The 249,918-nt window shown below is 38.9% G+C and overlaps 5 protein-coding genes across 6 annotated transcripts; 4 read left to right on the top strand and 1 right to left on the bottom strand.

The window, feature by feature from the left end:
- Positions 1–513: 513 nt before the first annotated feature.
- On the bottom strand, positions 514–144,627 carry GFRA1 (GDNF family receptor alpha 1). 2 transcript variants are annotated; one of them, XM_015867420.3, is made up of 10 exons: positions 144,554–144,627; positions 139,616–139,749; positions 138,313–138,615; positions 137,013–137,096; positions 55,667–56,006; positions 38,916–39,025; positions 34,051–34,185; positions 31,395–31,573; positions 9,213–9,269; positions 514–8,516 (listed from the first exon to the last, which is right to left on the bottom strand). In XM_015867420.3, the coding sequence occupies exons 2-10, from the start codon at positions 139,653–139,655 to the stop codon at positions 8,355–8,357; spliced, it is 1,410 nt and encodes a 469-aa protein (XP_015722906.2). In that variant the 5' UTR covers positions 139,656–139,749; positions 144,554–144,627; the 3' UTR covers positions 514–8,354. The 2 variants fall into 2 exon arrangements, with proteins under 2 accessions (XP_015722906.2, XP_032301414.2); XM_032445523.2 differs by lacking the exon at positions 144,554–144,627 and having other exon boundaries at positions 139,616–139,952.
- Positions 144,628–157,404: 12,777 nt separating this feature from the next.
- Positions 157,405–175,632, top strand: CCDC172 (coiled-coil domain containing 172). Its single transcript, XM_015867423.3, has 8 exons — positions 157,405–157,812; positions 158,054–158,139; positions 161,198–161,314; positions 162,704–162,869; positions 163,808–163,909; positions 164,800–164,902; positions 174,569–174,656; positions 175,478–175,632. Exons 1-8 carry the CDS (start codon positions 157,734–157,736, stop codon positions 175,508–175,510), a joined length of 774 nt encoding a protein of 257 aa, XP_015722909.2. The 5' UTR covers positions 157,405–157,733; the 3' UTR covers positions 175,511–175,632.
- A 13,967-nt stretch (positions 175,633–189,599) lies between these two features.
- On the top strand, positions 189,600–202,516 carry LOC107316186 (pancreatic triacylglycerol lipase-like). Its single transcript, XM_015867422.3, has 14 exons — positions 189,600–189,691; positions 190,259–190,448; positions 191,498–191,546; positions 192,931–193,085; positions 193,237–193,362; positions 194,723–194,857; positions 195,651–195,759; positions 196,615–196,734; positions 196,898–197,020; positions 198,979–199,094; positions 200,183–200,312; positions 201,503–201,614; positions 202,032–202,196; positions 202,327–202,516. Exons 1-14 carry the CDS (start codon positions 189,600–189,602, stop codon positions 202,388–202,390), a joined length of 1,686 nt encoding a protein of 561 aa, XP_015722908.2. The 3' UTR covers positions 202,391–202,516.
- Positions 202,517–206,896: 4,380 nt separating this feature from the next.
- LOC107316166 (pancreatic lipase-related protein 2-like) lies at positions 206,897–226,851 on the top strand. The gene is made up of 13 exons (XM_085555414.1): positions 206,897–207,091; positions 216,098–216,146; positions 217,131–217,285; positions 218,664–218,789; positions 220,294–220,428; positions 222,162–222,270; positions 222,837–222,953; positions 223,037–223,159; positions 223,408–223,526; positions 224,271–224,400; positions 224,663–224,774; positions 225,563–225,730; positions 226,687–226,851. Exons 1-13 carry the CDS (start codon positions 206,897–206,899, stop codon positions 226,748–226,750), a joined length of 1,602 nt encoding a protein of 533 aa, XP_085411540.1. The 3' UTR covers positions 226,751–226,851.
- A 2,974-nt stretch (positions 226,852–229,825) lies between these two features.
- LOC107316185 (pancreatic triacylglycerol lipase-like) lies at positions 229,826–238,594 on the top strand. The gene is made up of 12 exons (XM_015867421.3): positions 229,826–230,011; positions 230,274–230,428; positions 230,573–230,689; positions 231,669–231,803; positions 232,687–232,795; positions 232,882–233,001; positions 233,242–233,361; positions 234,638–234,753; positions 235,600–235,729; positions 236,891–237,002; positions 237,404–237,571; positions 238,321–238,594. The coding sequence occupies exons 1-12, from the start codon at positions 229,963–229,965 to the stop codon at positions 238,382–238,384; spliced, it is 1,395 nt and encodes a 464-aa protein (XP_015722907.2). The 5' UTR covers positions 229,826–229,962; the 3' UTR covers positions 238,385–238,594.
- The last annotated feature ends 11,324 nt before the right edge of the window (positions 238,595–249,918 follow it).

Raw genomic sequence — 249,918 nt, forward strand, 5'->3', positions numbered from 1 at the left:
GATCATGCACACAAAGGAACCCATCTGGTTGTGCACAGACAGCTGCCTGGTGGCACTGAATGCCACTTGGTCTGGTCTTTCCTCTCCCTGGAGGGGCTGCTGCTTAATAGTCAGAGCATCTCAGAGACCTCCTATCTCTGTTCTCCTCCTTCCCATTCTGTCTGAACATGAGTAAATGCTCAGATGCTATTCTCAGCTTCTAGACACCAGTAAGAGCACCATGAAAGCCTGTCTGCCCACCATTCCTTCCCCCCTCCCAGACGCTTTTGTCTCCAAAGCCCTTGCAACACTCTGCTCCCATGTGTGCCAAGAGCAGCCAGCCCTCTGCTTCTGGCCCATGGGACTGAGGGCAGGGGTGGGTATGGAGCAGTGTGTGCATGTCAGAGCATGAGTGAATAGGACCAGCTGGCTTCTCCTGTGCCTATTTCCCTATCATTTCCATCAGACATTCCCTGCTCATTGTGATTTCACAGGCAACATTCGCTAGCACAAAAAGACTAGGGAGCAAGCAAGTGCACGGATATTTAAAGGGAAAAGCTTTATTTCTTGTTTTCTTAGATCATAGTGGACTGTAAAACAACAGGGAACAATGAGATCAACCTTTAATAAGCGTATTTTCTTTTCTTTCCTTTTTTTTTTTTCTTTTTTTTTGTTGCCAGTTAAGCCTCCTTTCTTTTGTATAATTCAAAACAGAACAAACAACCAGGAAATATTTGTCACAAAAACATGCTTTTTAATAAAAAAGAGAATAACGTTTATTGAGAGGGATTGTTTTCTGGATATGTACAATAATAATGTGGGAGGATTATGCTAACAGAAAATGCCAAACATCATGACTTGATTTCCAAAGTGTGAACAGTCCAAAAAGCAACGGCCTTAGAGCAACGTCTAAGTCAACAGGAACAAGTGAACAGTGGTTTAAGGTTTCTTACAACAAATTACCAGCCATTATGACTGACGACCTGACACATCATCATAACCTGCAGTGAGATGTACAGAAATCCATAAGACAACATAGAGTTTACACAAGAAGGTAACCATTTGCGTAAGAATCTCCTCCAGAAAATGGAAGCATGTTCTAGACAGATAAGTTTGGAAAAAGAAGGGAAAAAGAAAGAAATGGAAAAAGAAATAGTAGGAAAATACTAATACTGGATATCCTCAGTTCACAGTGAATGCCAGTCGTCCTGGGTCTAAACGCTACCAGTTTCCCTTATCCCTTCTGCCTACTCACAATTAATCCCCTTATCATTGTGTTGTAACTAAAATCACTTTACCTGAACCTTCCCTTGCTATTTCCTCTTCACTGCAGCTCTTGTCTATGATGTGCACTTTACACAACAAAAAATGCAAACTTAGACATAAGCCTCAAGTGAAAGAAACACACACCTTCCCAGCATGAACAGTATTAATCACAGCTAATCATTTCTGCACTAAGTGATGCCACACAAAACATCGTACAAACCCTGTTAATCAAACAAACTCAGTAGCAAAAACTCTGGGGGAGGGGAGAGGATGGGGATTAATAATTGCCACCAGTTATGTTTCCCGTATGTTGCAGTGCTCTGAAGTGATTTCTTCCACTGCCTGCCTTCAGGATTTATTTTTTTCTTAAAGAGAAACAGTAGAGGGTACTGGGAAGTGATAAGAGGTTGGTTTTATGCCTCAATTCTGCTGTGACCTTCCCGGAGAGGAGGCAATGTAAAATTCAAGACTATATTTTTCTTTCAGTTGTTCCTCCTACTTTATTTTCTTTACAAGCTCAGCTCAGCCTGGGTTATGAGCTCCCAACTGCCAGATGCAATCCACTGAAGGGCTTTGTTCCACCTCTAAGAGTTACTACAGTCTTCCCAAGTTAAATTAAGGGTTAATGTGTTTGTCTCAACCCAAAGCAGGAAATGACGCTGACATTTTCATTGTATTTTGAAAATTAGCCCATAGTTCCAGCATGTTTTCTGGCTTCTGTGATGTAAGGAAGCAGTGCTACCATTCCTGATTCTCTATCTCTAGCCAGAGAATTCTGCAGCATGGTAGTGCCTATGTGGTACTGCTTCTATGCCAGTGACCACAAAATGGTCAGAAAGAAACCGATGGAGATAACAACTGACCTGAGATGGGCTTAGGTCACTGAGAGCTGGGTGGCACCAGCCAACTGTTTTCAGCTTTCATAGGTGCATCCAAGCAGACCAAATGAATGAGTTTAGAAAGGAGAGAGACACCTGATATATTTCATACGAGAATTAAACAATTAAAGGGGTAACACTTTTGCACTTTACCACGGGGGTTCAAATGCCCTCTCCCATTGTCACATGGGAGCAGAATTTGCAGGCATTCATTGTCAAATGCCCAGCAGAAGGGCCCTTTGCATCAATGGTACCAATACAGGAGAATTGCTGGGTATGAATCAGCTGACATAAGGAGCAGCATAACACTACCTAATGTTACTTATATATAACTCTACAAAAGGTGATGGAAAACACAACAAAGACAGTGGGGTATTCCCAGGCTGCAGGATGTGAGGATAAGCTCAAGTGCAGCACCTATAGATGCAGAAACAAAGAAAAACAGCTTACCTTTGGAAAACCACCAGCAGGCAAGATGCTCTTGTGCCAAATATCAACCCTTAAATGAGGTCTGGGAAGGGGTGGATCCCAGCACCACCCCTTCCAGTCACTCAAATACATTGCATACACCTGAGCTGCCTGGGTTTGGCCCTGCCTTCCACCAGGTGCTCCATCTCTGATTCAGGCCCTGACTTAGCATTTCCACTACACCATACCATCCATTATTAGAATGAGTGGCTTGAGGAAGCCTGACAACAAGCCTGGATTCATTTACTGGAAGGTGAATCCCCCAAAGTGCTGCTCAGTTTCATAAAGATTGAAGTTGCTGGACAGGATGGAAGGCTGTAAGCAAAAAGGTCAATTATTGTGGTACTTCCACAAGAGGAATTTGAAGATATTTGCCCTTACATATACAACTTACAGGAAATCATCCTTCAGAGAGATTAAAAAGTAGTGCAAAAGAATTGAAGCATGTTAGAATCGCTAAAAGCAGGGGAAAATGAGGTCAGAGGAACCCTTTCTGAAGTGGTATTGGGTTTGGCTGCTGCAATTTAGGCAGCAATTACTTCTAAGTGTATACATGGCAAAGTTCAGCTATTGGCACCTGGCAAAGGTGAAAGAGCCAAAACTGCAGCTGCCCCGGTCAAACGTTCTCAGAGAACTTTAGTGATTAGTTTAGATGGCACAGAATTATAGTACTACAATATATATTGATGAACAATACTTCAGAGAAATTGGTTGCCTCTACTCTCTTTTGAATTTCAGTCTGTGAGCTACATCTTGAATTTCTTGCTCCAGCTTGTATGAGTTCCAGAAGGCTGAGCATCCGAGCAAGAGTTGTAGGATTTACCTTCTGATTACTGACCGGCCCACAGGTAACATATATGTTAAGTATAATCTCTCCTGGGTAAACATTCCCAGATGAAGAAAGCATGCAAGGACAGCATATGAAAGTAAGTGGCAACAATACTGAGATAAAAATGGGAATTTATCACCCTCCCTGATTTTTACCTTCAAACGGATACATCTATATTTTACAGTGTAACTTCTTACCTTTGAAAAAAAAATAATAATTATCATTTAGTGACATTTCGACAGAAATTCCAAGTGGAAAATACATTAAAAAATATTTAAATATTTCTGAAAGTTTGTGAAAGTTTAAAACTTTTTATTCCTTACTCAGTATCAAACTAAATTTTAAATTCCATCTGGGGAATAGAAAGATCATGTTTTAGCTTGTATTAGCCAAACTAGTGCTAACCAGATAGATAAAATAGGAACTTGCAATTTGCTCTGCCTGAAAAGGCGTTGATGGTTCAGCAGAGACATATTCCTGACCACAGCTTTTTTTCTCAGAAGAGGAGGCTGTAATTGAAAAACAAAGCAAAATAATAACAAACGCAGATAAAAGTCTGTAAGGTAAATGTGGGTTACTGTGGGGTATGGAAAAATGACCTTCCAAAGTTAAAAGGGGAAGCTGAAATAGCCAATAATTGAAACGTCATAGAAAGAACGGAGCTGGTAAGAAAAAGCAAATATTTAAAGATGGGCAATATTTAACAAGTCACCGGATTAATTTCTGTGCCAAGTTCATCAGAATTGAACACACTTCTGTTTGATGTAATGGACATCAGGTAGAATCTGAATAACCACGTGGGTATAAAACAGGTTTGGGGGCCTCTTTAGCTCAGATGAATTCATTCAGAAGTTTTAACACAGAAGTGATTGCATATTTTTCAATGAGGTAGATCCACCTTGGTGTAGAAGAGGAACAATTGCAATTTATTAATGAAAAAGTTCCAACTGCTGTGCAGATATTCCCACCTTTTACTGCTTGCTGTAATGGAGTGCTGGTCCTAACAGAATCCAGCTCTTTGCAGAGAATCCCAGTGCTAAGTATGAGATCCTCCTGTCACTTGACATACACATGATTTATGTCCCTTCAGGGGGCTGTTCTGAGTTTTGCTCTTCTCCTTCACTGGTTTCTCACCATCTCTTCTCTGTGGAAATATCATTGAGATTAAGCCAAGAATCACAAATTAAGATCAGACTGAGATTTTAAGGTGATTCCTTCTGTTTTGTTAATCTCCAGCCTAACTGCAAGCAAATAATGTGTGTGCTCACATTTTCAGTCTACTGACTCAAACTCCTCAAATTACGAACAGCCTCATTTTCTAAAGGTTGTGTCTTACAAGGATATAACTTCATTAAAACAAAATAGGCTGGAAATAGGTCTCCAGACAGAGTCTGCAAAATGCTCTGAAATGATTAAGAATTCCCGTTCCTTCTAATTCTTCCTAATGACACAGTGGGAATGAAGCAGTGCAAAGGGATGGATGGAGGCTTGCTGTACTGCCCTCAGCACCTCTCTCCCCATTCCCTTGGAGACAGCCAGGCAATGAGCAAGCAGTCAGTGCAGTGAGGGCTGTGCCTTTTGTTCCTGACCAAATCATGGCACAGGACCAGGTGCAGGATGGCTGCATAGTGCTGGATGTCTCCATCTCCACTGGTGCCCCTGAGGAGCAGGGGAAAGCCTTGATTGGTATTTTTTTTTCCTAAAATGCTCATCATCCTTGCCTCTTTCCTTGTGGAATTAATACCTGTTTAAATACTGCTAAAACATTAGCCACATAGTTCAGTTCAGAGTGAATTTAATCTTTCTGAGTACTAATCTTAAGGAGAAACACACTACTCAAGCTATTTAACGTGGCAGTGTATACACACTCCTAATAATACTAATGACAACATCTGTTCTATGACATTAAATGAAAAAGATGACTTGTAAATGTTTATGGTAGTCCGTGATTTAATTTAAACACAACTGAATTGGTTAAATTTACAATTTAAACAGTAGGTCATCTGTATGTACATCCTGTATTTGGACAGTTCCTATATTATTGCTACATTGGTAAAATTAATGTGTTAATGGACTATATAAAAGCCAGTCTTAGCTTGTTGGTTGAGCACTCAATACACGGCATTTTAATGGCTAGAAGGGGAAAAACAAAACAATCATCTGCATACTTCAGTACTGTAGTAAATGACTGCGTTTGACAAGGCCACCATGCTAAATTGACATCATTCACACCACGTCCAATTTCTAAAAATCCTCCAATATTTGCATGATGAAGTCTGTAAAAACCTCATTAAGTGTCAGACTCTTAGGGTTTTTTCCCTCTTGCCTGTTTAATAAGCAATTTATTTTTTTAATTAAGAATTCAGTATGCTTTTAATTTAGGAAAGAAAGCTTGAGTGCTCTGTGTTGTCTGTGGTAACATGGCTAGCTGTATAAAACACCATTTCCTCCTCTACTGTATCCATAATTGTATTTCCAAAGGTAACTCTCATTGAATCAGATAACTAGACATTTATTTTGTAATCAGAAGCTAATTACGTTGTTGTTTATAGCATAAGTGATCAATAGCTTTTGTTCTGGATCACACAGTGTCACAGCCCTAATAATTTATATTAAATACTCATACTGTAATCAAACCAAATGTATAAAAGCTTCAAAAAGCTACACACTATACTTGGAGGTTATTAAAATTCCTGATACTGCTTAAAATGTTTAATGTGATGAATACAAATGATATTTTAAAGAAAGCTTTGTGGATCAAAGATGGATTTAATAATTGTAATGTTTATGAATTTGTTTTGGAAATATTTTTAATTGGGTAATGTCAGCCTTCTGGATCGTAACGCTACATTCATTTCCATTTCAATAGGTTATACTATCAGCTCCTTTTCACATAAAATAATTTGATTTATTTTTTAAATCATGAATCTCATACTCTTCTGTTGTCACTAGTTTTCAATAATTTGATTAGTTTCTACAAGAAGAGCAATAGGAACCACACGGGCTTTGCTACTAATGATATGCTATATATTTCTTCTCCAAAAGCAGTTCCGACACCTTTGAAAGTAATTTGCAGTTTCTTATCAGCACAGAATTAAAGAGTAATACTGTCTAATTTGTTATGTTCAGTGGCACAGAGTATCCTAGAATTCTATCAGACAGTGCTTTTAAACCTATATCACGTGACCATAATCAAGAATACATAAGTGAATTCTATAATTTCTGGAAGTGTTTGTTATTAGCAAAGAAAAAGCTCAAAAGATGATCTGGTCAATAGGCTTAATGATCTCTTAGTAAAAGGCCTATTCTGCACACTCCCAAACTTCATTGTGGTTCATAAAACAGTAATTTGTACCTTACAGTTGTATAGCAAATAACTGATCCAGGCATTTCAAAGCAGGCTTGGGCAGTATTGTGTAAGTCTCGACGTAAATCTGTACATTCGACACAATGAGCTCTTTGCTTGGTAAAATTATCTTCTCCTCTTAGAAAAGCAAGAACTGATTACTGTTGAACATTTAGACACAACTGCTTGTAACCGTCACCAAGCTGTCACGGGAAGGTATGAGGACAGCCCTCAGGAGAAACACTGCCTGTTTGATGACGCTTAGAGCTTTAAAGAATTCCTTCCAGATACAGCAGAAAGTCACCATGAGCCAGCACACGCTGTCAGTGTCACTGAATGAAAGCCAAAGCGATCAAATCGTGTATGCTGGCAATATTGCCATCCAAACGTTTATGGAACAGGTCTTGCAAACAGCTCATCATGTCAACAATCCCATGGGCTGCAGTAAGGACTACGAGGGTAAGAAATGCCTGCCACATGGGTGAGTGTGCATGACGCTGCCTTGTGACTGGATCAGCCATCCTTCTGTGCTGGTTTTAGCAGTCTCAGTAATAAACCAAGGTTTAAACAATAACCTGCTGCCTTTTGTTTTTTTTCCCTCTACAGTGCTGTGATAAGAGAAGTAAGGTATGACGTTCCTGTAACTTTCTGAGCTGACATCATCAGCTATATATAGACAGATAATGCCATTTTAGTAGAGCAAATAAAATGCATATCTTTTTTATTGAATGAACAGTATAATAATTGGACTATATTGTCACAATGGAAGCATAGAAGACCAGTGACTGTACAGCTGAAACCCTGCAGCAAAATTTTTTTCTACTGTTCATCCTCAAAGTTTACAAAATGTATGTTTATGGAGCTTTCACAATGGCTGCTGCTTGTTAATTTAAAGAATCTTCACCCTTGTTAAGGCTAGATGATTATTATTAAAAGATAAATGTTTTGTTAGAAAGTTCTATGCCACACTCTATGAGAATTTAACTGAAAGACATACATTATACCTGTATGCGAATTAGAATGGCTTCTCAGCAGGGAATGCAGAATCACTTACAGTACGTAAACATTTAAAGAGGAAAATGCTAATACACTGAAAGAGTTTAACATCAGTAGCAATTTATCAAATGAACAAGTTTCATAAAGTCCACTCTCTGGGAGAACATTCACCGCTAGACAAAAGCCTGGCATCCTCGATAATCTGGAGTCTGATCAATATGAAAACCAAAACCATCCAAATAGATAAATAGGACCTTAAGAAAACTGCCATCCTCCTTCTCAGGTAAAGGCCAGAATTAATATACTTTTTAAAATAATCCAACCAGATTGCTTTACAGGCAAATTTATACACCGTCTCTTTAAAACACCGCATGCCCAAAAGCCTCTTGGGTTTGGAATGTAGCACTGCACCAAGTATTTCACAAAGCCTCTAAATATCACAAGAAGCTTTTTTAGAGAGAAAAAAAAAAATCCAGCTGACAAACTGTTCTAGCAGGAGTGCCTCAGCTTAGCCCCCAGACCTGGAATTCCAGATAAACAACAGAGGACAGGAAACAGATATTTTTTTTTTACATGTCCTTTTGCAATGCAGCTACAAGACGACTGATGAGCTTAGGAACAAAAAGAGTGAGAGTGCAATTGTCATCAGAATGAGTGGTGTGCTTGGATAGAAGCTTGTAGGAAGAGCAAATGAATTCTCCGAGGATATGTGGCTGGTGGAGACTCCTGGTGTGTTGTCGTTCCCAATAGCATTCTGCAAGACACAATATTTTCCTTGGTCACCATTACACATTGTCATTGTAAACTATTTAAATCTGTGCCATGGAATTCATCTTCTCTTTGTTCATGTCCCACCCTCCACTCTTGTTGCAGGCAACACACTCTTACCTGTATATCACTGTCACAGATTGGAAGATACAAAAGGCATAGAAATTGAAGTCAAATGGTAATGTTTTAAAGTTAAGTTAAAGGATGAAAGCAACATTAATGATTAACATCAGCATAGCATGACTCAGAAAAAAGGAATAAAGTATTAAGAGATCCCTACTTTAACAATGGTTCCATGCATAAAACTTGCTGTTGTTATGGATGACATAGTTTTGAGCCACCAGCACTTATCATGCCAATTTTAGAAAAAATAATAAAACAATGCATATTCTACATAGTCAACACAACAACTTCAATAATAAATTGATTCTAATCCCTGGGATCAGAGAAGATGGAGGATTCCAGCTTACAAATTTTTTTCTTTCCTCCTCTGATTGTGGTATTTGCGTTCCTTGTATCCTGTGCTATCAATATCAAATCTGCAGTAGGCAGGCAAAGGCAAGTACAGACTTGTACATCAATGTGAGCCTCAGTAAGAAAAATACAGGTATAATCACAGAATCAGAACAAAGAACATTTTATATTATGGGGCACACCTGTGTAAGAGTATCTGCACTCTTACCTCATTAAGACAGAGTTCTACATCTACGGATTCATTGGATTTCCGCTTCTTCTGTGCCTAGAAACAAACACAAAATTTACTCCCTGAACATTTACACACAGTCAGCACAAAACAATTAGATGAATTCACAAGGGTTGTCAAACTCCTATGATTTCAACAGTGATTTGCACACGATTAGCAAATAAGCTTTCCCAGTGTAACAGCATGTTTTCCATTCCGATTTGAATTTACAATAAAACTTTAAGGGTGCTCAGTAATTACAATGATGAGAGCTGCCAGCTGCAAAGAACATGTTGCGTTCTGTGCCCCCTTAAAAATGATGCTGGCTGTTCGCAAGAAGAAATGAAATATGACAGTTAATAATTACCACAATATTACCGAACAGTTGAAAAAACCTACTGTATTTCTAAGCCTTAGGAAAATGCACAATACGTGAGCATTCTATCCTTAAGAATTCTTGCAATTTCTTCATGTATTATTTCCAAAATTTAAACATAGTTTTAATAACTTGCATGGCTGCCACATTGTCTCTTCTGGATAAATAGATAGAACGTTTAATGTCTTTTAACATATGTACCTGTAAGTCAAAACGAGCTGTTTGTTTACATTATGCTCACTGACTGTTACATATGGAATATTAATAAATGCATGAACATTTCTGATGATCAAAGCCTACAGAAAATGAATCTGAAATACCTTCATATACATCTTACAATGAGCATGCAGTTGCTATTACTGGATGCTCTCCACGCTGGGTCAAGGAGGAAACATTTGCAGTGGCAATATCGCACAGAATGAAAGCAATAGCATGCACTCTGTCTGCCATCAAGGTGTTTAATATTTCCATTGCTCAAGTGAACTTGACTGGGCTGGGAGACTTTTCAATAATGGTTTCGGCAAAGATGGATTGGACTAATGGTCATGTGAGGAAGCGCTAACCATTTGGATTATATACCTCCCAAAAATTCAGTTCTACATACAGCCTTTTCGGTTAATATCTGAGAGCCTTTTGGTGCTGCCTGGGGATACAAAATATTCTATGACCTAATTGCTGATTTTAGAATCTAAATGAAGGAACTGAACATTAAGAAGCACATTTTCATGACACTTTTGTATATAAAATAGATTTACTAGAGAAAATTGGAAACCTAAAACGGCTAGGATTTAAGTGAGACAGTTTAGTTATAGTAAGAATGCATATTGTATACATGTCTACAGTTTTAAAATATATGCTAAAATAATACCACAATTAATTAATAAAAACCCTTCACAAAATCTCTTCTTACATATCCTTTCTTCTAATTACTACCATTAAAGTGGTTATGGTAAGCATAAATTAAACTATCTAAATGGAAAAATAGACTCAAAGCAAACTTACTGCAAGAAGAAACAACATAGTGGTGCCTTCCTGCTGTGTTTGCAATGATGGTAGTTTCCACACCAACTAGGAAACACTCTTAAATAACAGCTGGGGAGATTTCAACTCTCAAGTGGATAGCCAAAGGAAGATGGATAAAGAAAGAGAAACTGGACTCCAATCCTGATTTTCTTTTATCCTATAAACTACACTAAATTGAAGTTTGAGGTTTAAAAGGAACTATGAGCAGGTGCTCAGATCTTAGCTGTGTAAACTACAAGGACTGTAAACCTCCCCCAGTCTGACATTCAGTGCTAAATTTCCTAGTCCACAGAAGCATCTGCCTGTCAGAAGGATTGTTCGTTACTGCGTACACCTGCTCTAGATTTGCAGCACTGCGTTAACCATAATCTGCTCTTGCTAGTTGGTCACCCTACTACAAGTCAACATTTTTCTTCCTTCAGTTCTGTGTTCCTCAAACCACAAAGGATAAAAACATCTTTATTTTGTTTATATGCAGTAGAGTCTTCCCTAGCTTCATTCAGGCAGAAAAACAATAGCAGACAGCAGCTAAATCATATTTACTTCTGAGGACACTATTCTAAGGGTTATATTGACAAGCAGAAACAAAACCAACACACACAAAGTTTTTTTCCAATCATTTTGATCAATATTCCCTACACCTTTAGCTTAGAAAGTAGTACTTCTCTGTATTCACAGTAATTTTAACACCAACACTTATTCACTTGCAACCTCTGTTATCAAGTCCTACTTTCTTAGAGTTGGAAAGTAATTTTAATAATCAGGCAGACTTTTCTCCTATTAGAGAGGATAAATTCTTCCATTTAAAAATACAGCAAAAAAATGCAGCCTCTTTTTTCAGTGGAAAAAGCAGAGGGAAAGAAAAAATATCACTTTGAAGATGGGATGAGACATTATATGCCAAGTTTCAAATTGGAAGAGTACATTTTTACTGTTGAGTTATAAACCTGTAAAAATGGGTTATAATGGAAATGCTGGCATAGGTTGCACTACTGTAATACAACAGTGCATCACTAAATCACAAGTAATGGAAAAAAAAAAAAAAAAGTCCTGTGTGTTGAAGAGAGTGCTATAGAAAGCATATGTCCTGTAATTACAACCTAAAGGGAAAATTATTTCTTCCTGAGTCTTCTACAAAGGGCTCTACAAGCACCAGAACTGCTGTATTTGTGCCACAGTGATTGAACACCCGATACAAGGTAAAAAAAATAAGGACTTGGACGTTGTGATGATTGTCCTGGTGGAAATACACCCAAGCAGGGAGATGAACGTGAATTATGAAGGATACTCTCAACTATTGGATATTACTCTACGACATCTCTCATTATCCTAAAAAATTAAACAGAAACCCATGCCCATCTTGTACAGCTGCAGACAATTCACACAGTAAGCATTGATGCCATCAACAACTGTGGGGAATGAGAGCTGTTTATTATAACATACTCTAAAGACTGAGCACCAAACCCCCACCTCAGGCTTCCTACCTGCCTGATGAACAAGGCAAGGGAGGTTTCCTGAAACAGGCTGAAAGCACCTAATTCTGCAGGAGTAAAATAGCCCATGCAATTGGCAAATAAGTCAGTATTCAAACTTACAATTATTTTGATTTTGTTATAATACTCTTATCTGTTGACAAGAAAATCTACACAAATTTCATCATTCAACAAAAGATAAGCTGATAAAAATAATAATAATAAAAAATAACAGTGAAAGAAAAGCGGCTTAAAATAACTGGTTAAACATATGGAAAGAGGTATGAAATCTCTTTCACTGAGGTAAAACAGCATTTGCTAATGACATATACTCAGCTGTGACATGCCTCTGTACAGTGAGTTATGTGAGATGGCTTTGCAGGGAACTGTAATTCAGTAATGGCGGCTACTCTGGCAAAGCTGCCCCCATATTGCAAAAATTTTGCACTCACTTAAGCTTTTATATTCTGTAAAAATGAACATCTGCTTTCATAGAGTCTTATCACTGTGATAGCACAAGCAACAGATTATATTTAGATATAATCGTATTCATGCACCTCATGATGAGCTTCTCAGTACACTGCATTTGTCACACAAGCCCAGTTTGGGCCCTCACAACATTTACTTTTCAGTGTTCATCAAACAAAGGTGTTGGGATTGGTCAGGGGTTGGTAGAAAAACCAACTGCATGTCCAGGATAGAAAAAGTCCTCATGCCTAGAAGCAAAATTTTACTTCTTCCCTTCCCAGAAAGAAATGAGGACGGAGACCAAGAGAGGAGCTGGTGGATTTATCAAAGGAAAAAGAATTATTGAGGGATTTCTTATCCAGCTTTCATTTACGGACTTACTTCAAATGAAATCTGTGGGCTTCCATATTCCTTATGCCCCAGTGCCTCCTAAATGACTTTGTATGTACAACCTAGCTTGACACACCCTAACCTAGAATTCTCTTGCCCAGCACCTAACAACTACTGTAAGGTCCCAAACCTAGTAAGTCTGCTTCCCATACCTCAAATTCCTCAGCTTCCATCCTTTGCAGACACTTATAGGCAAGGATTTATTCCCAGAAATGCCATGTTCCAATTATGAATCCAGCTTCCACAAGTCATAGCTTTACATAGTTAATAAATGCATTAAACATTAGAGCAGTATCTCACCAGGAGTCCATATTCACATTATCTATGGTTTGTCATCCAGCAGTATTTTTATATATCCATGATAGTGTGCATATCTATGTTACAGCAAGTAAAAGGTCTGACTGGGGACTGCTCCAAATGGAGGTAACGTTTAATTTGGAGGGAGAGAAGGGAAGGAAAAGATGTAAAGGGAACTGAATGCAGTGGACCTGAATGCAAACAGACACAGAGTAAGCAGCTGAGTTCAGAAACCAGTCCCTTGCTTTCAGCTACACACATTGGGCCCTATGTGCCTTATGGAACTTATTGCTTAGACACTGCAGAGAGGGACAACAGAAGTATCATTATGACAGATATCTGCTGTATCGGTTGTTTCTTTAGATAATTTTAATGAGCATGCCTCTATCCTCTCCTGAGATGCCTGGTTAGCTTTGCTCATATTAACAAGGCTTTCTGAAAAAGAGGGACAAATTTCCTGGAATACATCCTTCAAATGACCATCCTTCTGAAGTAGCTCTAACAAATGAGGGTGCACGTTCCCTTCTGTTCTTTTCTTGTGTTGATTGGAAAGATTTACTATGCAACTAAGCTGTTTTTCTAACAGCAGGACACAAACAATAAGCAGAGAAATACACAGACTGTAAAAATGCAATCACTTTAACTCTTCTGTGCACACTAAGTGGTAGGTACATCTATCACAACTGTCAATAGTATTTTCTTATTAGCATGGTTGTACTGTGCCTCGCTGGAGTATAAATTACCTTCAACAAGGAAGAGTTGCAAGAGTAAGCAAAGTGCAGGTCAGAGACACAGGCCACTAAAACAGGGATCCAATTCAGCACAGGATAATTCTGAAGCCCATACCACACAGTCAGAGTACAAAGACATTTAAGCTTTTAAAACAATCAGCTTTGCACAAGCCTACAACAAAGAAGTGAGATCCTTTTTTTCCTGCTTGTTATTCTTTCTCTTTTGTGAATCAATCCTAAAAATGCAAGATTAGGGCATAAAATTATTGATGGTCATTTTCCACAAAAGCACCACAGTCCTGTTATTCTATTTCATACACTGAATGAAATACTTTAAAAGCAAGAATTACTAAGATACTGCTGGTACTAGTCTCTAAATCGATGTAGATAACACCCAGCACCATAAGAATAAAATCACAAGTTTTTTTTTAAGCTGAGATACATTAAATAAAACAAACCCCTTATCCCCTTGTGCCCAAATATGCACTGGGGAAACACGGAGTTCTAGAGGCTGCAGTGTCATGCAGTGAGCAGTTTATCAGCCAGTCTGTTCAGATTCCCACATCTCCCAGCATTACAATCCTGACCCAAGGCTTTGCACCCAACTTAACATGACACCTCTTGTCCCTTTTCTGCTATGAAGGTATACTTTTTCAGGATTTCCACCCAAAGCTCTCCTATAGTTGAGCCAGGCTGCCAGGATGCCAGCAACCCTGAGCACTGTTCCATGCCATCAGCCACCCACTGCTCTACCAGCTCAACCACTCATAAATCGCAAGTCAAGTCTGATCTCAAACCCACAGACAGCTGCTTAATGGGCAACACTGCACAGTGGCAGACCTGTATAGTTCACCTTCAGAAAGCTCTGGCTTTCATAATTGAAAACACGTTGCATTTAAAACCTCCCCATGCCCCTCAGCTGCTCAGATTTTAAGCAGTTTACCTCTTCAATCTGAAAACAATGAGAAAATTTGATAAAGAGATGGAGATCAGAAGTAAGCCTCCCAGAAGGAGCAGAGGTGGGGAAAAGAGGAAAAATGACCTGCACAGTATGAACACTGCTTGACCATTCCAAGATCCATTACTTTAAAAAAGATGGGGTCTACCTAAGCCCCATCCCTCACTGCAGAAATATATATGGCTGGGACAACACGGCACAAACCTTGTCTAGCAGCAATCTTTCAAGGTTTTACGAAAAACAGATCCTATCAGAAATACCAAACTGATCAAACAGCTTACAAGGACCAGACATGGAGATCTTCAAATATTTATTTCAAGCAATTAGTCTCCCAGCAAGCACAGTACAAAATATGACACCAAGCCAAGTCAACTGAACTGCCTGACTTACCTTTCATGGCAGTACAGTAACATGTTACAATTTTGTTTTCATGCTCAGTCATTTATTTCTCTAAGTAAAATGGATTTCTGAAGTCCTAGATTCCTCCTTCCATTTTTAGAGAATATTACACAATTCTCCTAATATGGTCTTTTTATGGATTTGCCTCGAGCAAATATTTTTGCATTAAGAAGGGCAGAGAAGAAAAACAGAATACTAAAAAGCATAGATGGAATAAGTTTTGTTAATATCTCAATGGCTTAAGCCGCCTAGGCTTTGTTTTTTTCTTCTGTTTATAAAACTGAACGGCCACGTAATCCAAAGACAAGTTGTTTGGGATTTCATTATTAAAACCCACTCTTCTAGTGATTTACTACAACTATCAACCCAGCGCCATATGCGGTGGTAACAGGTAGCATCTGGCTGTTGTGCACCGAACAGCATCTAAAGAACAGAAACATGAACACGAAGCTATTACAATCCCCGTTACAAAACAACTTCAGCTTTTAATTTTGAACAAAGGTAAGCCGCTGAAGGAGTACAGATCCCACAGCACGTCCCCGGGCTAGAGTGTGTGCCCTTGCGTGTCCGAATATGCAAACAAAGTTGTTCTGTTTGGCAGCAGGTGAAGTGCCTACCTCCCCTATTAGACCAGGCTACGTGGTGCACTGGAGTGTGCTGTAAACACTCCTGAGCAGCTGTCAGCCACGGCTACGATGGGACTGTGAGCAGCTCAGCCAGAACAGCGCGGGTCTGCACTGCACTAATGAGCCTTGAAAGAGGCACCACACGAATTCAGGCACTGAGCTGCCTTTCCTATTTCCACGCATGCCGTCACAGGCAGCAGGAGGGCTGGCACCAAGCGTGACTGGCAGGTGATGGGATGGTGTCCAGCCGGGGGCTGCCTGGGAGACCCAAAGGGATCCTCAGGGATAGGGCTCAGCAGGGAAGGGCTGACCATGCATCAGTCTCATGAGGCACCCAGCATCGAGCTGCCAGGAGGTGGAAGGGAACAGAGGTCACGCATTGCCACCACACTCAGGCAGCAGGACCAGGGTGCCTTCATCTGCTTCTGCAGCTGGAGGGAAGGATCAGGCAAGCTTGCCTGAGCAGCAGCCGGCGCAAGGCCTGCAGCGCTGAGTAGCACAGGGAGCAGCCTTCCGTGCTGCACCAACCTGAAGCAACAGATATTATTGCTGGTTTCTTGAGCACTGATTTCACTCATGAATTTTAAAGGGAAGGGAAGAAGAGAATGACCATGAACATCTGTTTTTGGTTAAGAGACTAAGAACATTCAAAATGTTTGTCTTTATGAACCATGTATGTATGCACGTGCGTGCTGTGAGTGGCGGCACAGTTACACATGCAAAGAAAACACAGTGGTCAGCCTTTAAAGGGATTAGAAAACATTTCAGATAACAAGCTATATTTGCTTCAATTACAGGGAAGCAAAAGCAAGGGCTGCGGTTATAACCTTGCACAGAAAGACAGAGGAAATCAGCCTGTTAGCTGAGGTGCCCATCACAGATCCCCCCCTCAGTTTTATTTATACCCTTCAATCCCAGTGCATTTATTTCCTCACATCCGCAGTTACGTGGCTATGACTGAGTCCCATTAAACCACAACATGATTTAAAGATTGTTTTTTGCTTTTAAAGTATTTCATTCTTGAACAGCTGTGATTTGGATTAATTAGTGAAATTTTGCATTTTTGGCACAGTCTGTTCTCCAGAAGTGCCACTGAAATAAAAATTTAAAGCATTTTCTCCCTGTTCTCCTAATCCTGTAGCTGAGTTCTGCAGGTGCACAGATGTATCTGCAGAACTCAGAGGGCTGAAATTTTAAGTGAACTTACTGCAGTACTCGTCTCAGTAGCCACGTCCCTTTCTAGTGCTGAGAATACCATTCAGAATAAAAATAACAGAAAGCTTATTTTTATCAGTGCAATCAAGTTTACCAAGGTGAGACTACCATAAAAACAGGCTGTGGCACAGTGTGTTTCTGAGAGACATCTGTTCCCTTTAAATCTAGCCAGAGCCACAAACACAGCTTGGAAAATATCACCCAAATAGTTTATGTTTTGGCAAAGATCAGAGTCGCTAAACGTAGGATTTTTTTAAAACACAAAATATAATAAGACAACTTCAAGTGTATCTGTTAGTTGTGTTTATAGTAATCTATTCTTATTTTCACAGAATCATGGAATTGTAGGGGTTGGAAGGGAGCTCTGGAAATCATCAAGTCCAGCCCCCTACAAAAACCTACGGTAGGCTGCACAGGAAAGTGTCCCGGTAAGCCTTGAATATCTCCACAGAATACTTTACAACACCCATTTCAGTGCTCTGTCACCCACACAACAAAGAAGCTGTAAAGAACTTTCTATATTCCAATTTCTGCCCATCACCCCTTGTTCCATCATAGGGCACCCCTAAAAAGAGTAAGGTTCCATTCACTTGACGTTTATTAGAAGTTTTACCTTTCTCTATATGTTTATAGACAGGCATTCAAATTCTGTGCTAGTACGTTTGAGTAAGAAGCTCTGATGTCATTCTGATTTCTGAAAGCAAATGAACATCATACAATTCCAATTGCTGGCATTTCTTTTTCAGCAATAAGCTTAAGTTTCTTAGGTTTCACCAGATTTATGTGATGAGCAAAGGAAAAACAAAAAAACAAGCAAACAACCACAGCCTTACCAGCAGATCTTCATTAGCTAACCTAGACCTTTGTGTGTCTAATCAGCTTCCTAAATGTTACTAAAAGGCCCTTGCAGAATACATGTTAAAACTCAGTACTTAAAAGAGACTGTGATGTAGCAATCTAAATATATATACTTCATTCTTCATGCACTGGAGTGGAGGAGAGAGAAATCAAACCTTCCCTGTAATTAGTAGGAATCAAAATCTAACCTTATTTCTCTTTAATGGACTACAGCAGTGTATGCAGTACTTTAATGGATTATATTATAACGGCTTTCTTCATATCCATTATTTACACAATGCTCTCACCCACAACACTTGCATTGTAGTTAATGAAGCTATTCAAATAACTAGAGAAACTCTTCTGTAAGAGAGGTCTGCAACAGCACGACCTTATTAGAATGATTCTTCTTATTCTTTACTGGCCTGGTCCCACAGCACCAATGGGAAATTTTCCAGGCAGCAACAAATGAAAGCACAAACTTCCTAATACCATCTGCAAGTACTGCCTCAAATCTGAGCTCAGTGAAACACGAAGAAACACTTTTCCATAACTGAAACAATTTCATAGACACAAAAAGTATCGGGAGTTTCACTTGTTTGTAAATTATAGCCACGTTAAAAAAAATTCTGAGCCTATAATAATCAGATTATGCAAATAATTATCAGATTATGCAAAATCGTATTCATAAGATATTCTTCTGTTTTGTTTCATCACACAAATTATTCACAGAGGGACAGAAGGCTTACTTTTACATTTACATTTAATAAGCGGGAGAATATAAATAGAGGAATACTAATAATGCGAATAATAGAGATCAGCTATCATTTGGGGTATATTTTACAAGGTTTCCATACTAAAACTTTTGAAGATTTATTCTGAGTAGCTTCCCTGCAGTTTGAAGTATTATGCTGTAGTAGACTGGATAGTTCAGGAGATTATTAATGGGACATACAGCCTTATATTTCTAGGTAGCCAGTTTCATCTAGCTCAGATCAACACCAACTATTCTGTAGTATTTTTGAAATGAGGAGGTGGATCTGAAGCACTTCTCTTAAGAGGACAGGTCCAATGCACAAAAGTGTTAATAATTTTTACCTTAGGCAGTGCAGTTCATCAAAGGAGCTAAGGAATTAATGGGATACACGTTTGTAATACTGCAAAGAACTTGAGATGTTTCCGCATGCTCTTAATTTCCCTTTCTGTGAGATAAGCTTCTTCCAGTCAGAAGTGAATTTAACAGGTTAAAGGGATGCTGTGTTTAGCAGCCAGGATGGAATTAGCCTTACTAGAATTTGAGCACATCATTAAAAGGGGATCTGGGGTATCACTATGCTTCTCACACTGAGTGACCACTTGAACAGCACAGGACATAGCACTTCTGATTCGCTGTGCATGGATGAACATAACTGCAGAACAACAGGCTTTATAGGAACACAGGGCAGCAGATGATGAATGAGAATTGCCGAGCATATGAGCAGATGCATCTCACTGGCTCAGAGATTATTTGGAGTTGCAACTTTGCCAGTTGCTCTATTTAAAACGTTCATGAAACGCCAGTTCAGTCTCTGTTACACTTACAAGAGCCAGCATGACCTGTATTTCAGAGGCTGTTCATGTGATGTTAGGCTCCCAAAAAACATGTCTCTCCCACGAAGGGCACTTATCAAAGAGTTGTCAGTGCTGCTTCTAAATACAACATCATATCCCAGTCATCAGCCTGAAGGTGAAAAGCCTCTGCTTAATTAATGGTTCCTAAGTATCCTCATTAAGCTCATTAGCTGCGTATAGACCATGTGTGGTTTTTATCTAAACCTTTGCAGTTGTGCCTATAACAATCAGAATTTCTCATCTGCAAATAACCATGACTGAATGCTCAGGAATAATCAGGAAATCTTAATTAAAAGTAATAAGGTTTAGGCTCTCTTGATGAGAGCACAATTCTGCCAATAGTTGCATGAATGTGCCTAACAAATTAAGTTCAAAATAAGAAAAATGAACAACTATTCCTTGTGAATTTGCATTTGACGCCTGAATTCATACATAGGAAGTTTCCTGCAGGGATAAATTCCTAAACTTGCCCTCGGAACTGGATAATTGCATCGTGTATGTGATTGAAGTGTGTAAAATAGCACACAGAGAGAACATTTATTTGCAATAGTCTTCGAGAATTTAACTTAGATATGTGCAATTGTGAGTGCACTACCTTTAGTAGGAGTGGGCATGCTACTGTAATAAGAATGCCACTATTGATCAGGAAAGTTCTGATCAAACAGCTTTTTCACATGCACACACAGGATTTGTGCAGACACACATTTAGGAACAGTTTTTTGCAGATCCTCATAAATGTTTTGCATTCATCTGTGCATGCTAAATTTGCCAAATTTACTGCAGAAGTCAGGTCACTACAGCCAAAGCAGGTAGCTACTTGTGGCCAACCTAGTACACATCTTATTTCCCACGTACATAAAAATTTGAATGAACATATTTAAAAGCTGAGCATGAACTCAGCACATCCAAATGTTTTTGTGCAATTGGTAATGCATAACCTGCTTTAAATTAGAGACAACTTGAGGCTTCTGAAATGTCAATCCAGGAGAAAAAAACAGTACTATGTAATGCAGTATTTAGTTAATTACTGCCCTGTATACCTAATTCTGTTTTAAGAAAGACACGAGGGAGGATAATCCTATAATTCGTTAGGATACGTGCTGAGTGAACCTATGAAAAAATATCCTGCATTATGCACAACAGTCGGTCTGCTTAAAAGATCACAGAAAGTGGCTCACAGAAGGAGCTAAAAGCACACGGGAAGATTTAACCTGAGGTGGGATTATTAGGCCTAGTCCACTGATTAGAACTGCAATCTGGTGTGAAATAGCTAGGCTCTCATTCTCCAAAGTACAGGCTGAAGTAAACATTTTGAACTCCCATCGAGTCTGAATGCAAGGAACAGAAATGAGTGACAGCATCTTTAATTCTGGAGCTCAAAAGCAAGTTGGAAGTTGTAGAGTAGATGGTTTAAAGGTAACTTAAAGATCTATTATTCAGGTGAGACAGCTTATTAGAAGTCTCAGGGATAAAAAGTAAGCAGGGAATGTGAGATACGTTTTATTTCTAGCACTTGACTACACTGAAGAGATTGATGTTACTTGATATTGTACATTTTTTTATTAACAGTATAATATATGTTAGCCAATTTGATTAAAAAGCTATGTTTTACTTCCTGTAGTATAAACTTGGTTTAACTACTTGAAAGATCTTGGCATGCTATGGGAAGGGTTCTAAACTATTGCACTTCAACAGTACGCTATTTTTTCAGCCATGCTGTACTGTCAGCAATATAAAATGTAGAATGATCAGTTACAGTGTAGCTTTGATTAGGCTCTTCTAGATTTCATCTGTTGCTGATTACAAGGATAAAACTATTCCAAAGAAATGATCTTAATTGCTGCTGAAATGTTTTGGATCATATCTGCTATATGATAACTACAGGCTTCAGTAGTTTTTTAGAGCTGTACTTTACAGTTTACATATAAAAATCAAGGACTGACGTGATATAGCTACAAGTAACTGTTAATTGCAACATTAAGTTTGTTTTTCTGTGTATGTAAAAAAACAACAACAAAAAAACACGGAATTTGATAGGTCACATGATTACCTCTGTAGACTCAAATAAATTTATATGCACAAACAAACCTAAAGTACTTGGGTTTGCTATTGGTAGAGGGATGCAATCTGTTCTTTTTAATCAAGGGTAAAGAAACAGGAGCACATCAGATTTTCTCCCATAACAAAATACAAACCTAGTCCAACCTCTTACTGCAAGCCAGCATGGCTTCAACTCCTCACCTTTTCTTCTTTCTCCCTGTGTCTTCCAAGTTAGCAAAGTCAGTGATGGCAGGGAGGTTCTTCCTGTGCCATATGGGCTCAATATCCCTCCCACTCAGCCTTCTACAGCCCTTTTCTTCCCCTCAATTTGTAGGTAGATGTTACATCAGACAGAAGGAATAAAGAAAAATGAAGTGCTAAATTTCATACCAGAATGAGACTATGAGACAGCTAAAAAAAAAAAAAAAGAGGAAAGGCCAGATGGGAAAAAGATGCAATGAAGATTAATAGTTAACTAGAACTGAGGTTTCAGAGATGGAATAGATACGCCTGTACCTTGAGCTAATGGGCTAACAGCTAATATTACATAAATAGGCAGTGATAGTCTCGGTTATTGTTTCCTGAGAGGGAACTTTCTATTTTCTGAAAGAAGGAGGGTTTCCAGTGGTATAGAAAGGTGTTTAGAATGGCTCTCCTTATATGAATTTAAGGGAATCTCTTTCTCTAAAAGCAGTGTCATTTTCTTTGATGCTGCTATTGGGATTTTTAGAGCTCCAGAGGAAAAGTTACAGGTCTGTGCCAAGAAAAGTAATGCTGCTGAGAGACTAAGAGGATGAAGAAAGCTGCCGCATCCACTTCCACAAATGGCGTGTTCTGCAAGATGCTAGAAGTATGCTTAAAGCTAACACTATATGATTTAGTTTTGAAATTATGGTAAATGCCTTCAAACCCACTTTCACCCAGTGGGTAACATCAAATAATCCTTTCATTTTGCTGTACTGGACTATTCAAATTCATATATCTTCCCAGAATGCTTCAACTCTATATTCTTAATAATGACTCAGCTGAACTCAGCAAAAAGTCAATTTGAACACATCTAGTTACCAAGTAAGAGACAATTAAATGCTTGCATCAGATTCTCAAGGTCTGGGTTGCTCTGTGGAAAACTCCATTTGCATCATGACTGCCCAGGACCCACAGCAACAGGGTAGGGGCTTTGGCATACTATCACATTCATACCTTCTTCACAATTATTTCGGACTGAAAGTGAATCAGACAGAGTTGTAAGCATATACCTACAAACTTTGCTCCATGTTTTGCCATAACAGTAGACAAAATACAATTGAAACCACCTTTCCAACTTCTAAAGTTGCCAGGGAGCAGGAAAAGAGCTGAAGGAAACCTCAACACCCAGCATCAGAAATATATACGTATGTTGCTCTGCAAGTGATGCCTCCTATTTATTTCCATGGTAACTACAACATATATGAAGAGCACAATAACACTAGACAATAGCACAAATTCTCAGCTACAAAAGGTATTTTCGGAAAGAGTAGTCAGGCATTGGAATGCACTGCCCAGGGAGGTGGTGGAGTCACCGACCATGGGAGTGTTCAAGAAACGCTTGGATGTGGTGTTGAGGAATATGATTTAGCCAGGAAGTATTGGTAATGGTTGGACTAGATGATCTTCTAGGTCTTTTCCAACCTTGATAATTCTGTGATTCTGTATTTTTCTGTAGGTCACAGTTGGTGTGTTCTTTGTTGTTCTTTCTATTTCTGCATTAGTGTTTGTGAGACCCACTTACCACAAACTTTGTGATATTCCAATGCTGCCACTATTTTTCCCAACACACTGAAGCTGGTGTAGCTCTGTGCACAATTCCCTGATCATAATCAAACAATTCATGTAGATCAGTTGAATAAGACCCTTTTTTTATGTGGTGTGACAGCTGTGCATGGCTGTCCAGAATGTGGTTTTCCTTTCATGTTGCTGTCACCACTGCTGAAACACACCACCCACTCTTCATCATGCTCATGCCCATTGATTGGTATCTATGAATGTTCAGCAACCATTGATGAACATCAACGGGTGCCATTTTGTCTGTGTGGAGGAATTCAATTACACATATTTACATCATCCATGCTTCCATGTCAGATGCCATTTTGTCAACTGCCCTTCTGCTACCATCTGTCACACAGCAATGGAATGTAATGGTGGGAAGGTTCAATCTCTGCAGCCATACCACCACATCCCCCTCTGACAGTGTGGGTCAGTGTAACATAATAGGAGGCATTATTTTCAGAGCAATCCTTATATAACACATCCTGGTCTCTCTGCAGGTGAGAGCCTTCTTTCCCATTGGATGAAGACGTCATGCACCCACTTGCAATGCTGTCCCTCCTCCTGACGTCCCACCTCTGCAGTGAATCTTTCTCAAGATTGAGTGATTCACAACACTGTACACATCTGTGGTTAAACTGCACTAGTATCCAAAATTACTAAGCCTCTACACTGTCATCTGGTCTTAAACCAGCATACCATGAATCAATACAGTGTTTAAAAAATACATTTCAATTACAGAAGTCTCATGAAATTGGCAGCAAATCCCTCTGCTTGCCTAGAAAATAACAATTCTTTGCAAAAATGGCCAAATTGATTTTTAAAATAGTATTTGATTAGTTAAAATTTAATCAATTCTGGCAACTACCAAGCTATTTTCAGACTTCAGAAATAAACATCTCTGTATCAACAACTGTTTCCATTATCTGAGGTAGTGCAAAGTCTTTCACTTTGGTTTTCCTTGTGTCTCTAATGTACTTTTTTAGTATTATAAGCCAGTATTAATATAGTTCAACATAGTTAACATATTAACAGTTTACAATAGTAAAACATTTATTGCTCCAGAGCACTGCAATATACCATGTGGTAGTCAGAATAAATGAAGTCTACAAGTTGCTATCTTAATGCAGACAACTGTAATTAGGATTTTAAGGTTGGGAGTACTCTGTCACCACAAGCCTGCAGAATATCTGGTTCAATGGGATCCTGGTCTGTAAGTAGGGCTCTAACAAATTACTGTGGTAAAAATAAAGAAGTACTAGTGACTTCAAGGATTCCTTTCTTATTCTCCATTCCATTAGAAACCTGGTGGCATGAACTGTTTTGTCTGCCCTTGCTTCGCAACAGGGCCAGCCTGCTTGCGTAGCCAGAATTACTTTCATATACACATATATAAAAGGAAACAAAGTCATGGACAAAACCTAATATTTGCTAACTGCCAACATTACATCTTAAATGAAACACTTTGTCAAATTCCATAAATGCACAATATGTTATGAAGTGTACTTCCAAAGACAGTATGATTAAACATCTACCATCACAATGCAATGCCCTAGAATTTTTATTAGAAATAGCTATGCTTTAAAATTAGGTTAGAATACTATGCTCTATTTTATAGCTGGTTTTTGAAGGCTATAGAAAGCTATCTGTTATAAAAGGGAAACGTCTGATGGACCAGATATTTGATTGAGAACTAAAGTCAGCTGACATTGGGAATACCTTTAATGTGATAAATAACCATATAAAGTAATAACATGGGCTATGAATAGATTGATTTGGCTTATCTGATGTGATTCAATATTCTGATTCTGGTGTATTTTAACACTCTATTTTTGTGGCTATTCCTACAAGGGGATACTGATGGGAAATGTAGAAGCAGCTGTGGCTTAGGGGAATGCTGCAAACGTTACCTCTGCTTTTAATAGCAACAATTTGGAAAAGTCTTTCTGAGGATGAAAACTATAATTTGTCCGTAGAAATTTCAATTTCTATAAAGGTGTGCAATACATTTTGATAAAATTGTAGTTTTGTAAGTCATTAAAGTGCTTTTTAGTAACCTCATACTCATTTTCAATTGAACAATTATTAAACTATAAAACAAAATTGCATGACTCCTAAAACTGTAGTCTGGAGTTTTACAGTCTGCTATAAAGAGCTGTATTATTATAATACATTAAAGATGCTCAGGCTATTAAAACTTTTTTTAAATGAACTGTAAAATATTTTAGCATTGATGAAATAATTCTCAAGTATTATGCTCTCCAGCAGTATACATGCCCAATATTTTGGTATAATGAAAAGCATACTCGTCAAAAAAACGTAATTTAAACTGTAATTCTAATATGTAAAACAAACCATTTTGCTATTGTTATCCTTCAGTAACAGAAATTTATTATACCTAACTTCCAACACTAAAAGTATTTCACTGAGCACTAATGATCAAACATAAGGCCCTGTCTATATGCCAAAAAGACTGAATGTTTGCTTCAGCTGGTGCACATCTGAGCAGTGCTGATTATGGCAGCAGAGCTGTGCCGATTACTACCAGACAAGAGCTTTGGCTACATTTTACTTCGCAAATCCTGACAGCTCCTGCAACAGGGCCCTGTGCTCAACGAGAAAGCTCTACCAAGGCTGATACATGAGAACTATCTTCTGCTGACTACTGACAGCTGATGCAATACTGTCTCTAATATGTCACATACAAGCCTATAGGGTACGATACGTGACTACATCCTCAAACTGTTCCCCAGAGTTCAAAAGAGGCAAAAGATTCCCTGTGCTTAGAAATTCATCAGCACTATTAATCAGTTTTTGAACTTCGTCAGGATTTCAACAAGCTTAAAATCATTCATCTTGTGTGGTCCTGAAATTATTTGGCAGAGACACTGAAGAACATAAGTGCAGCCTTGCTCCAGTGGGAGTAGTCTACATGATCAGACCTCTAGCACATATGTACGTCTATGCTCACTCTAAAGCAGCATTTTGCTGTTGAGATACACTGCGTGTACAGCAATGCAACTGGATGGCTGGCCACTTTCACAACGACAAATATCCCAACAAGCATACAAAGAAATGAGAACTGAGCCTCTCTTGTAGTGACCAGACCTTCCTGGGTTCTGTCCAAAAGGTGCAGGAATCGTAAAGTAAAAGAATACAGTGTCAAGGAACTGTATGCTTCTAAAAGCACATTTTTGAGGACCCCATCCAAAATGCTGCTGAAAAAAAATAAGGATTAACTTTGTTGAAATCAATGTGAATGGACAAAGCTGCCTCTGTTTTAGCAAAACAGAATTTTGTTTAGTGCTGTCCAGATTAGAAGAATACAACAATTAAATATGAAACTAAATTACCCATAGCTGCCAGATTTTAATCTGAACATGTACAGCATGCAAGACTCCTTTAGGTACAGCAGAATTGCCTCTAAAGCATATTAAAGATGCTGCTTTTTCAGAAGAAAAGCTGCCAATAGGTGTTCTGTAAATCACTTTTACCAGCAAGCTGACCCCATTATGTCAGCTAATCCTGGAAATACAGGAAGTAAATTTAAATCTTTTCATATGAAACATTTAGTCAATATTCTATTTTTTTTTTCCCCAATTTGCTCTGGCACAGCAATGGGAGTTTTATATTCTCGTCCGTCTTTTGCTCCAGACTGGAACTTTCTGTGCAGCTGCAATGTCTGGAGGAAGAGGTCCAAGTATAATGTCTCCCAGGGGAAGGGATAGGCAGGGCATTTGAAAGGACAGTGCTTGTTTTTCCACAAAATGAAAAGAAGCCGAATGATCACAGGTGGTGTGGAGGGACCATAGAAAAGAGGGTGCCAGCCATATGGACTAGCTGAGACTGGTGCACAGGGGATAAATGAAGTGCAAGTCTTGATTCCAGAGTACGATCTTGACGGTTGTACCATTCCCTAATCAACTAAACAGTCCATGCTGCCCATGTTCCCTGTTTATGCTCACCCAATACCCATTTACCAGTACATGAAGTTCCACACCTACTGAGTCTTGATCCTCAGCACTAAATGGAAGCTTTTAACCCTCTCCCAACACCTACACAAGGTTTATAATAATAATAATGGCACACAGAAAGTGACATTAGATATTTGTAGACAGTATTTCAAATGCCAGATTAGCAGACATAGGGGTGAAGATCCGGAAGACTCAGACCTACAAGCTAAAAAACAGTCATCTGCAATCTCAATCACATTTAAGTTCTGCTCTCCTCAGAGAACTGTGGGTTCTGTCTCTTGCTTTTTCCTAAGGCTTGCCTTAACAGATTCTTCTCCAAGTCCCAAGTTTACATTCAATTATGGAAATCTATGGAAGAACAGCATGTGATTTGATCCACACTGTTATAAACACTCCCAAATCATACAACAAATCCACAAAATTTGCCTATAGGTACCTACTACCTTTCTCTTTTCATCTGTTCCCTGCAAAATATTTGAGGTTTTAAATCCTATCTATCTCATAAATTTGGAATTCTCCTGCTGAGAATAAAAAGGCATCAACATGCTGGACTCGACTGAAAAATCTTTTCCTTTAGTCTGAAGGGCCACATATCTCAGTTATATACGCCCACAGCTCACGCTTCTTCAAAACCGCAAAAGCCTTAAACTCTATCTGAATGCTGAGCCAAGGTTACCAAGATCAAGGAATTTATAATAAACATGAGAAAACAAAGTATATTACCTTTGTGCAGGGAGTTGAAGCAGAAAATTAGAATGAAATGTCCTTAGCCACTTTGATTTCGTACATTTTTAGTTACATGAAAAACGTCCATTTAAGTATCTTAGCAAAGCCAGTATGAAAGCCTTAATATTTTATTTATCTCTGATGACTGCGGTCTAATCTATCTCATCTATCATCTGAAGTATGTTTTAGTATCATTTTTCATTTCCATGCATCTTTCCTATATGCAGAACCAGCATTTTTCTTGAAGAATACATGGAGTGAGTGCACATCCAAAGTAATTCTCTTATCCTTCTCACATAATCCAACATGATGGCTCAAGCAGTAATGGCAAAACATGAGACTGAAAATCATAACCATTTTTTGACTGGCACATACCAGTTATGACCAAGATAGAAGGACAAACAAATAAATACAGTTGTTAAATAGTAAATATTAGAGTGCAGCTAACTGAAAAAAATAATGCCTGTATAAGGACATTGTTGGCCTTCATCTTCTGCCTTTCAGTTCACTATTTGTATCTTCTACTCACTTATACTGTGGTGACGTGGACCCTTTGATACACATGCAGCACCTCAGAAACAGCCAGATTTGGCATTTTGTATAAAGCTAGCCACTACTCAATATTTGTGTATAAAACTTTGCTATAAGCCGTGATTATAGAAGGACTCTTAATGAAGTTAAGCATCTTCCTGGAAGACAGTGTGCCGACTTAACTCTGGGAGAGAAAACAGTAATGTAGTATATAAATCCAAGCATATGTAAACACATAAGCATATACCAAAAATCAACATTTCTCTGCATCAGCTGGTAGCTAAAAAAATATCACTATAATGGTAGAACTGTAAATACTTCAAGAAGTGGTACGCTGGAATGAAGGACCATTTCTAAATAGCAAAAATGATTCTAAAGTCCAAACCTTCAATAGGTATTTGAAATAAATGCTGACTTCAGATAAACAAAGAGTATCTCATACTTTCTTTAAGCATTTGCAGCCATTCCAGGCTCCAAGTAGGGCACGTGTGCAGGAGTACATGGCAGAGTGACAAAACCATTAGTGAACTCTCGCTTTTCATACAACCATTCTGAACAAGTCAGGAAGAAATGTATAAAAATTGCTCGGCCAGTGACACATTTGGCAGATTGGGTTAATGCCCTGTATTTTACAACCTCGGGAGGTTAGTATTTGTTCATTTCTATGGCAATTTATACTAATCAATCACTTCCTGCTCTTTCCTCCCTTACTGTATTTATTTCTATGGCAATTTATACTAGTCAATCACTTCCTGCTCTTTCTTCCTTTACAGCATTTTGAAATCCACTAACTAGGATACGCAGCCCTGCAGCATCTCAGCCATCACCTCCTTATTCCCTCTCTGTCACTGTCTTTCCATACTAATGCTTCTAATTCTACTTTTCAGTATATTTAGGCTTTATTGCCTTTCTGAAATCTTTCTGCTCAAACGATAAGTGCATAAGAAAGCCCTTCAGATTGCTTATGGTAGCTCAAGTTCATGTTTTGAAAATACTACAAAGGCCTATTTTTTTCTTAGGAGGAGAGTCTTGGAATGAATATGCTTTTAAAAGTGCGATATGAATGCTTTCAGTTCTTTTGTAAAATTTGAACTGAGGTTGAAGTCTCACATGCAAAGTGGCACCACGCTGTCCAATAAACATAGGTTTAAATATATATATATATGTGTATATATATATATATAGGTATATTTGTAGGCTTGTTTTGGCACTTTTTGCAAGTTACTTTAAAAAGATGCATTGGAATGTAAGAGCTTTGTTCTCCGTGGTTCATTTCTGCCACAAAAGAGGCAGAAAAAGTTGTAACCTGAATGTTGTATTTCACGAGAATAAATCTGTGTGATTCGTGTATCTTCACTGACCTTTCAGTGCCAACATATCTATAGTTTCTACAAAATGGCAGATCATTTATTTAAAGGATGCTGTTTTCCTTACAGACCTTTGCTTCCATCGAGTGTATCAGGGGAACACTTGAAGGCACAGCACGGCTTCAAACCAGTGTTAATAATCTCATGGGGAACATGACCTCAAAATGCCAGAGTAACAGGAGAAAGGTAGGGAGGACAGGGAAGAATTTTTATTTTCAATACTTTGAGACATGTGTTAAGGCTTGAAGAACATTTGCAAATCAAACCAAAACCAATGGGACTGTGATCACTTGCCACTTCTTAAGCTCATTATTTACTGTGCATTTTGGGAGCATCTGGAGGCCTTACACTATAGGAAGCTGTTCAAAAATTGAAGGAAAATGTGATCTCTATCTCAAAACACCTTAATACAACATGAAGAGAATTAATAGTATCCCAAGTCATTTTTGCTTTAGATGCTAGCTATTCTGAATTCCAGATTTAAAAGATTATAGTTCTTTTTCGCATATTTCATTTGATCAAATGGCTTCTGCATAGGGGAATGCTGTGCCTGCAACTATCTTCTGTTCATCAATAACTTACAAACCTTAACTAATAATGAATGTACAGATATGAAAAATCAAATTAAAACAGAAGCTCCTAAATTCAACTCTATCTACCATTAACTGCATATACTTTGTGAGTCAGTAACACCTCAGAAGAATGTTAATCTACACTGCTTGTTATCTTATGCTATTTCCTTCACAGATTTCACAGTTCTCTCTTGCCCAAATTTTTTGCTTTCTAAGAGCTGCACATACATCACCACCTTGAGCAATTGATGAGCCTCTTTAAAATCCAGAACCAGTGACACACTGTGAATAGGCTGACTGAAACAATGAACAAAATAGCTGCAGCCATTAGCCAAAATCACATCACAGCTTTGATCCCAGTTTAGGAAGATGCCTGATCAAACACAGAAGTTGGGAGAAGACAGCATTTCATGATAGCTAACATTCAGAGTTCCCCTTGAGCTTGGTTTACTCAGGGGACTAATTTAATCTGACATATACTGTCAGTGTTTGGAGAGCACCACATTCATATCCAAATCTGTGATAACAAATTAAATACCACAACCATTTCTTTCTGTAACAAGGAGGCAAAAAAGTCCATTCTGAAATTTGTGTTTGTCATTTAAAATAGTGTCTGATATTTTGTAGTGTATCTGGCTTGAAACCACAGTATGGGAATTAACAAATACTCTAAAGCGGGTGTGTATTCATGCCACAGGACAACACTGCATAAAACTCCACAAACCACTTTCTTTCATGCACTGCAGCAATTAGAAAACTTCCTTACCTGCAGGTTTGCACATGCTGGTGAATCATTGTGGTTGGGTATTTCATTGTTGGTGGTCTCTGAACCTGTGTTTTTAAGTCTGGAAGCTGTTGTAGTTGTGGCTGTGGTGGTCTGTACAGGTAAAATTGGTTGCCACACATTCACATCAGTACCATTGCCGAAAGCCTGAATTGCATTTTCTGAAAAAAGAAATGACAGGTAATTTTCTACTTCAAAACAAATGGAAGAAAGCAGAAATTACTTATTTTGGACATATCAGAAACATGAATTAAGAGTCTGGGGCCACATAATTATCCAGCGCAGCCTCTCCTGCTCAATGCTCCCAGTCAACCTTGGCAGAAGCCCCCAGTCTTACTGTAACCGTATTTGTTACCAACAAAAAGCATCAAAAATTGACTCTCCCAATTTAAAACACACTCTGAATTTTATGTCTTAACGAGGCAGGTGATGTGACATTACAAACTGAAAACAGAGCAGGCAAAATACTGATTCACTTCTACAGCTTGCTGTATTAAAAGTAACATGCTCATAACTAGAAAATAGCTTAACTAAGACAGTCGTTTCCTTACAGTTTTCAATCAAAATCTGCATAATTAGGTGAGAGAAGCATGCTTAAACTAAAACTTCACAATATAAAAGTTAAAAAGCTTATCATGGTTTCCTGGGATTAAGGAGTATGTTTATGGCAAGAGTAAATTGGTTGGGCTTTTTAATAAACAAATAGAAAAACAATTTTTAATCAGGTCTTTGGGGATTCAAGGCGGATTTAGGGATTTCTTATTTCAAATTCTTTGTATAAGAAATCAAACCAAGTTCACTGGGGACTAATATGCGGAAGCTATTAATACTCCTTCTCAGTGGTATTCCTTCCCTTATAAAATAATTTACATTTAATTCTCATCTGAGAAAGATGCTTTTTATTCTAATATTAGTTCTCAGAACTCCAATGCACACAGAGAAGAATTTATAAAAGGCAATCAGTTGGCTTGATGCAGCCTGAGCTGTAAGACTAGAGTGATTTTTTCCTGTTTTTACCTAAATAAGGCAATAGATAAAGTGATATTTTCCACACAAAAAGTTTTCCTAAGGGTTTGAATGACTTCTTAAACTAACAGCAACTCCTGGTGACTTGTGATCAGGCCATTAGTGACGCTAACAATAAAAAATAAATAGAACTTTTCTCTGCAAGGGGAGAAGACATCTTATTACGCCCAAGAAACCTTTCTGTTTTCATACTGGTAGGAAAGGAAAGAACATGGAGTCTCCATGCCTAAGAATTTTAAAAGGAATCACTGTAGAAGTTAATATTCCCAAATTAATAACAGCTGATGTATTAAGGTACCATATATAAATGGCAGCACCATTACATATGAAGGAGGTCTCAGGCCACATCATTAACTTTTCCACAATTACAGTTTAAATTCTTTTTATTTTTTTAAGACATTTTGAGTAATTCTTTCATCCCTCCCAAGATTAATAAATAGTTTATCAAACAAAACTTGGGTAACTCATGTATGCAAAACTCCCCATGACTTCACATAAGTGCTGTCTACCAAGGAGCCATGAGTGAAGATTTTCAGACCCTATCCTAAAGCACAGACTGATACCTTCATTAGTAGGAATACAAGCACACAGAATTGGATGGGAAACAATGTACACTTCTTCTCATAGTCTGATGAATAATTACATTTAAAACTGGTGAGATTTTTTTCCCCCTCAGAACTCCTGCTGGAAGGTTGTTTTTTAACTTTAGTCTCACTGTTAAAAAATTTCCAGTTCCTGGCCTAAATATGTATGGCCAACATCTCCCTTTTCTCTTCATTGCCAACATTGTCCTTTACATTAAGTAATTCTTTCCTCTCCTCGTGCTTGCCACTGTAATACAATTTCAGAGGACAAACATGTATCCTTTCAACTTCTGTTCTGCCAAGTTCTTCTGGTCTCCTCATTTATCTGAAATTAAAACTCTGGTGCACACTCCACATCATCCAATTATGCTGCTCCAGGCAGACAGGAAATTTGAAAAGAGAACCTGCCAAAATTGACTCCACTGAGCCATTCTGAAATTTATAACAGTCCCTAATTTGGGAGTGAGTGGGACTGGAAAAAAAAAAAATAAAAAAAAAAATCAATAATTCAACAAAAATCTTGAAAATAGGTACCATCCAGGCTTGTGTTAAAACCAGACCTTTGAGATCAAGTAACCTAAAAAAACCCCGGAGCTTAGCCACAAACTGCAAACATAATCCAATTTATACTTAACCTACAGAAGATCCTTCGTAAAGTACATGCCTTTTTTTTTTTACACAAAGTTCTTAGATTATACACAAGGCCCTGATCTGCTGTAATTTTTTTGCATAGATTCTCCTTGATTGCTTGGGCCCAGATATGTAAACATATTTCTATATCATATGCTTGTGTTATTTGAACTTTTTTACAACCTCGTCTTGCACTTACAGTCTTGCCCATAAGCTCTACTACCACGAATATTTCTTGGCTGAAGTTTGTTCTGTTCCAGCTCTTACGCCTACAGCAGAACCATGCTTACAGTGTGCAAAGAGATGGACTTCATGTATTACAACATACTCAAACAATAAAGAAATTGAATAAAAAATGCTAAAACTCCCTTAATGACATGTTTTAATTTTGCACTTACTAAGGCATGTGTTGTCCTGGAAGAAATTCAGAAATTTCCGGCATTCATCTATGTCATTACCACTGTTGCTGCAGTCACACCATGGGGCAACGCTGAGACTACTTGAGTCTATGTAGTTTGGTGTCATCACTGTGCCTGTTAAAAAAGCAGAGGAGTACCATACTGTGAGCACCCTACATACTGAAATATTTTTCCCTTAGAAGAAGAGAAACAACAACTTCTAAGCTATATAATCAGAGTGCAGAGCCAAGGTAAGTCTATAAGTCTTCAGCTTCCAGACTTAACAGTTTCTGGCTCCCTTTTCTCACCAGTCCTGTGCCAGATTTCATACCCCTGGTTGTCCAAACATAACCACTTTAGGGATTGTAAAATGGTTCCCACAGTAAAGACCCATTCCCTTCCTTCAAAAGGGTTTATACTGCAACACCACAGAGAGCTGCATCAGCAGAACTGACAGGTGAAAAATTGCAGCGCAAGGATGGAGTAGAAGGTGGGAGCCTCTTAAAAAGCTTTTGCTGCCAAACCAAATATGTGTAGATTTACACTCTAAATATCCAATCTTCTTCCTTGCTTGCAGTTTCTATCATTTTCCCTCTAGCTGCAAATAATGGCTGAAACTACACATCCAGTCCTGAGCTACCTCCCCAAGTATGCATCATCCTGAGAAAACAGTTCTGAAAGTCATGAGCAAGGAGACTGATGGTCATACTGAAAACTAATACATCTTGAAGGAGTGGAAACCTTATGGCGCTCCTGGGGGACCTGCCAGCAGTGGGTTATGGCAGTGGAAAAGCAGAAAAACATAACCAACATGCATAAAAGGATACAGTAGATTCTTTATGGGTAATAAACTACACAGGTTAACCACAGGTTAATTCCAACACTCTTACAAGTTCTTGAATAAATGTTCTCACATTTTTATGTCAGCTCAAGGCTCGCAAGAATCACATGAAACCAAAGAATGTGTTATATGTCCTAAATGTTACACAGCAACTATTCACCACTCATCTGGGTAAGGTAACTGTTGTAAGATTAGCACTTATCCTTAACTAGGAGTCTTGCTGAAGGCATCACCTCAATATGTCAGAGATTTCAAATTCCCCTAAGGACTGAGAATTTTGTTTTGTCTCACCAAACAGGAAAAATTAAATAAAAAGGGGCTGATGTTCCAGACTTGTACTGATTACAGCAGTTTCAGGAAACAAGTCCTTTGCTGTGCAATCTACAGTTCTAGGACAGGCTATAAATCATGAGGACATGTGGTCACAGCTGCTCAAAACTGACATCAAAGAAGTCATTAAGAAGATGTAATAGATGAAGGATAAATATTAGAGACTTGATGTGTACACTTGCAGAAAAAATTTGGTCCACAGGTCCAGGGTCCAAAAGTCTGTAATAGCACACAGGAAACGGCTATGAAATACCAGGCTAAAAACAGTAACATTAGAAATAACACAAATCACAGAATGACGTGAAATGGCCTTTCAGTCACCAGGCAGTGCTGGGAACTGAACAAATCAGCATGCAAACTAATTCATACATGATGTGGGGAGACAAAGGAGAACAGGCATTAAGGACTAGCCTGAGAAAGGCAGTAATGTACACGAAAATGAACACAGTGCAACTGCCAAGTCAGAAAAAGCATCTTTTGTTTTGTTTTGGGATGTCTTTAAATTAGAATGTGTTCCCATGCCTTTATCTACTTCCAACTTTTAACAAATAGCTGTGGTAATAATTGCTCAAATTGTACATGAGATGAACGCATGAGTAAATACAACAGTACAAAACTTATTAAATGAAGGTGTGGAATTCAGTAAAATAGGCAAATATCATTTGCACCATTAAAATGAAAACTTGACAGTAGATAAATAAGAACGGGAATGATGTTAAATTAAAATAGAACAAGTGAAAGTATCTACCCATTATTTCTTTGCTGGTTCAGTACACTGTCTCAACCCTGTGACATGATCTGAAAAGAAGTGAAAGAAAACACAAAGCAAGAGGATTTTGCAAATGGAAAGAAAACAGTCGGCCTCAGAAAAAGGATAAGTAGCAAACACTTAGTGAAGGGTTGAGAAAACAGAAAAGGTACTGAGGAAGTTTAAAAGGTCACGGGGAAGACTTTCTAATCATGAAGAGGTAATAAAGTAATTTAAATGGGTCAAATCAGGGGCTGAAAGAGTAAGAGATACGAAACTATGATTAGGGTTGATGAATACTGGAAAGACAGGCCAAGGAGTGCGTATATACAGCACACAAACTGTACATCCAGCAAAAACAGAGTGGCTGAAAGAGCAGCTAGTAGAAAATCAGTCTGTCATTTAAACCTGGGGGCAGATGTGAACCCAAGCGGATGATATGCTTGGTTTCCTGGGGTGGATTTTCTTTTTTCTCTGCAATGTGCGTGCCTTCCCCTCCTCCCCCCTCCTCTAGCTGGCATCTTGGAAATTCTGCTGAAGGACACTAACAGATCAGAGACACCACAGTGGTTGGCAGTAAAATAGGACATGCTTGGTTTAGTGTGTTCTCTGTATCAAACAGTTTTGTGACTGTCTCAGTTTTGGGGTTGACTCAATTGTCTACACAAAACCAGAACTGACCTGAGCACAGCCAAGAGGTTTCTCAATTTGGGGCCAATTAAGGATGGGGAAATGGACGGTGGGTTCATGAGCAGGGTGTGCAATTGAAATTGCTTTGACTCACACATGACACAATAAATCAAAGTCAACAACAGGAATTTGCCCAAGATCAGTGCATGAAATGCAGTAACTGCCAATACTGAAGTAATAAGAATGTTATCAGACCTCCTTTTGCGTGTTGGGGGCAGAAAGTATCTTAGCAAATGACTATGAGAACAGAAATCAGTTGGCCAAAGTCTAAAGACAATGTACTGGATCCAGAAGCAAGCATCCAGCTCCAGCTTATTCATACAACCCCCTCATGGAATTCCAGAGAATAATGGAGAAATGAAATGGATTTTGCTGAAAATAGGTGAAAATGTGTCAGAAAATGAATGCTAAAGTAGACCTTGAAGTCAGCAGTTAGAGCAGCACTCAACTGATGCTGGAGCACAGACAGGTCCAGATGGTTTAACTAGGCTGCAAGCAAAGCACTGAATTTCAAACATGGCTATCTTCAGTTTAATTTCACATTTAATAATTCTCATCATTTTTCTTTTATATGCTGTAATTCTTTAAAAGTATAAAAATAGATAGGAGAAATGGTGTACCTGAGATACCTTGTTACAGATTTGATAGTTTTCATATAATTTATCCCAGTTTTATATCAGCTTGGTATCAGAAACAGGAATTTACTGCTTCAGTATGTGCTTTGGTAATTTTGGTTCATCAGAATTACTTTCGAGAAGTAAAAACTTTTCTAACAGCCAGTTCCCATCGTTGTATCCAGAAAATAAAGGAAAAAGAAAAAAAAAAAAAAAAAGAAAAAGTTTATTTTCCCCTTGGAAAATCAGCTTTCCTTTTGATTTCAGCTCCTCCTCGGGGATCCATTCCACATTTTTGCTGTTTGACATTGTTTTGCAGCACAGTCATCAACAGTAACACAAAAACACCTCACTGCATGAACTGGGCCATCTTTGAGCTTAAGCTGAAATATGGATCCAACAAAACTGTCAGCAAGATTCAGTAGGTCCAGCAAGAACTTCTTGGCAGCTCTTACCCAGAAGTATCTATTAGTAACAGTTACTCTTTGCCAGCAGCTAGATTTCTTAATCTCAATGACTAGATCGGATTTCAAGGCTATTCAATCCTATCTTCTAGAGTCAAATGACATTCTGTCATAACTGTTCATATGCTATAGCCTTTGCATATTGTCTTTATCTCTTAAGACACACAGGCATGTCCTCCAAAATTATGGTGTTTTATTTTACCAGCTGCCCCGTGGACTTACCTCACTTGCTCAATGCTAGAGTTTTAGGAAGGGTAACACGTCAGTGAGCATCGCTTTCAGTCATTTTTCTTTTTATTTCAGATATTATCTCAAAAGAGATTTATTTAACAGTGGGATCTGCTTCAGGGCCTCAGCTGGGACCTTCACGCCCAACAGAAGTGGCTATTACCGCATTGCAGCAGGTGCAGGCTGTAAGCTTAAAAGAATTGAATCTGTTGCCCTTTTAGAAATCTGTTTGTTTCGGAGTTTTGACATTCACTTATTCTTTATTGCCCAACCATGGTATTTCTGTAAGTTCAGCTTCCCGAGACAACCCTTCTCTTTCAGGAATCAAATACTGTATCCGGGGTATGGAATCTGACTCACATATCGGCATCCTGTTGCCAGTTGGGAAATTAACAGTAAGCAGACTGGATAATGTTGGGGAAAGAGAGGTGTTTGGAAGATAAATTGGGTCACAATTCCTCTCCAGTGAGTAGCACTTCGGAAAACCCTTAGAGCACAGAGAAGGAGATTGTAGAAATAATAGCAGCTGCCAGTGAAAGAAGGCTGGGTTGGTCTATTATCACATTCCTCAAACGTCCAAATGTTCTAAAGACTAAGAGGTATTTTAACCAATCTTTGTGGTGAGAGCTGCAAAAACAACCAGGCTCTAGTTTTAATGGTTCTTTTTAGCTTCTTACTTGACAGTCCTGCTCAAATTCAACCTCCACTTTACTTTATAACTGTAATTTATATTTGTTTATATCAAGCTCAAGCACATTCTATCTTCGGTTTCCTTGGAATTTATGAATTTACCCCAGGGATCCCTGTAAGGTAAAACAAGGCCAACACATTTAGTTGAGAATTTTGCCTAGAATCTACAGTACTACATTTTAACTTCGTGAGGGTCTTCAAAATATCCTCTGGGTAGATTTTTAGATGAAGCAAGCCCCCACCGCTCCCTGTGCTCTTACCAATAAGCCCCGAGTAAGCAAGGAGGCAGTCAGCGTAGTTCTCCTTCAGACAGCTACTAACAGAGCGTGACTCAGGCTGGCAGTTTGTGAAAAAATCTGCAAGGCGAGATCTGTAACACGAAGAAAAAGCATTTCTTTAAAAATCAGGCCTGCAGGCATTCTTACCTTTTACAGTCTTTTCATTTCTCGACGGCACTTTGTATTTTTTTTTTTAACTTAAATATACATTGAACACATTTCAATTGATGAGGGTCTTTTACCAGAATCCATTTCTGAAGCCAGAATAAGAAGTCTAAGAAAACAGCAAAGAGAGACAAATTGACAGGGAAATGCATGCCCTTTACTAAAAGAAATACTCTGCATTTTCATGCCAAAAAAGAAAAAAAAAAAGACATTTTATCGTGAGTGATCATTTTGCCTGGACCTTAACTCTGGAATCTGTTATTGTGTGGGAACAGAACACACTTTCTGCTGGTTTTCTGATTACACAAAACTGTATGATCGTGCTTCCAGAGCCCTTTTACTCCATTACCTGAGGCAGAACCTACTTTAGCACTGCTCCGAGTTTCCAGGGAATGGGTTTACCCCTGCTCTGCACTGGCCTGGAGAACCAGCTGGCTGAATTGGTGTTGCAGGCAGATCCAGATGGCATGATCTGCACAGCCCCCTGGAGCAATGGTACTGAGAATCTATTTGTTCTTGTAAAATGTGCATTTATCCAAAGTCTACAGCACTGAGCCCTGGGCTCAAAAGAAGAGAATGTGTGCTCTGCATTCAGTTCTGTTTCAGCATTATCTGTTACCTTTATTTACCTCAGTTACCCCAATTCCAAGAGGGGGAGAGCATTGCTTACATATGGAAAGTGCTTCAAGACAGGGGCTGAACCTATATTGCAATCAACAAGTTATTACAACTTTGGAAATCAATAGAAGAGTTCCTAATGGCCAGGTACAGTTTTGTTATGTTGTACTTTGAAAGCCACACCAACACTCCATCCAGGCCTGTAAAATTTGAGAGGCATCACTGAGCTAGGGCAAGGTTTACAACCTACAGTCTTCGGTCCATCGCAATTTGCTCTCCTCAGAATCACAGAATCATAGAATCACAAGGTTGGAAAGGACCTACAAGATCATCTGGTCCGACCATCCTCCCATAACCACTGCTACCATAAGCCACTAAACCGTATCTTGTAGCTCCTCATCCAGAGCTCCTCAGCTGTGCTGGTGCTTTCAGTTAGACCTCAAAGCCTCTTAAAGCAGTGACTTTGTTTATGAAGTCATTTAGACTTTTGACTCCACAAACAAAATGATTTCACCTTCTTGCTTTGATTTTCTCCTCCATGAAAAGGGATGAAAGCATTCTCCTGCTTAAAACAACTCAGAGTGATGCTTCAGGATAAGGTGTTTAATCTTTTCAAAGCCTTTCAAAATCAGGATAGTATCACAAATGTACTTGCAGCTCTGCTCCAGCATTATGTAGATCTGTAATAACAATGGTCTTTTTCAGTATTGCAGCAAAAACACAGAAGTTAGCAGAAACAAGTGATTTGCACAGATTCACTGTATTTCTTGACATGCTCTAGAGACTAATTATCTTAGTTTGCTTTATTGTTTTGCCTATCTCAGGATGGGAAGGGATGTACATCACTAATTGGCCTGAAAATAATGATGGGCAAACTTCAAAAGGTTCATAGGCTTAATTTGCAAAGCATCCTATAAATAGACTGTATGCAAACTGTACCTGAACATATCTGTGCTATTCTTGTGACCTCTTTTTAGGTCCATCCCTAACTGTACCAACAGCAGAAAAACCATAGTTGCCTTCAAACCACAGTAATCTGTAAGTTTTTTACTCCCTCCCTTCACTTATTTAACCACTTAACCTTGTGACAGACATCTGTACCCATCCACCTTTTAAAGCTTTAAGAAGTCAAGCGCTCTGCATATCCTTCAAGGTGCCCTATACACATACATTCAAGTCTGGTGAATATATACTGTACTTATCAGGGGACAGGCTAAGACAAAATTGATTACAAGGGATGAGAAGAGTTAAGTAGCACCTCAAAATGAGTTTGGGCAAGAAACCCTATGTCACTGTGATGACTGTGTCTCTCAGTCAATAATTAATACAGCTGGGATCCAGTCTTCTGATCAAGTGGGAACAAAGATGGTTGACAGTTCCTATGATTTTTATAAACTCTACTAATAGCTTCTGTTTTATGACAGAAGACAGCATATTAGATCTATCTAGTATGAAAAACCTTTGCCATAGCAGAAGGAGTAAGCCTGCTGCATGTGCAGTATTTCTGTTTTTAAAACAAAGTACCTCCTTGGATTTTAAATTCCAAAATTCGTGTAACCCCATATAATTGATTTGATAATTTCAGGAACTGAAATTACATGGTCTGCATCTTGAAAATCCTGAAAACACTTGCAATCATTTCATCATTTTTAATTGTCTAGTTCTCTCCTAGATTATTAGGAGCACTGGTCCAGAGATCGTTTAATAAACTCCTCTTCCCCAAATGTTTTTAAGTACTGATAAATATGGAATAATACCGGTCATTTACTACTCAGTCTGCCTAAAGGATATATTTGTTGTTGTAAACCCTGAAGGAGACAAAAAATTGTTCTGCTGATCCCTTTACACACAGTTTGATTTCTATGTTCATTTCTGAAGACTTTTTGTGGTCATAAAAGGTAATGATCTGACAATGTTGCACATTTAATATGCCAAATATAGTTCAGAAAGCTCTTGTCCAAGCATTACTGGACATTGTCACACACCTCCCCTCTGGTGAGTCATCCAAACTTCATGCTACCAAAGTACTTACTCCCTCTTGAGCTGTTAGCTACACCTGATATTCAAGTGGATTCATTTCTACTGGAGATAAAGTTAAGGTCAGCAAATAAAAACAGAGACAGACATCCATCTATCATAAAGTATCTCCATCAGTAGGGACGTGCTGATTAACACTCACTGAAAATCTAGTCTAAGATATTTCCAGGAGAGGGGCACTGATGGCAGTGCTCATCAGCAATACCAAAACAGTTTTACTGCCATTTACTCAGAGAGAGAGAAATTAGCCTAATTAGAAGTAGCAGAATCATTTATAATAATGTAATACACATGATATAAAATAGCATTTAGGCATGCTAATAGGAAGCATTCAGATGATAGAAGTCCTATTGAAATAAAAAAAATGCATTTTGTGGTAACTTTATGTTCTTTCAGCAGGAAGCAACTTGTGGGTAAAGAAAATAATCCCCAGATGAGCAGTTTGGTCACCTAGAAGACAAACTCAGCTGGAAGCATGTGTGCCTCCCGGTGTCCATGGTTTCACATGTGTGGTGTATAGGCATGTATCTATTTAGTAGGTGGCTCAAAAAAAAAGACAGGCAGTTTTTATATGGTGTGTATCATGTAGCAGGGCCGCATCAAAAAGGAACAATTTCTTTCTCCATGTAAGAATCACAAATCCTTTTTGCACTGAGCAGCATTAATGATTTTTCCCTTCCCTTGCATGAAAGAAAGAACCACAACAAACTGAACAAACTGAAAAGCACCACCCAGAAATCTTCTTCCTAGGAAGAAAAAAATTCTTCTCTTTTTAGAGCAAAAAAAACAAAAAAAAACAACCCAAAAAACAAAACTCAAGCCACAAATTAAATAAGTTCTAACTTAGCCCTGGAAAATCTCCTCAAAGTGAATGGCAGATCTTCTGGAAAGCTTACTTTAAATAGTTTGCATACTGCTAACAAAAAATAAGAATAATCCTATTGGCAAATTCAAAGAAAATCTGCTCAAGCAACAAACAGTCTTTCTGCAGAGAGAAAAAAATCTCAAACCTGCTATTCTCTAGGGCTTTGTATTAGCACCAGTAAAAGCATTTGTAACAGTTAGGAATACAAAGAAAACAAAGTTAATTTGCTTTCCTTATGATACCAGTTCTTCAAGCATTCGGTAAAGAAAATCAAAACTTTCAGATTTCGCTTACAAATAAGGTTTGTTAATAGCAGTATTGAGTCTAATCTGCATAAAATGTTTGAGATAATTTAATTTTATATTAGGACTGCTTGTTGCATAGGCAACACTGATGAGATTTTTACTGAATTTATTCTGAAGGTTTCACAGAAGTTCTTTGATGTTCCGAAATACGTTTTGATATTCATCAATTCTTATTCTTTAAAGCTCACCGGTCAACCTCAGTGTTGGCTGCACAGAAATTCACGTTGCAGTATCTGAAAGTACAGCCTCAATGATGGTGTTGCAGGCAGTATGCATCTTCAGCTGCTCATTGGCAAAAGCTGAACCACGTAAGAGAGAAATCTCTCTTAGCTTTGCATTACAGTGGTGATCTTCAGCCTGAGAAGGATACAGAATCTGGATCTCCTGCTGACCACATTCACTTGCATGGTCATTTCCAACTTATTTTCCTGGCTGTGAAAACAGGCAGTGATGGCTCCTGTCCTCTGCATTCATCTCAGAGCCATCACGACGTCACTGAATGCTGAACATACTCACTACCACACCTCTTTTACATTGCTGCTTGTGTTTAAGCAACTATCTATGGTTCAACAGCAGTACCATAAAGGGTACGTAAATGCCAAAGCTGAATGACTGTAGTGACTCAGCTAATTAGTTAAAGCTGCTCTAGCGTCTAGACACCATTTGGTAGATGTAGTGCAGTCACGTAAGAGAAGTGCTGCATCGATATTCAAAGTAGAAAAGAAGTATAAATCTGACACTGAAAAATCTCAGACTAAGTCAATGAATATGTGTCACAGTGATAAATGGCACCATTATAGAAAGAAGGAAGAAAAAAAAAAAAAAGAAAAAAGAAAAGAAAACAAGGCAGAGTACTTGGTCTTTTTTAGCAAGGGTCAAATGCAGCATCTTGCTCCATACCTACAAATAGCGCCTGTAAAGCTGAGGTGGTGCTACGTCTGTAATAGGGGCAAGAGGGCTTGGTATATGTCAAAACTAATGGGTTCTTTGTTGGAGCAGTTTTTCATTTTCTCTTTGTTTCATAAACACACAGTGAGTGGGCAGCAAGAAAAAAAAAAAAAAAAAAAGAAAAAAAAAAGCTACATAAAAAACTCTATCAAGCAGTGAACTGAAAAGAGCCTCAAAGCAGCTCCATCACTAGAGAGACAGCCCTCCCAGCACCCGGTGATTGAGAATTGACCGATCTTTGAAGATTTTTTTCATTAAAGGTACTAGAACTGTGTAATACTAATATATATCATAGCTCCTTAGTTATGGACACACACTACTGAGCACCTTTGAGCAACTATGAATTTTTGCAGTGATAGTGTCTGAGAGGGCACAAACATCCCTGTGCACCAACAGCTCTCCCCCATCTGCCTGTGGCCCACGGCCCCATTCCAGCTCCGTCCCAGCCCCTCCAGGCTGTCAGTCCCTACTCCACTGACATTCAAAGTGCTGCCCTCCACTCCCGAAGCCCTTCCTGCCTGAGGCCACACTAAGCTGGGCCACCTGTGCTCGTCCTTGGCCAGTCCCTGTACCCAGGTGCCAATGCCCAGGGCTGAGGCAATGGGCACAGTCCCTGCCCATAGGCCTGACCCTCATTATGCCTTTGCATTTGTACCTTTTTTCAAGATTAAAAAAAAAAAAAAAAAAAAAAAAAAAGGTGTTTTGAGCACTTTTACTCCTTTTTGAAGGGTATAAAGAGTTAACATCAGACCTTTTGGCTCCAAGACCTGGATACTGAAAGCAGTGTCTCTCATATGAGCCAAACCAAATCTTTTGTAACTCTGGCAGAAACCATTGCAGGATCTTGGACACCACATATCAGCTACTGGCTGGAAGAAGCTGGCTTTTATCTGGTTTTGCTTCTGTTTTTTGTTTTTTTGGTTTTTTTTTCATTCTAAATGATTTGAAGCCTAAATCCCACGCAAATATTTGATTCTGGATTTCATTTATCTTTGTAAATTGTGTTGTTTATCTGGAAGTAAAACACAGACACTCCTCAATTACATAAAAGCAGCCGATTCAGGTTGTGGGATATCTGGATACAGAAGCAAAGAGCAGAGACCACACAAGATTCATTCCAAGGCTTCTCAGCACCATAAAGTGCTCACCACACAGGGCATCAGGCACCACAGATGCTCCAGCAGAGCACCACGCTTCATCCCAACCAACTGCTGGCCCACCACGACCAATGGCACCCACATCATGCAGGCCTTCTGCCTATAGAACATCCAACATCTCAGGCGATGGAGAGCTGCCTACTATAAAAAACCAGTCATGTCAAATCCTGACATTTTCATCAATGCCAACCAATACTTTAAAATTAATCATACATTGTGTTCTTTCAATTTTTCAACTAACAAAGCTCACTTTTTTTTTCTGATTAAAAACTGCTCTAACAAAAACATACAGCAGGCTCTTGTTTTATTTTTGTATCTTACACAAAGCATAATGAAGTCACACACTATTTTCCCTTAATGCTATCCTTTCCTGAAGCTATCTGCTAGCATCCCATTAGATCTTTTTACACAATGTCTGCTACAGCAAATCAAGACCTTACCAAAATATTAATCTCATAGTTCATCAATGTTATTTAAAGCTTCTAAGTAACACAGGGTCATATGTTGAAGTATTTATAATTTAATAATATTAGGTCTCCTCTGGATTTAAGAAAAACGACTAAGCTCAAATGTGATTCTAAATAAGTATGATTTATTTCCAGTTGGGTAGAATAAATATATATATATTTTTGCTTCTGACCTTCTGTGTAATAAAACCAATTTTGAAAAATATGGTGCAAACCCTGTGCACAAGGTAATGCAATAAAGAATTAGAACAGTGATTTTCTGATGCAGTGACACAAAACAGAATTTTCTCTTTCTGTTTGCAAAAAAAAATTACCTCAGACCACATTTTAGAGGCCTGTTTGAGAGAACATCTGGAAAGCATTCCACAGGAAATCAAACCTATATTAAATATGTTTTGTGGGGCTCTGTTTCCTTGCATCGAGTTTAAGCATGCATAATGTGTTTCTGTCTTCTCAGCTGCAAAGAAAACACTTCCCTGAGCATCTTCTACAACATGATAGGCTGAACTGTCAGACCATGATTTCTATCAGGGGACAGAAGATGGTAAGATTTCTATGTAGTTTATCTGTAACAAAGCTCTCCAATAACATGAACAAATCCCCTAGCTACTTTCAGAGTACTGAGAGTTTGTATATTCCCATTTTATTTCATTTCCTTTATTCTGTTTAATTTTAAGTTTCTAAATATAAATGGCTGTCATGTTTAAAGACATCCAAGCCTCAGAGTCTCATGATAGAATGTTACTAAGGAAAGAACTAGTCCGCTATAGAGAGAGCTGCTCTCACTTCATTAGCTGGGCAGACAGGAGTGTCTTTCAATTACAGATTAAAAACCTAAGAAAACCACTGTCACCCTCAAAAAGCAAGCCAAAGAAATGAATGCCATTGCAAGGTTTAGAATGCACCACTGGACGATGAGGTGTTTATTAACAGCTATAGCAAGAGTGCACACCAAAAGGATGTGGTTCCAAGTACCTGAGAAACACATCCATTACAACAATATTGTCTGTAACCACATGAATAAACTATAATAAATAATGGCTTCCCATAGAGGCATGTAGGTTCTCTGTTTACCAGAAAAATTCCTGTTGGCAAAAATATGACGCACTGTTCTATTAGGTTTCCTAAGGTTACACAGAAATTGTTTTTACATGCCAACATCCCTTAGTGGCACTGAGGGATGTGCAGTGGCAGAATATCTCACTGCCCTCTTGCCCCCTGAGTCGTTCCTGACTAATGGAAAATGGGTGCCCAGTGCATCCTTGCACTTGATTGTGCATAATCTGAAGCCAGTGTGGCTGAAACTCACCCTGAAGCTACGCTAAAAGCTCTTCTTAGCTTAGGAGTCAGACAACAAATATCAAATCGGAGGAACAGCATATAAAAGCAGATTAGAGTCTCTTTTATGAGAAGCTCTTTGGCCACGCACAAAACAGCCCCATCAAATGGAAAATCCCCAAGTTTTGGCACAAGTAAACCAGTATGCCATTTATCTTATTCAACATGTTTTACTTGCTTTTAGAAGAGATATATAGATGTTAAATGCTAGTAAGAAAATCTCTGATTTACAGAATGAAGTTGGAAAACTGTTTTTACCAGTTAAAGATGACATGGATATCCTAAGAGTTGTTTTTATGTTTGTTTGCTTTTTGCCTCCACTGTCAAAAAACCTGAACATGGCCACTGAGGCTAAGAGAGCTGACAGCCTGTGACATATCCAGCTGCTTACAGAAGTTCCTCTGAAAGACACTTTCTGTTTTCAAGAATATTTTTCAGGGCTGCATTATGCCAGATACTGAGACATATCTCCAGCATTACACAGTGTCTAATTAGAATACGGAACAACCGGGAGGACACCAAGTGGAGTCTGTGCTTGAAGTGAAACAAAAGAAAATGAACTGAATATTTAAATCAGTAAAGTTTTAACAGGGGTCCGAGTCAAATAGGGTTTATAATATAAAAACTTCTTGTCATGACTTATAGTAAGTGCTCGAACAAATTTACTGTAAGCACAAGAACACGAATGTTAAGGCATCTATTAATAATATTTTAGGCAAGGGTCACAGTCGCCTCACACAGAAAATCTGTATTCAACAGCAAACACACATCTGAAAACTTCCCCTGTTTCATTTGCTTTAAAGCCAGGAGATAATCAGAGTGTAGGAAAGCTCTACCTTCTGTGCTGAGAAGTCTTTGCAGATATCGGTACATTTACATATGGCTTCTACTTAAGAGCAGTTAATCCACCAGTAGCACAGCAATGCTTAAAACATAATGAAAGCAACGTAATTTCTATTCAGCAAATATTAAAATGCTAAAATTTGAAAATATGCATGCTGCTGTCACTTGTTCTGTTGAGAAACAAAGTTTTATTTTTAGTTCTAGTGCTTACATTATCTTGCAGCTATTTTAATAGATGAACTGCCACTAGAAATATTCTCTCGCTGGGGCCTGATGTAGAGTGATATAAATAACCTTTACATAGTCCAGCATGATGGAATGGTAAAATCAGTTGACATTCTTTTAATTAACACTGCCTGAAGATTTACCTACACAAAACAGGAATAGCCAAATATACCCCAGGAATAAATCCACTGAAGTCACTGGTAAATGACTGGATAGAATATCTCTGTTATTCATGTTAAACACACAGTGGCTTCTTGCCCATATTACATACATGCTTTAAGGTAAATGGGGAAGCATGTTGATTTATTAAAGTCAATGCTGTTGTGTGATATGTATCTATTTTCTTTTCCTCTGCAACAGCAGGTAAGCCAAATGTGACAGAAAATATATCAAATGGGATCAAAAATGTCCTCCTCAACAGATTTAACAGATTAGCAAGTGGGAGCCACTCATGCAAACCAGTGGATGCTGGACAGCCCTCTACAAAAATCTCTCAATTAACAACTCAGTGAACCAGTTGTGGCAGTACTCTTATTGGAACCTCATCCGGCAAAGCAATTAAGAACTTGCTTAACCATAAAAACATGAGTTGCTCCAAATGTAGATTCTATTAAAGTTTAATATAAAATCTAATTTTCCTGGCTTTCAGTATTTTTGACTAAACATGGGTAAAACTGTTTCATTAATGAACATGGTTTCATCTGTCCCACATGATAAAAGAAATAAGAAGGCCAAATTCCCCCAGCTGTAACCCCCTCTCTGGATCATGCTTCTAATCTGTATTCTTTGATTTTTATTATATAGGTAGTTTTCCCTTCTCACTTAGAGTAAGAAAATAGATCAAGTGATACACAGAGTTGATGGGCCATATTTGGATGATACAAATACCCCCAGATTCTTAAAGCTATAGTATACTTGGCAGCTGTGAGTACTTTAACCCACTGAATTGTTTTTGCTAGCAAGAGGCTGACATGGAAGGTCACGTATCGAAATACGGTCTATAAGATTGTAATCATTTGTATTCATGTTTATTTTATGATTGTTATATGGTCACACACAGTTACTTTATTCCCTCTTTCACTTTCATAACTCTGTAGACAAGTAGTAGTGAAATACCAGCAACACAGTTACCTCTAATCCTTAAAAATAATCAGGAAGGAATAGCAGAACTTCACTGTCATGAGGGATACTGCCAAAGCTACACCATGCAAAACATCAGGCAGCTGAACCAAAGAGCTCTGACAATGCTGAGGCATAGCTTCTGTTTTACTGATAACAGGCACAAAAGAATTACACTACCTTTCTGTGGTTACTGGGTTTCAGGAATGGCTGGAGGCTCTAGCTGGCTGCAGACGTGCTGCTCGGAGTGTTTTAAGCTTGCGTGCCAAAGGACCTCAGTGTGAAGATACTGTGTGGTTACTGCTTCTTAGAGCATAAAACACCCTGTGCTTTAGGATTTCCTCCTCACTGTTAAAGTATAAAGGGATGTGAAGGTTTGGTGCGGGAATATAACTGAGCTATTTTTCTAATTACAATATCCTTGTTTGCATCTTTGCTCCTTTTGGAAAAATGTCAATCATCCAGCAAACTTTTAATCTTCAAGACCTTCCTAAGCAGAACAGAGGGAGTATAAATGACGACTAGCCAAGCACATCTTGGCATCATAGAATGAGATCTATCTACACTTTAACAGGGACAAAGCAGTCTTGGTTTGCTGGGTGTTCTGATCTTTACATTCCAAAGGGATTTATGATTATGCTTTAAGGAGGAACTACTTGATTCCTTCAGAGGGAAGAAATCTAAAATGACCTTTGTTTACTTGATGGGGGAGGGGAGGTGAATACTATGTCTATTTCACTCTGCTAATGAAAGACTTCAATGTGATGAATCATGTGACGGAGTAGAAAGGAAGAAAATAATACAATATTCCAGGCTTTCCACTTTACGTTTCCTTGATTTGAAAGGTTTTTGCTTATTTTACAGAGACTACATATATTTTCCTCAGGCGAGCAATTCCTCCCCTACCCCAAAATCCAAATACACCCCCATATGTCTGCTGCCAAGCACACCAGCTTCTGTTCCACCTCCCCTTAGACCACATTGTCTGAATTTTCTGAAATGTGATAATTCCTCACTAATTCTATTTTTTTTTTCTCTTTCATTTCTGTAACTATGGTACCTTTAGCAATACATACATATACATAAATATATACACATATATGCATGTATAGATGCATACATATGTATATATAGAAATGCATGTGTGTGTATATATACATATTCATGAAATATATATGTTTAAATCATTCCTCTCCAAGCTCAGGCTGGGTTCCAGATGTGAGGTAAGCTTGTAGGCATGCTGCAGTGTATGGTCTGAAAGCCAGATTTGCCATTTCTTCCTCTCTCTCTTGGTTATGTGCAGCCAGGGGCCTTTCCTAGCCAAGCACCAATGCCATCCTCAGAGAGCAGAGGGATCTGCTCATAGCCCCTTCCCAGGCAAACCCAGTTACACTGGGTACATCCTGCTTCCAAAGCAGGGTTAGCCAGGCTGCACAGGATGTTTCTTGCCCACTCCCTGTATGTACGATACAGACACAGCCTGCATGTCTCTAGAAATCAAAAGCATCCTTGTTCTAATGTCCTCAGTAGCATTACAAAAACTACATGCTCTCCTGCTTTTGCATACCAACAGCGAACAGAAATCTCAAGATGTCAGACAGTTTTGAGTGCCCAGCTGATACAAAACACCCCAGAGGGACGGCAAACCCTATTCTGTTAGAACTGTACCATTGCCACTGTGCCCTCCATGACAGTGCTCATCTGAATGCTGGAACTCCTGCATCAAGAGTAAATTGGAAACCAAGCAGTCCTGCTCAGCAGCTGACCAACTGCCTTGTGACCAGCAGAAGCCACAGGGCTCAGGCAGGGAGGGGCAACAGTTTTTCCCTCTCATTTTCTGAATCACAGATGATCACTGGACTAATGCAGGATATTGAGGGAGGAAAAGAGCAGAGCACAGAAGAGATGTGAGGAGGGACTGTAAGCAGCTGTAATGGAGAGGGTTCAAACGTGGCAGAGAGGCAGTGAAAGTCAGATAATGACTGAAAGACCTGGGAAGAGATGAAAGGAGGCTAAGCAATGGGAAGAGGCATGAGAGTAAAGCAAGGGAGGAAGCAGGAAAAATGAAAGTGAAGTCTGAGAAAAAGAAAATTTGAAGAAAAGAGCTTATTTCTGTTCCACCTCTTTTTTCTCCTCCACACATCCCTTGAGCGCCCTCCTCCCTGCCAGCTGTTAACAATGCAACTGGAGACAACTCCCTACTAACATGAGAGTCTGGGTTCCTCTCTCCTACAGCAGGACACACCTCTTCATAAACTTGCCTACAGTGTTTAACCAAGCTCCCTCCTGGCAAATCTTACCCACAAGGGTACAGAGATTGCAGAGTGTTACCAGCTCCAGGAACACCCAGCATTCACCTGCAGAGAAGCCACTTGCACAAACAGGTGCTGGCATGAAGTGCTCATTGATTTGCACATGCCTTATGGAAAACAAGCTGAGATACAGAGGCTCCTTTATCATGGCAAATTATCATTAAGTAAACGGAGCTTTTGTTCTGGCTTTTACTGTGAATGAGCTATTTTGTGCATTGATAAGAATGTTTGTCAACCTACATGCAAGGTTCTTCTACCTGTGCATGCTAACATCTTCCAAACAGATGTGAATGGCTCTTGCACCAAAGACTGAACAGGAGAGGTGACCAGAAACTGCTGAGAGCTGTAACCTCAAATGACTGTACCACAGGTGAGAATGTGCCAGTGAATGCTAATGAAAGCACATATAAAGATTTGGCTGTGTGAACACAGAGTGTCAAAAATAATAACTTACTTGTCGTTTTATTTGGACATTGGTCAAGAATTATTTCTTGGCTGTTTCACCACCATTTTGACTGAACAGATACTGTCCTAATTTTCTGTTCTTTCAGTAAGTCATATGTCCGTATTGTTATCATTCTGCTCAGCTCCTGATGAACTTATCCAGAAGACATAGGACGTATACAAATTCAAAACACCAATTATTAAAGAAAAGCCAAACTGATGACTCACACTTCTGTTCCTCAAAGGAAGGAGTATTTTAAAACATTGTAAAATGTGATACTGGCAAAAATGAAGCACACTGCTTTGTTTTCACAACAGAACGATATTTCTAAAACATGCCAGTCAACCTTATGGGACTTAACTGGTGGCTGAAGCAACCTGAATAGGAAGTTTCTCAGGGGTTTGAGCTTTTCCAGGACAAATGGGGGAAGTTTTTAACAGTAAAACAACTTTCCTTAGAAGTTTTGTTTATATTCTTTACAAAATGAATTCTAATGGCTTCTTTCTGCTTTTTCTTTTAGTTGTTTTTTTCTTTCTTTTCAGTTAGAACTGACAGGTATACATGAAAGGTGTGCCTGGAAAGCCTCAAATCCATTTCAGAGTGGGATATGGACTTGGATATGAGGAGAGGCAGCATAAGAATGATAATGAAAATTAACCATTCAGTATTTTTGATGAAGTTAAAAAATTAGGACTATTTATGTAAGTCAGAACTTATTTGCATATCCTGACATTTCTTGTCCCTTTTTTCCCCCCTCAATTAAGAGTTTATATTATATAACAGATCAGTGAATGAATAGAAGAGAGAAGAAAAAATAACCGACGTGTCATACCATCTGTGTTAATGGTACCTCCAGTTTGGCTGAATTGCTCCCCTCATTTTAATTCTGTTTCAAAAACAGATTCAGTGAGATTATGATTCAGTGACATTGTGATTCAGTGATATTTACGGTGTGCAGTTCTGGGCTCCTCAGTTCAAGAAAGACAGAGAACTTCTGAAGAGAATCCAGCGGAGTGCCACAGAGATAACAAGAGGCCTGGAACATCTCCCTGATGAGGAAAGACTGAGGCCTGGGGCTGTACAGCCTGGTGAAGACTGAGAGAGGATCTTATCAATGCTTTTCAATTGGAGGATGTTCCATATGAACATCAGGAAAAAAATCTTTACTTTGGGGTTGACAGCACTGGAACAGGCTGCACAGAGTAGCTATGGAGTCTCCTTCTCTGGAGATATTCAGAAACAACTTGGACACTTTCCTGTGTAACTTGCTGTAGGGAACCAGCTTTAGCAGGTGGCTGAACTGGATGACCCGCAATGATCCATTTCAACCCCTGCAATTCTGTGATTCTGTGCACCCGAAACAAAGCTCTTAGAAAGCATCTTGAACTAACTGTTGAAATACATATTTGCATGGGCCCAAGTATATTTCATAAGTAATATGGACAGATTCAGAGCTCTCATTTCTGAATGACCAGCATTTGCAAAACACTTGTGAGAGTACTTTTAGAAATGCTTCAGAACTTGCCTCCCTTTTCTTGCTTAGCATTATGAAGAAGTTCTAATAGATGTAATGGACATGCAAATAACAGTTTCTAAATGACTCGGTTTCACAGCAGTCAGAACACAGCCTCAAATTATTCTCTCATTTAGATACTCTTTCTGCTTTCAAAATGAACAGGTTATCAGAGTTAGAATTATATGTCTTGCGACTACTGCTTTTAATTATTCTAAACATGTCTGCAATTACTATGTAGACTGATATTTATCAGTGCCAAAACTTTCAATAGCAAGGAGGGGATGTCATCTCTACTTCCCTTCCTTTCCTCCTCTGCCCAAGCTGCTGTTTTCCTGTAAATCACTGCGAACAAACCACATCACCTCCCTCTAAGTGCACAACAATTCAAAGAAAATGCCTTTCACTGTATTTTGGATGAAATGGAATAGCTCTACTGCTGATTCCCCCTCTCTGGACAAGAGAGAGGGAAGGCACTAACCATGCTAGCAGCTCAAACAGCCCATGAGGCACTAATAGGGGATGACTGTCAGCATCCTGCAACACTTGCTGCAGCCCATGTGCAGGACCAAGTGCTGTTTTTCACTGACCCCGTCCCAGCCCCACAAAGTTTGCCTGCCAATGAGTCCAAACATTTTAATTTGGCAGCTTAAAGAAAAGCAGCCACGGGAAGAAACTCTAAAGAAATCCATTTCCACCCCAGCATCAACTGCAACTCTGGGCTACAGGAGCAGACATTTTACCAAGCTTTTTTCTGCAGCTGGAATGGTGAAAGCACGACAGCAGGCTCATGAAGTCAGATTAAACAAAATGCTATTAAAAACTTAGCTGCTGATAAAACATTAGATTAAAGCTGACCAAAGAAAAACACATTCACAAGAGAAGTAATGGCATTCATTTAACAAAGCAATTCCTGAGCACAGCCTGAAAAACAGGAAGAAGTGTCCCAATAAAACCCTCTCCCCCGTCTCATTAGTACCATAACACTGGAATTTTGGCAAGAAGCACTGCAAGGATGCTGTAACTCTGCTATTTAACAGGGTCTGTGTTAAGACAGGCAATCTGGGTTCAACAATTTACGCAAACAAAAAGACTGATGACACAACATAGAAATGGAAAACAAGTAGTTCTGACTCCAGAACTAGCATCCAGCTTTCACAAACTGCAATAGCCATCAAGGTGTTGAATGCACCTCACTGGACTGCAGTGAAAGCCTTGCCCCGACCTAAAGCTGTTCCAGTCTGTGCCAGCACAGAAGTGGCTCCTGCCATCCCTGAGCCACAGGGCAGAGGAGAGCACTGCTGCTCCTCCCCTGCCAGCACCTCAGGCACATGTGGTGCTCAGGTCAGGGGTTTACGATCACTGTTCGTATGTGAACAGCAAAGTAAATATTTTATCAGACACATGAAGGTACTTATTCAAGACACATATGCACATATCTTCAGTGCCCTTGACATTTAACAATAGTGTTTATTTCCTTACTTGCTAATTTGAAGACCTTGGTGAACTACGTAAGAAAAATGCACACATTAGAAATGACTAAGATTCTTGGGCATGACTTCATAAACACGACATTGGAACAGCATTCTTATATAAACATACACAATGCTAAGCAGAAGTAAAGCATTTCCTAAGGGCAGAGGAGGATCTGTATGCCACTGAGCAAGCACTGTGCAATATAACCTGTAGGGAAGTTGCTGACAGCAGAAGGAGCCACTTTGTCGTGCAAAGCAGTGCTCTGTGCTTAGCTCACTGAGGGAAGAGACTGGGAATCGGGTCACTGAGTCAATGACCCTCCAGTTACATCAGCCCAGCCTGTATGCCAGAGAGGGCAGATAAAACAATTCCAAGCTTAAAATAGCAATGACAAGAAAGTGGGACATAGTCCCCTTTTCTTTCCACGAAGCAAAACCCTGCAAGGAATCTGTGTATTCTGACCATATGCAAAGTCCTTCATGTGGCTTGCATCCACTGTTAATCAAGCTTACATGCAAGGTAACAATGACAATACATCCCTTTATAATGAATAATTCTATTTCCACCTGGCTGCTAATAGGACATAAAAATAACGTTGAGATATCATTTCATAGAGACACCTAATTAAAATGTTTCCAACAGAAATCTGTGAAAATTAAACCAGGCATTTAACGATTCTTCCATAACGAGAGGGAGTAGCTGTGAGCAGTTTTGAAGAAGGCACACACTGTAACCAGATGCAGGCTTTTGTCACACTTAAAGATGTCAAAGACTTTTGCTGCCTTCCCCAACTCCTACTGCCTAGTGGACATTCTGACCCTCACTTCTGGTAAATACAGCAGTACCATAAAGTTCTCTCTGGCACCTCATTAATCACTCCCCTGCCATGTTCTATCTTACCTGCAGATGTAATTCTTCTTGCAGGATTCTTGTAAATTCAGGCAGTTTGGTTTCTCCCTGTCCTCATATGAACACACAGGAACAATAGTCTGCCGCCTCCTTTCTGTACAGGCTACGTCTCGACAGGAGCAGAAGAGCATCCCGTAGCTGTGCTTTGGGGGAACTTTGTCAAAAAATAGCCGGAGGGCCTTATGACACTTCCGCTTGTTACAGATTTCATTAGACGTGCTGCTGGTGCAGGGGGTTATGTAAGCAGATCTGAACCTCTTGCAGGTATCATTTAGGTTACAAGCTTTTGCTGCATCCAAGCAGTTGTTCCCCTTTGAAAGTACTGGCTCCACTAGAAAAAACAACACAACAGCAGTAAGAAATGTGACACATTCATATTGTGTTTTGATGTTTGTGTTTATTTCATCGCGTTAATGAGACCCTGATTATATATTTTATACATGCAAACAAATTCAGTGCCTGAGACCATTCCTTATGTTTCTAAAGGCAGAATCATAGAACCATTAAGGTTGGAAAAGGCCACTAAGTTCATCTAGTCCAACCATCAAATGGTAATGGCTTAATGAATGATCGAGAGCACAGGCACATGTTACAATCAAAGTGCCAATGTGTGAACGATGACTACACCAGGAAGCTGCACTTCATCTTCTTTGCAGCTGACATCCAAGTTGAAAATTGGGTAGGTCTTGGCCTCACTTAAATGCCATTACACTGGTAAATTGGAAGGGATACATGTGGCCCATTGCACAAGAACTCAGTGGGATTCTTAAGGCTGGTTTTGGAAAGAAGTTACTCTCCTAATTTTTTTCTTCAAAACTATAACTGATATTCAGCATCTACACCAAGAAACAACATTTGAACGTAATTTAGGTACTCTGCAAAATGTGAAAGCCACATGCCTGATACCACAGTTTCTGAGGTATATAAGCAGCCAACACAGACAGCAAGGCAAACAGTGCAGCCCCACTATTGCAGGAGCTCTGACCAAGAGACTTTCATGAGATCTGTAGATGCCACCTGAACCCTGAGTTTTATGAAGATGTGAGTTTTAAATCTGACACAGAATTAACAAGTCATAGTGAAAGAAACATTTTAATACCGGGATTCTCTTTCCCTTGTACACATGCATGCACATGCACACACTATAAGTTAGAGAGAAAAAAATTAAACTCAGATAAAAGATTATAATTACGCATTTAATTTTGCAATACATTATCCACATATTAAAATCCAACATATGCTTTGCTTGAAAATGAAGGCAACTGGCATTAGAGCGCAAAATTCAATTAAGAATAATCATAATGTTGCTTTGGATAATGGGAATGCCAACACCACAGATCCAAGAAGATACATTAATTTCCCCCTGCTACAGTATTTGCAAGCTGAACAAAATATCGAAGACACTGCATCAATCTTTTAGGAGGGATGGACAAAGGTAAAACGTTTAAAACAAGACCTAATGCTCGAAGGATCTCTTCAAAAAACATTTTACTTTAGATCTGCTACCTTTTCCCAAAAGCTCAGTCCAAAGCCTTCCTACAACTCAGTGCTATTCCTCTCCATTCTCCCACCATTCTGCCCCATTCCCTGATCAGGACACCAATCTCTTCTCTTTCTTCATGGCTATAAGGATGGGGCAGCAAGGCTGACACAGTGCATGGAGCTGCTGCATTCCCTTGAACCAGTGGTGCCTGAGATTGTGGCCATGGATGCCACTATGTGTATATATTACCTGCTACTATCCCATGCATCTAAGACAGCCAGAAACAACCCAACATTTAAGGAAAATCCACAATATTTGTTTTTCACTCTAACAACATGCTGTAACTACATTCAGTGTGTTCATACATTTTGTCATTTCTGTATTTAATATTCACACCAACCTTTCCCACACCCAGCTTCCCGCACAAGCAGCTGTACATTTCTGCTTATCTCCACACGTTACATTATAAACATACAACATTTGACTATAAATTAACAGCCATGCACTTCTTATAATAGCATCTACCAGTTTAAGTTAAACCAGATGCAGAAGAGATGAGATACCCAAATAGAAACCTCTGATAAGATTGTAAGACTTTTACATATAATTACATTTTATTAACTTATAACTATAATATTAACTATGAACTCTCCAAGTTTCTTCCCTGTGATACAGTCTATAGAATTATATGTTTGGTACAAATATAATTACTATGTAATCTGCAGGGCATATAATTATGCAATATATGAATAGTGCATGCTAATTACTGTGTGATTGCAGAGTAATTACATGGTTGTTTGTGCCTGGGAGTCAACTGCTGAATTCCACTCTTTAAAATCAGATTCTGTGGAAGAGCTCTAAATGGGGCACATCAATGCAAACAGACATCAACTTACTGTGTGGTGTTACATTATGAAGCATTATCTACCACACACACACACATACAAAGCAAGATGTAATAAAGCATTTATTTGCTAATAATCATATACACTTTTGCCATTTAAGGCTGGACTCAGTAGCAAATGCTGCTAAAACATTAAAAAGTGCTGTGAATATGAATACCTCAAAAATCAGCAAGGACAAATTAATGAAGCATTCAGAAAAATAGAGCATAAGCCGAATTCACTGACAGAACCAACAGCAGTGAATGCTACCTTGCAGGAAAGCTGAAATACTGGCCAAGTGTTCATACAGAACAGCAGTGCTCAGTCATATCTTTCATATAACTTATACCCAAGAATTGCATTCCTGTGTGAACTCTGAGCATGGATCATGTTTTCTGTTTTTCATTTGTCTTTAAATACCCCTGGCTCTAGCTTGCCGCTTGCTTCCTCTATTTTGATCCATATGTCTCCAGCTATTGTTTCTGGTGTATTTATCATCACATTATACAGTTTATTTCTACCTTTTATAACCAAGACTAATGCAAAGCACATAAGAAATCTACACCAACTGCACTTGAATTAAATGAGACTGTCTAAACTTCTCATTAGTGCCAGCTTCTCCCAAGCTTTTAAATCATGTTTTAACACAACTTACCATCCAGAACACATTTTCTGCTTTATTTTTATTGAAGAAGTACAATGTGATTATTCTTAAGTCCTGTGGTAGCTACAAACAGTTAACAGGATTGAGAATGTTCATGAGGATTACTTACCCAGCAGTAATATATAAAGTCAAAATTTCACCCAGCTTCTGTTCTGCCAAGCTTAAATTATTAAGACAGGCAGAAGTTTGGCTCTCACTAGGTACTGACTAAGTTAGGAGCTAATGGATGTAATCCAGAGCTTCTTTTCCTGCCAGTGTCCCTCGGGAAAGGTCTGTGTAAGATCTTTTTTCAGTTCCGCCTCTCCTGGGGCATTTGGGTAAGGATGGAAGGCAGTCAGACCACAACCTGGGACAAGTGAAGCTTCCTGCCTGCTGCATTTTCTCACTGAGAGCTTCCCCTGTTTCAGGTCAGCTTTGCCTCAGGTCCTTTGTGGAAATCTGTGCCAATCCATGCAGTTCTCATCTCCTGCCAAATCCCTGCAGAGTCCCAGGTAAGCCACTTCCAGCCTTGTAAGTGATGCCCTGTGCTGCCTATGTGTGAGGCACTGGTCCACACACGCAGCCAGCAATGATCATCCCAGAGATCACCAGAGCCATTAGCAATAGCAGCTCAGAGCACCAGCCTGCTGCAGCGCAAGGAATCACAGCAAAACAACCAGAGCCAGGAGCCTAGGTGAGAAAGCCGCCCCCCACAAACAAGGAGTAAGGATGCCTAAACACACTCTCCTACCTGGCTGCTTGATGCATAATGAGCACAGAAGCTCTGGGGCAGCAACAAAGGGCTGAGAGATCCTAACTTATATCCATGTGGACCACCATTTTCCAGACATTCTACTGCACCTTGAACATTTGCGTACAAGGTGAGATGCTTTCTGGCATATTTTAATGATGGGCCCTGCATTATAGTAAAAGCTGCAACCACTTCAACATTTCTTGCTTCCCAAAATTCCCCACCCTGTCCCATCATTTTTATGACTGCAGCAGTTCTGAACTCAACCCCTCATTCAGACCTGTATAAAACAACAGAAAGAAGCCAAATGCTTTTAACCAGAGATATTCCTAAACTTTTAATAGGGCTTCCTATGCCCTGTGTGATGTTCCTTATGATTTGCTCTCTTTCAAGATCTTTCATCTCTCCTGCATTTCCATTTCCATTTCAGTTCTGCACCTACTAAGCCTTTGGCTCTCTCCTCAACCCTACGGTATGTTGCACACAAAGGGATTCTCAGAGGATACTGGGAGCTTATTCATGCTCTCATTACATGGTAGGATAGAAGGTCTATGACTTGTTCTACAGCACTCATGTTAAACAGCAGAACAGACACAATTTTCAATTTTCTTACAGTACATAAAAAGCTATTTACTGAGGTTGCTTTTAAAAGTACAATTACTATTTGCAAGTAATTAGTATTAGTAGGCTTTCTGGGATATTTAGCGAGGGGAGTGCTGTAAAGAGAGATGTAAAAGTTAATGTGATGGAAGACAAAATTGCAAAGGGATAGAGGTGACCATGTGGGTATGGGTCTACTCTAAAGCAGATGCAGAATGTTGCCTAGAGGAACCAAAAACTGACCTGGATAAGGAGGAGAAACATGATCCCAATTTAATGGAAGTGCTGCTATGGGCTTTGTAAGAAAAGCAAATTAAACACACAAAGAAAACATGGGCAATATTGTTATCTGTGTCTCACTTGATTCAAATGAATTGCCCTTTCCTTGAACAGATTATTTTTGATCCCAAATCAAAGCCCTGCAGAGATCATGAACATAGCTTAGTGTGAACTAAAATACACAATCAAAACTTTACTCAGATACCATGTTCTGTGCCCAAAGTCTTTCTTCAGAAAGACCTGCCCTTTGTTTTTATGAAAGATCATTGGTACATCGTAAGTCAAGATCTTGAGACCTGCCTTCCTTCACATGGGTAATCAGAACCACTCTTCTCATTTCCCATAAGTATTCTCAAACCACCTTACTGTGGGTTATTCTCGGGAAGGTGCACAGGAAACAGCACATACTGCAAACACCAGAGACAGCATGATGCTTCAGCCTCAGAAGAGCTCTCCTTGGGAGGCAGATTGCTGGCTCTGGCCAGTGCCCACGAGAGTTATTTCTCTTACAAATGCAATGACTGGAAACCCATACTCCCTCCCTGAAGATGACTGCCTTAATTGCAAGGCTGCAGAGACATGATCCTGCTTGCATTTTCTTCATCTAATCACTTAAAAAACAACAACAACAACAAAGTAGTCCTTTTTACAGCAATTCCTCCTCTTTCTATTCCATGGGTTTCCCTCCAAGGCTCTGTGAAAACCTACAGAGTACAGACCACAGACCTGCTTCCTCAAAGACTGTTCTGATCACTACCTCAATGAATAAAGCACCCTGACATCTTCTGCTAGGTGCCCTGCTAATGCAGACTGAGTCCTGCTCAGTTCTCCCAGTAAGCTGCCTGTTCCCAGGAGCAGACACTGCTTGCTGCACACATAGATGCACCTGCTGCCCAAGGCTCCAAATCCAGCTCCTCAGGTCCAAGGACTTGCAAACACACTGCCGTTTCTGTACTTTCTGTTGTCTATGTAGGTGCAACTTTGTTGCTGTAGTAGTTTTATACAAAATATCCTGTGAAAATATCCATGCTGTATGTGCTGTTCTATATTGTCTCTTCTCACCAGTGGACAGGCTCTAACACCTAGCAAGACTTGTCTATTTAGAGTTAGATCCTGCTACATTCATTGGCCACTTCCTGGTGCAATGATAAAGACCTCAAAATAAAACTCCTATGCCAGATATGAAACAGGGAGGAAATAATGACTGAAGAGTTTCTCTGGTACTTCTATCTTCTCTGGGAAGGAACAGGGAGCAGATAACTCCACAGTGGCTAAAGCCCAAACAGTTGGCTGAGATACATTTACTCCAACACACAGGTTATGAAAGAGGAAATTCCTGAAAGCCTATAAAAAACTGATTCAAGATTTTGTTCCAGGAGAGCTGGGAGGGAGAGGAAACCCTGCTCCTCAACACAAATAACATTGTGGTTGGCTGCTTAAATTCTTTCTGTCTTCACTCACACAAACATCCTGATCTATCACCTTTCATTTCTACTACAAATGCATGAAAGGTAATACCAGGATTCCTATTTTTTTTATGTGGATGGCGGCTTTGCATTATACTCACGCCAGCATACTTAAATCAATTTTATTCAGTGGAGCTATTCTGAATTTTCAATAATCTAAGTTTCAAGAATTCTGTTTTTAATGCTACTTTTACTTCTGTCCAAAGTATGTCACGTCGAAAGCAGAAATGCATGAACAAAATCTCAAGCTGCTGAACAGAGGCAGCTAGAAACAGACCCAGACACTGTTTCTTACATTACTGCACCAAAGATTTCAGTTCTACACTAAAGAGTTGTAGAGTGTAAAGGTCTTTTTAATGTACCTACATTGCACTATCACTAAGGATGGATTACGCGTGACTGGGACCATATACAGGATATACTTCTTTTGTGGAGCAGAGATCTGCAGTCATTCCATATACAATTCATGCTCTGTGTCGAGTCAGAGGCTGGTTTTGTGATAGGGAAGGCTATCGCCACGGTTTCAGCTGAGTTCTTCTAATTAATTTCCCTTTGAAATATTCACAGCGGAACTGTGTTACTGCAAATGCTCTCATGTTATACTGCTCAGTAGTTTATTATTAGCTAGATAGTAAGTTAACAGAATTGGAAGGAACTAGCACATACAGAAATACAGCGTAAAACTGTGAAAATATTCAAACCTACACGGTTGCCATGAGAAGTGATTTACTGCGTGCAGTTCTCAAGACACAGTGAGGGACTGTTTACCAAAGTCATGCCAATTTACAGGGCAACTTTCAGCATTTCTTTTTATTACTGCAGAATTGAATTCACAACTTGTTTCCTCTTTTCCTTGGACTTGATTAATTACCGTGTTAACATAACTACTATTCTCCTGCTTATAATGGGCTCCCTCTAAAGTGCTGCCCCAGCAAAATAAGCCAAGAGAAAGCTTCTAGCTCCTTGCTCTAGTATTGCAATCCTTTCTAATCTCACTATTTTTCAAATTTATGTTCCATTCCAATAAAGCCCGTGTGAATATTATAGCAAATCAGATAATACAAGGTTACGACCCTTGTAATTGATCCTTCAAGGTTCTTTTTGTCTTTTTTTCCAGTTGAAGTGGTAAAAATTACATTTGAATGTGCTTGTTGACACTCGAGAGTTCACTTTGTTGGTCATATACACTGTTTCCGAGAGATCACATTACATAATGATGTATTTCTAGTGCTTTGTTTCTTCTATACCTACAACCCCATTAAGCTGTGAGCAACCCCCCCGGGGCTGTAAGGCTACAAGTACCAGGGGGGCAATGCTCCTGTACTGTTCAGTGCCAGAGTAGATGAAGAGCATTATGTGAGGATTAAGGGTTAAACTTTAGCTACTATTTAAAAATCACATTGAGATAAATAAAATCGAAAGCTAACACTCCTTTTGGAAAAAAAATAAATACAGATTTGCACACACGCACAAACAGCATATGCACAGACTAGCAGTCAGTATTCTGCAGCAATGGTTTCTGTATCACATGACTGCTGGAATAAAGTGATTAATTGGACTGTCTCAGTAAATGCCATCATTAGACTTTTAATTAACCTTTTCAACCTCTCGCACCTTTTAGCTTTGTTATACATTAGATTTTTGCAGTTCTCTAGTTATTACGCTTGAACAAGCTTAAAACAATGCAAAGAAAAACAATTCAAACAGCTCTTACTGCTCTTAACAAGAAAATACCACTGATATTGTCATCAAAGGGGGAGTTGTAAATCAGATGGAGGACAGACATTCTGAACTCCATGGCTACGTTCCCACCTAATTTTTGTTTTGGCAGCACACTGTTATTTAATGGCTCTGGCTACCAGGAAACTAGCTTTTGAAAATTCTTCCTCAACCTAGTTATAATTACTCCATATAAATCATACAATGATCAATTATAATAATCTTAGGTTCATCCATTATTTAAGCTTAGCATTTGAATCTACACAGCAGGAGTGCAGGAAATTCCAAAATCCTCTCTCTGCTCGCTAACAACTGCTTTTTTCCTGAAGTATTGCCAGCTACTGCAAAGAAGGGGCCAGATATGCCCTCAGCTGTAACACAGAACCTTGAAACAATAACAGATTTCAGATGAGAAAAGGTTTTTGGCCCCAAATAAAATAAGTTTTTCTAACCACACTTCATACCTGTTGTTGAAGATAAAATCACCATGAGGTTTTGCTTTCTATACACTCGTGCACCAAATCAGAGTCTTACAGTTATACACACTGAAAGCCCAGTGTACATGAAGATGGCCTAGATTTTTCATATGTATACGCATGCAGATACACTTATAGATACTCCTTTATATGAACATAAAATGTTTCAATACTATTTGGTTTCATGTCACATTTCAGAAGAAATTTACATATACATTTATTAGTAAGCATGAGAAAAAAATGCAAATTTTCTTGCTTTACTTAAGGCATTTTATTTATGACTTCTACGCTCAATGTAAGGGGAAAAATATGTCTGATAGAAGGAAAAAAGCTACTAAAAACAAATGAACCTCCACAAAGGCCCAAGCCAAACTTCCAAATATTTTACAGAAGAAGACTTAAAAACTAGATTTCAAACTAGTGACAGGAATTTTTAGACATATCATTGCAATTACTTAACTGTACACCGACCACACACAATATTAAGCTGCTGAATATTACTTTCCAGTAGCTTGTCCTATTTCAATTTTACCCATTAAATATGCTATAAAACGTAAGAGAAAATGTATCGAGAAGCCCAATGTTTTGAAATTTTCCAATGCCTTTTTTAGTGTTTTACTCACATGCCAAGAATTATCTTTGTGAAGAGAAACAGAAACTGGTGAGGGGTCTGGAGCACAAGTCTTACGAGGAGCAGCAGAGGGAGCTGAGATTGTTTAGTCTGGAGAAAAGGATGCTCAGAGGAGACCTTATTGCACCCTACAACTTCCTGAAGGGAGGCTATGATGAGGAGTGGTTTGGCTTCTTCTCCCAGGCAACAAACTGAGGAAATGGCCACAAGTTGTACCTGAGGAGGTTTAGGTTAGACATGAGGAAAAACTTTTTCTCTCAGAGAGTGGTCAGGCACTGGAATGGCTGCCCAGGGAGGTGGTAGAGCTGCCGTCCCTGGCAGTGTTCAACAGGCGTCTGGATGAGGAGCTACTTGATATGGTTTAGTGGCTTGTTGACAAAACTCCAGAGTGGAAACTGGAGTGGGACCTGGCTGACATTCAAAGGTCTCTCGCCACCTCAACTATTCACTTAATCTATTACCTGACCTGTTTATCAGTAACTGCACAGGCTCCACAAATAGCTATCCAGTACCTTTTTCCTGATACCTAATCAACCTATCGCATTTTGCAACCCAGTCCCACTATTTCTTTCTCAACTGTACCTCCACTCTCTTAGCAATGGCTTTTAATTTCTTGAAGACTGTCACACTCCCATTGCTTCACTCTCTTAATCTCTTCTTTGACAAACTATTCATTCTTTCTTCATAAATCATGTTTTCTAGATATCTAAACTTATTCTGTTTTATCCCTAGGTCTGATGTAAAATGGAGACTGCTAATAAATCCCATTCGCCAAGAGTTACCACTAGTGGTTGTGCTTAGGAGATTGCTACAGACAGACAAAACCTGTTAATTCAAGGGTTGCTGAAGCATAACTTACTCCAGCCTCAAGCAATACCAGCATAGGTAGGGATGGTTTACACACATTGACTGTCTACTGCAGGAGTATATATTAGCTTATCTATGACAGCAGCTTGCTCCTGATGGCTATAACCTGAAAAAAGGAGTCAAAGTACATAAAACCTTAGTAGAAAAATTATCCTGCTTATTCTACAGTATTATTCTTTTGGAAGGAAAATCAAGAGAGGACAGAAGACTGGAGAAGTGATTGTGAATCGAATCTGACAGCAGTAGCTGATGGGATAAATCAGGAAACACTGGAAAGTGGAAAGTGGGGAAAAGACTCTGGCATATGAAGCGAAAAGCTCTACCTACTCTAAAGCTTTCCTGCAGCTCCTATCCAGTAGACACGTATGTCCCTGCAGCTGTGGCAGAAGTACATTAGGACAAGTAAAAGACGAGACTAAAATATCATCGATATTATTGGTGAAAGCAGCAGCACCAGAAACAGGGCAGATGCTCAATTAGAGACAGCAGCAGTAGGGGTGGGGCAAAGGTTGCCATCGTGGCAGCAGAGAGAGCAATAGAGTCAGTGAAAAGCAAAAGTCACAGCAGCTGTGAGGGCACCGATTCACCCGCCTTTCCCTGTTGTTACTGGAAACCATTTGGGGTAGTTATCTGTCCTATCTACCAAACAATAACCTCATCCCGTTAATCCACCACCAGCTGCTCTTCTTTTCTCTACCAGTTGGTCCCAATGCTACTCTGTTGAATAGAAATAAATGCACCACAATGGGAAGACAGCAGCCTTGGTAACTCTCGTCTATTCACGGGGTCAATGTGGATCAGCTTCAGGAAGCTTACATAAGCTGCAGTCACTGAGCTGCTGCTCACTTAAGTCTTAACACTCATTGCTGATACTTCAAAAGCCAATGATCAAGAAGTGTGCACTGAGGCAGGTGCACTTAATGGAACAGAGGAAATAGGATACTTTGGAAATAAGTAACTTAAATGATACTGACTTACAGATTTAATAATGTTAATAATGGTCACTATCCTAGTGTGCGTGCAGAAGATAAAGCAGTACAAAATGAAGGTAAGGCAGCTGTGTATGATGTATGTCACTTACCTACGTGCAACTGAGGGTTTATTAACTAGGAATCATTATGTTATTTAATAAATTAGACCACAGCATTCCCTACTGTCTACTCTAGATCCCTTTCACTTCCATTTATGCCATATATGGTGTGTGATATCTGCTCCCTTCTGTTTTGCCTCCAGTATCCCTTTCCCCAGTTCTCTGCTGAGGTTCTCCATGAGCTAGTCAGGTTTACATTACCATCTTTAACACATCTCTAACTCTTCTAATTTTTCGTATGTATACTGTGTAGTTCTTCCTGGAGGGAAAAAATAAAAAAGAAAACCATATAAAAAAAGGAAAGCAGGAAATCTAATGATTTTAACTTCATGGCAACCACATCTCTTATTTGAGTTACAGCCCCCATGCTTGAGTTATTAGTTACACAGTATCTGGTCCAAAGGCACGAAACACCATGCTTCAACTTCCATTTTATTCAATAAACTCTGGATCAAGGTTCAATAAATTCTGGTTTTATGCCCCAATCCAGCCTGTCTTTTAGACCCATTTAAATCAACTTAAGCATCTGAGTATGTGCTATCATGAATGAGACATCTACTTATACTCTCCTTGACTGCATTTTTAACTCTAAAACACATGTAAAATACACGGGCTTTTATTTAATGTACCTGTTTACAAATGCATGAATGCAAATATACGTAGGAGTCATGCAAAAAGAGGTGAAAGAGAAAACCTCCTAATGAATGAGGACTGAAGCTAAGGTGAATGACAACATCATTCATATTTAAATAGTTTAATTCATTCAGAGTCACTCCATACGTATACAGGCACTACTGAACTGCAGCCAGATCTGGAGTGGGGAATCACAGCCATCCAGTACCAGTAATGCTGCCCAAGAGACACTGGGTAAATTCAGAGAAGGGATGAAGCAAGAGCATATAATCCTCCTGTAACCAGAACTACAACATTCACCAAGATCAGTATTTTATGTTGTGGTGTTTTTTTCAGCATTAACACACCTAATCAGGCAAAAAGAGCTACTGCTGCCAGGAATTCAGACTGTGACTCTGACAATATCACGGCTCCCATCCTACTGGGACACTCACACAGTATTGACTTCAATGTCTGGTTGTGAAACACCAATCACCCGTATTAACAATATTAATCACATCCACTTTACTTGGGCTACAGCCAGTACAGTGTTGCTGAGACAGCAATTGTACAGACAGTGTGCTATATTTGCACAGCAGTGGTTAAATGCCATTCCTCTGGAATATAACAGAGCACATCGGTCACTATCCAATGAGATAACACAGAGACTACAGCTCTCTGAATCCTCTTGCATAAAACATGTCTTTAGTTTAGGGCAGTTGCTCTGATTTTCTGAGCGTCACTGAAGCCATTCAGGATGGGTGAACCATGGTTATTTCTCTATGAAAATGCTGATGCTTAACTAGACTGAGCAGAAAACCTTGGCAAGTTTCCATTTCCCATTTTTTCTACTTTCTTTTCCTTGAGGAATGAAATCAGTAGCACTGAGAAAAATCCTGGCAGACAGTTCAAGTACTTAGAACTTGTATCCCTCATAAGCAGGCTGAGACAGATTTTCTTCTCAGTTCTGTTGGAGATGGGAGAATAACAACACCCTATGCAGATACGCTGTTTGTTTCCAAGTGCATTTACACACATCTTCATCTCATCAAAACTAAAAAGGAGTTCGCATATAAACCTTTTGTTTACTGTCACAGTACAGTGTGGTTTTTTTTCTTTTGAATATAGTTACAAATGCCTACATTTAATTAAACAAATAGTAGCAAGATGAAAGCCTGTGAGCTTAATTAAAGATGCATCTTGAGGCTACAATGTTCTAAAATTATTGTGTGGCCTGAAAAAGATATGAAATGGTAAAGAAAACTCCTCAACCCACAGAACAAGCACAAAACACTGAGGAGAGACTAGAACATCCAAATTCACTACACATTGAATAGCAGCATGTACTTAGGGCATATGCATGTGCATTTATACATCAGCAACAACTCTTGCTCTCTGAGGCCCTCATACAGCCGTGATCATTTTGCACATACAACTAAGTGTACATCTGATACCATATTTTACTCTGAAATCCAAAAACATGGGGGAAAAAAGATTAAGAATGCGATTGAAATCAACACTAGAACTTCAAATAAAATGAATCATGATTAGCTGCTAAAGCTGAAATGATGGAGAAAGGAGAAATATTCACAGTACCACAGTGTACGAGTAAATAAATTAAGTACAAAAGTTCCACATATTTGACATTTGAAGAACAAAACTATCCATCAATGTCTTGGCACAGATCGATCAAACAGAATGCTACTGCCGAAAACCTAATAGTGTGATGGTAATAATGTAGCCATAAAACCTCTAGTCTGTAATTGACTGCTTCCACTTCAAGCTAACATGTCTAAAGGAGTGACTAATGTTCACCTTAAGATTTCACTCGCATTGCATGACAATCGGCTACACCTCACACTATTCTCTGAAGATTGCTCATGCTGGGTAACCGTCAAGGGACATAAGCCAGAGAAATAAGAGATGACTTAAATAAAGAAATTTATATAAAGACTGTATGATCATCTCAACTGAAAATACAGTTCCTCATTTGGTTGCAAAATACAATGCAATGCTCCAACCAAGACATTTCTAAAGTAGAAGGATCAGTTGTGACTCCACGAATGGCTGCAGTAAGGTTTAGTATTTCAAATATGTATTTAATCTTTGAGCAAAGTATAAAAAAGCACCAAAATTACAGTCTATATTACTTAAGTACTGAAAATATTTCTGAGAATTTACAGGTAGATTATATGCTTTGGTCAGATTTTCCTTTGATAGAGAGCATAATAATGCAATTTCTCTGAAAGTCAATAGCTAATTACTGTTATAAAACCAAACAGAGTTATATACTTCAATGACATGATATGTCTTTACAATTTACTTTTCTCATCTTGAAGAGCAGAATATCTTCAAGATAGCATTGGACAACACACAGATTACTTAGCTTGAATTCAGGAGTCTAAGATGAATTAAGCACATTTTTGTACATTTCAGAATGAAAAGCAATTGAAAAACTGAAGAATTAGGGGTTTTTTAGCTTATTGAAGTTGGGAATTTTAATTTCCTTTTTAAGTTTCACTGCAGAAAAAGATATATTTATAATTAAAATGTTTGGAACTCTCTAATGGACCATGAGTGTAAGTCAGATTGCTCTGTCGCCTTTGATATATACTTAAAGGTAATTGGCTAGTCTTAGTGATGTATTTTTAAAGAGCTACCTATTGATTAATAATGTTTCAGTATTAATATAACTGCTTCGTGTGGATTGAGAAATATCAATAGCAGAAGCCCATATTTATCCACAAATTAACTGGATATAGATCTGTATTTTTAAGCCAAATGGGGTGCATCCAGTCATTACTTTACAAGAGGAATATACAAAAGCTGTAACAATGAAGATTAAAGAAGAACTTGGTTTTTTATTTTAGCAGTATACAATGGATAAAGTTCATGCTTTTGTGCTCTTGCATAAATGAAGGATGAAAAAGCAGAAATCCCACCTGTGGGAACCTGCAACACAGTAGTTTTGTATTTTGAGGCCTTCTGCACCGATGCTAGACAAAATGAAGTACAAACTGAGGTGCTTTTCTTTTTTTATAATCCAGTTAGAAATTGATTAAACCAGTAAATGATGCTGTAATCCAATCCATATCGCCAGAGCTCTCACAGTGGTACTCATCTCACTGTCATCCAACAGGCTCCATAAGGACACAGAAGTCTGCTGATATAAAGTGATATTTGAAAATAATACTCTGGCCTGCATGTAATGAGTCACTGCAGAAATACATAACTGAACATGAAAAATGGCTTGTAGATGGGAATTCTCTAACTGAGACTGTAGTGTACATACATACAGAGAATGTAACCATGTGAGCAAAAAAGCTCATTTTAAGTTCCATAAGAAATGGTAGTAGAAAAGTGTTGTGCTTTTCTTGTGCTAATAATAATGAACAAATTCAGGAAATTCCCTTTATCAGATATTTTACTAAGCAGGTGAAACCTGCATTGTGCAATGAAGACCTAACAAGATTAGAGGAATTCAAGCTTGGAAGAGAGTGTAACAGCTACCCTGGTCATCTTCCTGTGGCAAACCAAAATGAGTCCATCATCTGCAAAATATTTTTCCATATATCTCATTACAGGGAATGCTACAGTCTCCAAAGTATTAGATCCAGTTATTCTTAAAGTTAGATTTCCTTAATATCCAACCTAAACATCACATACTACAATTCAGACCAATTGACAATTACCCTGTCACAGAGGATATTAGACTGCTTTGACATTTGTTCTTAATGAATCCACACTGACCCTCCTTATCACCTTACATCCCCAGGATGCTTTTAAATCAATTTTTTTTAATACTCTGTTCTATCATCTTTCCACGCACTGACTTTGGGAACCAGACTGCAATTCCCTGAGCCACTCTTTTCACTAGGTTTATTTTACTGATGGGGTGTGTGCGTGTATAGTTATATACACACATATTTATAGGTATATATTTATTTATTTTTAATAAGGCCAGTACTACCAGCACTATTAGTTTTTCCCCAGTCCTTTGGGACCTTCTCTTTCTTCTGTAAGTTCTCAAGGATAATTATAAATTGTTAAAAGACAGATTCAACTTGTTCAAGTGCACTACAGAGAATTTCATCAAGCATCTGGAGCATTTTCAGGCCATCAGAAGAACCAACCAACAAACAAACAAAAACCCTAAAGTTTCTTTATGGTTTTCTATTCAATAAAGAGTTGAACTTAAAGTCAAAAAGGAAATACAAACCTTTAATACTCTGTGCCACGTCACGTGGTAACAAACCATAATTTACAGGTCAAATATCTTAGAACTGTCTTCCTAAATTGCTTACTAAGTTATTTTGAATATTTTCAGATGAACTTCTGTAAGTAGATAGAAATAATTATTAAAGCCAGTAATCTTTTTCTCCTCCAATACATGGAGACCAATGAGGAATAAACAGACACAAGAAGTGAGCCCTAAGGCCTTTTTTGTTGGGTGTTTTTTTGTTTTGTTTTTTGATGCACTGGAGAATAAAATTAACTTTCACCTCTACTGAGAGGTTAACAAGAGACTTCTGGTGACTTAGTGTTACCAGAGCAGTGCAGAAAAGGAGGAGCATTCAGATAAATCTCTGAAAATAGACTGAAATGGAAGAAAGTTGGCCAAAATTGTATTAGTATTCTGTTTCATGTGAGATTGAATACACAAGTAGCCAGTCTTCCCATGCAAATTAACCAAAGTAATCTATGGCAACTCTAGAGCTTCAAAACCCCTCACAATGATCAAACAGTCCTTACTCAGGAGACCACAAAGCCAGCACAGTAGCCATCCATCCACCATCAGCTGCCCCCATCACCCTCTTACACTTGTACTGATCCACTAGAAGGAATAAAACAGTGACCTCCTGAATCTTAAATGCACAAAATAGCTCCCATTGTATCTTCCCAGGAAGGATGCTGGAATCTGTCAGTCTCTCTTCTGGACAGCATACAGGCAGCCAGTTTGAGCTAGGACAGTAGTGACTAGGGCTACAGCTACAGCAACGTGATACTGCTGAAGAAACACAGCAAATCCAAGTGGAGTCTTAGCAGTGGGAAACAAGACAGCACAAATAAAATTCTTGTCTGCCCACAGCGATAACTACAGGTACTACAGTGAAGATGGTCATGATCTACAGTTGACATGCAGCAAGAAAAGGACAGCTATGCTTTGCATTCTGTCCAGAAGAGAACTTTTCCACAGCATCTATCCTTAACAAACACAAACGGTTTGTTGAGCCTTACAGATAATATTAGGGTCTCTCCTAACTGTTCAGTAAAGTATGTGAAAGTAACTGGACTAGAGGAGCTAATCAGCACCCCAAGCACACAATGGAAGCCCTGCTATGGAGATAAGGCTGCTGGATGAGGCACTTTGTCCCTTCCTAATCAGTAATTCTTTTCAATGCAAATTAAAGTATTGGGATAGAGCTAATATGTTACAAAGGCTCCTAGATATCCCACCTCCTCAGAGTTTGTAAAAGCTTAGAATAAGCTCAGTAGCAGGGTATTCACTCCACGTTATGATAGACTAAGCCATCTTGATCCCACAGTTGGATCCCACAGGCTTCTGAAACAGTATGAGGAGGAAAAGGAAAGTCAAAGAAGCACAATGTATTATAATCCACTATTTACCGTGGGTCTGCATGTCCTGAATTGCAGTTACTGCAGGAAAAAACCTTACAGATTAGCTGTTTGAATGGAAACATAACTTTCACAAAATTTTCCTATTAATTTGCTTCCTAAGTATAACACTAAGGTGATTTTTGCCTTTTTAATTTTATTTATTTGTGAAGAATAAAATAATTTATCAGCTTTGCTAGTTTTCTTCATCCAATTACCTGGACAACATCTGTAACTCTAAGTTATTGATTGGACTGCTGATCTAAAAGCTCGGCTCCTACATAAAGGTTTCTACAAATGAAACGCTGCAAAGTAGGCTGTGAAGAAGCAGCACAGCACTGTATCAAATGAAGTTCAACATGTTCATGATTTCTTTTAGCTAATTGCAGAGGCACTTTATACTCTGCTATATTTTTATACAGTGAATGATTCTAAGTCACAACGACCCACCTAAAAACCCAAGTTAAGCAGATGGGTAAGAAACAATACAAACCCAAGCAATAACATCTAAAAAGAAAAGAAGAAAGGAAGAAAGGAAGAGAAAAAAAAAAAAAAAGCCATTAAACAAGCAGAGGAAGCTTTTACTAGGGTAAAGGGATAGGTCAAGTTGCTCAAAAAGGAAATATATGAGCAATTCAGTGTCTTTAAGTGTATCAGTAATTTTAAAGCATTTTCTTTCTTCTTCTTTTTTTCTTTTTTAAATATATACTGAAATGATTTATTCAGTACCTAAAAGCTCCTATATTTAAATGGACAATGAGTGACCACTCATTACTACCGAAAAACCAAGGTTCAAGGTTCATGACAAAAAATGCTATCTACCAGAAATTAATGATCCGAAAGGCTCTCATATATTTAAAATATATATTATCTTTCTGAACTTCCATCCAAGATTCCTCATTTCATTTTTGAGAAATTGCAGCAAATTAATCAGAATCTCCATCCATGGTTGAAAATATTTTTGCATAACAATGAAGTCATTACTCTTTTTATTTCTGTAAATTCCATGAGAGCAAGAAACAGAAGCACAATAAAAATCTTTTTTCATAACAGTTGATTAGAAAATATGGCCTGCAGAAAGCCTAGCTTTCTTTGCACTTTGCACATTAAGAATCCAAATATGTTACCAAAGCTGGGATTTTAACCCCCCACAGCTTTAACACAAAGAAGGACATTAATAAGATACAATTTAGATTTGCATTTTTTAATAAGCAAGGGGATCAAAGAAAATATGAATGCTGAAGGGATGTTAAATCATGTGCAAATTCAAACGTCAAGGTGTACTAAAGTATGAAGACACATCTGCTCCAAAGTAAGAGCAGTAAGGTTTTCCAGAAGTTGTGGTGAACTAAATGTCCTTTATGAACTGCAGTTACTGCAGAACTAGAATTAGGTGCAGTTTGCTTGCACCTAATGCATCTCAGAGAGCAGCAGTTGCATTCAAGCTGCACCAAATATTTCAGGGACATGCGTAATTCCCATGGCTGATCGCAAATCAGCAGGGCTGCTGGAGGACCAGCAAAGAAAGGATTAATCTTTCTAATAAACCTCGCGCTGTTCTCATTAAAGACTTTGGTCTTATTCTACAGGAGAATATGAGTATCCTGAATATCTATTTTCACTCCAACATAGGGATGCAGCAGCTCATTAAGAGAGCCACGACGCTGAATTCTTCTGGGAGTACCCATTAGTATTGGCATACTGACCACAGCGGGCTGGTGAAAAAGACTGCTGCTGACCTGCCATTAAAAAAAGCACTGTAAGCACAACTTCCCTTCCCTTGAGGCAGCTGTGCTCCTCCCAAATGGTAGAATGCAAACCAGGACCAGCCCTTCTAGCATTTGTATGTAGCTGGGAGAGCTGACAGGTACATAAAGGAGAATATGGCTGTTGAAAAGGGCACCAAGAAAACAAGGAGGAAACAGCCTTGACAGGCTAATGATAACCATTATTTCCTGCAAAACTGTTTTACATTTTTTGAAGAATTGGGCTCAGAAGCTAAAGCTGCCTCCAGGCGTGACCAGCATTTACTCATCAGATCACCACAGGCTTCAATGACCTTGGCAATCTCACAAGGATCATATTTTTACATGGATGAACTGTTCCTGAACAGTTTCTCCAAACAGGGTTTCTATCAACGTCAGGCACACTGGTCTTCTCATTCTACTTCCCTTTCCTTGATTAAACATATTTATAGTGGACATCTAAGAGAGAAAAACAAGTCTTCACTAACATGGAGTTTAATCAAATGAAATCGATCAATCATAGAGCTAAGACAGTACTTGTAGTTATCACACTTTGGCATGCTCTGTCCCTCAGACTATCCCAGTGATTTACTATGTAAATTCAGCAGGGTAGGGCTTATCTGGTGTTCTGTATTTGCGTACTGCCTGGCAGAGCAGCGCCTCATTCCCAAATGGCTTGTAAACATTAATGCAAGAAACATGATTCATTTATGGATAATCTCCACCATTTTTACAAGGACCTGCAGAAGTCAGTATCTTTTGAAGGAATCACTTTCAACATGTCCGTCTCAGCGTGGAGTAATACTGTACACTTATTGTAAACTTCCAGTTCCAGGTTTTAACCTTGAATTTCCATGAATATTGAGGGTAGCATGCTCAATATAATTGGAGTGCACTACAGTGGGCTATATCCTTTGCTTGTGACTAGCATCATAAAAATATATTATCACTTTGCTGAAAGAAGTCATGCACTGTCTCATCCCACAGCCTACTTCCAACTTCAAGAGACCAAAACAGAATAAGAACTAGAACATACAGCTCTTTAAGCATCATACAGAAGGAATAATGATATTATTCTTTCTCTGCATCAATAGCACATAATAGAAATCTGATAAAGTTGGGAAGAAGTCTGTTCTAGCACTCATGGAGGAGCTTCCCTTCAAACACACATAATGAGTTTTTAACTACAATTCAAAATCTAGTTCCTATCTTGCCTCCCACCTGTACCAGCAAAAAAACTAATTGATAACATGTCACATGCACACCTATCTTGCCACAGTGAAATGTAATGGCAAGAATCTAGGTACAAAAATGTCCTGTGAAGCAGCAATTATTGGCTGCTGTCAGACAGGGATAGATGGACATTAATTCTGATTCACTGCAGAAATCTTTCTATTCTTAGATTCCTACCAAATGCATAAGTCACAAGGGGCTGAACAAAGACATTGCTCTATCCCCAAACACATATTTTTCTTTTAGAAGAAAATAAACTTGGACAAGAACAGAAGCAGAAACTTTGATAATAACATTTGCACTCGTCTTTGCTAACTTTCAATAACATACTAATTAAATCACGTTTTCAGTCACAGAAATACATTAAGAAATGGAAAAAAACACAGCTTTGAAAGTGATGAAAGAGTTAAATTTCTCAATTCAGTAACAATTAATCTAGAATTAATTTAGAGACTGTGAAAATGTTAAAGCTTGGCTGCCCGAATGTAAGATGGCCCAGGTATCACGTGGCGCAGTAATCACACTGGATGTGTACTTGAATTACCGACGGGACAGATCTATCAAGCTTTATTGAGTTGGTAAGAACAAATGGCTATAGAGATCAACTTTGGTTTATGAATCTGGCCCACATAAAGAAAAAGAGACATGCTTATTCAAATCAGTTTCCAGCACAATAGCTTAAAGCAAGCGGCAGTCAATAAAACAAATTGGTGCATGATCTAGTGCAATTCAATATGTTTTTAAAATGTGGCATTATGCACCGTTATATGTGTCTTATTCAAAAATTACTGCATTTAGATATTGAAACAATATGGTATGCTATTAATGCCAAATCACAACAAAAACTTATTTGACTCAGCCAAAGGCCAAAAAAACCCCCACAAAATTCTCATTTTCTGTACAGCACTATCACTAGATATATTGCATGGATACTGAATGGTAAACTAACTAGAAAAAGGAATCACCCTTTTAATGAGGGTAATATATCACGACAATGTCAATTTGATTAATGTAACGTGGCCACATTTCAGAAGAAGGAAATTACAGGTCGTTAGGGTGAGTTAAAATTATGTTATGGAATGATTTTCTTCATTTTGCTAGGAATTTATCGAATATTTTTCTTGGAATATCTTATGTTTTTCTTCAGAACCTCACATCATTCTTCCTTACCTCCAACAAATTTTAACTCAGAAACTGACTAGCATGAGAGGTCATTGTTGGATTATGCAACATCTGGATTGACTAGAAAAGAAAAAAAAACTTGTGAACCTACTATGAAAAATCACTTTTGATTAATATAATTATGCATACAAGTGTCGCCTTCCCTCCCCCCCATTTTTTTAAACAAATTTTTGCTAAACATACATTTGGATAAGTTTTTTGCTTTGGGGGTACAATCAAAAGACTATGAGCAAGATGAGGCACAAGAGTTTAGAGGATAAAATAGAGAATTTGGAGGCAGAGGAGGCAGCTTAGTGAAGACACAATATAAAAGAACAAGATGAAAAGCACAACAGAAGGATGTGATAACAAGGAGAAAGGCAGTTTGGGTAGAGTATGTATGTAGGGGAGAGTGAGAGCACTTGAGGCTTAAAAACAGAGACAGAAAGCTTTAATGTGACCTGGTAAAAGATAAAGAGAAGATCTAAAGATCTAAAGAATGCACAAAGCTCACAGAAACAAAGAAACAACTGGGCTGCCAAAAATGACTAACTTTGTATGTTTCTACTCTAAGAGTTCAAGATTTTCTCAGCTCCTGAGGATCGCAGAGAGCATTAAGACAAACAGAGAGAAAGCATAGAGCCACCAGAAGGGCAGAAGATGCCCCATAAGACCGTGCTGGATGAAGAAGAGAGCATCAGTTCATCTACCCCTACACTAATGTTTTGTAGAGCAGAGAGAGAACTTTGTCTTTAGTACGTAAAGGAAGACCAACAGAAATCCATGACCAGTTCTAGTCAAAAGAATGCAGAGGATACATGTCAGTTAATAAAATCTGAGATCATGCTGGTACACAAAATACCTGTGTGATTTCTCACACTCAGAAGGCTGCTGCAGTGGGACTGCTTTGCATGCTGCACACCCTTTCTGCCCGCCACACCAAGTGTCTCCCAGATGCACTTAGGTTTCAGCATGAGGACATGGAGTTTCAAAATCTTCATGTAACATTACTTTGTGCTGCTATCTACAGTTCTTGTAAAGTAAAATTAAATCATCTCTTTACTCAAGCTACTAAAAGAAGGCTGATGAAAGCCAGCAAGTTGGAAATGAGATTTCATTATGTGTTTTTGCAAAATCTGTTTTGTATTTGATTTGAACCAGGCAGGCCATAGCTCAAGTCAACAGATCTAAACATAGCTTTTAATAGTTGACGTTTGAGTAATTCTATTTTTTAAATCATTATGTGCGTCTTCCTACAACCACGTGAACACCACAAAAATATTAATGCATTTATCATTTATCCTCCTAATATATCGGAGAGGCAAAGTTATAGCTCCAATTAATAGCTATGGAATCTAGGGGCAGAAATAATACCTATGATGTGGCTGGATCACATGTGAAACCTGTGGTATTAGCAAGAGACTGAGGAGATATCTTGAGCAGAAACCTCAGGTTCTGCAGAAATTTCTTAATCATAACACCATTTTACCTTGCAACACTTTTATATACCCTAAGGTTTTAGTTAGCATTGAAAATAAATGGATGCATGCACAGTCCCTAACTGTATTAAAGAATGATTCTTCTACGGGTCCCCAAATCCAAATTCTAATTAAGCTTTTAAGGTAAATTTATTCATTGTTAAGAAATCTTTTTCATGCATTTTACAGAAGAAATCCCAACTAGTCTTGAATGATGTCCCAAGTCAATTTGAAATTTATATTTTCATCCAGTTAGTGATTCATCACTCACAGTAAAGTCCCTGGTCTGACAGACTTCCCAGTAACATTTACAGAGGAAGCCAATGTTAATTTTATTCAAATGTGGATAGTTTAAATGAGCTCTTATCCCAGATAAGTATTTTCTTCTTAAAGTGGATATGACAATTTTTGGGGAAACAAACTTGGAAAGGTTGAACATTTCACTTGTCAGCGGTAAAACAATGATCCATAAACCATATGCCAATATGCAATACACAGCTGAACAAAGGTTATTTCAAGATTCCTTCACTGTAAGAGTTATAATTACAAATGAGTCATGATCAATGGCCAATGTACAGTTTATAAAATGTAGACTGCCTTTAACCCATCTTGCATTTAGACTGTTTCAAAGCAGAGCAGCCCACTAGGCATTCAGCCATATATAGATTTATGGTAGACCCGTGCACACTATTTCATTAGGTAATATTATAATATATAAGGCATATGCCAATAGCGACTATTAATGATTAACTCCTCTGTTATAGGATCTTAATTTACTAAGCAGGTAACACAAATTTGTCTAAATTGCAACCTAAGCATATTACAAATGTTAACAGAGGACTAGGTCACTGTCTATATAAATTTGATAAACAAACTGATGCACTTCATTATTACAATGTGGTTCCATGAAGTACAGATTGTAAAATATGAAAACACCCTATAGAAAACAGAGATGGATGAGATTCAGCTTTGTTCTGCACTGCACTGAAGTCATCCCTATGGCACATACTCCAAGACTGCTTCCAAAGACAGAGATGAAAGCTGTGCAAATAGAACAGACCTCCAAAGAGCTGACTTCCTTCACGTGTGAGCTGGGGCAAGGGAACTACAAGAGGGAGTGGGGGCACAGATACCTAAAGGAAAAGTTCTGTGGAGCCAAAATGCAGTTTCTCTAGATAGCAACACCTTGTCAAAAGATCTGACTGCATCAGGTTTATTCTATAGGTCTGAATGGATCAGCTCCAGTACCCAGTAAACAGTGCTCCATATGACAGAGGGACACAGTGAATTGAGTGTCTGGGAAGAAGCCCAGTGCTGGGATGTTAGCAGTGCCTGTGAATACCAGAAATCTTGAGCTTTCTGACATTTTCTACACATGCTGGGAGGTCTGACAGAAGACTATTGGTGAAACAGCGTCTCAAAAGAATAATGATACTCAAAACTCACAAGCATCTGGGGAAACTATTTCAGGGTTTTTGCATCCTACAGTAATTCATAACAAGTTAATCAGATTCTGACCTGTCACTAATATTATTCCATGGGAAGATTACTGAAAAATAGCTAATCAATATTCCAGCTTGGTATGATATGCTGCCTTCTCTCCAACAGACTTTTGAACAGACTCTGAAAACCACAGCAAAGCATTTTGTAGTTGAGACATGACATAAGACATTTCCATCCATGATCAAAACTCATGGTTACACAGCTGCCATCTATTTTTAAGACTGTTCAGTTAAGCCACGCTTTACTTGGAATGAAAAGGAAAAAAGAAAACGATGGTCAAAAATGGCACGTTTTTACCAAAGGGACATTTAATGGGTCATGCTCTTATTGTGCATAAATACACGTGGGGACACACACATACACACAGTCTACGTGTATACATGAGCATGAAATTCTACCTGCTGCTGTATGGTAACAGTTTGTAACTAGGATTAATTGCAGTGAGACTTTACATTGTTCAGCTGTTACAGCAAGTAAGCTGATAATGCTGTTCTTCCATTACCTCAAGAGAATGTAAGTACCAAAACACAGCAGTCTCTGCTGTAACGTAGAGTACACAGAAACTGAGACAATGGGAGGGAGAGCGTGAAAAATGGCAGAGGGCAGTTAGTACTGAATAAAGAAAAAAGCCACTGCTAATTTCCCAAGGGTTGGGTATATTTAACTGTCACATCTGGAATCCACATTTAAATATCATTAAGGGATTTGGTTTTCAAAGAAAGGTTATAAATTGAAGTGTTCTGAAATCACTGTGCAATGCTGTTTACATGGCAGAGTGGCTGCAGGTTTTACAGCTGTGTGTTGGATACTGATAGCCACAAGAACCAGTAACCCCAACGGGATGCTCACATGGATGTCCCCCTGCCAAAAACCATGCTCACAAAAGCAAAGCATCCTAACACCAGCCAAACAGTTGGAAAGTCTCAGGCACAGCTCTAGAGCTATTAGTACAACAATAGCCTCTCCTGGGCCAGAAGGAAAAACCAAGTCAAAGAATTTCTTTTAAAGATTCTCATCATGATAACCACGCTCCAGCCAAACGGGTTGCTGAAAGAGCAGCAAAGGAAAACAGTAGGAATTTTACTGATGTGGGTTTTAAAAAATACTTTATATACATGAGAAAGTCTTCTGAGGTCCAACAAAGTTCAGGGCCCCATTTACTCAAGAAAAAACTTTACCGCTAATAAAGTCTGCTAAAGACAACCAAGGTTTGTAGGAACTCTGAATTAGTCAAGGGGTTCAAGACTCATCTGCTGTTCATCTGTGCATATATGCATCTCATACTAAATTAAAAAGCCCCTATACCCAACAAACAAGTGAACCTCGGTAGTCTTGAAAAGGTCAAAAGCATTTTGATTACAAGCAGCATTGGTGAAGTGTTTTGGACTGCTAGTGTAAACATCGCTGGCATTATGGTAAAGATGAAAAGACAGAGAGAGGCAGACAAGGTACAAACAAAGACACTATATTTTGGCTGCAAATGCATATGTGAATTTTGTGTGTGCTAGTTTGCTCTGAGCTATGTTAGGTCACGCTGTGTGACACACATTTGATTTGATATAAGATTTAGAAGGACGCACCTATCAAAGTATGTTTATAAACTGCCTGCAGAATTAGTCAACTGCATTTTGCCTCTGTCTGAAGTAGATGTGGGATGTTTATTTGCAGACCCAAAGGCTAACTGCAGTCAAGGAAAGTTGCTGGATTCACTTTTTGCAGGAAAAACAACTGGTGTCATTCTACTGCCACCATATTAATCGCTATTCCATTTAAATATGGAACTTGGGAATTAAGGTTGTTAAAATATTGCCATGAAACATCTTTGTTTAATTATTGTTTTTTAATTACAACACAGCAGAGAAAACATAAGACAAATTAGAAGCCAAAATGAATTGGTATACGAGTATTCACAGAAAAGTGGTATGAATGACATTGATTGCCATTATAAAACAGCATTTATGCTTGAGTAAATGAGATGTTACGTGCTACTGGAAGAATTTAACCAGTATCTCAGAGAACACTGTTTCAAAGAGCAGTATAACTAGAGCTTGTATTTATAATAACTCACACTTTCATTTCCATTTATCACTGCATGGATCTATACAAGCCAACTTTTACCTGACATAGGTATTTCCAAGAACTCCTATGGGCTCTCATTTGCTTATAGACTTCCTTCTCTTAGATTGACGTTCTCAAAAGGGGAACAATCTGATAAATGTGAGAACTCTGGAAGGGATATTCCACCCTGTCCTACACAAGGGATGTTTAACAAGTGCTCCCATCCTCTTTTGTAGGATTCTATGCCAGACCAGAATTTCTCCTGTGCACCCAGGGACCCTGAAACACATTCCACATCGTACTTGTAAAATGAAGTGCTACACAAGTGTTTTTTGAGTTAAACTTGTCAGACTGCAATGAGAAAACGTGCTCCATATACAACATGTGATGAGAGTGGGTAATCTGTCCAATTTTAATTTAGTTGATACATTAGGTTGGATTTCTAATTCTACGTTTGTCTGCAGACAAAAGACTACATCCCTAAAACATGGCTGAATTGTTCAAGTGAAACAGAGATCAAAATGCTAATTGAGTCTTCTCCCAGAAAGGTTTTATTTAGAACTTTGAGAGCACTAAAGGCCAGTTAATGGAAATATATTCAAGAAATTTTGTTTATTTGGTTCTAACCATACCGACAGGTTAATTAAAAATGTACAAAAGATTTGTTTTCTGTATCAAACCTAGGGGTTCTTGGTGCTGTGCTTAAACAGGTGCATAAAAGAACAATGAAGGGAAAAATAGATATGTATCTAAGAAAAGGGATTTTAAGAAGAAAATCAATATCCTGGGCAATAGAAAAGATGAAAATTATCATTTATGCATGCAAATGAGAGTATAGTTGGAATAAGAGCTAATGTAAATTTTTCATTTCTTTTGTAGCCCAGTCCATTCTGAGACTCTAGCACGCTAGACTGAGCTGATAAAGGGCTGTATCATGAGAAGCCCCCAAGCAAAGATGAACATGAGAAATAATGCATCCCCCCACAAACAGAGGCCAGTGGGCCAGGGAGAGGCCGAGCAGCCACAGATTCTCTCCTTCTCCAACAAACACCACAAGAAATGCACTTCCAAAACCAGGTGGGGTGAAGTAATTCCCCTTTGGGAATGTATTTGGGATGATTTAAACAGATTCAGGACTGGAGTGAGTGCCATAAGAGGACTACAGGATTACCATGTCCCCAGACACAGTAAAGTATTAAAAAAAATAAAAATAAAATAAAATAAATAAAAAATAATAATAATAAAAAAAAGAACAAAAAACAAAACAACCAAGGATATCGGATATTCCAGCAAGTACAGACAAAGCTACAACTACAGACTGAGCTGAAAGCTTGTGTTTTTTTTGGCAAGAGAAGAATTGCAACCACTAATCCTTTCAGGATATAAGCTTTTACTAAAATAAAAAACACATTAAGAGCAAAATGGTATACCAAGTTACTTCATGTTATAGTTCTCAATGTAATTTCTAGAGCTATGTGACAAACCTAGCTCATCCTGAGCTCTTGGTAGCTGGAGAAATGTGGCAACTCCTAAAATCACTTTGATCTGAGTCCTGAGATGGGAGCTGAAACGCCTACTTTCATGTATGCAGCCTTGACAAACTTGGCCGCTACTTCCCAGCCAGTCTGGCTACAAAGATAACCCTCGAAAGTGAACAGCACATAAAGCAAAAGCAGATTTGTCCTGTTGAAGCTGCTGGGATGGAGGTGTTTGACACAAATCAAAACCCCAAACCAAAAAATAACCTATGAAACAACATGGCCTCCACCTCCCAGCTTCTGTTTACAGCTTCTCAAACAGGGCAAAAAAAATAACATTGTCAACACTCCTGTCACAACACGGATGCCATTAAGAACTACACTGGGTTTCTGCAGAGCTTTCAGAAGTCATGTCATTCCCGTGCTGCTGTGAACTGGGAAATGTGGGAACTGAAGCATGGGTTAACACCGACTTCACTTCTTAAGGAAGAAAACTTGGAGCTGGAGTGCTACAGAAGCTGAGACCACTCCTTTCTAAACCGAGGAAACAGAAGCAGCAGTAGGGACCATTTACTAGCATGAGATATGACAACATAAAACAGAAGGGCTGCAAAAAAACATAGAAATAGAAAATACGAGGAACAGCATAAGGAGGTCACTTTGCCTTCCATTCCAGCCATAATTACATAAATTTGACAATTTACACAGACAGAAGAAAGCAAAAGAGCAGCAATGAGAGTTCAATTTATCGGATATTTACAGTTTTAAAATGTTTTTAAAATCTAGGCTTGAGAAAGAGCTCTGGAACAAAATTTGTTCAGAGTTTCAAGTACAAAGAAGGAAAATTACGTTCCTCTGGAGGCTGCCAGAGTCCAACTTTGGCCCTGGATGTCCTCCTCAACTGTAAATGCAACTCTAGCCATCCAGAGGCAGCTTCACAAATGTTTCAAACATACCTATGCTGGCTCTTCACTTGAAGCTAAGCACTTCATCCAGAACTATGAAGTTCCAGGTCCCTGCTCAGCTGCTGGGTAAGAGGCAGTCAAGTCCACAGCATTTTATTCTCGGCTCTAAAGCTCCCATGTTCGAGGTTAGACCTTGGACCTTTGGTCACATCCAGATTGCCACTTTAGTGTTACTAAATCGTATTCTGCATTCAACCTCTGAACTTGTCCATAACTCCACTGTCAATGGGCTGAGCAGCTTCCTATTTAGCTGATAACCAAGGCCCTCATGATCCATGCTGGGAATCTTCCTCTCTCTCTCAGATCTAGGAAGCTTAAAGCCTACTGGAATTCATTTGAACTTGCTTAATAAATCAAATGTTGCAAGAAATGCAGCCATTTCAATGCATGGTCAGAACAGAAAATGAAACAGTGACAATAATCCAATTCCATTATTTCTCTTAAATACAATTTCTGTTAAATAAGCAATCCTTGGAGCCGAACTGGAATGCTGTACTCCACCTCTCTCCACAGGAGAAGGCCAACCACAGAATCATTATCACTCTTAGATCCCCTCATCTCCTCCATCTCAGGTATAAGTCCTTTTGTTGTCACAGAGCCTAACTGAATTTTCAGACCTGACATAACGCAAGTGCTGAAAAACATTAAACTAGTTTCCAGATGAAGGGAAGAAAAAAAAAGGGTACTTGAACCTAGCAAAACCATGGTCACCCTCAAGTCCTGGAGCTGCATCCATCCCAGCACTGCCTTAAAACTCAAGGGCACAAGAAAATCCTGATTAAAAGGACAGGGCCTGGACCAAATCCGAAAGATCTAAACCTCGAGTTTAGTTTAAAAGTACCTACTATTGTGAGGGACTTACTCTCAGTGCTGTGTAGAACTTAAACTAAAATTAAGACAGAACTGTATACCGCTTGTTCAAAAGAGAAGTAAAGCCCTCATTTCTTCAGTACAAATTGTATGTGACTTTAATAGTATGAATTCTGTCAAGTGGTCCATAGAATAAATTTGCACACAGTTCAACATAACATGTGCACATTAAATAGGATTTGGCATTAAAAGACCCAACATTGAATGGAAATCGAAAATAAATGCCCACATTCTCCCCAGAAGACTATTCACCCCAAGGCCTTAGGCATTAATTTAAGTGAATGAGGAAGCCACGAGGGCAGCTGTCGGTAGCTTATTTGATTTGTGAATAAACAATGGCTTCATTTTAAATGTTATTTACTCCTACTCCATACTAATGTAAAAATCGAAAACACAAAAAAGAACTGACTATTTTAAAACACACAGTTTTTAGAAAAGCTTCTATGCTGAAAACTTCATTTTAACACAATAGGAAAATAAAACAGGAAGAAGTTCTGTCGCATTATTAATTTTTAACTGCTACTAATGTTAAGAAGCCCCGAGGTTGTATCTTATAGTTAATTGATATTGTGCATTTGGCTGTATATTAATGAGAAGTTAGGGTATCATAGGTCATTCCAATAAAATCTTCAGGCTTGTCAGCTTGAATTATGTATCTTTGCATCTGTAGAAAACAGTGGCAATATGATAATTACAGCAGTTGATACTTCTTGTTGTAACTTGTTAGTACAATCAGGTACATCATGTCCAAAGTGCAGATGCCAGTCCAGTCTGGCACTAATAATCCACCAAACTGATTATTAATTATGAACAGTTTCTATGCAAGGAGAAGCATTTAGCTGCACAGTGATTTTTCACATCTTTTAGATATTACGAAGATCTAATTACAACACAAAGCCACCAACTCCCTGGCACTACAGCAAGAAAATGAGGACCTTTACCCAACACATCCAAACAGAGTCCTGAACTTTCTACGAAGCTATTCTTCTGGGTTTGCAGATAACAATACATATAAATTCATGCAAGTATTGTGGTTTCATATGAAACAGTTTCAAATTACCAGGATTCCTGTTTATGTACAGTTCACCTTGTACAGAATTCAGACAGGATCTGTCTAGGAAGATGCAGTTCTATTGCCTTCCTCTACCAGATCACACATGCTGAACACTTTTTGGTTTCCATGTAATTGCAATCCAAAAGACAACTGAACCCAGCCATCCCAACCTAAGCTCAATTTCTCTTTTACATACAGATATCTTGCCCTACAATCAGATTCTTCTTTGACTTGTAATAGAGGTACCAGAACATGAGAGAAGATGAAAAATTTACATAAAAGGAAAGGAACTGTTTAAAATAATAAGCAAATTTTATCTGTTCATGAATGCAAAGCAAACCGAGTGCACAAGTTAAATATGCCTTTGTGCAACTGGCACTTACAGCAGCTGATAACCCAGGATGAAACTGTCCTTGAAAGCACTGCAGTGACAGCCTATGGATAAATTGTTCTGAAACAACTTCTCCAATATACGTTGAGCACAAAAAGGCTTGTTTTGAGCACACACAAAGCTCAGCCTTCTTGGTTTCCCTGGTAAACACGAGTATTCACAGAAAAATAGTATTCAAAGGAAAAAAGAGGGAGAGAGAAAAAAAAATGAAGTCCCACAGAGAAGTTCCCATTCTAATCTCTGTTGCTAAGATGTAAACCTAGAAAAGCTGCTCTGAGATCCAAAAGGTGCTCTGAATTTACACTCTTTTTCTAAGATCAGAGAGCAGACATAAGTATTCAAATGCAGAGCCTCAAAAAGCCTGAATTCCCAAATATATTACATAAGAACATTTTTATCTTATCCGTGTAAATTCACTCAGACCATCCTGCGTAAACGGACAGAGTTTAGGGAAATAACCATGCATGAATGTAAGCGGACTGCAGGTGCTCCTATCAATGAACAACAAACCAGTCAAACAGCTCAGGGTGTTTCTGTGCCCAGGTTGACAGTTTTTAGTACCTTGGGAGGATACAAGTCCTCCCGAGATTTGCTGAGCATAGATCTATCAGGTTTCATTTGCACACCAGTTCCAGCTGGACTGACAGACATCTGAGATTTAAGAACATATGGCAGCCTACACAGTAGCATCCAGTCTTCCAGGGCATGCAAGAAATCCAGAGTAACCTATTAGATTCTCAAAATCTATAGGGACAAAATGTCTGGGTGCACAAGGGAATGTGTCCAGGAGAGTGTTAATGAATGGTGGTCAGTGTGGTTTAATGACCCAAACAATTCATAGTCTCTAACATTCAGAGAGGAGACAGTAACTTTTCTTTCGAAGTTATTAAGCAGAGCTCATCAGATTACAACTCAATATACAGAGAGCAAAGTGGCTGAAAGTATGTTTTGCATTTCCAATACACTGCTCAGGTGATGCAGTTCTACATTTGCTCTTCCATGGACTCATGTTTAACACAGGAGCTGCAAAAGAGCCTCATTTGTGCTGGTCAGATTCTTTGCACTATGGACTATAAATGGTTGCGCCTACATTAAAGGATAAAGAGAAGGATGTGGAATAGAGTTCCTTGAGCAATTTCTCATCTGTGATCTCAGATCCACAATCAAACTCTGCACATTACAGGTATTTCAGCATGTTACCTCTGTCTGCGCGCACTTTCTGGGTTAACAGCACCAAGCAGGGCGACCTGCATTAATCACTGCGGGCTACACGACACTGAATTACCTCAGTGTCACAAGTTGTGCACACACAGACAAGAGCCACAGCTCAGATGGTGTGTGGGTAATTTCAGAACTGTGGCTGTCTGTGCCAGACTTCAGAGAAACACGAACTGCAGAGCGACTGAGCAAGTTCCTTGCAGCTAACATGACTAACTGGAACAATACTTTTAAAACATCTGTATTTTCAGTTCGTATTTTGGCTCAGAAGTACTTCAGCAAAAGAATTCTTCTGCTGTGTTCTTGGATTCCAAAAATCATCACGGAGTCTGCAGTTCAGTACCTAAACAGAGCTGCCCTGTTTCTCAGCACCATCAAAGCGTCCCCTTCCAACCAGCACTTTTCAAGTTCAACTGTTCTTTCTCACTCTCCAAAAATTATTCATCTTTCTCCCTTGCATAAAGAATGCTCAGATTAATAAGACAAGGAAGAAATGCCCTTGTAAAAGAAAAAGGGAGGGACAGACATGCAGACACCACACTAGCTCAGGCCTTACAACAGGCCTTTTCATTAATTATCTTCCTAATGATGGTTTCTCGAACAATACTGCAAAATTTCATTCAAAATCCAACTACTCACTGGGGAAAGAGTGCATTTTATCTTTTGCTCCCTCAAGAACTCGGAGGCCATCTTCCTCATATTTATATTCTAATCTTTCTATGCTCACTTGTAAAAGCTGATAATTAGGAAAGTCTCTTTGATGGTCAGAAGCTGCACACTATTTCTGTGTGCATGGTAACAGGATGAATCACTGACTGCACTAATCCTGTAAGAGTGTTAAAGGTCCCATGTGACAGTTACTGTGAATGCTAAACCTGCCCTATATTATGCTATTTCCCACTAATCCTAAGAAAATTAATGTTAATTTATCATGAAAAAAAAGGTTAATTATACATTTACTTCTGATTTAGGCACATTAGACGAGACTCACAAATAATACAGATGCTTTACTATATTTTTAAGGGAGGCTTTGCCTGTTAGCATTCAGTCAGGGACAGTACTCTGGAATCACACCAGGAGGATGTGGGGCTGCAGAGGCAGGACAACAACAAGACCCAAAAGGTAATTCTAATTAACCTTCCGAGCCAGTTTAAAAAATACTTCAGCTTTCATTCGTAATGCAAAACTTGCAGAAGTATCTGCTTCATCTCTTCTGCTGCTAGTTTTCAAGTGTATACTGAATAGCAATTCTGGTTCAGAAAACAGATTCAAGTTATTTAATTACTTTTTCATCGCTTATTAAAGTAATAACTTATAGAATAATTTTTTCTCCTGTATGGAATACATCCTTGTAATTAAATCACAGCATTTACTCGACATGAAAAAAAACAACAACAAACCTCTACATTTTGAATGATTTATTAATACTTGCAGATTCTACTCCTTAAGTACAATCTTGGCATCTTACCCAGGGTCTCATCATAGCTGCAGCACTCACTACACAAACCACCTTTCAAAGACTGCTTACTGTTCAAACAGCAGAAGTGGGAGCCTACAGCAATGGGCTGTTAGTACGGCTGTTCAAAGCCTCTCCAACAAAGAAAGGGAAACAAGATTTCCCTTCCCTTTTTGCTGAGCTATGCAGTGTATCAGTTCCAACATCTAGAGCAGGTAGCAGGCTCTTGAATGACTTGGCCACCTGCTCCAGTCAGAACTACACTGACATGCCATTTCCATGCTGTAGAAGCATCATACCCTTTTCATTAGACAGCTGTTACATTGATCAGGTACCATAATTTCAATAATAAGGTGCCCAAACAGAACATTTTCACCATGATTTAACTTAAAACTATTTTATACAGTCTATGCTGTTTTAAATAAGAGGGTTTTTTAACCACTGATACCTAAAGAAAAATGCAATTTTTCACAATTTGCTTAATAGTCACTTGAATGCTGGGAGCATATCCCAAAAGGTGTTTTTTTCTCCCATGCTGTCTTAATATGTTGATTTCTGAGTTGTTTTTGTCTATTTGTTTGTTTTCAGTTGGATTTCATTTTAAGATCAACAAGCATTAGCTTCATTACATAGCTTAACATGTTCTGAGCCCCAGTTGCAGGACCCAGGCTCCAGCCACCTCCATATTTTCTCAACAGATCATCGTTCACACCTGTGTGCTGTTCTCTGCGCCCACAACACAGATGAAGAGCAAGGCTTTCATGGAAAAACGTTCAACTCACAAGAAGCATTTTGTTCAAAAACTAAGCAGCTAAAACGTTCTCCCCAAGCATGACCATTCCAGATGAGGTGTGCTTCCTAAAACTACCTTTCTGCCCAGTACTCTTCCTTCATTGCACAGAAACATCTGCATGTTCCCAAAACACCGCACAATCTCTGCAGAGTGGCACGGAATCAGCCAGGAGATGACACCAGCAGGTCACCCACTGCTGCCAGCTAAAAAGCAGCCACCACAGGTGATGCTACGACACTGTTTTTCAGTTACAGAAGTTAAAATTTAATTTACCAGCAACAGAAGGGGTTAAACAGATATTACTTATAAACAGACAACAGTGATAAGCAGACATTTGCATACATTCCACTGTTTTCCCTGATAAAGTATAAGTTCCAGTACATCACTGTTTATAGCTAAATGAATGCTACAGTAAGATGATGTGGATCTGGTCCAATTAATTTTACTAAAATAGCTTCACATTTTTTCTCACCTTTATTTCAGATGTGCCATCATAACGTGATGAAAGATTATTTCAAATTTAGCTGCTTTCCAGAAAAATTATAATGGCCAAGTATTAGCAGACAAGGCCTATCTTGCATTTTCTGATAGCTTTTTGAAACCATTTCTCTGCTTAATATCCTATAAATTTTTGTTAGAAACATTCTTCAGTGTCTGCAATAGGAAAACTGTGTGGAAAATCAATAGTCAGCCTAGTCCTCTGCCTGTAATATGTTATACATTATAATCCTGTTTTAGAAGAGTATAAAATGAGTGAAAACAGATTCAGTTTTAAGATTCAGAATTCAGACTAATAGACTTTAATTTAAGAAAATATCTGTCACTGTGAATAGGCAAACAAATGAATTAGATTCTCTGGTTTTATTCCTTAGGCCGTAAGTGTTAATCTCTCCACAGAACCAACATAATACACCACTACAGATTATCAAAAGTGACTACTTGTGGCCGTGAATTATTCATTTGAAAGGTTATGCACCAGTGATAATATAAATTGTATTTGAAAAATATTCATATAACATTTTAATAAGCTTTAAAAAATGATTTCTTTCCCAATATTTAAACTAAAAATATTATTTAATGTCTCGGAAGGAATTATGCATTTATTGGATGTGTTCAAAAGCCCTGCCATAAGGTATCTAAGACTTAGGGGGAACTGATCATCTAAATGCTCTTTCAGATGTACTTGCTTGATAAATTGAAGATAATACATGTAGACTTCTTTCAAAGGCATCTAATCAAATTATTCCCATGCATACAAAGAGATGGTGACCGTTCAAAATGTATGACAAAACTCAGGATTTCTTGCCTATGCTGCTGGAGGAAGAACACAACACTCAGGATGGGCACAGCAGTGAGGGGCAAAGCAAGGGCAGCTCAGGTGTTGTTAGCATTGCCGAGCACAGAGCCTGAGCTCAGCCTGGTGCCACAGTGCAGCCACACTGCTCACACCAGTACAAAGGACAACCAGAAAGGGAGAGCTTTCAAGATCTTGAAAGCACAAACAGAGTTTTTAAAGCATAGTGATCTGGGAGAGATCTAATCCACGGAAAGAAAAGTGGAAGATAATGTTGAAGTGTTCTAACGTAGAATCTATAGGAGTGACGTCCTCTTTAAGATATATTTTAAAAGAACCTCAAACTGAAATATAAGTAGTCTTTAGTTAAATGTGAAAGTCTTAGTCTTCAATTCTTACATCATGGAAGGAATATTCAGAAGTTTTTCATCTAATGGTTGAAAGCAGGCTCTCTTTCTAATAATATTAGTCAAATTCAATCTGAGGAATGAGTCCCACACAGTGGAAAGGACACTCTATCAATATCAAAATCTAAGGGCACTTCTAATCAACGAGAATGGCATGACACGATTTGAGCTTCCAACAATAAAAATAAATCCCTTCTGAAGATTAGAAATCAGCATTTTTATTATATGTGAAATGAGGAAGGTCTTCTTATGTATAAAATACTTCCTGTTTTATCCTGCTTCTTCAGTTAAACCATAGAATCATAGAATGGCCTGGATTGTAAAAGACCGTAATGATCATCTAGTTTCAATCCCCCCCTGCCGTGGGCAGGGTTGCCAACCACCAGACCAGGCTGGTTTAAGTATGCTATCTGAAATATTCCATTTACAATCCCCATAAATTCACACTGGATGAAGTTTTAATCTGTGTATTCGAATTGTTGCACTTCTGTGCAACAAACATTACTTGCTCTTGTTTCCTGACATGGTTGTTCTCTCAAGGACTTGACAGGTCAACGTTTCCTTTTCTCTCCCATTGCTTTCATTATTCTCTACTGCAAAAGCTCAGCCACTCCTCATCCTTATTCCTTTCTCACCTGCCCTCAGCTTCTAGCACTATTTTGACACTGATGGATCACCAATCTTCACTTGCATCTCTCATTTCCCCTACATTGCAGGCTGTCTCACTTCTTTGCTTGCTTCTCAAACACACAATTTTGATGTCAAAATCAGCCTCTTGAAAAATTGAACTTCTTATCTTTTCTTCCAAATCTCATCTCCTTGCCATTACTGTTGACAATACCACTATCTTTCTCAATTCTCTTGATTTCAAATTTCATGGCCCATTCAACTCTTTTCTCCATCACTTTGCCTGCCCAAGCTGACATTAAATCCTATCAGTACTCTTCCACGATACCTCCAGTATCCACCAAATGCTTTCCAATCTTTCCACTGAAATCTCTGTCCAAAACTTGAGCATTATTTGTATCAGCTACAGTAAATTCCTGTTTAAGGTCTTTCCTATATTCTAATATAATTTTGAAAACACGTGAAATACAGCTGCTAGAATTACCTTTATTTCCTGTAATGACAATATCACCACTTACCCATTACTTTCTGCATCAAGTTCAAGATCCCAGTCCTTACTTTCCAGGTCTAGCACATCTCCACTCTTAATTAGGTTTTTCTATAGCTCCTTTCTCCTTTTCTGCTCCATTCTTCTTTACCCAAATTGACTTACTATGTGCTTATTGTTTTTCTGCTTCTATCAAAACCTTGCACATGCCACCGCAATGCTGAATATACAACATGTCTTCATTCCTTCCAAAGTACAATTCCCTCTTATGCTTACTCTGGTATTTCTTCTTAAAATTCTTAGCTTCCCTTCATCTGCAGTTAACCAGTGCATCACAATCCTTGTCTCTATCCTTAAAAAGGAATTAAAGGAATTGAGCAAAACAATTGATCCTGTTGGCCAAACTGTTTTTGTACCTCTTGCCTTGAGTCCTCTTTTTTTTTTTTATATTAGCACAAGCAAATGATTCCAGAACAGTGACATCTTCCAAGACTGGCAAAAAATATAATAATCATCTTTTACACTCCTCATATATCTGACAAAGTCTTGTAATTCCATCACAATATGCAAGAGATTAGTTACTATGATTGATGTACTTTTGAAGTATCTGTATCAAAATGAATGGTCTTTGCTAGAAAACAAACAAACAAACAAAAACATACAGTCTATAGTGTAATGAAGTAAATTTAAAAAAGACAGTTTGGGGCTAATATTAAAATGGGTGGGAGTTATTTAAATTTTATAAAATATCCCTTAAATTACACCTACATAAAGGTGAATTTGAATGTATTATTAACCATGCTTAAAGCACATTACCTAAATGTAAAGCAAGTATACTTATTACTACCTATTATGTTGAAATAACTTGAATCACAGGCATATAAGCAATACTTGTTTAGTGCCTGCATTTGTTTAAAAGTACACTCAGGGCAAATTACTGCAGAAGAACCCCCAGGGAGTGCAGGTTCTCTGCTATACTTCATTCTGTTACTTCACTCAAGGATGGTGAAAAGCAGAAAAACTAAGAAAGCCTGTTCTTTTCTTGTCAATTCACAAATAATGTGAAGCGCAAGAAAATTCCTCACACGAGTTTTGTAGGACATGGAGAGCAGAAACAATCAGTCCAATTCACTGTGAATTTCATAGCAAATCAATGCTTACTAACAATGGAAAATCAATCTTTGTTTTAGAGGAATCATGAGACAGTAGAACAAAGCAAGATTTAGATCAGTTATGCAAATAGACTACTTTTAAGTAATGATTTAAATCAAGATTAATTAATTGAATTAATTTGTTCCAGCCTAATCTAGTAACACAGCAGCTTGTACAGCACTGCATATATTCAAAGTCCTTTAAAAAGCTGCATATTTGTTCCAAAGGAAAGCCGAGGTGATTTTATTCCCACTGAACAGATGGATAAACTGAGACTGAGATACCAGTCAGTAAACCAGTGCCATATCCACAGCCTGGTCAGAGGGCTGCTAATTAGACAGCAATGCTCTCCTTAGAGAACAGGGGTGATGGTCATCAGCTGAGCCCTCTGAAAAGGCTGTGGCTTTTGCCTGCACATTTGGACACCACTACTGAGCAGGCAGTTGGACACATGTGCAACCTGAACAAAGGCTACAGGAACAGGCCCATTTCAGCAGCACATAATCACTGCTCTTCAGATCAATTATTTGAGCATGAATATACAGTAATTCCAGGAACAGCTACAGCGACTTTAGAGTCTATCACCCACAAGGCGTTTGACATGACCCCTACACTAGAGACTTTTTAATGGATTATGTGTCTTTTATATGAAGCCACCCTGGTGTTGTAATTCAAACCAAGATCTACAGCAAAAGACCCAGAATCATTGCATGACCTATTATGGAGGCTTAGCTATGGGGAAGGTGACATCCAGCAAGGGAGTGGCAATAGCAGAGCCCTGCAAATCTGGGGACACCAGAGGGGTCTCTGATACTCTTCTGATTTTTATCACACTTTATTTGGTGTAAGAAAAAATACACTTTCTGGAAAGGAGCTCGATGAGTATTATTCTGTACCAATCCAGTAGTATTTTCAAACTTCTGGTTAGCTCAGGGAATATCAGAAACTAGGATATTTAGAATATGCAAAACATCCTCAAAATTAAAGATGCTTCTTCAAAACTTCCAACTGCATATCCATGATGACAAGACTGACTTAAATATATACACCACTGATAAGAGTGCCTATTTTCACCACAAATGCTAGAAAAGCAATAAGACTTTAACAAGTTCACTGCCCCTCCATTCATTATTTCATATTTACAAACCAACGTTCTAATGTTACAGATGTTTAATTCAATGGGTTTTTTTCTAGATGTGGAGACTACTGAGTACTAAAGCAAGAAGAAAAACAGACCCAAACTAAAAGTGCAATGAAGTGATTATGATGGTTATGAATCAGACCTCCATTATTGAGCCACTTTAGCAGCATGTAATAGATACTGATTAAGCTCTTTAAGTCGAATTACAATGTACTATTAGAAGACTACTCAATTAATATTTTTAAAAGCCCACAGGCTAATTTTACCAGCATGCACTAATTTTTACCAAGATCTGATCAGACCTTCCCACAGTCTACACAGCAGGAAGCAATAAGCCAGCTGCAACTCCACCAGTCCTGCTAATAAAAACTTCGAGCTGTCTGCAAGGCCCTGAATTCTGTCACTGTGTGTGAGCTTATCCCATATCACAGGTAAGAAATACAAGATTGCTGTGGGAAAGTTGCAGACATCCCATACTTGTAGCAGAGGTAACAAAACTTGCCTGTGGTCTGTATCCAGGCTGGAGCTTGCCAGATCAGCAGCACTGCACTACTGTAAAGCTATTAGATGCCATTACAAACATTTACAAATCAAGACAAGAACAATTCAAGCAAGTCTGCAAATCAGTTTACAGTGCTTGTAGCAGTGGAAAGTGGCAATCACAGCGTACCATTGCTCCTTCACAACACAACAGAATTTGAAACACTGCAATCATTCATTCTCACAGCAAGAAATAAAAACACACCCAGTACTGTCTTCTGTTTTTCATAAAATATAAGCAGAGCTATCTGTATTAACTAGAAAAGGCAATAGAAATAAAATGGCACTCCAGCAGCTCCATCTTCAGAAATGCTGGATAGTAGATTTACGTGTGCTGCAAACAGCTGCCTCTGACCTGCGGGTCATGCAATGATCTGAGGAGAAGGAAGGTTTCTTTTACCAAACTCTTATCTGAGAAGATATTTTATTGTAACATTAAACTTTCCTTTTGCCTAACCAGTCTCATCCTTGTAAATATTATGAATTCTTACTGTAGGCATTTTGTTAATACAAATAAGCACTCTCTTCAAACATTCTAGTTTTCTTACTGAGAATCATGTAGCCAGACAGTGCAAGTTTAGCATTCCGTAAGTTTTTTCCAAGCTCCCAGTTGTTTTTTTTCAGTCTGCACTGAAGCTACACGGCACCCGAATCCCAACTTAATTCAAACATCTGTACACTGAATGCAAGGTGGACACAGCCCGTCTAAACTAAGAGGTCTGTCTGATTAACACAGAATGTTGGGTATGGTCATATGCCAACTCAGATGAGCCTGATAATAAAACCCCCTCAAGCCTTGTTATAAAAGAGATTCCTCAACCAGGTTTGTCTATATAGATTACCCTTAAATGCTGTCATCTCTTAAAACGTACTAAGTTTACTTTTTCAACCCATTCAACTGTCATCCATTTATGAGAAGGCTATAATCATCATCTATGCCTTCTATTACGGAAAGATTTTTGAGCCAGCTTCTTCAATGGTGTACTTTGACTTCACCATTACTTCTTTTAAATCTTGAAAACAATTGTTTAAACTTCTAATACTCTTCAGTAATTGATAAAATATGTCTCAGCATCTCCTCTGTTTTACAGTATTTTCTCTCTGTGCTTTTGTTTCACATGGAACAATAAGTAGCAGGTGTATTTTCTTACAGCCCATAAATATTTACAGACTGTGAATAACAAATAGCACTGTTTCTAAAACAAAAAAAAAGAAAAGTAAATTCTTTCTCATATTTATACATACAGCAGACAGAAATTTCCCCTCCAGAGCCCACACGTGGGAGTGAATGTCTCGACCCTGTGCATTATGGAACCAAGAGATAAAGGGGCTGTATCCATATTTTTTCAGTCATCCAATTATTGGTGTATTTTATATATATTTATGTATATATGTGAGTCCATGACATCGTATGCATTTAATATACTTCCTATACATTCAGGCAGCTGGTCTTTGAATTATGTTTTGAAATCCCAACAGCCTGGGGAAAGAAGGAATTTGGAGCAGGTGAGTCAAGTTGTACGGGGAATTTCTGAGTTCTGCACCGGTATTTCATTATTTTAGAATTCCATTAAGAAGAATTGGAAAGAGTTGGTTTACATATTAATACCAAAACCTCTGGTAGTGGTTAAGCACAAACTAAGATCTGTCCCCTGATATTTACTGAAGAACATTGGCTGAAAAATACCTCAGGTGACCTACTTTTCCATAGCACTTTACGAAGCAAGCTGTTTCTCAAGGAGGGCTTTCTAAATTTGCATGAGTAACCTCATAAATAACCTGGTTCACAGAGGAGCAGCTACAGCAAGAAAGACTGAAAGCCTGGTCTCAGCAAAAGCTTTTAAGGGTTATTGTATACGAATCAGAATACTTGTGCGTACCCCAAAGTTCTCTATCTAACATGCTCTACCATTTGTGTGCTTTCAGGAAAAAAAGTTTTAACTCCATTTACCTGAGTTATCTAATTATCACTCAGGTTTTGATCTTATCTAGTCGATAAGCCGATCTTTGCACTACCAGCATTTTTTGTGGTGAAACACAGCTCAGAGTCACCCATGTGACAAAACTGAGGTTAGATTTACTCTTTCTCCCCTGTTTTTACACAGATGAGTAAGTAACACACCAATGAATGATCACAGCCCAGATCAGCATTAAAAATGGATGAACAACTGTTCAGCACTATCCACTTACATCCGCCTTTGAAGAAAAAAGAAAACTCACCCACTCCAATGGGAGTCCCCAAGGAGGTCACTAAAACCTGTGTATCACTGTCACAAAGCCACTGGAATGTTTACAGAAGCTTTGGTTTAAAGCTGTTCACTTAAAAGTTTAGCTCAAATTCTGCTATGTCTTTCAAAAAGAATAGGATCAGCTTCCAAACATGAATTAAATGAAGTTTCATGCAATGCACCTGACCCCAATTTACACAGCTAGATTTGGGTACTTCATATGCACGCATCCATACATACAAAAATATTGTTTTCTTTGCTACACTGAAAGGCAACAATAGAAACAGCACGGAAGGCCGTGCACAAAGTGGTGCTGCACATGGAATGCACACCTTGCACGACAGAGGAACTGTGCCCTCATCAACAGTTATGTGTAACAGGGTAGGCTTGCAAAAGCACTCTTAATCTGCAAAGAAAAGGAGACTGAAACACTATCACGCAGCAGGATTGTCCATCTCGTTTGCAGCCCTGCTCACAGAGTTCAATGACTTCCAGCAATTTACTTCACTGTGCCCATTCTTGTGTCCCATTCCCCTATGGATAAATAGCTATGAGTTCAGAGAAGCCTGTCTGCAAAAAATCACCAGCAAATGGCTTGTCAGTGACCTTCCAAGCAAGCTTATGTACAAAAAGTCCTTTTAAGTAAGGAGACAAAAAGAATATTTTTAAGTCTGAAAATACGTAGCCTCAATCATTAGTATTTTCACTGAAGACTCTATAGAGTCATTGCAGACACGTTACCTCAAAAGTAACCATTCTTTTATATCTCCTGGCTACCGGATGAAAATACACCTTTGTAACAGTAAGTATAAAAATGATGCTATCAAATTTGTGATGTTTAAAAAAATTCTATATAGACATCTTGAAGTGTCCAACTATGTTCATAATCCAGGACCAATGGAATGTGATATGTGCTTTTTTTCTTTTCCAGAAAGGAAAATAACAAGAGGGAGAAGAAGTGTTATTCATATACAGACAGTGACAGTTTCTAATTATTGATGCATCACTAAGCAAGGTTTTGCTAACAGCTAAATGAGCTATTGCACTTACAAAATGAGGGCACGTGGCATATCTGATTAGTTTTACTTATATGTCCATGATATTATGTAATTCTAGAAGGCTGATATCTCTTTATCTTCTGGAAAAATGTGCGACTTAAAGGAACAGCTTTATTAAATGCCATATTGTTTTCTAGCCAATTATCTTTTGTTTCCAGCATGCAAATGCAAAAACGCTGAGCGCTCATTTTAAGTCCTATATATCATCATCATAACTAATTACAGAGCAAACTTGTGCTTGGATTTGTCACACAAAGAACATAAAAGAAATTAAATATTACTGGTAAATGAAGGTACGGTATTCCAAGAAATTTGCTTTTTGCAAACTAATGAAACAATTTTTAACAATTTTTATTACAAGCATCTGCGAGCTCCCACCAGGCAGCAGCAACAGACTTCTCTCGGCTTATATTGCTCAGTTCCAAGCTAATGTCCCTGAAAGCTGTTAGGCTGAAAGCCAACAGAAGATATATCCACAAAGAGACCTGACCCTTCTCCCTGCAAATAATAACGTCTCCTGAAAGTTTTCAGTTAATAGTCTATCTGAGATTCTTATTAGCAAAACTTTGCCTTTTTTTCCCAGCCATGTTTGGTGAATTACACTCTCCAGGCGGTAGAAATCATTCACAAGCACCAAACACATACTGATGGGAAAGGAACAGACTGAAAGGCAAATTCTCTAACTGCAAAATGTTCGAAAGCTCTCATAAATAAATAAAGTCTAAATCCAGAAGTCTCTTTTCCTTTCCATTTATACTAAAAGTGGCTTGACTTTTCTGACACGTATCTCAGGTCATCTTCAGAGAATTTGGGTGGCTGGCAATCCAGACCTTAATTTCACCGTTCCCACAATTCAGCTACACTAAGGAATCTTTCTGTGATTTATTAAACACCTCAAGGTCTCAGCCACTGCAACACCATGGATGTACATGGCCTGTAGGTTTTTAGTTTAGTTTTGTTTTTTTCTTTACCTGTATTGCTCTGGAGAGTCAGGCAATGGAGTTCAGTGCTTTGACTCTTACCAAATTCCTCAGATAACTTGATTTCCACTACCAAACCACACACAGACACATACACAGAAGACATTACTATCAGTAGCCTTAATATCTAAAACAAACTCACTGAAAATATCTGACTTCATGGAGTATAAATGATATGTAGCTGAGTATCTGAACACCGGAAACTGAAGGGGATATAAAACCAAAAGTAAGGTCCAAGACTTCTAAAGCAGGATCTCTAAAATTAGATTTCCTTATCCATATTTAAATCCTTAAAGGAATAGGAGTTGCCTCTTCTGGAACAATTTTTGGCCTAAACTTAAAATTAATATAATTATAAATTGTGAGCTGTTTTCTTGATCAATAGCCAAATTCAGCAGAGAATCTAATCTTGTGACTCTGAAGCCAATACTGTATTTGTGGGAAAACACTGGGTCACCAGGAATCATTTAGGGTATGGCTGGAAGTCTCTCTCTCACAGAGAGAGAGGAGGTAAAAAGTAATGACTGAAAAAAGGGAAAAAAAACAAAACAAAACAAAACAACAAAACAAACAAAAAAAAAAAAAACAAAAACCATACCACATTTCAGCAGACAGAGGAGCTGAAAATACAGGCTGCCTGAGTCAATGTGATATGACACAACAATTTCAAGGCACGGATCAGTTTCCAGCAAAAAGCACTATTTGTAGGCAGGATCTTTCCCTTGAATACTGTCTGAGGACGTGCAAGAACACCAACGCAAGCTCCTAAAGACAACAGAGGCAATAAAATTACAACTCAGCACAGCCTCCTTTGAAGCCCTTCCTAATGATATGTTGCTTTTAGAATACCTTGCACAGGATCAGAGCAAGGAGGCTCTGAAAAGAGTTTGGAAATGATGGCTTTTTGAGTTGTGGAATAACTCAAGGCTGCATTTTCATTAAGTGAAAATTCATGAGAAGTACTGTCAATAAATCTATCACCACAGAGTTTGTATGTACAGGATAACATCTTATGCAAAAATCTGCTCATCTCTAAGTTAATTAGACAGTGTCTACTGAGGAAGAAATGCAGACCACATAGGGAAATTTTATGAAATTAATCCAGTATGTGTGTTCCATCCAGTTACATGGAACTACGTTACATCGTGGAAGACTTCAGGTAACCTAAATTATACACTTACAGTGGCAAATTTTGTTTGCCAGAATTTTAGGAGTGCACATTTTAAGAACTGAAGAATTGAGATCCCTGGGGCTTTGCAGCCACCAAACCTGACCTCCAGCTTGTTCATCACTCGATACTGAATAAAATTTAGATTCAGGCTTAACTTAAGGCAGCATTTATCTTCCAGTTTTTAAAAAATACTCTTAGCCTACACTAAAGGATGAGGGATTGTATGTAAAACAATAAATATAAAAGATTTTAGGGAAGGCAGTGACATTACTGCCTGAGTCTCTGCACTGGAGTATATACAAGTGTTTTAAATCAAACCAAACTAATAAATAGGATTTAGCTTGCATATAATGGAGTGGAATTTATTCTTGTAATGATCAAATTCTGATGCTAAATACTCTGAAAGGCACAAGAAGCATTATGCACTTAAGTTCCCTGGGAGCTTTCAAGTTTCTCTTTCCATAATGAGACTGAGATCAAGAAAATATGAATATGTTGCTATTTCATTTTTGCTGCATCCTCATAAGCGCAGACAAAAAAAGATCTTATAAAACCAGGGGAAGATGGAAGGAAAGTTAATTCTCTTACTGTGCGGTAGAAGGGCAAGTGCCTTTTGCAGAACAGTTTGGCATAAACGAAATAATTTCTGGATAGCTGCCAGTGCTAAGGTTAAAATGCAACATTACATGGCTTCCATGATGACAGCCTACTGGGAGACATTTGTTGAAAATTGCTTTGCCTATCATTTAGTCAGCAAAAAAAAGTAAATGTCTTGCAGTACTGGTTGTGTTAGAGCTATGTTGAGTCTGTGTCTATAAATGATTCAAATTGTAAGCTTATAAAGCCCCCATACAGGTACAATCAACATAAAAGCCTGGCATTTGTATTCTATTCTTTCATATAGCAAAGTTCTATATATTTTCACCATATGCTGCTCCCATATGCATGTCTAATTATACAGAAAGTATGATCTAAGGTTTAGATTAAGATTAGATTCAAGCTTCAAAAATTAAACTAAAATGATTTTTTTTGACAACAGGCAATAAAGTTTTCACGAGTTACACTGTGAGCAAGTAGAAGCCTTATATCTTGCAACATCAAATAAAACAACATGTTTTAACTATACTCTTTTACTCTGCAGGAAATGACAACCTAGGCAGCGCAAGTACTAAATTGTAGTATTTTAACTGCACTATATATGTCTGCTTTTGAAAGTTCGCTAAATACATGAAAGTCTTCTACAATGGGCTGAAAGAAGTAAGAATAAAGAACTAAACCACACATTTTCAAAGAGGTCCATACAGACTATCATTTGGCTCTCATTTAAATTAATGGGATTCAATCAGCTACTGCTCAGAATATTGCAACAAAAAACACGGGGCTAAGTGGTCAGAAGGTTGTTTGTTGTGTTTTAGGTCTTTTAAATACAATTAATAAATTAATGTTCATTTTCTACAATCATTTTTATCTACATATTATCCATTACTGACAAAGATAAATTAGAATTCTGATCTGTGTTTTGGAAACACAAAGCGATTCAAGAAAACATCACCATCTATGGTCTCCTTTTTTAAGAGTTCGACAGTATCTTCAGGTCAAACTGTGATTCTACCCTGTAATCAGTTAGTTTATGCATACACTGCTTCAAAATATGGTACATTTTATAGAGTTTTTGGTTTTGTTTTTAATTTTTCTGGAGCATTCCTACAGCGTTAGCATTAGCAACACTTCTTGGTCAGTTCTTTACTGATCCACAAAATGTAGCAAGCCTACACATTTGGGTTTCATCATCTATTAGGGACACAAAGCATTACTATTCAGAAAAAAACCCAAACACACAACTGACAACAGTCCAACTATGGCTTTCCAAACCCACAGAAAATTCAGAGCACCATCACTACCACTATTCCTTGTAAGGACTGATTAGAAATTTTGTCTCCAAGACTTGAGTACAGTGAAGTAAAACAGTTAAAAGTTTCATTTGTTTATAAATAAACAGTTATTTTATATTAGCTTGATGTAGTCTTGTCAAAATTTGATACGGGTCCAGTGCTACTCACATAAAATCCAACAGAAAAATTATTCTCTCCACTACTTTAAACATAAAGTGTTCTCTAATCCTTGAACCAAATGATACCTATGTCACACTATAAACAAAAGAAGGCAAAAATATCTGCCAGATGCTGGATTCAGGTTAAGAATCCCAGAAGAGCTGAGGCCAGTTGGTGATTTGGTTGGGTGTTCTACTTATTGGATTTTTGTTTATTTTCTTTTAATAAGAGTTTCTTATGGTGTGAGATTGGTGGACACCAGAAGAGGAATTTCCTCTGATCAAACATTTAAGTCTGCTTTTAGTCCTGACCCTGAGATTCTACCATCCACAACTTCTTTAAATTTTGTTGTAAGGGATAAAAACATCTGATGCTGCTTTTACACCATTGGTTGGATATTAAAGCGTTGAGTTTTCCTACCACAAATTTACAGAAAATAAGATGAATTTGGTAGAATTATTGCAATTTGAAAGAAATTCTTTTTCCCAAGACATTAGTAATTAGGCTTTCACTAAGAACTCACATTTAACAGACTTCTATGATTAAACATAAAAAAACATTGCTCCTGCAACTCCAGAAATATCGATATTATGTTTGAGTTCAATTCACAGTTGAAGTATTTTTATTCCTAAGTAGTTTTCATACAAAAGTCCAAGTCAACATACCAGAAATAACTGCATATTCAGTGATGCTGCTCCTAAATTTGACCTCTCCTATCATACCAATCAGCCAGTGCCTGTCAGCCCGTTCTACTTCCATAAAAGCCATGGGGAAAAAAAAAATATATATATATATATATATGTATATATAATCTAAACATCAAATCTGTGCCATCATCCACTTGAGATGGATACAGAGATGGAGAAATGCTACGTGATACTGACAAATTAAATCAAAGGGGATAAGACAACCTGTACCGTACATTTTATGTAGAAAATGCTAAAATTGGGTTTGTACAAAGAAATCCCAACTTGACAAGAAGTTAGACAAACCCAGTTATAGTGGGTGACATGCAGCCCTGACATTCCTGATAAGTTTATTTAAAGAGAAGTGGAGAAATCTCCCTTTTTCAGCTGAGCATCAAATAAATAAAAGCGAGAACAACCTCTTGGGTCTTTGAGAGAATTGTTTCTATCACTCTGTGTGGCTGTTAACTACTTCACTTGGATTTCATCACCTCTTTCCAAACAGGGATATGCTTTCTCATAACGTATCTTTCAGCTGAATAACCAGATTCAGACAATTATTGTAAGGCAAAAATACAATCAAAGTTATCATATGTTTACAACTTCCAAGTTAGTTTGGGTAGGTATTTATTTCAGCTTTAAAAGCAATCTGAGGAAGAAGGAGGAATGTAGAAGGAAAGTAATGAGCAAAAGAATTGCAGTCAGGGAGGTAGGAAAAGAAAGAACAACAAGAAGAAGAATTCAGCCACTTTTACACAGCAGAATTAGCAGACGTGACATCAGGAAGTTGTTACTACTGACAATTCTATTATTTTTCTCTTTTAATATATAAAGAGAGAACCCAGTGATACTCCCCTGACAAAGGAGAGTCCATGCAAAGGCTGGACAGGCTTTACTCATGTGTAATATCACAGGAACAGCTGCGGAGCTATGACATATCTATGCCTGCTATGTAGATGCTGTGCTGGGGCACTGGCCAGTAATTTGCATGGTTGGAGGCTCACCAACTGCTACTGCCACCCTTCCCAACATCTTCAACACCTCTCTGTGAGAACAGCTACCTTGGAAGTTAACAGCTCTTTGCCACTTGTACCTATTCCATACATCTAATGCAGCTGTGATGTTTTTCATGCTTTCAACACTTGCACTCTGAGGAAAAGAGAGATTGGATTTGGTCCAAAGGATGTTATATCTGTATGCTTTCAGAAGGATAAAATTGATAACAACTTCACTCTGACCTCTAATGTTATAAAAGCTGTCACTGAAAGATATTAAAAACACCTACATGTGTGGCAACTGGAAATGAACTCAAAATCCTCTGACTACTGTGCATACACAGGGCTCATCTCGTCCCTTCCAGACTATTCTGGTTGCTGTGCTGCAGAAAGCACCTGCAGATAGATACAGACTTTACTTATGAAACACATGCATACACAGTCAAGTAGCCTCGCCACTGAGATTATTTAGATACGAATGATTACACTTCAGAAAACACATCTCTGAATGTCCTGGTCCAAACAGGAGAGAGGACAACAGGACACGGTGTCAAAACGTAGTAGTACTTTCTCAGTGAATGGAAAATGGCATCTCTAACAAACGTAACTCTACCACTTAACGGTCCACTGGCTGCAACATTTAAAAGCCAATCAAGGGGAGCTTGAGAAGGATATGGTTCATGAAAGGATCCCTGTAACAGCATGGAGAGCAGAATTTCTAAGCTGAAGAGACACTGAGCTCTTATTTTCAATAGTAAAACACATAAAAACACAACAAATAAAAAATAAATATAAATAAAAAATATAAATAAATAACCACTTAATATGAAAATGGAAAGTAAATCATTGGTAGAGTAAAAATAGGCAACAGAGAAAAGGGAAATCACTTTTTAAAGTAAAATAAGTATAAATTCTAATAAAATAAAGCTCACTGAGCAGTAAAGCTCCTCCCTCACCCTCAGCCTCAGTAAATGCTACTATCCCTAGCAGAACATGTGCAGAGCCCTCCATCATGTAGGGCATAGCAGGAGCTGAGACCACCCCAAGCATGGTAGCCCCCACTGAGGAAATCAGGGATCTGCCAGCTTGACAAAAGAAAGCCTAAGAAACTGCAGATTTTCTTCCACACAGCTACAGCTTAAGTAGAACATCAATGAAAAACAAGTACGGCCTTGCACCTCCAACAGTGCAAGCCATAAAAAGAGCCAAATACATCATTTTTACAAGGCAATATAAACTGAGTTTGGACCATGGTGGGTTTCTTCACAGAAGATTCGGATCAAGTAAAGGAGCGAGCTCTGGTCCAGAGGGGACCAGGTGGCACCGGGCTGCTGATAGCACATGGAACACAGATGCCAAACTCCCTGTGTGTGTCCTGTGTAGTGGTGGCCGGAGAGGCATTACCAGCAGCATCACAAACAGCACATTCCAGGCTGGCCAGAGGGCGAGTGCTGCACAGTTACAGCAGCTGGGAAGGAGTGTGTGCAGGGGAAATAAAAATGGGGAAACATGGAAGGTCTCCGTAGCCAAAAGACATAAAGGCATGCACACCACACACAAATAATCAGCTTCACAGCCTGTTGGAAAGTAGTACTAGTGGTGATTTCTAGATCTTTCTGCCATATCCATAATATCCAGGAACAGGCTTAATGAAAAGGATTAATTTTAGAGGATTTCTGAAGTTTGCAATATTAGCTGGGGTGAGAAAAACTGAAAAGCCCCCACAAAGGACTACTGTAGGACGTATGCAAATATTTCCATCTGGGTTTAGAATAAAAATCAAAGCCCTGAACCAACCAGCAGACACTGTTTCACGCACTGCTAATGAAGAGAGAATTCAATTCTCCTGTTTGCTGAAATGAATACTGCACTTGTATCTCAATGTTTTACAAGAATACAGTATGTGTGTCAAAACAAAAGTTTCCCATACAACTAGAGGAACATTGGCAGCTCCTGTAACGATTAAGGACCATGGCTTCATCCCATGACCTGAGTAAAGGACACAGAGTAGCTGTGCTCCTACCTAATAATCAGAATCCAAACAGCAGCCAATGTGATGTCTAGGCACTGCTCTGCCTTTGGCATGAATGGATCGTACATAGCTAATGAGTGGGCTGCTCCACACACAAGCACAGGTTATCCTCCATCCCATCACACGTGCTCCAGCACCTGAACCTGCCAGCTGTTCTTCTTGGAGAGGATGGGGAAGAAGCTGAGCTGGATGGAGCCCATCCAGTATTTCTAGGGGGTGGCAAAGGGACGCTCCCCGCCACTGGGCAGCAGCTGATGAGCACATGCATGATGCTCATATGGCAGTCTGGAAACAGACAGCAAGGGCAGGAATTGAGAAGGAGGAGGAGGAAATCTGTTGTTTCACACTGGTGATAGGAAAACTGAAAAAATGGTAGGATGATAGATGACTCATAAAAGCATCAGACTGCTGCCAAAAGCAGCCATACAAGATATGCTGCCTCGGGAGAGTCACGCTCCAGTCCCTTCCTCCAGCGGGGAGCGAGATGCTCGAGCTCCCAGCCAGGGCAGCTTCCTTCCTCCCTCCGCCAGCATCCCTGTCCTGCCCCAAATCCTCTCCCACAGCACAGCAGCCATGGCAGCTGCCTGTCGATTATTCCTTGGTCCCAATGCTGATATAACACTTCAAGTAACAATCTGACAGTAAATTAATAAATGTATTCCTACCCTGCTAAGTTTGAAATGGTTTATAAATTCGATTTTTTTTTCCCCTTGCCATATTAATAAAACTCTGCTTTCCTTCCTCCCTTCCTCACTAAAACCTTTTGTCTTAAATTTTTCATTTGTGGCATGTAGGCTTGGGATTTTTATTTTTTTTCCCCCAAAACTGTTCAATATAAATCAGACAGACGTTTGGGAAATAAAGGAGATCTGAAAAATGAGACAAGCTGAACTTTGGAGAAGTGCCAAATAAAACTTGAGACAAAATTAGGGCAATAAATACATATCAATTACTCAGGGGAAGCTTTTAAGAATGTTTTATCAAAGGTTACTGCTCTAAGCCACTATACTGCCATGCCCCAGTACTCAGCATTATCCATCCATACCTTAAATACAGCACTACAAATGGCCTTTCACCATCCATAAGTGAACAACCAACCCAAATAAAAATTTGTTTGCTTTTGATGCTCAAGAATTGAATGCAAGAGTAACTAACAGTGCTATTAATCCTTCCTTAACACATTACATACAGGTTACTGAAGCAGTGCTATTTCAGATCTGCAATTACATCAGGAAATTCCCTGGAATCTCAGGTTCCATACCTGCTACATCTTTGGCACAAACTGATAACAATGTTGATTCACACCGGTGTACTTTTTACTGTATTTTTGTGACACACACTAGCTGTGCAACAGAATCCAAAAGAAGTACATTCAAGCGAGAGTCTCTTGAAGAAGTGTGAGCCAAGGATATGCTCATGAAGCTCTGAAGACAGCTTTTAAGGTAAATATAGGCAGCCTAGTGGCACCGATCCATTTGAACCCTCCTGTAACAAGTCTAGAGGAAAGAGGAGGAGATGGTCAGATAGCCAGGGATGTTTCACATGGCGTACAGATTCCACAAAAGCACAAAACCATCTGGACTCCCTCAGCAGCCTGATGGCTATTGTGCAAAAGGTCATTAACAAAAAACTGTGTCTGCACATATGCCTACGTGGCCTTCTGTAGGATTCTGACAATACTGTCTACCAGAAGATTTCTTAGTGGCAGCAGGTGCTCCCCTCTGTTGCTCAGCTCCTTTCTGACTCACATTAAAGCAGAAATCCAGGCACTCGGAGAGGGCTCCAGCTTTAGTGATCAGAGATATGTGAAGCTTAGGCACTGCCTTGCTTCTGAAGAAAGAATGAAGCATGTATTGCAGCTGAAAGTGGTAACAACACTTCCAGCAACAGAAGCATTGCTACTGCTATTCTGCAGACTGCAGTCCTCTCCTACATCTTGTTAAATCTTTGTTACTTCCATTTGCAGCTAAAGAAAATTCCTGATGCAACTTTAATGATGCAGGCCCTCCAGCCCTGGAATGTTGAAGTGAGGCTTGGGCAAGCAACTCGCACACCTAAATGAAACAACAAATGCAACTTCCCCCTGTTTAACCAAACAGATGAGGAAGAGGAGACAATACATAACACTGGCACCAGAATCCCACCTACAGGCCTTGCAGTTCATATGTTCGACTTCCACTGATGTTTCAAGACTGTCTGCCATCCCTTCCTTGCAGGTTTCATCCCACTGAGAGTACTGCCAACACTTTACGTGACTTTCTACTTTCACTGAGAAATTTCAAGGCATTTCTACTATCATCCCATTCCTTCCATCAACAACAACAACAAAATAATAATAAGATGAGTAGAAGAAATGTATTGCACATTTAAAAGAAACTATTGAATAGCTGAAGAAGTGAAGGCTCTAGGGAGACCTTATAACTGCCTTCCAGTATCATAAGGGGGCCTGCAGGAAAGCTGGGGAAGGAGTTTTTAACAGGACATAGGCAACAGGATGAGGAGAAATGGCTTTAAACCAGAAAAGGGTAGATTTTGACTAGGTATAGGGAAGAAATTCTTTACTGTGAGGGTGGTGAGACACTGGTTGCCCAGCAAGGTTGTGAATGCCCATTCCCTGGAAGCATTCAAGGCCAGGCTGGATAGGGCTGTGAGCAACATGGTCTAGTGGGAGATGTCCCTGCCTATAGTAGGGGATTGGAACTACATGATCTTAAAGATCCCTTCCAATCAAAACCATTCTATGATTCCATGTTATTTTACTTCAGGGGGCAATAAGGCGCTGACAGAAGCTGGACAAAGAGGCTGCAGATATCTCATCCCTGGAGGTGCTCACTGCCAGGCTGGATGGAGCCCTGGACAGCCTGATCTGGTAGGAGGCAATCAGCCCACAGCAGGGGTTGGGACAGGAGGATATTTTATTTGGTGTTTTTTTCAATGCTCTAAAGCAAAGACTGAATTAAAACATTGCGAGCAAGCCCAGCAACTCTAACTACCTTATATCAAAAACCAGAAGAAAACTAGGAATAAAGAATATCTAGGCATAAATACAGTGACTCCTGAAGCACTGCCTTGCACAGAGTAAAACTTCTTAAAAGTTTTTGGAACTGTAATGTTTATAATGCTAGTAGCTCCTCCCTATAAGAAAACTGCTACAACACAATAGTGTGAGGAAAAAACAATTTAACATTAAATGATCCAGACTTTAAAAATGCTACCAAGTTTCTGATTACAAGAAATTTTCATAAGATTATGCTTAACAGCTTACCATTTTACTGACTGGCAAATCCTATCAATAGAATGGCAAATTTTACAAAGTATGGCAATTTATTTAGTAGTAAACTTAAATTTATTCTTTGTACTTCAATGGTGCTTGCAAATAAAGCACTTCAATTCTATCATCCTATATGGTAAATCTGTCTTGTGTTCTGCACACAGAAAGATCATTTCACAGTATAAGCAGATCCTGTGGTAACATGAGAAATACAGTCTATGCTCCTGGTTGCAGTTATTTCTAATTTATAAAATATATTATACCTAAAGCTGTCTAGATGCCTCAATCCAATTAGAAAGGTTCCCAATAGATATGCATTCCCACAACAGATACTTCATTAAAAATGGTCTCATCCCCTTTTCAATTTTGTTTGTTCAACTTCAACTAAATATAACCTCTAATGCAAGTTACAGCATGTAGGGTTGTATGGTTCACACACGTCTCTGTAGGAAAAATAATAATATAGCCTCTGGAAATAAATAATGGATAGTCTATAGGCAGTAAGCATCCTCTTACCCATACCATGTGCTCTCAGTAATCATTAATGCCTTCTGATGTTCAAGAGACAGACAGACAACTGTGTAAATACAGACTACTTCAGACTGCATTTTGATGACTACACAAATGAAAAGTGTATTCACTATTTAATGAATTTAATTAACACACTAGCTTCCCAAATCTTTAGGAAAACATCACTGTGCCTATGGCTATCCATTCCTGAGATTAGAAAATTCACTTATTAATCTTCAAAGGATGTCAGAAATGGATAGCATGGAGCTGCAAGAGCAGTGGGGAGACACTGAAGTATACACTGCCTGCTTGGTGGATCTGTTCTTCCCATCACAGCATATACCCTTCTTTGAAGGGTCTCTGAAACAAAGTGAATCAGTGAGAAGAGGAGAAACATGAATCATCCCTCTCTGTGCCTCTTACCCGCAATGTCCTTGGAAAGCACAGTGAAAAACATTCAGGCCCAGTCTGATCTGATAACATGTTTTCTACCCACTTTACACAGAGATAGTGACTCCATAAAACAGAAGGCAACAGAGGATATGATTCATGAATTCTGAATGAGGATTCTGAACCTCCCTTTTGTGGATGACAAAACTTTCAATGACTTTTGCCCATGAAGAATTGGGCTTCTATTACAATCTGCTATTCATGTACGCAGTTAATGTCAGATTGCAGCATAACAAGTATTGTATATTACATCCAGATATCATTTAGGAAAAACTCAGTTTTGCCTTATTTAACAAATGCATGTTTTCCCAAACGCTGTTGTTTGTAGCATCACAGAATATTTCAGGTTGGAAGGCCTCTCAGAAGGTATCTGAACAAAGTATTGCTAAAGGCAGGGTCAGCTGCAGCACCAGACCAAATTGCACCAGACTTTTCCTGGCAGGTTTTGAAACCTCCAAAATGTGCCTACATTTTGCAAGCAACTAGCAGGGTGGTAGGCAAAGAGGTAACCTGTGCAGGCAGCTTTACATGTGTCTTGTCAGAACAAGAGTCGTGATGGGCAAGCAATAGCTGGGGAGCTGGATCTGCTCCTCTGTCAATCCTTACCAGCAAGGCGCATATTCTGTCTGTGGGAGCTCCTCCTTACTTGTCCACTATGCCCTGCACGCCTTATCACTTGTTACACTCAACCAGTAAGCACTCCTCAAACAGCAAAAATCTGCTTTGAAAAAGCCAGGGATGCGAGTGCAATCCTCACTCTGTGATACAAAAGCTCGTTTCTGCTTTTATTAAAATCCACACCTGTTTACAAGACGATCCTAAAATGTTAATCACAAACTAACACAAAAAGGAGTCCTGCACGAGAACACTACAGAACACAGCCTTCTTTACTCTGTGTATTCTTTGAAACTGGCACTGAACTAATTCCAGCTCATAAAATCACGTCCTTTGTTCTCATGCAATAGAAATGTTGGTAGAACACATAAATCAGTCAGGATTAATTTGTCTAGAGATCCACCCCTATATCAATAAAGATACTGATCTCAAAACAAAAAGGACAGTTAGAAACCGTGAGCACAACACTCTTGCAAGATGAATAAAGATTCTGAAAGTGTTTTTTTCTAAAACAAAAGCTAGCAATGTGATACGTGATGATCTGGGCAGGGAATAACCTTAGGTCACCATATATGTAATGTGACTCCTAGGCCCATGTATAGTAGACATTGGTCTACTATAGACAAAACATCCATTCCTGAACTCTGTTCCAAAGTCAGTGACCGTGGTACAGAGGTTCTTTCAAAAGTTCTTTCTTTATACGTGTTGGGTGTATCACAGACAGCTGCAGAGAACACAAACACATTTGTAAAAACAAAACAGTTGGTGAGGTTGTTTTTGTTGTCCCTTAATTTAATTTTCCCACCACAGATATGTTTGCTCTGTTGAAATTTATATGGGTTATTCATATTACCTCTCTCCCATTCCCAGAGATTATCATCATTTCCCTCTTCTGTAAGAACTTCCACCCTCACACATTCTCCGTCTCTGTCATTAATCCCCAATTCTACCCAACCTCTATTCATTTCCATAAGCATAAGGATTACTTAAGAAAACACCCAAATATTTCAAGTTACTTTATCTAACAAAACTGAGATTTACCATGAAAAATCTTAGAAGTTGTTTACATTTGGGAGCAAGCTATTTTTCAGCCTTGAGATCAGTTGCAGCTCTAAGTGAATTACACCTGCTTTGTTGTATTGTGATATTAAAAACCTGACATCTGTTTCTCTCTGTCCCAGGAATGTATACTCAGAACTGACCAGCAGAGAAAAGCCATGTTACCTCAAACAATCTGGCCAACAAGAAAAGATTAATCACTGATTGTAAAAAGATCCCAGAAGGCTGGCTAGATGCACATTTGTGTATGAAGCTCTCCTTTAAACAACTCAAGAGAAACAGCTGGAGTAGAACGGGTTAAGAGTCATGCTGGATGGGAACATAACACACTACCACTTCATCCTGATCTCTGATAAACCTGCTCAGATGAACCAAAAAGAAACTGCCTTGAGCAGAGATCTCCTTTATCCATTCTGAAACTTTGCCTTCTTCCACAACCACACAAAGATCAACCTTCCACCTTGCAAACAAGGACATGCAAAGCAAAGGAACAACAATTTCCTCTTCCTCCAAAATGACAGGAATCCAGGACTAAGCCTTCCCCTGCTAACTAAATAATTTCAAGAAGCAGCCTATTCTGAGTGCTCACAGAAGTCCACTTGCTCTTCTGCGGGATCTGTGTGATTCACACCATGCCTCGTTTGCTCCATCATATTCCTTTTACTATCATTCTCCTTTTATCTCAGTCAGAGCTTAATCACATTAGCCAAGTAAGCAAGCACAAAGCTTTATCTCTGGATGAATTTCTAATGCTAACAGCATGCAACAGAAGGAGAATCCCATCAGTTTATCGACTCTGCACGAAGGCCAAAACCTGACTTAGCATGAATGGGACCCCTTCTCACCTTTAAAGGTTGCATCAGAATGAATGACTATATTACTTCTACATGGTCTGAGGAAAAAAAGGAATATTTTACTCCTCACATGTACGAAGTTAAACATTATAAATCTTTCAAATGTTTCTCAAAAGCCCCTCTCCCCCCCCCTCCAAAGCTAAGTGGTAATTATGAAGAAAGGTAACATAATTATCTATCTTTTGAAATAAACTAGACTCATACAGTTGTTAATTAATCTACTTAACCTGATGGTAAATCATATAATAGAGTGCAGGGGTGTAAGAGCTGTAATTTCAGATAAAATCAAACAAACAAACAAACAAAGCACATTTCTTAGAATAAACCAGAAGGTATTTCTAAAATAATAGCATAGGAGCATCATCCTAATGCTGCTTTTACACTTGAATACTTTTTAATATCCAGTCTCGGTGTGCAAATTGCTGTAGATCATAAAACTAATTAAGAAGACGGGACAGAATATCTAGAATTTATAAACATTTTAGGCAACTGATAAAGCTTCTTCATCTTTTCTTAATAAGTTTGTTCAGCTGCTTTTCCACCCACAAGAACATTGTGAAGAAAGACTACCGAACAGTAGGCTTTTAGAAGCAAAAGAAAATGAAAGCACAAACCCCAAAAGACAAGCACTTTTCCAGTTAATTTTCAGAAATAAGACAGAGAAGGAAAGAATGAAACTACTTAGAATAGATGTAAGATCAGCCTGTTGCAGATCATTTACACTGTGACTTTAAGGAGTTCCTGCCAGAAATTAGTTACATTAAGCAGAATTCATTGGTAGTGATGTCATTTAGAGATGAGAGATAGGGACTGTGAATAAGGAGAAGTAATTTCCTTCATGTATGGTCATGGATGCTTACAATACTTTGCATTAACTCTCAAAAAGTGAAGATTCTAAGTTTCATCAACTTTTGATACAAGCCCTTTCTGCCCTGCCCCCTGCTCTTACCTATTCTGAGAAGCAACAAAACAAGCAGTGGGACTGCAGAGATGGTCTGTTCAGGCACATATGCTCTGAAGCAAAGGTTATGCACTGCTGCCTGCACCCTGCTCGGTCTGCAACCCACAGCTGTGTGTGGCAGTTGTTTATAGATAGACAGATACGTGTATGTATAGTACAGATATCCCTTTGTAGATAGAGAGGGGGAGAGAATGAGAAGGATCAATAAGCTCTGTATATTTAATATGGCATACTACAGAGAACGTGATAAAGAGCCCTTGCTAGATACAAAGGGCATTACAAACTACATCCCAGCTCCACTGCAACTTGCACTGTGGGAGAAGAATGTCTTCTCCACTGTGTCCTGCAGTGGAATTCTCAACCTCACAGGAAAAAGAAAACTAAATGTATTTTGAAATAACACTTAAAATCTGCAGTCAAAAGAAGTCAACAACAAAATTAGGATAAGTATAAAGTTCAGTTCTAAAGTCTAAAATAGTGATTCTTGTCAGTGCAGATTATTTGACAAAAACTGGAAAAATGAGAGTTCTCTAGTCAAAAGTTACTCTAGCCAGCCTAATTTGTATTTATCTGACTGCTAGTTTGCAAGTAAGCTTCTGTGATTTTCAGTGTTTCTTAATGATGCTTCCTCTGAGGGAGACATTTGGGATTCCTCGTAACACTGGAAGTTCTGGATGGAAAACTACAGGTTCTTTCTCCAGCTCTTTGCGTCTGCTATTTTCTTCTGCCTTATGGAAACCAATCATGACAGTATTAGTCTATATTTGCTCCACTGAATTATCACACTCCTCAGTACATGTGGCAAAAGATAGATGTGATGATTTTTATGCTTTTCAATTTCCTTCATTTTCTTTCACCATTAAGAACAAACCTCTACTTGACATTTGCTTTGCTTTGGTATAAATTCTGCCTCCTAATAGAATGGAAAATGTTTACCACTACCTCAGTCCAGAGTTGCCAAGGCTGTGCTAGCAGCCCCTGCAATTTGCAAGTTTCCAAGTATCAGCACCAGATCACTTCCCATTTTCAACGCTGTGCAAAGTGCAAGGCCAGTATGCCACAATTTTACCTTTTCCTTCTTCAAATATTTAAAGTATGATTCTTTGCTACATCAGCAGTAAAGTACCAGCTCTGATCTCAAAGAATCACAGAGAAAATATGTGATCCAGAAAAAAAAACCCACATGCACTTGCTTATCACACAAATGCTTTTCACTACAATGCTTTACAACTTTGATATGTTAAGACATTATAGTGATATAAATAAAATAACAAAAATGTAATGAACTCACATTTCTTACAGAAGTCTTTCATTGTTATGGATGATATGAAATTTAGTAGCAATGTTTTTAAAGGCAGACTTTGAATTGGAATGGTCTCTTTTCTGTTCATGAACTAAAAGCCAAATCCAGAACTGGATATGTCATCAGTAGAAGTATGCAAATACCACAATTTATATCCATTTAGAATTTCTTAAATTCAATTACTTTTTAATTACGATACATTTAATTCAGGCATAATGAATTCAAGTACAAATATTTAGACTGTATTATTAAAATCTCTGGGATATAAAAATATATTAAACTCCCTCCCTCTAGCAGCCAGAGATGACTTATGTGAGTCCAGCAAAACCATATAGATTACTTTTTTTTTCTAAGTACCTTGGCAAGGTCACTGCTTTGAGAGTTGAAATGTAAATTACTTATATTACAGCAGTATCCTCAGAAGTTTTCATTTTGTGGATTAGCTCTCTGAGCTTTCCCTGGCTCCATCTGTGCTATTTCAGGATTGTGAAGTCTGAAAAGTTTGTTTTTGTTAAAAGACATTTTAAGACAGAACTGAGACACCAATCAGGAAAATGAGTTTCCTTTAATGAGACAAATGTGGTCAGGGCCTCCCGTTTCCAATCTTTCTTCACCCTTGCCTTACAGAACTTTCCATTTATTAAGCAACTAATCTCCCGTTGCTCCCCCATGGCCTCAGCCACTCTAATCTCTCTAGGTCACTGCATTTTGGCCTGGTCACAAGAGCATTCTCTGTCCATCTGGTTTTGTGTCCCCAACAAATTTGATCATTGTTGAAATTGCATCAAAGAAATACCCAACAAAGAAGATGTGAGGCAGCTGCACATCAGAGAGAAAGTCAAGTTTTTAGTTTCTGTCATGAAAAGAGCTTCTGTGAACACAGCTACCCAAAGTAGTCAGACACTACTCGAGAACCAGCATGAATTTCCCTAGTATAACAGATGCATCTCACCAGCACAGAGTATTGTGTAAACTGTCCACAAAGAGAGAGATGTATTAAGAACAAGATCTCTCCCAAAGCATGCATTACAATGTCTAATTTATGTTGCTGAAAAATAAACTCTGAGTGTTCCATTAAATAACACAACCTCCAATGAGATAAGCCCTGCGGAAATAAAAAGACGTGCAAAAACCTAAGCAGATGTAAATACGTCTTGTAATACGACCTTGTTCTACGTTCGATTAAATGGATACTTCCTTTTTTCCTCCAAAAACCAGAGGCCAGAGGGAAATACTTCTCCACAACTGATACGTCTCAAGTCAACAATGGATTCATGCTGCTGAACTTCACAGATTTTTTCTAACTTTCAGACAATTGCTCTGTCAGCTGTATTTACAAGTTAACTGATCACTAAATCACATCCATATATGCCCTATGGAGAACTCACAAGGTATTTCAGAGATTCTATGCAATGTTTACAGCGAGTAAGGTCTGAATCCAAATAGGATGTTGACTGACACTAACTGTGCATACTGTCTAGCTCCTATTTAGCCTTTCTTTCAACATATGTACTGTTTTAAAAGCAAAGACGGATGGATGCCAATAATCATTACTATGATAAGTTGGCACTGAAATATTCTCTAATCAGATTTTCTAGATGTGAAATTCAATAAATGCTTACACACAGATTCAGTTCCTAGTATCCAATTCTTACTGGTATTTTCCAGCCATAGTTAACAACCAGGAAGTTTTATTGGTGTAAATGGGAACTGCACTGACAATGATTATACTTTTATATCTCACCCTTCCTTTGGAAAAAAAGAGTCTATATTTTACCGAACACACACATGTTCAATGAAGGCAATGATTTACACACAACCAATTCCCAAGCATATTTTAACAGGATGCAGCTGATGCAGAAACAGGCCTGAAAATGAAGACTTCTGTACAAAATGGAGGTGGGAGAGTTCAAAGTTTGGGCATGACACCACAGCCACAGGAAATACAAATTCCTGGGAATCTGAGGAAGTTTAGTAGAACCTACGAGGAATTGAAATTGAAACTTCTCTGCGGAATGGTGATAAATGAATCCTCTAGCCAATGATAACACAAGATGCAGCTGGCTTTAGTAAGACTGAGGGGAGAAGATAACCCTACAATTTTTAATGAGGCTAGTTTTGTTTTTTCCCCATACACTATCACAGTGTTCTGTGGTTCTTTTTCCTGAGCAAGGAAATACCGAACAGAGCAGCAGCTAAGCCTGAAGACCAAGAAACCTTTTCAACCCCCTGCAGTACCGACAGCAGTGGACTCAGTCAGTGCTCCTTGTCTCTTTGTTTCCCATTCCTAAAACGTGTTATCTTCCCAAAACTACAGAAACTGAAGAAATTATTAGTAACAGTAATAATTACATTAAATTCATAATATGTCCAGCCAAGTCCCTCGGGCATTACAAAGTAATACTCAGAAACCTCCCAACACAAAGAAACACCAAATGGCACAGTAAACGCAGCAGAAGGAAAGGAAAGCAAATTATCTATGTGCCTTTTCTTTGTTCCATCTGTTTCACAGTCTATGTCAAAGCAAGACTTTTTGTGGTGAAGTGCTTCCTAAAATAATGCAGACACAAATATCTCCTACTTGAAAACATGGAAATTTTTTATAAATCCAGTCAAAAGTAAACTACTACACACCACTATTTTATGAACCTTTAAAAGCAATACTTCATTTCTGAAGGCAGTAAGTATCCCATTGTCACTGCCCTAGTATAATAGTGCTCAGTATATCCATACCAGTCACATTTCACGGCTTTACAGGGCAATATGTGCTATAATATAGTCAACTACACAAGCCAGTCAAATACCTGATAAACTTGGAACTTCTCCCAAAGTAGGATTGATAAAGTTTAAAAATAAAGCGATAGGAAGTGTTTCTGAAGGTTTTTGGCTAAAAACAAAGACAGCTCTGGAAGTGAGTCAGTGGACACTGACTGAGAAGAGGTGGTACTCGGAAAGCGAAAGCACTAGAAACCCGATGCAGTCCACAGCAGCAATTACACAGAGTAATAAAATCAAGGACGCTATTGACAAATTTTATTTAGCTTAATCAAAGCTATCTTCATTTGAAACAACGCAAAGTATTTGAAAGCAAAATCGTATTGGCAAAAATGCAATAATTAAAAGCCAATGCAGAAAGGACACGCAATTGATAAAAAGCTCACAGAAAGTACAGCTCTGACCTTACACTTCAGAAGTCTGACTTCAATCAAACCTAAACATAACTGAAGGCACTGCAGATGCTGTGGATTGCAGAATGTAAGGCAGCTTCACTGAATGGTCTACAAACCATGGGGAAATTCTAGCAGCACCTCCTCCTCACAACCAGCCCACCAAGTTCAGGGTACCATGAAGACGACTCCTTGCATCTGAGCATGGTTTCTTTCTCATTGAGTTAAATTTTGAATCGCAGGCCCCATAGTAGAGATTAATCATGCCTTCTATGCACACACTGCACTGCACACTATATGCAGAACTGTTTTAAACAATTCTTAAGCGCCACAGCTTCTCCTTTTCAATTAGATCTTAGTGGTGTAATCATATGGCTCTCAATCCCTTTATTAAAACTAAGGCCTTGGCACCATAGAGTGTCTTATGTAGCAAAAACGTAGATCGAATAAAATAACTCAGGATCCAGATAGCTGCCTTAGCACTTTGTTCTATTCCAGCTAATTAGCCCCACTGAAAAGATGCACATTTCCACACAGCCAACGATTGCAATCTGACTTCTGATTACAATTTCAGTTATCACTGAACAAACAGTAAATAGGATGCTATACGCCACTAAACTTTTTTCAACACAATCTTTTATAGAGAATTATTTTATTTAGACTCTAAATGGTAATTAACTTAGAAGTACACTCAGCAGTTGTAAAATTCATGCTGTTGCACTTGTAGAGGTACAAAAGGTCCCTTGTTTGCAGCACTTTGCTGACTGATTCCTGTGGAAGAGATGTTGATTCTCTGCATAAGTTTTCTCAGATTACACATGGCCATTTAAATATTGGTGCACTGGATGTTTTAAAAGCATACATACTCTACAGATAAACTGGGCAAAGAAAGCTTATTGAACTTAATACAATGAAACACTGAAAAACAATCAAAGTTTTGTACAATTTATTTTAAATGATGAAGGCAAGTTTTGTAATGACAAAAGCAAATAGATTCAAATATATCTTAAATGGCATTTAATTTGTATACTGCAAATTTGAGGTACTTGTGCATAGTTGTGACAAATACAACCCAATCTGCCCTATTATTTCAAAACTAAGAACTGTGAGATAAGTATCTGTGACTTCTGCAATGTTGGTCACTGGGGCTGTGCTACAATACCTCACAGTAGACAACGCCTCAGCTGTCTGACCTCAGGAACCCTATAGTCTGCGCCCAGCGCTATGCTTGCTGCATATATGACCTCTAACTCTCAGTGCCTCCATGCTGAGATGTAGCAGTCACTCTCTCATTTTCCTTGTGATTCAAATCTCATCTTAGCAGTGAACTTGAACTGACTTAAGCATCTTGAAGAACTGAAGCTGCTGTAGGAGAGCTAACTTATTTTCCTTTGGCTGCATGCCAGCATAAAGCCAGACAAGGGTAACTATTAAGCTGCAGTCCTTTCAGAGCAGCAGCATGAAAAGTGCTATCAGTTAAGCAAAGACAGGAATATTGCTCTCCCAGCACATCAGCTCTGGATCTTAGAGCTGTATAATGCACAAATACGAGCAACTTGTCCAGTTCAGGAGCCTTCTAACTTTCATAAACTAGGTGGCTTTACAAATAGGAGAAGATGGTGCCAAGAATCTGGCAGTGGAGAAAAATACAGCTGCTACCTGCTAACCTATGAACTCGGTTTTCTACATAAATAATTCTCCCCATCCATAGGATGAAGTTTTGGGGAAAAAAAAGAGGCCACTGATTCTGTACTGCACAATGCATCATCTTTATGAATAAACTACATACAAAGACTCAGTACTGTTTTTCTTGACAAAGCAAGCATGCAACTTTTACACCATCAATGTCTAACACCTGCTTGCTCTCCTGAAGTGAATACTGGCATTATGAATCTGATGATGATCACAGCAGTCTTCAAAAACACAGGCAGGATTCATGAAGAACACCACAAAAAGGGCATGAAAACACTCCAGAAAAACTGATCTTGTCACTAAAAGGGCTTTTCAGAACCTTCAGCAGAATGAGAGAGGATCAGGAGCTACCGAATAGTAACACACTTGTTACTACCAAAAGAATTTTCATCAATATAAGACAGAGTATGGAACATCGTATGCATTGGAAATAATTACAGATCTTTAACATCAAGAGCCATCCACATGGAAAATCTCCTCTGCTTGGAAGCAGTTTTCCTGACTCTGGTTGACACAGGCTCCTTACCAGATGGCTTAAAGTAAAGAAGCAGTTGCTGTAAAATGAGAATCATTATCAAGAACATGTCTTGTTTTCTGAAGAGATTTGCCTAGGCTTATCTATCAGAGACATGAGACTACTATACAAAAACCCATGTAGCACCAAAGATCTTTTACCTTACAGTTAAAAATGAAATACAGAATGAGACTAAAATCTTTTTTTTTTTTCCTCCAATTTTAATGAGAACAGAAATAAGTAAAAGGTAATAACTGTGTCCCTTTTACATGTGAATAAAGTAGGCACACACACATGCAGAGTTCCATGAGGTGCAATTAAAGGTGCACACACAAAGATACAGCACTGCTGATGGTGGTTACATTCTGCAGCTTGACTGGGTAAGCATGATCAGATGTAAACAAAAACTTTGCCAAAGGACTGCAAATCTAGTCCAGTGAAGCTGATCTTGATCTGGTGTTGATGAAAAACAGCTGGGGAATCAGTAGTAACTGAGAGACTCATAAAGAAACCCTAATAATAGAATGGAAGTGGCTGCTCTATGACAAGAAGCAATAGAAAACAGTTGCCTGTGATTAATACAAAAAATAATCTATGCTAAATATTCCTCATAATTTTCTGTCATGAATATGGGTTCATGGAATTTCACCCAGTGATAAAGCAATGCTGTCATTTCTTTCTCTCCAGCATCAATGAGAGAGAAACAAGCTCTCCAGGAAGATGCTGCCAACTCTTGAGTGTGCAAATCCTCAACCAAAGGCCTTTTTAGTTTCAATGTCTTTTACACAACATGAAGCCCTCCCATTAGGAATCTGACAAACATTTTGGTTTTAGTAAATTACAAAACGTTGCTTTCTCCCCTTCCGTTACCCCGCCTCAGTCCAGGTGTCACTCAAAAAGAAAATGATTTTCAACTGATTATTCAACATTTAACTTGTCACAAACAAAGAAAAGAAACTGTCAGAAATTCAAGTGTTTAAATTCTAAGTACAGCATAAAAATTAATGTCGTATGACAGTCATCACAGGATACATTCTCTAAACAACAAAAGACAGATTTTCCTCATGAAGCAAACACAACTCGGTTTGGTGGGTTTTTTTGTTTTATGAAATAAAACAGCAGCCATGATTGACAATCTGTAGTACGATGCACTTTATTAACTTTTAAATAAAATAAACAGGCTCTGAAAGCTAGATGTGAGATAAGGACTTCTGCGGCCCTGCTGCCAACTAAACAGCACCTCTGAACTCGCTTTGCTGTGATGCCACAACTGCGGACAGAAGAAATAACCTGATGTAATGAACTGTGACGGAGCTCACAATCCGGCTGCAACAAATACTGTCTTGAAAATATTTGGCCTTTCCCTTTCTAGATGTCTTTAAAAACATGCTGACCTAAATATCCCGTGGTGGAAGGACACCACGCTGCATTACAAGCAAGGAGGTTTGGGTCTTTGCAAATTGCCAGCTGCTGCCAGCTGTAAGAACAGATCCATATACTGTAGGGCCTTTCACTTCCATATGGTCCGTTGTAAAAAGCACTGTGCTAAAAGTTGGTGGTCTGCTGATACCACCTGTAAAGGTTTTGAAAACTCTTAGCAAGGAGAAAAGCTACACTATCACGGCATGGCCTGGCCATAGCACAGTCAGGAAATTAGGATGAACACTCAGTTTTTTTCCAACGGAAAAAAGGTATTTGGATGAAAGGCCTGGAAGTTTACACAAATGAGCCTCATAGCCTTCCTTTCAGTAAAACTCCTGAATGATTTATGAAAAGAAACTTTTCAATAAGGCAGATCCATAATTAGAGGTGCTTTTGTGCCTAAACTCTCCCTTTAATACATGTATTAGTGAGATTTTTAAGTGCATCAGCAAAGGTGATCTTAGGCACTGGTAAAGCATTAATTCATATGCTATACAGGAAAAGGAGTGCTTGAATAGAATATCCAGCCTGTGACAGAAAGGAATTGTGCAAAAGAGAAAAAACAAAGTAATAAATGTCCTGACCTCCAAGTGCCTGCGTTTGCCAAATATACATTAGCTCAGCTTTTACATTTAATATGAAAAAAAAAATAAAAAATCCTGGCAGCACCTCCTCACTCAAGCCTTAAAAAGGCTGAGGATAAAAACTGTCAAAAGAATGAACTCAGACACATCTACAAACCGTGCAGCCTCTCAAGCTTGCACCAGATGTGACGAGAAACAGCCCAGCTTAACACTTGTGTAACACCAACTAGGTGAACGCCACATTTGCCAAGTAAAATTAACACAGTTCTCTCTGACAACTACGCCGGCTGCACCTTGTGCAGCCCTGCTACCCCTGTGTCCTTCTCATGAACTCCATCATCCAAGCACGTCAGAGCTGCTCCAAACAGCACAGGAGAAATGTGAACAGCAGGAGTCCCCCAGTGGTAAAAATACCTCAAAGGCACGTGCTTCTCTTCCCCAGTACCTGCAGCACGCTGCTGGCAGCTGGTCAGAGCCGTGCTGCCAAACAGCTAGAGCGTGATTTACGGACGGGCTTTAATACTTTGCCACTCTGTAAAAATAAGTAGTTCAAAACGATACACTCGCTGCACACCAGTAATACATCTAAGAAGGTAAGACGTTCAAAAAAAAAATCAAAAAAAAAACCAAACCAACAACACAAAACAAACCTTTCCAGCTTTTCAGTTCCGATATCTAATAAATCATACCCAGTAACTCGTGCAGTAATTCCTGGAATTTTACCAGGATACTTTCCTGTTACCATATCGTGTCACACAAGAAAAATGTAATACCCTAAATTAGACCGCTGTGCCCAACCAAGATCTGGGGAGAACATGATTTGTAAAGTATTACTCCGAAATACCAAGGTTTTCTGAGTTTAAACATCTTTCGAATATTATAAATCCTCTTCAATTCTGAAAACCACGAGGAAGGATAAGTAATAAACCTTAATTCCCTGTGACATGCTCCTTGAGTCTCTGATCTTGTTCAACATGTAGCACTCACTCCCAGGAACATTATAAATCATCACCCTAATCTGTCAGAGCCACTCTTTGCCACAGAAGAAGTACAGCCTGCTATGCAGATAGAGCAGCTATCTGTTACAAGCACTTTACATGTCTCCCATTCTGATAGCTGCAGTGGCAAGGAGCTCTTTTCAACACAGCACAGACCTATTATCATTTATTATATTTCTCATTCTTGCTAAAGACAGAAACTACTCACTTTAATTATTCTACAAGCTCACACATTGATTCTTACAAAGCAATCCTGAGTCCTTCAATTAGCTCAAGGGGAGCTAACTATTTGCTCTATTTCATCCTTTTTTTGGGACAAAAAAATTCCTTCTGTAACTTGTAAAATACATTTCTCCTCACAGTCTAGGCCAGATATTGCACATCTCCTGCATTACAGAGATCTGGGTGTTTTTTTTTCTCCTAAAGATCCTACTGAGAACAAGTTTAGAGAAAACACTATTTATGAAATCAATGTTTTGCCTCCTGTTAATATCATAGGTATCGCCACTTACTGATCATCTCTTAGATACAATTTTGCTTTTATTAAGTCCATATGGGATTAAATACATATTTTAAAAATGATTTGAAATAGTGAGAAAAGCCTCTCCGTACAGCTGTAGTGCTAGAAATGTTTTTAAAGGCACAGTGGAATAATACTCTCATATTCTTAGCTTTTCAAAGTATCAAAACACCAAAGATTTTTATTCTGACGTTTCCTCATTCAAGCAGAGCCGAAAGTTTGCAACATTTAAATCCCTGACTGAATGCAACAGGAGGAAGATAACTCTCATTTTAATAATCTGAGGAATTTGTAAGCTTACCTGCAATTAGCATAAGTGAAAGCTAGTATCAGACTGTGTAATTACTGCACAGCAGTGCAGTACCTAAGCCTTAAAGATGACAGCTTCACAAGTGCAGCCATTCTCTGTCTTGTTAAGTGAATAATTTAACGCAGATAATTAAGAATACTGCAGAGTGGCTGCTTACAGTGGATGCCAGTAAAAATCATCTGCTTTCAGAAGGATCCTGTAACTTAAAAGATGCCGAGATACTAACATATTTTATAATGAACATATAAATAAATAAATAAAGCTGTCACTATTATTCAGAGTTTATGGCTGTGGTTATGTCATTAATGATGTCCTTAATATATTGACAACCTCACCTTTTAGTCACTGGTTCAAACACAGTCCAAGAGGGTAATGACCGAGAGTATTTATACAGACCTAGGATGAACTACACAGGACAAGACAAGGGGAGGGAGGATGTTATGGGATAGATAGCCAAGCTACAGAAATCATCATTTTAATTGGCATCTTTGTTGGCAGCTTCCGCAAGGAGGTCAAGGACTGAGCAGGGAATGAAAAATGAAACTATCTTCTCATTTCTAGAACCAGAGCCCTGCTCCAGCAGAGGGTTGTTTGGCTCATCTCTGCCAGACTGGACATTTTGTAGCAATGAAGACATAATACCAATATCAATTTAAGGAAAGCTGAAGCATCCATTTGGTAGTGTTTTTCTTAAAATAGTTTAATTCTAAATTTATTCTCATGTATGCTCCTTAATTTTCCCACAGCTCTTAGGGAAAGGTCAAGGGCATGAAGATAAGTTATGTTTAGCTATACAGCAGAAATGTATTAAAGAGCCAAATGAAGCTTCAAGTCAGATTCAAATTACTCTCTATTTACTAAATGAAAAAACATTGCTTGACTTCCTCCCTAAACATTAATGCAGCAAGAATTAATACATTCACTTTCTACCCAGACCACAGGACAGCTGTAGAGACATTCCTATCGTGTGCAAAAAAAGAAAACAACACCCTGTGTTCAACAGTTCTCACACCAATTCATAGACAGGATTAAATACACTAACATAGCACATTTCTTTACAAGTCTCCTTTAATTTTCCATCGTGAAGGTGGGACATTTGGCAATGGGAAGAGACATCTCACGCATCTGCAGCCTTGGGGGACGCTTGCTTAGAAACTCAGAGTTTGACCTCTCTATGGATCAAAGCAGTTTACTTCATCGGGTCGTAAGAGCTATCAACCACTGCAAGTTTTCATCCCATTCTGACTATGTATTAGACTAAAATTAAGCAAACAGAGATTATGAAGGAAGCAGGTATACTGGTTTATTATAAAACTGTAATGCTCGTGACTTTTCATATGAGAAAACTACAGCAGCCCTTATCTGTGCAGTCCTTTAAAGAAATCTGACAAGCAAATTACCAATTGATAACAGCATTTCAAATAGTGCAGGCACCTCGCTGTCTTCAATCACGTCTTGTTTCATGACTCTGTGTGTATGTGGAGAAAAGACTTGTTTGTCTGGGTCCTAATGGATAACACAAAGTACATTCCCATGGCAATACGAAACGAACAACAATAAAAATGATAATTTACTTGGCTGTCAGGTGCTGATCCTGTAGGTGTGAAGGAAAGCAAGTAAAGCTGCAGAGACTGGATTTTGATCTGGTATTGTATTTAAATATTCCGCAGTTGAGATCTAATTGCACTTAATCTGCTCAATAAAATTATCTTCGCTGCTATTAGTATCCCAGACTTGGGTTATTATATAATCCTAACCTATTTTTTAAACAGACATTTTAATCTGCTGCTTAAGTGCTCATTAATGCAAAGCCACTGCTGTTCAGAACAAATTCCTTTCTACTTGCAAGTGGCAAGCCTGGGAAAGTTCAGGTGTTTGGGCATGAATTCCTTGAAACTACCACCAAAAGGCCAGTATCATCTTTCCTGATATTTTTTATGAACGTATTCCAACAGGAAGACAGCCCTAAAAAAAAGCATAATGGCATCTGTAAATACGATACAGTATTATTCAAATAATTAAACATGATATGTGGGTTCATACGGAACAGCTTTTTGACAGGCCCTTCCTTTCTTGTTTAATTTCTGAATCTGAATAAATAATCTTCATGCCAAATAACCTAAATGCATGAATTATTTCCCATTTTAAGAATCCTGAGATCCTCAATTATCCAATACAACTGACATCCATCAACTGCACTTAATTGCCTGTACGTTCCAAGTCCACTGCATGTTTATTTATATCACTTGCACAACACAGTAGGCGTTTTATGAGACTAGAATAAGATGAGATATGTCACAGTCTAATGCTTAGTGATATGACAGGAATCGTATTTGGTTTTTTTAATCCTAGCTTTTCATGGAAATGTAGGTAAATGCAACATTGGTCTCCTCACTTATCTCTACACTCCTGAAAGCTCTCAGCAAGTTTTTAACCCATGGGACACATTTGGACAGGAGCGACAGAGTAAAGAAGTGAAAGTTCTCAGAAGTGTCATGAAAGGCAGCAGACTAGCATGGAGGAGATGGACCGAGCAAACCTGCCTGCTGAAGAGAAGGCGGATGTTTCTCTGGCTCCAAGAGAAGGTGCCAGCACACACATCCAGACAGTCCTTCCGCATATGCCTCACACCCACCCAGCTGTGACATCTGCTGCCCCACAGAGACCAGAGATGTGAGACAGAATTAAGGACAAGTGAAGTGATCAGTGAGTATCCAGGGAGAGGCACAGCACAGAGACAGAAATTAGGAGCCCTATTTGTGCAAAGAACAGGGCATCCAGGAGACTGACGACACAAATTTGTAGGAAGCCAGTCTTTATTAGCTCCATTACTCAGGAACAATTTATTTTATTAGTCTACGTCTCAAACTCCTTATATGGAGGGTGAAAGAACAGTTTGGAGAATGCTGGAAAAAGCAGAGTTTACGGGCAGCCTTCAAAGAGGAGAGATGTTACCTCAGCAGAGGCAGGGGAGGATGGGGAGGTGTTGGAGCACAGAGATGGGGAGAGCAGGGATGGGGCAGAGGCGGACCACAAAGCAAAGACATCAGACAGAAGAACATGGAGAAGCCTGTCATAGAAGGAAGAGGAAGAGCTGAATTTGCTGAACTGAACTTTAATACTGAATTTAGGGCGCAGAATTAAAAAGAAAGAGATTGGAAGCTTTTAACACTTTTGAACTTCATCAGCTGCATGACAAAACTTAAATGGGAAGATTCGTTTTATGGACACCAGACAGTGATAAAATCATATAACCACTGAATGCAGAAAAGCATCCTTATTTATGGGTTCCTGCTCAAATTGTTTGATATCTTCAACTCTCTTTACAACCCATCATTTCTGCAAATTTCTATGCAGGAAGAGCTATCTCTGTGCCATTACACTGTGTCATGCATCTCACGCTACATTTTCGGCTGAGTGAAGATTGCACAGGACAATAGTCTGACATAAAAACTGTCGTCAAAGCATCGCAGTAACTGAAGAACTATTCAGAAAATAGCTTAATTGTGTTAATGCCCTAATGTATTGATAGCACTGTTGCATTAGTCTCATCTAAAGAAAATGCAATAATGTCAAAATAATACCAAAACACTAATATAAAATAATTACCAAATTACTTCAGTCAACAAATTCATCACGGTTCTAAAATGAAAGCTGTAAACACATTCCTTCCCAAGGTTAAGATAATATAATGCACAGCATAAAAAAAGAAACGTATGACGCTTATCACAAAAGTTCTGCCTTACAGTTCAGAAATTCTTATTTCTTTTCATCGCATACAGGCATTTTACTCTCAGCGTTCTTAACATACTGTCAACTCCTGACAGATACCACTGGGTTTTCCAACACTGCCAAAGTTATCGTTGAGAATCAAACACAAAGAGGGTTATAAAAATAAAGTTCTAAAGTACTTTTAATGTTAAGAGCCAGAGTGCAAATCACCTGCCATAATGTGCACCTTGCTGTGCCTTCAGGAGACAGAAGGCTGCAGGATGCTGTTCTTTTTGGCACTGTTCTCTGCATTTCACGGAGGGATGCAGCTTACCGACAAGCCCGCTGAGGAAGGCTGCCATACAGAGCCTCCTAATCGGTGCTGGCATCTCCTCTGGCCAGACCTGCCAGCAGCTGCACCACTGCAGTGCCACTGACCTGTCAGAGGCTCTCACCATGCCATGCTAATGGGGCTGCTGGGTCCAACCCCTTATCCCTGCAACACAACAGTTTGTAGACACCTGGCAGAGAAGTGAAGCTCTTTGTGAGTTATGTGTCCCCATGGCCCCTCTGCAGCCTACAGCACCTCCTGCTAACCGAGTCCTTGAAATGGCTATATCATTCCTCACAGGTGGGCAGACCCTGCTTCTCTCATCAGCAAAAAGCACCCCAAAAGTAACATCTCAAAGTAACTCCACTGGTATCCCTGGGATACCTGCAGATACCTGCATGCCTTTGCTTCTGTCTGGTAAGTACTGTGGTAGTTACACAAGCCATAAAGTTGGCTTATAATGAGAAACAGAAGGCTAGGCAATTTGCCACTCAAAAACGCATACGCATTTCATCATTTGATATCTGGTCCTTTTCTGTGAAGATGTAGACAAAAGGGATGGCAATTCTTTCCTAAAATGCTACCTGAGACAAAAGATGTGCTTTGCTGGATGCACTGCACACTATAAGCAGAATGCCTGGTCATGCTTATAAGCCAGTCCTAGAATCACAGAGTACCTTGAGTTGGAAGGAGCCTTAAACATCTTTTCATTTCAACCCCTTGTTGTGGGTAGGGTCGCCAACATTAAATCTGGCACCAGACCACACTGCCCAGGGCTGAACCCAACCTGGCCTCAAGCACCCCCAAGGATAGGGCACCCACAGCTTCTCCGGACAGTCCATGCCAGCACCTAACAACCCTCTGAGGGAAAATTTTCTCCATAACATCTGATGTAAATCTCCCTTCTTTTAGTTTAAAGCTGTCTCAGTTTCAGCTGGGATTGAATTGTTTTCTACAGAGCATCTGGTATGTTATGTATTGGTTTTAGCAGAAAAACTAATGCTGATAACACACCAATGTTTGTAGTTGCTATCAAGCAGTGCCACACAGAGCCAAGGCCATTGACTTAAACTGGCCCAAGGGATATTCCATACCAGGTAACATCATGCGGGAGGAGTTTTGAAGGGGGTGGGAATTCATCTCTCTTTTTCTGCTGCTCAAGGCTGGGTGTCATTTGGAGGATGGTGAGCAACTGCTTGTGCATCAATTGTTAAATATATTGATATATATTTGTCATTCTTATTACCCTTTTCCTTTTCTCTGTCTTAGTAATTAGCTTTATCTCAATCCAGGAGATTAATTTTGTTGCTTTCTTTTAATTTTCTCCCCCAACTCAAAGGGAAGAGGAGGAGTGAGCAAAGGACTGTGCTGTGTTTAGCCACCTGCCAGGTTAAACTGCAACAAGAGCCATTCCCCCTTGGCCTTTCACTATCAGATCATGCAAAAAGTCAGCCTCCCTCCTAATTACCAGAGCCTTTCAAGTAATTAAAGGCCATAAGGAGGTCTTCTAAGATCCTTTTCCTCTCCAGGCTCAACACGCCCAGCTCCCTCAGCCTGTCTCACAACACTTATGTTCGTTCCAGAAAAACACTCTCTGAGTTTCCTTCAAGACTCCTACATATTCTCTCTTGCTCCCACCATTCAAGGAGATGCTGAATATTCATGTGGAAATGCTCTGCGCTGTATCACCATATGCTTCCTCCTTCCATGAAAGGGATTTCACCTCATTTCCCACGCTGACATGGGTTGACAAGCCCTGCCCAAGCTAGTGGGACAAGCTCTACATTTGCTCAAAGCTGCGCTATGCAGAGGACCTGAAGAAGACAGGACTTCACCCCAACAGATCTTCAAAGATATTAAGGAAAAAAACATTTCCAGTAACCTCACCAAGGCAATAAATACAGACCAAGATGTGAATATTTGCTTATACCTATTCGGTGTTTCAATGCTTGCACACGTTCATTCTGAAGTTAAAGTGCATATGCACTACCTTTATAAGCCAGTCAATCAGTTACTTCAGCAAGGTACTTAATTCCCCTCTCATAATCAGATCTAGCTTCAAGAAATGTAGAAAACAGGAAATTCAAAGAGCTCCTGCAAGCCAACAGTCACCAAAGTGATTTTCTTTTGTGTGAAGTCCAATCTGATTATGAAAATGGCAGAAGTGGAAATCAGCAACTAGTATCTATGCAGCCTTGATAACTTGTTATCTGACTGGAAGCCAGCCTAGTTGTCTCTCCAAAGAAAATCTGCAGACAGAAATGTCAAAGAACATAAAGACTGTACATGGCCATATTAGGTTTATTTTTATCAAACTGTTTTCATTTTAATAAGTGCATTTTAATAGACGCCTATGTTTGTTTTGTTTTTTTTCTCGTAACCCACAAAGGGACACTAATTCTCACTGGAGACTTGCACCAGATTTATAACTGTAACAACAATACTAAATATTGGCTCCAAAAGTGCACATTATCTTACAAAGGAAAATGTAGCTGTGCATCCGACAAAATAAAGAATACATTTTCACTCTTCTGATTCAAAAGGCTCAACTGCACATCAGAAAACCAGAACTAAGCCAAAAAATTACAACAGGAAACAGAATACATTGTAATCAAATAAAAAGATCTTGATGTGTTATGCTTACTTCAGTGGGAACAGAATCAGATTGCAAGACTCCTATTAACTTAATAGGATCTGGTTTATTGTTTATGAAATTGGGCGAATGTGCAAGGTAACTAACAAGAAATATCTCATTGTTGGAAATAAAAGATGCAGCAATATAAAAGGCAAGAGCTAATAAGAGAATTGTAAACAGTCAAGAGAAATCAAGATATTTAGTATCTTGCAAATTAAATTGCCTTTGTAGAAATGTGGCATTGCAAATATTCTTATAGAAATGACTGAAGAAAACATACTGTTAAATTACAAAAATACGCAGCATTTGACATACACACAGATTCAGGAATAGGATTAGAGGCCTCAGGCTTTTGGAATTGGGGACGTCATGCAGTATTTATTCATTGCAAAAGCCACTAATTCACACACTACAGACTCCAAAAGGAAAAAGCAGTGATCCTTTTGGCTAGGATAAGGACTCTAACTCACATTTTGGTAAAAATTTATATATATATAAAATTGTATATACATACACTATATACATATAAGAAAAAAAAAATGAGAAAATGCACATTGTGTATGGATTCTCTGGAATACAAGCAATTTACTACATGGAAAACAAAAGAGCCACATGACAACTGAAGGTTCAGAAACCTGCTACCTGGAATACAGCAAGTACAAGAATTGTGCAAGTGTATGGGGAAACATAATCAATTACTGATTAAAATAATTTCATGGTTATGAAACTTTAGACTGTACTAATTCTCAGTGATGTGTTTTTTCTCACTGTGAACCCTGTTTTATAGAAGCAGCAAAAAGAGAAGGGATAAGAATAAGGAAATGGAAGTCTTAAGCAGACAGAAGCTCTACTCCTTAGGATGCTGTAAAACCATTTTGAAAAACAGTCTTTCTTCACACTGATGTTCATAGTGTAGTTCCTCCATTCTGAGGTTCATTCGTTCCCAATACCAACACTGATCTATGAACTCCCATGATACAAGCTGCCTGCAAGACATCCAATAGCTCAGAAAAATGGGAAAGACTACTGACCCAGTCCTTCCTTCTGAACCATGCAGACATCCCAGAGAGGGACACAAATCGATTTCTAAGAAATCCTTAAATTGTTCCAATGAGGAAATAAGACACCGCAGTAAGAAACCCTGTGTTCTCTGCTATCTGCTGAACTCTGCCTGTTACTTAAGAAATTCACCATATTAAATACCAAATATACACTGGAATGGGCTCCCCAAGGCAGTGGTCATGGCACCAAGCCTGCCAGAGTCCGAGAAGAGTTTGGACGCTAGTTTCTCTCTCATTTGTTAGTGATACAACACACTGCAAAAAAGTTTACTACATTAAAAAGATATAGCGTCAAAATTATTAACTTCTAGTTGTCTTGCACTTTTACAACTAAAACAAGACAAGCAGCATCAGGTAACCAACCACCCCTCCACAGATCACCAGTAAAACTTCAATTTTTTTTAAGAAATATTCTTATTTTCATTGCATGTTACTTAAGATTATTTTTTAACATGGTAAATGTAAATTAAAGATACACGAGGCTGAACAGCGGGTTACTAAGCCTGTAATTTAGTAAGTAACTTAAAAATGAATCCATAGGCAGACAGCTCTACGCCGTCCCAATTATGTTGATCTAAATATTCATGTCATTTTAACATTAAGTATTCTGACCACACAACTTCACAGCCACGGCTTAAGGCTTCTTATTTGGTTTTAGTGGCTCTCAACTTTGAATTGAAATGAATGGGATATTTCAGCAACATTTACTTTGTTAGTACTTCCACAGATACACAAAACCACAGTTTTCATGCAAGATCTTTTCTTGAAGTACGCCACAGAGATGACAACTACATTGTATCAGCTGATATCAAAATAGTAAGGTATCTTCCAGTCATTAGGGTCAATGTCAAATAAAATACAAATCCAAGAACCAAACTGTTCCCCAGGTAGTGAAAAGCTGCAGATAGCTTTAACAAGTGACAAACTAACTCAAGCATGTACTGTTAATTTGGTGTGAAACTCAACTCTAAAATCCAATCAACAGATTTTGCCTTTACTATAGTTGTGATAGAAGTCAATGGCCTTAAAACGTTTTCACCTCTCAGAAGCTGTTAAGATTTAAGCAAAAATGGCTGTTTAAGTAAAAAGTCACAATAAGTAACTCAAATCTGTTACTCTCTGAAACACAGACAGAGGTCTTCAGTAATTTCAAGAGCTGCCTACTAGAATAATTCACAGCCTTGAGGCAGAAGTGCTACATCAGACACAGTATTTCTAAAGTAAGATCAGACATACCCAAATCAGAATAAGACAGCCCTGCCCTTCAATAGGGAAAGCTCTCAATCCAGGATTTGGCAATGTGTGGTATCAGAGCTGAATCCTGAAGTGTAGATGGAAAGGAAGGAACTTCAGGCACCATTCTGAATACACAGGATACATTTCCACATGCAAACAAAATGCTGAGCTCACATTTGGTTTAGCCATCTTTATGTTTTCTTCTATATGTTACAGTTTGTTGAACATTGAAAACAATGTCATTGAACGCTGCTTTGAAGTTAACACAGAACACTTACTTTGTCTTTATAGTTCCAGACTAATTAGACCACTAGTCTCAGTACAACAATAAGCTACTTAAAAATGTAAAACAAAGCTTCATTTTAATAGGGCGACCTCATCATTTGTTCCCGTTAGGTTAATGGAAACTTGAGAGAAACTCCAAACTGAGGAACAGGTGGAGCAATATATTCCTGCAGAATGTTTTAAGTCAACACAGCAATGCTTCAACAACTAATGAGAAAACAGTGTTCTGTTTAAGTAAAGGATACAATGTTGAACTTCTTTCAGCACAAAATTCAGCCAAATTTAACTCCTTCTAAAAACTGTCCTTCATTCCTTCCACTTAAATGAGCTTCAAAAGACTTAAGTAAAAAACATCTTAGGCAAATGTTTCCTTCCCACCCCACGTAACCTAGTAGAAAACTATAATGATTTACTATATTGTCTCAAAAATAAGCAGAAAACAAACAAAAAAAGCACAACTGAAGCAATAGCCTTGATACACACCAAGTCATGCAATACCACAGAGATACAAGTCTTAACCTCTGCTTTTAATTACACCCAACTAACTTTAATGAGAAGGAACACTGCAGAAACAACTCTAAGCAGCAATGGCTGTATTAGCAGTTATGAAATGCCTGCCAACAATGCTTGCACAGGGTTTTGTTTGTTTGTTTAAATCAAGATATAAAAATCTTACAAAGTTCTGCTGTTTGGGGTATGTGCTGAGCCCAGCAGAGCTCTTAGGGGAGGCAGCTTTAAAGAACGTTACATGCAGCAGTAACCATGACAATAAGAAAAATGCTTTTCCTAATCTTTTTCTCCAAAACGACAATATTTCCAAACAATGGTGGTTCTCCTCTGTATGACACCTTCCGTTTGCTCCCTGTTAATGCAGGCCTCCAACCCATGTTAGACTGAAACTTCCATCAAAGCAAACAGGAATTCGAGGTGCACCACTAACACTGAGTCCTCACCACCCCACCAGCATCCCAAGTGGCCATGGTAGGAGATAAGTGTCATACTTTACTGCTGCAAACAATACCTAGAGAAACTTAGAGCTCTTTACAAGAAAATGGGCAATCTAATAAGTAACAGAAAGCCAGACAGTATTTCATTAGCATCATAAAACTGCAAAGACAGGTCAGAATTTGCCCCTTTCGTTTAAGAAAACAGCCTACAACACCTCAACATAGATTCTGCCTTGATTTTATACTAAGTTGGGTTGTTGTTTTTGTTGTTTTTTAAGCTTTTTTTTTTTAAGCCATAAATAAATAAACGAAGTTTCTTCAGAAATTATTTCCCCCCCTACTTCTGCAATAGATTTGATCGCCAAGCTCTCAAAAGATGTCTGCAATTTGGATCAGGAGTTACATTTTGCAAAGTGACTAAAGGGCTGATTTTCAAAGGCATTAAGACACCTAAAGATGCATTAAGCACTTAGAATTTTTTTAAATGTCTGGGCATCTAGCACCTATTTAAATCACTTAGCCCTTTCTGAAAATCCCAATGGGCAGTTATCTACATTTTATGCGTCTATAGGCCTTTGAAAATCTGTACCATTAAATACTTAACAACCTACATCCCCCCAGCTTTTAATGAGAATTAAGGTCCTAGCAAGTGCAAGCCATGCTGAAAATTGGTCAAGCCATACTCTCTGTTCTTTTCTTTTTTCTTTTGAAGAGCAATCTACTAATGCTTATCTGTACCATGTCAGTTAACTACAGCTTAATATCATCACCCTATATTGTGCACATACATTGAACCCTATTGTGAACATTCCTTTTCTTTAGGTAACTAAACAAAGTTCAGAGTACAGACCATATCCTTAGAAGACTCTGAAACTGTGAAAAATAACATAAATTCTGATCTTTAACCACTGTAGATGTCCCACATTCATTGTTTCAGCACACATCATCCCAAACAAGAGTAACTTAGTCTGATGCAAACAGACAGCATAATTTAATTAACGAATAACACGCTAATTAACACAAGCAAGTTCTGAAAGGCAGAAAATAACAACAAAAATTAAGAGGAAAAACATGGAAGAAGTGGTAAATTGGCTCCTAAAACAGCCAGCAGTTCCAGAAAACATGACAAGCCCGAACTCTGATTTTCTTTTAAACAAAACTGTATGAAACTGTAAAGCATTCCCTTATGAAAACATTTGAAAGATTATCTTCTGATGTTCTTGAATGTCAATGGGAGGCAATTTGCACTGACCACATTCCCAAAAAGGAACTGATTTGTAAATCAGGAACGCAGGGAATCAGATTGCCACCTACAGGAACATTTAGCATTTATTGTTAAGAATGACTCAAAAAGAACACAAAGTGCCAAGAACTCTTTCAGCTTTAATTATTACTACAAAACCAACCATATTACAAACTTCTTAAATCCAGAAAGCCACCAACATGTATCTTTACTTAAGGTATTGTTCCATAAGTCTGAAAGTTCCAGAATTCAACTCATGTTCCAGTTAAAGAATTTTAAGTCTGCTTACCTGATACAATCGGTGCTAGCCTGAATATGTCTGATAGCCTGCTGTTAACTGGTTCATAGGGGGAATCCTCAAGCAAGTCATTTCCTAAAGACAAAAGAATATGTTCAGATTTTTTTTTTAAATACAAGATTTCAAACTAATGTTTTGTTGTTGACTATCAAATGAATTTACTCTGCAACAATAGTTAGTCCCCTTTAATATATCTGAATGATCACTGCTAAGTATAAACACCTGAAAGAAGCAAGTTGTTCATCCCCAATCACTAGCTTTTTTTCTCTCCTCCCCCCCAAAGATAAGTTTGTTATTTGTTTTGCAGTGAGGGTCTGACATCACCAGATCTGTCCCATCTCAATAACCAGCAGGAGAGAAGCTGGAGCAGGAAAGTTCCCCTTCATTACACTAACAATAGAGGAGCAGTCCAGGTAACAGCCAAAAAATGAGCATCTTTGGAACAAAACATTCCTAACAAGATATTGTTGGAAGGGAAATTTATTTATGATGCAGAAAATGTCTGAATTTATTATGAAAGCTGGAACACAAACATATATTGACTTATAACAACCTTCCAGTAGGTGCCTGGATAAGTGAATGAAAAGGGATGACTTCTGTGGAAGAACACAAAAGAAGGTACATAAAAATAGTTAAGTGGAGACCACACGGAAATGAAGGACAGCATCTTTAACTCCAGGGCCAGAGCAAAACAGGGACAAAAACCAATACATCTCTCATAAGGACCTGACTGTCCTCAGCAGACTGTGGGAAGCTTGCCAATGACATCAATGGGAACAGAAGTCACAAGTCAGACACTACCACTGCTCTCCTAACTGGCATTTCTACCTGCTCTAGGAAGCACAAATTGCTCTTTTCTGCCTCAGCATATCCAGCACCAAAGTTTCTCTTTAAAACAGTGTTCCTCTTGTTACATTTAACAGTTTCGGTGTCCTGTGATCTCGTTAGGTGAGTCCTAATTAAGGCGTTGAAGTATTGGGAAAATATCTCCAAACGACTGTTTTTGTAGCTTTTGCACTTGCTAATGCCCTGGTTTGACTCTGGCTTAGAAAGGTCAGCTGGGTCCCCTGGAGGAAACCCTCATTGTGGATTTCCCAACAACAGGAGATAGAGCAGCAGCTGTTCCCGAGTCGGATGAAAGGTCCTCAGTTTGCAGCTGAAGAGCACAATGTGAATTACGAGGTCAGACCCTCAGCTTAGCCACAGTGGCAGCAGCTAGCTGCAGATGCAAGGGGCTGGGAAGTCACCCTGTATTAGGGGGAGTGTAACGTTTCTATGTTTTGCAACGTACCCTGTAAGCTCTGGTACATGCTCCAGTATATGCGCAGGCAGTTTTTTTCCTTCTTCATACCCCTCTTGCAGCGGCAGTTGTACAGAGATTTCTGCTTGAGAGCCTCCATGGCGCTTTTGCATTCATCCTTCGCCTCCAGGCCTGTCGCCCGGCTGAAGTTGCTCTCTTTGCCGGCTACACACTGCCTCAGTGTCCTGTACTTAGTACTACAGCTCTGCTCCTTGAGACACTGATCGCTGGCTTTCACGCAGTCAAGGCGGTCCCCTCCGGGCAGCCCGCTGACTTCTGCCGACAGAAGAACGTCTGGAAAGAGGAGACACAAACCAACACACACTCTCTTTGTAGGATGGGGCTGCTACGAGCCCGAGCAGCACGAGGCACTTCATTGCACAAAGCTCACGGGCAGCACCTCGCGAAGCTCGGGCACGGCCTAAAGCACGTGGGCTTCTCACACTGAGATCAGCTTTAGTAGGAGCACGAGGGAAGAAGAGCACGCCTTAACCCTGCCGGTCGATTTATGAGGAAGCACAAAAAGGAACGAAAACCCACAGGGGTTAACGCGCCTGAATGAACGAGCCTTCATCCCTCCCCGGATCCGCTTTGGTGAAACAGATACCCTTCCCGCTCCAGCGTTTAACGGCAGGGTTAAGCACTCGGCCTGACTTTCCGTGAGAGCTGTGCAGTGATTTCCATCACAGCCACCAACAGCACAGCCGCTCAGCGAGAGACGCGTCCGCGCTGATTGATATCAGCCTCCTTTTTGCGTCAGTCACTTTCTAAAGGCTTTACACCTTTTTGCTTATTCTAAGCATATCCTAAAAGGGGAATTTATGGTCTCCCCTCTTCCTTCCTCCCTTCCTCCCCAGCCCGATGCTTTTGCATGAGAACAAAGCAAATTACATTAACTCTTTCCGCTCCCCCCTGCCCCCACCGCGCTCCCCCAGAGACGCGGGTGGAGAGGCGGACCCCTCGGGGCGCAGGGGATGCCCGCAGCGGGCGGGCTGCCAGGCTGAGGCAGCGAGCCCTCACCGGCTGCTGCCACCTTCCTCGTCCCCTCAGCAGCCTTCTTCCATTAAAATGAAAAGTTTACCTGCGACTTGCCAAAGCCCAACATCACTAAGCCTATCATCTCGCAAAGCTCGCGGCGTGCGGCGGCCGAGCGATGCGAGAGGCAGAGCCGTGCAAAGTGGTGGAAACTTCACTCTCCTGCAAGAACGGTGGGCTGAGCTGCCAGCCACCGGGCACCCGACCCCGCACACCCCCCGCCCGGCTCCGCGGGGCGCAGAGCACCCGCACAACTTACCCGCTAAGGGCAGAGCCAAGTAGAGCAGCGCGAGGAACATCGTGCCGTCTCCGGATGGTTCCCCCGAACGAACCGATGTGCCACAACAAAGAGGCTCAGCATGTAGATATTCCAAAACCGCCGAGGTGCAAAGACTCCAAGTTCCGATCCATAAGGAGGTGGGAAAAAAAAAATAACAATAATAATAATAATAATAAAAATCTCTCCTCTTCACCGCTTCCACCAGCAGGAGCGGCGACAAGAACGCCGAGATTCCCCGTAGATTTCAGGTCTGAGCAACCTGAAGGCGGAGGCGCTGACTCCCGCAGGCGCACGCACCGTATTTGTGTGCCTGTGTGCGCACGGAGCGGCGGCAGCGGGGCAGCAGCGCCGGGCGCCTCCTTGGGTGGGCAGCGCCTGTGCCCGGGGAGGGACCGAGCGCTCACGGGGAGGGGTGGGGGGGGAAGAGGCGCTGACAGCCCCGCAGCCACCTACAGTGCTCCCCGCGGCTGCCCGAGCCCTGCGGGAGGAGATTCGTCCCCTCCTCAGAGCAGCAACTTTATTTCTTTGCGCGGAGGCGGTGCTGACTCTCGCCCGGGAGATACGCACAGGTGCTGCCGGCGGCTGGGAAAGTTTGGCCGGGGAAACTGGGACGGAGCTACACCACGGGCAGGGAGCTGCTCCGGCGGGGCAACCCGAGAGCAGCAGGACGGTGCTCGAAGGGAAACCGGTACCGAGTGACGGAGCTGCCCCGCCGCCGCCCTCAGGCGGTGCTGACTCGACCCGCGGTGCTCGGCCCGGCCCGTCTGTATCGGCTTTCACTCGGTTCCCCCATGAGCCGGGCGAGCATATGTCCCGCGTGCACGACAGATGGTTCAAACACAGAACTATTTAGTGGTTTTCCCACAGTCGCTACTACGCAGCGCTCCCCCAAAACCCAACGAAACGCAGCCAACCCAAAATAGCGCCGGTTGCCAGATTTCTTTGCTTTCGTACGTGGAACATTGGATTCAGGTGTTCTCAGCTTTTAGCCGAGACCAAATGTTTTCTTTCTAAAAAAGAACAGCTTATACTTCTGTCCTTTCCTCGGCAATGTCATCAACGTGCTGCTCGGCCCGCTCGATGGGAGGAATTTGCTTCTCCTCACAGTACATTTTGCCTAAAGGAATGTGCCTCTCCTTGCAGAAAGAAGCTGGTCGGGCTGGCCGCTGCTGTGGAGAAAACTGAATCACAGATGGAGCTAAACTGTTGCAAGGTGCTTCAGAAACACTTATTTAAAAGCCAAGCATCTGCTGGGCTATGCAGAGGATGCTGGGGCTCTCACAGAACCCCTCTGAGCAGAAGCTCTGCTGCTGCTGTTGCTTTTCCTCTCCTGTCACTTTCTCATAGCAGGTGCATTTGTATTTCCAAAGGAACAAACCAACCTGTCCAGAGTGCTGTGTCTCCCCATGAAATCACAACACAGACCTCAAGTTGCAACTGATGAAATCACACCTCCGTGTGTTTTCTCTCATTTGAGGGAAACTGATGATGAAAAATCTATTATCTGCTACACTCAATAAGGATATTGTCAGAGGGATGGACAACAGACAGATTTTGGGAGCACACCTATGTAACTAGAAGGTTCTAAGTTGGTGATGGAAGTCAGTCTTGGCTTTTGCAATTGCTGCCACATAAGCCATGAAGCAAGCTGGCCTTCCAGACATTCCTGTGTGAGCTCAAGGGGGCAAAATGCAAAGACAGTTACTTCTTTACTGGTAATTTAATCATTATGGCACACAGAGGTATAGTACATGATATGTGGCTTAGTGTAGAAGTTATCTGTATGCCTGATAATAATTCTATAACTTAGGGGTGTAAATCAGGAGTAGCTACAACATCCACACCCCAGAAAGGCAGGCAAGAATTGAACTGAAATCCAGACCACTATTTACAAAACCACTTGTGCATTAATGTCCTGAAGACACACATGTATAGTATTACTTAGCACCACACTACAGAGCCCTACATTAATAGTGACTTTCACCGTTATAAAACACAGCTTTCATGGGGTGTTTACCACTGCAGTGAAATTGAAATCATGTTATAAAAGTGTTAGAAGCAAAAATGTTACTGACAGTTCAGAAATACCAAGACATCTGGAAAAGCACGCATCCAAAACTCTGAGGACTGTCACTAAACATTCCCCCTTGCCAGTCTTTGGTTCATCTCTAGAAAAACAAGTAAAGCTTCTAATTTCTTAATCCAGAAAAGCTTTAAAACATAACCATGTCCTGGAAAAAGTAATCCAACCAGAAAGTCCATGGTACACACAGAATGTCTGTTTACTTTTATGACAGGACTGTAGGTGTCAAAAAGTATCATGAGTACAACTGTAACACAGCTTTTGTTCTTTAGGAGATGAAATCCTTTTTAATTTTTGTCAGCTCACATGCAGCATTCATTAGTCTCTGGATGCCATCCTTTCCATTTATGTCTGAACTAACTTCCATGTCCTGACAGCAAGGAGACAAAGCAGCTCTTTGCTCTCTTCATGGAGGATCACTGGGCTTAGGTAGCTGAACTCACTTGTCACATTAACACTTGAGATATGCAGCAAAACTCAAGTGCCATTGTGTACGTATTGATTACATGTAGCCAAACTGTAGCTACAAACCATCTTCAGGGTCTTTAAAAATTTACCAAGGTACCAGACTGAAAACATCCAAAACCAAAGTGTCCCACCCACAGAACAGTAGAGCTCTGCTTCCCATGGAACTAAACCCAGACTTAGGTTACTGCAACAGAATCCAGCCCAGTGTACATATTCAATAACTGGTACTTTGTTTATCCACAGTGGAAGATTCCAGCAATATGTTCATTGATAGCACTTGTTTTATCTGTGGCTTTCACATTTTTCTTAGATTTAAACAAATAGGCCACCTAGGCCAACTATAGGCCACCAAGCCCTTCACCAAAGGGCTGAAGCCTGCAGTACGACCACTATTTCTGCACTTAGGATAGCAAGAACGAACAATTAAGTAATTTCCTTACAAGATCTCATCACTCACCTTGAGAAAAATTATCAGTTGATCTATCTGCCATTTCTCACTCATATGGAAACCCATCCCTGTGGCTGAAATCCTCATGCTCCTTCCACATTCTTTTTCTGCTTTTCTTTTACCTTCTCTGGGGTAAAATTAAGCCAGTGGGTGTTCTGCTGTTGATGTTAGTCTAACCAAGACCCACCTTGCCATCTATAAGTGATGAGCACTCAAAATATAAAGTTCTTCAGCAAAAAAAAAATAAATAAATAATTTGAGGGAAAAAAAGAAGTTTTAAATGTGACTATTTTTAAGCTATTTAAGCTAGTTCTCTGTTCTGTTGATTGATACTTACTAAGAAGTTCCAGAACAATGATTATAATATAACAAATACAAGGTACAGCTGGTAAGGACAAACATTTCATTAGAAGACAGATGACAGCATAATCGCTACTGAATTATTGTTTAAAGGCCATCACAGTATAAATAATGAGGAAATCAGTACCAACTACTTGAGCTCCTTACTGCCAGCACTTACTGCAAGTACCTCAGTTGTTACATATTTGTAGGTTCTTAGTTTTTTGTAGTTATCTACATTAGCTGGTTTTAATTCTTTGAAAACTTATAATGAAGAAAATATGTGGTAATGAGGAACAATAATGATATTAAAGCTTCTGTTTAAAAAAACAAAACCAACAGTGCTTTAAAACTCCTAAACAGCGGGCATTTTTAAGCTTCCTTCCACCTTACAGACTGAACCTAAATGCGCCGAATGCAGCATGAGCATCAAACTCCGTCTGTAGTCAGGGCCATATGGTACATCAGGCCACTCATACAAGACGTGTGAAGTCAGAATACTATTTTTTTCTGTATTCAGTCTTACTGGATTTCCTTCTGCCTACTCATTTGCATGTAAATTACTGGTTGACAGCACACGCTCAGAAGGGTTTCACATGGAAGAAAAATTGACTCAGATGCTACTGGATGTTGTTTTGGAGCTAGTCTCTCGTGCAAGAGCTGTGGTGTTGGAACACTGTGTTAGGTTGTTATGGCTTGCTGCAGTTCAGATAACAACGTAATAGTAAGTTGACAAGGTTGTCTTAATACACTGACTGAACCACAGCTAGCCTGCTAATTCCCTCCACCATCTCTGCCACGGAATTCATTTTAAGTACTGAACTCTGCAAGAAGACATGAAAGTTGGAGCCACAGAGCCAGAGAGAAAAGTTGCACTGTGTTAGATACATGGGTAGAAAATAAGCTGAGAATAAGAACAGTTCCCTGAACTTTAAGTATATTTCTTTGGGAAATGAAAAGGTGAAAAACAGCTAAAGATGAACTAATGAATCAGGTGGGGAAGAGCAAGAGACTAATGGGAAAAAGTCTGTGTGCCGTGAGAGCGCAAAAAATAGTGTTTACACAGGAGGTTTTATTCAATAATGAGAAAGGGAGAGTAGACAAGTTAAGAGAATTACTAAGGACTGCACTGCATTTTTTTTGTGCTACATTTGTCTGCTTACCATGAAGTCAGCAAACCTAGCTGTGGGAATAAGGCAAGAAGGATTTGCTCAAGGCATTAAAGTTTTCTGAAGGACAGATTAAATAACAGTGCTCCAAAAATCAATTTTGAGGGGCTTATGAAGCCTTGAATAGGCTTTTGCTGCACAAAAGCAAGATTGAGTTTTTACTGGACTTGTCACTTATTTGGGTTTAGAGCTTTCAGTAAGCATCAGGAAAAACATAAAACAAAAGCAAAGTAAACAACGAGCATTCACACAGTAATCAAATAAAAACCATGTGGAAGTGCAATCCAAATTCCTGAGTGGCCTAATTCATGCAAAAGGATAATAAAATAATTGAAGTTAAAAAAAAAAAAAAAAAAAAAAAGAAAGAAAAAAAGAAAGAGAAAAACCAAACCACTACACTCTAGACTGACCTGGTAGTGAAGTCATATAGTTCTTGGCCAGAAATTCTTCCTGTTTTGCTTCCCTGTCCTTACCAGAGGTTGTGTTCACACAGTATCAGGCCACCTGGAGATTAAAAAAAAAAAAGCTACAGAATTTTTCCATGAATTCATATCTAATGTGACATTAATTTGGTTTCAGTAGAATAGATACTGAAATGCTAAAATATCATGGTGTCATTCAGATGGCTTATAGGTAAGAAATGGAACAAAATGCCCACCTTGCCAAATACATTCACCCTTAAAAATGTGAAGATACAAGCAAAACTGTAGCCTATTGTGATGTTCCATACCTTATACAAATGACCCCTTTAAAACTTAAATACTGATACACAAGCATAGACACTGATGTTTGCCCAAACCGGTAAGGAAAAAGTTGTTAAGACGGCCTGATAATATGGATATTCCTCGATTTATGTCTTATTACTTTAAAAGTGGAATAATGCCGCCCCCTAGCTGTTTGCGGAGGTAATTCATGCTAACGTGAGATGATTCATGTATCTACAGCAAAGAAACGTGCTAAATTCCACAGCACAAGAAAATACAGCGGTCAGCAAAGAAACCTGATTTAGAGAAATGAGGAAATGTATAGAAGATACATAAAAGCAAGATGCTATATGTGAAGTGCTATTAATTCAGGTGTATAAAACCTAAAGCAATACAATTTAGATACTAATACACCACTGTCTGAAACTTCAAGTCCCAACCCATAACCAGCTTCAGTCTTTAACATCCTACAGCCATTAGCAGCTACTGTGATTCAGCCCATGCCATCACTTCGTTCGTTCACTGGTGGCAATTCTTCCTTTTGTCTTCTTAAACTTCCAAGATTATCAGCGGTGCAGTCTTGTGGAAACCACACATTCCTGAACCACAGGACAGAAACCCTCCCTTACACCTATGTAAAAGATGAGAATATGCGTATCTTCCATTTGTGCACTGCTTCACTTACACTTAGGTTTAATTTCTCACTCCCATGTGCTTAACTGGAAGTGCTAAAATGACTATGTACAAAACTGTGCAAAAAGTGCTAAGAATCTCTTCCCAGACACGCACAGCTCTAGCTAGCGATGGGTATTCAGATTCATAGTTTATGCTACACTGCATATGCACAAATTTACAGAACAAAAAACATTAAATCCTAGAGGAAGATTTTTCTTTCACTTCCTGCACAGACCTTACTCTAAACTGTAGGACCAAATCTGCCCTGACTCATGCCCTGTGTAAGGAAGTCAGAAATGATACATGGAGGTTAGAAGCCATTTTAGAACCTGGTAACCAAAGGCCAGATTCTCATCTTGGATTTTCACAACTGTATTTCCTCTACGCTTGCTAGACTAGTCCTGATGAGTAAAATTAAGTTCCCTTCTGATGGTGAATAATCACTAAAACTGTAATTTTCTCGGAGATTTCTCAAAAGGTTAGCAGCTCCATCAGTGCTAATCTTGAAAATCTGTTTTTTTTCTGGCTTCCTCCGAGGTGAGAAATTTAAGGGAGAAAAAGTTTCAAGAGATTTATATTTGAGGTGAAAGGAGATCAAGAAAAAAATGAAAGTGGAAGAAAATAGTGTTGTAAGCGCCTTGAGAATTTGTCCTACAGAAAAAGCAAAAGTTACTATTTTTAGGTATCTGCCATCAGCAGCATGAGGCAGTATCTCTATTAAAGGTACAATGATACTCAGAGAGGTTGGGTTGCTTAGTTTTTTGTGGGTCTTTTTGTCTATGTTTTTCTTATTTAAAAAAAAAAAAAAAGCCACAAACACTTCAGGAAAAATAAATACAAAACAATTAGAATGTTTTATGCTTTGTCATAAGAATTATGCAGTAAACATGGGGTAAAAAGACTCCACATTCCTTGAGTCAGCAGCAATGACTCCTTAATTAACACATGTTTTTGTTTGCAGTTTCATAGTTTAGGAAGAACCTCATGACTGGCAAATGAGATAATTCTCGTGTAATCCAGTTGATTATCAGCTGGAAATATGCTGTTGAAAAATCAAGACCTGTTTGTTCCATTAAAATACCAGATAATCCCATTACTTGGCTTCTTTGCCAGTATTTCTGTGAAATTCTGATGACAGCAGAGCACCCACAGAGCACCATACACACCATAGCAGTAAACACATAAGGCCAGCCTGAAAGGTGAAATCTGAAAGCTGGAGTCACAACTGATGTTTCTACAAGTGTTCATTACATAGACTACAGCTCCTGCTGTTAAAAAGACTTGGCTGCTTCTATCATATGATGTGCAGTACTTCTTTGCCAATTGTTTGCTCACCTAAAATAACTGGAAAAAATAGGAATCATGGTCACTGCGCACAGGTTGTATGCAACCACAAAAACAGTGCTACTTTCTATGATGTTCTGAATTTATACTTTATTCAGATATTCAATAAAAGATCTGTTAATATTTCTTATATCAAAGTAATAATATTTCTAAAATATCCAAGCTATTATTTCTAAAATATAAAATATTATTCGACATTTGGCCTTTCAACAAGTGTTCAAACCACTTACATTCAATTCTAAACAGAGTGAATTAAAGCGGTTTGCCAAACTTAGTGTACAAACCTCACAGATTTCAAAGTTATTGATTTCTGACAGTGTTTAAAGGTATTAAGCAATAATTTTTCAGCCATCTGAAATAGCTCACTTCAGCGGAGAGACAGTATATTGAAGGGAAGTTGAACATGTTTTGACTGGCCAGTCAATATTCATTTAATGCTGAGGTTCAGAACTTTGAAAAATTAAAAAAAAAAAAAATAATGTTTCCCTTTTTGAAATGTTATTTTAGCCCATGGCGTAATATAATATTTAATCCCTGTAGGTAAATAATGTTTGTATTCATTTGTTTTCCAGAGGAATAATCACAAGTGCTCTTCCTGCAAGATTTCCACTTTAAGTGGAATGTCTTGGTTGATGAATATTGACTAAAATGCTTAGAAGAAGTGTCAAGCACACAGACATTCCCCTAAACCAGCTTTACTTCCTTGAACATCTTTAACTTGTACTTGGAACTAACAGGAGTCTCAAGCAGAGCTTAAACTGAAACAGAATGGCTGAAGGGATTGGTAAAAACCTAGGAGGGTGTTAACAATGGTGCCTTTCCCCCCCCCCCCCCTCAAGGGAAAAATTAGAAAACAACTCTTTCTCTGAAATAATATTACTTCTAAAATAAAGGACTTGTTTACTTTACAGTAAACTCAACAAAGAAAAGTCAATCAAGAATGTTTTCATTCCTGCAGTGATTAGAGAAAAGTCAGGTTTACCAGAAACACGTCTAAAACTTTAAGGTGATAAATAAGTAGGCATTGTATTGCAAACCACTTCACTAAGTCAAGCTTCCCACATTTCTGTGGGAGACTCACAAGACAAAAGTACCTATGCCTAAAGCTGGGTATAAATTACATCATGAAATAAGCATAACATTGGGCCCACCATGCAAGCACCATAACGCCAACATATTCCTTTGAAGAAATTTACCCTAGCTGTCCACATTGCTAGAAACTTAAATGAGGCACTGCCAGAACACTAGAAATCCTCAAGAAATACCTAACAACTTCAAATCTGCTCGAGTAGACCAGAGGTTAGTCTGAGAAAACACAGCTGTTTAGACAAAGGCTACAGATATTGCTGGGATGGAATGCTTCTGAACTGCTAAACTACTGCTGTATTTCGGGTTTAATTCCGTGATGCTTTGCTCTGCTTTGTTTGAGCTGCACACTGGTCCTGGATCAGAAGGAAAGACAATAGCTTATCCCAAATGTGGTGTGTGGTACAACAAGAAATAGAGGTGTCAGTGGAGCTGGGGCAAGAGTTCCATGACACCGATAATGGAAAACAGCTCTTTGCGAGGCTGAGGAGGGCAGTCCATGCCTGAAAAGCAACTGCTGTAGGTAGGTACAAAAGTTGAAGGAAGAAATAATGAAACCTATAAGGAACTAAGTTACCAAAGAATAAGAAACTGGAAGAAGCATTTGGAAGACTCTATATACATTTTACACTTCTGTTAATGAATGCAGACCTGGAAGCAGAATATCACGACCAGTTGCACTGCATCTTGCTTGTTTCTCTTACCACACAACGGTACAACTTGCTGTCCAGTACCACAGTTGGAATGCAAACATATACAAGGACAAGAAGGCAGCAAGGCACCGGTGTTTCTTTATGAGGAGGTTTTATTGTTTGGCTTTTGGTTATTTGGGTTTGGTTTTCTGTTTTGATAATCAGGAATCTAACAGCTTTCCAAGTTCTTATTTAGCCATCACAGTTTTCCTGTGACACAAAAAGCAAAATAAATGACAGATAACAATAACATAAATAACACTGTAAAGCAGGGAGGAAAGTACTATTCTTTGTAAAATACTGAAGTGAAAAAAAATTGACAGGATAGCTTTAAAATTTCATTTTTTCCAACTAAAACTTAAAAGACGTAAAGTTAAAGTGACTCACCAGAAACTTTTCAGCTTGAATTTAATCACACAATTTATTAGGAAAAAAACCATAACTGTTTTCAGCTGGATTTATGTATCTAAGGTGATAAAGAGAGTTAGCTTTATTTTATTGTTGTTCCAGATGGTAGTCCAAAGGGACTGAGAAGCGTAGGAGTAACTCCTTTCCATTTACGTGGGGTTTGGATTTAGAAAGTTACATATGCCATGCAACTGCCAACTCTTTCTTAAAAGGTTCCAAGGCTCATAATACCGGACTCCACAGAGACAATGCTACAAAGAAAGGAAAACTAATTCTGTGTTTTCTCTGTTAGCATCATGAGCAGAGACGGCAGCTCAAAGGAAATGCAACCCGAGGATTTGTGGAGGACTGGCAGGTTTAGAGACATTCGTTTTCTATATGCGATTCGGGCCGTTTCTATACCAAGAGATAATTTATCTGAGTGTGTCAAGATAGGATTCAAGAAAGGAGATACAGAGTAGATCTGACCTGACTTGTGAATCTGCTGTTTTATTTATCTGTCAAGAAGCATAAGGAGACACACAGACTGAGTAGCAGTGGCTTATACTGACACTTAGTAATCTGTGCTTTAAGAAAGACCTTTGAACTCCAGCTTCCTGGATTGGAAAAGATAAGCCACATCACAGAACTGATACATCAATATCACTGTACAGACTATGAGAAATAAACTGGCCAATTTCAGAGTGCTATTATTCATAATTCAAGAAACAATGCAGTGATGAACAGAGTAATCTTTTCCTCTTACTAGTGGCAAAAGTCTTCACAGTGGCTACAAGCATAGTTATCTGTAAATCACACTGAATTGTTTAGTAAGTTTAGAAGCAACAAACACAATAGTGTTAAAAACCAAGTATCTATATTTGTGTAGCCAACAATCATTAGGAATAAACATTAAGTACTTTCACATCCATCTAATTGTATGCACTTGAGGTGTGTTAGGTGCCTAGTTGCCATAGATTCTTCTCACATTTGATAAGATAACGCACACCATCACTTCAACTGAAAAGAAAATGACTGAAAAGTTGAAGTGAAGAAACCAAGTCAGGAAGAAAAACTTCAAGGTAACTACAGACAATGTATGTTTTATAAAGACTGAAGAACTTGAATTCTTTAGCAGTGCAATAAAACATCTGCAAGAGATATTGTAGAATATCAAAGTTGGGAAGCACTGAGAATCCTGGTTAACAAAAGACATGTTTTGGGTTTGGTTTTTTTTTGTTGTTGTCTTTAGTTATTTGAGCTAGAAGTATTAAAGAACATTTTTTTTGCCGTAGAGCCTCAGGAAGATCTGGACCACAAAAAATGATCAACTTTTCCATTTCAAAATTTACCATTGCATACAAAGTATCCCTGGCTGCCTCCTGTTCAGCTCCATGCTACCTCGAGAAGCTAAGATTTCCTTATTCAGAAGAAACTCCTGGAAGATCTGAAAAAAGCATTAAATTAAGTCCTGTAGAATAATAAAATAGTGCCCCATAGAATTACACTGCCTCATACTGCAACAGAATAAATAAAAATGAAAAACACCAATTGGAGAAGGGAGATACTGAAGTAAAGGAATAGCTTGACCAGCCACAGTTCAGAATTCTGAAAAGCAAGATTCTGTATCACATTCTAGAGGGCTTATGTCAGAAAATAAAGCAACCACAGCCAATATGGCTTAAGAAAAATTACTTTCTAGCCCCAGCCAGTTCATCATCTCAAACCTGAGCCTGTAAGCAAGTTACATTCAATTAACATCTGACATCCTAACCAACAGCTCCAGTGCAGTTGCCTTCTCACGTACTACACACTAAGAAGGAATATAAAAATCCTGATGGAATACTAGAAGCCATAGCAATTGCTCTGGTTTTAAACATTCATTTTTAACAAAGCTATTCAAACAAGTTCCCCATTAACATTCTCTAGCAACACCAGTATGTATCCAAAGCGTTATAGCACTAGCTTTAAATTCTGACTCATCATTACCTCACTGTGTCACACATACCCTTTCATTCATGTCTTAATTTCCATATTGAAGTAGTTCAGTTCTCTGCCTCTCTGACCTTGTCTGGAAAACAGTTCAAGCTTTACACAGATTGCCAAGATTCTTCTAAGTTTCCCATTTATTCACAATTGGTTGTATGTATCTGATCTTGAAATAGTGCTATGCTTTAACATAACATTCTTCTCCCATCACATCTACCCCCACACGTACTTATAAAGATGTAACCATATGCCCTTTCAAGCTTTGTTTTGCCAGATAAGCTATTTTCATCTCAGCTGAGAAAATAGGTACTCCTTTCTTCTACCCATCCCACTCTGCACCTGCTGTGAATTAAACTGGGTCATGAAAACTGTAAACAATATTCTGAGGGTTTTTTTTTTTTTCCACCAATGCCTTGTAAAACGATGTTAACACTTTATTGTCATAACTAAAAATTCTTCATCTGATATAATGATAATCTACTTAACAACCATGACATAACCAAAGCTCATAGTCACCACAGAACTGGCTAAAGCATTAAACTCATTCCCCCTTCTGTTGCTAACGATTATGAAGTCACCAGCTTTTGCCAAAAGAACACATTATCCCCTAGAAGGGCTTTCTGCACTGTTAGGTTTCCATTCTGTCAGTCCATACAGTTATTTGTTTTCTTATACCATAGAATGATTTGGGTTGGAAGCAACATTTAAGACCATGTAGTTCCAACCCCCTACAATAGGCAAGGACACCTCCCTCTAGACCAGGCTGCTCACAGCCCCATCCACCACAGCCTTGAACACCTCCAGGGAATGGACATCCACAACTTTGCTAGGCAACTCACCACCCTCACAGTGAAGAATTTCTTCCCTATACCTCATCTAAATCTATCCTATCCCAGTCTAAAGCTGCTTTCCCTTATCCTGATGAAAAGTCTCTGCCCAGCTTTCCTGTAAGTCCTATTCAGATACTGAAAGCTGCTATAAGGTTCCTCTGGAGCCTTCTCTTCTCCAGGCTGAAGAGTTCCAACTCTCTCAGCCTGTCCCATAATGGGGGCAATGTTAGACATATTCCAACTTTGTAACATCCGTAAATGCCACAGCCATTCTGCTCATTTAAGCAGGATCAAAAACATTATTTAAATAAGGCCCAACACCTAGAGAAATTCTGCTATCAACTCCCTTTCATTTTGATATTCTTAATTTTAACATAACCCACAGTAATGTGATGGAAAGCGCAGCAATGACAGCAGAGTAGCAAAATCCTAGACTACAGCAAGTAAAGGCTTACTCAAAAACAACAGCAGCAGGCAAAGAAACAAAGGAAAAAAGCTACTTACCTTCAGAAGACCCCAAGCAGGCAACAACCTCCAACAAGGTGCCCCTTTGCTTAAATAAGGTCTGGTTAGGGGTGGAGCCAAGAGCCCCCCCTTCTAATCACTCAGCACCTGGGACCCCCAGGGTTGGCCCTGCCTTCCCACCAGGTGCTCAATCATTGTTTCAAGCCATGACTTGACATTTCTGCTACACCCTCTTTTAGTATAACTCTTTAGTCAGTTTCTCATCCATTTTTTTTTTTCCCTCCCAACAAAGCCCATCTTCTCCACCTTAAATGATGTCTCCCTAGGAACAGTATAATGCCTTTTTTTGATCAAGGTAGATTAGGTTCACTGCATTACTCTTCTGCAGGATAATTATCTTATCAAAGAAAGTTATTAAGTTAGTCTGACTTGATCTGCTCCTGATAAAACCATGTTGTAGTTTATTCTACTTTCCATGTATCTCCAGGTCCTTGATTTATTTTTTTTTTCCTTCTAAGTTTATTCTAAGACCATGCTTATTGTTGAGGTCAAACTACCAAGTTTGCCTTTTTTTGACCTTCACTTTTTCCCGTTTCTGAAAACAAGAAAGAATATTATTATTCTTTATGTGGATGGAAATAGCCCTGAGCTGAACATGTAGACTTGGAATCTCTGCAATTGCATTCCCTGAAAACCAGCATTTCTACTGGCTGATTCTTTTCATACTCTTAAATATTCTGTAACTTTCAATATTTCATCATATTAAGTAGGCTATGTTAAGCTGCTCACTCACATACAGAAGCATTCATTGACCTGTCTTAATTACCTTTAAGTGTATTTTTATTATTCTTAGGCTCTATGTTATTCCCTTTGAAAACTGAGACAAAGTATCCATGTGCTATTTCAAACATTCCTAGAGTTTTTATAATCTCTGTTTTGTTTCTGGTATTCTATGTTGCCTTATATCTTCTGTGCTTTGGGGCTTCACTAAAGGGATCGCACAGGAGTGCGAGCTGGACCTAGCCATTTCAGTCAATGCTTTTATTAAAGACTTGGAAGAGAGTGCTAGTATAGTGTGCTTAGCTCAGTGTGTAGTCTTGAGGAGGAGAGGAAGAAAGAAGATGTTTTGGAGGAGAGGAACAGAATTCCAAATACTGTGACAAATGGGAAAGGTAGTGTAGAACATTCACTACAGGCAAGAGGGCCACTAGAGATATTTAATAACAATCAATCTAATGCTCACATTCAGGCTAAGGAATGTCTACAAGCTGCCCAGCAGAAAATGGTCTAAGAATACGAAGACAGAAACAAGAGACTGAGAATTAACTGATGCTGAAACAGGCATATTTAGCCTAGGACACGGGACAGGGACAACCAGGCAGGACAGCAATCTTCCTGGTGTTCCTAGAAGTACTGTCTGTGCAGTTGTTCCCTGGCCCCATGAATCAGGCAGTCAGTCCTGAATGTGTTTTTCTGCCCTAATTGTGGAGTTTAAACATACGGCCTCCTGCAATGCTTTTCTCCATGCCCAATTCTGATGTCATCTATTGAGCAGGTCTTTACTGAATCCTATAAAGATTACAAAAAACAATATGTGTGTCTTGGACTCTTCATCATTGAGTCTTTTGATTAAATAACTTCTTTTCTTCCCTTTTTCCACTGCTGGGAGATCTAACAGTGTTCACCATCTACTACAATTACTTCTCAAATTATATTTAAGCTATGTTTATTTATTTTAGCAATGAAAGAGGAGGGTTAAAAATACCATCAACAGAAGCATAATTATGATATGATTTTTAAAAAATAAAGAGAGACATGCCAAAATATGTGAAAACACATTCAAAACCACTGTTATTCACTCTCTTTTATAACCTCTGCTGCCTCAACTACAGATATCACTTTGGTATTCATAGAACTGACTTGCTGAAGGCATTTTAAATATTCTGATTTAATTCTCAAAATAGGAAAAATGTAATTATGTCAAAGGAAGCATTTTTTTTCTATCTATTCTAATTCACTTTCCTTCTGTTATCTTCTTTCAATAAGCTTTAAAAGACAAACCCACAAGAATTATTTACATGCATTTCACACATTCTGTGAATAGACATTTAATGCTTCTGAAAGAAGTCGCTGTAGTATCAATGCAAATTATTAATTTATGAATGTGATTTTCTAGTTGAATTTAACGTTTTTATTATCCTGACTATGCACCGTGTCCTGGAATACATATGCAAAAGTATGCCTTGAAGCCTTTCAAAATTCCAGCATTAAAGGCAAGTAATCTTCCTGAAGCATTAGTGGAAAGGGATACGAATGGGATAGAAGTATGACTATAGGTCTCTTTTATATTCCATGTTTTAAAAGGATGAAACTATATAACCTAACATCTGTCTCAACAGGCAATTAAGTTATTTAAAGTCTTCAGAGTCCTCAAAATGTTAATCCAAATTGTGGATTTATGCTACAGAATAATTTGGTTTTATTCCTTCAGGAAGAGTAGAAAAATATTTAGGTAAGTGGATGACAAATACAAAGGTCACCACGAGCAAATGAAGACCAAAGAGTTGTAGGCTGCAAAGAAATGTTTGGCAGTTCAGAACTAAAGGGTGTAAGTTGTAAATGGAAAAATTAAAAATTAATGGTGCTAATGTTAAGAACAGGAGAAGAAAATGATTCGTAACTATAATCCTGTGATTTCTAATTTCCACTTTGTATTTTTGTATACCAAGACAATAGGGCACCATCTAATCTGTAACCTGCCACTGTTTTACCTTTTCCTCTTCCATTTTCAACTCTCAGATAATCAATTTTTTGAAATAATCTGAGCATGTAAAATTTAGAAATAAATTACACTGATAAAATTTTTATACTGACCTGAGATTACACACAAACTCTTTCTTCTTCCTACACAAACAAGAGAAAAAACTCATAGAAGAAACTTTACGATTAACACAGAAGCCTGATTACAAAGGGCAATTACTAATTTTGAAGTACACAAGAAAGGCATGACCTGATTACAGCACAGTGATTAAGATACAGATATAGATTAAGATTAGGATGTACTGATATGACCGGAAGAGCAAAATTAAAGTCACCTTCCTAACAGCAAGTGATTTACAAAAGATTTATACCAGACAGAAGTGGATGTCAAGCAAAGGTATTTCATATTTTACTTCTATTCTGAAGCATTTAGGTTCATACCATCGCATCCATTCCTGTGAATGCTAGGAAATTACACACCTTTGAAATAGTGGCCCTTATCCTGAATCTGAAGCATTTGTACATGCATGGTTCACTTAATATGACTCTGAACTGATGAGTTATTTACAGCATTAAATCAAGCACATATCTGCAGGAGTCAAAAATCATCAAGTCTTTTTTCAATGTCCGGTCCCACTTTGATTTTTTTTCCCCCCCAGTATCTGAAGGAATCTTTTACAGAACTGTGAATGGTGCTGAATGGTCATTCTCAGACAGTGAGAAGTATAGTTGGAGCCAGACTCTTCTTTCTAGGATGAGCAGTTCCTTTGCCACAATTAGACACTGAAGCACCCTTCACAAAAAAACAGTCGTTTCTTTAACAAGGGACACTGAACACTATCCCAGCCTAGAGCAGCTTTTTCAGTTTGAAATACAAAAGCAGTCAAGTCTCAAAAACTTCAAAGAATGCTTTTCATTTTCTTTTCTCCTTGATCCACTGATAGAGCAGTTCATTTTCTTGAATTCTGTGAAATGACTTTTTCAGTCATCAGACCTGTGTAACAAATCGCTGCCTCAATCATCAAATGCTCCCATTTGACTCATCTGCTTTTGCTTTGGCCTTTGGGTAGCAAGCCTCATTTCTGTAACATTTTCTAAATTCACTTGTGTGAACTCTTCTCCTTCAGTTGCACTTTGCTCCATTTTAAGAAATAATTGCATTTCCTGCAACATAATGTCTTAGTCTCAGGTTTTTACATTTCACCAGAACCCTCATTTTCTGTCTTACATAGAGCAACATCTTCTTTTTAAAAGCACAATCTCATAGCATGTTACCACCATAATGTGGTGCTTTTTAAGTAGTAAATGCCACAACATAACATTTATTAAAAATTCTCTGTTTCATTCTACTAACTTAGAACAGCATTAAGGCATTTGTACTTTCACATATATTGCTTTGCTTCTTGTAGTCAAAGAGCTCCTAATTTCTGTTCTTTTTTCTGCTGCAGTCTACTCTAAAGACAGTATCTCCTTTGAGGAAAACTCTAACAAGACAGAGTGTCAATAATTCTAATCTTTCACAACGTGGAAAATGCTGGAAGGATATCAAGTTCCTTTCCTCTAGGCTTTTTCTGCCTCAGAGCAAATAGGCCAACTTCGCTTAGGTATGCCCTGCAGGGAATGTAGTTAGTCTTTTTCAAGGTGTAAGAACAAATCCTGTAATATGAATTATATTTTCAACCAGCTATTTACATTTCCAGGTATTCGATCCAGTGATGTACAAATCAAAAAGCTGCAGAAGCTCAGAGCATAGTAATCTCATCTGCAAGGCTGCCCCAGAATAGCATACAACGGGCTGGGTTCAGATCCTTGTGTACAGAGCCCGACTGGGAAAGAAGTGCTGTCATTTCCCATTAACAGTGATGCAGCTGAGTTGAGCCTAATCACTTTAACTTTGTTTTTATGTAGTCAGTTTTCCCATTTTCTTGGGAATTGTATGACAATTGCAGATTTTAGCCTACTTCCATAACCGCTAAGGTTAGGCATCAATCTTCAAAAGACAAATAAATCTGAACAGCTATGTTATTAAAAATGGATGGTGAACACTCCACAGAAAAGGAAGATGGAAGGAAAAAAAAAGAAATGCTTTTGAACACCACAAGAACAGTATAAAGCATTTGGCCCTAGAGAAATAAAGTCAGAGCTGTTTGATCAAAAATCCCCGAATCCTGAGTGAGAATCAAGGGTTCAGAAATGCACACAAGTTTGACAAGATTCAGACGGTCAGAGGCCTTTTGACTCCCCAAACATCCTTCTCTTGAACCTATTCTCCTGCTCCTCTGACAGCTCATTTCCATTCGTGTGTTTCCTGGGTGGGCTCCCTCAGAAGGGCTGTGCCATTGCTCTCTTCCTGACCCAGTTTTCACACTTCCCTTTCTTGAAGTTTCACCCTGAGCCTTCACTTCTCACAGTCTGTGGTCATCTTTCCAGGTGGCATCCCTGCACGGTGTAGTTTCTCCCCAGAGCCTTGAAGCAGCCGCCTGCAGGGAGGCTGAGACTGGAGAGCAGAACCAGGGTCTGGGGCAGAGCCCTGAGGGAAGGACTGTAGGTGGGCCCAACCTGCCCTGCCCTCCCCTCAGTGCATTCCCTGGCTTCAAGCAGCCAGCCCTGCACATTGCAGTGAGCCCTCACATACCTGCACTTGCCCACAAGTCAGAAATGAACTTGGATACATTATTCCAACAAATTCAGCTCACAGAAAAGCAGGCGGGTGAGAAGAGGCGCCTCATCCAACAAGGTTAGCCCCGTGCCCGCCATCTTGCATGTCCCACAGTGTCAGTCACTGTGAAAGGCCTCTCCATATTCCGGGATCATCCCAACAAATGTGGAGTGGCATCACTGTGAAATCATGAGGGGAGTTTTGTTGGAAAAGATTTTCAGGCAGATGTTCTGGGACTTCTTGCCAGCGCCGTTGCTTTGTATGAACAGAAGGTTTACAAACTGACCAAACCTGCTTACAGGTTTTCCTTGTTTTGCAGTTAAATTTGAAATAAACAAATATCATGAAAAAAATAACCAACTAAAAGAAGAGCTGAACACTGCAATGCTAAAATTAGAAACTGAGGTAAGTAGGAACGTTTATAGTACAGATAAGGAATACATTCTATTTACAAGCACATGAATTATTCTTTTGGGGAATCTATTTGTGGACAGTTTGAGCAGCTCAGTCTGAGCAGTCTTGGAACTTGTTATAGAACTTTTTCATTTAAAGGATGAATTTATTAGAGGTTTGGAAATCATTCCTGTGTTTCCCACTGCCATTCCTTAAAGGCCTTATTTGTTTCACATATAATATGTGGAAACATTCACTGTATTTACTTCACAAGACCTTGAGACATATACTAAAGATCTTCCCGTGAGCCTGGGCTCAGCACTGTGCCAGGCCTTAGAGTTTTGTTAGGGACAGTCTAGACAGGAGGAAGTTTCCAAACCTATTCAACACTTTTAACATTTTACTATGCTCTCTGTTTAACCAAACTGCAGACATAGTTTTAGATTAACCATTCAGTTTTGCAGAGCCCTTTCACCATTCATACCTATAAGGACAAATGATTTAAAAATCCATTTGCTTGTGCCTGAAAAATAAAGTCTACTTATCATCCCCATGTACTTAAGTATCTGTGCTGATGGAATGTGTGTGCACAACAGGAAAGCTTATGGAGTCTCCTTTGAAGTTAGAACTATTGTGCATTTAAATAAACACCTTCAAGAAACTTTTGGGGGATTATCTCACATAGATGATTTGAGGATGATCATCATCCTTCCAAAACCAGATTCTTCTGTCATTTTTAAGGGTTATGCTTTTTATACATATAAACACATACACACATGTTGACATTGCTATGAGATGATCAGATAAAGAAATTCATAAACAAATGTTCACTGATTGTAAAATAAGACTATTATCTTGCAAGCATGTATGCATGCCACAGAAGACCTTTAACACAGTAACTTATTTAGCCAACACATTATATCTGAGTGATGTTTGTTAGGTAAAGCCCTTTGTAGTATCACTCCTACATTTATTTATGAACACTATTTCATGTTTATACTGCTAATTTGTTATTGATGCAGCGTGATTTACAATCAACATTTATGTGGAAGGTATAGAACATCCCAGGAGTAGAGCTATTATTGTAAATGACTAATGGGAAGAGCTGAAGAACTGTTCCTAATTAAATCTTGAGTGCCTTAGCCACCTAGTATTCTATCTGGTATCCACAAAAATATGTTTTATTTGCCTGTTTATTCTGACATTGATTCATTTAGAAATAGGACATGATACAGAAAATAAGTGGAATGGAAAAATGCATTTCAATCAGACTGTACTTAGGTTTAAAGGTTACATAAATATTGAAATTATTAAAAGTCATTTATTTTTCAGTACAGGAATTAAGTTTATGTGTGTCTACAATATTTAATATAATTCAGATAGCATTAAATAATGTTCAGTAATGCTGTTTAATTTATCCCACACCAAATAACTGCACTTTAGAAGCACTGATATCCAAGTGTGTACATGCACAGGGGCTTATGCCTGAGCAAGCAGATGAGCCTGAGTTCAAACTTGTTTTGACATCTATTTCACAGAGGCTGCCCGTGGTCAATCAAAGGTTCCCGGGAAATGCTATTTATTTTCTCTGTTCAGTAAAATCAGGTAGCATGTAATTAGAACCTGAATTATAGCATTTTGCCTTTCATGCCTCAATGATTTCTTCAAAAAAAAAAAAAATCTATTGCAAATGTGCAGATTAAATAGGCATCTTACAGATGGAGAACCTATACTGCAGTTAGTTACGTTTGGTAATATAATTACAGAGGTATAAGACCATCTACACTCTTTGAATTAGTATGCAACATAAATATAGCTGAGGTAAGCACCTCCTTGATGCTTAGCATGCCAGACTTATCAGGGATGAGGAAGTCTGGTCCTTTCCTGTCTGATTGTCTCACTCCAGTCTTAGCACATTTGATTCCACTATCCTCCTCCTTGTGGTATCAGATGCACTTCCTCTGTACTCTCTCCAAAATCATCTGTATCATTTTTCAAATCTACTGATTTTCACCTCTTTAATATCACTACCATTTGTTTTTTTCTATTTCTGTTCTCACAAACTTATGTAATACCTTGATCATTCACTTTACTTCCTGATACTTGCCCTGTGCCTCGAAGGTCTGCTAGCAGTTCTGCAGCTAACTTTCCTTTCCCTAATTGTTCTGAGTATCACAGGCCGAGTCATTTTTACCACCTTTGCTCCAGTACGTCAAATGAATGATTCTCATCTTCTAAGACTTTTCAACACTTAGCTGTTCCCCATTTATCCGCAGTTATATTTTCTCATCTGATATCAATTTTGGTTAGATAGTGATGCAGTAAATGCAATGGAAAATTGAGAGGAATTCTTCAGCAAATTCTGAAAATGTAGCTGTTGAAAATCATACTTTTCTAACAGATAAACTACTGGTTACAATGTATAAAAATGTATTCAAAACCATATTCAAAATTAAAGTGTTAGTTTTGGGGGAGCTTACAGCCAAACCGTTTCTATTCTATCAGTAGTTTTACCATCACACTTCTTTGGATAAGAATTTCAGCAAATATCCTCAGAAAAACATGAGCACCTTTCTCATTCTTTCTCCTGTGCAATACTAGCATTGCAGAGCTAATAACACATGCAGCCATTCAGATAACCTCAGTCAGAACAATGATGTTGGACCTCTGCCCCTCTGATGCTGTCTGGTTTGATATGAGACAACCTGCATGCTGTGTGATGTAGGCCACTGTGTTAAGGCTGGATAAAAGATTCTGTGTGATCAATACCTTCCCTGTTCTTAGCCTGAGATTATTTTATATAAACTGCCTAGATTTAAAAACACCATTTCAGACAGAATGATCAGCAGCAAATTTGTCTTTTAAAGAGAGGATGCTTTCCCAAAGCTTAGTGGTAAACTGGAAGATTTTGGGTGAAAGTGGGGGGAAAGCTGATATGCTTTTTCTAGTCCAGCAGCAGCAGCTATGCCAGCTGTGTTTTAATCAGACCAAGATCCTTATGTCCAATATAAAAATATATGAAATAAAAAACCATTAACCTTATTTCATAACTTTTTGTTTGTCTTGGAAGGTTCAACAGCTGTCTGAAAAAATGTTCTTCTTAGAAATTTTGAAGAAACGTGAAGACAGCTTGGAGAAACAGAAAGCTGAACTTATTAACCAGAAAAGCATTCTTCTCAGAGACTTAGTATGTTACCAGCTATGGCATTGAAGTAGCTCATTTGTACCATACAAGTTTATGCAGCCATAAATTTTGAAATAAAAAATACTATAAATCTGAATAATCAATTTTTATTTTTACACCAGCATACTTAAAAATGTAAATGTTGTTGGATTATTGCTTTGAATTTTAATTCTCATTTTAATGATCTATGGTAATATATACTGCAGTTTACCCGCAAAGCTGATTTCACATTCTTATCTTTGGTTTCTGATGTCTACTATTGTGTGACTGAGTTCCAAGCATGACACGTTTCCTTTCTAAAAGTAAAGCAGAAAAATCTCACCTTCAATTGGACTGTCTCAACCACTGTAAAATACACTCAGAAGAATCAGAGGAAAATCTCAGGAAGGCCAACTCCACGTTTCAGGAATCCTGATGTTCCATATAATCTCTTTTAAACCAAAAACTCTTAGCTGCCTTTTGAAAAGTAGTGTAATATACAACATTTTCAGTTTAGCTGCAATGCTAACCTGAAATTGCCTTCCTCCTTCTGCATGGTGTATCCCCAAGTCTTTGAGTAAGGTCACACAAGAGTAGTCTTCCCTGTGTATGTATTCAGACCCCAAATCAGCAGATATGAATATTCAACATTTAGTATTAATCGCTAGTATTACCATTCAATCCTTACTTTAACTGAAAATATTCCCTATCTTAAATGCAGGAAGAAACAAAAAGAAGTAGTATAAGTATCATAGAAAAGTTCCTCTGAAGAAAGTAACCTCTGAAGAAATGTGAAATTTGATTAATTTTAATTGTGAAGATTTGAAATGTAGATAATTGTGTCTTTCTTCCTGTATATAAAGCTATTTCTTCTAATTTAATTCAGTCAGCATTTTTTTAAAGGAATTTACTATTACCCTTGTATTTAGGATTATTTTTTCCAGAGAACAAAACAATGACTCTTTATCAACCATAGCCAATTAACAGTTATCAAGGGAAATAAAGCAAATCTATCTTTTGCACAGGAGTAAACTACAATTTTATTTAACAGCAGGCTAAAAACATTGTGGCCACAGTATGCTGCAGACTTTACATAGAACTTAGCAGTGATTTCAATAATGAGTTCACTCCAAACCAGTTACATATATGTATCTTGTCTTAGTTTATTTTAATTTTTTTTTTTTTTTTTTAAGGATGAATATATACTTTGCTCTGTAAGTAAAGAAAGTTTTAGAACAGCAGACAAAATAGTAAAGCTGTAGGCCATCTTAATATTCTCCCATGTCGGGAAAAGTGAATACACAACATATATAAAGTCTAAGCATAAGCAACAAGTATGTTTCCGTCCGCTAGCTTAACAAAGCCTTCATTTTTTTCCACTTAAGCATTCAATTTGACATTTCTTTTTCTCAGACAGATGCAAAGAGAAAAATGGCTGAAGAGGAAGATAATTTTACTAGGGAAGTAACAGAGTTTAACGATGAGTACGGACTAACAAGCAATAGAGAACTTCTGATAAAACGAAAAGCCAAGACTGAAATAAATGATTTAGAGAATGAAGCTGCTGTGCTAAAAAATGGTAAATCTTAAATTATCTTTTGTTACTGGAGAATGCAAATCAGTAAAGAATAACTCTGCTAAACAATAATTTTAATCCTCCTGCTGTCTGAAACCATCTCTTAACACAATACTAGAAGAGAATGGCCTGACACAGCACATCATATAAAGAGTATTAAAGGCTCTTCTACTCTCAACCTTTTCAGACATTTCCAACCACATTTATTTGTGTTAAGATACCGAATATGAGGTTTCTCAAAACAGATAGTTAGAGACTGAGAAGCAATCCTTTAGAAATTACATAGGAGTCATCATGGATCACAAGCTGAACATGAGTCAACATCAGAATACCAGCACCATACTAAGACGTGTAAACATAATTCTAATCTCTATGCTATGCAAAATAATCTTTCATTGTATGTAGAGCAGTTGAACTCTTACCTGCTGCTAAAACAGATGTTGCATTTCAAGAAAAAGCATGCACTAGCTGGATACAGTCCTCTTGGGAACAGTGAGAATGATCAGAGATCTGGAGGACATGAGAAAGAAAAAGCTGAATGAAATGGAATTATTTAACCTCTGGAGGAAGAGTTCTGGAAGATGGGTATCTGTCATCAAATGTTTAAAGGTTTCTGTATGAAGGAAAGTTGTCATATTGCTAAAATAACTGTAAAGCAAAATACTTGCAATTATTTGCAGGCCCAACAGACTAAATGTGTAAAACATCTTAGGAACATTAAAATAATTTCTTTTCATAATTAGGAATTAATTATATGACATGTAATTTGCATTAACTGTTTTTAAGTCAACTACTTTTAGTTATATTTATGGTTCTTTGTCATCAAATGAAAAGGTGGGTAAAAGTAGCCAAGAATATTTAAAATTATGTCATGAAGACTTAAACTAGTCTTTTTATTTAAAAAGCCTTTTAATTTAAAATATAATTGTTTATTTCCTTAGAAATGGAGTCAATGGAACATAAGAACGTTCATTTAAATGCACTCCAGCTGCAGAAGAATGAATTAAAGCAGGAATTATTTACTCTTGAAAGGGAACTCAAAGGTGTGCTTTATAATCAGTTGTTATGATCATTATTTATGTCTTGACAAATGATTCCGAAAAATCCTTTCTGTCAAGTTATTTTTCTCAGCAAAAAGTCATAGAAATAAGAGTTTATATATTTTACATTATGTAATAAATCATTTTAGGATGTGTATAACAGATATAGTGGACTTCATTGAGATTTATGTTGACTGTCTCTGACACCAATATGTCTAGTTTTGCTGAATCATAACCTGTAAATAGGAAAATAAAATTATTCTTTTGTTATTGAAATATTAACTTAAATTGAGAATTAAGTGTTTCAAAGCGACCTTAAAATCAACGTAAGTCTTGTTTAAATACCATTAATTTGTAATTAAATAATGTTATTAAAATGTATTAACAAGCAACATGACTTAGGCTGATGGAGACAGATGTGGCTGTGGTAACACAGCTCTGATTTGTAAACTCCATAGTTGTTGGCTACTGACATTTGTGCATTGTTACATGAAAGCAATGCATAAAAAAGGATGGGGAAAGTGTGTTGAATAAACAAAAACACCTAGGAAAAAAAAAAAAAGTAAAAAGTTTCAGAGGGAGGAAGAGTTCTGTGTCAAATGTCCTGATAGGCAATAGGGTGATTATTTTACAAATATGTAAATAACATCATAGTAAATGAGTTAGGAAAGATAGACTACGTATATGTTCACAGATTGTGTGGGAAAAGGAATGTGATTTTATAAAAGAGTATATCAATTACAATACTAAAATAGATCATGTTCTTTATTCGGATGACTTTTCCCTACAGTCTAACAGCAAAAAATATTATCTAAATTTAAAGAATGCAGACCCTCTTTGAATATGGATGACTAATATATATATATTCATAAGATCATTGTTATTTTTTTTAGACCTTGAGAAATTAATCAAGGAGGCTGAAGGAACGATGAAAGATTTAGAAGCAGAAAAAGTCCAAGTGACTGAAAAGCCTCTGACCAATCCAGAATGTTTAAGGTAAGAGTCTCGTGTTCATAGATGCTTAAATTTAAGTTTAGCTCAATAATTACAAACCAGTTCTGTTGGTAGTGACTATTTTATCTTTCATATACAATATTCACTGGATATCAAATGTGTTTATCACAAAGTACAAATTGTTTGTTACACACATGCTGCAACAAACTAAAAACAGAAAGCAGCTGAAGGGAAGCCCTAGTCAAACTTGGAGTAAGAGCAAAAGCCCACTCCTTGGCAGTAGGTGAGTCATTCCATTTTTGGAAAACACAGCAGTGATAAAAGCATATCTAACTACCCAAATGCTATATGCCCCAAGTGACTGAACCCTCCACAGTGCCTGATGGTGATAGAATGGATGGGCCACGATAACCTCTTCAGCCCAGCTGGGTCTTGCATATAGAACTTATTAAAAGCAGATTTATTTTCTCTACTGTCCCTTCCATCAATTCTAGTGTGACTTCTAGTTAAGTTGGTTTAGAACAAGATTTTGAAGATTTAAACAAGACAGAAGACCTTTCACATTCTCTCTTAACAGTGAATGTTTCTGCCTAGGAACTGACCTGACATGACTCATTTGTTGTCTGTTTGCTCAAACTTGACATTTGCATTTTCACCATACACAAAATAATGTAATGTTCAACACAAAGAAACTCCTGCTAGAAAAGAGTTGGCCCAAATTTTTCTCTAATAAACTGTTAAGGAAAAAAACAACATCACACTTTGTTTCTATACATTTTTTAAGTTCTTGACTATAATAAATAAAAGCAAGGTTTCTTTTCCTCTGAAATCTTTCAGTGGAGAAATAAAATGTTGCAGGGAACACTGGGAATTTTTGTGAATGATTTGTTAAAGGCCTATATTTTGCTGAATACCAGGTTCTGAAAGAAAATGATATATCAGCCCCATTACTAACTCTCTTCGACCTCTTACATGTTGTTGAGACACGGCCAAATTTCCTTCAGCATAAAAATTAATTAGTTCAAAATTCTGCATACAGTGGCAAAAAACTTTGCATTCAACATATACATAAAGGACAATGTAAATAATAGTAACAGTTGCAATTCTGTTGCAGTTGTAAGACAGCCTGTTATAATTCACCCCCTTACATTATTCATTCCATCATGATATGTTAGGTTTTGTGATGCATGAGGTTGTCAACTTCTTTCTAAGTAACACATTTCCCTTGGAGTAGTTTACTGCTGTAATGCCACTTAATATTCAAATTGCCATAATTAGTTTTCTGTAACAGGTTTCCTATGTATAAGCTACAGAAGTAACAGATATTAGATTACTTTAAATCCCCAGCTCTGCCACTGATTCACTATGAGATTCCAGTCCTTACACGCCTGTCTTTCTACTTAGTTCTGGGTGGAACTGTTCTTCAGTATCGCGTAGGTTTAAGACACAACAGGGGATAAAATATTCTGAATTTACAACCAAAGAGGGATGATGAGATTTTTTTTACTTCATAAAATGCCTAATAGTATGGTCAGGGACTATTTGATAGCTGCACATAGTGAGAAATCTAAATGAAGTGCTACTACTGTTACTACTGCAGCAGAGCACTTGCTCGTTCAGTCAGTGCCACTAGTCCCTCTGCAGCAGATTCCTGAGTGAACAATCATGTCCACTCCTCCAGCTGCCTTGACTAAGGGAACCTGAGAGTATAGGAGCATTTCTGTAGCAGCAGCAAGACAAACTGGAGTGAACCCCAGGACCCAGGGCAAACAAGTAGGCCCTCCTGACAGCCTATATGTATCTTTTGAAAGATCTTCTGCAGCCAAAGTTCTAATTAATACAATCTTAGATACACTATTGATTGTGCCCACTGTGCTTGAAAGCAATATTTTGTAGCCTAATAAGACAAGTGTTTTCTTTAATTAAGGTTTTTTCCCCTCTTAATGAATCTATTATAGGAATATATTTTTCATTGTTACTAAACGTTGCTTTTAGTATACGTTATCCAGAGAAAAATTCTTTGACATGAGACAAACAACGTGGATCAAAAATACTTGTTTCTGTCTGATAAATAAGCACAAAAATAGATTTTCTCTGCTTTACTGAGTGGGAAACCACACCAATTTTTAAATGATAAAAATACCAACGTGTTTAATGCTTCCTTAGAACAAATGAGAGAGACAGTCAGCATCAATAACCTGATAGATGTAGCTCCCAGGCCACCCTGTAAGTCTGTTATTGTATCACATACCTAGTCTCAGCTTAAAAATCAATAGCAAAAGTAGCTGGCAAGGCAAGAATCCTCATTACAATTAAGTATATATCTTAAAGTAAATTATATTTCAGCTGAAGAGTGAAGCCAGCTAATTCAAATTACAACAATTCATCTTTGATCTTAGAAAAATGCCTTATACCATATCTGCAGTTTCATAACAATTCTCCCAAATCCAAAGAATTACAAAAGGTCAGGAGATGCACACATTGCTAATTCCAACTATTGGTACTGCAATTACAGCTTGTTCTATAACACGTGATACGGAAAAAAAAGCTAAGCCAAATTTGAATGTTGAGCACAGATGTGATGGATTAGGACTACATATAAAATGAAACTTGGATTTGAGGGGGCAAGGTAGGCACTTTTCCAAAAAATTACCATATTTGAAGAAAAAAATAGTGGTCAGGCACTGGAACAGACAGCCCCGGGAAGTGGTGGAGCTACTATCACTGGAGGGGGTTGAAGAAGGAATGGTGGGGATGGGTCAATGGTTGGACAAGATGACTGTAGAGGTCTTTTCCAACCTTAACGATTATTAATGAATCTCAATGAAGAAAAAATATTATGGTTTATATGAAGTATAAATTATTGTATTATATATTATGGTTTTCATGAGATATGATAGTAGTGAAAACCACACTTCCACAATGCAGTATTTTAATATCTTGCCTAGAGGGAGAGTTTTGCTGCCAAAGACACGACTTCATTTTCTGCTGATGTAAGCTGGGAGGTGTCATATGACCAGTCATGATTCTAAAACATGACAGCAATAATCTGTCATGCCAAAATATGGTAAAAGTGATTAGGGCAAGGATCACTGAACCACTACAGCTAAGCTGAGGGAAACAATCTACCAGCAACCCCAAAATTCAAGTCAATAATGTTCCTTGAGATCAAGTGCTCCAACTTCCTGCTAGATAAGGAAAACTGCTGTCAACAGTACACGTTACCTGACATCTGCTGCTACAATCTGCCTATCACTGACTTCTGGACTTTCAAAATGTCTCTTGTACTGCCTTGTATAACATAATCATACATAACAGATGAATAAAGTGCATTCTGTACCTAAATTAATCATCCTTAGCACAACTGGGAATGTTCCACATCCTTCAATAGTTTTTATTTTATTTTTGTTTTTAATATGCTACAAAATAAATTATTTCAACACTGACCCTTCCACTCCTTTCTTGAAAGATAGAAATGTCCACAAATACAAGAGAAGTTGCTTTTTATTTCAGAGAATTCTGTATTCTTTTTTAGATTGCTGTTCTTCAGTTTATTTTTAAATTTACTTTATTATTACTTACACACCAAACCTTCGACTTCCATTACATTCCAAGCATGTATGTGGAATATACTGACTGCTGTTTATACAGGCTTGTACGAGCAGCATTAAAAGTGGGATTCTTCATCTGAAATGATGATTTCATAGGGCATTTCAAATGTTCCTGGGGCAATCTTCAGTGTTAGGCTTTTTCTTGTACTGAACTACATGCTGGTGCTGCTTAATTTATTACTGAATTGAAATGAATGAGTCTTTCTATTCTTTTCCATTCTTCTTTTCATAAAAGTTCTAAAATGTTACTGAGCATGAAAGGAAAACACAAAACACTGAAATTCTGCTATTTTCCTTACTGCTCCTTTCTGTAAAGCTAATGAGAGGGAGGAAAAAAAGACCAGAAAAATAAGATACTTTAAGCCAATCATAAGAATTTAAAGTGGAATAAATATTCAAGATTTAAACAACCTGAATCTTCTCAATACTTGAGAAAATAATAATGTAATTAAAGCCTGTTCCAGTTAACAATACACAAACCAAAAATAATTTGTAATTTCAATTCATTTTATTCAGTCCATAATTTTCACTCAGGAAGTTTTGAGGTTTTAGTCGGTGATTACACCTCCACTGTTAATCTCAGAAGCTAAATTTTTCATGGTTGTCAGCATTCTTCCTACAGCTCTTGACAGCACAACGTGCTTTCTTACTGACCTGAACATAAAGTATGTAAAGCACTACCTAGTAATAGATTGAAAATACACAGGCATACAAATTTCTGTTTCTTGCTCTCTCTCTCTCTTCAAGACACTTCAATGTCTTCCTCAGTGTAGGCTCCCTAAAAATCACATGTATCATCGTATGAGATATATTCAAGAAAAAATGGTCTTTTCCAGGAAAGGCGTGCAATAAAAATCCAAAGCCTTATTTTAATCATTTGTTCTGCCAGTATCAACCTCACCTACAGAACAGCAAGAGCAAACTTTGGCAGCAGCTCTCTTGAGTCCCATTTCCAGGGCTGGTAGCAAATAGCATCATTTAAATGGTCTAAGACAGAATCAAGCAGAGCCTTTAACTGATATAAGGAAATTCCTAATTATGGCACTTAACTGTTATATTAACTGTAATTACTCATGGAATTTTTTTTGTTAATTTTTTAGTCTTCTTTCTCATTTTAATTTTAGAATAATATGCTGCCTGATGTAAGGCAAACCAGAAATAATTTTAATCAGAATTTATTTAGACTAAGAGCTGACAATTTCTACTTAAAATTTTCACAGTAGTATAAAGGAAGACCACTCTTTGAAACCTGAATATCTCTTCTGAATGAACTGCCTAAGGCCATGTTTCTGGTGGTTTTCAAAAAACATTTTGCAATTAAATTTTATGTTAAATTTATAATCAGGAGATATCAATCTCTGGAGTAATATATGTGGTTTAAAATGAGTTTTTTAATGACAATCTTCTCATTGATTTTTTAAGCTTTTCATTTTAATAGCAGTGTCCAGTGAAACTATTATAGCTTGAATTATGTTAAAAACGCTTCTATTATAAATTGCAGTATGGATTTACAAAAAATAGATCAAATTTGACTAATGAGATCTTTTTTCATAGGACAGCAGTTGGTTAGGCAAAAAAAAAAAAGCAATGTCATTCATCTTGTTATTAGCAAAGTATTTGATATCCAACTATTAATTAAGCTGAAGAATTCATATTAAAATTTTTGAGCAAGGAACAACACCAATAGGATTGAAAAGACAATGCTGCAAGAAGGTAACTACAGTCTCACCTGATCTTACTCAATTTTTTTCTATACCATCTTTGGAATATAATTTTTTTTAAGAATAGGAAAGAACTCCTTAAAGCTCTTCCAGAGAAACCACCAGTTTTGTACTTTTATACATAGTGTTCTTTGATGGTGTCATTTTCATTTGCATTTAATTCCAATTGCTTCATAGCCTAGTATTGTGTTTGCTTTTGTTATATCTTCTTACCAGCATTTATTATCATTACTACATCTTAATTTTTATGCTATTTCTGATCCATGGAGCATGCACTTTTATAACATATTTGTTCAACTCAAGTGCTTTAGTTTGTGTTTCAAGATACTGAATTCCATTTAAGACTCATTTTCTCCCTTCCACAATTAATTAATAATAGTCTGAAATTCATTGAGTTCTTCATTTGTATCAATGGTATTTTTGGCTTAGTCGTGTCAGCAAACTGTAGATACCCAGCAAAATCCTGTTCTCGCTTTTTTGCTCTCACAATACACATTAATCTAGTTGCACTACTGAAGTGAGACTGAGTGGCCCCAATACATTAGCTTTGGTTTTGGCCTGAGACTATAAGCCAGGCTTTTATTCTTTTCTTCAGTTTAAATAAAATCTTAAAACCTTGATAAATGTTTCTCCTGACCTTTCTGATAAAAATTCAGGAAAATCCACATACATACTCTTGGAATATATAACTTCTTACAGAGCTCCCAGTTTTGTGTCATTAATCCTATTCTTTCTTTACCAGCATCAAACAATTTGATTTATAATACTCTAATGTTTTCCCTTGTACTTATGGTTAAAAAATGGAATGGCAATCATTTGCAAGTTGGAGGCAAAAGGAAAGAACAAAAAGAATTCTTTCTTGTCTCAGTAAAATATTACCAAGAAATGGTCAGTTCCTTTTGCAGTTCCAACAATAACCAGGTCAGGTCTTCATCTTCTGCTTAGACAAAAAAAAAAAAAAGCCTCTAAAATGTATATTCATCCACCTCTCTGAACAAAGTATTTCTTCTTTGAGATCTCTTTACATAAAATTATACCTAAATTGTAAGTTTGGGCTACTGAGTCTTGATCTACTAGTACAAGTCTGTGGATGATTTTCAGACAGATCTGTCTGACAGTAACGTTTTTTTCATCACACTTCAATTCATAATACCAACATCTATTGATTTCACAATTATTTTTCCTATTTGCCTTCTGCATATACAGCTAAAATTCAAGTGGAGTGCATATCAACCACAAATGCCAATGATACTTAATAGATGTGCTCATTTCACAGCTGCAAAATCGATCATCTTCAGTGATCTCCATCTTCATCTCTTTGTCACTTCTAGTATTCTAGAGTAATGGAAAATGGGCCATTGATAGCTGAGGTCAGCCTCGGGCAAGCTAGCATTCAGAAAACATTCTGATGCTATTGTCCCACCTACTTGATTTAAGGCTAGGTTTTACTATTGCCATTTATCTTAAATAAACTTTTTCAAACTTCCTTTCACAAACTTCTGGCCCAGCTTTTCATTAGAGCCCATTACCAGAAATTCAGTAATGTAACAATCCAGTGTTAATCCAGTGCAATTGCATTTTCTTATAAGTATACTTGATGGTCATTTAGAAGATCAAAATGCTAAAAACTGAAACAAAGGAACGTGTAAGGCCAAAAACTAAAATATCTTCTCAGATATTTTCAATATATTTGCTTTTTATCATAGTTGTTAGGAGACTATAATTGTCATATTAATCCTTGTTCTGGCAAAAGGTACATCTCTTTCCATATCCGAAGGTGACAGAAAAACTGCCCTACATCTAGACAGTACAGTTCCATGAATAATTGGTTTGTACATTCAATCTGATAGTGAAAAGATGAATATGAATATCCTGCTTATCTTAAATGTACAATGAAAAAAGCTAAGTCTCCTTCCAGGTTAAGCATTATTTTGAACAGTTCCATTGTCTCACATTCCTTCTGGTAAAACTTCATCATTTATTCAGTAACTCAGGCGTCTCCAATGCATTAATTGTGTAGACTGTAACATAACAGACAGCCCTTGTTTTGTGCATATAATATTCCTGGCACATACTGTAATTATCTTGCTTCTAAATAAGAAAAAAAAAAAAAAAAAAAAAAAAAGGAAAAAGGAAAGGAAGACCTGAATGCAGAATCAATTGATTAATGCAAAAATTAAAGACTACGTTTGAATAAATGACTTTTATCGCTGCTACCCAATGCTTTACAAGGAGCTGTGCTTTCACCGCATTTAAAACTTTTCTAAATTATTTTAAATAAAAGTCAAAAATCCATATGCAATGCTTTACAGTTTCGAAGCACATCATCAATAGTAATTCATCCACAATCCCAAGACACAGATAAGCACCTGTTACTGCTTATCTTCTGGTTGTTCTGTCCTCAGCATACACCTAACACGGATGGGTATCACTCTTAGCTGACAGCCACCAAACAGGCTGTGCATCAGTGCGGCAACATCAAAGACAATGGGAAAACATTTTCTCAGACATGAACAGACTTTGAGTCCCTTATAGTAAATTCAGTACAGTAGAGCTTTTGTTTCTCTTAAATGCAGGTTCTACTCTCCCACTAGCAGAAAGCACAGAGAAAAAAACAAGGAGGGAAGGCAACGAGGTTAACCTGATTTAATCAACATCAAAAGCTTAACTTAGACCTTGAATTAAGCTTTTCTCATTGAAATCCTCTGTAAACTAGCACTGTGCTACAGTACCACAAGTATTTAATTTCTCAGAGTTCAGAATTTCCTTCTGTTCAAACACTTGTACGTGTTATGAATACAGAAGAAATATTTCCAAAAGAAAAGGCATTTCCTGCTTTGTAATATGCACTCAGGGCTGACATTGCTTCCATACGGATGGCAAGATATTTCTATCTTCTAGAGAAACAGCAAAAGAAGCTTGAGGTTCAGTCCTATGCTACTATTTCTAATGCCTTGTGGTGACTAAACTATTTCTCTCACACTGAGTTATACCTTTTACAATTACCAAAGCCATTCAGATATCGAACACACATTTTCTTGTAAAGAAAATCAAGTCTATCTGTATAAGGAGAGGTGAAGAAGGGCATTATTTATAAAATAGGACTAGGGTGGTTTTTTTCTTTTATATACTATAAGAGGCAATAAAAGGTTGCTGCCTCTTCTCTCAGCCTCAGTAGAAACGGGGTTCTGCTTTGATGCATTAGATTAGCAGTTTAATGAGAACCAAACCATATACCTTTCCTCCATTTCCAGTTTGTTTGCATGGCCCACAATACTCAACATCAGTTGCTGAAATTGCATGAAGATTAAGCTTCAGCTTCCCTTGTGATGCTTCCCTTCCAACAGCCATGGAAAGGCACAGTGTAAAGGATACTCTGGACATCTAAAAGCTCTGACAGAGATATTTTTTGGCCTGCTGAGCTGTAATCTAAATATAAGATAGATAATTCAAGTCTTCCATCTCTTTTTTGTTCTCTGAAGATATTTGGAGAAGAGCTGCAGTGGCTCAGTAGCTGCAGTGATTAAGAATCCTGTTGCTATTTGTTTTTACAAATTGCTTCCATACTGATGGCAAAAATAGTTAGGTGCTGTTTGTAAATACTATTTCATGCCTCAAGCAGATAAGAAGCTCTGATTTTCTAACTGGCTCCGTAGCGTTTGGTTTCTGAACAGATTTTAGCCAGTTAGGAAGCTACTCATGTTTTTAATTAAAAATAATTTCTATTAATATTTTTAACAGAAATTTTTTTACTGGGGGCATCATGTAAGTCTGAAAGATTGGGGAAATAAACCATGCTCTTTTCAATAGGAAAACTCACTACATTAAAAGTAGTCCTTATTATAGGGAAGGAGCCTGTGGATGAGTATGGAACACTGACTGCACAAGAACTGCCACACTGGGTCAGGCAGAGGGCTCATCTAATCCAGTGCTTCTTCACTGGCATCAGCGAGTGGAAGCTCAAGTAAATAAGAACAGCACCATATGGTGTTTCCCAAGTGTCAGCATTCATTCTCACAAGTTTAAATATGGAAAATGATAATTAATGAGGTCATAAATCTTTCGTGGTTTATAAAAGCATGGTCTAGAAATTTGTCTATTCAAGTCAAGATACACTTTTTAAAAACCCAAATTGCCATTTTCTGAAGTTCTCCACATTGTCACCATAACTGGCAGTGGTGAATGAAATGCAGAGATATAGTGTGAGAGCAGCACTTTGCCAGTCACAAAAACTAGCAAAATTAAATCCTGACCACGCAACAAATCTATGAGAGTTTTCTCACATTAGTCAGATTGACAACTGGGACCAAAACTGAACAAACTAATCCAAACAGCAACTCTCTGCTACAAATAATTGTTAATTTGTTCGGACACAGGCTTAAAAAAGAACTGGAAAATTACAAAGATGATGACTGGGAAAGCATCTACGAGACTCTACGAACAGAAGTTGAAATTCTGCAAATGGTATGCTATTCTCACTACATATTTTAAGTGCTTGATATTTATAAAGGTGTAATTTAAGATGATTAGCAGTGGTTTTAGATAAGCGTTTCATACTGTGTTCAAAGCCAAACATCCTTGCATTGCAGGTGCACTCAACTCCCATCTGTTTTAACCTATTATTTCCAAGTGTCCAGGAATATAAGCAAAGAAAGAGAATTTAAAGACACGTTGTTAACACAAGAAAGATCCTTATGGGGTATAGCAACAATCATTAATTTCTTGAAAGCTGCAAACTACTATGCATTTAGGAGCTAAGTTAATCTTTAACTCCAGCTGTCAGTTAAATGAAAGATGGGAATATGGAGAAATAAGACCATAATTGCATCCTTTTAGGGAAACATTTTATTTTGCCCACTCACAAGTTCTTCACAAAAATCTCTTAAATGATGTTTTTCTCTAGATGTCAGTCCTAACTTCATCTTCTCTGACTGTCAGTCTGTGTAACAACACAAAGAGAAGAAATGTTTTGAAGTCTCATTTTTGAAAACAAAAGGTTTTTTAAAAGTTCATTTTGGAGCCCCTGGTTGAGTTATATGAAGATGCAGCTGTTATTCTGCATCAATAGCAGAATATCAGTCATGGAAATTTTGTATTACTGACTCATGATCATTTTCAAATTCCTCTTGGAGGAATGTAACTTTCTTCTGCTTCATCCATTAATTTTATTATGCCTGTCAAACTTCAGAAACAAAAACAGTGTAATGTTTAAAAGCTTCTCTGTAAAGAACACAGTGAACTCATTCAATTTGATTTTCTATAATTCAATTCTTTCTGTTTTCCAGAAACTATCACAGAAAAAGTCTTCAGACAAGTGAATAATGTGTGACACGTCTTATGAAGTGTCATAGAAGTTAGTCTGAGTATTGTAAAACAATTTTACTCAGGCTCTCTCAGGTTTGCCTTTGATGTTTCTCGTTTGGTTAAACCACAGTTTGTGTGTGCCTTTATTTTACATTAAAATTGATTTTTATTAGTTTAAAAACTTGGGCGGGGGGGAGGGGAGGTTGTTTGTCTCTTCTCTTTTTCTCTGTGTTTATCCTTCCTCAAATCAACAGCTGTCCATCCTTAGATTCCTTTGTTGCTCAGGAATGGACAACACTTCATCTGCTACACATATAGCTGAGTTCCCATTTATAAACTCCATTCTCTATGTACTGTTTCTCAGAAGGAGCATTCTCCTTTTAAGTTAGCAATGTGGTCTTATTTGAGAGGAGGACTGCTATTACCATCAATAAATAAACTGTACTAAACAGCTGTGGCTATTTAGTTTTTATCTTGACAATGCAGCTCTCAAGTTCTCAGAAACAGCTTAACTCTATTAATATGATTGTCCAGAATAACTTACCAATCTACTGACCAGTAGATGATTCCAGTAATTGTAAACCGATTTGTTTTCTGTTTGTATCACAAAACTTAACTCACTTCTCCCACACCCTATGAGATACTGAATACAGTTCATCACTTGATAATAGACTAAACTCTATTCAAATGAGAAATCATTTGAACCAGTGAAGAAATTCCCTTAAGTAAGGAATCCTCTTCATTCAGGAACGTGCAACATTTTTCCCAGCTGAGTGAGATGAATAACTGTTCTGCTCTGGTTTCTCTACACTCAGAGCCCTCAGAGCTCTGTGACACATATAACTGCAAGAGGTGTTTTATAGAGAGGGAACTATTTCAGGGTTTAGATGCTAGAAGCAATTATAAATTCGCGATTTGCTAGTACAGCAAAGTTTATCCTTGTCATTTTATTAATCTAAGTGAGCTCACCTACATTAAGTATATTGATTAATCAACCAAAAAAAACTTTTAAGCTTCATTTTTTTCCCCCTACTTATGGTTACTTTATGTACAAGAATCCCTTGCATTCCATTGGAATGAACCAATATTTATATAGTTACGCAGTCCATATATGAGAGAAAAAAAACAAAGCAAAACAAACCCTCAGGTATTACATCAAACAGAGCTCAATGCCTTAGATCAGAATTGCAAATGTATAACTTGCAGGTAAATGAAATGAGTAATAGTGTCAAATAACCATGTTAGATCCATAAATATGATAAATTTATGTCCCTAAATAGCCTGAAAACACATCTGAGGTAAAGAAATACAGCGTGCCCTTTTCAGAGATATTTCTGATTCAACAAAACTAGTTGCAGCTTTTTTTGCTTTTTTTAATAGCTGTGAAGGTGTAAATTTTTCATGATTTTAGCAGAATTATAGCATAAGAACAGCAACATTTGTATCAACTCCAATGGCTAAACCTCTCAGGATCAATAGGACAACAAACTAGGAATAAAGCTCACAAAAAACCAAAAAGTGAAACAAATCAATATAAATCCCATTGGGCTGAACAAATCTCTCAACAGCCTTAATAAAATGTGTATTGTTGGACTCACCCAGCTGTTAGAGGGTAGAAGTTAAACATACTGATTTCTCCGAGTATAAAAATACATTTTTCATCACTGTCTCATGATTAATGTAATCTGGGACCGATATAATGTTTCTGTCTTGAAAATTCAAGCAAAAAGTTAAGTAAAAAAATGTGCTTTGTGGATTATCTTTAGAATTCTCCAATCCAGGAGTGACTCATCTTTAAAATAAAGAGTGAAAAAGAGCCAGAACCCTCGTTAATTAATTTGTCAAAGAACAGAACATTGCCAAACTACCATGAAAACATAGATAGAGTTATTTGGAATAAATCAATTATTTCACAGATGACACTGTAATAAATATTAATTTTTAAAATATAGATTATATATTGACTTGAGAACAGCATTTTTTTTAGGGGAACAGAAAAATACTCATTTGTTTTTCACAGTGCCTTAAGAAATGCTTAAGATAAAAATATTTACCTGGTAGGGATTGAGATGTGACAAGATTCATGACCTATGTGGTTTATATAGATGAACTCCAGCTTTATCTCAAGCTTCCATGCTGGCACCACAACACCTCTGCTCTGTGATCACTTCCCCTTAAGATACAGCTGAGCAGACTTAAGTATCCTAAAATCACAGATCCCAGTTGTACTTTCTAAAAGGCACTTCCAAGTAGCAGCCTAATGCAAACAGGTGATTTCAGTGGAGAATCTTTGGGGAAAAATAATCCCACAATAAACTAGTTCTGCCAGGACACAGAGCCTGGACTTGTCATACAACTACATCTACAAGACTGGGGGCTGGGGAAACCCAACTAGGAAGCTGTCAGCATATGTGGCCATGCCCAGGAGCAGGAGACTCAGGGAGCAAAATACCCAACAAGCCAGAAAACAGAACAGAAACCACAGGAAAAATGATAGCTTGACTATACCAAAAGTTCCCCACGTTACTCACTTTCCCAGATATATCCCTATTTTAAACAGGTGCAACTGGGAAAAAAGAAAGAAACTAAACAATGTGCTTATTTTCATCCTTGTAACAAGGAGTTAAACCACCACGTTTTCCTGTTCTTTGTTGATTATTAACAGCCCAAATCAAAGACTGTATATAAATGAAAACCACTAAAATATCTGACCACAGGATAAAATTACAGTTAACTAATGCAACAGTACCCACACAAATTATCTCCAATTGGTAAATACAATTGAATTCAAAGTGCTGCCAAATTAATGTTATAAACTGAAGACAAACAAGAAATAAAGAATAAATAAAAGTACATATAACAGAGTGACACACTGGGTTGGTGAGAAAAAAATCGTATATATGGCATGGGGCAAAATGCCAATTAATGTCCCAAGTGAAATGAATATTTATTTTTAACATTGAGACTGAATTATATGTATAGATGGAAAATGGTTAGGAAAGGCCAAGCGCTGCCACAAGGGCATAGTGAGGAAAATGAGTGCAGGTCAATAAAGAACTGGAGCACTGAGAATTAGGTTTGCATCCTAAGAAAGGCTGTACATCTAAATTCATAAAGCACCTCACTTGGATGAAAGCACAGAAGAGACAACAGGCAGGTGTGAGAAAGAGCACAATTCCTGCAATAATGATTGGAAAGAACAGAAAGAGAAGAGTGAGCCAACTGGCTTCTGACAGCCTGATCTGAAGTAATGTCCAGAAGCTTTTTGCAAGAGAAAACAGCCCTAGGAGATTTCGGTGAGAAGATAACGGATTTAGTAGGTATGCTGTACACCCATTGTGTAATGTTGATAATGCAATAAACAGCTATTGGGTGAACAGAACTAGCAAAACAGTTCCAGTTCTCTGCTCCGAAAAAGAGATGTGGCACTGCAGTATGTTATCTGGGTAAAGGATCAGATTCAACGTCTAATGATCTATGCCTTGGTTGTCAATAGAGTGTTTAATTAGTTGTTCTGTGTCTTTTGAACTGTTCTAATCAGAGCTGACATGCATTGCTGAGATACCCCAGCAATAGCCCAGCCTTCTAAATTCCCACTGTTCTCACTGTATCTGCTGGGACTTGCCAGCCTCTTACACAAATAACTCGTGTAATTATTTGGTTTTTCTCCATTCAGTGAATTTGGGGAAGGGGCTGATTTTCATTAAATTTCTATATGCTTCTTCAATACTCCAGATATCAGATTAATATTAACAGCTCATTCTGTATGAAAATATCTATTTTACTGAAATGATTAGGTTTTGAAATACCTGCAGAAAGACAGTTTTCAAATGTCTCATGAGTAAACATCCTAAAGGCCAGACTGGCAAAAACTTCCACAGAATTGATGTTCCAAGCAGGCAATAATATACCTTCTCCAGCAGGCCAGAGTCAAGGCACCATTACTGATTTGCAGTCACCTCGAGTTCCCTGCTGATACATGTAGGATTTAATGGTCTTCTTTGCATGGAATTCAAAGAATCACAGAATGACTCGGGTTGGAAGGGACCTCAAGGATCATGAAGTTCCAACCCCCCTGCCTGGCAGGGCCACCAAACATACACCTTTACTGGATTACCTTGCCCAGGGCCCCATCCAGCCTGGCCTTGAACACCTCCAAGGATGGGGCATCCACAACCTCCCTTGTATTTCATTTATTGTTTGACTAAAATCATACCAGTCAGTGAAATAAAACATCACTTGCATCTTCTAAAAGACTGGATGTGCTATGCTAAGCTATACACCTTCTGCATTTCTTTACAGCCAGACCTATGCAGGAATTCCCAGGTGTTCCCAGCTTTCCCTATTCCTTTCATTGCTCCCATCAGCCCACATTGGTCAGTCTGCATAGCTGAGAAGCCTAATAATTTCTTTGGTAATGTGAAGTGGGAGCTGACCCTTTCTTCCTGCTAGATATGAGTGTTTAAAGACACATACACTTGTTAGAAAAATATTGCCTTTAAGTGATAGTTTTTTATGTGGAAACAATATATTAAATAGATGAAATGCCAGAGATGACTCATCATAAATACAAAGAACATTTGTTGTGTTTTACTGAAACAATAATTCCTGTCTCTGTGTTTTAATTTCCAGGTGTTTTTGATGTCATGTCTTAAAGGGGACCGTAGCCTCTCTTTCCCTTTAGAATAGAGTAGTGTAATTTATTTAACTGAATTCATTCTAGCAAGAAGAGAACAAGATTGGATTGGAATGCTGTTCAATTCTCTATTAAAGGGAGCATTTGAAATAATTTGCTACTGATGAAGTTCTTTTTAACAGACTCCAAACAAATAAGCGCATAAAGCTAACTCAGTCATAAACTAAACAGTGAACGGCATATTGTGTACATCAGACAGAAACAAAGAACATTCATCCTGTCTAATATCAGAATGTTATGTCCCTTGGATTCTTCATACTACGGTTCATAAATTCCTTTTGGTCTTGATTAAAAAATAAGGATAATCAGGAGATCATTCTAAGTGAGAAGACTCACAAAGGGATATTCCAGCGCCATCTAGTGGATCTTTTTTATGTATGATGAACACATTTTCTCTCCTGAGCAACAATTTTCATTTTAGTATTGCAACTAGAAAATGGTTATTGCTTCTGACAGATGCGTTCTTCCTATCTCATCATTTGTACATTACGATGTTGGAGACATCGGCTTTAAAATTATTCTATTGACTCCAAGTATGTATACCACTTCTGTGCCAAAATCACACAAACACCACACATAGCAGGAATTTTCCAAACTACATTACATACAAGGAGCAGACATCCCACCGTGAGGGTATCAATAACCCACTCAGGCTAAAAGACACCTTTTGGAAAGGGGCGCAGCTTCGGTTTGAGGATTTCAAAAGGGGAGCTGCATCAGACCTATTCTGCTGACTAATTTGTACTATAATCTTTGTATAATTCATAGTTCACTTGTGTCGGCTGTTGCTTCTAGAGCTTGGTTTTTTTTGTAAGTTTTTGCTTGTGAGATTAGAAAGCCCTTTAATATCAAGTATATTCCCCTTGTGCTAGTACTCCTGTGCTGCAATCAAGTTACGTTTCAGACTCTTTGATAAGCTTAACAAATTGCATTCTTCCTTTCTTTCCGAGTAAGGCTTTTTTCCAGTGCTCAAATAATCTCTGCAGCTTTCTTCCTGCACCCATTTCTTACACTGTTAGAAACACTGACACCCAGTTTGCAAGCAATATCCCAGTACCCGTTTCATCAATGCTTATATAAACGTAAAATTGCCTTCCCACTCCTACACGCTGCTTTCCTGAATAGATTTCCACATTCCCATTAATCGTTTTTACCTCAGACACCACATCTCAAGTTTGTGTTGACTCAGTTGTTCAGGCTGATTTATAAGCACTTTCCAAAGTTGCTGCTTTCCGAACTCTTTATCTCCTCAATACTTATAACCTGGATTTCTGTCAGATGAGCAGCTCTGCATGGGACTATATTACCATGTTAACGCAGGTTCTGCTTGCCGAGCTCTCCATGCTATTCTGTGTGACCACCTTTTCCAATCCTGATGTCAGTCTCAGCATCATCTGCATATTGTGTCAGCAGTAATGTTATATTTAGTTCCAGGTTACACAAAAAGCCATAATGTTACCTTGGCTTGAGCACTCTTCTTTGGAAGATAATTGCAAACAGCCGCACTGGATGATTATTCATCTCTGTAATTATTTCTCAAAACCATCAGTTTCAGATTTCAGTCACTGATTACAGACTGTATGTGCTACGGTGCTGCTTATTTCAGAGAAATTGTATTTCAGAACTCAAACGACACCGAAGTAGCAGATTTACACTAGAGATCTTAAGGATTTACTGCATCATTGCATACCATGGGATGCACGTGGAATCAAGAAGACCTTCACTGCCTTTACAAATAGCCCTACCAGTGCTAACAGGGTTCTCATACAAGCCAGGTGCTTTTCATTCACACAAGCCCACAGCTGAGTAGTTCAGAAGCAGTGTCGGTGGCTGTCGCTGTCCTGGGGGAATAGTTGCTATCTCACAATTTCTTTAACCAGAAATACTTTGCCTAAAAGAATACTGAGTGCAGGAAGCGAGCTTCCCAAAACAACACAGCCTTGTTTCTTATTCATGACTGTACATTTATAACCAGATACATAAGGTGCATCTCAGTGCTTCCCAGATACCAGTAAGATTCTCAGCTAAATTCACAAGAAGGAGACCAAAATATAAACGAATTGTATTCCTTTTCTTTTTCCTCCAGTCTCTTAATCCTTTTTTTTTTCTCCTTTTTTTTTTTTTTTTAAACTTCTTCACAAGGATTTTTTCATACTGAAATGCCTTAATTTGCCCATTTACTTTAGAGATCTTTGCTTTACCTATTCACAGGAGTTTTTCTGTGCAGCTCACAGCTCCTGCTAACTGCTTTTTCAAAGTCACCCAGCAGAGAGCATCAGCTTCAAGTTCAGAAGGACACAGCAGATTCTGAAAACCTGTACAGTCACCAAAAAGGCTCCAATTTCCCTCCATCATAAAGGCAGCACTCCTGTGAGGCCCAGAGGCTTTAAAGCAGAACCTTGGATGCCAGCCCCCATGCATACAGCAGCCAAGGTGCTCTACTAGAACAGGGCCAGGTTTAGATCAATAGGCATAGATGTAACCTTCATGCAAAAATTATTGCCTGTAAAGTGAGAGCGCTAATATTTATTTCTTTATGGCACCTGGAAGTGAACTGTTGCCTTGTGGCACATATCATCACAGGGGAGCTAAAAATCTCATTTCAGGCAAAAGCAAGAAAAAACTGCACTGAGAGGAGGGAGGAAGAGAAAGAGATGCTCCTGCAGGTGCTCAGAGCAGAACTGAGGGCATCTCTATGACGCTTGAACATGAAGTGAAATAGAGGAATGTTTTGCAGGAGCTGTGTAGGAGGGAAGCAGGTGATGGGAGCAGACATCGAGCCCTAGGCATAGGAGTAGCCACTCCTATTATATATAGTAGGAGGATGGGCACCGCATCACAATTGACAAACATCACAGCTGAAGTTAGTGGCTCTTTGGCCATTGGATTGTCTGGGGTAGCATAAAGAGTGCTCTGAAAACAGGTGAAGAGCTGTGTTAATTTGCCTCTCTTGAGGATACCAGCTGTAAGGAAAATCATTACTTCAAAAATACCTGCAGACTATTGCTGGGAGATATTTATGATTACCAGCTGTCATCCATTTCTGTTTCACGCTCAGAGATGTAAACCATACCCCTGGCTCTGGCTGCAGCTATGCCAGAAGCAGAGAAAAGAACCACTCATCCAATCAGTGGGTACTCTTGTACGTTTTATCAAACAAAATAGCAGAAATACTAAAAAAGAAGAAAAAGAAAAGACTGCAGTGAGAAGGATCCTCCTTAAGTTTCCAGGGAAACTACCTTAACCAATGGGTTAATGCAAACCCATTGAACACAGTTGTCTCCAAATATATCTACAATGCAATTGTGTAAACCAAGTGATTCATCCTCGTGCTTCTCAGAAAATACTCAAGCAAATATAAGAAAACAGACATATTTGAAAATGATGTTACCCTGAGAATGATTTATTCCTGTTGAACTGAATGAACATAAACTGAGCTTTTTCAAACCCTTTGAGAATTCAGGTAACATAAATGGTAACTTTCTACTTGGATAGAAGATACTGGTGTGGGCCACATTCATATGCCACATCATCTACTGATGCAGGTTTGTATCCTAAACAATCATAGCAACATGTAACAGCCATTTGTGAACACATAACTCATGTCCATGTGCAAATATTGCTATTTACTTGCTATAATAAAGAGCTCTGATAAATCTCCATTGAATGGCACTGTTTTGTTTTCTATCAGGCTGTGTTTCACTACTAGAAATGTGGATTTCTGGGATTTCTCTTCTTCTCACATCAAATATAGTTCCTCACTGTAATTTCTTCAAGGAAATAAGGCATCATAGTTTTATTATTCAATCTTTGTGACAGGAAATTACTCATCTATTTGAAGTCTACTAGTAAATCTCAAAAAATAAATCGATCTCTTTTCATGTTTTTAATATGATGCATCAGCATCAAGCTCTTTCCTTCCCTTGTTTGAGTAGAGCTGGCCTCTAGGTGCTGCTGTGATGCAAATAACTGGCAATGGGATGATGGACATGATGTTATAAATTGGAGCTGAAAGGCGAGTGCAAAATTACCCTCTGTATTACCTTCTGAGTTTCTCTCCGTATAAAGACATACAGGCATTTGTTTCTACAGCAGGAGGTGTTTCTACAACTGTAATCTTGCTTATTAGCTTCATAGAAAATGTCCAGCACAGACCCCAGCATGGGAACGCAGGAATCATTTTTCAGATCTATTACCATTATCAATTCTCTGAAAGTATATATTGCTTCAGTTTGAGGTGTATGAATGTTTATAGCCCACACAGAACTACAGCGTAAAAGGAATAATAGCTTCAATCATTGAATTTCAGAAGTTTTAAAATTATCTTGCAAAGTGGGATATGATAACTGTTGCAGTGATGAAATCCCAATGGAATAAAGGGTGCAGCCTAAGAAGATCTGTAAAGGACAAACCAAAGACTCTAAGCTCCCATGGCTTGTCCTGTGCACAGCTCTGCTGATAACTCCAGCTTTGGCCATTGGATGTTTCACATTAACCTTAACCAACCCAAACTGCAGTTGGACTGGTAGAGACACATCCCAGGTGACCAGCACCTCCAGGACATGGAATGTCCAGAACAGCTGAGCTATGTCCATCAGAAGACAGGACAACAGAGGGCATAGGAGGCCTTCTTGGCCATTGGAAGATGTTACCTAACACACAATTTTTCTTAATAGCCAACCTGAACCTCCCCTGGCACAACTTAAGGCTATCACGTCTTGTCCTCAGCAGTATGAACCCACACACAGACCAGCCCTGTGAGCTTTTAGTCCTCGGTTCTTCACACTTGGTATTTGGTATAACAGATCTCTGAAAAGATGTTGATATCTGACATTTTTTCCAGACATTTCTGTGCACCTCAAATACAAACCACAATTGTACACACACTGAAATCAATGCTGAAATGTTGTTTCTGCCCTCACTTATTGAAAGCAATGGAAGGAACTTCAGCTGACTGCAAAAAGAGGCGGACCTGGGCTCATGTTATGAAATATTCCAGTTAGACTTATTTAGATCTAATCATTGTGGTAATGCCTCTATATATTGCATGCTGGGCTGATTGCAGCATTCCACTCCCACATTCCTTACACATAAAATAAGTTTGTGATCATGCCGCACGCCACTCTCATTTGGGATAGTCTTTTTCAACACCACATTTAAATACCAATTTTCTCTCATCCTCATGGCTTCCAAATCAAAAGGCTTAAAATTTAAATGGTAATGCTCTATTTTTCTGAAATTATACTGAATCAAACACTGATCCAGCTGGACTATCAGGCTAAAAGGTGCCATCCTGCAGCTCACTTGGTGCCTTTACAGGAAGATAGTGCAAATTACTTACTTTTCTTCACAGCCCTCCCTGTTTTGTCTGGCCTCTCTCAAATAAGCAACGAGTACTGTTCCAAAAGCAGCAGAAGGAATGCTTCTGTTAAAACCTGATTTAATTCTAATAGTGCTACCAGTCCAAACTTCCTCTCCAGAGGAGAGGCAAAGCAGGGAAATGCACAAACCCACGGTGCAGGATAAAGGATGCCGACACTACTTTATTAAATCATTACATGGGTTGCCAAACCACGAGTAGTTAAGAACCTAAAAGATAGTGAGACAAACATAGCAACACCTTTACGTCAACCTGCACTAGACCAAAGTTAGAGGAAGTGCAGAGGAACAAAAACAGCGCTTGTGAAACAGCAACCAAACCCACATAAACAAGGCCACATACAACACGAAAGGCCTGTTATGAAGCCACACCATTATAACACTAGTTGTTCCTATTTAAGAGCAGCTAACGGCTCATATAAATTAATATTGCTGTTTGGCTCTATCATTCTTTTTTTAACGTGGAGCACTCTGCTCCAAAAATTGCAAACACTGAGAAAAGTGAGATGTAAGGGTATTTAAAAATCCAACTAACACTGAAATGTACAGAAATGTGTCAGGACACTAGAAAGTACAGAATGACTGTGTCTTCACTTTTAGTCTTTGGACTTCCAGAACTAAATAAATAAGAATTTCATCAAGATACAGAAAATATGTCAGCCAACCTGCAAGCTATGTTATTATTTAATATGACTTCCTTCATTTCATTGCAAACAGCAATTAAGAAATAATAAAAAAGTCTAGAAATGTTTCTAAAGGCGTAGCATTTCAATGATTGTGCGTGCAGATAGAGTTGTCCCAGTTATCTCATCAAGGAAATATGCTACTGTGCTACTAATAACCATTAACTTTAATTAAGACATCTTAAAATTCAGAAATATAAATTCAAAAGGCCTTTAAACTAGAGCATCTATTCCACCCCTTCATGTAATCCTTAAAGCGTGTAACAAAATTCATTATTATCAATTACTATTCATTTAGCATAGCCTTCTACAACAGTGCTGTCAAGAGCAGCTATGGCTTTTCTGTTAATCTGTGAGATCCATTTTACACGGTACTTAACTGTCCTTTCTTGAACTGATTTCCAGCTCCAAAAGTACAAATACAATAATTTCAAGGTAAATGGCTGATAAGAGAAAGAAAGAAATGTCTGTTAGGTAAAGTCACAAAAGTTACGGATGTCTTTCATTACTTCTTGCATTGTAGGTGGCTAATCAACCTTTTGAAAGTATGATTCTTTTCAGTCTAAATTTGATGTTACTGAATGTTGCAAAAAGAAAGTTAAGCAGTACTAGGACTGAACGTAGATGGGTATCTCTGCTCTCTGACATTGACAAAATGGAGGAAAACCCAGAAGCATTACAGATCAAACCTTATGGTATCTTTAGACTCACAAGGAGAAATACAAGAAAAGAAAAAAGTGGGCTTCCATTGGAAGTATAAATAAATCACAACTGCTGGCTTAAGTGGTATTAAAATACAAAGCAAGTCAAACTTAACATTTGGTGCTCTTCCTCTATTTAAGAAGTATTTATTCTTTGATTGATCCCAATGAGATTAGCATTGATAGAGGTATCAGAAGCTAGATCATAATGAAGGAACAGCAGATAATAAGAACAATAATCCATTTCTATTTCAGCAGGCAAGCATACTGGGTAGAATAGAAGAATTCTTAGTGGTATTTAAGATTTCATTCATAAGTGTCACGTCCTTAGGGAGACTCCTACAGCAGCTGTACTAGAAAAAGGTGACCTTTACATTACTGTTACCACTAGTAATAAAAACTATTTATACACTCCCCAGAACTGAGTTACATACCCCACAGTGCAGAGGTAGACAGGTAAGTTCCTGCCGAGAAAGCTCAATCTCTAAGCTAAGACATGAGAAGGGGGTGAAATTGCAATTCAAGAATTGAAACAAAAAAAAATTGCTTAAGCAGCTCTGCACAATGATTTCAAGGATTTATCCCTTTCGTGCTTTCCTTAGAGTCATATTATATGCAATGCCCTAATCACAGAAACTTCCCTCTTCCACGAGTTGCGACAGAAGGGAGCTTTCAGGAGACTGCACAAAGCCAGATTTCAATGGCAGAAAGAATCTTTGGCCAATTGTTCCCTCAAGAAATCAGAAATGAATGGATAAAACTCTGTGACAGAAAGAATTTTCCTTTCTGCTTTTGGTAATGGGAGGCAAAAGACAGATTTCCATTTACTCTGGCTGAGTGGAACAAGAAGTTTGTTTCCCAGCTCTTCTTAAGCAAAAAAAGGGGGGGGGGGGGGAAGTTCTCTCAGAAATAAGATGGGTGCATGAATGAGTTCTATAAAACTAAGGCAAATAATATTGAAGTAGTTAACCCAATTAAGGTGAAAAGTCTTCTAGAAGCTGACAGGGAAGTGCTGACAACTAGCAATGTTGCTGAGCTATGAGCTTTCCTGGCATTAGCAAATGAGCATGAAAAACCCATTTCATGCTTGTCTGCTGGATACAAATATGAAGATGCCTTGCCCTCCCAGCAACCTCTTCTCAAACACTGGAGGAGATCTGTCACATCTGACTGCCTGCAAAAAGGCAGATGAACTTTGTTAAACATCCATTTCACGTTCTGAGCAAAGCCTACAGCAGTGAGGCTCCCATCGATGCTGAATGCTCACTAGAACGATGATCTACAAGGACTTTGTGGTATGCAGCTTTGCAACTAGGAGTAGGATAGCAATGCTGCCATTCTAGGTAAAACCCAGAGACCTAAGCATCTTGTCATTCTAGTGTTAATTTGGCAAAGTCACTAAATCTTGTAAGTGATATGAAATTTTCCCCATCAGGCTGCTGTTAAAGTCCACATAGCAGCAGGGGGTTGAGGTAGGTTTTGGTTCCAGAAAGGCTTCTTAATGTAATGGATAATTCAGTTTTCTTTACCTCCCCAGAGAGGATATGCACCAAAATACTCTAGTTATAGGTAAGATCTATGAGGATGAAGTAACAATAATAATTTATTAAACCAAATAAACTAATTTAGAAGTTTGAGTGACCTGCTCCTTCAGCAAACTTCTTAAGTGGGAAGCATAGAATGAAGTGAGGATTTAGTTTAATTCTATTATAGGCAATAGGTAAATAGTTATAGGTAAATTATTATAGGTAGTAGAGTTAAATCAGAAGCAGGTTATGTATATTAGATACTAATTTTTTTGCGGGGGGGAGCAGCTTTGTGGGGTCCAATGAATCAGCCTGAGTTTGTCTGTAAATGATTACAGATAACACATCTGAAAATACCATATACTGTAGCATCGTGGATCTGAGCACTTAAGCTGTCACCAAATCCAGTTTCTACCAAGATGATCTGGGATAACTTAGATGTAGATTTTTTTGTATGTATGCTTCATTTAGCCATTTCTTCTAAAAGACTGGTTGGTGTTTTTGCTTGCTGAACCCTACTGATGAGTAATTAACAGACACATTGACACCCCATCAGTATTCTTTAACTGTGTAAAGAGAAGATAACTCAAATTTTAACATGAATCATTTAACACTTTGCTGGAGTAACTTGGGCCTGAAGTGAGAAAACATCAGCTACATAACAACCTACTTTCTTAATTTTCTGCTAAGGTTATGGGGCACAGGTATTGAGGGTCTACTTGCTTCTACAGTCTGTACCTAAAGTAATTAACCTGTCTAGGCTAACCAAGCAAGAAAGAAAAGAAAATCCATTTTTTAACCTAGCACCCCTTAGAATTACTTAAACCTCTGTCTACACGTTAGATAAGAGTCAGTGGAAGGGATTATAAAAAAGGGAGTCTCCCCTTCTTGTACACCCTTTTCTTAGGAGGTGCCATAGTAATCCAATAAAGGGTTTTGCATTAACGTGCTGAGATGTGAGTTACTCATTGGCATCTACATATAGGAATAAAGATTTCTAGGAAGGTCTGGTCAGAAATGTTAGCCTGATAGTATGACAGTACAGTTCTCTGTGAAAAGATGTTGTAAACCTAAACACTAAAAACTAAATTGACTGCAATTAATACAAGTTAATTATGATGATCCGTGGCAATTGGATGTGGTGCCAATCTGGCCAAGGAACTGTTCTCTCTTGGAGAGCATTCCTGTCATCTTCTCAAAGAAGAGTCAGGTAATGCATCCACTGGGAAAATTACATATGAGATAACTGTCAGATGAACAAATAACAAGACAGAGCATACAATTACATTTTTAACCCTTTTTCATACATGTCTCTGATTTTTCTCAAGTAGCAGCTTAAACTTTGCAAACATACATGCTAGCTGAGCTCTCAACACATTTTTTGTGTGCTGATGTAATCATCTGTCAAATACAACTGGAAAAGTTTGCTTAAGACTGAAATATTTAAGGCAGGGAACAGGGTCCAAGTGGGGTGGTTTTGCTTTTAAAAGTTTAGAACAGGATCCTAAAAAATGGGACTTAGCATCACGCAGAAGGCTGTAGCAAAGCCCAACTCAGTGTTGCACAGAGATGGGGCACCCAGCCAATGGTGGGAACCCTACTAAAAGGCTTTATACCCTGCTAAAAGGCTTCATACTTGTTCACTGTTTGCATCCCACTTCCCTGTACTTTTTAGCTTTAAATTACTGACAAACGACAGTAACACCCTATTTGAAACTTTGCATTAAACAGGCGGAGTCTCACAGCAACTGGTCTAAACTGGTTCCTGACATCTTAGCATTCCTGACACAACAATAGCTCAGTTGGCACCACGCAGTGAAGCTACAGATGCTGCACGGCGGTGGGAGGGTGAGTGTCCTCTCAGAAGGTGGGACCAGAGCTTCTTCCCACTGGCCACTCCAAAGGGCTCCTACAATTTCTGCCATCAGACACGGTGGACTCCAAGAACTCACCTGAGCCTTGCCAAGGTAAATGGGATGCACTGGAGCCAAGAGTATCTGAGGGACTCAAATCACGGTGGGCATGGGGTATTTTGTGAGTGATGGAGTAGAGGAAGTGGAAGAAGGACATGCATGAATCTGCAGTGAGTCCTACAGGGATGAACTCTTGGCTCCTAACTGCAAATTACCAACTCCAGGGGACTGTGGTGGGAGAAGATGCAGGACTTATTGTAAGACCAGACCCTGATAGTAGAGTTTTCAATGTATGAGCTGTTAACATCCACAGCATAGTAAGCACACACCTTTTACTTTTCTTCTTTTGCCCATATTATATTCTGCACACTTTGTTAATATGCAGTGCATAGAAAGCAAGTTATAAAGTCAAACTGTATATGTGTTCCCTCACTGACTAAAGGTACCTCAGTAATTCCTCATCTTTCCTTTAAAGCTAAGTTACTACTAGTAAGACTAAATGTAAAATACATGCCCTACTTTAACGTGAAGGTACATGGCTGGTTCCATGTATTCTGATGGTTGAGTATCAGCTAGCAATTAAGTGATCAAGTACTGATAAGAGTACAAGGCTGATAGTCTTGAAAACTCGTTTTGATCTTTGCTATTGGCATGATTTGGAAATGCAGATTTTGTGCCTCTGTTCTTCTAAAACACAGTCACTGATTAGCACTTCTACAAGTAGTTTTTCTATTAAAGCCTAGAAGAAACTTGATGCTGTCAAAAAATGTTGTAGCAAATCCCTTACAAAATCCATTCACTTGCACACACATTACAGTTCTACAGGGAAAAAAAAGCTTCTGTTTGTCAAGGCCAGGGGAGAATCTTTAAGAGATGCTGAGAGGACATCTCCTATTCTCAATAATTCCATGGCAAATGAGGAATCAAAGGTATTTTTGTGAAATATGTTTATTCTTTTGGTTCCAGTTCATTAAATGCCTGAAGTTCTCCTGTGGCCACTATTACTTCTATTAATGGCTCAAGAAAATTCCTAGGTGAATTCTGGATTTATAATTAATTAAGCTTGAATTGTGCTGTTTTGTTTTTTGTTTTTTTTGCCTTAGATGCTTGCAGTATGGATCACTGCTCTTTTTCTTCTTGATGCAGCCAAAGGTAAGACACACAGCTGATAAAGTTCATGAACAGCAAAAAATTGTGTGCAGCTTACACCAGAATATCTACATTTTAGAAAACAAACATGCTTTGGAATTGATATCATAGATTTCTTCATTAGCAGTAATGAATTCTGTCATGCCTTTGACACATTTAACCTATCGTTCTAAATCTTTAAAGGGTTTTGCAACAAAAAGAAAGGGAACTAGAAAGGTATTTATATATAATAATAGATTCTAAAATTCTCCCTGAGCTGTTCCCTACCCATGCCAAATACCCATTTATGGCAAGTACAGCGCAGTGGTAATGCCAACCAAGGCACATACACTGCACAGCACTACGCATAGAACACAGAAATAATCCTGGTCTCAAACATCTCCTTACCAATAGGAAAGGATAAAGGCAGAGGGACAAAAAGAAGAAACAATAAAGCACAATCCAGGAGTTCCCCAACATCAGAGGAAAAGAACTTTTGAAATGGACAGAATCTCTAGTGAAGTCCTAAATTACAGCTCTACGATCCAGTTTCTTCCTCTGAAAGTATTTCCAATACATAGTGCCCTACCCTGCACTTTGTACCAAGTTAAAAACAGCTGCGATCCAATGCATTCTGGTTCTGTCACCCTCTCACAGTAACAATAGTTTCGCTTTGTCATCATTGTCTTTTTAATAACCATAAAAATGGCTTGCAGTTGTGCTATCATGGTGGATGAGGATGGCATTTAATGGCAACACCCATATGTGATATTTACATTATTACTTTACTAAAGCCACCACAGAAATTGGGAAACTCTCGCCATACAGGAACAGATGACACTTCCCTGGGCTGTTCTGTGCTCTAGGCTTGCACTTAGATTCACAGAATCAAAGAACAGAATCACTGAGTCATTAAAGTTGAAAAAGACCTTTAAGATCATCACGTCCAACCTTCCACCTACCACCAATATTGCCCACTACATCCCATCCCTCAGTGCCACGTGTACCCTTTACTTGAAAGCCTCCAGGGGTTCTGACTCCATCACCTCCCTGGGCAGCCTGTTCCATTGCATTATCACTCTTCCAGAGAAAACATTTTTCCTAATATCCAACCTGAACCTCCTCTGGCAAAACATGAGGTCATTTCCTCTCATCCTACTGACATCATCACTTCCACTGAACCCTTATGATGATGAAATTCAAGGGAGGTGCTTTACAGAAGCGGTAGAGCAACCAGTAGTGTATGTTTTGATGTTTTGAGCTTTTTTTAAAACAGAAATCTCTGTCTTTAATTCTGGCACAGGAAAAAACAATTGACATAAACCCCAGACCATTAGCACAAAGTGAAGGACTACTCTGAGTTGGCAGCATAAGCTGGTTTGTTCTCACTGTTCTTTATGTTCCCCAGGAAGGGAAGTGTGCTATGACAGGCTCGGGTGCTTTACTGACAATCCCCCTTGGTCTGGGATCCCAGGCAGAGAGCTGACAGGTGTGCCCAGCTCTCCAACAGCTGTGAACACTATTTTCCACCTTTACACTAGGGACAACATCAGGAACTACCAAGTAAGAAACTCTTTCTTCTCTCCTACACCTTTACTTACAGGTCTGTTCAGATTTGAGAACTAAGTCTGAACTATTGGGTTACTTTGCCTTGTATTGGTGTGCACTGGCATAGAACATTCACGTTGTTGATGTTTTGTTTGTTTTGACACAGAAAATTTCTGCTTCAAATCCCTCAACTATCAAAACTTCAAACTTTCGAGCATACAGGAAAACTCGCTTCATTATACACGGTCACCTTGCTGGAACAGACCTGCCCTGGATAGCAAGCATGTGCAAAGTACGGTGCCATCATACTTGTACTCGAAAGTGCAAAGATCCACATACACTCCCAATTAACTGCCTGATGATTCCCATCTAAAACTTACTTCTCTGCTTTTTCTGTTAATTCTGGGAATACATGAATGGAAAGCTTAGAAACAAGTTCAGCTTCACAATACTGCCCTCCTGTTCCTACCTATGAGCATAGTGCACTTTAACCTCTTGTGAAATGCCCTTTTGCTGCATTCACCTCCATGGTGAAAACTGTAATTGATTGTTTTTCAATTCCTTGACAATAATAACAGGGAAAAAGTCACTTTCTCACCTCAGTAAAAATTCAAAATAAACATTTCAGATTGAATGAGGCATTTGATCTACCAAAGCCAAAATGCTCTGTTCAGCAGATTGATTTGGTTTTCTTTAGGTGTACTTCAAAAATGAAATTGCTTCAGAAAGCCATCAGAAAGTTCCCTTGCCTGAGGTGTCTAAATAGAATAGTTTGTTTAAAACGGATTTGGAAGCAGAGCAGTTCAAGCATGTGAACTCAAACTTGTGAATCCCATTACATGATCCAAATGTATACATTTTCAAGACTAGAGCTTGGACAATAAAAAGAAACCATTCTATCCTCTTTTTCTAACTGAGGAACTAAGATAAGCTGATCCCCTATAACCAGTGACAGCAACTGAGATGGAAAACAACTGAAACTACTGTGCATCAAACCTGCAGCATTCAAATCTGCCTCCATTCTGCCTCCTTGTGTTGGTTCTGTAGCAGTCACAGGAAAAAGGTGCATCTTTACCAGTCGCACAAACACAGCAAGTGCATGAGGCATCATTTTGCTGTACAACTTGATGAATAAGAACGAGATTTGAGTTTCTAAGGCATTATTAGAAAAACACACTGCTAAATAGAATCCCCTAAGAGCAGTATAATTTTGTTTCCTTTCAAAAGAAAGCCAAGTCCTGAGGATAAACCTATACTTAACTGTGCCTATCCTCAGTAGGAGTTAGAACTGATGATCCTTATGGGTCCTTCTGAACTCAAGATAGTCTATGATTCAATTTATCCTCACTACTTACCAGTGGGGTCCAGCCCCACTGACAAGAGCAATCACTGCTCTCCAGCCCTGCAGGCTGGAGCCTACTGGTGCTTCACAAGCTTCTGTAAAGCCAGTACTAGGAAGGGAGAAGGAATGTAAGGCAAGAGCTGAAAGAGCCTTGTGGCAGGAGCGGTATGCCAGTTCTGCTAGGATGAGATGCAAAAATCAGAACTCACAGAACAAAAGGGAGATCTCTCTATATAGTAAAACTAATTATTAATTTTGTGTAACCTGGAAGTATTTCATGATTGTTTTCTTCTGTTTCTATCCCTGCCAGTTCATGCTTCATGTTGAAGATGTGAACTGCATTCTGACTGACTGGAGAGGTGGTTCCAGTGGTTTGTACACTGACGCAGTCAACAATGTTCGCATTGTGGGGGCTGAGCTGGTCTATCTTGTGAACTTGCTTGAGGTACAAGTGGAACATGAATGTCAGTGGATCAGTGTCATCTTTAGATTTGATGCAACACAGTCAGAAAGTACAGAACTCTGTACCACTGAGCTGAAAAGAGGTCTCTAATATCCTGCACAAAGTGTAATGCTCCTCAGGATCTGGGTTCTGGAAAACTGGGATAGCACAAAGGCCACTGTACTCACCCAGAGGGCATGGCATAGAAAAAGGCACTGAAAACCATAGAACAATGTAGTCACTGAACAGACAGGTTCAGGATGAGGGGCATTCACTGGATAGGAAGAGCTGGAGGAGTCACTCACCTTTTGAATTGGCGTAACGCTTCTTATGGGAGCTACGTTCAGGACAAGGGGGAATGGCTTTAAACTAAAAGAGCGGAGATTTAGGCTAGGTGTTAGGAAGACATTCTTTACTCAGAGGGTGATGAGGCACTGGCAGTGCTGCCCAGAAAAGCTGTGGATGCCCCATCGCTGGAGGCGTTTAAGGTCAGTTTGGGTGAGGCCCTGGGAAGCTGATCTCGAGGGGAGTAACCCTGCCTATGGCAGGGGGTTGAAACTAGGTTGGTTATAAGGTCCTTTTCCACGCCAGTCATTCTGTCATTCAACAAATTCCCTTTCCCTAATGTCTATCTAAACAGCCCAATCCTAGTGGAGGTTACTGTCTCCAGAGGGGTAGGAATGAGTTGGGAACTATCTCACTTCCGCACCTTGGTACAAATCCACAAATACAAAGCCTTTGGCTTGTATCTCCCATTAGCACCCTTGTTTTTTTTCTTTTCCTTACGTCTTCACAGAAAGAATACGGATACTCTCCTGCCAATGTTCATTTCATTGGCCATAGTCTTGGAGCACATGCTGCAGGGGAAGCAGGGAGACGAAAACCTGGCATTGGAAGAATAACAGGTACTGAAGCTGTCAAAGATGTATATTTTAATGCAACTTAAAAAAGAACCAAAGGGTAACTGCTACCTAAAAAATACATTACAGACACTGTGCTGCTTTCCTGTAACTGTACAGACAGCATGGCACCACTCAAAGAAAGCTATTGCACATCCTATCCCATGCCACTTATTTCATGTCACAGACCTGAGAAAGGCTGAACTGCAACAGGAAGGTTAATCTCTCCCCACTGGAGCTAAATATATGTTACTTTGCACAGGTCCCCAGAGCACACTGCGTATAGTCTTTAGCAATACCAAAGAGCAGGAAGATACTCTACCACACGTGAAATAACAGACTTGTAAAATATTAGAAACTCTTTATCATATTTGGATTTAAAAGCCCAAACCAGCATAATATTTCAGTAAGACTTAAAATCTGAAATGAAACATTAAACCTCCTGCATTCACAATATGTCGCTATGCACTGTATGTATTCACTATGTCATTACTGCAAATAACAATCGCTTTTTGACCAAATAGAAGTTCTCAAACAAATATGCAAGCTGAGAGTAACATATCAAAATTAGTGACATATTTTAGTAATGTGCAAAGAAAACCACACCAGACAACCAAACAAACCAACAACCACTACATCTCTTCTTTTGACATTAGTCCCCAACCATCCATCCAATTTTTACTGCACTGCACTGCTTCTAGACACCATTCTATTAAAACCTGGCTTGTTATTTTTATGGCTGTCACACATACGCATCAGCACGAAATAGATTTTTACCTGAGGAGTTAAGGTAGAAACGTGATGACACATTTAGTAAATAAGTTAATATTTACATTATTATTCCCATATCCTTTCATTTAGGTTTGGATCCAGCTGGACCTCTTTTCCAGTACACTCCCCCAATGGTTAGGCTGGATCCTTCAGATGCAAAATTTGTTGATGTAATTCACACTCATGCTGGTCATCTCTTCTTTGACTTTGGTAAGTTTTTACATGGTGATCAGTCTGCATTGATTCTGGATGTCCCATCCTGGAGGTGCTCAAGGCCATGTTGGATGGGGCCCTGGGCAGCTGATCTGATGGGAGGCTACCAGTCCCTTCCAACCTAAGCCATTCCATGATTCTATGATTTTACATATTTCAGCTCCCGGGATTCTTCAGACTTGTGGTCACCTGGATTTTTACCCAAATGGTGGGAAGAAAATGCCAGGATGCAGAGAGCTTCGTGTACCTGCAGCTGTTCGGAACATCAATGACCTTATGAGAAGTATGTATGTTGTAAAGAAGTAAAGCCTCATTGCAACAGCAGCTTGAAATGCAAGTTTGCAGGCTGAGCTAAGCCAAAGCCTTTTGAATGCATCTATTACCTAAATATCTTAGATTTGGATAACCCAAAAGTGATTGTTTTCATCCCCATATTATTGCCATCATTAGCAGCTTTAGTGTCTTCAAAAGGTACGGAGCAAACTTGAAAAATAGAGGATGATCAGATGACTACTGAACTGATTGATGCTCTGCAAAGGAAGCTAAGCAGTTAATGAGAGTTATTCTGGGATAAAGCAAAATAGATGCCCCAAATCCTGTCCTCTAACCCTAGCCTATAGAGATAAGAATACCTGTTATACACAGCTATGTTTTGAAATCTTGACCACTAGTAGGTAGCTGGCTCTCAAAAATGCTTGGTATCAACTGGTTTGAAAAGTTAGGAACCAAGATGGAAAGATGCTGTGCGCAAAATTATTTGAAGCCAAAACACCTTCAAAAGTGACAACATAAAAACATCTCAATTTTCAGCAAAAATTAAGTATTTTGCTAGGCTTCTTGCCATTTTTTGCGGTAAAAAACAAACCCAGCTCCACTGAACACAAGCAGATGGAGTGCGTTGTTCATGCAGCTCCTAAAAGTAGAGACAGTGTTAACTCCTGCCTCTCATATAAACCTTGCTTTGTGTATATCTCTTCTGTTTGATAATATTTACATGTATGCAGTGCTTTTACATAAAAAAGTGCTTTAGAAATGCTATTTAGTAAGTTCTTTCTACAGCTTTTGATGCAGGAAGAAGTATTATGTTCCCTTTGTATAGATGTTGAGTGAATTTGGCACTAGCATGAGGTAAGCTTACCACAAGGGCTGTGATTTTTAAATTTTAAGCACAGACTCTTTTGAATTACTTTGAAAGAAAGAACTATAAAGAAAACAGATTCTGGAAACTCAGGAAACCTTGATGACCCAGGTTGTTTTTGAGAAACAGCCGATGAAAGTATGTTTCTGTTTGTTTTTTCTTTCCCTTTGTGTAAAGAAAAAAGGGTTGACCAGTTGATACCTCGTCAACATCAACCAGGATGTCCTTAAGAAGCATAAATATTGAAGAGCAACTATAAGTGAAATGTTGATTTCACCACAAGCCGTGCCTCCTTGCAATTACTTCAGCACCTCCCTGGCATCACCCTAAAACTGGGCAAAGTTCCCCAACGCTGCAGCAGAGCGGAGCCTATTTTTATAGCTTAACATCAGTATATTGCGCTTCGATAGAAGAGAGGCTTCAGAGCTAATAAAGACAGTGCTTATAACAAGGAATACAAATTGCACTTTCTTCTGCTCTGCATTAACAGCTCACAAATTTCGCTCTGAGGGCAAAATGCACTTATTTCAAATAATTCTGACAAAATCGAGGACACACTGCCAAGCATCTTGCTTTTCTGAGCATTTCACAGAATCACCAATGTCAAATGACCGCAGATTTTTCAGAGCTTAAAAACACTGAAAGCCGCTGAAGTTAAAATAATTACTATAATTATCTTTAATTCTAGAAGTGAGTGGAAACTGTGGTTTTACAAATTACCACGTTGTGATAATGGTAAGCAAATGAAAGCTACTTCATAGCAACTACTATATGTTTTGCAAATGCTGCAACTATGAATTATTCCAGTCTTCAAAATATGAAAGGGAAATTCTGCTAAATCCTCCTTTGTTCTCATGTAAAGTTCAGGCAGTCAAGTGTGTGCATTGCAGGACTGGGGGCTGCGAGAGGGCTGCCAGGCGCATCTCTACCTCCATGGGCTTCCACATGGCACACACATGGGCAACACCTTGCTCTTCTCTATCAGAAATAGAGATGTAGACACAAGAGTGCTTTGTGCCATAAAGACCCACGTATGTTGTTCTGGCATGGATTTTATGGTTGATGCATACCTTTAATCGTTTCTGCATGGGTTTTTTTCTCAGCATATAGATCTCTTGGATGTGGACATAAAAGAAGTCTCCGGTATTATGCTGAAAGTATTATCACTCCAAATGGATTTGTTGGCTACCAGTGTGAAACATACCGAGCTTTTATATCAGTGAGTATTGGGGACATGTTTATGAAAGAGGTAAGGTTACAGCCCTACTCTTCTATCCCTATTAATTTCTGAGACAGCTTCTGGACTCCATGTGATAGAATAAAGGGTAGCTCTGCAGACTGTCCTCATCCTCATAGCCAAAAAAAATGGGCTAAATATAAAAGCAGCAAACCCCAGACCAGATCCAGAAGAAAATGAAGACAGCAAATGTCCACACTCTAAGCAGTTACGAAAAGAAATGAAGATCTGAGAAGGTTAGCAAGGGCTGGATTCAGCTGTGTAGATTTACAGCGAGGGGCATGGGCTTGCTGAAGGCAGCCCACTTAAACCAGTGCCACACAAACCTGCTGAAACCCATCATCAAGAGGATAGGTTTTTATCAATGTCTAAACATCTGTAAACAACAGTAAACACCCACAGCATTTACAGCAGAGGAGACAAATATTTATACAGCACAGCAGTGCCACACACACAAAACAGCCCCAAATGATGCACAATGCCATTAGTTACCACCAGATGTCCCCAAACAGAGAACTCCCAGAGCCAGTTCCTCCAGTCCTATTGTTCAGCATGACACCATACAATATGGATATATGGGACACCTCTTTGCTCATTCCTGACTGTGCTCCCCTCAGCTCCCTGTGCATGCTCAGTCCCTTGCTGGCAGGGCAGCATGAGAAGCAGAAACATCCATGGCTCTGTATAAGCACTGCTCAGAAGCAACAACAGCATCAGTGTTATCAACATTATTCCCACCCTAAATCCAAAATGCAGAACCACACCAGGTACTAGGAAGAAAATTAACTCTATTCCAGATGAAACCAGAACATGCTGAGAAGTTCCCATTCCTTGTAGTGATTTTGCCACATCACTTGAAAGTCTGATGTAATTCAGGACTTGAATAACAGCCAGAACCCCGTGCAATTTAGCAATGAGAGGGAAATGATTTTGTCAACTGAAAAATAGACAGCAAATGATGCTCATTTAGACATCTATTCATCTAATGCCCAAATAGCCAAGGATCCACACACCCCACTTCTCACTGAACCTCTAAGTAACTGAATAACACAATGATGTTTTTTCTCCAGGGAGCCTGCTTCCCATGCCCGAAGGGAGGATGCCCACTGATGGGTCATTATGCTGATGTGTTTTCTCACAAAACTGAAAAGGACCAGCAAAGGGTTTATTTAAACACAGGACCCCACTCTCCATTTGCTCGTAAGTGCTGGAGTTTGGGTGATGAATCAGGAGTGGCAATGAAGACTGCAGTAAGAAACACTTTACTCAGTGGAGTAAGAGATGCTCAGTATAACACCTAGAGTTTTACATACTTTAGGTATATGGAATATCAGCTCTGTTTGGATAAGGGTGAGATAATTATGGAATTGATGCTGATCTGTGGTTTAGAAACCCTGCCAAATTTTGTTAACTGAATAGCAGATACAAAAGCTCTGTAAAAGTGGAGGTGGGAGGAATGTTATGCTTAAAATGCAAAATTTCAAAGCAAAAAATTCGTATTTCTCTCATTGACAAAAGCTTGTAAATGAGACAATTTCGGGGTATTTTTGCAAAACTCATCAAGTCATAATGATGAGGGGTAATAAGGAAGTGCAATTTTAATTGTGATCAATTCCAAAGAACTGAGAAATAAGGAAGTTTGTAAAGAGGATGGATCACATCCCGGATGATGACGTCCAAGAGTCATCACATGCGATAAGGTCTCTGAGGACGTCATTCACTAGGCACTTGAAAACATAAGCAAAACTAGGTACAAAAAAAATCTTAGGTTGCATCTTGAGAAAAGCAAGAGGAAAAATGAATATGAGTGCAGAGAAAGTAGGCCTTTCTGAAATCTGAATGAATACATTGATGTCAACATCTACACTGCTGGGTTTATAGAAACCATGGCCCAAAGTGGGTGAAGAGATTCTCCTTTACTAGCGCACACTAAAGCTAGTACAAGAACTTTCCAAATGTGCACTATCGTATATGGGTCTGTGCTTCTGCCTTGGGAAGACACGGACATTACAGGATCTTCTAACTGAGGTTAATATGATTTAAGAAAATATATAATTCTTCCTATTTCAGAGCTAAAGTGCTATCCATGAGACCCCCATCCAAATTCTTCAAAGCACAAGAAATTACAAATTGAACACTGAGACTGCATGGAGTGTAGCTCAAAGCAAATTAAATACTTAGCATGGCCAGGAAGCCAGCAAAGGTTAGAACTGTAGTTTACATCAGTGTCAAGGAAATTAACATCACCAGAGTCACACAGAACTAACATTTGCTTTAATAATGACAGAGGTATTTTGCCTGCTTCCCTCTCCTCACCCTGAAAAACACTGAAACATACAAGGGAAAGAAGTCTCCTTACAACCACCATCTATTTCCCTTTGTTTTCAAAGGCTGGCGAAAAGAGATACGTGTCAGAGTCTCTGCAACAGAAATCATGAAGGGAAATATAGATGTAGCCTTGACTGGAACTAATGGGATCAGGAGAAAATACACAATTGACAAGTAAGTGCAACATGACTGGTGAAAAACTCGTTATTATACGGAGTTTATAATATCTCTTTTTGGGTCTCATCTTGTTCTTTGTGATCTGTGACCTACACTGGGAATAAAAGAAGCTGATAAGTGGTTGGAGGTCCCAGTGCTACAGACTGTGATCAAAATGTGCTTGCTGCTCTCTCTCTCCCTGTGTTTTCTTTTCTTTCTAGACAAAGGTTAGCACAGCAAGGAGGGTGAGAGCAAAGAGTTCTGTGGCCTGAGGGGAGGCTACCGCTGGTCTCAGACTTGACTTCACAAACCAAAGATGGCAAAGCTGAATGACGTACAATCATGTGATCATTGCATCTTAGCATCCAGAAAGGCACAGGAATTTAGACAACTGACTCATTTGCATTCTTCATTTTTGTGCTTTTCTTTTGGCAGGGGAACTTTCAAGCCAGGCAACACATACTTGAACTATATTGATACAGACATTTCTGGGAACATTTCAAAAGTTGAGTTTCGCTGGAATAAGCATCTAGGTCACGTACACCAAGGCTGCATGGGAGCTAAAGAAGTCATAATAATATCTGGGGGAGATGGAAATGTGTGAGTGTACAGCCTAATCGTGTTTTGTTCTGTAGCTCTGGGGGGAAAAAAAAAAGAAAAAAGGAAAAAAAAAAAAAAAAAGTCTTATTGTGCTGACAACCATCTCCTCACATTTTTCTCCCATTGCCAGGTCTGCATTCTGTGGCCATGGATTTGTGCAGCCAAGCACATGGCAGACCCTGATGCTTTGCTAGGGCTGGGGAGGAACACCACGGCTCTGGCTATGGAAAACCACATTACTTCAGCTCAACTATTGGTGGAGCTCCTCCAGCACAGATGGAAAATTTACACTGCTGAACTTGTGTACCAAGTTACACAGTACACCCTGAGAAACCCAAGTGTCACAGATTGCCACCTGTCAAGGACAGCTGAATGCACAGCAAAACATTTGATGGCTGCCATTTTCAGTTACCAGCTCTACTGAGCTCTGCTGAACACTGGAAGAGCTGGGGCTCTTTCTCTGTACCTGGAATAGGTACCTTCTTAAGGTACTACTAATAATGTACTATTGAGGATATTAAATTTTCTGGCAGCCTTCAAAGTAACAGTTTTCTTTTTACCAATGAAGCTGAATTATCCAGCTGTACTTCGCCCTTCAAAAGGGCAAAGACCTTTAAGACCTCCCAGGGTTTTAGAAAAATTATCTTGAAAAAATATTTGGGATCACAGTTATTCTCCCTATGTAAGGAACATACCATATCCTTTTCTGAGATACAAAACTTCCCCAGGTATGAATTCTGATGATGCGGATGCTGAAGTTAAGACTATTTAACGAAATCAGGCTACAAAGGCTATTTTTGTTTCAATGTAAGCTTCCCACAAAATTCCTTTTGGATTTTGTTGCCCACTTTGATATAAGAAATACAGCTAATTGTTAAACTTCGTAATGGGTTTGTCATTTGGGCGCAGAAATCCTATGTGAGAATCACGTTGGGCAACGCTGCTCTGTCCCATCCCAACAACTGGCTATTCCAGAATAGCTCCACTGAGGTTCACCAGAAGGTGTTAATGAGTTACACAAGGCTAAACATGAGTGATAAACAGGTGTGTTTTAAATTCAGCAGCAATAATTTTGAGATAACAGAATCCAGTCACCTCACTTGAGTTTTGCCAGAGGAGATTGCTTAGGAGGTTTGTGGCAAAGTTTACAAATCACCTGCCCACCTTCTCAGGCTCCCTGCCTCAGTACACTCACTGTCTCCACCCACGTGGTGAATAGGATCCAGAAACTATCCATGCAGGGAACTCATCCCCCTCCTTCCGTCAGGCAAACTACCCAGGCAAAATCCCCTTCTACTCTGTGTGGGGACTCTCCTCCTTTGCGCTTCCCTGGAGAAGTACAAAACAGCCCCGCAGGTACTTGTATGTAGCTGGGAAATAGCTATTATCAATAATCACACCATCTTGGGCATCTGTCATAAATCAGGCATGGCTCTTTGCCCAAGTTTCACAAACAAAGCAGATGGAGGGAGGGGGAGAGGAGTATTTATTATCCCTTCCTTACACTCAGGACCTTAAGCAAAAGAAATGTAAATATTTTTTCCTGGGGTCAGAGTAAGTGTGTGCAGCAGGGCCAGGAGCCATGCAGAATCATTAAATGAGAGCCATGGCTTCTCCCAAGGAGACAATATCCTGTTGAATTCAAGAGTTTGTGAAGCATGAGCCTCTCTCCTTCTGCCTCCATACTTGGCTGTGCCTTCCTAGCAGTTCTAAACATTAATTAGATGTTTTTACGAATAATAAAACAGGTTCTTCCTTAAAATAAATAAATAAATAAATACAACCTTGCATTTTGTTTAGTTTTAGCTGCTGGTTTCAACAGCTTTCTGATGAAACATAGCAACTCCTTCTATGTGCTATGGGCTTGGAGAGTATGCCCTATGAGGAGAGACTGAAGGAACTGGGGCTGTTTAGACTGGGGAAAAGGAGGCTGAGGAGAGACACCTTATTGCTGTCCTCCAATACCTGCTTACAGTGGGAGTAGGGCAAGTCTCTTCTCACTGGTGACGGGATGAGGGGAAATGGCTTCAAGTTACAACAGGGTAAGTTTAGGTTGGATACCAGGAAAAACTTCTTTACAGAAAGGTTTGTTAAGGACTGGAATTGGCTCCCTAGGGAGGTGGTTGAGTTACCATCCCTAGATGTGTTTAAAAACCATTTGGATGTGGTGCTGAGGGATGTGATTTAGTGGAGGGTTCTTAAAGTTAGGGTAGTTTGGTTATGTCATGGTTGGACTCGATGATCTTTAAGGTTTTTTACAACCTGTGTGATTCTATGATTCTTATATGGGCTGATTAGGCCGCCTAAAAATAGGCAGTTTCTCACCCGATCAGTAGAGCTAAAAACAAAATACTTTACTTTCCTCCTCTTGTCTTGTTACACTTTGTATTCATATTATAATCTCTATCTGGAGTTAATTTTCACTCTTTGTCTGTATAGTAAACAGCAGCACTGCACATTTTTTCTTAGCACATCTATAAGCAGAGAAAGAAAGGTTTATTTTTATGAGGTAAAGATGAAAAACAGCTGTGTGTTGCTGGCTTAGTTTAGCATCTAGTTTTCTTTCCCTCAATTTCCTTTTCTAATTAAAAATGAAAATTCTTGCTTTGTACGAAATCTTTTGATAGTTACTTTGTGATGTTGGAGCTGGCCAACAGAATGCAAGGGCTTGATATTTCACACAACACTCTGCCTTTAAAAACAACTAGGAGAGGTAAATGTTTCATATCTTCACAATAAAGTAAGCCAACTTTTTATTACAACTTAAATTGCATCTTTAAAATGTCAAGTGAGATGTGCAGTTTGAAATGTTTGACTGTCAGTCTGAAAGGTGGACTTTTTAAAATCAAATATACTCTGTTTGTCTGGGACTTTTAAGGATGTATGATGAAAATCACTCTGTCTTTTAAATTATATAAATATTCTGTAAAACTGAGTGATTCAGAATTACAAGAGACATTTAATCTAATTCTCTCCAAGTGTTTGTTCACTACAAAAACTATGCCAAAGGTAAACTACTAACAAAGCCACTGTAAAGCACTCAGCCTTGGTCCATCTTTTGTCACGGGAGTAACACCAAAAGAATAAATCTAACAAACCTCTTAGATATTTTACAGAAGGAAGGAACAGCAATGTATGTAGTCTATAATACTAACTCTCAGCTACACTTACATCACGTGCATTTGTCTTATAATTAACATGAGAGGAAAAAAATAATTTTAGGAGAAACTATGCTTTTCAAAAAGTGATGAAAACAAGCAGTTTGTATCAGAGTTCTCCATTAAAAGGAATACAATAAAATCACAGAGTCATTTAAACTGTTAAAGACCTTGAAGATCAAGTCCAAACACATCTAATGCTTCAAATCCACCACTAATCCATGCCCCTAAGCACCGCATCCATATATCTCTAACATATCTCCAGGCATGAGGACTCCACCAGCTCCCTGGGCAGCCCATTCCAATGGTTAACCACACTTCCTGTGAGGAAATTCTTCCTGATAACCAATCTAAACCTTCCCTGGTGCAACTTGAGCTTGCCTTGTGTCCTCTAATTCAATCACAGCATAATTCCTCTTTCCAAAAAGCTGAGTTTATCCAAAAGTCCCCCATAAATACATGGGTTGCTGCAAAAGTAATGCCTCCTATTTATTTTCATGGAAGAAACAGAAGCAAAGAACACAATCACACTATTTGATAGATCAAATTCTCAGCTACAAAATACTATTTTTCAGAACAGTCACCACCATTAGCTATGCATTTTCACCAGTGATGAACAAGAAGCTTCATGATGCACCTGTTCAGATCTGTATTGCTGTACAAAATGTGACTTGTCTTTCACATCACTGTAACCACTGCACCACACACCACTCGCTGTGCTCACTTTCACTGTTTGGTCTCTATAAACCTTCAGCAAACACAGATGAGTGCCAATGGGTGCCGTTTTGCTTTGCACTTCTATGCCAGATGCCATTGTGTCAGACAACCCCTTTGCTTCGATCGGTCACACAACAAAATGTAACAGGTTATTGGTGGGAAGGTTCAACCTCTACTGCCAGACCACCAACATCCACCTCTGATATTGTGGGCCAACATCATGAATAGGAGGTATTACTTTTGGAGCAGCGTTTGTATTTGTGAACCCAGAACCAGATGAATAATAAGAAAATTCAGTTTATTATCAATAATAAAAGTTAGCTAAATAGAACTATTAGGTGGAGACCTCAATGTTTAATTTTGAAGTCATCTCTCTTTGCAATTCTGATCTTATTTTTATTATTTCTCTGACTATTCAGATTTTTTCATGCCAGCTTGATGTAGTAGAATATGTTCATGAAACGCTTGATACTGAACCACAAATTTGCAGGAAATTAATTAAAACCTATTGCATCATTTTGTTCAAGAGATTTGGTTGGTCTTTTCTCTTTCTTAGGTACGAAGCTTGACGTGGCTCTTATACAGAAAGTCTCCCTAGTGCCTTCATACTGCCTTTAAGACCAACACTTATTTCAGCTATCCTTCCAAAACCAAAGCTGGCTGGGATTGAAATTGCCACTGGGAGCCTAAACTATTGTTCACTGACCCATCGCCAAGTTTGTCTACACAGATGGTAGACAAACTTCTACCTTTGTGTGAAGGCAGTATCAAGGGTTTGGCAATCAAATGAGCTCTGGGCTGCATCAAGTTATCAGAGCCAGGAATATGGTAATTATCTTTTACTATAAAGGATCTAAAATAGTCCAGAAGGAGCATGCATCACCGCCAGCTTTGACAAGAACAGAGCACACCTACATTGCTGAGTTACCGGAAAACATACCTCACCTCCCAGCTGCCACAAGATTGGATGGAGCAAGCACCTTGCAACACCGGAAACATAAGCAATGTCTGAAAATACAGGTTGGCATTGGTGTCAGTTCTCTTTCATCCCGTACATTTTTGTCACTAGGGAATCTCACGAGCTGATGTGCAGAATCCAAGACAAAACCTAAAGCCATTCTCTCTTATTTCTTCTGCTTCCACCAAATAATTTAAATGTTTCAGTGTTAACAGGAAATCAAGCATTCAAAAATAAATAAATAAATAAGTGACTTCACTCTTATCTCTTTTAATTCTGCCCATTAGATGGAAAGGAAGTCTCTCTTTCCCTACTGATTCTCTATCCTTGGTTACTTCCATTACCATCTCTAAAATTCTCCCCAGTTGCTATTTTCTTAACAAGATACTACAGTCCGTAACTCTTTGTCTAACAAACACAGAAGTTAACATTCTCTCTGCTTGCTTTGAGTGATTCAGTGATGAGAGAACATGTATTAGGGAAGGTCATAAATATTTATCATCTCCAAAATATTCCTTTTATTGCTTCTGTGGATCACTGAAGGGGATGAACTAAGGGAAATTGGTTTTGCAGCTATTCAATATAAAGTTTGATCACTTGACCAGAATGAGCATATCAAAGTTAAACAATAGAAATATCAAGAAATTATTTTGTTCACAGCTCTGCCACTCAGAGACTAAAGGTAAGATTCTCCAAGAAGAGTGTTTTTTGTCTATGCCTATTAGCAATTCCCTAGGGCTTGCAGCAACAAAGTACTTCCAGGTGACCTCCTTTCAAACTAAGAAATTCATTAACCAGCTTCAATCTAAAATTGAAATAAGAGAGAAAAACATTGCTTTTAGAATTTTTATTCACTTATCTTGCTATGAAAGCCTTGGTAATTTATACAACACTGCACTTGAAGCACAGATGCTGAGTTTCCTTTGGAGAACGTGATTCTCTGAGAGTGTTTTGATTCCTACTAATGTGAAGGCCACTACTATCAGAATAAATGTCCTTGATAATGTTCAGGCTGACATTTATAAAACCATCTGGATGCATTCACTTACATGTTGTCAGAAGCACCTGCAGAAGCCAGAATTTTCTTACCATCCATAATAATCTGCTGCTCCTCTTAAGCCAGAAAAATAGACCAAGAAAAACTGGCCATTCCTAAAACATGATTGATCTCCAAAATGCTGTAACATGGGCTATAAATTCTTCTGGTATTAACTTCAGCTTGTCATTCTGGGCTACATTAATTTAATCTGTACCACTGCATGTGCCCTCTGAAATTCACTGATAGTGAGACCATGTGGAAAATGTGTGTGGCTCTCCCATGTTAACCAGGCTACTGCTTCTTTACACTCAAAACAGATGAAAAAGCATACTGAAGAATACAGTTAATGAACTTTAATTCCTGCCAAATTCTGTTTGCAGTTATTTGTGTACATTTTACCCAGGAGGAATTGTATCTCCTGCTTCTTATGAAACCACACCTCTGCTCATTTGTAACTGTGGTGGTGGGGGGCTCTGCAGCACCAGTTAACACACACGGAGTACTCACTCTGTAGAAACTACAGCCAAATATCTGAGCATATCCTGCAGTCACAGCCCCCTAACAAACACGTCCAAGGGACCTGGTTTTCACACAGAGACGTCCATTAATTTTGGAAGATCTTTCATCACTAATAGAAGCACTATGTTCACTGGCTGCTTTCCATATCACCTACATGCCAATACGTTGACAAATAGGGCACATGACAGTGCTTATCTCTTTTGCATGGCTCCCCAGCCTTATGCCTTCCCAGACTTATCTAAAGAGCTATATCTGTTTGTTACAGGTCCCGTAAGTGCTGCCTAATTTCTATCTTCCAGTCAATGCGTATAAATTAGACTGTAAATCATTTCTTATTAGCTAGATCTCTTCTAGCTAATTTCTTATCTGAAATTACATACTTGTCTTCAGTCTGAGTGGTAATTACATGAGATCCCAGCACCAACCAGCCACTGCTTCCTCAAAATTCCCCTGATAATTCTTTCTAATATTTATCACGTACACGGCGTTGGTTTGCACCACTTCACCAACAAACAAGAACCAAACCACAACCCAAACCTTCATGTAGGCTCTGCAAAGAGCAACACGTACTCACACGATTTTTATAATGAATGTCAAGTGTGTTATCATATAGAAAAAATGCATTTTGGCGATATTTCTGAATTTACATCATCCCTCAAACAACACACATATCTCAAGACCACAACCTGTTTTTTTTCACATAAACCTTAGGTTCAACCCAATTTACTTCCTGCCCCTGAGCATTTTGTTGAATCACTCCCTGTATAAGGATGAATGTCACCAGCTCAATTGCATGAACAGGTAGGTGACTACTGCAGCACTCATCCTGTAGGTAGCAGTACAGCGATTTGAGGTCTTGCCCAGGAGCTGAAAGACCTGGGTTGTGACACACTCCTTTGAGTGAACTCGTTCAGACCCACAGCCTCCAGGTCAAGAAGAGAAACTGGGACTTACATGATGGACAAGGCATCTAGTCACTAAGCCATTACAGAGAAACAGATGCATGTGGTTATCACCATCCTCTCTTTCTCCTCCTGACACAATAATGAATAAAAGTCCCTGTGATGTCTCAGTGTCAATACGTGCCAATTTTGTTCAGAGCACACCAACAGATGAGAAAGTTTGGTGCCTGTTTTGTAAACCCTACATGTTCTAGAAGGACACAGATTAGCCAGAATGGTAGTGCACAGACAAAGTTCAAGTAACTTTACCAGCAAAAGCTAAAAAATTGCCAGTCACCTATATTCTCCTTAAAGTGTATGACAACCTTTTCTACCTTCCCCTGCTGAGCAGCAGCTATGCTCCTCTCTGTAAAAACCATCAACAGGCTTGGTTATACAAAAATGCACAAGAGTTTGTTTCACCATGTTTGAACATCAGCTGGATAGCAGATGGCTGGTCTCTTCCAGTGGGTAACACAGAACATCAAAACTAAGCTCCTACTCTGAAATGCTCCACAACAGAGGCTTGGTCCATTGCCTACAACAGCAGCCTCTGACAGTCAGCCTTTTCATAGAATCATAGGATATCCCAAGCTGGAGGAGAACCAGCGAGATCATCAAGTCCAACTCTTGGTTCCACAGCTGACCGCTTGAAATTCAGACCACAAGGCTGAGAGAATTCTCCATAACTCCAGCAGTTCAGTGACACGACCGCTGCCCTGGAGAGCCACTTCCACTGCTTGACCACCTTCTTGGTGAAGAACCTTACACAACCTGAACCTGACCATTGCAAATATCACTGGGCAGCAGTGAGAGATCAATCCCTGCTGCTCTTCTCCTCACGAGGAAGACATAGGCTGTGATGAAGTTTCCCCTCAGTCCCTTCTTCTCTAGGTTGAGAGGTTGTCTATTACGAATGTCCTATATCACATATCGCTTTTAAGTGGCAGAACAGCCTCATGTTTCATTTATTCAAATCCATAGCAAAACCTTTAGAGGTGAAATTTTGATGAATTAGAAATGATGAGAGAGCTGGAGAGCCAAGAAAAGGGAACATCTATTACATCCAGCAAGAGTATCACCCTGACAGAGCCTCTTGCTCACCCACATCAAACCAGTAATTAGGCACCGTGTGGGCAGGTCCGCACCCGCGGTGGTGGGACAGAGTCCAGGTGAAAAGAGCTGGGAACACTCGGGGCTTGGCAGGATCCATCCGAACACAGCATACAAAGCAGCAACATGGTGTGCAAGCCAGAGTGGTAAGTGGCTGAGAAATGCGTAGGATTTGGGGCATTTTACTAACAGCTGCTTGGGGCTCGTGCTTATGAAAAGACTGAGTGGCTTGAGCAGCAGCCCTCAGAGAGATTCTGAGGTGACAACGTAAGTAGCTCCAAAGCCAAAAACTTTTCAGTTCTAGGAAATACCAATGGGACACAATCGTTTCTGGGCAGCTAAGAACACTGGGTAGGGTCAGTAGAGCTAAGGTAATGTAACAGATAACATATCTCTGTGTTTTTAAGGAGAGATCAAATGATGGCATTTGTACATGGACTGCAAACTTCTTTTTTTCTTTTTAAAGGAAAACTACATGAGAATACAAACAATAGCTGAAAATGATAACTAAGTATTACTAGGAGTATTCTAAGTACTTCTAAGAGGGAGAAGGGAAGTGAAGAAGAATTACAGAACTGTTATATGGAAGAATGAGGCAGATAAGACATGTTTTAGCTGACAACCATGTATGGAATAAGTTGTTATCAGCAAAAGTTATTCTGCACTTCGGAAATGGCCAAAGGCCAATGGTGTTGGTCATAAAGCTGACTGATATAACAGTAACCCACTTACGAAGAATAGTGAAGTCCTGGAAAGACATGCAAGTGGTTGGCAGTCAGATGGAGGCTCCCTAGTTAGCACAGATTTGGCAAACTCATCTCCCTAAACTGAATCATAGCTTTGTCTCTGCATGTTTTACTGTCTGAACACCAGTTTAGGGACGAGGTGAGAATGCTTATTTAGGAAGTCAAAGGAGATTCTGTACAGAGAGAGTGTTTTTAATAGGTTTTCTTTATTATTATTCTTCCTTCTCTCTGGATTGTTTACTATTTCTAAGTGACTGTCAAAAACACCCTGAAAGCCCAAATCATCTTCAGTTGCTAGTGATGAACAAATCTGTGTACAACTTTGCGTATGTACTTCCCTTTTAATGGAGCACTTTCCTCATTTAATGACTTAATAAAATAACAGGCATCAGCATTCTGTGTCACTGTTTGAGGCTGATGCCCTAGTTTGCCATCTCAGATTCATTTTAAGAGGTCAGTAGATACTCACATAACTCTACTACCCAGACCAGATGATGTATGTGAACTCTGCCTTGCCTCAGTTGCTACTGTGATGTCCAGTGATCTGGAGGAATGAAAAGGTTCTTGGACATCTTTTTCTCTACTATGATGCTAAACGTGTGGGTTTGAGAGCTATTCATTTCGGATCAGTTTCCTCACAGAGAACTTAGCTGAACCTAAAAGCTGGTGAGCCAGCTGGAAAGAAGGCTGGCTAATTGCCCAGATGCTCTTTTACTTATTGCTACTTGTTTGTACTGTAGCCGAGCCAAAGAGCCTTCATCTGGAACCCAACTAGGGGCAATTAACAACCACATCTGAGAGATGGGGAGGAGACAGAGATGAAATTAAGCCTTCTACCAATTATGCCAATTACGCTGCTCACCTCAGTAAGTTCACTGCACCACCAGCACTTTGCCCAGTGCTGTGCACGCAGGCTTTCAGCAAGTGAGAGCCTCAAGAAACAGCCAGCTGTATGTCAGCTGTATGTCAGCTGCTGAACTGGAAAAGGTGTCATTCTTTGTACACCTGCACAAAGACCATCTCTACAGAATGCATGTTAAATTACAAAGAAAAAGCACACTTTTGGGTATTTACTTACAGACAAATACATTCATGATCCCTCTTGTCACGTCTATAGACACAATTGAAACATTTTATCCTCTACTTCTTTTATCCTTTTGTGTAACATCACAATGTTAAGGAGTGCAATTAGCAAGTGCTATCTATCTTCCTCAAATCCAGCAGAAATTTAACATGAATCTCCCATAGACAGGGCTTGCAAGTAAAATGCCGGATGTTGCTTTTCCATTATCAACTGACCAGTGCTACCAAAATATATGCAAGGCTAAAATAAAACACCAGAAAGACAGAAATTATAAAAATATTCCCTGTTTAAGGGTAACGACAGTGTATAGGAAGTACCACTGCCACAGTAAGGCAGGAAAGATGGAAAAATAGAAACATAAATGGTGAACATTGAAATGAGTTGAATGAAGATATGAATGCAGAAGGGGACAAAGCAGATGCATTGGAAAGACAGCGTGTTACTGAAAGGAGAGAGGATGCTGCAGTTAGCTCTGCCTGCAGATGAGAATGAGCCAGCACAACAGACTGTCACTGCAGAGCTGTTGCTGCTCTACCTCTGCTTGCCTGGAAAGCAGCAACATTATCAAAGGCTGCTCCCCACCTCAGCACACTTGAACTTTCTGTTTGGCCTTAGGTTGAAGAAGCGTAATGTATTCTCTAGAGCTGCGCCACTTCTCACTGTCACATCAAAATCTGATGAAATCCATCCTAAAAGCAGATGTGCCTTTCTATTTACACTTTTTTTACTCCAGCTGGATGCTATTTCAGGACAACACAATAGAACTTATTTGTTATTATATTTGTAGAACTTATTAATTATTACTACAGGTAGTTCTTGTTCTACCACTGCTGCTCTTTCAGCACTGCGTTCACAGCCAGTGGTAATACCAGTGTTAAATGTTCACATGCAACATAATGCCAAGTGCTAACTCTCATAAAAGCCTAATTAGTAATGATTCATCAGAAGCATTCAGTAACTCTAGCGTCAAAAACCACAGCTAAAAAACATGATCACGTTTTGATCTTGATGCTATGAGATCATACACAGGAGCAAGAATTCTATCTGCAAATCCAGGAACTGACTTCTGGTTATTCCCCGTTATATTCTGCGTTGCAACAATCGCTCAAATTTTAATCTAGTTAATCCACACATTCAACTTTTAATCTACTTAACTGTTGTAATAACAAACGCTTATCAGTTTAATTTCTTAACTAAAGTATCAAGTAGCAGAGCATCGTAGTGGAATTCAAGTATCATGAGGCCACTAATATTGATCTCATAAGACTGTCGTATTAGGTTGTCATCTCAAATAATGGAATTCAATTACGCAACTTAAACCTTTTAACATTTTATATGTATTTTCTTTCCTAATTGAGTACTCAATGGAAAATCCCATTATTCTGCCTCAGGCTGATACTGGACTGAAACAGTCCAGGATCTGACAGTCCTCAGGTCATGCTTATTATTATTATTTTACCTGTTAGGATATCATATTTCTTCAAACCACATAGGTACTTGCTATGGTAGCTATTTGGCAGCTATAAGGTACCAAAATCCAAAGATCTTAAACCATGTAGCAGTAGCAGCTGTTCTGCAGATCTGGAGTTATTGTCTGAATGTAGTATCAACATCAACACTTTTCTTCTGCTGTGAAGAACACCAGCTGGCTTTGGTAAACAATGAAAAAGAAAAGCATAAACGTTTCAGTTCAGCTGCATCACTGCATTTTGCTCAGATTTTTCTAGTAATGAATCAAAATCAGGGCATCTTTTTACTTCCTCCATATATGCAATATTCTTTCTTAATTCATATCTTGATTCTACTGCCCATAAATGTATTTGTTGGCATTGCTGCTCTCCGACACAATTTGTGTGATTTAACTTCTAATTCCCAGTCAGCCACATTCCCCATTTTACCAAGTTCACCTACAGATGGTTAACCTCCATCTTTTCTGTTGTTTTTTTTTAAAGCATGTAACTACCAAATTGACACCAACGCAAACAGAAACCTTTTTTGTGCCGTATAACTGCTAAGCACTGAAGGATATCATAAGCGTGATAAAAGAATGGTGAGTAAAATTCTGAGAAAAACTGAGATTATTAAGTTATAATTGCTGATAATTAAAAAACCTGACAATTGGGCTTATCCCCCTTGAATGGTCTGTGTGTCTGTGTTTGTGCACACATTCTGGGAGGTGTGTGGGTACATGTGTGGGACAGTCATTACTCAGACTTTTTCATATGTCACAAGCCATCCACTGGTGGCTCATGAATCACAGGTTGAGCAACAGCACCCAGAAGGTGAAGCCATTGTGAAGGATAGCTACTCAACCAGAATACATTCTATAGATTACAAGCTCAACCTTTTTGCCTCTGAGCTGAACAGCTGTTTGGAAATGGCTACCGCTGTTTTTGGCAGTGAACATGCCATTTATCCCTGAGTAAAACAGCTGAGTTGAGCATTCAAGGATCTTTCTGCCAGCAGCACTGGGCTGAGTATACCTGCATGAACAAGTCATTCCTGTTCATCCGGTTCAGCTCTTACATACCCAGTGAGGGAATTTTCCCCAGTAAATCTTATACTGCCTCAACAGTTTTAGAAAGAGGTAATTTCTTAACATTCTTCCAATTCTTTTGCTGTTAGGTTAAGATAAACCTATAACAAAAATCTAACAGCTGAAAAATTACCACCTATTCAAACTATACATCTAACAGAATGAATAAGCTTTCCACACACAGACACTAAACAAGAGTTTTCTGTACCTTCCATCACCTCCCCAGATATCTGTTGGTTTCTACTTTCTGTTTTCAAAGATGGAGTCTCTGAAATGAAATTGGTCACTCTTGTTTGGCAACAACCTCCCACGTTATTTAAAATCATTAGTCATTACTCATCCTTTTTCTTCATAAGCTTATTAATTTTCAAGCTACCTTTCAGATTTCAGGTCTGAAGAAAAAACTACAGCTCAAAATATTTGCTTTATAAGAAAAGCACAATGTGGAAAATGTGAGTTGGGTGCCATATAGAACACCCGGAAGAGGAAACAGTGAAGGAGGCAAATGTGGGGAGGAGAATGGTGAAATACATGGGGCACCTGCCATAGGAAAGCCAAGGAAGGAAAGTGCAGAAGAAATAAGTCTGAATAAAGAATGAACATGAAAGTGTAGAATTGCAAGGGACCTGGGGTAAAAACCTAAAAACAGCCCAAAGAAGCTGCTAGGTACGCAGATCCATCAAGTTACATGGATCCACACCTCCTACCTATCTGCTCTTTGCAAGTAGCCGCTACTGAGGTCATTCACTCAGCAACCTACATCCACCAGTGGATGTACAAGAAATGCAAAGAACAGAAAACTGAATGAGTAGGAAAGTTCAGCTGCCTCATCTGGCTGGCAGTGCTCCTCCTAATGCAGCCTAGAATATCCACAGACCCCAAGGCAGGCACATTGTGAGCACATGGTCAAGCTGGTGCCCATCAGAACACCCAGATCACTTTTTGCAAAGCTGCTTTCCAGCTGATTGTCCCCCTTGGGTACTGGATTACTCCTCTTCAGCCATAGGTCTTTGTGTTACAAATAACTATTTGTCTTTGCAGGACAAATAACTAAATAAAATGGCTAACTTGTATATTCAACTTGCTGTAGGTGGTTGGAACATGGATTATTGCAGTTTATCTCCTTGGTACAGTAGCAGGTGAGATACATTTTCCATAAACATTCTCACTAGATTATTTTTGACTAAATAATATATAGGAGATAATTACTAATGTCTTTGTTTAAAATTAAGTTGTGGTATGATTTATGTGTCACTGTATGGCAATGTCTATTACTATGCATGGAACAGATGCCAAAGGCTCCACCTCATTTCAATTTATTTAGAATAAAGCACACAAAGCTTTGTGCCCAAATTTCACAAGTTTCCCCTACATAATATGGCTGTTAACAAAGAATGGCTCAGCAACAAGGTGCTTAACACAACAGCAGGTGCTAAAAGAGAAAAGCTGAACTTAAGGGAGAAAGAGACCTGTTCAGTCAGGAAAACACTAATGTGTTGAAAGAAACAATCATCTCATTAATCATACAAGGCTGCTGCATAGATACCTGTTCCTACAATGAAGCGCAGTGCTTCTGGGCAAGAATGATGCAGGGGCAATCCTAACACACATTCCTTAAAAGATCAGTTTTTAAACAATTTTGATTTAATCTTTTACAAGACAAGAAAATCTGTTGGACTTGATGACCTACAAAGGCCCCTTCCAATTCTAAGGGTTCTATGATACTACAAAAATGGTGTCTAAATGGTATTTGGATCAGTGGTTGGATTGTCTTCTAATTATTTAACTACCATTGTGTTGCTCACCGCAAGCTACACCCATAAAGGAAAAATAAATAAATAAATCTCAGTTCCAAAATTAATCATAAAGTGAAATCCTCAGTTTCCCACTCTTCAGACTGTTACAGACTCAAAAAACACAGACAGTGGAGTCGCCATCCCTGCAGGTGTTCAAGTAACGAGTAATGTGGCACTGAGGGATGTGATTTAGAGGGCATGGTGGGGATGGATCCATGATTGGACTCGATGATCTTAGAGTTCTTTTCCAATCAGAATGATCCTATGATTCTACATTATCTGCCTATAAGTATCCAAAATACAAAGCAGTTCTTTCATCTTCTCTAGGTGACGAAGTTTGCTACCCCAGGCTTGGCTGTTTCTCAAATGACCCACCCTGGTCTGGGATACCAGGGAGACTTCTGACAGGTTTGCCTGAATCTCCTGAAGAAATGAACATCAGCTTTTCTCTCTACACCAAGGAAACAGGAAATAACTCACAGGTGACCTTTGTTATTAGCATCAAGTACTGTCTAAGGCTATAAATGTTTATTTGCTTGTTAAAAAGTCTACATCACTCAACACAGGAAAATGAATCTAAATGAGAAGATAGTCTGAAGGTACAGCGATGGGGATAAAGCATGAAAACAAAACATGGTGAAAAAACTCAACAGTACAATAGCTTTCCTGGTATTTTCTTGCAGAAGGATGTGGCAATTTCCATACAGTGTCTGAGGCCCCATCCTTCTTGAAGTCTGAGTGACCGTACACCCTTATCCACCTCCCTCTATACTGAAGTTAAGACAGAACCACTCAAACTGCCTATGCCCTGAAAATTCAAGCTAAGCAAAGTATAGGAATTATAAGATGCGGGGCTAGGACCACATCAATTCAGCAAATGCATGCAAAGCCGCTGAATCCCTTGCAGGCTCCCAAAGCACACATACCTTGTGCTGTGCAGGAATGTTTATGATTCCTCTGCTATGTACTACAAGAGCAGAACTGCCTTAGGCACCACAGCTCTTAGCAATCCTGCTTGTCGTGCCAAGAGTCCAGCTCATCTTCTCTAAAGGAGAGATGTTAAACCTGTAGTAAATTTTCATGACATGCAGAGTAGGGACGCGTGAGCACACGGCACGCACTCAGCAACAGTTACTCATGCATCTTGGCTCTTGATAAAATAAGTCAAAATACACCTTGTACTACTTGCCAGATACTGAACTTCAACGTATCTCTGATCTAGGGCACAGCCCTTCCACACCCAGGCTCCCTGACCTCAAACCACAGGTGCTGCATCTATTTGGATACAATACAGACGGTCAGAGACCATTCAGAGCAAAAGAAGATGTATAATTAAGCAGCTGGCAGCAATTTGTGGTGGGCTAATGTCAGTTTCACCTCTACTGAATGCAGTTCTTGCATGATATCCTTTCAGCTTTCCCCAACTGAGAGAAAAAATGAATGAATAAATAATGAATAAGTAAACAAATAAATAAATAGAAATATCACCTGCACAGAGAAACAAGCTGTTTCCTAAGTGTGAAGCAGCACATGGAAGCCAAACCTCAGGTCATTAAAAGGGCAAACAGAATCAGGATCCACGGAGCTCCCCACAGGAGCTCGACCAACTTGGGCCAACAGGCATCATGAGATACCACAGCATTTTTGGGTGGTTTCATATGGCCCAATAAGGAGGTTAGTGCCACAGATTCTTTGGAAATGTAGTGGGACTGAGAAAGGTGAGACAGGAGATCCCTGCGACTCTGTACATTCAAAGCAGATGTGAATCCTACTAAGCATGACTTAGATGGTATTTTTAAAATGTTTAAAAGCATAAATAGATACAAGAGCTTGATTTTATGTTTGCTTGTTTACACACAGGTGATCTCGGCAATAAACTCCTCAACCATCCAAAACTCGCATTTTTCCTCACATAGGAGAACTTCCTTCATCATTCATGGATTTAGCAGCACAGGAAAAAAAGGCTGGGTGGTAGAAATGTGCTTGGTATGAGACAGCATTCTCTCTTTTCTATCGGTGATTGCATTTACATTCTGTCATCATGACTTAGACACTGAGGTTCACCTCCTGTTTTGAAATTCATTAAACAGTAGTGGATACCAACAAAGAAATTAGCAACCAAGGCCAAAATGTTCCCATTCTGGGTATTTCTGCACTGTCAACTTCTGGTCAACTCTGACATTGTGTTCCTCCAGAGAATTTTCATCCCCCAAACCCTATAAATGAGATCAAAGCAACAAACTGAAAGCAGATGTCCACAGCATCTACAGTGCTGTCACAATCAGATTAGACAGGCCACTTCACTGTGTCTCCTACTGGGAACCCCTGAACCATCTTTTAGCCAAAAGACCTTCCTAAATTCTCGTACTCCCCAAGTTTCAGTCTACAAGCACACTTCTGCTTCAGATGTATTCAGCCAACAGTAAGAGAAAGAAGGGGAAAGAAGGAAAAGAAGCATATTGTGGATAATAATAATTATTGTGGATAATGTGGAAGCTACAACAAACCGGAGCTGCTGCAGTCTGGCCAGCAGAGGGTACAGTGTCAGAGGATACAGAGAACATAGTCAGCCTTGGTTCTTCTGAAGAAGAAATTACAAAAGACACTGCTTTCTTAGCATTAGCAGAGAAAAGGATAAGATAGAAAAAAGACCACTGCTGAACATGAAGTCACAGCTCTGCAGCACTATTCTGTTCACAAATCTATGAAAACTTTTAATCCAGAATACCACTTTCCCATAAAAAATAAACAGGAATTCTATCTGACTCGCTAGAAACCATTTCATGGTATGCCTAGAGGAGAGGATGGAGTCTGGGATTGAATGTCCTGCTACTCCAACGTTCTGCTTTTGTTGTCGTTCACATTTAACCATTTAGCATGGATTAATTTTTATATCTACTCCTTCTTTCTAAAGCTTTAAGTAAGCCTTAATCATAGAAATTTACAACTGCAGACTCTAATACAAGATTCCTATGGCGGGAAAAAATCAACCACTTCTGCAAGATTCTGGCCACCGCAGAAGTGAGCAATGCATTAATTGTCTGCTGAATTAGAAACTTCCTAGTTCGCTCTGACCCATTCCAGTCTGGTGTCCCTTTCTCATTGTTAAATACATTTGGTAAACAAGTTGCCTTTCTGTGCTATTTAGTTAAGATGCAGATGACCCTCAAAAAACTGCACACAGCAGCTACTGCGTAGTTGTGTGGCTTTTCCAAGTTATTTAAAATCTGTGTACCATTAGCTTATAAAGTAAAACATCATTTATTACAGTCTTTCAAAATGGACACTTGGGGAATGAATAGCTCATTATATTGCTTAATAAGAAGAATCATTTCAGTGTTGCATAGGCCACAGTGAATAATTCTGTTCAGTAAAGATTGAGAAACTGTGTGGATATGTTAGCATTTATTGTTTATTCTGATATAAGCTTAATCCTTGTTTGCTATTTCATGTTTCTTTAAACACTTTGCTTCATGTGCTCCCACATCAGCTGTTGCTGGAAGTAGAAAACATGAACTGCATTGCTGTCGACTGGAAAGAAGGTGCAAAAGGCACCTATGTCAGCGCAGTGAACAACATCCGTGTGATTGGGGCTGAGGTTGCTTATTTCATAAAAACTTTACAGGTAAAAAATAGAGCTTTGCAAGCCACCCTTCTTAAGCAGATATAGTGAGGTGAAGATTCATTTTGATTTGATTTTGAGCTTTGCCAGTGCTTCAGGAAGAGCTGTCCAATGCATACAGTTGGGATCTAGTTAATTCTGCTCGTTATCAACCCTGTAAGTTCTCACAGCTACAGCAAGTCTCCGTTCAAGCTTAGTAAGGTTGAAAAGAGGTGCCAATTGATTAAGGACCAGTAGGTGGCAATATCTCCCCATTTCCACACGATGATGCATGCAGTGGAGATGAGGCAAGATACATTCCGTGTTTGCAAGAGGTTATGCCAGAATAACATACTAAATTAGTGTAAATTAGGATCTCAACAGCACAGAAACCAACAGGAGCAAGAAGCACCATAGAGAACCACTTGCTAATGCCATATTAGCTGTCTACAGGCACAGTAAATTGCCCTGTAGTGTTCTAGTTATGAACTTCACGTTCACTTTTACACACACACAGCACAGAACAGCTCAACCGCAAAGTTTAAGAATACCAGCACTTCCCCTGACTTCAGACAACCTTAGGACTGCTGAGATCAGACAGACCCTTGCTAGGCTGCAGGCTTGGTGCTAGTCAGTAGGCATTCATCTGATGCTATAAGGATAATTCCAGAGACTGAAGGCAAAGCGTTAACTTTAAGAACAGCTGAGTATCACAGAACACTTCTCCAGAGGCCACTGACAGATACTCTACTGTTTCTACCTAGGGAGCTCTAATATCTAGCCTCACACCTTTGTTTCTTAGCCTTCCTTCCTGGTGTAAACTCCCAGCTCGCTTGAAGAGGGGCCCAGTTTTTCATGGGATCACTTCACCTGACTCTGTTCATTTAAGATCTCCATTACTGCACCAACTCACAGTCTAGACCTCTTTTTCTTCCATAAGAAGACTGCATAAATAATCCCTAATTATTTCCCTAAATGTACAAACTTCTAGAAGCTTAGGAAAGTTAAGCTGCATTGAAAATATATGAACTGCAGTGAGGAGTACTCAAAGGATTCTGTTGTCTGATGATAAGCATAGACAGACTGATAGTAAAGTTTAGTTCAGTACGTACATTACAAAACAAAGCAGTGTAACAAGCTCATGCAGTTAAGCAGCCAATAGTTGTTGACTTTGAACATCACAAACCCAGCATATGCCTGTATGAAATGTGTTCCCTGCAGGCAGCATACACACTGATTAGCTTCCATTTCTAGCTTCAAAGCACAACTAACACATCAGAACTGCAAGTCTTGCACAGGTGACACTTGGCAAAGGGGACAATGCTTATCAATTCCCTAAACCGGTCAGTAAAAATCCCTCTGAATATGATCACATTTTCTAAGCAGACACACCACAGAACAGACATTCAATGAGAAACTGCTCCATAACCAACTGACCGAAGAGAAAGTAACATCATAGTGATGGAAGTTAAAAGTAGGGGTTAATCCAAATGAGAAAGGTTTGTATTGTGTTATCAAGAGTGATTGTACATGTAACAATATACCAAGGCTATGATAGTGAATCCATTATATAAAATTCTAGATATGACTCTAGTAAGTCTTAGGGTAATTAAAACAGTAATTATCTCAAGGAATTCTCACACTGTTGGCTAAGCAGGAAGTGAGCCTAGAGTTTCCCAAAGGCCCATAGACACCTCTTTACTTGCTATTAAAAGCCTGTGTTCTTGTCTCCCCACCACCACCACCTAACTGATCAGAAACTCTTCAGATACTCCCCTCGTGAGATCCACTTAATTGGGCACAGCCTGGGTGCACACACAGCGGGAGAGGCGGGCAGAAGGGTCCGAGGTATCCGGCGGATCTCAGGTAGGTTGTTTCTTGGGCTGCACACCTAACAGGGCCCACTTTTGATAAAGAGAAGCTTGTAGCGTGCTGGTCTACAGACCTGAATGAAATCATTGGTGCTGCAGACACCATATGTGAGTAAGCAGACTTTACGCTTCTCAAAAACAAGGGTAAATATTTTTCTTAATGCGGTTTAAAGCTCTTTAGGAGAAGGACTCTTTTTTAGTATGCTTGCAGCATAACTGTCATCCATCAGGCTGTGTCCAGCACCACACAAAGACAAGCACCACATCAAAAATCTTTAGTCTTCCTATTCAATATGCTCAGCAGGTCAGTAATAACATCACCTGTAATGGAATGCTTCCTTCTTAAGAACATGATGCCATTATGTATTCTATTGGAAAATGTTTCCCTTTCACTGGGATGAGTTTGCCAGAAGGTTCACAAGCCCATCTTACTGCACAGTCAGTTCTGTCTAGCTTACAGTTCACATTATTATTACTCAACGTGCCTTGTCTAAAGTCAAATGTCTGATACTGTATATTATCAAAAAACATTAACATGCATTATCTCTGGGGTGCTTTTAGGCTTGGACCCTGCTGGGCCCTATTTTGAAGGCACTCCTCCCGAGGTGAGACTGGACCCTACAGATGCTGACTTTGTTGACGTTATTCACAGTAATGCTGCTCACTTTCCTGCCACAGGTAAGTGCTCACGTGCAAGTAGGCACAGAGATAGGAACAGTGCAGAGATACTCTAAGACAATGATACCATGTATGCTTCTTAGGGCTTGGTATGTATAACACCACTGGTCACCTTGACTTTTACCCAAATGGAGGAACTCAAATGCCTGGATGCAATGATTTACTTCTAAAAATGAAACGAAGCGATTTTGAAGATCGACTGGCAGGTGAGCACACATTCCCAACATACTCAGTATTTTATTCTCATGAACTATGAAAGCCTCCATTCTTCTGGGAGAAAACAAAATGAAACAAATCCAGCACCCTGGATTTATATACAATACATGTATAAAAACATAAGTATGCATTACTTATTACTAGCTCACAGTGTTCTTCTCATGGTAAGGCAAGTGCAAGGGTTGTATGGGATAAAGGGAAGTTATTTCATGGATGCTCATACATTTTGTCCCAACAGACACTACAATCTTTGGGAGCTGCCATCACTCACGTAGCCATGACTTTTATTTTAAGAGTATCCTCTATCCCACCGGATTTGTTGGATATCCCTGTGAGACATACGAAGACTTTAAATCAGTAAGTATATCAGCCTGGGCAGACGATATGTAAAGAAAATTTCTGCCTTGAGTCACTTAGCTAACAGATGACCTGAGCTCAAACACCAGCTCGAGCAGTGCAGGCCAGTAGCAGGAGGCACAGCACACAGCAGCTCTATCAGCTCTTCCACTTTGGAGTAGTGATCTTTAAGCATAGCTGATACCACCAAAACAGGGGAAAAAATTAAACCCTGTGAAATTCTCACCCTATATCCAAATACCATATAGGCTAAACACACAGGTCACTCTGAAAATAATGGCAACCAATTATCTCTATGGAATCTACAACAGATACAAGGAACGCAATAACACTATTCGACAGAAAATTCTCAGAAGGAAATCAGTATTTCTCAACACAGTCAGCATCATTAGCCAGTTCCCACAGATGAGTACATGGAGATGCTCTTTATTTTGTGGTGTGACATAGCAGACAAGTTCCCTTCTACTGGGAGAGGGAAATGAGGTGTTTAGTTTGTTCCATATTCTAGCTGAAAATTAAAACTCCCTGAAACATTAAGATCATCATGCAGGCAAGAATATCTACTTATTCCATCTTTCACTCAAGTGCGTGCAAGTGTAGAACACGTCATCTGGTTTTATCAGGTTACAACATACAGCAGTGCCCCAGCTTTTCAAGGTCAAAAAAGGATCTTGACCATTAATTTTATCACAGCCAGAATGAAAGATGTACTCCTCATTAACTGCTGCTTCTATTTTTTTCTAGGGAAAATGTTTCCCATGTCCCAAACAGGGCTGTCCAATGATGGGCTACTACGCTGACAGGTTTCCGTATAAACTGAAGAGGGTGAACCAGAAGTATTTTTTAAACACAGCAGCAGACCCACCTTTCGCCAGTAAGTCTATGACATTTGTTAGTTACTCACACTGGAAAAGTGACTGCCTTGGCACGATGCTCTTTTGTCACTTCTATAAACATTGGCTGAGACCTGTGACTGAGAGCAATGCGGTATTATCAAAATTCAAGACTTTCATTTGCCACCATGAATGAATTCTGATTAGGAAAATTGAACTTTCCAGGATACCAGCACTCTTAGATCTCTCCTATCGATGACAATCCAGTTTTATTCTGCTTTTTTTTTAATTATTTTAATGCAGGTTGGAGACAAAAGGTATTTATCAAACTGTCTGGAATGAAAAAAATGAGGGGGGACATAAACCTGATATTCCATGACACGGAGGGGAATACAAAGGAATATGAAATTGCCAGGTAGGATAAATTAATACTAGTCTATAGCATTGAACGCTACTAATATTAATAACTTAGCAGTGCAAATCCTTATTTGTTGCAGTCTTGTTAACATTCTATATGAAAACTGGCTTTCATGTAGATAAGATCTACAAGGGCAGAAGGATAGCTGGGACAAGGAGAAATCACTTTCTTTTGCATGAGTTCAGTGATTTTACAGTAAAACAGGAACCCAGCCTCACAGGGGAAAGGTCACGTTTCTCTGAATGGCCCATGAAAATAAGAAAGTCCACACCATTTCTGATTATGTCATTCTGGTTGTGATCTCCTATTTCACACATGTTAGCATAACAGCTCCCACACTCGCACTGCATCACACACCGATGTGTTCCCCCTATATGCCAGTACAGACTCCCCACACTGTCAGTATCTTTCTGCATGAACTCACAGAGCAAAACTGTGCTTGAGCTCATCAAATGTGCAAGTTGGAGGTGCCCTTCCTTACCAGGATTTACTAAAAACTATCGCTTTTACCCTGATACAAATGACACATTTATGTGGGCTGCACAGTGCTGAGGACACACAGCCCACTGCAGCCATCCGAGCCCTGCCACATGCCCATTGAAGCTTTCCATTACTGCTTTTTGGCCTCTCCCTGCTCAAAGCATGCCACAGAGTCCTGGTCCAGTGCCTGTGCTGCTTACAAATTTCTTTGTAACAAAGGAGAAAAGGTTAATTATATGGCACATTCATTTTAGTCCAGTAGGTCCTATATCACTATATCATTGCTGTCTGCGTTCTATTTCCAGCGGAGTCCTTTCTGATGACAAGGTTTATACAAAATACCTTGATGTTGAAATTGACCCCAAAAAAACTAAAAAAGTTGAATTTCTTTGGAATAAAACCATGTTCACTTTGCTCTGGGCAAGAATGGGAGCAGAAGCAGTAAATATAATTCACGGAGAAGATGGACGGTGGTAAGTATGTCCTTTTAACAGATCAGAAAGAATAGGAAAGGAGCTCAGAATTCTGAGAAATAGGATATAAAAAATGGTATTGATAAACTGGACAAATGGTTTGCACTCAACAGCACAAATTTCAGTACTTTCAAGGCCAAGATACTGCTCATATGAGAGAAAGTGAAATGTTCCAAAGCAAAACAGTGAGTAACAGTCTGGAAAGGAATCTGTCGGTGAACACTTTAAGGAGTACTTTGTGCCACAGCAAAACAATTACAGGCCAGCAAGTGTCATTCCCAGGTGCATTACTACACAGTATAGAAGATCCAGAAAGCAATTTTAATTTAATTGGCTGGGCTGAGAATGTAACCAGGAGTAGGATCATGTATGATGCACACATGCATGAAGTTTAGGTAAAGAGCAAGAGGAAGAGAGTTAGAAAAGACCATCTGCATAGAACAGGTGGAGAAGTTCCACCTCAAGAGAAAGAAGTTGAGAGCGAGGCATAAAGACAAATTGTGAAAAAGCACAGTCTACTGTTTCACATGGCTATGGGTTTAGGTCAATAATTGATTGGTATATTTTACAACAGAAGAAAAAAAATGAATGTTTATATATTGGGAAAAATCTTATCATTTGGTCTTGGCATGGATTATTTAGATAAGGTCCAAAAAAGCTGCAAAGCTGTGGCTGGGGCAATCTAATGAAACAGATGGGCTCAGTAGATGGGTTTTCTGAGTCCTTAACTAGGGGTCGACTTTTATGAATCTAAAGATGAATTACTTCTTTCTACCAAAACCCAAATTTTACAGCTTTTCCCCAAAAGAAGGAAATTCACCTCGTCACTGCTAGTGTGTGAATGCCAATAGGCTTTTAGGAAGGTTTACGTGGGATTATGGAGCAAATTAACCTCAAGGTGAGAGCTGACGTCTTTTCTCTGCCTTTCCCTTGATCAAAGCTTTTTTCCTTCCCAGGTCAACTTTCTGTGGCCATGGAACAGTGACATATGGAGTTCCCCAGCTACTTACACCTTGCTAGAAGTCCCAAGAGCAGCTGTTCTGTGCACTGCAGCTGAGTAAACGACCAGCGTACATGGCATTGACAGTGTACAAGGCCATTAAAGCAAATTCTTAAGCTGACTTGCTTCTTTAATTTTGACAAATGTATTTGAAAATTCTGATATTTCTTTCAAGTCAAATTCAAGTTTATTGCACTTCTTAGTATGGAAGCCACTGAAAATAATGTATACTTATCAACACAGCCTTACTCTAATAGTATCCCAAGAAAAGTAGGAAAATACTTCACTTTTAATGTATTTTGCAGGCTGGGAGAGGGAATACAAGCTTACTTCATCCATGCTTTGGACACCCTGGTACCGCAGTGCCTCCAGGAATGGGGTCTGCTTCTCAAATTTTTGGCTAAGACAAAGTTTGGTATCCATTAATTTGAATTTAGGTTCATATGGTACTGTTCTGTGGTCAAAGGTATGAGAATAACACGAGCTAGTTCAGATTCCTGCCTGTATTTATACATATAAATAGAGAGAGGAAATACATTATTTCTTCCACAAAGTATAACATTTAGCATGATATGTTTGACCAAGTCATTTTTAACTTGAAAAGTACCCAGACCTACGAAGCAGACTTTGAGTAAGAAGACTCTGAATAACTCTGGGCTTTGTAAACACTGGGACTATTTCACATTAAAGCAAACACTGCAGTTCTGTGAAGCACAGTTTACAAGAGCCACCTGGGGCCATAGGAGACCAAGGCAGTTGGTATTTTTCCAGTACAAAACCAAGTTCAACGATAATGACACTAGGAAGAAAATGAGTTAATTTTTTCTTCCCTCCCATTTCTCCATTTTGAGAAGCAATGGACAAGCTAGATAGACTTCCATTAAATGTCAATAGAAATACAGTATTTTGAACGTATGCAATGAGTATAAATATTTGAATGAAATCTTCAAAAAAAAAAAAAAACACCAAAAAACAAACCAACTCAACCAAGCACAACCCAACAACACTTGGTATAGTATTCCTGCCTAAACACTAACTAAACAAAATTAAAACAGCTAAACACAAGTCTGATGTTCAGCCAAGACCAATCTGCAGCCGTCAGTGCTGCAAATCCCTCAGGCCTAGCAGGAGGCAAAGGAAGCATGAACAATGCCAGGAAGGCTCACATCACATTCCAGGAGCAAACTGTGGCTTTCCTGCTGCATGTGAAATCCATTCCTCTCATGGATCTGCTTCAGGCCCTCTTCCTCTTTAAGATACCAGCATCTTCCACACTTAAACATAGCTGGGTTTTTATTTGCCACTTGCTTTCTCAAAAGCCATCCTTCTTCAGACAGCCCCTAAACCGAGGGGCCACAAGTGCCAGAACAGCTCTACAGAGAGCTGTGGCTGGGCCACAAGATAAAGGCTTGTCCAGTTTTGCGGTCACATTTTTTTCCCCACCATGTTGTATCAGGGAAGCTGACTACTTAGTATAAAACCTGACTCAAACCCTTCCCATTACCTCTTACATTACATCAGGTAAAACGGTTCCCACCTCATTTTGAACAATTAATTAGTTATAGAAGGACATGGGATGATTCCTCTACATCACTGATAGGACCATACTTAACCAAAAATTGTTTTTTCAATCAAATACTTCAATCAAACACTGAGATCTAATGAGTATCATAAGTGATATTTTGGAAAAAAACAAAACAAAACAAAAGACAAACACAACTTTCAAAGAAATGGAACCACAGAATCATTTGAGTTGGAAGTCCAGCTCCCCTACAATGAACAGGAACACCCATAGCTCAATCAAGAGCTTAGAGCCCCATCCAGCCTGACCTCAAATATCTCCAGGGACAGGGCTTCCACTTGCATGGACAACACTTGATAATGAACACACAGCTGGTATCCGGTTGGTCTTTCCCTGAGACAGAGATTAGGGAATATCTGTTCTTGAAAGATATAAGGTAAGAATAATTAAAAAAAAAAAAAAAAAAGATACTTGCTACGTGAAAAGATGCTCTTTTTTGTTGTTGTTGTTTGTTTGTTTTTGTCCACTTATGCCCTTTTCCTACTGATGAACAACGAACAAGCCTAAGGGGTTCCCTGATCCAGGACTGCACATTTCCAGAGACTGCTTTTCACCTTTTAGTTCATGCCTTTAGGAGACTGACATGCTGAGTTTTGTAATACTGGTACAAAACACAAAGCAGCCAGATCCCAGTGTCTGGGAGAATTCTGTGTGTTATTGGTATACATTTGCAGCATGGTTTCTGGAAGTTCATTACCTAGACAGATCTCTTCTCAAAACTTGGGTTATAATGGGAGTATATGAAGCATCCAAAGGGGCTGCTGCCCATCCTTCTACATCCAGAATTTCAATGGGGTAACTAAACAGACACCGGGAGACATTCCTGATGGAACAAGGCTTCTCTGAACAGAGTTGATATCAGAAAGTGAGCACAAAAGGAGCTTTTCAAACACACAGTTACTTGGTACATTTTCAAGACTGCTTCTCTAACCTGTATCACCTATTAGACCCCCACATCCCAGCTACACAACACTAAAAACAAAAACCTTCCCAGCTAAGAAAATCCAGTTCTTTACAACACAAACTACTGCTTCGGAATTGCCCTACATCTGGATCAGCAACCCTGTTTCGGGTTCCAGCACATCAACTCGAGAAATCTACGTCAGTCAGTTTTGGGCTTAACAGATAAATCAGCCACTAAAGACATTTTCCGGTTTAGATATAGAATATAATCTGAAATAAACAAATTTTACTATCTTTCTAGGAACACTTCCAAGGATACAGCAAAGTATAAAGTACATTCAAAGTTTGCCCATTAGTGCATGAACTTCCCAGGCTGCACAGTAAGTAGTTCAGGTTTGGTGGAGACTTCTCTACCTTGTCAGGCAAATGGCTTAAAGGGGAATGGTAGCACTGTAGGTGTCCTTATGTTAGATCACATTAGCTGGGATACAACTTCGTAGCAGGACAAAAATCATTCTGGACTTGAGCTATGCCACTAGTAGATTTTACAGTACCATGAGCTCTGCTGGAGCAGGCAACATAAAGCTGACTCACACGTCTCATGTGTGACAGTCATAGCCATGGGTTGCAGGGAAAAAAGATCAGGGCCCTTTTCACCATGAGAAAAATCAGCATCAGAAAGACAGGTGGGCTTGGTAATCAAACAGGTTCACAAATCCTATCTGCTTCTTTTTTCTGCTGTTCTAGATGCTTCGGATTGGGATATTAGCGCTATTTCTTCTCTGCACAGCCAGAGGTAAGTATGTGGGATTACTGTTTATAAAGCCTTTCTACAATGCAGAGATATTTTTCTGCACTCACGCAGAACCGCTGAGAAACAAGGTGGCTTCTGCCCTAGTGGAAAACTGTAGACTTTGAGAGCTGAGACAAGGCAAAAGCTGGACTTCGCACTATTTAAACTGTAGGATTTTCAACAGGCCAAGAGAAGACTAGATGTGATGACCACTAGTCTGCTCTTTACTCATTCACATATTCTTGGTCTGATCCATGTGCTACAGGTGCTGAAGTATGCTATGACAGGCTGGGATGTTTCACAGATGATAGACCATGGTCTGGAACTGCAGAGAGACCAATTCAAAGGTTACCCTGGAGCCCAGAAAGGGTAGCTACCCAGTTCCTCCTTCACACAAGAGAAAGTGGTGGTGGTTATCAGGTAAGAACTAATGCGGTTTCAATATTGGTAAATTACAAACCTTTTACATGCCTATACAAACAAACACAGTTCCGCTCTGCGCAATTTCACTGCACTCTCTAAAGAAAAGAGTTTAAAATTTTAATGCTTCAATATCTACAACAGGAGATATCTGCTGCAACAATTGGGAGCTCAAACTTCAAAACAAGCAGGAAGACAAGATTTGTTGTTCATGGATTTATAGATGAAGGAGAAGAAGGCTGGCCCTCCGATCTGTGCAAGGTACGTACTGCAGGGAAATCCTGTCCCTAGGAAGTTCCTTAGTTGGCAGTTATCAATATATTGCTGTACGTTGTTTGCTTTTTCCATTTCTAATCACTTTATTTTATGCTACTTTTAGTGACAAGAAGGCGGGAAAAGGGGACATATTTAAGTTGCTAATAATTTCAAAGTATGTCATTCTGTACATTGAGGAAAAAGATTAGAGGAAATGCATGAAATTCTTCACTTTAGTGAAGTGAGTGACAACAGGGTTTGGCTCAATTAGTGTCTTTTTCCTGCTCAAAACCTGGAGCTCTGTGCTTTCTATCAATTTTTGCACCAACTCTATAGTTTCTCAAGACGTTTCTTAATCCTGCCCCAAAACAGAACTGCAGTTCAAATCTGCAGTCTTCTCAAATCCTCTAATCATGGTTTCTATTGCAGCTGCTAAAGAAAGTTGCCAGTCGTACAGTGCACAAAGCAAAATAGCAGTTCACGTCACATGACACTACTTGGGCAATGTTTTTAATTAAGAACTCACAGAACTCCAATTTTCTTTACATTCTATAATCCTACTTTCTAGGAATATGAAAATTATAAGGAATATGGTTAAATTCTACTAAAATCAAGTACTGCACATTTATTTCATCCCTATCACCTGCTTCTCTTCATTACTAGCTCAAAAGAAATTAAATTTATTTGACAGCTTCTCGATGGAAAATATCTATGCTGATTATCACTTTCAGGATGTGTAGGATTGACTGTTGGACTTATTTGGTTAATTATTTGTTCCAATTAACAGAAATAGAATGATCTTTTAATAACTTACCACGGTTTTGATTCTTAAAACGTTCCCATATGCATTAATGCTGCATTTATGAATTGGCTGTATTAAACACTACGAATCCATTTCAGACTGTACTCCTGTGGGACTATTTAATGTGTGTTTTTTTTTAATTTAACTTTTATTTTTATTTCTATATTACTTCCTCCAAAACAGAAAATACTTACAGTGGATGATGTAAACTGTATTGCTGTAAGCTGGAAAAGAGGTGCAAGATGTGCATACACTCAGGCTGCGAATAACATCCGTGTTGTAGGCGCTGAAATTGCATACTTGATCAATGTACTCAAGGTAAGAATCTCCTAATCACATCACTGCGCATGTAAAGCTGATCTCAAAACTTCCGTGAATGTGAATGTAACCAACAAAATTATTTTTTTCTACTCAGTGATTATTTTAGAAGTTTTGCTGGAAACAACAGACTTATTTCTGAGTTGGAGAACTAAGTGATGATAGAAGGGTTAGTCAGCTTAGAGGTCTGAAGTTCTCCAAGAGAGCTGAATGGTTATTCCCTGGATATTAACAGGTGTAAAGAGCTATGAAGTTTTAAATATGCAGAAATAACATGCAGTAAACTGCTTTTTCATGGAGGCAAAAAATCTACAAAACAGCTCTGAAAAGCAGCTGTGGTCTGCAGTGACTGCAGAGCAACTGCTCTCAGGTGAGCAGGAATACCCCAGGCCAACTGGGACCGTCCCAGCTGCCTCCAGGGAAGCCATCATACAAAGCCTGAATGCTCAGGAGGTGCCACACGCCCCCTTCTCAACCAGCTTTACATGGGAAGCAACGATTGCTTTAAAGCCTTCTTTTAATCCAAGTGCTAATGACACATATTCCCCATAAGAGAACTTTAAATTACTCTTTATGGGTCTAGGATGTATAAAGAAAGCTGAGCCTCTCACAACTTGGTGCTAGAACTGTCTTGAGTTTTAAGAACACTTAAATGAGGGCAGCAGATGAATAAGAAGCTTTGGAAAAAATAAATAAATCCAAAATACAGATCTATTTTTTAAGTACCTAAACTGGCAGACATGTACCAAAATCCAACATGAACCTCCACTGGATAAGGTTGTAGTCAAAGTAAGATTTGGTTTCCAGCCCATTTTTAATTTTCTCTGTTGCTGATGAAAACTAGTAAAGTAGTAAATTATTTTCTAAATGTTTATTTTCTCAGGATCAATATTCATATTCTCCAGCCAATGTCCACATCATTGGTCACAGCCTTGGCGCACACGTGGCAGGAGAGGCTGGCAAGAGGGTGCCAGGGATTGCAAGAATAACTGGTGAGGCAGGAATCTGAATCACAGCTTATACTAAAGATATCATTGCTAGATCTCTTCCATACATGACAGAAACATTTTTCTTTCAGGACTTGACCCTGCCCAACCTTACTTTCAAGACACACCAATTGAAGTCAGGCTGGATAAAAGTGATGCAGAGTTTGTTGATGTTATCCACACAGATACAGCTCCCTTCATTCCCAACTTAGGTGAGTATTCAACCTTACTGCATTAGGACCTCATTATCAGTGCTCCATGCACCTGAGAGTAGTAATCAAGACTCTGGTGTATTGATCAGTGCACAGAGAAACACACTGTTATGGTTAACGAAAACTTAAGTCTTAAAACATTGTAGATCAACTTTAAGCCAACAGTTTGAAGAATTGTATGAGAAGTGCATGAGACAAGACAAATCTGAAATGTACTTACCTCTGCTTTAAATACTCCAGGTTTTGGCATGTCCCCGGCAATAGGACATCTTGACTTTTATCCAAATGGAGGAGTAGAAATGCCAGGATGCGATAAGAATCCCCTTTCACAGATTGTAGATCTTGATGGCATCTGGGAAGGTAAGGGTGTTGATTACATTGCAAATTCAGAGGAAGGTCAGCTTCAAAATGTAATGACTTAATGTTCCTTCACACAGGTGTTTTGTATTAGCTTTTGATGTATGCACCCTCAATGGCAAATACCCAGTGCAGTGAAACTATTCGCATGTTCAAACATAACACTTTCCTGTAATTATTCTCATCCATGGATCAAATAACAAATAAGATAAAGGGCTTGATCTGGAAATCTCCTTTGAAGTAGCTAGAAGTAGAAACTAACACTACTTGAACCTTCCTAAAAACTGTAAAGGATCTGTAACAATACAAACATCTTTATTGGTGGAGAGGGACAATAAGACTCCCACTCCTGCTTTGGGATCTTCAGCTGCAATTCAGTACATTCAAATATTATATTTTTAGTTAGTTATTAAAAATCTGGGTTGCACTGAAGCAACATAGTTGTGTCTACTTTCAGTCACCTAAGGAAAGATTGGCCAGTGGCTGCTCCAATACATTTTTAGTCATTGTTTCCTACAGATTTAAATAAAAAGCAAATCTATTGAGAAAATAACGTATAGATATAAACTACACATAACAGATCACTGAAAAAGAAAAAAATAATAACTCACCTCTAGAAACTTTTCAGTGCCTGATCCAAGCTCTCTCTCACATTGCTGCAAGCACCTTGAATTCTAGAAGCCCATCAATTTATTTGTGACACCTGGTGATGCTTTTCTCTAGGGTTTATTCAAAGCAGCTGGAAGCTTTTTTTTTTTTTTTTCCACCCCCTCCAAAGAGTAAACTTGTTATCAATAATGGGGAACTAAAGCACAAAGAAATAACAGTGTTGTGTATCTTCTTCTTTTTAACCTAAATTCAGGAAAATCAAAAAGGGAAAAATAAATAAATAAATAAATAAATTTAAACACCTTCAAATAACAATAATTCCTCAGCTCGAGTAAATCAGCCTACAAAAGATCTGCTCTATGCAGCTCTCTTTTCTATTGTGAAGCCCAGTCAGCTTATTTCAGTAAGTTACTGGGAGGGGGAAGAGAGACTGGGCTGCAAGGTCAGTCCTTGCAAAGAACTTCAGGTTCACACCTTGCACCTGTTGGATCAACGTCTCTCCTCAGAACATCAGTTTGTTTCAATAGCAAGGTTCACATCTCAAGTTCTTAGCTTCAAGAGTAGCAGTGAGGCTTCTGAGGAGGAATGACCCATTGCAACAGCACAGCAAGCACAACATGGGTCTCTTTCAACAGAAACTAAGAACTAACCCAAGAACATCTTTTCACAGGAACTAAGGACTTTGTGGCCTGCAATCACCTGCGCAGCTACAAGTACTACTATGACAGTATTAGCTACCCTGATGGATTTCTGGGCTATACCTGTGGTTCTTATGATGCTTTTAAAGTAAGTATTTTTCAAAGCCTCACACGGGCCATTGCAAAAGCAGTGCACTTGTCAATACATCTGAAACTTGATTTACGCTAGCTTTCACCCAGTGGGTGCATGTGTAAGATAAGTGACAGACATCTTACAGTGGCTTAGATGACATGAGCTCAAGTAGGAAAAGGTAACAACGAACCAGGGATAGCCCTGGTACAGTGCTGCTGCCCTAAGGTATTACTGGAGCTGGTGTGGGTCCCCAAGCCTACTCTGGTGCATCAAACAAGGAACAGGTAGGAAGAAGAGCCTGCCCCAACCTTCACCAACTCTATTTGTTAAACAGCAGCAAGAGGGATCCCATACTATAGTAGGTAAGCTTTTAAAATAACAAGAATTATAATAATATGTAATGGCACTGATGGGGTCAACCTGTGGTGAAAATACTTTGGTGACTTAAGATGCCTACAAGGACAAAGCACATCAATTGTGGACCAAGAGCAGGGATTCCTTCCCTTTTTTAGAATGGGAGATATTGAACTGCCTAAGTGTAGCAGTGATGCAATAGGCTCATATCCCACAGGCAGCAAAGAACAGGTATATAAAAGGAATCAAATTGATCTTCATGCTTTCTGAGTAGATGATAGAGACTTCTCAGGTCACTTTGAGAGAAGGCAACCACCTGTTTCTATCACCGGGATACAAAGCTGCTTTCAGGACAACAATGAGCTTTGTTTCCAGTGTAAAGCCTTTCTTGAACCAGTTTGGAAGTAAAAAGAGACATCATTGTTTCTCACCTTGTTATATTATCACTAATAATTTTTTCTAAGCTGTCTGGATGATTTTATTAATGGATCTATTTCTTTTCACCAGCAAGGCTGTTTCCCATGCCCAAGCGGTGGATGCCCAAACATGGGTCACTATGCAGATAAATTCAAAGGGAAAACTTCAGGTTCTTTTGTGAAACTTTACCTGAATACTGCATCCGCCAGGGACTTTCCTCGTAAGTTTTCACTGTTTCCATTGCTATTAATCCTTATAAAAATGCTTCCCCCCCACGTTTCACAGTTAATTAATTTTAATAAATGAAAAGACAGATCAGAGCAAATAGCTCTTCAGTCCTTTGGGCCTTTTGCCCTCTTCTGCCCCAAAACTAATGCTATTTTGTGACCCCCAGTTGGTCTGAAAGATGTCAGACTGTAGAGCCAAGCAGAAGTCAATGAGGTGTTCAGTGGGCTACACTACAGGGTGTGTGTGGGAAGGAAGATAGGAAATGCACATTAGACTGAGAAATATCTTGTTGAATATTTTTAAAGTGACTGTGAGCGTGTCAGTTGTTAAAGGCAGAAAGAGAGGCCTGGAGAAAATGTGAAATCTCCAACTTTGGAGACAGTCAAACTCCATTTGTCAAAGGCCATAGAATCACAGAATGACTTGGGTTGAAGGGACCTCAAAGATAATCTAGAATTAAACCCCCTGCCATGGGCAGGGTTAAAAGTAACCTGATCACAGCTGATCCTATCCTGAGAAATGGATGGACGAAATTACTTCCTTTACAACCTAAGTTATTTTAAATGTCTCGTAACTTGTCATTTGCTTCACCTTTGTAAAGAATTGAAGGAAGAAGAGCTGCTTTTTTCACTTGCAGGCTAAACAAAGGTTCCCACTCATAGGAGTGAGCATGACAGCTATTTTATTTTTAAGCTTGTTTTACTTTACGGATCAACATTTATTCCCAACTCTTCCTTTGTTTATTTGTTTTATGTTTGCTTATCACATTATGAGCTAGTGGTTTTGTTCATTCCTTACTTTTGTGTGGTTTTGGTTTTTTTTCTCCCAGAAAATAATACAAAGGTTTGCCCATTTCTCTCGTTGATCATAATAAGACATAATAATGACAGATCTGACTCACTGGTGTACTGAATGGTTATAACTCAATGAGAAACTGTCAGTGTTATGTTAATTCCATCCAGTCCAGGCAGCACGGGATGTAGGCATGAGCTGAAGGTACAAGGCAGCGATAGTTTCTTTTGCTTTTAACTATGGTTATTGTTTAAAAGGTTTATATATTAAAAAAAATATATATATAATCCGACATGATATTTTTGATATGAGACTGTTTCTCTCTTGGTGCTATCCAACTTCCTGTATTTTTTCTGTGCAGTTTGGAGGTACAAAGTCACTCTGAAACTCGCTGGTAGTTCGAAAGTATCAGGATATTTAAATATTGCCCTGTATGGCAGTAATGGGAACACAAGGCAGCATCAGATATTCAAGTAAGTACAAAATTCAATGGAAGATAAACACAAAATCTATATCAGATAAATCAATTTATATTATATGAGATTTCATTCAATCGCAAAACATTGTATGAACCTTACTTATGTAAGAAATAAGATGCAGCTCTACCCTCTCCATGGGGACTGTCCAGTAATTGCATCTTCATAGTAAACTGACTGCAATACAACAATGCTATCTGCCTTTTCTTCTGACAAACTCTGATTTTTTGAATGAACATCATCAGATAATGGAGAATAATGTTTTACCATGATATAAGCTAAACATCGCCTTACTACCAACTTCCTATTGACCTTACTACCACAGCCAAACAGTTGAAGAGACTGCTAATGATTAAATGCCAGAAAGCCTCACATATGTAATGCACTATTTTTCACAGGGGAACCGTCCATGCAGGCAACACTTACACAGCCTTTATTGATGCAGAACACAAAGTTGGAAAAGTTACAAAGGTTAAATTTCTCTGGAACAATAGCGTGGTAAATCCATCTCTGCCTAAACTGGGAGCCGCAACTGTTGAAGTGCAGGTTGGAGAAACTGGAGAAATGTGAGTACATCCACTGTCAAAATCCCAGCAGTTACTTGTGAGGGCTAATGACAAAATGATATGAGGGACAAATGGATTTGCATGTGAAAAGGTGCTCAAAGCATTGGAAGGGAAAGGTTCTAAGGAACACTTCTAACTTCCTTCCTTTTAAGATCATTCATGATTCAATTTGCTACCATTTCAACTCTCTACCTTAACTAACTATGAAAAAAAAAAAGTTCCATTCTTCAGAGGGCAAGTTTCCTGTAAAGAAAACTTTGGGTGAGAAAGATCAGCTCTGGCTTAGATTATCAGCATAATTCCTGCCATGTTCCTACCTGCTGTCTGCAAGAAATGTCTGCCTTTGTCTGAGCTTGCATTTGGATGTCTGATTAAATGTCAGTGGGAATCAGAAGATTTCCATTGATATTGATGCTTGCTGAGATTGTGTGACAAAACAGAGGCAATAATACCTCTAACATTTCAGTGAATATGGATAATACATGAAAGCTGTACTTAAAAAGCTAAATACAAATTGATATAAGTTAAGACATATTTCTATAGAGTGTGGAACAAGGCTTGGATGCTCAGATTATAGAAGCATCTTTTACTGATCCAACATCTTTTTAAAACAAAACCCCTCAATTTCTTTATCGTGTATCGTATTTACCCATGACTGGGTGCCTAAAAGAAGGGGTACAGCGTATATTCTAGGCCCATATAAAAATTCCCAAGAATTCAAGACTTTCATATGTTTTTGTTTCCTTCAGATTCAAGTTCTGTGGCTCTGAGACAGTGAGGGAGGACGTTCTGCAAACCCTTAATGCTTGCTAACAACGCATACAGATGCCCACAGCCTCGCTGCCAACAAACACTGGTCAAGCATTAAAGACCAGAGTCTGCAGTCTCTACAGCAATAATAATGGAAGCTTCACATGCTGATTTGTTGATTATTGTACCTTTTAGATGCAGACACGCAAAAGGAAACCTTTCTTGCTCTAGCAGGATAACGAACAATCAAAATAAATAATAATTATCTAGGAATTTTAACATATTAGTGTTTTTATTTCTTTGGGGGTGGTACGGGTTTTATTTTGTGGGCTGGTGGTTGTTTTGTGTCCGTGGATGTCTCCCTGTAGACAAGCCTGAAAAATGCAGGATTCTTAGAGCAGCTTTAGGAGTGAACGAGCCAAGGCCCATTGAAAAATTCCTGATTTCAGCGTGTTTCAAGGTAATTTCAAACAAGGGGAAGAAAGGGGCATCATCTCTTTGACAAACTCTGTCAGCTAGTGTAGGTAGCTCACAATTCATCTCTGATCCCTCAGCTTGCTGCAGGGTCCCCATCCTCAATGGACAACACAGACTGCAGGGTCCTTGATACTCACTGCTCCTTGGGTGGCTTCCTTTTAAGGATTTTCTCTTAAGGTTCCCCAGGGCAAAGACCTTCTGCTCCTCCCGCTTTTCCCCATGACTTCTCTTTAACCTTGTCCAGAGCTGGAATAAATTCCTTAGGTCAGAAACAAACCATTCCTTGGTTTTACCCAGCTGAAAATAATATCCCTCAGTGCTTCCAGTTTGAGATGGAGATGGAGAAAGACTTCCTTTCACCTTTAAGAAACGTTGTAAGCTGCACCCATGATTCCTGCTTGGATTAAAAGGCAATATTCAGTTGTGTAACCTTAGGAGCACAGCACAACCCAAGTTTTATCTTGAGAATCACTGCAACATAAATCTCTGGGAGCTTACTTTATGGAGGATGGCAGGGAATTAATTTATGAATTAGAAAGGGCAATACCCCTTGCTATGCTGACATAGATGTGTGGGGAATTAATATGCTAGTACAATTTCTCGTTCAAGTTCTCTCAAGAGCAATACACAGATGTTTTTCACTATAATGGTGCTATTTGTGCCTTCCACTCCCTATACTGCTTCCTCCCCTCTGCAGCTCCTCCTAGCAGCAGCAAGTGCACAGCAGAGAAGAGTGCTTTCTGTGCCTTCTTCCCAGCCTATGCCTTCCATAAGGGGTATAGGCTAACATCTATTTTACCTACAGTTTTTCCCTCCCTTGTCAGCCTTACACTAGTAGAAAATGGTGTAAGTCACAATTAGTTCAAAGATAGAAATAATTTGTCTGCACTGCCATATCAGTAAGCCCAGTATTCAGTTCCTCCTGCAAAGCCTTTCTCAGCTCTCCACATCTTCTTGTCTAGGTTTGCAGGAGGCAGAGGATTGAGCCCAGGAGCTTTGCACACTTTCACAAATCACTCACTAACCAATCCAAGGAAGAGCACTCTCCAGTTCCAGGGAGGTGAATAGATGTGGGGTTTGCCCATAGTGCCTACACCCACAGACACCAGAACTAGAACCTGATGCAAGGCTTTCATGCACCCTATTCCCTTTGCCGCAACCATTTTACTCTTCTAGAATTTGGCTTCCTGATCTCAGTACCTCCTGCCGAGGAATCCTCAACAGGGTTATTAACTTCCTAACATTGCAGAAGAGTTTCTCCTTTGTCTTTTGTTCCCTTACGGTAGTATAAGCAGATTCTTGCCTACACAATTGTTTTGACAGCCAAGATATTCTCTGCATTATCCTTTGCCATAGCCACTTCAGCAGCCCATGTAATTTTAACAAACACCTAACAGAATCAAGTCGTTAAAGCTGACAATAGCATAATAAAAAATCTCCTTTTAATAATGAACTGGAGCTGCCGTCATCTAGTTTTAGAAGAGTAAAATCTCTCCCCCCCTCCTGAACACTTTACAAAGCTATTACATAAAATGCAATGTTAAATGAACAACAAATTACTTTCCCTTTAGCTAGCTTTTAATGCTAATGGTGCTATTTATTCCTGACCTTTTCAAATATTAGATTTTTTAAATGACAACATAAAACGAATTCTTGTTTGAAAACGCAAGCGACTTTAAACCACATGTTATTACTTGTAAGTATAGCATGCACATACATCATTCATTTCAGTGTCCCATTTATGGCTAATTGGTATATATTTCAGTTGACATATATTGTTCTCCTGCAAACGTGTCAAATTCCTTAACGATGTCGGTGACAAAAGCATAGTGCTCGAGATATATAAATTACGCTCTTTACCATATAATCATTCTTATCTATTGGGAATGCTATTTGTGACAAATCATGTTCAAAAATACACGCTAAATTGATTATTTTTTTTCCTTAAACTTTAATATCACACCATTCACGATAAGTCTTTGATGGAATCTTTAAACGTGGAAATGTTTTGATTTTTATCTGCAATGCTTTGCAGCTTTTGAAAAGCTCACTCTATTTATTAAAGGAAGAGTAGCACAGTGCGGATCTTAAAATGTATCTTTTGTTAGCAGCGTAGGAAAACAAATGGGCTATAATTGTGGTTATAGAATGAGTAATTTGGTGAACAATGCTTGGTACTATAGTTTAGGTTTTATAATTCCAACCAGAAATTACTATTATTTTGTTGGTGCGCAGCATTGCAATCAGAATTTTAAACATGAGAGCCAACTTGGGCCACGTATTTTCATTATACTTTAGATTGCCATGTGTAATGTATTTCCCTCACATGTTATAAATCATCTGAGAACAATAAAAAAATGGAAGATTTTGTGTGACTCTAATTATTACTGAGATATAGCAGTGCTCTTTGTTGCCTTTAGACAATGCTGCCTGTAATCATTACTTTGCTCTGTTAATCAGTAGAATAATGAGGTTCTGTCTTTCAAGAAATATTTGAGTGTATCTTAATTTGACATTGATGTATTCTTCTTTCTGGACCTCCTGATGTGCTTCTTTAATCTAGTTTGTCATATTAGAGATTTCTTCACCTAGCCTCAGCTGACAGTGCTTATGTACACATATTTATTACCATACCTTTCTGGGATGCGTCCTTAGAGGCTGCAAATAGGAACTTTATGATGTTATGCCTGAGGGCTATTTTGTTCTTAATTTGAGTATAAATCACAAGCTGTTTTGCTACACCCTCGTGCTTCAGAAATACATAGTCTGTATGGTGGCATTAAATTCTGGTAGAACAAGGCTAAAATGCTTTTTAAAATTGCAAGTGGTTTCTTTGACAAAGGAGATAGTTACTGAAAGAATATACTGTCTTTTGTCCAAAAAACGAAAAAGATATGAGTTCTGATATGCATACATTTTTTTTTCCCCCTGAAAACAATGTAAAGTTTGAAGGCAATGAAAAGTAGGGAATATATCTGCATTTTTAATTGACCAAAACAGAATACATCAGTGGGGGGCTGAGGAAGAAGGTTAATGTGATGCTCCCACAGCCCTACATGAAGAAATAACAGTAGTGGCCTAAATGCCACTTTCTTCTAAATACTGACTGTATACAAACAGAAACAAGTCACAAACAACTCTTTAAATTAGTCTAAATGCTGCATTCACTTGCATAGTAACAAGTGAGTGGCTACCGCACTTGCTGGCATACTGAAGATGTATTATGTGAGACCTAAAGACAAAAGTTGTATTCAAGTCCCTCTTTGTGCTATGGCTCATGTAATTACTGTTGCGGTACATATCGTATGAAAAATCTTACCTTTAATTGCATTAAGTGGATAATTGCTCCACATCAAACCAATTAGGGAGGTGAAGGGGAAAAAAAAAAGATCTAAACCTGCAAAGCAGCGCACTCTTTCACAATGTAATTCTAGATAAACATAGTCTCACATGATCTCATTAAAAGCAACAACAAAGAACGATATTAATGGCTCAGATCCTTCAGTTCGGGGTCTGCAATTTGAAGGCATGAAAGGAGCTCTGATTTATGTGGGAGTGCTGGTTGTTTCCCCAATCTGGGAAGCAAGTCTCGCTCGCGAGAGCAGCGTCCCTGGCCCAGGGGCAGAGTGGCTGCCACTGCTGGGGACCCGGCACAGACCAGTGCTGGGTCTGGCACTGGTGCAGCTCTACTCAGCCACAGCTTTTGGAGTTCTTTGGGAAGAAGGAACAAAGTCATCACCTTAGTTACGTGGTACACTAAATAAACTACAAGCACAAACACGCCTTGCCCAAGGAGCCCATTCCTCCTTCCCTGAATGCCAAGCACTCTGTTTGCTAACTGCAGCCACAGTCAGGATAAGGAAACTTCCAAAGGGGCTACTTAAAAAGAAACCCAAATTCCTGTCTTAGACCTGTGATCATTTTTCTTGAGAGCCTTAATTCGTTAGTCATAAGATGTCCACCTCTTATTTGTGAGGGAATAAATGTCACTACGAGGGAAGCAGTAAGGAGGTCCTCCACCACCTCCAACCAACCACGACTGCTTTCAGCTCCTCAAGAGGGCTGAGGCCTGACCTCACACCTCTCTCTGACCTTACCCATCTCCCCTTCACTGGTGGGTAGGACAGCATTGCCATTTTACCATTTGTGCCCACGGGGCATAAGTCTGATGGAGCATGAGAGAAGGGAGTCATTTTGCTCCCTCTGCATCCTCACTGCAACAGCTCAAGTCCAAACCTTGTGCCTTCCACAGAAGGAAGAGAAGGAAGGCTTGGGAAAGGATGCTTCTCCAACTCTCTGAAAAGAGGCTACAAATCTCCAGTTTAATTCAAGAAGGAGTCAAAACGTTGTCATGGTTTTATAATTTTGTAATTTTGCTATCAGTATTCCACATTCGGTAAAATTATCTATGTTTTATATGATGTTATGATGTGGAACACTGATAGCAAAATTACAAAATTATAAAACCATGACAAATGTCTTTTATGAGTGATGAAAATTGCCCTCTCAGTACCTCCCACTGAACCAGAACTGCAGAAACAACACTGAAGGGCAGTTTGTAGCACAGATATGCCCCTCCTTGCTGGATCTGCAGAGGTAACAACACGGTAGCGGAAAAGGGCATATTTTTGTTGCAAGGGGCATCTGTAGGGAGATAGCTTCTTTTGAACCAAGGAAAATGTTGAGAGCGAAAAGTGACTGCACTAAAGAATAATTCTCCTTTTGACCCACAGAAAAAGAGGTGCCTAATGAAAATATATGATCACGGACACTTATCTTCACACTGTCTGATCAGATAATGGAATTGTTTTCAGTGATAAGAATGAATCCATTACTAATGCAAATAACGATAATAATTATAATCTGCAATACAGTAAAAATCACCTAGTCTACCTCCTCCTCTGACAGGAGACTGTATAATAAATTATAGGCTGAGAAAAAAATTCAAAGGGATAAAGGTTAAAAGAGTAAAAAAAATCTGAAACTTAAATGCTTAGCAGGGAAGTCAGGACCTGAAAGCAGAAATTGGTGCTATTAAATGAAGTGATTGTAAAGAATGAGATATTATGGAATTGATTAACTAACCAGAAACCAAACGTTTCCTCGTTTCTCTACCTCTTGTCGCTGATTTCAATAATTTTCAAAGAACAAGAAAGAGAATAATAAAGAGAAAATTAATCATTTAAATATAGGTGAATTTGCTAACAGAATTCTAGGAAGATTAATGTAACTTAACACACCAAAAAGATCCCTGAAAGGTTTGACTAATTTTGGGGGATTTTACCAGCAGTTCTTGCTTTAGTGTCCAAAACAGGTCCAGCTCCTCTGTCACTCTCAATGAGGGTTCCATCAAAGGACATCTGCATACCAGGCATATTTATAGATCTTTTGGGACTCTATGGGCACATTTCAATTCTCACACCAATCCTGTGATTTTCTTAGTTCACGAGAGGAATTTTGGCTATGAAAACAATGTGGAAAATGTTTCACCTCACATTTTGGGGAGAGGAGAAACAGATCTTCTGTTAGGAAGTTTGCACTACAGTCAGCTGTTTTGTTGTTCACAGCAGCCCTTGCTTATCCATGAGTTAACAAGAGTTGAAAACAGTGCCATTATAGGGCTTACCATAAGTTGTTGGCATCCTATCTGTCATATTGATTTAGGTGATGGAGCAATGGGAATCTTCTAAGACAGCTTGTGATACTTCCACACCCATCAATTCTGAGTAAAATAGCAATTAAGTGACTGAGTCTAAAACACTCTCCTTCCAACATCTAGATGCTGATTTTCCAAAGTACAGTACGTTCTGTAACAGCCACAAAAGCAGAGATTGAGAATGCAGTGACAGGGAGTGCATAAGGAAGACCTAACACTAACAGTGCTGAAATCCAGTCCAAAATGAGACTGACTAAAAACTGAAGCTGACATTCAGCAGTTTGAAAAGGGATACTTCACTACTTTTTAAATCCACAGTTTCAAGTGCTACAACTCAATGCATCCCACGGTTCCCCAGAAAATCTTTCAGGAAGCTGAAGATTCTTCATCCTCTCTGAAAATGTTAATTATGGCATTTTTCATGTACCTGAAAAGTGTGACCCACTTTTATAAAGCACAAGTAGCCCACGGGAAATTCTATAGCACAGAAGTTTAAAGAAAATGCTTTAATGATGCCAATTCTAAAAGCTAAACAAGTACAAAACTCAAAGTATGTTTCATAACCAGGATTTGTGGTTACTTCATAAGTGCAATTTATCAAAAACACACCCAACTAATATAACTTCAACTACTGCAACAAGTTCCTAGGGCTTAAACATGCACCCCTCAGATTGCACACCAGAAGGTCTTTAATCAACGTTTGCAAAAGTCAAAAACACAACATGCCTCAACTACTCACATTTCATTGTCTTGTTGTTGATGCTTTGCCAGGGCTTTCTGTTTCTCGGTGAGATGTGCGCTACAGGAGTCCTCTGAGTGCACACAGATCGACTTCAGCATTTGTTTACAAATGGCTTTCCAGCAACAATCTGCAAGAAACCAGCACCCACTGTCTAAGCCTCAAACCTACCAAGGGCTCTGGGAAAAAAAGGATTGCAGGCTTACACAGTGTTACTGAAAGACCTGGGGTTTTATTAAAGAATTAGATGCAGGCAAGCAAGGCCATGGTATTCAGATACATCAAGGCTATGAATAGCAGGAAAGGGATTAAATATTTGTGTGTTCTCTAGGAGTATGGCAGCCAGAGAGATTCAGAGCTGACATCACGCAGAATTTCATGAAGGTGAGTACAGAGAAACACAAATAAACTGACTGGGGAGATGGCAACATTGCAGCATCATCCCTGAGACAAAGCAAAATAACCACAAAATTAAGTTTTGGAACATTCCCAGCCACGTTACCCGATTTCTAAATGTTTTACACAGATTGTATATGATTGTATTTTATCAGATTGTAATGCTGACCTTGCTGACCTATGCTGCTCATATCTATTCTGCTGCTCATTGATGCACTACTTGCTAAAGACTTTTCCATGGACAGTTCAGATAGTTGTGTGTACCTGACACCATGAGGATTCTTCTGCCATTTATGATCTTTACTTACACAAGGAACATAGGGAGAAAATAATCTGATGTGAAGGAGGATGCTGTAGCACTGTACAAGTACAGGGCCCTCTACAGATGGCATGCAGGACCAGCACCTTTTCTGCTGGATTCAGCTCTGCTCACAATTACCTTCCTTCCACTTCTCTAAATATGAGGAGTCAACAGACATCCAGATAAGATGTGAGGAGGTAATGAGCTAAGAACAGATTAATCGTGATCACCACGATGATAAGTATGATAAGATGATAAGTAAAATCTCTGTGAACAGGACATTATACTGCAATGTCTGAACAGCAGCCTTGGTATGTGTTAGCAATGAGCCAACATCACCACACAGATGCTACGCAGTGTGTTTGTGGCAGGGAAGCATCAGGTCAGCACCGAGGCTTGTCCTTTGTAGTACAAAGGAAGAGGATATGTTCAGTTTAGCGTCCAGCTAAACTTATCAGCTTATGGCAGAAGGAAGTTCTTAGCAGAGGAGCAGAGCTTATTCCTCCAAGGGAAGGAAACACCTCATGTCATCATGAAATAGAAAGTCACCTTATAACTCCTTAGATCACATTGAGTTAGCAGTTCAAGCTCTCTGGTACTCACAGCTGTCAGTCTCCTCATTACTTTATACTTTGAAACTAGGATAGGAGCCTACAAAGGGCGTGAAGGCTTGGCCAGCAGCCAGGATGGGCTAGACTCAAAGCGCCTCTAGAAGTCAGTACGAACCCTTCTACTGCGTTTAGTAAGATCTGAAGCAGTCCCCTACCAGTGAAAAGGCTTCCTCACCTAAGCATTCGTGTCCTTTCCACTTCACTGTCAAAACTACCACACAGGAATGCACCTCCTGGCTGCCAAATAGCAGTTTCCACAGGACACAGGTGATGTCCTGTTTCAGACTGCCAGTTTGCATGCTGTTTGCTGTTAAAATGACTGCTCTGTCTAGACACCGGTGTTTGTTGGTAGCAGCTGCATGAATCAGTCTGGAAAGAAAAGGAACAATGACAAAGTCAAGAGCTACAGGTAAGGAATACTTTACAGTAGGGAAAGGTTATAAACGCAGAATAGATTCTGGGGCATCTTTTCTAAGTCTGAAGTATAATCAAAAATACCAATGCGAGAGACTGTTTGGTTAAGATAAAGGAAGAAACAAAAACCTGGATTATAGTTCAGCCTGAGTTGATGCAGGCAAAGTATTTTTCTATTTTTATTATTTAGACCCATGGAAAACTGCAAGAAAAATCACGGTAACAGAACTGTCACAAACTCATAACGTGATGAATGGATCGTGAACATCTTCACTTCTCAAGAGGCTTCTGAGCACTCCTGGTGCTCGCTGTGATGAATTTTTGGGATGGCAAAAGACAGCATTGTTTTGCTGCATGAAACTGCAATTTGTGCATAGACAGATCAATGGCACTATGCAGATATAAACTTCTTTTGCTTCAACACTCACTTTCAAATCTCTAATTTAAAGGAATAAAAGCACACAGTTCTGTCAGGTTATGCCTGGCCAACACCTTGTTGTCTTTCTACAGCTTTCAGACCACAGAAATGTCTCTCCTTGTTAGAAGAGAGGAAGGGCTGGATGAGAGCCAATAGAACAGAATTTGTGCCTAAAAATAGTAACTGCAAGTTTTTCAACATCAGTATGTAATGAGATAAGGAAATAACAGGAATGAATATTGGTTGCACAAAGCATTTGCACTTGTTATCAATTTATCCAAACTACATCTGCTGAAAATCAGGCATCTCTTGCACTGAAAATGGAACTTTAGACTGGACCTACTGGAGAGGGATTGGGCAACCTGATCTAGTAAAGGTGTATGTTTGGTGGCCCTGCTAGGCAGGGGGGCTGGAACTACATGATCCTTGAGGTCCCTTCCAACCCGGGTCATTCTGTGATTCTGTGGGTGAAACTGAAAGGGGAGAATCCCTTTTCGGGAAATGGGGCACTGCTGTCAGATTGTTTTGTAAGTCGTGTTATACTGTGATTATTAGCACCAAGCATGAAAACACCATCTGTACATTTTAGCAAGGATTTCTGTAATCCTGGTAGAATCAACGTAAGATTTATACAAATTCCTGCCTATGAAGATGTGTCTGTAATTTTAAATAGAATCACTCACCCGTAAGAAAATGTGCAGGCTTGGATAAGTCCAGTGGAAGGCCCAAATTCTGCCAGTGAAAGCACATATAGAAAACTCCCCTGGGAATCAGAGCAACGTGCTAGAACACTGAAAGCAAAATTTCATTCTTAATGTGTTCCTGAAGACTGTAATTATATTTCCCATTGTACTAGTAACATTAATTGAATGTTTAGCTGAAATCAAGTTCATTACAAGTTAAATACAGTACCTAGCCTATTAGGATGGTGTTTATAATTATAGTCATAAAGCACTTGTAAAACATCTTCATTGCAGCAAATAGGTGGAAGTTGGGGTGTAGCACTGCTACGCATCTCAGCTCATTCTCTGCATCTTTTCATCTTTGAGTAGCATTGTGGCATAATGTCATACATGCCACTGACACATCTCCAGAGCTAATGCCAGCACTCCTGCATTTTAGGGACATGGCCTACAACATTCAGGAAAACAATACATCACAATCCATTAAAGTTTTTCGTTGAAAAAGCACATTGCTAAAAATTCCTATACCTGGAAAAACACAAAAGAACTATCATAATAAAGCATATATAACTGGTTGTTGGCCAATTTATTGGCTGATTCTACAATATTAGAAATAAACTAGCCTTTGAGAAGGCTACAAAACTACAGTACTTTTTGATATGGCAGATTTTAGGACACTCTGAGGGAAATAGCTTGCACTAACAGGGTTTGTACTCATGCTATTGACATGAGTGGCAGCAGATTTGATTAGCCTAAGTCACTCCTGAGTTGTAATTGCCTTAATTAACACTGTAACAGAGTAAAATTTATCATTATGTATTTAGTGGTCTCTAACCTTGTAGCATTTTCATTATTCCCTCCAAGCAAACACTCCTGCAGCAATCAATGTTTATATGAAAGATGGAATGATACCCTCTGCACTTGAATCAGCTTTCTTAATGAAATGCTGGCTGGCTGGCAAACATCTACCTTGAACATATTCCAGACTATAAACTTCCTGGGACCAGAACAATAATATGCTTCAACGTTGCACAAAAAATCTTTTTAGCTGATAGGTTACATTTGAAAGGAAAAATTAAATCACAAAAAGAACAGTAATCAACAGAAACAAACAAAAATAGTTCACAGAGTCAGTTGCTTCTACTGGTTGAAAAGAGAGAAATAGGTAAATATGATATTGGAGGGCAATGGGAACTAAAACCTCAACCGCACCCAGGTGAACACTATGTTGTGAGGCCTCCAGGATAACAAGTGAAATAAAGGAGATAGAGAGTTGAAAGGGATTTGCTTTGTAGGGAGATGTGAAGTCACTATTTCAAAGCCATCTTTAACATACCAGTGCAAGGGACAAGAGGGAACTGAACTCTCCTAGTGAAAAGAGCAGATGGCTTCCTGCATGGCTAAGCTGGAACATGATGGACATCTCCTCCTTGGTGGTGGCCTTCCCAGGGAAATCTTGGGCATTTTTGCATCCTCAGGCCCAGGTGCAAATACGTGGGAACTGCAGTTACACACCAGTGTTGGTAGCAACCTAAAAGTTTGTGAGAGAAACCCACGTGCTGACCATCCTCTAATCCTACTGGCTTACCACTTCAGAGGAATCTCCCATCCTTCCAAATGCAGCACTTTGTGAAAATACGTTAAATCTTTCCTGTAACAAAAATATAAACCATTCAATTTTGCTTCTAGAAATGTTGCATCTTCCCTAGATCTAAATACCATCCAGATTTTCATCCTCAACATCCCTCACGTTTGTTTCCATGGGCTGTAACAAGGGACCCTCCACACACCTACTGGTTCTTTCACATTTTCTACACAACTATCTTTATCTATTTATTGTCAATGACCTCTGTGAATTTTGTTGAGAAGGTCCTGAAATAAATGCCAAGAATCATGAATTCA

This window comes from Coturnix japonica, chromosome 8, assembly GCF_054131305.1.
Source record: "Coturnix japonica strain WE chromosome 8, WE-NBRP24, whole genome shotgun sequence".
NCBI lineage: Eukaryota > Metazoa > Chordata > Aves > Galliformes > Phasianidae > Coturnix > Coturnix japonica.

What these genes read in the sequence shown, in the direction of transcription:
- LOC107316166 (XM_085555414.1), top strand. Translation starts at nt 206,897, where the DNA reads ATGGTAATTATCTTTTACTATAAAGGATCTAAAATAGTCCAGAAGGAG. An exon ending in AAACAGGAAATAACTCACAG is followed by an intron (nt 217,286 to 218,663) that starts GTGACCTTTGTT and finishes GTTTACACACAG; the next exon opens with GTGATCTCGGCAATAAACTC. An exon ending in CATACGAAGACTTTAAATCA is followed by an intron (nt 223,527 to 224,270) that starts GTAAGTATATCA and finishes ATTTTTTTCTAG; the next exon opens with GGAAAATGTTTCCCATGTCC.
- LOC107316186 (XM_015867422.3), top strand. Translation starts at nt 189,600, where the DNA reads ATGATCCGTGGCAATTGGATGTGGTGCCAATCTGGCCAAGGAACTGTT. An exon ending in TCTTCTTGATGCAGCCAAAG is followed by an intron (nt 191,547 to 192,930) that starts GTAAGACACACA and finishes TATGTTCCCCAG; the next exon opens with GAAGGGAAGTGTGCTATGAC. An exon ending in CATCAATGACCTTATGAGAA is followed by an intron (nt 197,021 to 198,978) that starts GTATGTATGTTG and finishes TTTTTTTCTCAG; the next exon opens with CATATAGATCTCTTGGATGT.
- GFRA1 (XM_015867420.3), bottom strand. Translation starts at nt 139,655, where the DNA reads ATGTTCCTCGCGCTGCTCTACTTGGCTCTGCCCTTAGCGG. An exon ending in GCTAGCACCGATTGTATCAG is followed by an intron (nt 56,007 to 137,012) that starts GTAAGCAGACTT and finishes TGTTTTTTCTAG; the next exon opens with TGGAGCCAGTACTTTCAAAG. An exon ending in TGCTTACTCGGGGCTTATTG is followed by an intron (nt 34,186 to 38,915) that starts GTAAGAGCACAG and finishes CTTTTTTAACAG; the next exon opens with GCACAGTGATGACACCAAAC.
- CCDC172 (XM_015867423.3), top strand. Translation starts at nt 157,734, where the DNA reads ATGAACTTGGATACATTATTCCAACAAATTCAGCTCACAGAAAAGCAG. An exon ending in ACCAATCCAGAATGTTTAAG is followed by an intron (nt 164,903 to 174,568) that starts GTAAGAGTCTCG and finishes GTTCGGACACAG; the next exon opens with GCTTAAAAAAGAACTGGAAA. An exon ending in AAGTTGAAATTCTGCAAATG is followed by an intron (nt 174,657 to 175,477) that starts GTATGCTATTCT and finishes TCTGTTTTCCAG; the next exon opens with AAACTATCACAGAAAAAGTC.
- LOC107316185 (XM_015867421.3), top strand. Translation starts at nt 229,963, where the DNA reads ATGCTTCGGATTGGGATATTAGCGCTATTTCTTCTCTGCACAGCCAGA. An exon ending in TCTTCTCTGCACAGCCAGAG is followed by an intron (nt 230,012 to 230,273) that starts GTAAGTATGTGG and finishes CATGTGCTACAG; the next exon opens with GTGCTGAAGTATGCTATGAC. An exon ending in AGGCAGCATCAGATATTCAA is followed by an intron (nt 237,003 to 237,403) that starts GTAAGTACAAAA and finishes TATTTTTCACAG; the next exon opens with GGGAACCGTCCATGCAGGCA.